The sequence below is a fragment of the Macaca fascicularis genome, chromosome 7 (assembly GCF_037993035.2).
Source record: "Macaca fascicularis isolate 582-1 chromosome 7, T2T-MFA8v1.1".
Classification (NCBI taxonomy): Eukaryota; Metazoa; Chordata; class Mammalia; order Primates; family Cercopithecidae; genus Macaca; species Macaca fascicularis.
The window spans coordinates 4,090,322-4,370,000 of NC_088381.1; the positions used below are offsets into that span (position 1 = coordinate 4,090,322).

At 40.2% G+C, this 279,679-nt stretch overlaps 4 protein-coding genes, 3 long non-coding RNA genes and 4 other non-coding genes across 19 annotated transcripts in view; 1 reads left to right on the forward strand and 10 right to left on the reverse strand.

Moving 5' to 3' along the window:
- Window positions 1-865: 865 nt before the first annotated feature.
- LOC101865285 (uncharacterized) lies at window positions 866-41,195 on the reverse strand. Of its 6 annotated transcripts, none has more exons than XR_012414694.1 (7): window positions 40,752-41,195; window positions 20,106-20,271; window positions 7,788-7,969; window positions 6,372-6,493; window positions 5,649-5,690; window positions 4,784-4,939; window positions 866-3,155 (listed from the first exon to the last, which is right to left on the reverse strand). It is a non-coding gene; the product is annotated as an uncharacterized lncRNA (long non-coding RNA). The 6 variants fall into 6 exon arrangements; XR_012414693.1 differs by having other exon boundaries at window positions 4,751-4,939; XR_012414691.1 differs by lacking the exon at window positions 7,788-7,969 and having other exon boundaries at window positions 4,751-4,939.
- LOC123575013 (small nucleolar RNA SNORD108) lies at window positions 36,222-36,292 on the reverse strand. Its single transcript, XR_006700183.1, has one exon. It is a non-coding gene; the product is annotated as a small nucleolar RNA SNORD108 (small nucleolar RNA).
- On the reverse strand, window positions 38,037-38,103 carry LOC123574996 (small nucleolar RNA SNORD64). Its single transcript, XR_006700167.1, has one exon. It is a non-coding gene; the product is annotated as a small nucleolar RNA SNORD64 (small nucleolar RNA).
- LOC123575014 (small nucleolar RNA SNORD107) lies at window positions 41,121-41,195 on the reverse strand. Its single transcript, XR_006700184.1, has one exon. It is a non-coding gene; the product is annotated as a small nucleolar RNA SNORD107 (small nucleolar RNA).
- A 3,483-nt stretch (window positions 41,196-44,678) lies between these two features.
- SNRPN (small nuclear ribonucleoprotein polypeptide N) lies at window positions 44,679-55,281 on the reverse strand. Of its 3 annotated transcripts, none has more exons than XM_065547261.2 (8): window positions 55,131-55,281; window positions 48,775-48,844; window positions 47,767-47,918; window positions 46,851-46,962; window positions 46,246-46,398; window positions 45,357-45,495; window positions 44,944-45,069; window positions 44,679-44,855 (listed from the first exon to the last, which is right to left on the reverse strand). In XM_065547261.2, exons 2-8 carry the CDS (start codon window positions 48,775-48,777, stop codon window positions 44,818-44,820), a joined length of 723 nt encoding a protein of 240 aa, XP_065403333.1. In that variant the 5' UTR covers window positions 48,778-48,844; window positions 55,131-55,281; the 3' UTR covers window positions 44,679-44,817. The 3 variants fall into 3 exon arrangements, with proteins under 3 accessions (XP_065403333.1, XP_065403328.1, XP_065403329.1); XM_065547256.2 differs by having other exon boundaries at window positions 48,775-48,920; XM_065547257.2 differs by having other exon boundaries at window positions 48,775-48,943.
- On the reverse strand, window positions 47,812-68,777 carry SNURF (SNRPN upstream open reading frame). Its single transcript, XM_045397156.2, has 5 exons — window positions 68,693-68,777; window positions 60,931-61,026; window positions 55,131-55,281; window positions 48,775-48,844; window positions 47,812-47,918 (listed from the first exon to the last, which is right to left on the reverse strand). The coding sequence occupies exons 1-3, from the start codon at window positions 68,704-68,706 to the stop codon at window positions 55,176-55,178; spliced, it is 216 nt and encodes a 71-aa protein (XP_045253091.2). The 5' UTR covers window positions 68,707-68,777; the 3' UTR covers window positions 47,812-47,918; window positions 48,775-48,844; window positions 55,131-55,175.
- A 1,705-nt stretch (window positions 68,778-70,482) lies between these two features.
- On the reverse strand, window positions 70,483-164,555 carry LOC141407156 (uncharacterized). Of its 2 annotated transcripts, none has more exons than XR_012414695.1 (5): window positions 164,403-164,555; window positions 132,415-132,481; window positions 105,839-105,958; window positions 104,715-104,813; window positions 70,483-70,615 (listed from the first exon to the last, which is right to left on the reverse strand). It is a non-coding gene; the product is annotated as an uncharacterized lncRNA (long non-coding RNA). The 2 variants fall into 2 exon arrangements; XR_012414696.1 differs by lacking the exon at window positions 70,483-70,615 and adding an exon at window positions 79,303-79,502.
- LOC107130158 (small ribosomal subunit protein eS27-like) lies at window positions 111,197-111,547 on the forward strand. The gene has a single exon (XM_015452523.4). The coding sequence runs from the start codon at window positions 111,251-111,253 to the stop codon at window positions 111,407-111,409; it is 159 nt and encodes a 52-aa protein (XP_015308009.2). The 5' UTR covers window positions 111,197-111,250; the 3' UTR covers window positions 111,410-111,547.
- On the reverse strand, window positions 125,025-125,126 carry LOC123575046 (small nucleolar RNA U13). The gene has a single exon (XR_006700213.1). It is a non-coding gene; the product is annotated as a small nucleolar RNA U13 (small nucleolar RNA).
- A 13,233-nt stretch (window positions 164,556-177,788) lies between the features above and the next one.
- On the reverse strand, window positions 177,789-196,262 carry LOC141407157 (uncharacterized). The gene is made up of 4 exons (XR_012414697.1): window positions 196,075-196,262; window positions 190,053-190,193; window positions 186,722-186,877; window positions 177,789-177,915 (listed from the first exon to the last, which is right to left on the reverse strand). It is a non-coding gene; the product is annotated as an uncharacterized lncRNA (long non-coding RNA).
- Window positions 196,263-278,484: 82,222 nt separating this feature from the next.
- Window positions 278,485-279,679, reverse strand: part of NPAP1 (nuclear pore associated protein 1) — a 9,669-nt gene continuing 8,474 nt past the window's right edge. Inside the window, exon 1 of the mRNA XM_005558935.5 lies at window positions 278,485-279,679. This exon is cut by the window's right edge and continues 8,474 nt beyond it. The gene's annotated coding sequence lies outside the window, so the exon portion shown is untranslated.

Below are 279,679 nucleotides of genomic sequence, written 5' to 3' on the forward strand. Positions count from 1 at the left end.
TACCAGGTGGCCTGCACCTCACCAATAATGAACCAGATTTTGAAATATATCAAAGTGATTATTAAAACCACTTCCTCAATCTATCCAAGTCATTGTTCAAAAGTAAGAATGTCTTTATTCTGGGAACCTTCTTTAACTAGCATAAGATGCAGGATTACTACTGGGAGACTAATGCCCTAGTTACAGAGAACACAGAACAGAGTTTGGCTATGTATAGGTTTTAAACAACACAGTCACTGCACAGTAGTCTGAATAATGTACACAAACTTCTCCACCGAGAATGGGAGGGGCCATGTAAGGTGACACATGAAAGAAACTTCAAAAAGCTGAGTTTTTGTCTTCAGACAGCTCCCAAATGCAGTCCCTTCACTGCCAACCTTGGATACTCTAATGGGTTAAATAAACTTAAAGTAATGACAAGCAAAAATTGATAAACAAACACTGGTGATATGTAGGATACAGATCTAGAATCTGAACCCAGATTCCAGCATAATGCTTCACAGTCTATTCCACTGTGAACTGTTGAACACTCTCCCAATAACGAAGGCACACACACATTACACAGATACGTTACATGAAACACTTACCAAAAACAACTTCTTCTCCTTCCACCATGCAATGTATTAGAATCACAACTCTGGGGTTCTATGTGCCCCTCACATTCCACTCCATGGTTTAGACATAAATTCATTAGACTCTTTGGGTAACCCTTTCCCTATATTCTCATATAAATCACCACCTTATTCATTCTTTCAGAATTTCCAGTTGATAAAAGACATTGCTGGACTGTTCTGACAGGCCATGATATACAAACTCTTCCTTACAGTACAAGACACTAAATAATGCATATAAGCAGTAACACAGATTTTTCTTTTTTTTTTTTCTTTTTGAGACGGAGTCTTGCTCTGTCACCCAGGCTGGAGTGCAGTGGCACCATCTCAGCTCACTGCAAGCTCCACCTCCCAGGTTCACGCCATTCTCCTGCCTCAGCCTTCCGAGTAGCTGGGACTACAGGCACCGCCACCACACCCGGCTAATTTTTTGTATTTTTAGTAGAGACGGGGTTTCACCGTGTTAGCCAGGATGGTCTCGATCTCCTGACCTCATGATCTGCCTGCCTCGGCCTCCCAAAGTGTTGGGATTACAGGTGTGAGTCACCAGGCCCGGCCAACACAGACTTTTTTCTAATCATCACTGACTCAGGTAAAAGTCACCTATGTATGTTAAACCTACTAGGTGAAAGTTTGATGAAAAACAGAATACCTGTATAGTTCCAAATTAATTACAAAGGAATGTTAACTAAAGTGGAAAAGTTCAGTGGACACCAATTGAACCAAGAGACCAAAGTAGTTCAAAGTGAGAAAAAGTGACATTGTTTGTCACCTGATATGATTCACTGAGGAAGACTGAGAATACTGAAGTATTTCTGCTCAAAATGAGTATCTTAAGCCTTTTCATGAGGAAACAAAAAATTCAAAATCTGAGGTATCTCCTTAAAAACTGTTAGCTATTACTTCTTAAAAATACTGATGTGATCAAAGTCCAAGAAACTGTTTCAGATTAAACAAGACTAAAGAGACATGACAACTGAATGCAACTGAAGATCCTTTTCTGGATGTTGTAGAAGTGAAGAAACTGCTATAAAGAACACCTCTGGAAAAATGGGTAAAATGTGAATATGGACTGTATGCTGTTATACTTTTATACTACTGACACATTTGATGATTTTGAAATTTGTACTAAAGTCAATATAACATGCTCAGGCTCTTGGAAAGTAAATGTTGAAGTGTTTTGGTTTACAGGAAGATAATGTCGGTAAATCATTCACCAATAATACATAAAATGATAACACTATGTATAAACACATGAAGGGAGGAGACAGCAAGAAGAGGAAGTGAGGGGAGAACACAACGATGCAGAATAAAAAGTCAATCTGGGTGAAGCGTAAATCAGGTTGCTCTGTGAGTCTTGTGATTCTGAATCTAAAATTATTTCAAAAATAGAAAGTCAGAAAAACGCTGGTATGAGGTATACTTAGGGAGTTTATAAACTTCCAGGCGGCACTAAATTTAGAAAATATTAATCATTTCTAACTCAGATAAACAGGATTTTTGGGGGGAGTAGAGGAAAAATTAAGTACTGCCTTATCTGATAAACCATGCATTATTTGATTCTTCTTTTACCCATGGCCATTAATTGTTTAAGTTAGACTTATGTTAAAAATGCCATTTTCACCTATTAGATTGGTTACAAATTTAAAGAATTTTTTTTTTTTTTTGAGATGGAGTTTCGCTCTTGTCACCCAGGCTGGAGTGCAGTAGTGCAATCTCAGCTCACTGCAACCTCCGCCTCCTGGGTTCAAGCGATTCTCCTGTCTCAGCCTCCCAAGTAGCTGGGATTACAGGTGTATGCCACCACACCCAGCTAAGTTTTTGTATTTAGTAGAGATGGGATTTCACCACGTTGGTCAGGCTGGTCTGGAACTCCTGTTCTCAGGTGATCCACCTGCCTAGGCCTCCCAAAGTGCTGAGATTACAGGCTTGAGCTACTGCGCCCGACCTAAAAAATTCTTAATACCCATTGTGCACAAGTTTTTATGAAAATTGGCACTTTCATAACAACACCGTTCTGTGGTGGCAGAAGACACCATTTTCAAGAGCAATTTCATAGCATCTAACTAAAACGAAACTGATGATCCAACAATGCAACAGCTAGACATCTATCCTGTAGAATTAGGAGACCAACTGCATTAGAATATACATATAGTCAACATTATATGTAGCAACAAAACAAAAAAAAAATGAACCTGCTTTCCCAAAACAGAGAAATGGATTCACCCATTGTAATACATACTTTACATCCCATAAAGTCTGTGGGTAAGCTGTATTTATTGATTTGGAAACATGTCCATGCCACATTAAAGAACCTTGAAATTTACAAAATAACATCTATCATAATAATCACACATTTGTACATGAATTCCACATAAACTTATATAAGCTCAAAAAGTTATTGACAACTATACTACAAATACTACTTATCAAGTCTAGGAAGTAGGAATGGAAGATAGTAGATAAATGGCCACAGGTTGCTTCTTATCACTGAGTGACTCACTCATTCTTGTTGGCTCTGTTTCAATGAACTAGGTGCCAAGCCTAAGTGAAAAGGAGATACAAAAGAATAAAAACACACAACCCTCAACCTGGTTTTAAGAGCCAAGAATTCAAAGGCTTAAAGCAGATTCTGCCCCATGTTTTACTCTAAATTCCCATGTTGAGGATTCAGAAAAATGACACGGGATGGAATACATTTTCTCGCTTCTGCTTTCCGTGTATCAAAATAAACTTCTGCTGTAAGCCAGAGGTCAGAAAACTACAGCCTGTGGTCCAAATCTGGCCTAACATGTTTTTGTTAGTAAGTTTTATTAGAACACGGCCATATTCATTTGTTTATGAATTGGTTATAGCTGATTTCACATATAATGGCAATGTTGAGTAGTTACAACAGTATGGCCTATGCAGTCTGTTCTTTTACAAATTTTGCTGACCTCTGTATATTGTTATACAGACTACAAAACTCTGTATCATGTTTCATATAATGTAAAGGTGTGTGATTAGGACACTCATCTTCTTATATCCAGACAGCATCCTCAACTTGGAAAATATTAACACAAGAAATAGTATGAGATAAATTAACTTTGGAAGTACAAGAGCATCTTCTGTCCAGGTAAAATAAATGAGTATTGCAAAAGGGAACACAAGTTCTACCTCAAAATCTAGCTGCCAATGAACAAAATAATATAAGGAGACACTAATGGCTGTATACATTCATAAGATTTTTAAACCATTAAATCTTGTGTTGGTAGGATTAACTGACATCAAAGGGATTGATAATATAGTCTTAAAATTCCAGCAATTGTTTGTTATTGCTAACACTGGTCTAGAGAGTTAATATTACTGAATGCCTCCCCTGTATAAACCTATCTAGACAGGTTGGGCAATACGGTAAGCAGTTCCCCAGTAGACAGTGCAGCTTATGTTACAGAAGTAGACAATTAAAACACCAAGTAAACACTATTTTATATTAAGCCCACTTAGGTTAAACAGAAAATAAAGGAAAACCAAGGTTATGTAGATAAAGGGGAAATCTCTTTGGTACACTAAGATTTTTATTCCAGCCCCAAAGAACACTAGTGATACCAAGAAAATGATTATACAACATGTTCTACAAGATGAGATCACAATGGCTCAAAATGGCAGTGCAAGGGTCTCGCTCTCCCTTACACACTCAGTTGTCATGTCATCCAAGTTTGTGTACTTGGAAAGAGGTGAATTATAGTCACTCTCAGATCCTGATCTGGAATGAAATATACTAGGTCTAACAAAAAGGATACTACAGAAGGTCTAGTCCAGACAACACAAATGCTTAAGATTTCATTTGAGACTTGTCCAAAAACTGTGGGCTCCTGATTCAAATGAGGAAAAAAAGTATCTTACACATGGGAGAAAAACAAATCACTGGCACACCAAGGCCCTCTGCTTCTGAGAAAGACTTGCCATAATCTGGAGAGTGACTAGCGTGTCCATGGGGTTGAATTAATTATATTTACCATACACAAATCTCACTTCCATTCGAAAAGTAAAATATAAATTTAAGAAATACAATGAGTTAATACACAAAAATAGAGAGAAGCATGAAATGTATTGAGAGTGCAGAGAAGTACATAAAAACATTCCAGGCAATTACTTGCCAAAAAGCAGGTCACTTCTATTCCTGGACATACTTCTATAAAAGTTGTGCCCCTTGAGAAGCAAAGATGCAAGAAGATCCCAGAAAGAAGCAATAACAACAGCATTTTGGTGATGCTGTAGATGAAACCACCATTTGGCTATAATCCCATTATCCACATGGTCACCACCTGAGAGTACAGAAGAAGAGACTGCAAATGGAAATAAACAAAACAGGTTGACACAGCCATGCCTGGTGACAGAAATACATCATCTTCAAGTCAAGTAACACTCCATAAAACCAGACTCCTACAATCTGATGTGAAATAACCCAAAACCTACAAAACCCAGGTGCACGTACTGTATGCAAATGATAAAGCTACCATTTTCCTTCCTTTCTCTACACATTTTTTTCTGTGATTTGAATACCTGTCTTCTATTCCAAATTATTTCATGCCAACCAACCACTTATTTATTCTTTGAACCAGCATTTCTTGCGTAGTTTTTTCATTCTAACTTATACACCAGTTCAGGGGTTAGGAATTTTTTTAAAAGACACAATATAAGGAAATACTAAATAAGATACTCTGTGTATTCCACAGTATTCCATTAAGATCTTTCCACAAACTAAAACCCAGTATCCACCCATCAATTCTCCTTGCTACCCTGTATGCTTCTTGCGCAACTTCTAGTAGTACTAAAGTCAATAAAATGTCTGATTTGCTTAAATGTTGGTTATTAACAAACGTTAACTATAAAGTCCTTGATTAAAATATCAACTCAAAATAATCACATAACCACAAAATAGGATGTATGAGAAAAGAAATTTAATTTCAAATAACTCAAATAAGAATCTAATGTATCATCAACATAGCAAATAGAACAGCTTCAAAATCAGAATATAGTCCTTAATGATTTTACCTGCAGGAAAGATGTCTTTGTCCTCCTTGACTATGAAAGATGCTTGTGGAAAAAAAAAAAAACAGGAATGTTGAAAAATATTTGAAGATTTTTTTCATTCACTCATCAAATGAAAGGGTGTTAAGACCCTACTTTTACCACTTCAGTGTTGAAATATTCCTCATCTCCTATCTGCTCACCTTACCTACTTACTGATGATATCCTAAATCATGCAATTGGAACTAAAATTGAACCTGCTGCTCTCATTATAACCCATACTATTTACAGTAAATTCTAATTCCTAATGACTTTGCTCTCTGATGACTTTTAATATCCTATCCATTTTGTTTATTTTCCACAGGCTGCCAGATTTCTTTCTTATCTCCCTCTAGCTGATGAATTTATTCCAAAGCATTCATTCAGTAAAATTTACTGAAATAATATAAAATTTACTGAGTATACAGATAAAAAGTTACAGTCTCAGTCCAGATAACATCATATACTATGGTGAGAGTAGGTAAGAGTGGTAAATCAAAACCTGCATAAACTACTTATCAAAACCGTGTCACAATTTAGGGAGCCCTTTTATCTCTTTCATTTCACCTAACTGATAATCACTCCACAAATTCACAATCTTGTGTTTTATAGAATTCATGTATGGTTTTGGATTATAAAATATCACAAATTAGATTCAATATCAAATTGGTCAAATATAAACAGTACACCAGGGTTTCTGATTCTTACCAGCACTTTTGAAGAATGACGTCTACAAAAATAGTAAACAAGCACAATGATTTGGATTTATATGCAAATATCAGTCAGTGAAGAAGTTCTCACTTCTTAAACTGGTACCACCTCAGCTATAACTGTGAAAAATATGGGAAAATTGTGACATATGACCGGTTAATATACAGAAGGTGAAGTTCTCTCATTCCTCAACCTCCTAGAGTCTGTAAATTATTAAAATATTGAAAGATCATTTTGATTAATTTGTGAACTCACTGTGGTTAGTTTGTTTTTGCTTATTTACTAACACATGTTGAGAATGCAAAAACAAAACTTTCATAATTTCATAATGAATTTGTCCATGAAAATATACCATTGTCTTTCAAACGTCCATCTTTCCCGTCAACTTTACATATGACTTTATTATTCCATCAGCCCATTCTCATAGTCATCAAATTCCTGTACCATCACCTTGTGAATCAACCCACTGTCCATTAAGCCACTCCAAAGCTATAAAACATGCAGCTATCACCCATGCAACCAATGTATTCGTACCCTGATCCCTACATTTATCCAAGATTTTAGATAGCCGTACTTGTATTCATCAATCTAAAGATCCATGCATATAGCATTCCATTTTTGATCCATTCCAATGCTAACACCTAGGCATATAACCATCTGCACCTTCACTAGATAATTCCACTGTGCATATAACCAAACATACACCCAACAGGTTATTGTTTTTGTTTTGTTTTGGAGACGGAGTCTTGCTCTGTCGCCCAGGCCAGAGTACAGTGGCACAATCTCTGCTCATTGCAAGCTCCGCTGCCTCCCGGGTTCACGCCATTCTCCTGCCTCAGCCTCTATAGAAGCTGGGACTACAGGTGCCCACCACCACGCCCAGCTAATTTTTTTGTATTTTTAGTAGAGACAGGGTTTCACCATGTTCGCCAGGATGGTCTCAATCTCCTGACCTCGTGACCCGCCCGCCTCAGCCTCCCAAAGTGCTGGGATTACAGGCGTGGGCCACCGCACCCGGCCCCAACAGGCTTTTAAAACTTGCACTCTCCATCCTCGCATCCAGTCATCTGCTCATATTCTACTTTCCATCCATTTCTTACATTATTCAATATACCAAATTTTGCATGCATCCATCTGTTATTATATCTCAAATTATATTAGCAGATTAATGTATTCATCTTTCAGGGCTTTAAATATCCAATCCCACATAATTTCAATGAGTAGTTATTAAATCCACATAACCATATAATACGAAGAAAATTTCACTAACCAGTCTTGCATCCTTCCATCAATTCACGTCTGCCTGTCTACTACTACAACCATGCTCGAAACCACCAATCCAATCCTGCCTCCTTGAATGCACCTATCCACCAATCACTGAATTATTGTGTGTGATTTTCCCTCTGTACTTACATTGAAGTTGTGGCCACTTCAAAATCTTACTGGCTTAACACATTTACTTCTCACTAATGAAAATATTCCTGTGGGTCTGTTATGATGGCTCTCCAGGAAGCTTTGCTCCATATGATAGATCACTGTTCCAAGGGCATTCACCTCTTTTGGAAATAACACATCAACACATGGTTCTACAATCACTATGGGTAAGATGTAAGGTAGAATCACATATAGGCCATGAAATTCCTGTGCCCATGATACATTTTACATTTTTAATGGGTCACTTTTACTTCCAAAGAAACGAAAAGCCCCTGATTGTTTTAAGACTTAAAGTAATCATCTCTATGAACAGTCAAACATCTTCCACAATGCCTATCTCAAAAATAATTAAGTAGGATAAGGGGATTGGGAAAGTGTGCCAGAGGTAAAAGCTACAGCCAGGGAAAACAAGGAAAAAGTGAGCATCTTCCAGGACCTAATAAAACACTCTCTAGCCCAGTATAGGGAGCCTTCACAATGTATTTCCAGAGGGATTTCAAAATTTCTATGGAAAAGTGATTACTCTCACATTTGACAGCTTAGAGTTTGGAGGTGTATTATGGTTTCCCTGACCCTGCTCATTGTACATTGTACAAAGGGAAATGAGATTCAATTATCTTTTTTTTTTTTTTTGAGATGGAGTCTCACTCTATTGCCCAGGCAGAAGTGCAATGGCACACAATCTCAGCTTACTGTAACCTCTGCCTCCTGGGTTCAAACAATTCTCCTGCCTCAGCTTCCTGGGTAGCTGGGATTACAGTCGCGCAACACCACATCGGGCTGTTTTTTGTATTTTTAGTAGAGACGGGTTTCACCATGTTGGCCAGGCTGGTCTTGAACTCCTGACCTCATGATCTACCAGCCTCGGCCTCCCAAAGTGCTGGGATTACAGGCATGAGCCATTGCGCCCAGCCAAGATACAATTATCTTTAAGTTTCACCTATCTCTGGGCCAACAGTAGGTACACTGAGACATGAGGTACAGATTACTGTGAATTACCTCATGATAGGGAGATAGCATCACTGAGACGCTGGATTTTTACCCGGATGAGGTTTTTGTTGGTTCCCCCTGTGAAGGGGATAAAGTTTTCATTTAAGTAGAAAGTACACCTAGTTTGTGAGACCACAAAAGTATCCTACAGTAAGCATTATCAGTGTTTAATGTGTCCTTTTTATCCCTTCCTTGAGAAAGCATAAATACAGCTCCTAAATCTCCTGAAGTTTTGGAAAGTCATGGGATTTACCCAATTCCTTTACCCAATTTATCATTACGTATTTAAGAGACAATGGATGATTTTCCATAACTCTACCAAAGCCACAGTGAAAAATAAAACCTTATGCTGTCATAAAAGCAGTAAGAAGCATTAGTCTTAGTGACGTTGGCCCATGAGTTACTGCCATGAGCACGCAGCATCCTTAACAGTCACTGTTGAACAGTTACTGTGAGAATTACATGATTACAATCATTACTGATCCTTTCCTAAACTGACCTATCCATACATTCTTTCAGGCACATATCCATCAAATTCATACATTCATACATCCACCTTCAGTTTATTTTGCGTTGTCAATATAGCTGTCCAAAGCTTTTATCCTTACTCCCCTTCCACTCTTGCATCAATCTATACACCCACATACACACACACAAACATGCTTACATGTATACCATACTTCATATATTTATTCTTGTTCCTTAATTTCATCAAAAATGCATTCAAGATCCATCCATCCATCAATCCACACATACAGTCCCATTTGCACATCATCTACTTGTGATTCCATTATTATTCCTGATCTTATACCCATTTATATACCCATTCCCATCTGTTAATTTATCCATTCATCCTACCATTAATCGAGTCATTCAGTGAAGCAATTAACCACTTATCATTCCCCATTACCCAAGTGCCAACCAGCTGGCCAGGCAGAGCTCCGTACAGCTTGGAGTTTTACATAGTGCCTTGGCTTAACTAAACTTTCTCATACTACTGAAGATCCAATCAGCCAGTCCACAGGCCTAACTTCAAATAATCTTCATACCTTCTGACTTTATAACTGTTAAGCAGAATCTCGGGTTTCCTTTTTTTTTTTTTTTTTTTTTTTCAGAAGGAGTCTTATTTTATCACCCAGGCTGGAGTGCAGTGGCATGATCTTGTCTCACTGCAACCTCTGCCTTCTGGGTTCAAGTGATTCTCCTCCTTCAAGCCTCCCAAGTAGCCAGGATTACAGGCACGCATCACCACACCCAGCTAAATTTTATATTTTTGATAGAGATGGGGTTTCGCCATGTTGGCCAGGCTCACCTTGACCTGCTGACCTCAGGTGATCCTCCCGCCTCGGCTTCCCAAAGTGCTGGGATTACAGGTGTGAGGCACCATGCCTGGCCTCCTCCTGAGGAGTTTGCAACCTTCGACAAATACTTCAAAAGCTACCTCAAGTTCTTCCGAAGAAATTAACAGAAGAGAGGAGGCTGGGATTTATTTGGGAACTGCCCTGCTCTCGTAGAGAAAGCTGCTTCACTCACTACTCCAAGTATTTAAAAATGCTATCTTTGTATTAAAGGAACTTTATCCGGAATGTCTGTTCTTCTTCCTAAGATACTGCAAAACCCCCTTCTTTGTTTGACTTATTATTCCACAATAAAACCCTATTTATTCCACAACTCATTAGCTCATGCAGCATCCCATTTTGACAAAATTCTGTTGAAAGCCCAGTACAATTGCAGTTACTACCCAGGGCACCATTAACAAACATGGTTATCTATCATGATGATGAAAGCACCCTAAGCACCATATTACCATTTTTACTTTCTGTAGCCTACATCTCCCCTATCTCTACATTATATCCAAGACATTATCACATAGTGGTATACAAACATCCATCAATCATTCTCACTGCTACGTATTACTAGAAGATGAATTACGTTTTTTGCCACAGATGATATAAATTTACAAAATATTAAATTCCTACCCATATGTTTTACATTTTATATCACTAGCAGCAACGTATGATTTTCCATAATTCCCAACATGTTGCCAAAAAAAAAAAAATGTTGTCAAACTTTGGACTCTTGCTAATCTGATAGTAGAGAAACTAATTATATCTTAGCTGTATTTTCAATTGTCATTATCCTTATTATGAGCAAATCCAAGAACCCTTTTATATGGTTAATAGCACTTTGTATTTTTTTAGTGAACTATGTGCTCAAGTCACTTTTCCTTTGAGCTGGTATTTTTCCCCAATTATATTATATCTTACATATACCAAAGGTATTCTTATGTGATGTCACAACTAACTTTTTCAACTTTGTCATTTCATTTTTACTATCAATCTTTGTGTTTCTTGTTGCTTCTACAATGTGTATCATCAGTAATTTCCTCAAAATTGGAGAGACATTCATTTGCTTTCTGAAACTGTATAATTTCTGCAGTTTTTAATTTAAACCTCTGATTCATTTTAAATTCTTCATGCTACATACCATGAGAGATGAATCTAATTTCTTACTCATTTGGCTAACAATCTACCCCCATGATTGCAGATAACTTTAATACACTTTCTGTTTCTCATGTCAACTTACAGGTCTTCTATTCCATGACATTACTTTGCTTATAAATGTGTCATTAACATAACTCTAAACACATGTAAGATTTTGTAAGTCTGTGATACCCAGTCAAGTCACCTTCCTCATTACCAATCTTTACAACGTCTTCACAATTTTTTTTCTCACAACAAAAGTCACACTCAAAATGTCTGACTGTAGGAAAAACGCCTTTTTTAAAAAAAAGATGAAATTATAAATGGACTCATAATAAAGAACAAAATTCTTCTATACCATCCAGATTTTCCCTGAGGAACTAGAACACCCTGGAATATGTATACACTCCCATAAATAAATACACTGAACACTAAAAATAAGACAGTTCCAAGCAACAAGCTATCGCAAAATGATTAAACAAATTGTTGTTCAAAGTGACATAATGACTGAAAACATAATGGTTTACTTGATTTGTATCTATTTTACCTTCAATTGCTAGTGCATTCCCTCTTAAGGAACATGAAAACAAATACACTCATTGTATCTCTACTCCTTGGTACTAACACATCATGCATTCCTCTTTAGATAGGTCTTATGATGAAAGTTGTGGTCAACTCTTTATAACTAATTGATAATGAGCTTTTGTCTTTTAATACAAAGCAGACAAACAATACATAAAAATATAGCTCAAGCCGACATTTGGGAATGTGTTCTAACAGGTAGGGAGCTAGTAGCTGAGCACTATAATCACTAAAGTGGGATACTCTGATAACCTTCCCTTTCATCTCAATGTTTAGTATTTTTTGAAAAAAACACTGAAACACTGAGAAAAAAATACTAAACATGACCACAGGGGTGGCATCCTAGCATGTGTACAATGTAATTTTTACCAGATAGCATGATGATTACGCTTAAAAGGATTGGTATCTCCAAACCTTAATATAAAATACATTGAGAAGAAATTACAAAAGAAAACCAGCAATTAGTTTATATTTACTGGGTAAGAGATGACTTTTTTTCAAAAAATCAAAGTATGTTATCAGATTATATTTGCAAAACTTTTAAGAAATCTCGTTAGCATGATCTCATGAAAAACTGAAAGCATGACCAGGCCAGGACATCAAATTAATGGGAAAAATAACATCAAAGACTAAAAAGGTCTCTAATATGACAAATATAGAAATACGTAACAAGTTTATAGTAGATCTTGCCAACTATTACTTATGAAGATCTACACATGTAAGGTAATATACCTAATACACCTTTCCAAGCACCCCTTACAAATATGGACTGTACTTTGTCATACAAGAATTCAGACTACATATGGTGTATACACAATATATATTTTGGACCACAGTAGCTCACCAATTCCTTCAGTATACTAAAAATAAAGGGTTGAATCAATCCCCCCCTCAAAAAAACCAGCAAATAAGAAATAAGAAATCCACTAGAATACCTAGCCTGGAGTTCAGTGTTGTGATTGTAGCTCAATGCTTAAGTGATCCTCCTGCTTCAGCTTCTGAAATAATTGGGTTCACAAGTGCATGCCACCACACCTAATTTTTTTTTCTTTTTTCTGTGAAGACAGGTTTCACTAGTTGTCAATGCTCATCTGGAACTCCTGGGCTCAAGCAAAATGCCTTGGCCTCCAAAAAAGCTATGATTGCAGGCTTGAGACACCATGCACAACCTTGAGAAATTTAAATGAGGATTGTTTTCTTTGTGTGTTTAGAAGGCACATAGGGATTTTAGTAAATTTTACTAGGTAGAGATAGGATATTGCAATTATTTTGAAAATTGATACATAAAAATATAAACCTATTCAGGATTAAATCACCATGGTAACTGTAATTTTCAAAATAGGGAAAAATGTTGATAGTTATTAATTCTAGTTGCTAGATAATGGAAGGTACATTATTCAGTTCTCATTTCTGGTGACTTCAATTTCTCATAATAAATAACAAATATTTCCTCAAAAAGCAAGTTCATGAAATTACCAAATAACTCAGCAATTTCATTCCCCTATATACATACTCAGATACGAAGACATGAACCCAGATATTTGTATGCCAACGCTCAAATACTAATGGACGTATTTTTAAATGTATTCATCTCTTAATGGACACTGTGAATGTTTTGGTGCGCACACGCATATAAAATGGCCATTAGCAGAGGAATAGATTCAAAATTGTGTCCATTAGCAGATGGATAAAAAATGTGGTGTTATATTTGTATACACACACATACACTTATACACACACATATACATACACAAGATGAATTTACTCAGTCATAATAAGAAATGAAGTTCTCATGTATTACATGAAACTTGAAAGCATTAGGTGAAATATGCCAGGAACCAAAAAACATGAAATACCTACAATAGGCAAAATCAAATGCAGAAAACATGATTGGGGAGACAAGAGACTAGGGATTAGAGTAACAGGTATACAGTTTCCAATTAAGATGACAAAAGTTCTGAAAATGGTGCTAGTTACACAACACTGTGAGTGCATTTAATGCTAACGAGTAATATAATTAAATCTGGTTAATATGGCAAAATTTATGTCATGCATAATCCATCACAACTGAAAAGTAACAAAATTATAGAACACAACTTTTATTGATAATCAGAAAGTGGGCAGATTCAGCCGGGCGCGGTGGCTCACGCCTGTAATCCCAGCACTTTGGGAGGCCGAGGCGGGCGGATCACAAGGTCAGGAGATCGAGACCACAGTGAAACCCCGTCTCTACTAAAAATACAAAAAATTAGCCGGGCGCGGTTGTGGGCGCCTGTAGTCCCAGCTACTCGGGAGGCTGAGGCAGGAGAATGGCGTGAACCCGGGAGGCGGAGCTTGCAGTGAGCCGAGATCGCGCCACTGCACTCCAGCCTGGGCGACAGAGCGAGACTCCGTCTCAAAAAAAAAAAAAAAAAAAAAAAAAGAAAGTGGGCAGATTCATTTGACTACTGTAAAACAAGCTGGGCAGAGTGGCTCACGCCTAGAATCCCAGGACTTTGTGAGGCTGAGACTGGGGGACTCCTTGAGTCCAGGAGTCCAAGATGAGGCTAGGCAATATAGTGAGACCCCATCTCTTCAGAAAAGAAAAATTATCCAGGCATGTCTGTAGTCCCAGCTACTCAGAAGGCTGAGGCAGGAGGGTCCCTTGGGCCCAAAAAGTCGAGGCTGCAGTGAGCTATGATAGTGCCACTGCACTACAGCCTGGGGACAGAATGAGAAATTGTATCCAAACAAAAAAAACTGGTGAGCTGAGGGTTCTGGGAGGATGGCAGAGCAAGATGCACCAGAACTCTTTCTCCCCCTGAGATGACAAATACACCAGAATAATCGGTATAACTGGTATGGAACTCTGGAGGATTGTATTAACCTCTAAATTCAGGTTTATTCAGGTTAATTTCACTCAACATCAACTCTTAGCAAAGTACAAATTACCTAGCCCTAACTCCTACAGCCTCACACAAGGTAGCTGTGCACATTTCTGGAACAACTTACATACAGCTTGCAGAAGGAGTGAGGGTAGGAATAAACAAAAAACAAAACACACCACTCTGATATACAAACACTGAGAGGCTGTGCTCTCATCAGTTTACCACTTCTAATCTCAAAGATGTTAAGACAGGTAAGCAGCTTTTAAAACAACTATCTTAAAGTTGCTCAAAGAACTAAAGGAAGTGATGGAGAAGGTTAAGAAAATGATGCACGAGCAAAATGGAATAATGAGACAAAAAAATTTCACAAAGGAACACAAAATGAAATTCTGGAACATGAAACGTTCAATTAACTGAAATGAAAAATTTTCTAGAGGGATTCCAATGCATTATCTCAGCAGGCAACAAAAAGGATCAGCAAACTTCAGAAATGTATCAGTTCTGAGGAACAAAAAGAAAAAATATTGAAGAAAGGTACACAGAGTCTAAACAACTTCTGGTCTACCACTCAAGCTAACCAATACACACACTGCAGGATTTCCAGAAAAGACAAAGCATGCAAAAGAAAGAATATCTGAAGAAATTCTAGACGGAAACTTCTCAAATCTGATGAAAGATATGAATATTAACATGTAAGAACCTGAACAAACTCCAAGCAAGATTAACTCAAAGACCCACAATGAGACACATTATCTTTCAACTATGAAGAGCAAAAGAGAAAGAATTCTGAAAAGCAACAATAGAAAACTGGCATCATATAACAAGGATTATCAGTTAATTTCTCACGAGGCCAGAAGGTAGTGGACACATTCAATGTGCTAAAAAAACCAAAACAAAAAAACAACAACAACAAAAAAAAACCACTCAACTAAGAATCTAATATCTAACAAAACTGTTAATTTTTTTTAAAAAGGGAGAAATTGATACTTTCCCAGATGTACAAACAACAGGAGTTTGTTAACATTAGATCTGCTTCCCCACCAAACAAAAACACTGAAAAGACTCCTGAAGGTTGAAATAAAGAGTAAATGGAAGCCCTATGAAGAAATAAAGATGTGGTTAAAGGTAAGTATTTGAGCAATTATGAGAGGTTAACAATGGTGTCCCTCCACTTGCTTTTCATTGAGAAACAGGCTCTGATTCTGTTGCACAGGCTGAAATGCAGTGGCATCACCATGGCTCATTGTAGCCTCAACCTCCAGGGATCAAGAGACCCTTGCATCTCAGCTTCCTGAGTATCTGGGACTACAGGCATATGCCACCACACCCAGCTATTTGTTGTTGCTAAAATTTGTTTTGTAGAGATAGCCTCCTGCTATGTTGCACAGGCTGGTCTCAAATTCCTGGTCTCTAGCAATCCTCCTCCCATAGCCTCCCAAAGTGCCGGGTATTACAGGTGTGAGCTACTATGTCCAGCCTCTTGCCTTTTTTAAAGATTCTACATGACTTGAAATTGATAAATTATAAAACCACACATTAGGCTAAAAACCAGTAAATATTACTGTAACTTTGATTATAACTCTACAATTTATCTTCTAAACAATTTAACAAAAAAATGAATTTCAAATAATATTTTTTGATCCACAATACGTTAAAAGATACATTTTTATAACAACAACTGAAAGGGGTAGGAGTGAAGGTGTTAGAGAAGCAGATATTTTGTAGACTGTTAAAGTCAGACAAAACAGACTGTTAATCCAAGATGTTACAACAAACAAAAATGTACATCATACATTAATCAAAATTACAAGATAAAGATGATCAATGTTTATGATCCTAATAAACCACCAAAATATATGAAACAAAAATTGACATAAAAGAAGGGAGAAATAGACATTTCCTCACTAAGAGATGCAGACTTCCAAGAACCTACTCTCAATGATGGGAAGAATAACCAGAAACAAGTAAGAAAACAGAGGTGTGAGCCAGGTGTGGTGGCTCATGCCTGTAATCCCAGCACTTTGGGAGGCCACGGCAGGTGGATCACAAGGTCAGGAGTTTGAGACCAGCCTGGCCAACATGGCAAAACCCTATCTCTACTAAAAACACAAAAATTAACCGGGTGAGGTGGCAGGCGCTTGTAATCCTAGCTACTTTGGAGGCTGAGGCAGGAGAATCGTTTGAACCTGGGAGGCAGAGGTTGCAGTGAGCCAAGATCACACGACTGCACTCCAGCCTGGGGAATAGAGCCAGACTCTGTCTCATCCCCCACCCCTCCCAAAAAAAGAGAAAAATGAAGTGTGTAACATCACAATAAATCAATTATATTTAACAGATATGCACACAACAATCTCTGAACAACAAAATGTACATTCCCCTTTAAGTGTGTGAGACATTTTTCACAACAAATGTAGTTAAGTCACAAATTCAGTCTCAATAAATTTTGAAAAGGCAGACAGAAAAAGCCTCTTCTCTGACCACAGCAAGGCCATGAATTTAGAAATCAACTAACAGAAGGAAAGCCTTGGAAAAGTCAAATTTGTGGACATGAGAAAACACAAACAACTAGTACAACCAAGAGGTTAAAAGGAACATTAGAAAATATGTGGGAATCAATGAAAATGAAAATAAAATGTTTTATGAATCTTACACCTATTAATGTAACATAAAAAATTTCAAATCAACAAACTGTACAAATTAAAGAACTATAAAAGCAAACTAAACACAAAGAGGAGAAGGACATAAAGAATGATACAGAGATGAATAAAACAGAAAATGAACACAAAATAACCACTTGGTTCTTCATAAGCAAAAATCAAGAAAACTGACAAACCTTTAGCTAAGTGGACCAGAAAAAAGAGGGAAGACTCAGGTTGCTACCATCAGAAACATAATGCAAAGTCTACAGAACTAAGAGATTTTCTAAGAGTACTATAAGCAAGTGAATGTTAACAAATTAGATAACCTAGATGAAACGTACAAATTCCTAGAAACCTAGGAGACTAAAGGCCACCAAATCAAAACCACACACACGAAACTATTAACAGTATTGAATTATTAATGAAAAATCTTCCATCAAAGAAATACTTAAACAACAAGTGTTTTCAAACTTTTCTAAGAAATTCAAGGAGGAAACACTACCCAACACATTTTATGGGGCCAGCATTACCATCTTACCAAAGCAAGACAAAGAAGGAATAAAAAATTCAACATTCAACAAATTAGGAATAGAATGAAATCACACAACCATAGTAAAAGCTATAAATGAAACTCAAAACAACATTCATCTCAATGGTTAAATACTAAAAGGATTTCCTCTGGTATCAGTTACAAAGCAAGGATGCCTGCTTTCGTCACTTCTTTTCAACATGGTATTACAAATCCTTGCCAGAGCAATCAAGTAACAAAAAGAAAGAAATGACACCCAAGTCGGAAAAGAAGTAAAAGTATCTCTCTTGGCATCCACTAAAATTTTATAGGCTGGTCGGGCATGGGGACTCACACCTGTAATAGCAGCACTTGCGGAGGCTAAGGGAGGAGATCACTTGAGCTCAGGAGTTTGAGACCAGCCTGGCCAACACGGTGAAACCCCATCTCTTCTAAAAATACAAAAATTAGCCAGGCATGGTGGCAGTCACCTGTAATCCCAGCTACTCGGAAGGCTGAGGCAGGAGAATTGTTCGAACCTGGGAGATAGCGCCACTGCACTCCAGTCTGGGCGACAGTGAGACTATGTCTCAAAAAAAAAATTTACAGGCTGAAAATTTCCCTTAGGAGTATAAAACAAATCTTAGAACTAATAAATTCCACAAAATACCAGGCAACAAATTCAGCAAGCAAAAATAGCAATGAATAATTCACAAAGGAAATTCAAAGAACAATTCCACTTGCAATAGCATTTTAAAAATACAATCTGAGATGGGCGGATCACGAGGTCAGGAGATCGAGACCATCCTGGCTAACACAGTGAAACCCCGTCTCTACTAAAAATACAAAAACTTAGCCGGGCGAGGTGGCAGGCGCCTGTAGTCCCAGCTACTCGGGAGGCTGAGGCAGGAGAATGGCGTGAACCCGGGAGGCGGAGCTTGCAGTGAGCTGAGATCCGGCCACTGCACTCCAGCCTGGGTGACAGAGCGAGACTCCATCTCAAAAAAAATAAAAATAAAAAAAATAAAATAAAATAAAATAAAAATACAATACTTAGCAACTTAACCAGTAAGATCAAAGAAAATTTTCTGTACAATGAAATTTACAAATCATTTCTAAAAGAAATAAACGACATAAATAAAAAGACATCCCATGTTCATGGACTGGAAGAGTTAGTATTGTTTATGTCAATATTACTCATAGCAATGTACAGATTTAATCCCCAGTAAACTTCCCATGTTTTTGGCAAAAATTACAAAACAAAATCCTAAAACTCATATAGCGTTTCAAAGGGCTGAAATGAGCAAAACAAACCTGAAAAAGAACAAAGCTGTAGGAGTCACAGTTCTCAATTTCAAAATGTTAACTACAAAGCTACAATAATCATAACAGTGTGATACTGGCATAAAGACAAACACAAAGAACAAGGAAATAGAATAAAGGGTTCCAAAAAACACAAGTTTACATAAATGCTTAGTTGATTTTGGACAAAAGATAAATAACTTAAAAAAAAAAACACACACTATTATTTCAACACCTTTTTAAGCCAACATTTCTACATAATTAAAGAAAAACATTACTTGTTTCTAGCCTGTGCCAGAAATACTCAAAATGGTTTCAAAGACTCAGTAAAACATCAAAAACCTCTGACAACAGAACAAGTAAAAAGCTGTTTGTTTAGGAATCATTTCAGAAATTCCAAATGACATTATAACAACTACAATCAAGGAGTATATACTAAAATATAATTTACTTCATTCATGGGATGGAATAATGTTCAATTTTGGAATACGTTAATTTTAACCTTAATAATTATAAGGACAGGTTTTTCAACTATACAAAAAGAAATTTTATTAAACCTGTCACCAAATTTGGTAAAACATCTTCTTCTAAAAGACTACTGAAATGCCAGTAAGAACAAAAACAACCATGACCTAAGCGGACTGCAATTAACAGTCCAATTGCCAAGTACTTCCATATATCCTAGAAATACTTACGAATGTACTTTATCAAGATAATTAAAATGACAAATTGTTCAAGAAAGTCATAATTTTAGAAATTCAGTAAAGACTACTAGAAAAGGCATACAAAAAGTTTTCACGTATCAATTAGATAAGTTGACTAATTCAAATCACTAAATAAAAAATGCCTACTATTAAAAAATAATTTTAAAAACTGCACTAGCAATATCCCCAAATTATTATTCAATTAAAAATAGAAAGACCTACCTTGCAGTTGGATAGAAGACTCAATTTTAAAGATATCTATTCTCTCCTAATTAATCTATTAAGTTTGTTGCAAATGAAATTAATACTGCATTTTTTTCCAACTTGCAAAAATAATTGTTTAAGTGTCAATTGATAGAAAAAAATGCAAGTATAGACAGGGAATATTCTGAAAAAGAAGAGAAATGAGATAGAACTCAATGGAATAGATAAGACAGTATAAATCATTAGTAATTATTAGTGTCAATAAGATGGTAAGGCAAGTTAACAGAAGTGTAGTCAATTTTACCTGGAAATTTTCTTTATGGTAGAATTTAAGAGATAACTAAATATGTAATGCATTCATTAACACCAGAATGATGGTTAATGGAAAAAGAAATGACAAAATAACTGCTGAAATAGAAGGCAATACAAATAAATGATATTAACGTAAACATGTTTAAAAAAAAACACGAAACTCCAAAGTCATAAAACAGAACAAGATTATATTTCAATATACAACTTCTATATAACCAAAAAATAAAACACCATAGTAAAATGAATGAGAAAAAACATATTTGCTATTCTAGACAAAATGTTAACATCTGTAATCACAAATGAACTCTTCAGAAATCAGTACGAGGAGACTAACATTAGAAAGGAAGTGAACATAAAAGGAACAGAGGAAAATGGAATAGCACAAATGAGTTTTAAGGCAATATTAAGATGATATAGTTAACATTAATAGCTCAGAAAGCAATTTCATTATAAATTACATTATCGATCCTTACGAATATTGATTATCTGATGTTTGTACAGCTTTAGGAAATGAAGAATTCTCAAATACTGGGGAAATTTGCTCCAGTCATGGGGAGTTCACTCAAAAATATAGATTTTTGCCTAAACATGGCCCCAGCAGTTCCAAACCATAGGAATCACTCCAACAAACTAATCAGATACACATCCACACACATCCAAGTACATGTTTAACTATATAGAAAATGTATATCATCCCCCCAAAACTACTTATGTATCAACTAGTTTCTAAAAAATTGGCTCGGGGGTAGAAATAGAGAAAGGCACTTAAGTAAAACTACTACATTTCACAAAATTCTATGTCCTTTGAATTCTTATGAAACATTTTTAATGAATCAATTTTATATTTACCCTGTGATTAGTGAAAATTATAAATATATGCACTTCATACTTATGAAAGCACTGAGATGAAACTCTTTAAGTTTCACTATCCTGATTTCTTTGTTCAGTAATGTCTGTCATTCCAGCTCCTGAGACATGATCCAACAGCAACCATGAAAACAATCGTCGTGCCTACTGAAAATTCACTTCAATGACACTTTTTAGGTCACTTTCCAAAAGTGAGCTTTCTCAGTTTTTTGTATCTGCAAGGAATGTCCACTGAAACACACATGAAGAGTGTCTGCATACATCATAAAAAGCATTTTTTGATTTTCGTGAAGATGATGGTACAAATAGTAGCACAGGTTCCCTTTTTCAGTCATCACCTGAGAGAACACAGTTGGAAAAATGGGAAAAGGTTAGAAGCAAAGTTTATATCATTGGCAAGAACTAATAAAATTTGTCTGTAAAATGATATGCAACATTCATTCTATTATGGAGAAAGAGCATGTGGATCAAAATTCCTTTTGGAGTATTTTAATAATAAAGGAGGTCAGATGTTAGCTCTCTTTCTTTTTCTTTTTTTTTTTTTTTTTGTTGTTGTTGTTGTTGTCATTTGTTTTTCTTGAGATGGAGTTTCGCTCTTGTTGCCCAGGCTGGGGTGCAATGGCGTGATCTTGGCTCACTGCAATCTTCACCTCCTGGGTTCAAGCGATTCTCCTGCCTCAGCCTCCCAAGCAGCTGGGATTATGCTACCACGCCCAGCTAATTTTGTATTTTTAGTAGAGACGGGGTTTCACCATGTTGGTCAGACTGTTCTTGAACTCCCGACCTCAAGTGACCGACCCACCCACCTCGACCTCACGCTGGGATTACAGGCAGGAGCCACCACGCCCAGCCTCTTTCCTTCCTATGTCTTGTGAAAAACGGACCTCTCCAACATTACCCACACAATGTCTTTGTATTCGGATTCCTTTACCTCTAGGTCACTTGTTCACATACAGAATTATTACCTGCAGTATACATGCATTTCTGCACAATATACATGACAACAATGCCTAAATATTTAAATGATAATAACAAAAAGAGCTCAGCCTATCTGATGAGAAAGAAATAGTAACTATACTAAAAACACAGAAGCTACAATGAAACTTTGGAGAAAATACAATTCCTAAACTGTCCTGGGCATGGTCAGACCAATGGAATCCATGGACATAACAATATTGTTCTATGCCCCTGTTTCAGGATAATTTATTACATAGCAGTATGTAACCAACCAGATCTGAATGTCAACTAGCTGCCAGAAAAAAATATCAAACTTATAAAAAACAGAATATATCAAGTCCTATCTAACCAAACCGCCCCTCTCCCAATCAAGTTAGCACTCAACTGCCCTTACAATCATATTGCCGAGGGAATGAAGAACACTTCAATGAAAGCAGTGCAACAAGTCATTCACTGATGGCAGGTACCATTCTTGAGATTAAAAACAAAGACGATAAAATGTTCCTTCTTGGAACTACCATCTCCTGACAAGGAAAAAGAAGAAACACTGTAAAGTGAGATGTATATCACTCTAATGAAACAGCTAAGGTGGCAGGTTAAGTGAATGCTCATGCTGAACTTTATTCCAGGTTATGTTACCATTTAGAAACACGTCCCATTATCAATCCTACAGTAAAGTCAACTTACAACCTCAGTAATGACTTTAATAGTTTTCAGTATCAGTATCTTTTTGTGGTTTCCATGAACTTCACCCTTTATCATATCAAAGAACTGCATGTGAAAACATTTTGTGAAAACTGTACATTTATGAAAATACGCATATTGCCGATTTTATAATTTCTAATAATTAGATGCCTGGTCATTTCTTTTATTAGTTATATTTTCATGTTGGACCATAAATAAGCAAACTAATTAAAGGTATGTGTGTGCCTGTGCACCTGTGGCAGACCAGGTTCCACTAAACAGGCCTCCATTAACAGCTGTTTCAGTACTGACGGAATGATTAAGTTAAATATTAGAAGTTGAAAGAGCCATTTCGTTATCCAAAGGCTGGAATGTCACAAAAGCCCACCAAATTTTGCCTAGGCCTCTCTTGAACCTTAAAGCATGATTAAACAAGTTTTATTGGGGGTCTGAAGAAACTCTCTAGGCCTCCACGAGTAAGTTTACTGGGGGTATGAAGGAACTCCCCAAACCTTCATGATTTAGTAGGAGACAAGATAAGGGTAATCACCTCAGCACCTGGACCCATTTAGATTACATAAATTTACTGAGGCTCCAGAGGAAGGTCTCTAAGACTCAGACCTTAGTTATAGATCACTTATGTCTTTAGATACACACTTACACATGCACGTATAGCTTAGAAGGTATTTAAGCTCTGAAAAACTTTGTAATTTTGAATTGGTGTGGTGACAATTTCCAGACCTTCTTCCTGTAACTAGCTCTAACTCTTCCTCCCCTGTTCATCTGCATCTCATTATTGGACCATGAGAAATAGCAGCCCGACCCTCAGTTTGGTCTGGGAACCAAACTATATCTTCACTTTGATAAAATATATTTTAACGACTAACTCATTTGATAATTCCAAGGTGGCCAGGAAATATACTTGTACCAGTATTATTTTCCTGAGCTTAGGCAAAACCTCACCAAAACCTCACCCTCAAATAGCACCAGAACCTTCTTACCTATGTTTGCAGTTAAATTGTAAATTAAGGGACTCCGTAAGAAAGGGATGTTCCTGATGATTCCATTTGCAGGTTAGCTGCAAATAAGTTTTGCACTCATCCTGATTGCCTAAGAAAAACAGTAGCCAATACAGAAACATTTAGATACAAATCAGGCACCAGAACATACCCATTAGGATAATTTTAGGCTAGCCTAGTGAATAGAGAAAATCAAGTTCAACCGGCAACCATTTCACTTTCTCACCAACTTTAAACCACACCTTTTAGAAAGATGCAGAGAATATTTAAAATTTTCCCCTGCTAATTCTGAATGATCTATAAATCCCCAAAGGCCTACTTTAAATCCATCAAAGAATCAACCACTTTAAAAGGAAGGAAGCAATCTGTTTTCAGTTTATACCAAATTATGAAGGATAACTTCCAACATATCCCAAGAGACACCTCCTCCAACATCTTGATCTAGTTGGTACCCAAAACTATAGCATTGTCACCACTATTAAAATGTACTTTCCTTATAGAATGTTTCAGTTACTATTTCCTTTCACTCATCTGTTTCTCAACAGAAATTTCACTGTTTGACACCTACCTCAAATTCCATCTTCTGCTTCTTTCCTTAGGTAATCCAATACTCCGTTTCATGGTAGTTGCTGCATTAATGTCTAAATCACATGCTCTTTGTGAGATCAATCAAAAATCATTCATAATGCTGTTGAGAACAAGAAGTTGAATACAGCAGCCCATTGTTCCTAGGATGTTGAATGTCAAGGATGAAGACAGGCACGAAGTGGTTGTCTCTAAAATTTCCTTTTGTTTCAATGTTCATTTTGAAATAGCTTTTGAAAATTTCAGATACAGAAAGTAGAAGTAGTCCTTCTATTCTCCATTCACTACACAGGACTGTTAAAACTTTGTCATGTCCCTCCAAACAATTTTCATGTGAATCATATTCTTTCTAGATTTTTGTCATGTAGTAATATACAAATATGTACATATACAATCTTTTGATTTTAACTGTGTTACAATTTCAAACAGTATATTTAAATAATCACCATTACCACAACACTGAAGTATTAAATGTCAGAACGACAAGCCCCACATATAATTCATATTTTTATAATTAACCATTAATATTTCAGTTAGAAAAACTAGAGACATACGCACAGACCTCTGTAAACAGCTAGTTGTTCATTGAAAAATGATATAAAATATCAATTTAGGACTACAAAACATATTCCATACAGAAATTTTTTAGTGTTAGAATTACATTCATGTTAAAGAAGCTATAATCATTGCAATCTTTGATTTACTGACAGATACCTCAGTTATGATTTTATAGCCAACCTGTACTTGGTAAATTTTCAAGAATTGGAATAGATAAAACCCCAGTAGCCAGCTATAACATTTCAAAACTTTTACATAGTATCAATTTGATTGTCATTGCCAAACTGCTGCTTAAAAAGACATACAATTTAAACTTTTGATCAATACTGGATGGAATCTTTATAAAAATTTTCCTAATTTACACTGTAAGTAAACTTGAAATCTCTGATTATCACATATCTGAGTTTTTAAAAGCTATCAAAAAGTAAAAAATATTCACAACCACAGTTTTTCTATACTCATACAAATGTGAAAAGAGGTTAGAGAATAAAATGTTTACAGACCTGCTTATTATTTAACGAATAATCACCATACATTTAGATGTAACACTAAGTGGAATTCTAGAAATATCTGCAAGCTTAGAAATAAAACACTAGTTCCACAATTTTTTTTAATTTTTTTTTTTTTTTTTTTTGATACAGAGTTTTGCTCTTGTTGCCAAGGCTGGCGTGCAATGGTGCAATCTCGGCTCACTGCAACCTCCAGGGTTCAAGCAATTCTCCTGTCTCAGCCTCCCAAGTAGCTGGGATTACAGGGACCAACCACCATGCCCACCTAATATTTGTAGTTTTAGTAGAGACGGGGGTTCACCATGTTGGCCAGGCTGGTCTCAAACTCCTGACCTCAGGTGATCGACCGCCTCAGCCTCCCAAAGTGCTGGGGTTACAGGCATGAGCCACCATGCCCAGCCACTAGTTCCACAATTTTTTAAATGAAAATAAAACACAAAGCAGTACATGAGTGAAAGATTAATACCCTTGAAATAGATCTATGCCACTAAATTAAATTTAGACATGCACGTGAATACTTATGATATACATGGATATGCATTTAAATAAATTTGCAGAGTACAAATAACAAAAGAACAATTACTTAAATAATCTTCTAACACTCAATATATCTATCTAATTTACAATGACCATTCCCTTCTCATATCTTCCTCTATCTTTCTAAAGATAAAATATCCAGGGGGTTTTGTTTCTTTGTTTCGTATCAGTATACGATGCACAAAAAACCCACAATGGTTATTTTTCTTATACAAGAGACCTTAATGTTTAAAAGATACGGAGGAAATCTATTGCTCTGTCTCAGAACACACAAACATCAAAATGTTACACAGTCCTAAGAGGCCAATTATTGATTACCTATTGTACTACTGAAAACTTAAAGGAGTCAATTTATGATATTTTACAATGAAATATTTACACATTTATACTCTGTTGAGACTCCATGCATCTAGCAAACCTAGATCTTTAGAAAATGTCATTTTTATCTGTTAAAGTGTTTTTTGAATGTTGTCATGCAGTCCAAGTAAATACAAAACTGTGTAATTCAAAGAGGTAGAAGAAATTTTTCCTTATAAAAGACATTTCCTACAATGACTATAAAAGTATATTTATATAATGCCCTATCAACAATGTAACTACAAAATTAAGACTGAAGTTTTTAATATATAATAGAAGCACTAAACAATGGTTAAATATATTTTCTTTCTGATTATAATTTAAAGTTGAAAATACACATTCTTTTAACTTATTCCTTACACTAACCCAATAAAGGTTAGATACCAAAATATGTATAGGTCAAGAAGCCCAAAATTTTATCAAGTTCACTGCCAAGACATTTGCAAAACACAATGAAACCATGAAATTTTACAATGACTTATTTACAAAATTATACTTTATGAGACTCTATACACCTAGAAAGACTAGATGTTAAAAATTTAAAAATTTTATCTATTATTTACAAAGTTGTCTTGAATATTGTCATGCAACCAAGGGAACACATACAGAATTTTGTATAGTTCCTAGAGGTAGTAGAAAATCTCTTTAATGAAGTCATTTATATCTTGAATATTAACAGGAAATAAAAATTATGATATCAGGAAGTATATCTAGAAAGATCAAATGCATTTACATGACATTTAATCTAAGTTTTTTTAAAATATGCAATTCGTATCTGATATAATGGTAAGCTATATAATAACAGGTAAAATGCAGAGTCTCGTGTCATTTCCTCCTTCTAATATCCAAATTAAAACATGATAAATTTTGTTTAGCTCCAAAACCCTGTGTATCAATAATCAATTTCATTGCCAAGTTAACTGCAAAAGACAACAGTACTAACAAATTTACAACAAGATACTTTTAAAAATCATACTTCGTGAGACTCTCTAAACATCTAGAAATACTAGATGTTTAAAATTAAATATTTCATTTACTGATTATTTAATAAATTGTATTGGTTATTGCCATGCCACTAATGAACACAGAATCATATAATTTAAAGATTCTATAGTATGTGCTTAAGAAAAATGAATTGCATCATGAACCTCAGTACATCAAGGATAGTAAGATATACCTTTCCCCCTTTTTTTTTTCTTTGAGAGGGAGTCTCGCTCTGTTGCCCAGGCTGGAGTGTGCAGTGGCACGATCTTGGCTCACTGCAACATCTGCCTCCTGGGTTCAAGCTATTCTTCTGCCTCGGCCTCCCGAGTAGCTGGGATTACAGGTGTGCACCACCACGCCCAGCTAATTTTTGTATTTTTAGTAGAGATGGGGTTTCACCATATTGGCCAAGCTGGTTTCGAACTCCTGACCTGGTGTTCCACCCTCCTTGGCCTTCCAAAGTTCTGGGATTACAGGCGTGAGCGTCCGCATCCCGTCAAGAGATACCTTTCAATACAGAGGTTATTTTTACATGAAACTGACCCAAACAATAAAAATTAATTTTTACTTTTAAATAAAAATGTGGTGGAGGGAACCAGTCTCCCTCTCTAACACAACAGCATATATACATTTAATATATAAGGTTAAATATGTGCAAGTAACAATCCCAGCAACACAATGAAGACTACACAAAGGGGAAAGAACAATCTATCATCAAAAGAAAAATGTCTCTATCCTTTTTATCAACCAACTATATATTTACAAAGTTGAAATGTTATAGAACAACTATGATAAACACAGCTATTTAATAGTAAACCCAAGAGAGCCACCCACACAGAGCTCTTAAAATCATTTGCAGGGTTAAGCATAGTTTAAAAAAGTGATGTCTGCAATATATGCACATCCACACTGTCTATAAAACAAAATAACTAAAGATTTTACAGTTGTCTAGCAATATCCATGGAGGATTTGTACCTGTACCTTGCCCCCATACCAAAATCAGCGCATACTCAACTCCCTCAGCTCTTCAGAACCCATGGTTATGAAAAGGAGGTGCTCTGTTTACTCGGGTTTCAGATTCTGCCAATGCTGTACTTTCCAGATGCATTTGCTTGCAGAAGCAAAACCCGCAGACTCACGGGGGGGCTGACATGACAACTGCACATCACAGAGATGAGATGAAATGACAAAGTACCCAACACACCTCTCCACGCGAATCAGGAAGCTAATGCCTATATTCATAAAAAGACCTCTGACTTTTTAATATATACCAGCAATGTCTATATATTAACATGGAAAGAATAGGTATTTTAAAGATATAACCTGACTGTACACACAGCAATCTAAACTACCATACAGGTTTGGTATGCCATTTCACTTCAACAAACATAAACAACTTCTGCCCTATAGTTTTAAGTAAAATATATCCACCAAATATAACAAATTTCTGTACATCTATAAATTCTGCACATATTAAACATGGACACAACTAACAATTGAATAAACCTCCACATACACACCAATTTAAAAAAAACATAAAGGTTAGCACTTCTATTGAAAAAAGATTGTTTTCACCATATTTTAACATTCATATATTCTGTATGTTCATATATGTGCATGGTGGGTGTTTCTATATACCTAGGAAATTCGATGTTACTCAAGACGCTTATCTATTATTCACACAGCAGTCAAATGGTATCCAGCTCTATCCAGGCACCCAACAGTCCAATAAACACAGGAAGGGACAAGCCACCAATTAGGTTGGAATAAGAAAAAATAATATAAAAATGTACATTTTTATATCAAAATTTTTTTAGACAAAGACAGTCTCATTTTTTTAAAACTCCAGAACCCAAAACAAAACCAAGAAAACCCTCAAAATCAAACCTCACAAGCACACAAAGATGCTAACTCTATTGGCAAATGATGATTCTACTTTTGAATAAAAATATATTTCCAAAAATATGGCAGAACTTGAATATTCAAAAATGTTGTTTTATCTTCTATATACAATTATATATTCTGCATCAATCAAATAAATCCCACATAAACATGGCATAGCAATTCTACTGATCAAACTAAAGTGTTTTGCCCTTGTCTAGTGGTTTACTGGTCACGATAAATGCCTATTAGTAATCTGTATGCAGATGCTAAAAAGCAAAAGGTAACATTTGTCTACTACGTATTTAGCAGCCATACAATAGCTCTGGCAACTTAAGAATATTTCTACTCTATGACAAAAAATGTTGTTTACACAGTGATATGTATGCGTATATATAGACCCGCATACACACAAATACACATGTCAGTAATTCCTACAAATCAAAGACTAAACAATTAAAGCAAAACAATTATATATTTTGACTGTTTTATACACATGTAACAAAATTCCCCTCCAGCTGCTCAATTATTTACACGCATAAGTGATCTGCCTATGTGAGGGAGGGAACAAAAGCTTTCACTATGTGTGTGTGTGTGTATAGATTTGTGTGTGTTTACGTGTGTGTATATGTATTTAGAAACATGCAGACATAATAGCCTCTATGCTTTCCAAAACATATAACCATGTATATTGTATATACATAAGTGTTCCACTGATCACCTCATGACCTAATGAACTCAGGTTTCACATCCCATTGCTAGTATCCCCATAAAAACTTATAAAATGCCTCTACAGATAGAAACATTTTAAATCAAAAACAACTCACTATTGATGAAAGTCACATTTTTTTTGGCAAATGAGAACTTTTCTAACCTATGCTATTTAACTCATGTGGCAATTTTTCTGTTATATAAGAAACTGCATATACACATCTGAAAACCATAAACAAAGGCAGACCAACACTTATGACATTTCCACCATGTTGCATCTGTCAGAAAAACACTGTCACATATATATTTATATTGAGATATATAATATTATACTAGAAATTATAAGATATAATTCTTATTATATCTACCACAACCTAAAACTTAAGCCCAATGATCCAATGAACAGTTTGCTTTTTGCAAGCAAAACTGGTTCTATCCCATATGAATTAAAAATGACATCTATACACTTAGAAAATTAGATGTTAGAAATATTTAGCATATCCACCAGCAATGAACTAATGTTCCGAGAGGTGATTTAACACTCCCACTAGCAAAAGGAAAGTAGTCTACCTGTCCACAATGTAATGTTAACACATACATAAGACCACCACCATCTTTCACGTGGATTTAAGTCTGGAGGCCCTGCAACATATGCTCATATGCACACAGGGCTCCAACATCCCACCCTCTTATCTCCTAAATCCACATCTAACATTTGCCTAATACTAACAAAGCCATCTAAGAGTCTAGACACTCCTATCAGTAACCAATGACATCACTGTATAACAACTTAATGTCCCCCAAAATGCAAAGTATCAGCCATCTCTGTGCTGGTAAAGTTTCAGTAATACAATCCTGTTGGTTATATAAACAAAGTAATACAAAACCCACCCAACCCTTAAAATATAAGTGTTCTAGAGGCTGGCCTTTTCTTCAATTCCATCATGAAAAGAAAATCTTATACCATGCAAATTTTAACAGAAAGACCACTGACAAAATAACATCTACATCCATGATTTTATACATAGAGCAGCATTAATAAAACTTCTTAGTTAGAAGTTGTATACATTAAGTTCACCCAGAAAAACATCCATAGAATAAACCAAAATAAAAGGAATTTTAATGTACATCACTCAGAGGTACTCTAATAATTATATCTCTACAATCATTTCTTAAAATGTTTCCATATACTTGAGCAAACTAATTGTTAGCAATATCTACATACCAAGAAAATGTCATTAAACAATTATTTAGAAACTTCATACACTGTATCCTCAAATGCACATAAACAAAATGCCTTTTTTTAAATTAACACTTCCCATGTCATTTTCTATTACCCTTATGCACTCAAAAAGTGAATACAGAATTGTATTTATCTTTAAAAGGTGACCTGAGAATTCCTTTCTAACAACTGTTCTAGAATAAAATTCTACCAAATACATTTTTAGAAGCTTCCCTAGGAAACGAGCTATTTAGCCACAGCAACTACATTAACAAGCTTAATAGATTCATGTTCAAAATCTAAGTGTTTGCTTTTAACTAGTTACATTCCAAGATTATGCAAAAAAATACAACTATTACGCATTTAATTTCATTGTCTGGCTTACCTAAGGCACAATGAACAATTCATACACATTTATCAATGTGTATCTTATATTTTCATTTCAATACTATTATCCAAACAGAATTTTCTCACATATTTAAACAAACTCATAAGGTAAATATGTCCAGGAAAAAAAGTTTATATAATTTGAATATTTGCAGCTCTTTCACAATGCTAGCAGGAGTTGGGGAATGACGTCCTTATTGCATGTGCACGCAAGTATATCATGTGCAGGGCTTTTACTGGTAAACCTTCCAAAGGCAAGCAGACTCTCCACAGCAAAAAAAAAAAAAAAATTCTCAGTTGATGAAGTTCAGGCAAGTATCAATCCATATTTCTTTCTTCCAAGGTTTTCCAGCTGATGAGGCATCTAGCTGAATTCAACAAATGTTATCCTTCCCCTTCTATCCATATATTCCTGCAGGGTTGGCTTGTCATCTTGAGTTTGTACAGACTAGACAATATATTTCAAGTTTTATATATCTGAAATGTTTTTCAATTCAGTAGACAATTCTTTATGCACCTGCCAAGCCAAGAATCTGGAGTGAGAGTTGTTCTGATGCTGTAAGGAGCAGGCAAATAGAGTAGATCTGGACCACGTCTCTACAGTGGACTCTGGTCAAAGACCCTTTAAAGCAGACATCTCCAAGGGGCTTTAGACTTCCACTGCAGTCTAGAAATAAAAGTTCTCCAGAAGTTCCAAAAAGATCTCTAAACTACAATTTTCTCAATGCTGGGGTAGTCACTCAGACTACTCACTCCTGCTTATACATTTCAATGAAAAAATGGTTCACAAATCTACCCTATATCATACGTTGTAATCAGTGTTTCTTGCTGCAAAAAATTTCTGAAAATTTTTAAGGATGAGAGGATTAGTGAGGGAATGCCACAAAATATACTAATCCAAATGTTTGGTGTCCAGAAGTGGGCGGTTTCCAGTGTTTTCTGTGGCAAAAGATGTTCTACATATTATAAACGTATGCAATCTTTGTCCTCTTCCTTGATTATTGCTCATTTCCAAAAGTCTTGAAACATGACAACTGCTTATTTATCAAGAAAATCTGATGAGGTTTGTCTTTTTTCCCCACATCAGCTCTGCCAGATAGATGAATTAAAGAATCTGAGGTTAGAAGCAAGGGGAGCAGTTGAAAGTATGTGAATACAGTTAAGATGACAAAGCTCTCAGATGGAAGAGTAACTCCAGGTCAGTTATCTAATGGGGTGAACAGTATCTTTTGTACAGTAAGTTTCTAAAGGAAATAATCCTGGTCCATCTTTTTTAAGCTGCAATTTAGCCCATGAATGAAAGCTGTTTCCTTGCCCCTTAGCTGGCATCTCCTTTATTCGACTCTTCAGAATTGACAGTCAAATGTATCACAGAGATCTTAAAAAGATGTTTCTGAATGTAAATGAGTTTGAAGTATTTCACAAATTTACTTTCTCCTTATTTTCTTGTTCAATGATCTGTTCATGATTTGTCCATTTTCAAAACAATTTTCCAAGACTTTTTGTTTACTTTGAGCTGTAGATCGTATTTATGTACACTACAGGAATCAACAGAGTAAATAACCAATATATTTTGCCAACCCAAATACAATAGATGCATTTTCATTTATTTTTATGTTGTCAACTAATCTTAACACGCTAACAAGTACACCCTCTTATCCTCTCCAACAGCAATCTCCTCTTGATTTCCAACAGGTTTGCTCAAAGGACAAGTTCATGTGAACACATGCTTCTTTTTTTAACCTGGAATATTCATTCTCCAGTGAGCTAGCCTGAAGCAGGTGGAGGCATCCAATAAAATACAATCTTAAGGAACCACCTTTTCTATTTTTAATAAACCCCCAACCAGACATCTGGCAATGTCTTAGTAACCTCTCTACCTGATGAAAGAGACAACTTTAATTTAAAGCAAGACAGTATGTCCCAATTCCCTACTCTCAGCTATGTGGTACAATGAAATGCCCTTGTTCTTGATCTAAACCCTAACAAAGAATGGAGAAAAAAAATCAAGGGGAAACTGACAGCCATACTTTGCCTGTACTCTACTAGAAGGCAAGTTTGTTATACTTTCTTCATTCATGTATTAACTCTACCAATGACTGTGGTAACAACATACCAATGAAATAAAAATTGACTATCCATCAAACACATACTAGATGCTAATTATTATGCTAGGCCTTGAAGACAAAGCAGTAAAAAGTATAGTCAAGGCATCTGATAAACCATTAATGCTTCTTTCTCCTTAAACAGGAAAAATATCCAAAAAGTCAGTCTATTTAGCCTTTTGGAACCATATTTTCAAATTCTGCTACATACTCATCTTAGACAAATGAAAAGCATTCTTTCAGTAAGTCAAAGCTTTTACAGAAGGTATCATCATTGTGACTTTAACAATTTCTAAGAGATGGATTTTTTTGTTTTTGTTGCTACTTGACATCATTGCCTACGGCTGTAATCCACTCAGTAGATAAAACACCCAGTCTACCTAAAATGTGAAACCACCATGTCCAGCCACGCTCACTGGAGTTACACGTTATACAATTGACATTAAAACAGAAAGTACAATGTCCCAAATTTGTTGCCACCCTCCAAAATAATTTCAATAATTCCTAGGCCATATATATTTTTAAATCCTCTATAATTTCTTCTCATTTTGTTCAGTCCAACCCAAAGAAATCTGCTTGTTTGAAGTCTGGGTTTCTTGTTCAGTTGCTGTATCACAGAAAATGACTCTGATTTCACCTGAATATATCCATATTCTTCACCACTTCCAAACCTGGAGGAGTCTCAACTAAAGTGGCTAATTTTACCGTTTTAAAGTAGAAGAGAACAGTCTATTCCCAAAGAGAACCATCACTGGAAAACAGTACTAAATATCAAAAAACAACTATAGCCACTGGAATGCCAACCTGTATGTTGAAATTTCCAAACCCAACATATGTAAATCCACCAGAAGTAGATGCTTAAAATCAAATAAACAATTAATAAAAGAAGTTATGAAGAGTTCAGTAATTAACATTAAGCGCAAACAGAACTACCTTTCCTTCCTCCAAAAGGGTAGGTATTAGGCAGAAATTACCACACTATATTCACTGAGATTATAACTGCTCTTAAAATGTCATTTTTTTAAACTACTGTTTTCTGGAATTCTTGTTTTCTTTTATCCAAAGGGAATTTATATGGACTGAATTTACTCAAATTTAATTTAGATTTGAAAGGGTATAGCTGATACACTGCTATATTATCAGATAATTTAAGGAAAATTATCAAATAAGCTTGTTTCCTCCTATGAGGTAGGTAATTTAAATTTATGTTAGAAATGTATTACTGTAAGTGATCTATCTCTATATTCCCAGGAAATTAAGTGTTTATATCCTCCCATGCATTTGAACACACTGGCTACTAACAGTCACGCCTACTAGTAACAACCTTGCAAGAAAAAAAATATAGCATTCTACACTGATTTACATTATTACATAAGACAACTTTCTCTCAAGATTCCCTGGTCATGATCACATTTAAAAATATGTGGTAACAAGATATATCATTTTTTTCCCATTATCAGTGTACATTAAAAAACATATAATAGCACTGTATAAGTGTGGTTCCTAGATCTCCAGCATCTAGGAACTTGATAAAAATCAACTTTTCATACTTATACCTAATAAGCCAGAAACACTAAGGTCAGGACCCAGAAAACTGGGTTTAAAAAGCCCTCAGGTGATTCTTATCCACACTAAATTTAAACAAATCACTGACTAACCAAAGCTATCTAGAAATATAGTCCTTTATTGATTCTAATAATTTAGCAAGAACAGATATTTAATCAGCACACTTCGCTACTTAAAACAATCTCAGTAAAAGACAATATTACCTATTTATGGTAATCTCAAGAAAAGGTATAGAAGCTAACATGGGAAAGGTAGCCGACATTCTTTCTCTGAAGTAAAACAGAAACTTCCATGTAAATGATAATTCTGACTCCTGACAGACACCCCCTCTTGTCCCACAATTCAACCCGTGCAAGTTTTCATTATTTCCAACAAATGAAACAATCGTAACATTACTCTCAATTTACCTGTCTCCCTTCATACAACTCAAGAACATGTTCCAACCACATTAAAATTTGCTTACTGGCCAGGCGTGGTGGCTCACACCTGTAATCCCAGCACTTTGTGAGGCCGAGGCAGGCAGATCACCTGAGGTCAGGAGTTCCAAGACCAGCCTGGCCAATGTAGTGAAACACTGTCTCTATTAATTAAAAACAAACAAACAAACAAAAAAAACTAGCCAGGCGTGGTGGCAATCGCCTGTAATCCCAGCTCCTCGGGAGGCGGAGGCAAGAGAATTGCTTGAACTTGGGAGTCGGAGGTTGCAGTGAGCCGAGACTGAGCCACTGCACTCCAGCCGGGGTGACACAGTGGGACTCCATCCCAAAAAAATAAAATTTTGTTTGCTTATTTGTTTTTCTCCTAGTACTCATTAATGCGATTTGCCATCTATTGCTAACTCATTCCTTCCACTACTCTCAGCAAATTACTTTGATTATGAATTAGCATGGCTGGACCCCAGGCTCTCTTTGCAGGAATGGAAAGTGTCATCCAATTTAAGAAATAATGATTCTCATCATTAAGCCAACCCTCCTCCTACTACTACACCAACACACACACACACACACACACACACACACACACACACGTACGTCATCTCTTCCAGAGATTATTTTCAGGAGATTTATTTTAAGCCATCTGTGAAGTATCACCCCACAAATGAGGTTGTTTGGATGGGCTAGGCCAGCAACTACCACTGCATTCTCCAGGTTGCAGCAAACATCTAAAGGTAAAAGACTGCTGTCAACACTATACCTCAACAGACCTGGCACTAATTCCCTATTTTTCTCACTTAACTGCTTATTTCTAATCTAATTCAGTTAGTAGGAAGGGAAAAACTCATTTTTCTCAATTCAACCAACATATCCCTAACTGCCTGGATCAGGAACACTAACAGAACCAAACAAATCTGAGAGGTTATAAATACACTAACATTTCTACCAGAAGAACAGAGATTCAATGGCAAGAACTAGAAAATAACCTATCTCACTTTCAAAAGAATGTTCATTTCTCTGAACCCCAACAGCTTTTCACTATAAACCAGTCATTTGTCATGTGACAAATGACAGTATCAACACTCACATCATTAATATGTACATATGTATACACAAACACATAACACATACAGAATTTATCAACTAAGAAAAAAACTAGAGAATAAGATCTTGCTATATTCAATGTTCATGGTATATTTAATACAGGCTTCTCTAAATTACCTTTTTATTCACCATTCTTCCTTCATAATATTACAGGCAAAACAAAAGCACCTACTCATAGAATGTCAATCACAGATAGCAAAAGACCCATCAATCATACAAGCAAAAGTAGAGTATAGAATAATGTGAAATTAGAGATGTGATTCAAAAATGGCATGGTATTTAGCAATCATTTAATCTCCGTGGGGCTCAGCATCAAAAACTATATAATGCCAATTTCATCCCCTTAACTGAATCTAAGAGTCAAAACTAAATCTCCATCTATGTCTTGTAAAGATACAGCAAATGGTCAACTTAATTAAAAGTAGAATTAAATTAATCCCTGTAAATGTAACTTAAGCATTCTGCTAAATATATAAATTAAGTCTCCTCTCAAACCAAAGCAATGTCTCAGCCACAAACTAGCAATTTCTCAATTATATGCTAAATGGAGAAGCTGCCTCAGTGACAGAAACATACTCATGAAACTTTCATACAAGGTTGGAACCAGGTGATGCAAGCAATAGGGTTAAAAAAAAAAAAAAAAAAAAAAAAGAGCACAGGAGCTCCCAGGTACTTATTCTCTTGAAGTGATCACTTGAAATGCATAGTACAAATAAGCAAAGGTGTGGCTGCATGCATGGCTTGCACATGCAATCCCAGCACTTTGGGAGGGTGAGGCGGGTGGATCACTTAGAGAACAGCCTGGCAAACATGGCAAAGCCTGTCTCCACAAAAACATACAAAAATTAGCTGGGCATGTTGGCACATGCTTGTAATCGCAGCTACTCTGGAGGCTGAGACAAGAAGTGCCTGAACGCAAGAGGCGGAGGTTGCAGTGAGCCAAGATCACGCCAAAGATGAGACATACCAATGCAGTGAACATAGAACACACTACAAAAGATTAACTGTACTAAAGGATCTAGAACCAACTTCCCTCTATTGCACTGGAAAAACCTATGACACGCCACTCTCCTTAACCTGTATTGATAGGAAAAAACATGTGAAATTTAGAGTCTAAGAATTTGTGTTTTGAGTATTTGTGTCCTGAGTCCTTAGACTGATACTAAGGCTGGACTTCAGAGTAATCACATTGAGCTTTACTTCATCATGCTCAGTAAACACAGCTCATCACAAATCCAGCCCAGGTCTTTCCCAATGTCTTTCCTATCAACTAGTAAAATTATGTTTAAAAAAAAAAAAAATTCCCTGCAGACAGTGTATCTCTACCCATAAGGACAGTCCCTGGCCTGGAAGAATAAATAAGAGTTTTATGTGACAATGGATATAAAACAACAGTAACAACAACAGTATCATTCAAAACCCACAGAAATAAGGGGAATTATGAAGAAAAAGACACACACAGCAATCTACGTGAAGGAAACACACACACACACACACACACACAGAGCAATCCACATGAAGGAAACAAACACACACACACACACACACACACAGAGCAATCTGCCAGTAGGGTCTCACAGAGCTAAATATAGTAATTATTTCCACTAGCAAATTGTCCAAAGAACTGAAACGGAAATATCCTAATGCCACCACAAATAACTATCAACAACTTGCTATTCTCCCCAATAATTAAATGTAAACCAATTTTAGGACTAGAGTACACTGAAAATATGCATCAAAATATTTCAGAGTTAAGTGTAAACAAATAGTATAGAAAGATAAACAAATAAAATCAAGGCTGGCACAACATATGAAATACAAAGTCCAACGAAAGGATTCTGAAGGAGGTCTAAACTAACTATAACTTCTCTGACAAGAAACCAAAGTAGCACAGCAACACAATCCAAATTTTCTCATGACAACCCACAGTATTCCTGATACATATTTCCTAAACATGAAATCATTAGATTTCAGGAACTGTATCATTTCAACTCAATTTTTGCTACCGAAGAACAAATGATATAACATAAAATGAACACATCTATACAAACAAGACATCCAAAAGATGAGAAACAGTCCAAAAAATTCAGATGTACAACCTAACTCTCAAGGTCACTGTATTCTCATTAGTTCAACAGAAAATGATTCACATGAACTAAACATCAAGTTCAAACATGAGGCTCCTCCTTGAACCTTGGGCACTTAGTGTGGACCTTGCTTTTTAAGTTGAATCAGCTCAGCAAAGTAAATTAACCCAGCCAAGCTTTTCCTACCAATCATTTCTACGCTGCATTAGTTCTTAAAACTCATGGGCAAGCAGGCCTTGTAAAAAAGGATTCCAATGACTCACATAGATGACGCTGAAAGTGGAAGAGCTAGAAGAACTGTTTCTCCATGTCTGCAACCCCCTTTCGATTGTACAACCACCTCATCCCTTTATCAACATATACTTCTACACTATTCCCCACCTCTTTACTTTCTACTGGCTTAATAAATACATCCTTTGAACTTGATATCTTATTTTTTTTTCCCCAGACGGAGTCTCACTCTGTCACCCAGGCTGGAGTGCAGTGGCACGGTCTTGGCTCACTGCAACCTCTGCCACCTGAGTTCAAGTGATTCTCCTGCCTCAGCCTCCTGAGTAGCTGGGATTATGAGCACACACCACCAAGCTCGGGTACTTTTTGTATTTTTGAGACAGGGTATTGCTTTGTTGGCCAGGCTGGTCTCAAACTCCTGATGTCAGGTGATCCGCCCACCTCAGCCTCCCAAAATGCTGGGATTACAGGCTTGAGCCACCACACCTGGTCTCAAATATTTATATAGAATTAAGTGTTCCCCATCTCACCATGCAAGAGAGGACTTCTCACTCCTGTAAACTCAAATAGCACTTGCTGATTTCTATTTTTTTTTCCTTGAGATGGAGTCTCACCTCTGTCACCTAAGCTGGAGTGCCAGTGGCATGATCTCGGCTCACTGCAACCTCCGCCTCCTGGGTTCAAGCAATTCTCCTGCCTTAGCCTCTGGAGTAGCTGGGATTATAGGCACCTGCCACCACGCCAGACTAATTTTCGTATTTTTAGTAGAGTGTTTTGTCATGTTGGCCAGACTGGGCTCGAACTCCTGACCTCAGGTGATCCACCTGCCTCATCCTCCCAAAGTGCTGGGATTACAGGCGTTTTAACCACCACCACCAAATAACCCCAAAACCATACCCAAAAATACACTGTAAATATCATCGCAAGGTACTAAACAAGTGCTGGTAAACACTAAATGACTCAAATGACCTCTATCTGGGAATGGTTGACTATTTCATGGGTGTAAATGTATGGAGTCAGATATCAGATGGGCCAAGATTCTGATCAGATATTCTGTCATAAGGAAGTAACTAGGAAATAGCTAAAAACTTGTTTTCTAACTTAAGAAAAAAATTAGTACCTGGCACAATGGTTCACACCTACAATACCAGCTGAGGCAAGAGGATGGCATGAGGCCAGGAGTTCAAGATCAGCCTAAGCAACATAGTGAGATCCCAGCTCTAAAAACATTAGAAAATTAAAATTAGCCAGGCATGTTGACACGTGACTGTAGTCCCAGCTACTCTGGAGGGTAAGGTGAAAGGATCGTTTGAGCTCAGGTGTTCAAGGCTGCAGTGACTTATGTTAATGCCACTGAACTCCAGCCTGGGCTGTGAGATACTGTCTCACTTTACAAATATTAGCAATGCTGCCTCATTCATTCACTTAATATTTCTTCAACATCTGTTGTGTGATGGGCTCTGTGCAAGTCGATCAACTGCACACAGCTGAAGAAAAAAACACATAAACAAAATCAACTGTTCTAAAATACCAACAGTATTCATTTAAAGGCATGTACTATACTCACTGTGTTCCACAATATATGCTCCATAAATATAATTCCTCCTCTTTTCTGGACATCACTTAGAACCCTAGAACTCTGGCGCTTTTTTTTTTTAATCCGAGAGGTGGTAGTCTCATTTTCACACATCCTTGTTTCCATCTCAACAAGTGCCTGTGCCTTCTGTGGTCCAAGGATAAGTTTCCTTTTAGCTTTCAACAACGTACAACATGTAGGAAAAAAAAGGAATTCAGAATATCTATACAAATAAAAAAGAGTATCTGAGCAACTAGCAAAGTGCAATACTACATCTGCCATTTTTAAGTATTCAAAGTTTTCACAACACTTTCTGCAGAAAATCTTGAAATCGAAAAGTCTAATGAGGCACACTGACTGGATTTCAGAGTGTCATTTTTAAGCTCAAATTTTGAAATCATTATGTTCAGACAAGGTCCTGTGTCATCATGAACCTAGCCAAGGCCTCCGCAATATATTCTTATTTTTCTTTACAAGGTTATTTTACCTGAGCAGTTTACATTTCTGTGCTAAAAGCACTTAATATTATTTTCAGCTTCGTTGTGACACTACTGAGTAGGATCCACACTGACGACACATCAAATATTAGCGATCAGATTCTCTCTTCCTTTCAGAGGCATCAACTAAGTGGTCAAAAACTGGTATCACATGACGCTGAAAAAGTTACAACACAAATATCTTATTTCAGGCTCAGATGTCATTCTCCCACTACAAAAGTCCCATGAAAATATACCTTGCTTTATTACATAAAATTCATGTACTAAGCATTATTATGTGTATGGACAAGATGAAGAGAATTGAAATGCAAATATAAGACAGAATCAAGCAATGTATTATCGACCAGAAAACATGCATTTAAAAACTTCAACCCATGGCCGGGCACAGTGGCTCATGCCTGTAATCCCAGGACTTTGGGAAGCTGAGTCGGGTGGATCACCTGAGGTCAGGAGTTTGAGACCAACCTGGCCAACATGGTGAAACTGTCTCTACTAAAAATACAAAATTTAGCCAGCTGTGGTGGCCCACACCTGTAATCCCAGCTATTCAGGAGGCTGAGGCAGGAGAATAGCTTCAGACCAGAAGGTAGAGGCTGCAGTGAGCCAAGATCACACCAACCACTGTACTCCAGCTTGCACAACAGAGCGAGACTCTGTCTCAAAAAATAAAATTAAATAAATAAATAAATAAATAAAAACTTCAACCCATGGATTATAACTGACTACCTGCTGAAATCAGTGAAGGTAGTATCAGAGGTAAACATATCAGGTAAAGGGTGTTTTTGGTAAGCTTTGAAATGAGATCATGAAAATTCTAGTCAAGCAACACTATTTCACATAACTATCAATGTAAATCAGTTTCCACTTGTAATACTCTATTACAAGAACCTATAAAAGCAAAATACCGTATGTTAATAACAAACTTCTGAAATCTGACATCATAATTAAGGAATGAGTTCACGAAAGCAGGGAGTTCCCTAAGCAACTTTCAGAATCTTTTTAATTCCAAGCCAAGATTACCTATCATATAAAAACAGAATACCTCAAATACTTCATTACCTATTTTAAGGTAGCAAAATTTTTATCCCAAAATTCTATCTGAAATTATTCCATAACCTACAATGAAAGCATATGTCAAACATGATGTGCAACATGAATATATTTATGAAGTCACTTAATGAAATGTGTATCAGGAAATCAGAAAGTTGTTGACCAACCATGTTTTGGATGAGAAATATGTGTGTGTGTATATATATATTTTTTGTTGTTGTTGTTGTCGTTCGTTTGTTTGTTTTTGAGACGGAGTCTCACTCTGGAGTGCAGAGGCTGGAGTGCAGCGGTGCTCCAGGCTCCACGCTCCAGGCTGGAGTGCAGTGGCTCTATCTTGGCTCACTGCAAGCTCCACCTCCCACGTTCACACCATTCTCCTGCCTCAGCCTCCCGAGCAGCTGGGACTACAGGTGCCCACCACCACGCCAGCTAATTTTTTGTATTTTTTAGTAGAGATGGGGTTTAACTGTGTTAGCCAGGATGGTCTTGATCTCCTGACCTCGTGATCCGCCCGCCTTGGCCTCCCAAAGTGCTGGGATTACAGGCGTCAGCCACCACGCCCAGCCACATGTATGTATTTTAATGCAAGAATGTAGGATGATTTTTAACTAACACCAAGGATTAACTACCAAGAATGTTTTAAGACGGGTACGTTGATGTGTGTCCCTAGTGGAAACATGCAAAAGCTTAGACTAGCATTCCATAACAAAAGATTCACCATACTCAATTATACTATCTATATCCCAAGTTTTCTTCTATTATATCATCACAATCAGGATTCTCAAAAAGTCCAGGAAGCACCAAAGAAAATGTATTATCACCAAGCAAAATAACTACAAGCAGCAAGCATCTTGTGGAATCTAGAGTTCTTATAACTTACCTTTAACTCATGCAACAGGCCATATTTAATTAAAAAGGTCCTGAAAACAGGTTTTCTTCAAATATGCTGCATAATCACTCATGCCAAAATCTAAGGGCCATCCACACCAGCAAACCAATGCAAGGAGAAATGCTTCCCCTCCAAAAACAAACAAAAAAGTATAATTAGAAGTAGCTCCAGAGCAGTACAGGAAGAACTCACAGGTTGCTCTACATACTACCCCACGGTTTGTAGAGGAAAAGTATTTGTCTTTTCATCAGTCAATTTGTGTGAACTGAGGAGCTCTGTCTTCAAAGATCCAGATAAAGTACTTTGGTTGTGGCTTTGGTAAATCAAGAGGTTTAACATTTACAAATTCTGAGAACACTGATGTCACACCTGTATTATATAACTCCTAAAGCAACTAGGCTTGGCCTCTTTATTTTCCTTACCTGAGAGTGGCCATTAATCCAAGAAGCTATTCCGGCAGAGACCATATCAAGTCAGTAACAGGAACTGCTGTTACTCTGATAGTTCCTTTTCCTTGAGTAATTACCGTCTGCAAGGATGTGATTTAAAAGATGGAAAAGGTGACATTCACAATCACTCCTGGTAAATTCAAGAGAAAAAATGTAACTCCAATCAGTCTATCAGTATTATCATGGAGCTAACACCAATCTCTATAGTACCTGGTAATCAACTGTTACAATCACTATGAATCATTCCCTTGCTGCCTACTATAAACTTTAGCTGCAAAACCTAAAAATCTCTTCCCTTTTATGAATGGCTTCTTTGTCCCGTAACCAACTTGAACTGGACCTAGAGACTCGGGAATTCCTGAACTATTTACTCCCAATTTATCACTTAGTGACACCACTGAACCTAACTGTAATTTGTATTTCAGTGCTCCAAGTATGGTTTAGTGTGTCAGTTATCTCTATTATCAGTGATACAACTTATTCGCTCAAATATGCAACCTCCTGCCTCCCAGCACCCAGGACCTTCCACTCATTTAGTAATTTATAAATAAATACTTACTCAATGGTAGAAAATGATTATTCCAGTATCACATCCTCTACTGTGATCACAGGGCACTGTAAAACCTGATCAACTGAGGTCAACATCCCAAGAAAAAGAGTAACTTCTATTTCAAAAGCCTTGATACGTAACGAGCATGATCGTGATTCATTACAATTTCCTTCAGTATATAGGTGGCCTTACAAGGGCTTTCATCCCATCCCCACTTCCCTTCAGATAACATGACTTAGTAACAGGAGAAGCAGGAGGCCACGTGGGAAGCAGCACAACCACTTAAAACCCCCTGGGTCATGAAAACATTATTAACCAACACCAGTCAATGCACAAAGTGAAAGTTAGAAAGCAGAAAACCTTTTTATCCTAAGAATGAAAGAGAATATGATTTGAATCTACTGCTTAATAGGCATCACCTCATCCACAGTAACTTAAGATCTCATCAAAATCAACAGGCAAAAAAATATATACAACAGTACCTCACAGTTTAATTGCTCTATGCATTTATTATTAGCTATTATTAATGCAGAATGAGGGGACAAAAAGCTCACAAACACTCTACACAATTTCACAAGACGCATTGCAGGGGGAAAAGTGACTGAGATGGATCAACAGTATGCTAGGGTCTTGGTGGACGCATTCCTGGGGGAGGTGGACCTGGAAAGGAAATAGAAACATTGAGAAAAAGAGGATACACATATTCAGGGGCCTGGCTGAACCATCAAGCCCCTATGCTCCCACTCACCTCTAATTCCTGGTGGAGGGGGTCTCATTCCCGGAGGGGGCATGCCTATTGGCGTCCCTCGAGCAGGGGGAAGCCCAATTGGTGGGCCCATGGGTGGTCTCATACCAGGTGGAGGAGCCATAATGCCTGCGATGAAAAATGGTAGAAATAAAGGCCTTATAAACCGGCTTAGAAAAGCTGTTAGAATTTAGCCCAAATAATCCCTAAAGAAATGGGCCAGACAACAGTGATAAGAGTCAAATGATTTCTAAATGACAATTACTCTCCTACGTCTTTCATTAAACACCAGTACCTAGAAGAGGGAGGAAGCATATGCCCTGGATTCTGAGTTAGGCCCTCAGGCTGTGTCTTAAATCAGTAAGCTCTCTCTAGTCAGAGATTCAAATTCGTCTTAATGTTCACCAATCCCTTACCTGGAGGTGGGGTTGCTCTGCCAACAGGTGGGGGCGGAGTCCCCCGTCCTGGTGGGTACTGTGTTGGGGCTCCAGCAATGCTGGCGGTGGCAGCAACAGCAGCAGCTGCTACAGTGCCTCTTCCCTGTGGAGTCATTACCTGAGAAGGCAAGGGGAGAAACCAACAAAGTGATACATACCTTCACGTTATTCAAACACAGAAAATAAATGAGAAAAATGGCCAATTAGATACAAACAACTGTTGCAATGTTGTACTTCTCTCGTTATTCCCATGTTTTTTTTTTGAGACAGTTTCACTCTTGTCACCCAGGCTGCAATGCAATGGTGCAATCTCAGCCCACTGCAGCCTCCCACTCCCGGGTTCAAGCGGTTCTCCTGTCTCAGCCTGCTGGGTAGCTGGGATCACAGGTGCCCCCAACCAGGCCCAGCAGGTTTTTGTGCTTTTAGTAGAGACGGGGTTTTCACCATGTGGGCCAGGCTGGTCTCCAACTCCTGACCTCAAGTGATCTGCCCACTGTGGCCTCCCAAAGTGCTGGACTACAGGCATAAGCCACCGCACCTGCCTATTCCCATATTTTAAAAACTAATCTTAGTACACTGACATCCACAAAGCCCTTTGATCTTTTCAACTGAGGTATATCCAGGCATTCCGTTCACTCACCACTAGTGGCAAGTTACTCTTACCAAGAGTAACTCGGGTAATTTTAATCACCCAATGACCATTTTAAGTAGCTAGTTTTATTCCCTTCCTCCTGTATATCTGTCCGTTGGTTCCTCCTAGACCATATGCCCTTTACATAGTATGACATGTACACTCAGGTTTTTAAATCTCCTCGGCCTCTGGCTTAGTCACATTCTCCCAATATAAAACCCTCCGCTGGTTCCTCACCTGCTGGGACGGTCCCCCAACTCCTCGGACAGGGCCTGCCAATCCAGCAGGGGCCTGGGGAATTGGCACACCAGCTGGTACTCCTCTACCAGCTGCCCTACCAACCCCAGGGCCTCCAGCAGCTCCAGCAAGTGGTACCCGAGCAATGCCAGTCTGAAACAAGAAAATGTATAGCCTAAAATCAAACAATTTACAAGTTCTCAGTATTTTTATGCATCAGAGATCACTTCTCTCCACCATTTTCCCAGACATTTATCTCGTATTAGTTCTGTATCCAAATGAACAAGCAAGTATACCATGGAGGTATCTTGTGGATAAAATGCACATTATTTGTCAAATTGTGAAAACAGCTCTTTTATAAACATACCAAGCAAACATGAATCAGCAACTCCTACCCTCACCTAGGTAATGCCCAGCACACAGAATAATTCACCAAAAAACCCTTAATCCCAAATAGCATAGGCAACCAACAATTGATACTAAGTGCTTGGCACATTTGACAATCCATGTTAAACTGTGTCTGTGCTGTACTGTGATTTCAGACATCTCACATAATATGATGTCCTTGCAAATTAGAGTTCTGTCCTGCTCTACATCTTCCTTACATCTTTGGGGGGTGGCCCCTCCACAGTCATGGATACCAAGTTCTCCCCACGCAGCAACACCAGACCCAAAACCCGCTTTTCTTCACGCTCTGGTTGCTTCGCATTCTTTGGCCTACAAATCAGAATTAAATTTTAGTGAGATAATTTTAGTGACCCCTAGATTACTCACTCATCAAAATATTTATACAACCTCAAGTATCAATTAAGGCAACCGATGCTAAACAGATATTAAGTTATCACTGAAAAACAAACCAAAAAAAATCTGTAAACAGTTAATATAAAAGGGTAAATAGTAAAGCTGTTTTCTGATCTAACTTTAGTCTTTTACAGAATGTTCCTTTGATGTTAACACTACAACAAGACGAATTTCTTTTGTAAAACGCCTTTTAAGGAAAACAAAGTTGAAACTTCGGTTTCCATATTAAAATGGAAATTTCTTTAAAAAATTACTTAAATAATTAAATCATAATGACAGGATGACACAACTGAAATAATGCGAACAGTAATAGGCAAAGAGAGGATAACAAATAGCAACCATATCCCAACTCCTCAACCGTGAAGAGCAATTATTATTCTCTATTTCAACCCAGATTTATTCGGTCTAAGACTGCTGCAGAAGCCAACCAATTAATTAACAATAGCATTTTTCTCAATTTTAAAAATAAATATAACTTAATATTTTGAGCACTACACTTTTATTCCCAGTAATAAATCCATGATTGTCTCACAAACTTAAAAGAGTTTATATGCAGACTCTGACCTAATTCAGAGATCAGGTCAAGAGGTGAAACAATAGACTGGCTCTACCTTAGCTTCCCTACCTACCTCAGTTACCCTTGGAAATCCCTTACTCCAGCTCTGGCCTTCCTTTCCCACTGCCTCTGCGTCCAACCCCCATTTACCCAAATCAGCTTACTTGATCTTTCTGAACTCATCACAATCACAGAGGATCAAATTCATATGCTTGTCAAAAGCCTTAAAGGTGCCAATGAAGATTCGGCCATCTTGTAGGATACATCTCATTCTATAGTCAATGTGCTGCAGCATCTTGCTACTCTTGCCCACAGTCTGGAAGCAGTAAGACAAGAGTCATGTTCAGGTTGCCAACACCCTAGTCTTCTAATCTTCTGTTTCTTCTCCGCCCTTATATAATCCAAGCCTGGTTTCCTTAACTAAACAAATATTCTCTCCTACTTTTTCACCAACATTCTTCCATATTTAGTATGAGTCTCTGGAGGACCACGAAGGATTATGAAGTATTTTTTCACATCTCAAGAACCAATTTTCACCTCCTTAGGGGTGATTATTCTTCTCTTAGACAATGCATGCTGTAAACTGTCCACTCCCCTAACTAAACCAAACCACAATGATTAGGGTGTTCTCTCTCTCCAGACTGCTTTTCTCTGTACTATTAATGCCAAAACCCTTCCATTTTCAAAGTCCTCTTTATTTCTATTGTAATCTGACCTGAGAGTCCATCATCTGCAGGATAGTCCTTCACCACGGGTGGAATCATGACCAAATACTCCTGTATTTTCTCACATCATAAAACATTTCTCACGGCCAGGTACAGTGGCTCACGCCTGTCCCAGCACTTTGGGAGGCCGAGGTGGGTGGATCACTTGAGGTCAGGAGTTTGAGACCAGCCTGGCCAACACGGTGAAACCCTGTCTCTAATAAAGAGGCTGAGGCACAAGAATCTCTTGGACCCAGGGTTGTAGTGAGCCTGGGAGACAGAGCAAGACTCCGTCTGAAAAAAATAAAAAAAATCAGCTCATCTCCCGCTGATACTCAGTGCAATGAGAATCTATATCCATGGATGTATACTAACATTCAGAACCCAAAATCACTGCACATGCTGGCAAACTCTTTCTTTCAGCCCTTACATCACGTTTTCAACCCTCAGCCTTATTGTACAGCTTACCATGATTGCTGTTCCACCAAATTCAATGTCCACAGTTAAAACTTGGTGCTTCTGAAGACCTAGGGGAAGGCTATAGATAAAGGTATGATGCAGGTTCTCCTAGAAACAATGCAAGCTGGGCAGAAGCTTCAAAGAGTAGACGGAGCCTGCAGAGAAAAGCATGTTAAAGCTGCACTGCAATCTACCATATTTTAAAACAGGCATGAAAATCACTATGACAGACATATTCAAAAACATCCTTCCTCTCATACTAGCTTCCTCACCAAGGGACTGCCAAATTTCACTAGTCCCATTCTTAACTGTCACATTTGACACACTTAGGACTGATGAAACTCATTGAATTTTATTTTACCTAGTAATTCCTACATGTTTCAAAAATTAAGCTTCATTTTCCAAAATTTAGTATTTTTCTTTCCATCTTCATTTAAGGTAGTGTCTCTCTCTAGTACAGAATTCATATCAAGTCATCTCTATATCAACATCTCAATTACTCTTTCATTCAGATTTTTCCTTTTTTCTGAGATATGTTGTCATTTGCAACATTCTTTCTTCCCCTAAATTCACTTCAAGATGATGGCAAGTAATCTTTCCCCACTAAGAGCCAAATGTGTTATAAACCTGCCTAAGACTTCCCATGTCAAAAGAGGATACACAACTATGGAATATATATATATATAGACTCACATAAACAACTTTCATACATCATGTAACGAAGGACAAAGTTATAAATCACGTTAACGACTGGGTTCAGTAGCTCATGCCTGTAATCCCAGCACTCTGGGAGGCCAAGGCGGGTGAATCACCTGAGGTCAAGAGTTTGAGACCAGCCTGGCCAACATGGTGAAACCCCATCTCTGCTAAAAACACAAAAAATTAGCCAGGCATGGTGGTGGGCGCCTGTAATCCCAGCTACTCGAGAGCCTGAGGTAGGAGAATCTCTTGAACCTGGGGGGCAGAGGTGGCAGCGAGCCGAGATCGTGCCACTGCATTCCAACCTGGGCAACAAGAGGGGGCAACAAGAACAAAACTCCATCTCAAAATAAATAAATAAGTCACGTAACAATGGGGATACCTGAGGAGAAATGCACTGGGTGATTTTATCATGGTATGAACAGTGTACTTACACAAACCTAGAGGATACACAGAGAGTCTACTATACTCTTAGGCTATATGGTAGATCCTACACTACAAACCTGTACATCATGTTACTATCCTGAATACCATGAACACTCACAATACAATGTTAAACAGAGAAGAGGCTGGGTGTGGGGGCTCATGCTGGTAATCCCAACACTTTGGGAGACCGAGGTGGGCGGATCACCTGAGGTCAGGAATTCAAGACCAGCCTGGCCAACATGGTGTCTCTACTAAAAATACAAAAATTAGCTGGGTGTGGTGGCGGGTGCCTGTAATCCCAGCTACTCAGGTGGCTGAGGCAGGAGAATCATTTGAACCCAGGAGGCAGAGTTTGCAGTGAGCTGAGATGGTGCCACTGCACTCCAGCCTGGGCAACAGAGCAAGACTCCATCTCAGCGGGGAAAAAAAGAGAAAAGGTACAATAAAAACATGGTTTTGTAATCTTAAGGGACTGCCATCACACATGCAGTCTGTTGGTGACTGGAATTGTTATGCAGCTCATGACCGTAATCAAACATGCATACTGTTTCCCTTTTCTCCATAATTTAAAAAATGCTATTAAATATGGCAGCCAAATCTAGCCCGAATTGTAAAAGGTCTCAAAGTGCTTATCATACTAATTTAAAAATGGAACACAAATTACTTTTGAAAGGATTCAAAAGTATTCCTTTGAGCCGAGATCACACCACTGCACTCCAGTCTGGGCAGCAAGAGTGAAACTCCATCTCAAAAAAAAGGAATACTCTAATGCCTGGCTGTCATTCAGTGGCCATGAATCTGATGTCTGTACATTTAAAAAAGTATTAAATAAAACTTATAAAGATCTTAAAAGAACTTTTCAAATAAGCAAACAAAGACCCTCACAAAAATTAAATGTAGTTTCTGACCTATATATAACGAGTAACAGAGTTTAAGGCCCATAAACAGAAGTTTTGAATATTATGATTCTTTATAAAGCAGTCTAAATCCAAGAAAACATGGTATGTGAGACTCAACAGCAATATCCTTTTGTTTGTTTGTTTGTTTTGAGATGGAATCTCGTGCTGTCACCCAGGCAGGAGTGTAATGGCACAATCTCGGCTCACTGCAGCCTCCACTTCCCGGGTTCAAGTGGTTCTCCTGCCTCAGCCTCCTGAGTAGCTGGGAATACAGGCACCTGCCACCATGCCCGGGTAACTTTTGTATTTTTAATAGAGATGAGGTTTCGCCATGTTGGCCAGGCTAGTCTGGAACTCCTGACAGGTGATCTGCCGGACTTGGCCTCCCAAAGTCCTGGGATCACAGTGAGCCACCACACCCGGCCAGCAATATCCATTTTTATAGCATTGCAACACTTGGGACCTTCAGCCACCCAAAGAGACAACGAGGATCATGACTGTGAATGAGCATGACAGATCTTACTGTGCTGATGAAAATGTTTCCTGAGTAGTTCATGTCAATGATTGCACAGTTCTATAAATTTACTTAAATCATTGTTTCATGCACTTGAATTGGGTGGATTTTATGTTTATCAGCTCTACATCACTAAGGCTGTTTTTAACCCATTTATGCCAGAGGTTGGAATTTTTTTGTGAAAAATCAGACCTTGGCGATGACTTTGAGCAGTAGGATATAAATAACTCCCACAAGCTTAGCAGTCCATATGTATGAAATACATCTAGGGATGCGAGTTATGGCCCAAAGAACTGAAGACCTAGAGATTTAGGGATAGATTATTTTAAATATATATATTTTATATATTATATATATTTTGCATATATGTGTGTGTATATATGTCATAAACAATATAATAAAATGAGAACCTGTATAGATAGAAGAGATACATGTTTCACTCACAACAGGAGCTGACCTCCTACAGCAGTTAAAAGGATTCCTTTAGGAGACAGATATGAAATTTACAAACAGTTCTCTCTCATCCCTAAATGTGATACAATGTAGTCATGACCTTGTAAGTGAAACAAAATAAATCACTGCTGGGTGGTCAAATTTATCTTTATAGCACAAGAGAACAAAACTTCAAGAGAAAGGAGACAACAGTAGCAACATCACACTGCAAGGATGGATCAGCAGTCACAGTGTATCTTCGGAGATCAAAGGACACATAAGCAAATAAACCAACTGGTATCCCTCACGGAAGCACAAGTTCTCAAACTTTAGGAAACTGTAGACATTCAAATGATTAAACTGCATAAAAATATAAATCTACTTTAATTCAAAAGTAAAATAAGATGACTAGGGTTGGACAAAGCACATATAGCAAAAAGTAAACTAAGATGACTAGGGTTGGCCAAGGTACACATAGCAAATGAGAGACACCACAGAGTATCGATATTCATCTGTTAAAATTTAAAATTATAGAGGGTCTCCGTAGAGATCCTCCATCGAAGAGTATGCAAAAACAAGTGACAAAACTAAATACAAAATATTAATATGCAATAATTCCAATTAAAAACACAAGAAAACAAATTTCCTTTATTGGAAAGGTTTAACAAAAACAGAAGAACACCAGAATACAAAGGGTGTTACTGAGAAACTAATGGTCTACTAATTTTCAGTGGCAATCAATACTTCTCATGATGTATTTAGAAAACAATGTAACAAAAACGTTTAAAAGTCATACTACTAGTACACCCTGCATCCCAACTACTAGGTAAGCATCCAACTGGATATGTACCCTAGTAAATATTTAGGTACCAAACAAAAATAGAACATTCATAACACAATGTTTTTGTTTTTGTTTTCTGAGATAGAAGTATTGCTCTGTTGTCCAGGCTGGAGCACAATGGCACAATCTCTGCTCATTGCAACCTCTGTCCCCAGGGTTCAAGCAATTCTCCTGCCTGAGCCTCCCCAGTAGCTGGGATTACAGGTGTCTGCCACTATACCCGGCTAACATTTGCATTTTTAGTACAGACAGGGTTTTGCCATGTTGGCCAGGTTGGTCTCAAACTCCTGACCTCAGGTGATCCACCTGCCTCGGCCTCCCAAAGTGCTAGGATTACAGGCGTGAGCCACCACACCCAGCCACATAATAGTTTATTTTCCTATTTTTCCTGGTCATAATGTGCCTTACATTTTTAATGAAAAAGGGTACCAAGTGTTTAAATGTCATTAAGACTACCCATCTTCCTCCACAGCAGGCTTTAACATGACTTAGACTGATCCCTTCCCCAAGAAATTCATCTGATTGTCTACCCTGTAATGTATACTTCATGCATATTTCTATAATCCATTCTTCATCACCTTCTATGACATTATGACTATATTCACTGGCCCCCACTTTGGTGTTTTCTTCTTTGAATCTGCTCCTCTAAAACAAAACTCAGCCAATTTTTTTCTTTTAAATAGCAAGATACTAAGTATTTTACACTTTGCCTGTCCTTCAATCTGCCACAACTACTCAAAGCTGCACCACTGTAGCACCAATGTGGCCAAGGATAACATAATAAATGAACTTAGCTGTGTTCCAATAAAATTTCATTTATAGACACAGGTAGTGGTCCAGATATATTACCAACCTGTGTTCTACAGGAATACTAGTAATGGGTAAATATCTGGGTAGAACTAGCAGTTGAGACTAGAATAAGATATAAATAAATACCATAAAATTACATGGTCCTACTTGCAGACTATAATGTATGACTTAAATGTTGTATTTAAAAATTTACAAAAATCTGTGAACTGAACTGAGCTGAAAATTCCTAAGAAGAAAGAAATCAGTTGTGCACCTATTCAATAAAAAATTCCCTTACTCCAGGGAGCAGCTTGGAACAATGATCAGATTCCAATCTGCTTACGCAACTACTAGAAAATGTTGAGTATAAAGGATTCAAGAAAGGAGGATTTCTCAGAAAATTTCTGTCTCCTTTGATTTAAACTCAAAATTGGCCAGGCACAGCGGGCCACGCCTGTAATCCCGGCACTTTGAGAGGCCAAGGCGGGTGGATCACCTGAGCTCAGGAGTTTGACACCAGCCTGAAGAACATGGTAAAACTCCGTCTCTACTAAAAATACAAAAGTTAGCCAGGTGCGGTTGGGGGTGCCTGTAATCCCAGCTACTCGGAGGCTGAGGCAGGAAAATCACTTGAACCTGGGAGGTAGAGGTTGCAATGAGCCGAAACTACACCACTGCACTCCAGCCTGGGCGACAGAGTGAGACTTCATCTCTAAATAAATAAATAAGTAACTCAAAATGGTGGCCATAAACAAGCCTCACTGATTCAAGTTGAAGAATAATATTTCAAAAACAGACTTTAAAAAAAGGCTAGAAGAAATTTATCAGTAAACCCAATTCCTCTCTGCTCTTACTTTGTAAAAAGTAAACAGTAAACTCTCAGAAATAAGGGCATTCTAAACTTAAAGTAGAAAAAAAGAAAAATCACAAAGGAAAAACAAGAAAATAAATCAAAATCAACTTTGTAATAGCTTTTTCCTAAAAAATGAAAGCAATAACATAAAAAGAAACCAAATAAATCTATATCACATTGAAAATTTATCATATTTTTATTACATTGCTGATTCAAATAGGAAATACATTGGTTAAAACAGAAAAGTGAGAAAAAGACAAAACAAAAAGAATTAGTAAATAAGCATGAGAAAGTATTTAGGTTCTCTAACACTCATTGTTAATTATGTGTTGTACATTTATAATTCACTAGACATAAACTAACTTCGAACTAAAATAATGCTGTGAAAGTATGTTGTAACTGGCCTTTTATTTTTTGAAAGCAATGAATACTAATGTAATACTTTGCAATAAATTTAGAAAAATGTACCTTAAGTTCATATTCCTTGATTCAATTTACTTTTACATCTGCGTATCTGAAAAAATTATTCTACCTTAACTTTTATACAAAGCTATCTACTAAAGCTTTGTTCAAACTACTGGCAGAAAAAAATGACACCTCCCACAAAAGGAAATTATAAAACATTCAGTAACAGGGTATTCAAGAGCCATTTATAGTGAAATACTTTTATATCATTAAAAAAGAAAACTACCTGAAAAACATGCACTACAATAACTGGAATACAGAAACATGACAAAAGTGTCAGGGCAGAAAATTTAAGGTCCCGCTTTTACTTTTTAAAACTTTCTGCAATGTGCTTATTGTATGAAGCTCTAAGGAAAAAAAGTAATGTGTGACTGATAATTAAGAGAACCCCCAACACCCATTCTTTAATGATTCTTTATTCTTGATCATTGCTGCATTAGTTCTAACCTGGTTTTTGCTTGGAATCAGATTCCTCTCTATTCCAATATGGCTTTAACCACCTCTTGGTGTCTCAGCTAAGAATGCCTGCCTCAGTTCAGCCTGGAAATCCACCACAGGTACTTGCTGCTGCTGGGAACGCCTCGGGTACAAATGACACCTACAACAAGAGCACAATATATATAAATGATAGAAGGACATTTGTCTTTATAAGAAACCATGTGAAAGAAAACTAGGGACCCTTACATTTAAGAAGATATTCCTTTTTTTTTTTTTTTTTTTGAGACAGGGTCTCATTCTGTTGCCCAGACTGGAGTACAATGATGTAACTTTGGCTCACTGTAAACCCCACCTTCTGGGTTCAAGTGATTCTCCTGTCTCAGCCTCCCAAGTAGCTAGGATTACAGGTGCACGCCACCACACCCAGCTTTTTTTTTTTTTTTTTTTTTTTTTTTTAATTGGAGACGGAGTCTCCCTCTGTCACCCAGGCTGGAGTGCAGTGGCGCAATCTGGGCTAACTGCAAGCTCCGCCTCACAGAATCATGCCATTCTCCTGCCTCAGCCTCCCAAGTAGCTGGGACTACAGGTGCCCGCCACCACACCTGGCTAATTTTTTTGTATTTTTAGTAGAGATGAGGTTTCACCGTGTTGGCCAGGCTGGTCTCCAACTCCTGACCTCAGGTGATCCACCCACCTTAGTCTCCCAAAGTGCTGGGATTACATGCATGAGCCACCACACCAAGGCAAGACCTTTCTTTAGGGTCAGAGCATGACACTATCTTATGAGAAATTATAAAACAAAACAGGAATCTCTACACAGAGATTGTGCAAGGGGATTAGTGGATACTTAGATACTTACCAAGTCTAGAAATATTTCCAAAAGAACTAAAAACACAAGGGCTGGTAGCCCTGAAGAAACACCATCAGTTACATATATAGTCACTAACTTTCAAATTATCCTATGTGAACAATCCTTTCTCCCCAGGGGTGAGGAGGGATATGCTGCTAAAGCATTTGCAGGGAGATGTTCAGGCTGTCCTTCATACTGATCCTCCTGACAGATCACTACCTGAATATAAAACTTCCAGGGCTATTTAAGGGCTCTTAAAATATGTAAACCCATCATCTACTGGTAAGCAGGGAATTCCAGAGAAAAGCCCTCAACATACCCCTATGAATGGGTAACCTGGCTGTGAAATCTGATCATGAGAAGGAAGAGATACAGGAAATGACAGTTAGCTTGCCTTCAGGTGAGGAGGTGGAGAATCACTAATAATGCTGCCCTTGTTGGTATGTAAGGATTTGGAAATTGGACTTTTTTCTATAGTTTTTCAGTCACATTTTAAACATGTTTCTGTATAATACAGAATTTAGCTGGTCTTTGCTCCTGGTTCCTGGGAAATAACCTATACATCCTGGGAATTTACCAAGTGAAAGAAATGTGCTTGTTATTCCAGGTGGGTCCCTAGGATCACACCTGAGTTCATGGTAATGAGATGTCTCAAGCTGGTGACTAACCAGGCCACAAAAGATCAAACAAAGATTAAAGGGTTGGGGCTTTGAGCAAGCCCTCCTCGGAGGGCAGGAGAGTTGCTGACTGAATTCAATGACACGTCCAATGATTCAATCTTGTCAACATAATGAATGCCCAACAAAAGTCCTGGACATCAGGAGTTCTGGTGAGCTTCCTGGTTGGTGATATACACTAGTGGGCAGGTAATGCATCCTGAGGACAGGGAAGCTTTGTGTGGGACCTGCCGGGATTTTGCTCTATGCATCTGTTCATTTGTATCCTTTATAATAAAACTAATATGTATAGCACTTTCTTGAGTTCTACTAGTCATTTAAAAAACCTTAGTCAATTATAAAATCTGAGAAAATAGTAGGACCTCAGAATCTATAGACAGTTAGTCAGAAGTGTGGGTGACCTGCCAAACCTGGAGCTGGGACTTGGTGTCTGCATTGAGGAGAATGTTCTGGAAGGCATCTGCACAATTGTGAAATTTGCACTAACTCCAGGTAGTCAGAATTGCACTGCACATACCTTTAAATCTTCACACTCTAATTCATAGTCTACTTTATACTCTAATTCATAGTCTAATTACTGAATAAATCATAATTTGGGCATTCTCCATTCTAACCTCTTTGTTTACAAATGACAACTAAGTCTCTGATTTAATAAAGGTCTAAAAAGTGTTTCAGTCAAAAAAAATCTGTTATCTTGAAACTTAAGAGAATTCTCTATTGCAGTGTCCCCCTCAGATTTAACCTGTAACCCAACAGAAGACTAAAGACTGAGAAAATATGAGGCAGCCTATACAGTATTTAATTCATAAACTGCAGAATATTAATTTGAAAAGACATTTGAAGCTTTGCATAAAATAGATTAAGACAGTCCTCCAGCTCCAATTTCTAATTTCCCTTCGAACTCACAATGCATCATCCAGCCCCAAAGAATAACAACTGATTTAATGACACATACACAGACAGAATAAATAAGAAACTTAAAATAAATCAGTGAACTTTTTATTTTTTTTTTTTGAGATGGAGTCTCACTCTGTCACTCAGGCACAGCCAACGGCACGATCTCAGCTCACTGCAACCTTTGCCTCCCGGGTTCAAGCGATTCTTCCACGTCAGCCTCCTGAGTAGCTGGGATTACAGGTGCACGCCACCACATACAGCTGATTTTTGTATTTTTCTGGAGATGAGGTTTCACCATGTTGGTGAGGCTGGTCTTGAACTCCTGACCTCAGGTGATCCGCCCACCTTGGCCTCGCCAAGTACTGGGAATACAGGCGTGAGCCACCATGCCCAGCCTCCTTCATTGATTTTTAATGCTAATAACCACACAACTCCTCCAGGAACACTGCCTCCCAATATTACTTATGGTTTGGGAGGACATAGGAGATGAATGGGTAAATATTGAACAATTCTAGTGTAATAATCTAAGTATACCAATCCTGAGAATCCTAAACACATGGATAATGAGGCAGTGCTAATCAATTCTGCTTACCCATTCCATAATCCAGTCACTCTCAAAATGAAAAGGCACAACTGGGAAAATTATACTATTTCCCTAACTCTGCACTTTCCTCAGATCATTCCCCCTGCAGGTCTCCCTCAAGACCCTGCAGTATTTGTACATATGTATGCAGTGCAGATCAGAAAAAGTCAAGTTATTTCTTCTTCAAAACCATCAAAATGTTTCCATAAATATGGACAAGATGCCTAGAAGGCTTACCTCATCCCACAACAAGATGAGGATGAGAATACCTGTTACTGAGTCCACACTGAGGCTATATAGGAAAAAAACTACAACAAAAATATAGCAAGCTAGAACCTTCACCCACTTAACGGTCCTAAAACTAAGAGTCCTAACCCTCAGCCCTACCTCCACCACAATCTCTGAACTACCTCTAGAAACTCAGGGAATAGTAACGGCACTTCAAAAAAAAAAAGTCAGAGTTACAAAATAATGAAGAGAGAAGCTGGGCGCAGAGAGAAGCAAAGTGCTATAATCCGAGCATTTTGGGAGACCAAGGCAGGTGGATCACCTGAGGTCGGGAGTTTGAACCCAGCCTGACCAACATGGAGAAACCCCATCTCTACTAAAAAATACAAAATTAGCCAGGAGTGGTGGCACACATCTGTAATCCCAGCTACTTGGGAGGCTGAGGCAGGAGATCACTTGAACCCCGGAGGCAGAGGTTGCACTCCATCCTGGGCAATGAGAGCAAAACTCTTGTCTCAAAAAAAAAGGAATGAAAAAAGGAAAAAAGAGACTACCATATCCAATAAAATGAATGATTGAATAACCTATTACAAAGGACAAATTATACTACACAAAATACTTACAAAATATTTATCAATATACAAACAAAACATACATAAAATGTCTTCCAAAGCAATTTTAAAAATGAAAAGTATATACTCACAAAAATAAAAAACAGCAAAATAAATCAGAAAAAACAAAAAAATCTTTACCCTCACCGTAATTTAAAACTTGCTAACAGATGTTTTACAACTTTTCTTTTTGAGACATGATCTCATACTATCACCCACTGGAGTGCAGTGGCACAAACATGGTTCACTGCAGCCTCAGCCTCCTAGGATCAAGTGACCCTTCCACCTCAGCCTCCCAGGTAGCTGAGACTACAGGTAGACATCACCATGCCTGGCTAATTTATTTTTCTGTAGAGAGGAGGTCTCCCTATGTTGCCTAGGCTGGCCTCTACCTGCTGGGTTCAGGTGACCCACCTCAGCCTCCCAACATGCTGGGATTAAGAGGCATGAGTCATCACGTCCAGCTCAACTTTTCACATATAAAATGAAGAAATAACAAAAGACACACAAACTACTACCCAGTTTTTACTATGAGGAAAAATCTTTAATTTGAAAAAAAAATAAGTGAGTATTCATACACTGCATTTTCTTTCTTTTTTTTTTTTCCTGAGACGGCATCTGGCTCTGTCTCCCAGGCTAGAGTGCAGTGGCACCATTTTGGCTCACTGCAACCTCCGCCTCCTGGGCTCAAACAATTCTCCTGCCTCAGCCTCCCAAGTAGCTGGGATTACAGGCACGTGCCACCACACTCGGCTAATTTTTGTATTTTTAGGAGAGATGGGGTTTCACCATGTTGGCCAGGCTGGTCTCAAACTCCTGACCTTGTGATCTGCCTGGCTTGGCCTCCCAAAGTGCTGGGGCCACGCCTGGACTACATTGCGTTTTCAAAGTGATTGTTCTTTCGATTGTTAATAGTCAAACAATGCAAACAAACTAAATATCCAGCAGCAAGCTAATGATTAAAATAATAATGTTATCACACCACCCACACTTTGTAAAATAAAGTAGATTTATGTGTACTGATATGACAAGATCACCAAGACATATTGTCAAAATACATACAGCATGGTGTCGTATGCACACAAACTTCAAATGTGTCCCATGTCCTCCCTTCCTCTCTCTCCACTATGCACACAATGCCTAGGACAAGGTCTGAAAGGACAGATGGCTACTTACTTAAGGATTATCTTTGGGGAGGAAAAGGCCAGTAAATTCGTAGTTGCTTTAAAATGAGACTTTTTATGCAAAACTGTTTTACAAAAAGAATCATCTTCATTAATTATTAATACTTATAAATAAGAAAATAAAACAACTGTAGCTAAGAAAAAAAATGCTATCTACTGACTGTCAAAATTTTAATGGCAATGACTAAATGCCAAAGTTTCAATGTGGACTAAATATGTATTAGGTCATTTAAAATGTTCACATATTTTTAATTAAAATTTCCCTTCTAGAAATCTAAATTAAAATGTGTCTGAGTGCGTCTGTGTATACATCCTATATATACATTCCACACATACATACTAAAAACAGGATAAAAAACACAAATGTATTTTAAATTTTAACAGAATAAATGCACTAACCAAAAACTAACACCTAAATATCACAGAGCAAGAAGATGTAAATTAATCACTTCAGTGCACAGTACACATTTTGCAAACATACAAAGTGATTCAATAATGTAAGAATGCAGAAAAATTTAAATATGCTTATGTTGAAGGGTAATTACAAAATTGTATGAAGATAAATGCACTTACACATGTATAGGAAAAAAGAAAATTATACTAAAATCTTTAAGAATGCGAATTATTTTAGGACAATATGGTTAAGAATTTCATTGCTTTTTTACTACATGTTCTGTATTATATGTGTCTGCTTCTTCAATTATGTTCATTTTAATCCCCTCATTGCATGCTATTTTGTTCTAATCTGAAATGGGATTCTGACTTGCATTTGTACTCACTCTTGGTTGCTCAGTGAGGCAGTCCTTCTGCGTTTGACTTGGACTTCCACCTCTGGTACGTGCTGTTCTGTAGTTCGTCTCAGGTGTAAGCGATCCCTGAAACAGAAAAGAGAGGGATTTGTTTGGTAGACTGCATCAATCTATGAAATAACTATTTGTCAAGGTTATATTTAGAACTACATTTAATATAATGGATTTTTAAATCTAATTAAAACAAGTTAACATTATTACAAGATCTTTAACCTTCAAACAGTCAGAATCTATGATATAACCACTTCTTTTCTCCTTTTAGAAGCCCATGACATCAGAAAACCTGGTTTTAAAAAAATGAGGAAATTAAAATAATGTATCTACCTCTATTTGTAGTCATGTACATATAATATTCCCACTTATGCAGAGATATATACACACATTACACCACTGCCCTACTTACCTTCCCTCCAAAAGCTGTAAACCTGATTTCAAAAATGGTTTCAAAAATATTTTTAGGATACAATAGACATACTTTTGTAGAGTAGAACAGAACATAGTTTAAATTATAAAATATCTACTTAAAAAAAACATGCAAATAGCGCTTTCTTTAGGATTTGCAAAGCAACAGAAGAGTTGCCCAGGCTAAAAACTATCCACATAGCAAAAACAAACAAACAAAAAACCCTGCCATGTTATGTCTGAACCCCTCACAAAATGGCTGCTCAAGGGAACAGAACATGAAATCAGAAACGAACACTCAGACTAGCCATATTAAGGACTGCAGAAACCACCTATGAACCCTTAAAGATGATAAATCAGAAAAGTCAGCAAAGTAACACAAGTAACAACTCAAAAGCAAAATTCAAAAGATAAATGCCAAAAGCTATTAATAATTCTCTGAACCCTGATGTTAAGTCATGTTAGACTTTTAGATTGGTAAAATAGCTTACCAATAACACACAGCTGTTTTATTCCTTCGAGTTTAAATGTTCTAATCAAGCCATACACACAGATTTGATTTCTAAATGGTAAACTTTTATACACTGATAATGTTTATTACTTTTGATTACACAATGGCCTATTAAATATAACACCTGAATTACAAGCAGTATAAGAAGTAAAGAGGACTTCATCAAAAAAAGTTCCGAAAACACTAAAGAAAGTGAAAGGATAACCAGAATAGGAAAAAATTTTTGATAAACATACAGCTGTTTCTAGTATCCAAAACAAACAAACAGAAAATCCAAACAATGAAAAAAAAAGATGGTAGGGAGAGGCAAAGGAAAACTTTTTCAGGTGGTAGATACATTTATGCCACTAATTTTGATAAGACAATGATTTCAAAGGCATGTACTTATCTCTTAGCATACCAACTTTTAACATTAACTATCTACAGCTTTTGTATGTCAATCACACCTCAAAAAAGTATTTTTTCAAGTTTGGTATCAGGAATATGTAAGGAACAACATACAACTCAACAATAAAAGGGCAAATTCTACTGCTACAATGGGTAAAACACTTGAATAGACAGTCTTCCAAACATATACAAATGGCTAATCTATATGAAATGATGCTGAACATTAGTCACTAAAAAAAAGCAAATCAAAACCCCAATGAGGCAGGGCGCAATGGCTCATGGAAGGCTGAGGCCAGACAATCACTTGAGCTCAGGAGATAAGCCTGGGCAACATCTGTATGAAAAAATACAAAAATTAGCTGAGTGTGGTGGTGCATGCCTGTGGAGCCAGCTACTCAGGAGGCTGAGGTGAGAAGGTACTTCAGCCTAGGAGGCAGAGGCTGCAGTGACCTGAGATCATGTCACTGGCACACCAGCCTGGGTGACAGAGCCAGACCCTGCCTCAAAACAAAAAAAAACCCACTGAAATGCCACCATCTGACACCACAATATTTGTGAAGGATGTGGGGAAATTGCTGGTGGAAACAAAGTGGTATATATAGCCTTTGCCTACTTCCTAAAAATGTTAATCATGAAAGTAACATATGACACTAACTCTACTGCTAGATGGAGTAATATTACAAGACCCAAACTCAGCCTCCAAAGCAGCTGGGATTACAAGCGTGTACCACCACACCCAGCTAATTTTTGTATTTATAGTAGAGACAGGGTTTACCATGTTGGCCAGGCTGATGTCGATCTCCTGGCCTCAGGTGATCTGCCCACCTCAGCCTCCCAAAGTGCTGGGATTACAGGCATGAGCCACTATGCCCGGCCAGTTCATGTTCTTTCTATTATACCTGCAGCCTTCCCAGCTTCCACTACACTCTCATACTTCCAAAAAGACAAAATTTCAAGAACCTGGCATATACTAGGGCTACGTAAAACTTTGTGAAACTAATTCTTTGTATTAAACATATTATACATGTTCCTAGTAGCATTATTCATAATAGCCAAAGAATGGAAACAACTCAAATGTCCATCAACTTACGAATGAAGAAAATATGGTATATCCAAAGGAATATCATTCAGCCATAAAAAGGAATTTAGTACTGATGAGTGCTACATTATGGTGGCCAAATATAGCTAAAAATGTAGTACATTAATATAATACAATTAAACTATCAACTAAACCATGATTAATCTAATAGTATACAACTGCAAACACTGTCTTACCAAAAAACAAACAAAAACCGGCAGTTGCTCAATATGAAAGGTCTGAGGTCAACTGAGGAAACAGCCATCAAACCAAAATATTCTATTATCCTACTACTTCAACTTTCTGAATTTACCCTTTTTGTATGTGTGTGAGACAGAGTCTTGCCCTGTCACCTCGAGTGGAGTGCAGTGGCATGATCTCGGCTCACTGCAACCTCTGTCTCCCAGGTTCAAGCAATTCCTCTGCCTCAGCCTCCCAAGTAGCTGGGGCTACAGGCGTGTGCCACCATGCCTGGCTAATTTTTATATTTTTATTAGAGATGGGGTTTTACCATATTGGCCAGGCTGGTCTTGAACTCCTGACCTTGTGATCTGCCCGCCTCGGCCTCCCAAAGCACTGGGATTACAGGTGTGAGCCACCACACCCAGTCCAAATTTATCTTTTTTTAAATGTAGAGACGAGTTCTCACTACCCAAGCTTGAACTCCCAGGCTCCAACGATCCTCCTGCCTTGGCCTCCCAAAGTGCTGGGATTATAGACGTGAGCCACCACACCTGGCTTAAATCTACTTATTTTTAATCTACATATAAAATGTCATCTATGAGGTTTATTTTGAAAACACGGGTTTATTGAATGTTCTAGATACATACACACATGCTTTATCTAACTGCATCCCCAACACAGAAACCAACATTTTATGAAACTGAGGATATCACGAAAAAATCATCATATATAAATGGTGTTAAATATTTGCCCTCAAGGCCGGGCGCGGTGGCTCAAGCCTGTAATCCCAGCACTTTGGGAGGCCGAGACGGGCGGATCACGAGGTCAGGAGATCAAGACCATCCTGGCTAACACGGTGAAACCCCATCTCTACTAAAAAATACAAAAAAAAACTAGCCGGGCGAGGTGGCGGGCGCCTGTAGTCCCAGCTACTCAGGAGGCTGAGGCAGGAGAATGGCGTAAACCCGGGAGGCGGAGCTTGCAGTGAGCTGAGATCCGGCCACTGCACTCCAGCCTGGGCGACAGAGCCAGACTCCCTCTCAAAAAAAAAAAAAAAAAAAAAAAATTTGCCCTCAAATCACTTACACTGAAAGTAACCATCTGGACATACATTGAAAAGCAAAAAGCAATGGGATCCCAATTTTATTATGGCCTAAATTTTCCATAAAATTTACGATGTCAAGAATAAAAATAAACAAACAAACAAACAAAGTTGGCCAGGTACAGCGGCTCATGGCTGCAATGCCAGCATTTTGGGAGGCCTAGGCAGGAGCACTGTTTGATTTCAGGAGTTCGAGACCAGTCTGGGCAATATAAGGAGATCCCTCTCCACAAAAAAATAAAAAGTTAGCTGGGCATAGTGCCTCAAGCCTCTAGTAACAGGTACTTCGGAGGCTGAGGCAGGAGTTTAGATCGATCCAGGAGTTTGAGGTTACAGGGACCTATAATTACACCACTGCACTCCAACCTGGGCAATACAGACAGACCCTGTCTCCTAAAAACAAAAAAATAAGGTTAATGATAGCCTGCTAATCTGTATCCCACGAACACAAGAAACCTCAGTGCCTCCAAAATAAAACCTGGGGAGGATTAACAACAAGAGAATTTGGGCCAGCCACAGTGGCCACAGAGAGACTGAGGAGGGAGAGGATATAGCTTGAGTCTAGCTGTTCGAGTCCAGCCTGGACAACATAGGGAGACCCTGGTCTATTAAAAAAAACAAAAACAAAAAAACTCTGAGCCAGTTAGCATGCAGAAATGGAGAGAGGCTGCCTTAGGTAGTAACAATTCTCACTCAAGCTTTCTGGCTCTGGGCCACAAAAAAAAAAAAAAAGGGACAGGACCAGCGACAAATCTTCGCGTGGAAGAAGTAAGATTTTTAAACCTTCATTGTCCCAGTCACTGAGGGCAGTACTCACAACCTGCTTACTTAAATGATTCTTTATAAAAATAGCTATGTAACAGAGGGCAGTGGCAAAGGAGGTTATCTTGAAATCCTTGACACCTTATAAACTAAATTTTTTGTAAAACAAAAATGTTTATTAGGAAAAAGAACAGGGTAAGGGAAGCATAAAGATATAGAGTAACTATAAATGGGGAAAACATTTCAGCAATGACACACTGGTCAGACAGAATAGCGAAATTAAGATAAGGCAAGGTCTGTGAATAAACCCAAACCAGCTACTACCCTGCCTGAGACAACAATATAAGGGTCTCTCAACCAAGCTTCCTTCCTCTGCATCACAAGAAGGCCTGCCTCACTCCCCGCCTCCAAAAAGCCCTAGCACAGAGCCAATTCACTGAATAGGACACAGACCTTGAAACTTCAAGAGGCCTTTCCAAAGGGATCTGCCATATTGGGATCCCGGGCCTGAATGCAAGACTACAAAATGGCGGACCAGACTAAATACTCAGCTTGCAAATAGCCAAATGACCAGAAGTTAAACCAAGAAATATATGTATGTTAAGTGCTATCTCCATGCAAGCAGGAAAAAAAAGTAAATTATAAGTATCATATAAAATCCCAGACTCCTGCTATTTTTAAAACTACCCAAAAACAGATTATTCCAGAACAAGGCTTTTCGGGCTTCGTAGATGTAACTTTTCTGTTACTTACAACTCAGTGCAACCAGACATACCAGTTATGATAGAGGGAAAATGTAAATACAAAAAAGGCAAGCACTGAAAGTCCTGCGAAGGAAGACAAAATCCTTAGAATAAAATGATTTTTTTTAAAGTACTGGAATATAAAAATGCAGTTATTCATTAACCTTTCTCACCAAATTTTTGTAGCTCCAACTTCAAAAATGATCATCATTAATTTAAAATTCCAAAAAAAGACATTAACTCTGATCCCAAGTACAACCCCACCCCAATAAGATCGTCTCCACTTTTCTGCTTCTCTTTTATTCTCTTTCTGCAAACACAACTTGCAGCTTTCAACTCCCAGAAGATGAAGGGGTCCAGTGTTTGAAACACCTTACAACCTTGGCTGGGAAGAGCCATCATGATACCCTCTTCCCCCAACCCATTTAAGGGAAGTATGCCGTGCATCAGAATGGACTATCCAGAGATTACGAAGGATAAGTGAATCTTAAATAGAGTAAATTTGGCATTTATCAAATGTGTCCAGTGGAAATCAAAGACTACAGGGAGTTAAAAAAGGGGTTAACAAGTCCACTTCGAATAGAGAATTAGCGCACAACACAACCAAGAGAAGAACTGCAAAAATGAAAAGGCAGGATTTTCTAGGGAGTCAGAAAACCAATTTAAAATCTCTATCATTAATGGAGGCTTCCTGAAGCAGCACAGCAGGTCTTGGGGTGGCTGCACCTTTGATGGCCCCCAGACCCCCACCACCCCAGTTTACTGCAGAACAGAAAAGCAGCCCAGTGCAGCTGCCATCCCACACAGGCGGAGGTGGTACAAATGCCTGGCCTCTAGCCACATTCCCCTCCAATCCTCTACAGCCGCACGGTGGGTAAGGGGTGGCTGCCAAGCTTGCTAGGGGCGCCTGTGCCAACCCATCTCCCTCCTCCCCCCTCTACTGCGCCACAACCGGAAAGGAACAGCTGCTGTATCAGCCAGGTGAAGGGGAGGGCTGCCATCCCTTTCAGGCAAAAGCTGCATAAGCCCCCACTCCCCTGCTCCCCGTCTCGCCCCATTGCAAGCGGAGGCGACTGTCACCTCTGCTGCGTCTGCGCGACTGCATCCTTCCCCAGGCAGCGCTTTGGGGAGGAGGCAGCCGCCCACCTTAGCCCGCCTCCTCTGCTTACCACTGCACCCTAAAGAGGATACGGCTGAAACTTCAAAACAGCAGAAGCTGAGCACACACACACCAGCCGCCCCCTCCCCACTGGCGGCTCTAGAGAGAGGAAGCGGCCACCCCCACCCTGAGGCGCTTGCGCAGATCTAAGGCGCTGCAGCGGCGGCCATCTTGAAGGAGCCGCACAATGGCAGTGACGCAACACAGACCCCCAGGCTGTGCCGACACAGCCTTCCAAGACCCGGTTCCAGAGAGAAACAATGAAAAAAAAGGTAACCCTCAGGCATCGCCTGGCCTATCCGTCAAAAGATCTGTAAATGCAAGTTCTGCACATCATTCCTGTCTTCTTATGCTGTAGCCTCAAAAGCGAGGGTTCCTAAAGGGTACACCAGGCAAGGATTCCACGCATTTCTGCAGCCCCTGCGGCAGTGTAGGCGTTGCGCAGTTTTAATAAAAAAGCACCATCACCACAGCAGACAAACCAGATGACCACCACAGCAGACAAACCAGATGACCACCGCAGGTCACAGGAAAATTAAAGGCTGCTGACTGTGCTACTGCCCCTCCTGATGCCCCCTCCCCGCCACAGCGATCATTCAGCGTCCCTTAGTCACTCCAGACAGCAACAGGCCCCGCGGCCGCCATGCCCACCGCCTCCATGCCATGCCCACCGCCGCCATGCCTACTGCCACCAAAGCCGCCAATGCCCACCGCCGCCGCCTTCCTCCTACCTCCCAGCCGCTTCCTACAGACCCTTCCCGCGCCGCGATCACCAACACAAACCCCACCACGGTCGCACCGACTCATCCCCCTGGTCCACTGCCACAGCCTCCTCGCCTCGGTCACTGCGACGAATCCCCCCCAGTCGCCCCACGTACCCTGCTCCACCACGCAGTGGCCACTTCAGTACACCCACCTGCGCTCGACACCCCCTAAATACCCGTCACTCCACGTACCTTCGCCCCGCCACGATCACTCCAGTATACCTACCTCCGCCTCAAATCCCGATGCACCGGTCCCCCCACGTACCCTCGCCACACGGAACTGCAGTCACTCCGATGTACCCACCTCCGCCCATGTCCCTGGCTGGCTGCGGTGACCCCACACGCTCCCCGTCACCACCGCCCTTCCCACCGCAGACACCCGCAATAGGACCTGTGGCGACACCACAGCTGGGGGCGGATGGAGGACGCGCCCCAAAGCGAGCGGACAGGGTACCATCAGGGCGAATGGCACAGCCACAAGCCTCTGAACCTTCCGGATCTGGTTCTCCAGAACAAAGGACTTTAGGACCCAAATGCCCAGTTTATTGAGTACTCCAAGTCCTGAAAACTTGGAATATCTGATGAATAAAAGTGGCTGCTCCCCAGGCTGTCTCTTGAGAGAAGCCACCGGCGCAGCTGACCTTGCTCGCTCCATCGCGTCACTGACCGCTCCTCAGACCGATGCGTCAGGCATCTCCGGCGGCCGCTCCGCTCTGCGCCAGACTCGCTGCAGCAGCGTCAGGCTTCGCACACATCCCCGCCTGAGCATGCGCACTAGCCCGCCTCTGCGGCCGCGCAGGCGCCCTTGTTTGCCGCAGTGCAGGGGTCCCAGTGCCCTCCCTGACCGCAATGACCTGGGGGGTGGGGGCTACTGGACCCCTAGGGCCCCACAGCATTGTTGCATTGAGAGGGGGCCTCTAGAAACCATAAGCAACCTGGGATCAATGGACATGCCTATTTTTTTAAATGTGTAAAATACTAAAGAAAGAATTCTTGGTTGTACAATAAATGTTTGCACACACCACTGGCCAAACAATCCTAATTTACACTCATCCTCAGGTCTTCCTATGTGCGGTACAGAAAAGCTGGTTTGGAAAAGTTAAATGCGCCATAACCACAATCAATGAAAATATGCCAGACTTGAAATCCTTCCAGAAGAAAATCTCCCTAACTCTAAAAACACGCTACATTGTTCAAATTTGGTGGGATCTTTCTTCCTTTTTTCTACTTTCTACATTTTGAGGGGGTAAATTGTGAAAAATATCTTCCCCAAAATCACAATATAATTAAACTGTCCTATACAGAACGGATAGATCATTCAATTCAAAAACACTGGCTATTCAATTCTTGTAAAACAAAAATATGAACTTAGACCCCCACCTAAGATCTAAGTAAGACAGCCTTTCTTTGCCTATTAGACTTGGATACATTAAAATTTTTGCCAATAATCAATGATAGCTGGAGTGGGGAGAAACTGACACTTTTATATAATACTAATGGACAAGGAAACATTATTTTTGACCTAATAATATTCTATCTGCAGAAATAACGGAAGCATCCGTAACTCCAAAATTTAGATACTGATGTAGCTTGGGAAAAGACACTGCTGAGAATAAGGAGGAAATAATCCTGAAACTGTATCTGCATAGTTTTTATACACATTTGCCCTTTCTCAATTGCCCATTATCAAAGAAGGGAGGGTGATAGGAGTGGAGGTTGACTAAATGGTTAAATCCCCTCTCAAGCCCTGTAAGCTACTGCTCAGTTCCCAATGATCCTACATTAAAACAGGTGCACAGAGGCTTATCAATGCTGACTTTTATCATAACAAAATCTCAGAAACTGTGCAATGTTCCTCACAGAGAACAGATAGGCTAAGTAAATAAACGTATATATAAACAATAACATGCAATATCGCTGATGGAAAAAATGATCTATTAGGCTGAACCATATAAAATTGTCAATATTCAATTTTTTTGACCTACAAAAACATTGCAATTTCTAATAGTTCATTGATACATATTCACATAAAATAACATGGGAAGTTGACTCTGATCACAGGAGTGAATCGAAAAATAAAATGTAGGCTGGGCACAGTGGCTCACACCTGTAATCCCAGCACTTCAGGAGGCCAAGGCGGGCAGATCACGAGGTCAGATCGAGACCATCCTGGCCAACATGGTGAAACCCCATCTCTACAAAAAAAACAGAAAAATTAGCTGGGCGTGATGGTGCGTGCCTGTTGTCCTAGCTACTCGGGAGGCTGAGGCAGGAGAACTGCTTGAACCCAGGAGGCAGAGGTTGCAGTGAGCTGAGATCGCACCACTGCAGTCCAGCCTGGTGACAGAGCAAGACTCTGTCTCAAAAAAATAAATAAAATAAAGGCATACTCTATGTTTATTCGTACACTGAAAAAAGTATGAAAGAACACATACCATTATAGTCCAGTGACAAAAACCATGCCTTTGGACTCAGGCTTTTTTGATTCAAATTCCAGCTTTGACTCTCCACAACAATGTTACTTTGAGCAAGTTACTTAACCCTCTGTGTATTAAATTCCTAATCTGTAACAAAAGAAGGGATTCTATTTACTTTATACAATGGCTTAACAATTAAATGAGCTAAAATACTATTTAGAACAGGTCCTAGTAAAAGCTGGGTAAAAATGTTGGCTCTTAGAACGTCACCAAATGTTACAGTACCACTTCTTCTAGGAGTAGAAATTGGGTATTCATTTTTTATTCTCATTGTTTTAACTAATGTCTGTATCTTATATTTCCTCTTTTTTTTTCCTAATATCCTTTTTCCATTGTAGACACCAAACTTACATGCCACAAACGTTATAGTCATGTTTCCTCAGGTTTCTCTTGGCTGTCACAAGTTGAGATTGTTTTGTATTTTTAATTTTTACAGTGTTTCGTACTTTTTGCAATGATTATGAATTACTTTTACAATTAAAATATAAGTATTATTAAAAAGAAATAAACTACATTCAATTCTCAACTTGCACTTATCTAGTTTCTTGGACTTATCTTCCATTGTTTCTGGTATGTTCTCTTTTCAAACTCTGACTGCCTTTCCTCATAATCTCCTGTATGTTCTACTGCATTAGGAAATTCGCTTTGGAGTCTGAGAAGTCATAATGGGTGTCCTGGACTTTACAGAAAATACAAAGAGAACTGCCATTAGGCTCACTCATATTTTATACTAGTTAGTAATAGGTCTGATTCAGCATATTCTACAACTGGGGAGTGAAGATACAGAGAAGGAGACATTGCCGCTAAACTCCACTATGATATGCTAGTAGACCCTGACAGGTGTCCCAAAAATTCAATTTTCCCAAAGGCTACATTTATCCCCAAGCCAAACACTTAAGGTTATGTACTTAAAGCACACTAAACTTGCAATAAAACGGTTCTGTACAGAATAGACAAAGGAGACTAGAAAAACTAATCAAAACCCTTGCATCATACCATGTACAAAAATTAACTCAAAATACATCAATAAACTATAAGTCATTTGTTATAGAACATATATATACATGTTATATATGTATATATACACATATATACCTACGTATAAATGTGATATATAACATTTGTGTATGTGTATATTTTACATATATATTCCATGTATACTTATATATACATGTATAAATATATGTGTGTATATATATAAATCTGCGTAACCTTGAATTAGGCAACAGTTTCTTAGATATGACATCTAAAACAAAGGCAATCAAAAATAATAAATAAACTGAACTTCACAGTTACATAAAAGTTTTTGCTTCAAGGGACATTAAGAAAGTGAAAAGACAGCCAAGAAAATGGGAGAAAATATTTGCAAATCATAAAGCTACTAGGAGTGTAGTATTCAGAATGTGTAAAGAAGTGTTACTACTTGGCTGGGTGTAGTGGCTCATAAGTGTAATCCCAGCACTTTGGGAGACCAAGGCAGGCGGATCATTTGAGGCCAGCAGTTCGAGACTATTCTGGCCAACATGGTGAAACCCCGTCTTTATTAGAAATATGAAAATTAGCTGGGCATGGTGGCACATGTCTATAGTCCCAGCTACTTGGGAGGCTGAGGCCAGGAGAATCCCTTTAACCCAGGAGGCCAAGATTGCAGTGAACCCAGATCATGCCACTGCACTCTTGCCTGGGTAATAAGAGTGACACTCTGTCTCAAAAAAAAAAAAAAAAAAAAAAAAAGTGTTACTATTCAACAACAAAAGGACAAAAACATTTTTTTTTAATGGGCGAAGGATTAAAATGGTTCTCAAATACCAACGGCCAATAAGCACATGAAAAGATACAATCGTTAAGTCATTAGAGAAATACAAATGAAAACCACAATGAGATGCCACTTGGGGCTATAATTAAAATGACAATGACAAGTGTTGTGGAGGAGGTGGAGAAATTGGAACCCTCTAACACTGCTGATTGGGATGTAAAACAGCACAGCCACAGTGGAAGAGTTTGGCAATGCTTACAAATGTTAACCCTGAAGTTACCGTGTGACCTACAATTCTACTCCCAAGCAGATCAGAACGAAATGAAAACGCCAAGTGCGGTGGCTCACGCCTGTAATATAGCACTTTGGGAGGCCGAGACGGGTGGATCACCTGAGATCAGGAGTTCGTGATCAGCCTGACCAACATGGTAAAACCCCATCTCTACTAAAAAATACAAACATTAGCCAGGCATGGTGGCGGGTGCCTGTAGTCCCAGCTGCCTGGGAGGCTGAGGCAGAAGCCTCCCTTGAGCCTGGGAGCTGGAGGTTGCGGTGAGGGAGATGGCGCCATTGCACTCCAGCCTGGGCGACAGAGCAGGACTCCGTCTCAAAGAAAAAAAAAAATGAAATGAAAACATAGGGGCTGGGCACAGGGGCTCAAGCCTGTAATCCCAACCCTTTGGGAGGCTGAGGCAGGCAGATCGCTTGAATCCAGGAGTTCGAGACCAGCCTGGGCAGCATAGCAAGACCTGTCTCTACAAAAAAAAAAAAAAAAAAGCCAAATGTGGTGTTGCAACACCTCTGGTCCCAGCTACTCAGGAGGCTGAGGTAGGAGAATCACTTGAGCCTGAGAGGTGAAGACTACAGTAAGCTGTGGTCGCACCACTGCACTCCAGTCTGGGGAATGGAGCCAAACCTGTCTTAAAAAAAAAAAAGAAAAGAAATGAAAGCATAAATTAATGCAAAACCATGTCTATGCATTTTCATAGCAGCCTTATTTATAATACTAAAAACTGGGGGTCGGGCGCAGTGGCTTATGCCTGTAATCCCAGCACTTTAGGAGGCTGAGGCTGGCGGATCACGAGGTCAGGAGTTCGAGACCAGCCTGGCCAACATAGTGAAACCCCATCTCTACTAAAAATACAAAAATTAGCCGGGTGTGGGGGCACACACCTGTAGTTCCAGCTACTCAGGAGGCTGTGGCAGGAGAATCACTTGAACCCAGGAGGCGGAGGTTGCAGTGAGCCAAGACCATGCCATTGCACTCCAGCCTGGGTGACAGAGTGAGACTCCGCCTCAAAAAAAAAAAAAAAAAAAAGTTAGAAACAACTCAAATGCTCTTCAACTGATGAATGAATAAACAAAATCTGAGGTCGGATGCGGTGGCTCACGCCTGCTATCCCAACACTTTTAGAAGCCAAGGTGAGAGGATTGCTTGAACTCAGGAGTCTGAGATCTCCCTAACAGCAAGACTCCATCTCTACTAAAAATTTTTTTAAAAATTAGTTAGGCATAGTGGTGCGTGCCTCTAGTCCCAGCTACCCAAACTGAGGTGGGAGGATTGCTTGAGCCAGGGAGGTCGAGGCTGCAGTGAACTATGATTACACCATTGCACTTTAGCCTGGGCAACAGAGTGAGACCCTTTCTCAAAAAAAAAAAAAAAAAAAAAAAAAAAGAAAAGAAAAGAAAAAAGAAAACAACTATGGCATGGTACTATGGAATATTATACTGCTATAAAAAGGAATGGCGTGTTGATTCATGAAAAAACATGGATGAACCCTGACAACATTAGGCTGAGTGAAAGCAGCTAGACAGAAAAGGCTACATATTTTTTTTTGTTTTTTGTTTGTTTAACAGTCTCACTCTGTCACCCAGGCTGGAGTGCACTGGCACAATCATGGCTTACTGCAGCCTCGACCTCGTGGGCTCAAGTAATTCTCCCACCTCAGCTTCCTTAGTAGCTGGGACTACAGGCATGCGCCACCATGCCAGCTAATTTTTTTATTTTTTGTAGAGACCTGGTCTAACTATGTTGCCCAGAGAGGTCTCCAACTCCTACACTAAAAAAATCGTCCGCCGGGCGCGGTGGCTCAAGCCTGTAATCCCAGCACTTTGGGAGGCCGAGACGGGCGGATCATGAGGTCAGGAGATCGAGACCATCCTGGCTAACCCAGTGAAACCCCGTCTCTACTAAAAAATACAAAAAATTAGCCGCGCGAGGTGGCGGGCGCCTGTAGTCCCAGCTACTCGGGAGGCTGAGGCAGGAGAATGGCGTGAACCCGGGAGGCGGAGCTTGCAGTGAGCTGAGATCCGGCCACTGCACTCCAGCCTGGGCGACAGAGCGAGACTCCGTCTCAAAAAAAAAAAAAAAAAAAAATCAAAAAAAAAAAAAAAATCAAAAAAAAAAAAAATCAAAAAAAAAAAAAAAAACCGTCCCACTTTGGCCTCCCAAAGTACTGGGATTGCAGGCATGAGCCAACATGTCAGGCATTATTATGGTTCCTTTTATATGATATGTTAAGAATTGACAAATCCAGGGTGAGTGTGGCGGCTCACGCCTGTTATCCCAGCACTTTGGGAGGCCAAGGCGGGTGGATCACCTGAGGTCAGGAGTTCAAGACCAGTCTGGCCAACATGGCAAAACCTTGTCTCTACTAAAAATACAAAAATTAGCTGGGTGTGGTGGCACATGCCTGTAATCCCAGCTACTCAGGAGGCTGAGGCAGGAGAATCACTTGAACCCAGGAGGCAGGGGTTGCAGTGAGCCGAGACTGCGCCAATGCACTCCAGCCTGGGTGAGAGAGCGAGACTCTGTCTCAAAAAAAAAAAAAAAAGAATAGGCAAATCCATATAGACAGAAAGCAGATTAGTGATTTTCAGGGGATGGGAGAGGAGTGAAAGGAGAGTAATTGCTGTTGGTTATGAGGTTTCTTTCCAGATGATCAAAATATTCTGGAATTTCTGGAATTAGATAATAGTTTATCTAATTTTCCAACCATAGGATGGTTGGGAAACATTGTGAGTATACTCAAAAGCACTGAATTATATATTTTAAAGGGGTAAATGTTATAGTATGTGAATTATAAATCAGTTTTTAAAAACCCTAATTCAGGGACATTCTACAAACATTTGACCAGTAATCCCCAAAACTGTCAAGGTCATCAAAATAAAGTGAGAAAATGTCACAACCAAGAACAACCTTGAGACACAAGAGTACTAGCTGTACTGTGATTTCCTGGATGAGATCCTGGAACAGTAAAAGGGTATTTTAGAAAAACTGAAGACATCTGGATAAAGTATGTTATAAAAGTTAATTAAAATGTACCAATATTGGTACATCAATGACACAAGTGTAACATGTTAATAGGGGAAACATATGAGACACATGGGAACTCTCTACTATCTTTGAAATAATTTTGTAAACATAAACTGTTCTGAGGCTGGGTGCGGTGACTCACACCTGTAATCCCAGCACTTTGGGAGGCCGAGGCGGGCAGATCACAAGGTCAGGAGATCGAGACCATCCTGGCCAACACATTGAAACCCCGTCTATACTAAAAATACAAAAATTAGCCAGGCGTGGTGGCGTGCGTCTGTAGTCCCAGCTACTCAGGAGGCTGAGGCAGGAGAATCATTTGAACCTGGGAGGTGGAGGTTGCAGTGAGCCAAGATCACGCCACTGCACTGTCCAGCCTGAGCAACAGAGCAAGACTCCATCTCAAAACATAAATAAAATAAAATAAAAGAAGATTTGTATTTTGAGTTTTCGATTACATTGTGAAACACTGATGCTACATTAAGAAATTCTAGCAGAAAAGTGAGTGGTAGATTGAGACCATTTTCCCCCCTAACTTATTGAGAAGTAGAGGTCTTTTGACTGTTATAAATTACTTTCTTTTTCCTTAGTTTGAGACAAGTGTAAGTAAAGTCCAGCCAGGCATGGAAATAAGATGTGCTGCTACTTGGATAAAATACTTTTGGATGGGGTGGAAGAATATTTTAAAACACATACAACTGTATGACACGACAAAATATAAAATCAGGTTTTTTTGTTTTGTTTTGTTCTCTTTTCGAGACAGAGTCTCACTCTGTCACCCAGGCTGGAATGCAATGGCGTGATCTCGGCTCACTGCAACCTCTGCCTCCCGGGTTCAGGTGATTCTCCTACCTCAGCCTCCCAAGCAGCTGGGACTACAGGTGCGTGTCACCACGCCCAGCTAATTTTTGTATTTGTAGTAGAGACGAGGATTCACCATATTGGCCAGGCTGGTCTCGAATTCCTGACCTCATGATCCACCTGCCTCGGCCTCCCAAAGTGCTGGGATTACAGGCATGAGCCACCGCACCCGGCCTCAGGTTATGTTTTAAATACAAAATAATGTGAAGTTTTCTTTGCATAATTGCCACATCATCCCAGTCCATCTTCCCTGCCATAAGGAGTACTTTTGTGGCAGGGTCTTTTAAATATAATATTTGTCTTTTAAAAAAGACTTCTACAAATTGTAATCTGAGATAATTATACACACTAAAATATTTTTGAAAGCTGCATTTGATATATTAGAACTAAAACAAATATAAAAGGCATATGCATTATAAAATAATTTGAAGTAAATAACCTTAAAATTTATGGAACATATACAATATTGGAAATGATACTTTAGAGGGACTAACATCCTTCTTATAACAAAATTAAAAATTCAGAAGCAGAAATTCAATGTAATAAAACTAGAAAGACTAGATGGTTTGAAATCTGCACTCTATGTGAGCAGCTCTCTTTATTTTTCATTTATTTATTGTACAAACCCATATCCTTACTATGCAGCAGTTACTCTTCTAAGTATGTTAACATTAGTTCATTTAAAAATCATGTTCTGGGCCGGGCGCGGTGGCTCAAGCCTGTAATCCCAGCACTTTGGGAGGCCGAGACGGGCGGATCACGAGGTCAGGAGATCGAGACCATCCTGGTTAATACGGTGAAACCCCGTCTCTACTAAAAAGTACAAAAAACTAGCCGGGCAAGGTGGCGGGCACCTGTAGTCCCAGCTACTTGGGAGGCTGAGGCAGGAGAATGGCGTGAACCCGGGAGGTGGAGCTTGCAGTGAGCTGAGATCTGGCCACTGCACTCCAGCCTGGGCGACAGAGCGAGACTCCGTCTCAAAAAAAAAAAAAAAAAAAAATCATGTTCTGGATTCAGGACTACTATAAAAAGATTAAAAATAAATAAAAAACAAAAAATAAAAACCATGTGATGGCCACTGTAGGCTCATGCCTATAATCCCAATACTTTGGGAGGCTGAGCAGGGGGATCACCTGAGCCTTGGAGTTACAGATCAGCCTGCATAACATAGGGAGACCCCACCTCTATTAACAATACAAAAATTAGCCGGGCATGATAGCATGTGCCTGTAGCTCCAGCCACTCAGGAAGTTGGGACAGGAGAACTGCTTGAACCCAGGAGGTCAAGGCTACAGTGAGCCATGATTACATCACTGCACTCCAGTCTGGGTGACAGAGTGAGATTCCAAGACTTTGTCTCAAAAAAACAAAACAAAACAAAAAACCGTGTGAGTTACTATTTCATTTCCATCTTTTCTTTTTATTTTTTTTTTAAGAGACAGGGTCTCGCTATGTTACCCAGGCTAGAGTGCAGTGGCACAATCATGGCTCACTGCTGCCTCGACCTCCTAGGCTGAAGCTATCCTCCCACCTCAGCCTCCCAAGTACCTGGGATTACAGGCCTAAGGAATCATGCCTGGCCCTATTTCCATCCCTTTTACAGATTAGGAAACTGATGCCCAGAAAACAGAAGAACTATACTCAAAGTCACACAGCTCTCAAGCATTTGAGCCCAGATTCAAGCCAAGCATTCTGGTTCCAGTACTGCCAGCTCTCAACCCCAACTCTATGCTGCTCCTCTTCATTATAATTTTATTCCATAAAAAGTTTATATAAATGCAAATACAAAAACCTAAAGCCAAGGCAGAAAGATGGGTAAAAACACAAAACAGAACACACGTACATTAAGCACTGAAGCCCAGGAACTAACCCAACATGCCTTTCTGCTCAAAGCACCAAGTAACAGGGGCAGCTGACATTTTCCAGACTTTTGCCTACAGGCACCATCTGTCCCACAGGAAAGCAGGCGAGGGACAGCCTTGATAAGGAGAGATAAATCTTTGCTGAATTTCTCCTCTCCCGCCTCAATCTAGGGAGCAGCTGGAAAAAGACTAGACTAATAGCAACCTTCTTAGAAAATCCCAAGATAGGCTCAGGAAAAGAATGAGCAAGAAAAGAAAGTACCTACTCTTGAGAATGCACCAACTGGAACACAAGCAACAAAATAAAAAGCTCTTCACCCATGGCCTTTGCACATATTGTTACCACATCCAGGTTTTAGAAAAGAGAGCCCTTGACGGTCAGCAAACTATGCCAAATCCTGCCTGCTGCCTGTATATTTTTTTTAAAGAGATGGGGCCTCTCTATGTTGCACAGGCTGGAGTGCAGTGACACAATCACAGGCTTAATTATAGCACGATATAACCTTGCAGTCCTGGGCTCAAGTGATCCTCCTGCCTCAGCCTCTCAAGTAGCTGGGATTACAGGCATAGTGATATGCACAGGTACCTACCATTGCAACCGGCTGCGGTACTTTCTTTTTTTTTTTTTTTAACATGGTGGGTAGGGGGAAGGAGGAAAGGATCCAAGTAAAAGTTTATTTTGTGATGTAAACATTATATGAAGTTCAAATTTTAGTATCTATAAATAAAGTGTTATTGGAACAAAGCCATGGCCATTTGTTTATGTATTGTCTATGACTACAACCACACAGTTGAGTAGTTGTAACATAAACCATATGACCCACAAAGCTAAAAGTATTTGTTATCTGACTGTGATAGTGATCTTATGTTTCAATGGGGCTAGGCCATGGTACCCAGGTATTTGGTCAAACATCAACCTGGATGGTGCCATGATGGCATGTTTTGAGATGGGGTTAATGTTTAAATCAGTAGACTCTGAGTAAAGCAGATGCCTTCTTTAATATGGGTGGACCTCATCCATTCAATTGAAACCCATAAGAGAAAACAAACCAAAGAAAAAGAAGACGAAATTGTCTCCAGACTGCCCTTGGTCTAGGGCTACAACATCAACTCTTCCCTGAATCCATAGCCTGCTCTGAAGATTTTGGACTAGCCAGCCTCCATAACCACATGATGAATTCTGAAAGAGAGAGACAGAGACTGAGACTATATACATCCTATTAGTTCACTTTGTTTTTCTGGAGAACCCTAACACACACAGATTTTGTTACCAAGAATAGTTCTATAGGAAACAGATTTTAAGAATAAATTTTCTGAGTTAGTTCTGGGGTTGGTTTCTGAAATTGGTACTCTAAATTAACTAGATTTAAAGGCATTAATTACAAGTAATCAGAAGAACACTAGCTAATTGCTTTTTGTATTTTTAGTACAGATGGGATTTCACCATGTTGGCCAGGCCAGTCTCGAACTCCTGACCTCAGGTTATCCGCCCGCCTTGGCCTTCCAAAGTGCTGGGATCACAGGCATGAGCTACCACTCCCGGCCCAGATACTTTAAATTAAATAAATATAAAAGGCAAGGTTCTGGATTAACATGTATGATACTTTCAAACATTTTGTCAAACAAACAAGTATAATGAGACTGTCTAGTTGCTCCTAATTTCACTGAACAAAGTAGGGGGAAAATTAGCTCAGGGATTCAAATACCCAGTTCATGTGCTACATTCATGACCTGAAAAGCTGTAGTTTTGAGTGGATCCCAAAACAAGAAAAGCTTCTCCAACAGGTTCAGGCTGCAACGTAAATTTCTCTGTCTCTATGGTCACATGATTCTGCAAGAACCAATGATGCGGCCAGGTGTGGTGGCTCACGCCTGTAGTCCCAGCGCTCTGGGAGGCTGAGGCAGGTAGATGACTTGAGGTCAGGAGTTCAAGACCAGTTTAGTCAATGTGGTGAAACCCTGTCTCTACTAAAAATACAAAAATTAGCTGAGCATGGTGGCACACCCCTGTAATCCCAGCTACTCAGGAGGCTGAGGCATGAGAATTGCTTGAACCTAGGAGCCAGAGGCTGCAGTGAGCCAGGATCATGCCACTGCACTACAGCCTGGGAAACAGAACAAGACCCTGTCTCAAAAAAAAAAAAAAAAAAAAAAAAAAAAAAAAAAAAAACACAATAATGCTTGAAGTGTCAGTAGCAGACAGTAATGTTTTTAGGAGCTCTTTGCAGGCCCTCATTGGTAAGTTGCAGCATAGGCCTTTAGGATATTGGCGCAAAGCCCTGGCATCCTCCGTAATTAACTACTCTCCTTTTGAGAAACAGCTGTTGGCCTGCTACTGGGCATTAATGGAGACTAAAAGCTTAACCACAGGACACCAAGTTACCACGTAACCTGAGCTGCCCTTCATGAACTGGGTGTTATCTTACCCGCCCAGCTGTAAAGTTAAGCCCACGCAGCCAGAACATGATCTGAAGACATAATTAAGTTACATGAAGAAGTGGCTCAAATGTCCATGGCCCCCACTCCTGCTACACTGCTTTCTCTATCCCAGCTGCCCCTGTGGCTCATGGGGCATTCCCTTCAATCAGATAATGGAAAAAGAGAAGACTCAGGCCTGGTTTACAGATGGTTCTACGTAATATGCACATATCACCCAGAAGTGGACAACTGCTGCACTACAGAGCCTTTCTGAAGACCTCCCTGAAGAACAGCAGCGAAGACAAATCCTCCCAGTGGGTAGAGCTGGGGACAGTGTTCCTGGTTGTTTATTTTGTTTGGAAGGACATATGGCCAGACACACAATTATATACCAATTTATAGGCTGTGGCCAATGGTTTGGCTGGTCAGGAATGTAGAAGGAGCATGATTGGAAAATTGGTGACAAGGAAGCCTTGGGAAGAGATAGATGGACCTATAGATAGACCTCTCTAAATCAACCGGGGGAAAAAAAAAAAAGGTAAAGACATTTGTGGCCATGTGAATGGCCACTCAGCAGAGGAGGATTGTATGACCAAGTGGACAGGATGACCTGTTTCATACATACAGTCAGGCTCATTTTTCTGTCATTGCCCAATGGGATGATGAACAAAGTGGCCACGATGGCAGGGATGAAGGTTACGCACGGGTTTGGCCACATGAACTCCCATTCACCAAGGCCAACCTAGCTGTGGCCACCACTGAGTGCCCAATCTACCCTCAGCAGAGACCAACGCTGAGTCTCCACTATGGTACCATTCCCCACGGTGATCAGCTAGCTACCCGGTGGCAGGCTGATTACATTGAATCCCCTCCATTATGGAAGGGTCAGTGTTTTGTCTTTAATAGAACAGACCCTTACTCTGGATACAGATTTGCTTACACTGCATGCAATGCTTCTGTCAAAAGCTCCCTCTGTAAAATCACAAAATGCCTTATGCACTGTCATAGTATTCCAGACAACATTGCTTTCAACCAAGGAACTCACTTCATAGCAAAGAAAATGCAGCAACGGGCCCATGCTCACAGAATTTGGTGGTCTTACCATGTTCCCCACCACCCTAAGGCACATGATTTCACAGAATGGTGGAAAGGCCTTTTGAAGATTCAGTTACAGTACCAGCTATTGGGTAATACCTTACAGGACAGGGGAAAGGCTTTTCAGGAGGCTGTATACTGTCTGGGTCAGTATCCAATATATTGCTGTTTCTCCCATAGTCAGAGTTGACAAGGCTAGAAACCAAAAGATAGAAATGGGAGTGGCAGCCCTCCACAATTATCCCTAGTTGACCATCTAGCAAAATTTGTGTTTCCTGTCGCCATGACCTCATACTCTTCTGCTCTGGCAGTCTTAGTTCCAACAGCAGGAATACTTCCATCAGTAGAAACAGCAGTGATTGGACTGAACTAGAAGTTAAGACTGCCATCTAGGCTGGGCACAGTGGTTCACACCTGTAATCCCAGCACTTCAGGAGGCCGAAGCAGGTGGATCATGAGGTCAGGAGTTCAAGACTGGCCTGGACAAGATGGTGAAACCCCGTCTCTACTAAAAATACAAAAATTAACCAGGCACGGCGGCAGGCACCTGTAATCCCAACTACTGGGGAGGCTAAGGCAGAAGAATTGCTTGAACCCCGGGCAGCAGAGGATGCAGTGAGCCGAGATTGCGCCACTGCACTCCAGCCTGGGTGACAGAGTGAGATTCTGTCTCAAAAAAAAAAAGACTGCTATCTAATCTAACCCTTTTAGGCTTCTCATGCCTTTGAATCAACAAAGAAGGGAACTCTGTTGTGCTGGCTAGTGCTACTCATCCTGATTACCAAGGGGAAACCGGACTTCTGCTTCATAAGGGAAGTAAGGAAGAATATATGTGAAGTACAAGGGGTCCCTTAGGGTTTTTTTTGTTTTTTTTTTTGAGATGGAGTCTCGCTCTGTTGCCCAGGCTGGAGTGCAGTGGCGTGACCTCGGCTCAGTGCAATCTCTGCCTCCGGGGTTCAAGCAATTCTCCTGCCTCAGCCTCCCGAGTAGCTGGGATTACAGGTGTGAGCCACCACGCCCAGCTAATTTTTGTATTTTTAATAGAGACAGGTTTCACCATGTTGGTCAGGCTGGTCTCGAACTCCTGACCTCGTGATCTGCCCAGCTCGGCCTCCCAAAGTGCTGGGATTACAGGCATGAGCCACCATGGCCCGGCGTCCCTTAGGGTATTTTAGGATTAACCAAGCTCTGTGACTAAAGCCCATGGAAAACGCTAACAACCAAATTCAGGCAAGACTATGACTGGCCTAGACCCTTCAGAAATTGAAGGTTTGGGTCACCCCATCAGGTAAATAATCACAACCAGCTGTGGTACTTGCTGAGGATAATGGGAATACATGATGAATAGCAGACAGAGGTAATTACAAATATGAGCTGTGACCACCTGACCAGTTACAGAAATCAGAACTGTAATTGTCTTGAGTGTTTCATCTTTTATGAATAGGTTTGTGCATGTGCATGTGTGTGTATATAAAGTCATTGCTAGGCCAGGTGCAGTGGCTCACGCCTGTAATCCCAGGACTTTGGGAGGCTGAGGCAGGCAAATTGCCTGAGGTCAGGAGTTCAAGACTAGCCTGGCCAACATGGTGAAACTCCACCTCTACTAAAAATACAAAAAAATTAGCTAGGCGTGGTGGCGTAAGCCTGTAATCCCAGCTACTCGGGAGGCTGAGGGAGGGTAATTGCTTGAACTAGGAAGGTGGAGGTTTCAGTGAGCTGAGATCGTACCACTGCACTCCAGCCTGGGCGACAGAACGAGACTCTGTCTTAAAATAAAAAAAAATTTTTTTAAGTTTTCTTTCCTCTCTTATCCCCTTACCACATAACATATAAGATATATTGACTTTATGTTACAGTATTTCAGTGTTATTAACTTCATATTATAGTTTTTATGTTACAGGATAAAAAGGAAAAAAGTGACTATCACCCACAGACTGTGTATCCTCTTCTGTTTGCACTAAAACCTTGGTGTGTTTTTTAGTTGTATACAAGGTGGTGTATCATGTTAGGCAGGAGTATGATCTTGTTAATATCTTTATTTGGATAATAAGTAAGGTTCCAGGATATGCTTATGGCATCCATGTTGACAATAGGTAAACCTGTGATGTTATATATATATATATATATATATTTTTTTTTTTTTTTTTTGAAAAGAAGTCTCGCTCTGTCACCCAGGCTAGAGTGCAGTGGCATAATCTTGGCTCACTGCAAACTCCACCTCCCGGGTTCAAGTGATTCTCCTACCTCAGCCTCCCAAGTAGCTAGGATTACAGGTGCCCACCATCACAACTGGCTAATTTTCGTATTTTTAGTACAGACGGGGTTTCCCCATGTTGGCCAGGCTGTTCTCGAACTCCTGACCTTGTGATCCACCCACCTTGGCCTCCCAAAGTGCTGGGATTACAGGCGTGAGCCACTGTGCCCAGCCCCTGATGTTTAATTTTCTTTTTTTAAAATTTAATTTTATTTTTTAATTATTATTATTTTTTTTTGAGGCGGAGTCTCACTCTATCGCCCAGGTTGGAGTGCAGTAGTACCATCTCGGCTCACTGCAAGCTCTGCCTCCCAGGTTCACGCTATTCTCCTGCCTCAGCCTCCTGAGTAGCTGGGACTACAGGCGCCCAACACCACACCAGGCTAATTTTTTTGTATTTTTCTTTTTTAGTAGAGACAGGGTTTCACCATGTTAGCCAGAATGGTCTCGATCTCCTGACCTCATAACCCGCCCGCCTCAGACTCCCAAAGCGCTGGGATTACAGGCGTGAGCCACCGCGCCCAGCCGATGTTTAATTTTCTATGTCTACCTGGTTGGTCCCAGATACATGGCTAAATACCACCCTGAATATTGCTGTGAAGGTACTTTTTGGATGACATTAACATTTATGTCAGTAAACTCTGAGTAAAGCAGAATACCCTCCAAAATGTGGGTGAACCTCAACCAATCAGTTGAAAGCCTTAAGAGAAAACAGATTAAGGCCGGGCACGGTGGCTCATGCCTGTAATCCCAGCACTTTGGGAGGCCAAAGCAGATGGATCACCTGAGGTCAGGAGTTCAAGACCAGCCTGGCCAACATGGTAAAACCCCGTATCTACTAAAAATACAAAAATTAGCCAGGCATGGTGGTGTGCACCTGTGGTCTCAGCTACTCAGGAGGTTGAGGTAGGAGAGTCGCTTGAACCTGGGAGGCAAAGGTTGCAATGAGCCAAGATCGTGCCACCACACTCCAGCCTGGGCTGCGAGACTCTGTGTCAAAAAAAAAACAAACAAAAAACAAAAACAAAAAGAAAATAAAACAGATGAAGATCTCTCGAGGAAGAGAGGGAATTCTGCCTCCAGACTAGTTTCAGACTTAACACTTAACACCGCAACTCTTCCCTGGGTTTCCAGACTACCAGCCTACTCTGCAGATTTTTGGCTTGTAAGACTGTACCATCATGTAAGCCAATTTCTTAAAATAATTTAAAATACATCTCACCCTCTTTTTCACTCACACACACAAACACACATACACGCAGCTCCTTTAGAGGAGAATTTGCCGACACCTGCCTTAGACACTTCGCCTACAGCAGCAAAGTTGTCAGAACTCCTGGTCAGAATAGGATGATTAACCATCTTCCTCACTGCACATAGTCCTACAAGTCACATTTGAAATGCTGATTCTGAAATGTAAAGACCAAAAATATTTTTTAAAAAGAATGCAAAACATAGCAACTGGAATAGAATAGAGAGCCCAGAAATAAGCTCTCCCATATGGTCAAATGATTTTCAACAAGTGTGCCAAGACCTTCAATGGGGAAAGGACAGCCTTTTCAACACGTGGTACTGGGAAAACTGGATATCCACATGCAAAAGAATGAAGTTGGACCCTTTCCTTACATCATATACAAAAATGAACTTGAAATGGATCAGAGACCTAAATATAAGACCTAAAGCTATAAAACTGTCAGAAAAAAAGCTTCATAACTTGGGATTTGGCAATGATTTCTTGACTACAACACCAAAAGCTAAGGAAACACAAAAATAGATAAACTGGAGTATATCAAAATCAAAACCTTCTGTGCATCAAAGGACACAATCAACAGAGTGAAAAGGCAACAAATAAAATGGGAGAAAATATTTGCAAATCACATATTTGATAAGATGTTAATAGTACACATAGATATAAGACTCCTCAGCCAGGCACAGTGGCTCATGCCTGTAAGCCTAGCATTTTGGGAGGCCAAGGTGGGTGAATCACAGGAGGCCAACGGTTTGAGACCAGCCTGGACAACAAGGTGAAATCACGTCTCTACTAAAAATACAAAAATTAGCTGGGCGTGGTAGTGCACGTCTGTAATCCCAGCTACTTGTGAGGCTGAAGCAAGAGAATCGCTTGAACCCGGAAGGTGGAGGTTGCAGTGAGCCAAGATCATGCCTGGGTGACAGAGTGAGACTCTATCAAAAAAAAAAAAAAAAAAAAGAATTCTATAATCGACATTAAAAAAAAAAAAAAACAAAAACGTGATTTTAAAATGGGCCAAGCCAGGTGCAGCGGCTCACGCCTGTAATCCCAGCATTTTGGGAGGCTGAGGTGAGTGGATCATTTGAGGTCAGGAGTTCAAGACCAGCCTGGTCAACATGGTGAAACCCCGTCTCTACTAAAGATACAAAAATTGGCCAGGCATGGTGGTGCACATCTGTAATCCTAGCTACTCATGAGGTTGAGGCAGGAGAATTGCTTGATCCCAGGAGACAGAGGTTGCAGTGAGCCGAGACTAGGCCATTGCATTCCAGCCTGGGCAACAGAAAGAGACTCCATCTCAATACATACATACATACATACATACATACATACATACATACAAATAAATGGGCAAATGTCTTCATGAGAATTCTCCAAAGACATACAAATGGCCAAGAAGCACATGAAAAGATGCTCGGCATCACTAATCATCAGGGAAATCAAAATCAAAATCACAGTGAGATACCACTTCACACCCATTTGGATGGCTACTATAAAACAAAGAAGAAACAGAACGTAAGTGATGGTGAAGACCAGATGAATTGACAACCTTGTAGAATGTTGGTAGGAATGGAAGATTTTGCAGGCACTATGCAAAACACTATGTGGTTTCCTCAAAAAATGCAAAAGAAGAATTACCATGTGTTCTGGGTTTTCTTAGCTTCTGTGTCTGTCTATTTGGGATCCATTCATCACCGAGCCAATTATATTAACTATATCTTATTTTCTGTATTTTTGTTGCTCTGGCTTTTGAGGGCCTTGCAAATCATGGGAGAGAATGCCCCTCCCAAAGCTACCTAATTCCCAAATACAATGATTTGTCTATAAGCATGTCTTTCATATGCCAAACGACCAATCCCAGTCTGTAGACCAGCCAACTCCTTAGCTAACTCTCGCTGGCCACTATTTCCCATACTCTACATACCCAGGGCACAAACCAAGCCTCTAGAGACCATCCCTATAGCCCAAAGCCAACCAGAATTATTTAAACTAACCCATCCTATGCTCAAACTTGCCCTGTTTCCCTTGGAGTTCCCAGTAAAGGCTTTACCCTAGATTTTCCCCTTCACTGCTATCTTCTGCGTCCAGACCAAAACCTAGTGCTCCTCATGTGCTGTGGTGTAGTGTGGCATGCCCCCTTCCTGGAAAAATGTAAGGAATAGGCCGGGCGCGGTGGCTCAAGCCTATAATCCCAGCACTTTGGGAGGCCGAGACGGGCGGATCACAAGGTCAGGAGATCGAGACCAGCCTGGCTAACACGGTGAAACCCCGTCTCTACTAAAAAATACAAAAAACTAGCCAGGTGAGGTGGCGGGCGCCTGTAGTCCCAGCTACTCGGGAGGCTGAGGCAGGAGAATGGCGTAGACCCGGGAGGCGGAGCTTGCAGTGAGCTGAGATGCAGCCACTGCACTCCAGCCTGGGCGACAGAGCGAGACTCCGTCTCAAAAAAAAAAAAAATGTAAGGAATAAAAATCTTCAATTGGCCAGGCGTGGTGGCTCACCCATGTAATCCCAGCACTTTGGGAAGCCGAAGCAGGCAGATCACGTGAGATCAGGAGTTCAAGACCAGACTGGCCAACATGGTGAAACCCTGTCTCTACTAAATACACAAAATATTAGCCACGCGTGGTGGTGGGAGTCTACAAGCCCAGCTACTTAGGAGGCTGAGGCAGGAGAATCGCTCGAACCCAGGAGACAGAGATTGCAGTGAGCCGAGGTCGCACAGTTGCACTCTAGCCTGCACAAGAGCGAAACTCCATCTCAAAAAAAAAAAAAAAAAAAAACTTCAGTAGCACTGGTCTCTCCATGTCATCACTCAGTCATCTCCATAAATTAAGACCTGGGCACAGAACACTACAATAATCTAGCATCATCACTTCAGGGTTATATCTAAAAGAATTAGAAGCAGAAGGCCAGGCATGGTGGCTCACACCTGTAATCCCAGCACTCTGGGAGGCCAAGGCGGGTGGATCGCTTGAGTTCAAGAGTTCAAGACCAGCCTGGCCAACATGGTGAAACCCCAAATCTACCAAAAATATAAAAAAATTAGCCTGGTGTATTGGTTTGAGCCTTTAATTCCAGCTACTTGAGAGGCTGAGGCAGGAGAATCAAGTGAAAATTGCTTGAACCTGGGAGGCGGAGATTGCAGTGAGCCGAGATCACAGCATGGCACTGCAGTCCAGCCTGGGCAAAAGAGCAAGGCTCCAGCTCAAAAAAAAAAAAAAAAAAAAAAAAAAAGAATTAGGAGCAGAAACTCAAAGAGATATTTGCACACCCATGTTCATAGCAGTATTATTCGCATTACCCAAAAGGCAGAAGCAACCTCAATGTCCATTGATGGATTAATAAATAAAACATAACGTATACATGCAATGGCGTATCATTCAACCTCAAAAAGAAAGTACATTCTGATGTATGCTACAACATGCATGGATTTTGGAAACATTACACCGAGTTAAATAAGCCAGACACAAAAGGACAAATACTGTATGATTCCACTTATATGAGGTATCTAGACTAATCAAATGTCATGGAGACAGGAAGTAGAATGGTGGTTGCCAGGGGATGGGGTCGGCGGAGGAGGAAACGGAGTTATTATTTAATGGGTAATTTTCACTTATGTAAGACAAAAAGTTCTAGAGCTAGATGGTGGTGATGGTTGCACATCAGTGTGAATGCACTTAATGCCTCTGAGCTGGACACTTAAAATGTGGAAGATGGAAGTTTTATGTAATGTTTTTACCACAATTTAAAAAGTGCAAAGCATTATCAAAAAGTAGCAAGTATACCAGATTCACATGAAAAGCAAGTCAAGATGAATTTTTTTTTAATTAAAAAAATTTTTTTAGACACAGTCTCGCTCTGTCATCCAGGCTAGAGTACAGTGGTGAGATCATAGCTTGAACTTTTAGGCTCAAGCAATCCTCCCACCGCAGCCTCCTGGGTAGCTGGGACTATAGGTGCACATCACCACGCCTGTTTGTTTTTGTCTTGCTCTTTTGTTTTTTTTTTTTGTAGATACAGGGTATCACTGAAAACTTTTTAAATACTAAAAAGTGTCAATATATTATACATTTCCAGGCGAATTGTTTTGGTTTGTTTTTTTGCTTTAGACAGAGTCTCACTCTGTCACCAGGCTGGAGTGCTGTGGCACGATCTCGGCTCACTGCAAGCTCTGGCTCCCTGGTTCAAGCTATTATCCTGCCTCAGCCTCCCAAGTAGCTGGGATTAGAGGCATGCGCCACCACGTCCAGTTAATTTTTGTATTTTTAGTAGAGACAGAGTTTCAACACGTTGGCCAGGATGGTCTTGATCTCCTGACCTTGTGATCCACCCGCTTCAGCCTCCCAAAGTGCTGGGATTAACAGATGTAAGCCATCGCACATGGCCGGTTTTATTACTTTGTAAGTTATTGGCAAGATACATTTATTTCTCATCAGAATTCCATTGACAACTGAAAATAAGTAAAATATTTCTTTGGTGTCTGATGTGGTTTGAGTCTGTGTCCCCATCCAAATCTCATGTCAAATTGTAATCCCCAATGTTGGACGTGGGGCCTGGTGGAATGTGACTAGATCATGGGGGTGGACTTCCCCTTTGGTGCTGTTCTTGTGATAGATCACAAGATCTGGTTGTTTGAAAGTATATAGAACCTACCCCCCTTGCTCTCTCTCTCCTGCCATGTAAAGATGTGCCTGCTTCCCCTTTGCCTTCTGCCATGATGCAAGTTTCTTAGGGACTCCTCAGCCGTGATTCCTTTAGAGCCTGTGGAATCATTAGCCAATTAAACCTCTTTTCTTTATAAATGAGCCAGTCTCAGGTAGTTCTTTATAGTAGCGCAAGAACGGACCAATACAGTTCCCAACATCCTGACCTGAATCATCACTAGTCCCTTGGTCCAAATTTGTACCATGTTCAAAGCTGACTCCGTTTCTGCCAAGATTTTGGTTTCCAACACCTTCAGCACCACCATCCCTACCAGATCGGGAATATGGGCTTTCTGCAAATTAACATGGGAGCCTAACTTGGCCTCCTCACTCTCGATGCAAAGCAGCAAATTCAGCTTTCTCCAATTCTCACCACAAAGTTTTACACAAAAATCATGGAATATAAAGAAGTATCTTTTGGCAGCAGGTTCAGAATTCACAGGAAAGTTGCAGTCATCTCCAGTGGGAGATTAGGTGCAAAAGGGAGAAATAACACATTTTTTTTTTTTTTTTTTTTTTTTGAGATGGAGTCTAGCTCTGTTCCCCAGGCTGGAGTGCAGTGGTGTAATCTCAGCTCACCACAACCTCTGCCTCCTGGGTTCAAGTGATTCTCCTGCCACAGCCTCTCAAGTAACTGGGACTACAGGCGTGCGCCACCATGCTCAGCTAATTTTTGTATTTTTAGGAGAGACGTGGTTTTCACTATGTTGGCCAGGCTGGTCTCAAACTGACCTCATGATCCACCCACCTCGGCCTCCGAGGATTACAGGCGTGAGCTACCGCACCCAGCACATAATTTTTAACTCTTCTCTGTCTGGCCCCAAAGAGTGAGCATCCACAGTCCACTTTTTCCAGAAGCAGGAAGGACTTTCTTATGCTCAACCTTATTTTAGGGCAACTTTTCAGACTCCACTGCTCTGAAAACTCTCCTGTTTAAAACTTCCTTGACTTTATTTGCTCCAAATAGATCACGCACGCTTGAGATGACATGTTTGAAGCAAATAACCTCCAGTCCAGACTTCTTGGTGTGGGCAGGACTCCTTGGAAACATTGGAGCCTCCTCTCTCTTCCTTACCCTGTTCCCAAAATGCTTCCCACTTTCCACTCAAGAAACAAAACATTCTCTATCCACTCATGGTCCTGTCACATCCAAATCTTAGCGCAGACTCTTGCCTCCTAGCTTTTAGAATATCTCTTTCTCCATTCTTCTGTTTTCAGCTTGAACCCTTCAGAAAGCTTCTCAGGAATGTTTTGAAGGCAGAGATTCATTCACAAAGCACAATGCGTACATCAGTATTTATATCTATCTTTCAAATGATCTCACCTATTAAACAAAAATTGAACTTTGGTTTTTTGGGTTTTTTTTTTTGTTTTTTTTTGGTTTGTTTGTTTTTGAGACAAACTCTCGCTCTGTCACCCATGCTGGAGTACAGTGGCCCGATCTTGGCTCACTGCAACCTCCACCTCCAGGGTTCCCCTGCCTCAGCCTCCCAAGCAGCTGGGACTACAGGCGCATGCTGCCATGCCCAGCTAGTTTTTTGTATTTTAGTAAAGATGGGGTTTCACCGTATTGCCCAGGCTGGTCTCGAACTCCTGAGCTCAGGCAATGTGCCTGCCTCGGCCTCCCAAAGTGCTGGGATTACAGGCGTGAACCACTGCACCTGGTACAAAAATTTAACTTCTACTAGACTGAAACCTCTGTGATGAATGCGCTTTTATCTTGCTAACTTGTGATCTCCAAACAACATATGCACAAGCAACTGAGCACCTGTCCCCACCTGGCCATATAAATCGGAGGTCAGTCAGGCATGGTGGCTCATGCCTCTAGTCCCAGCACTTTGGGAGGCTGAGGCAGGCAGATCACTTGAGCTCAGGAGTTTTAGACCAGCCTGGGAAATATGGTGAAACCCCATCTCTACCAAAAATACAAAAGATTAGCTGCGAGCGGTGGCACACGCCTGTGGTTCCAGCTACTTAGGAGGCTGAGATAGGATTGCTTGAGCCTGGGAGGTGGAGGTTGCAGTGAGCTGAGATGACACCACTGCATTATAGCCTGGATGACAGAGTGAAACCCCGTTTCAAATAATAATCAATCGATGAATCAGTCAGAGATCAGCAGCCTTCTTCTGTAGAGAGGAGAGCAAGACAGTAAATATTTTAGGCTTTGAGGGCCATCGCTCACAACCACTCAACTTTCGTAGTGGGAAAGCAGTCACAGACAATATGTAAACAGGTGGGCATGAGTGTATTCCAATAAAACTTCATTTATGGACTGTGCCATTTGAATCTTATGTAATTTTTATTAAATGGTATTCTTTTGGTTTTTGCAAGTATTTATTTTTTGAGTCTCACTCTGTTGCCCAGGCTAGAGTGCAACGGCATGATCTCGGCTCACTGCAACCTCCGCCTCCCAGGTTCAAACGATTCTCCTGCCTCAGCCTCCCAAGTAGCTGGGATTACAGGCGTGCACCACTACACCTGGCTAATTTTTGTTATTTTTAATAGAGATGGGGTTTCAGCCAGCCTGGACATCATGGTGAAACCCCGTGTCTACGAAAAATACAAAAATTGGCCAGTCGTGGTGGCAAGCACCTGTAATCTCAGCTCCTCGGGATGCTGAGGCAGGAGGATCACTTGAACCCAGAAGGCAGAGGTTGCAGTGAGCCAAGATCACGCCATTGCACTTCAGCGTGGGCGACAAGAGCAAAACTCTATCTCAAAAAACAAAGAAACAAAGTCGGTCTTAACCTAGGCCTGTAAATATTTGAACAAAATACTAACATAGATTCTAGCAGCTCAAGGCCACATCCCCTGGTTGACCCTATACCTCTTAGATAACCTGTCTGAAAAAAGTGAAGGCTCCCAAATGAATTTCCTGTTTGTTCCAGCCAACACCAGAAGATAGGGTCCTGTCTCCTGGCCTCTGTGCGAGGGTCAGAGCCTAACTTCAAACAGCACCAGTTAGCAATCCCAGTTGGGTTTTACGTGGACCAGCCACTTTTGGTAAATTTGTATTTCCCTGACTGTCAAGCATACCCTGCCCCCCAACTCAACTCCCTCCTAGTCCCTCATTTTCCATTTGTGGGTGAAGCAAAGTCTTTTTTTTTTTTTTTTCCCGAGACAGGGTCTCACTCTGTAGCCTAGGCTACAGTGAAGTGGTGAGATCTTGGCTCACTGCAAACTCTGCCTCCTCAAATTCAAGGGATCCTCCCACCCAAGCCCCCTGAGTAGCTGGGACTACAGCCACATGCCACCATTCCCTGCTAATTTTTGTATTTTTTGTAGAGACAGTGTTTCACGATGTTGCCTAGGCTGGTCTCGAACTCCAGAACTCAAGCCATTCATCCACCTCCACCTCCCAAAGTGTAGATTACAGGCATGAGCCACCCCACCCAGCCTGTCTTGATGTATTGCCCAGGCTGATCTCAAACCCCTGGCTCAAGCAATCCTTCTGCCTCAGCCTCTGCAGTAGCTTCATCCCAGTGTCCAGTACACACCCAGCTTCATTCTTCCTTTAAAACACCCAGTCACCTCTGCACACACCAAAGTTGAGCTCAGATCATGCTGGACTCTCTTCACTATTACAATAGTTATTAGTGATTAAAATGTGTCCTTATCACTATAACTAATATCCAGCTTTTGTTTTTCTTTAACATAATTAAGGTAGAAAATACTGGAATAAAATCATTCATTATATCCTGGCAGCATTATTAATATAGACAGGGCCAAGGAAGGAAATGTTGTGCCAGGCAAAAATAAAAATCAGAAGCAGCAAAACAAATTGCAAAGTTCCTAGTAATCAAAGAATATGACCTTTTTTTTTTTTTTTGGAACCAGAGTCTCACTTTGTCACCAGGCTGGGGTGCAGTGGCACGATGTCCGCTCACTGCAACCTCCACCTGCCAGATTCAAGCGATTCTCCTGCCTCAGCTTCCCAAGTAGCTGGGACTACAGGCATGCGTCACCACAGACAGCTAATTTTTGTATTTTTAGTAGAGATAGGGTTTCACCATGTTGGCCAGATGGTCTTGATCTCTTGACCTCGTGATCCACCAGCCTCGGCCTCCCAAAGTGCTGGGATTACAGGTGTGAGCCACCGTGCCAGCCAGAATATGACTTCTATAAAGTTAGCTTGTAGCAATGTACTCTCAACTAGAAAAAAGTTTTATAAAATTAAAGCTCAGTGTTTTGTTTTTTTGAGACAGGGTCTCACTCTGTCGCCCAGGCTGGAGTGCAGTGGTGTGATCTTGGCTCACTACACCCACTAGGGCTCCCCACCTCAGCCTCTTGAGTAGCTGGGACTGTAGGTGTGCACCACCATGCCCGGCTAATTTTTTTTTTTTCCCCGAGACAGAATCTTGCCCTGTTGCCCAAACTGGAGTGCAGTGGCGTGATTTCGGCTCACTGCAACCTCTGCCTCCTGGGTTGAAGCGATTCTCCTGCCTTAGTCTCCCGATTAGCTGGATTTATAGGCACTCACCACCACATCCAGTTAATTTTCATATTTTTAGTAGAAACGGAGTTTTACCTGTTGGCTAGGCTGGTCTTGAACTCCTGACCTCGTGATCCACCCACCTCAGCCTCCCAAAGTGCTGGGATTACAAGCGTGAACCAACGTGCTCAGCCTTTTTTTTTTTTTTTTTTTTTTTTTTTTTTGTATTTTTGTAGAGACAGGGTTTCACCATGTTTCCCAGGCCGGTCTCAAATTCCCGAGCTCAAGCAATCCTCCCTCCTCGTTCTCCCAAAGTGCTGGCACTACAGGTGTGTGTACCACACCCAGGAAAGCTGAGTTCTAATAAGGTACAGGTAAATCTAGATTGATTTCTGAAGACAATAATGTATATTCTGAGGATTTAAACTAAGGGCATAGGCAAAAAAAAAAAATATCTATGCAGCCGGGCGCGGTGGCTCAAGCCTGTAATCCCAGCACTTTGGGAGGCCAAGACGGGCGAATCACGAGTTCAGGAGATCGAGACCATCCTGGCTAACACGGTGAAACCCCGTCTCTACTAAAATACAAAAAAAATTAGCCGGGCGAGGTGGCGGGCGCCTGTACTCCCAGCTACTCGGGAGGCTGAGGCAGGAGAATGGCGTGAACCCGGGAGGCGGGGCTTGCAGTGAGCTGAGATCCGGCCACTGCACTCCAGCCTGGGCAACAGAGCCAGACTCCGTCTCAAAAAAAAAAAAAAAAAAAAAAAAAAAATCTATGCATAAAATATTTTTTGCCCTTTTATGTAAAATATACTTCTCCATCTCATCACTGAAATAAAAAGAAACCAAATAAATCATCTTTAACATTTACTCATAGGCCAAATCACTATGAAAGATGAAAGATCAATCTTAAAGTTTTTTTTGTTTGTTTTGACTGTGGTATAAGTTTTACATTTTTAATCTGGAAAAAAAATTTTTATTGATACATAATATATATATATATGTTCAGGTTGATTCTTTGAGCAAACTTGTTACTGCCTTAATTGATTTTATTAGAAAAATACGTAACTGTTGCTCTTGCAGAAACTATTACTGGCAGAAAAATCACCACAGGGACCCTGCCCTCATGCTGTCTACCATTCAACAGGAAAATAAAATACGCTGGACTCCACTTGGAAGAAAATGTGTTTATGCCTTTTTAGGAAGTGGTGTGGCAGCCCCACAGAGGGTTGGCTGGGCCTCAGCCCAAGGCCCTGGGCTGCTGCTGCCACCCAGAACTCAGGGAGACAGTCTGCCACCCTCATGAGTGGACACCCCATTGACAGGGTGCCTGCTGCTTCCCTGAGCTTCCCAGGTGCCCGCAAGTACTCCCCATCTTCCCAGACCTAGCCCCTTTCCCTGCAGAAGCCTGCTTACATTTCCCTGAAGATTTTAAAAGTTTGATATTAAATCTAAGATGTGTGCATGATGCTCCTCTTGTCTGACAACTGATGAGAGGAAAGGGGACCCTAGGAGGCAAGGGGCAGAGTAGGGAAAGAGATGAGACAGAAATGGGGTGACGCTCACTGGGAGATAAGGTTCTCAATGTGGAAGGAAGCTCTACAAATAGGAAAGGCAAGGAAAAACCCTGCGGCGTAGATTGGGATGGAAAATATCACTAAAAGTACATGAAGATATATATATACACATACACGCACATAGTTATATACATATATACACAATAGAGTTACATGCATACAGCTATATCTTCATATCCTGTATATTTGAAAGGTCCTAAAAGCAATAACATACCAGTAGCACCAAGACCTTGGTTTCTAAGTACCTTTCTCCACAACAGAAATCAGGATTCCTTGGAAAAAAAACAGCTGATTCAAAAGTGGGGACAGGCCGGGCGTGGTGGCTCAAGCCTGTAATCCCAGCACTTTGGGAGACCGAGGCAGGCAGATCATGAGGTCAGGAGATCGAGATCATCCTAACACGATGAAACCCCGTCTCTTCTAAAAAAAATACAAAAATTTAGCTGGACGTGGTGGCGGGTGCCTGTAGTCCCAGCTACTTGGGAGGCTGAGGCAGGAGAATGGCGTGAACCCGGGAGGCGGAGCTTGCAGTGAGCCGAGATCAGGCCACCGCACTCCAGCCTGGGCGACAAAGCAAGACTCCGTCTCCCAAAAACAAAAAAAATAATAAAATTTTAAAAAGTCGGGACAGGAGAGGTACAAGACAAGCTTGGAATGTGTTCTGGGGTACCTAAAAATTGGAGCTGGGCGTGATGGCTCATACCTGTAATCCTAGCACTTTGGGAGACAACAGCAGGAGGATTGTTTTATGCCAGGAGTTTGAGACTAGCCTGGGCAACATGGTAAGACCCCATCTTTATGGAAAATTTTTAAAAATAGCTAGGCATGATGGCATGTGTCTGTAGCTACTCCAGAAGCTGAGGCAGGAGGATCGTTTAAGCTGCAGTGAGCTGTGATCGTGTCATGCCTGGGTGACAGGACAAGACCCTGTTCCAAAAAAAATAAAAGAGGGAAAATTACAGCTAGATAGGAAAAACAAGTTCTAATGTTCTGTAGCACTGTAGGATGACAATATTTTTTGATACTGACCATTATTTATAATTGTGATTATTAATTACAATTCTGCTCTCTACTTCTATGAGGTCAACTTTTTAAGCCATTTATCTTTCTGTGCCTGGCTTATTTCACTTAACATAATGTCCTCCAGTTCCATCCATGCTGCTATGAATGACAGGATTTCATTCTTTTTTATGGCTAAGTAGTATTCAATTGTGTATATGCACCACATTCTTTTAATCCATTTATCTGCTGGTGAACACTTCGGTGGATTCCATATCTTAGCTATCATGAATAATGCTGCAATGAACACAAGAGTGCAGCTATCTCTTCAATACGCTGATTTAACTGGACAAATACTCAGCAGTGGAATTGCTGGTTCATAGGGTAGTTCCATTTGTAGTTTTTTGAGGACTCTGCATACTGTTTTCCATATTGACTATACTAAGTCGCATTCTCATCCAAAGTGTGGGAGAGCTCCCTTTCGTCTGCATCCTCGCCAGCATTCATTTTTATGTCTTCGTGATAACAGCAATTCTAACTGGGAGGAGATGATATCTCATTGTGGTTTCGATTTACATTTCCTTGATGATTAAATGTTGAAAGAATGGTTTAGCCATAAAACATCATTTTGATGACCACACTGGGAAAAACTGTGTTGTGCCAACCAAAGCAGCATCAGTAGAATCCAGTCTTAAGAACACTTCAGATGGACTCAAGCTGAGGGCATTCTGTAACACACCTAGCATGCACGCTTCAAAAGTCACAAGCCGAGGGCATTCTGTAACACACCTAGCATGCACGCTTCAAAAGTCACAAACACATGAAAGACAGAGGCAGGCAGAGGAAGCATTCCAGAGTAAAGATATTAAACATTATGGCAGACTGATAAGATACATAGTGTTAAACAAGATACTTAACATGAAAAAGTCGTAAATAACATTATTGGGGCAAATGAAGACATTGGGTTATAGCCTGTAGATTAGACAAAATAATTGTATTGTTACATTTCCTGAATTAATATCTTTACTATGGTTATCCAAATATATATCCCGGTTCTCAGGAAATGCATTAGGGACATGATGTCTGCAACCTTCTCCCAAAGTGGTCAAAAGTAAAAAAAAAAAAAAAAAAAAAATTAAAAAGTTTATAAGCAGGGGGAAACAGAAGGAGAAGAAAAAGAGGGAAAGGAGGCCAGGCTTTGTGGCTCATGCCTGTAATCAAAACACTTTGGGATGTCAAGGTGGGAGGATCACTTGAGCCCAGAAGTTTGAGATCAGTCTGGGCAACATGGCAAGATCCTGTCTCTATAAAAAAAGTTTAAAATTAGCCAGGTACAGAGACATATAGCGGTAGTCCCAGCTACTCTGGAGGCTCGGGCAGGAGGTTTCTTTGAGCCCAGGAGTTTGAAATGTCAGTGAGCTATGAGTGTGCCATTGCACCCCAGCCTGGGTGACAAACCAAGACCCTGTCTCCAAAAAAAACCAAAAAACAAAACAAAACAAAAAACAAAAGAGGGAGAAACGAAAGAGGGAGGGAAGGAGAAAAATTGATTAACTAATGTGAAAATATATTAGTATTTGTGAATTTGGGTAAAGGGTAGGGTTTTTTTTTTTAACATTCTTTTAAGCAACAGGGTCTCACTCTATCATCCAGGCTGGAGTGCAGGGGTGTGATCATGGTTCAGTGCAGCCTCTAACTCCTGGACTCAAGCGATCCTCCTGCCTCAGCCTCCTGAGTGGCTGGGACTATAGGCATGTAACACCACACCCAACTAACTTTTACATTTTTTTTTTTGTAGAGAGGAGGTCTCATTATGCTGCCCAGGCTGGTCTCGAACTCCTGGCCTCAAGCGATCCACCCATCTCAGCCTCCCACAGTGCTGGGATTATACCTGTGAGCCAGCATACCTGGCTACTAATATTCTTTTAACTTCTGTAAGTTTAAGGTTGTTTCAAAGTAAAAATTTAAATTAAAACAGCATGGATACATCCATTTGTTTAAAAGTGCAAAAAAACAGAATTCATGTATGTACTTACAAAATACAAATAAAATTCCTCTGGAAGAGACATAGGCAACGATACCACATTTGCCTCTGAACTGGAAGGAACATAACAGCATGGTGAAGCAGCAAGGATATAAGCAGAATGTCTGTATAATTTATCATCCAAACGAGCACACTTCTGACAGAAAGTAGGATTATTCATAATCATGTCAGGACAATAATTTATGTGTGCATCTATGCCAGGCAAAAGGGGATATATTGTCATTACGGATGGAAAGATGACTTCTCACTGTATGCTTTTTGTATATTTTGATTTTTTAACTATGTAAACATATTATTCAAATATATAAAAATTTACATATATAATTTAAAAAGGAATCACCTACTCATTAGTATAATAAAAGTTGGAAAATGGGAAAATTATTAAAATAGCATCACAATAGAATCTAAAGTAGCTATTTAAAGAATGAGGGGCCTGGCACAGCGGCTTATGCCTGCAATCTCAGCACTTTGGACAGAAGGATTGCTTGATGCCAGGAGTTTGAAACTAGATTAACATAGTGAGACCCCCATCTCGACAAAAGGATTAAAAAATTAGTGGTCTGGGCGCGGCGGCTCACGCCTGTAATACCAGCACTTTGGGAGGCCAAGGCGGGCGGAACATGAGGTCAGGAGACCGAGACCATCCTGGCTAACATGGTGAAACCCTGTCTCTACTAAAAATTCAAAAAATTAGCTGGGCATGGTGGCAGGGGCTACCACTACTCAGGAGGCTGAGGCAGGAGAATGGCGTGAACCCGGGAGGCGGAGCTTGCAGTGAGCCGAGATTGCGCCACTGCACTCCAGCCTGGGCAACAGAGCAAGACTCCATCTCAAAAAAAAAAATTAGCTGGGCATGGTGGCATGCACCTATGGTCCCAGCCACTGGGGAGGCTAAGATGGGAGGATCGCTTGGAGACTGAGGCTGTAGTGATCGCAGAACTGCACCCAGCCTGGGCAACAGAGTGAGACCCTGTCTTTTAATTAAACAACAATAATAAATTCATAAAAGGGAAAAGGGGGACTCTAGAAAGGCAGTTTTTGAAAGCTTCATAGAGTAAGACACAGCAGAAATGAGAGCAGAGGAATTGGGGTTTGGAGCCAGGGAAGTGTCGGGGATTGGTGGGGGGAAGCAATCATACATTTTTCTTTATGTAGAGATGGGGTCTTGCTATGTTACCCAGGCTTGTCTCGAACTCCTGGCCTTGAGCAATCTTCCCATCTCAGCCTCCCAAAGTGCTATACAAGTGTGGGCCACCATGCTGGCCACAATCCTACTTTTAATAATTAAAGAATTACAGCTTATTTTCCTATGATTGACATAAAACACTAGAAATGTCCTTTCTTCCGGGGCCCTTTATAAACTAGTAAGCAACATATATACTATGGATTTGGAGGCATCAGTATTTTTCTTAAAAGAGGTTGAAATTTAGCTTTTCCTGACTCAACCCTGAATAACTTCAGTAGAGCCTTCATACACAATTCTATTTAAGTCAACAGATAAAATAATCATATGATTGTGTACTTACAGTGTTCATAGTCCAATAAAGAGTTTAAACTAGCTAATAGAATTTGGAGTTAAGTAGATGGAAAAATCACCACAGCTGAATCAGAAGCCAAACCTTCTGTCAGACACGCAGACATTTATCATCCCAGTTTGCACGTGGTTGGCTGTAACGTTCTATTCTGCCAAGCATAAGTTCAACAAGACTTGGCTGTGGACAGGGGTATTTTTTTTTCTTCCTGCCTGCACATTTCCCAAGAGGGCTGAAGGAGTTCAGGAAATGCCACCCCTAGCCTGGGCATGGTGACTCATGCCTGTAATCCCAGCTGTTTGGGAGAGAGAGGTAGGAGGATCACTCGAGGCCAGGAATTGGAGACCAGCCTGGGCAATATGGTGAGACTCTGTCTCTGGAAAAAAATTTAAAAAAAATTAGCCAGGCATGATGGTGCATGCCTGTGGTCCCAGCTACTCAAGAGACTGAGGTGGGAGGATCTCCACCCCAAAATATGATGCTTTGGTATGCTGATTACTCTGAACTGAGGGTATGTGGGGAGCAGCTCATACAGGCAGAGGTTTTCTCTGAGCTTCCTTATCTAAAGAGATTACCCAAAAGGAACTTAATTGTCATGAATTCCCTCCCCAGGAAACTCACCAACCAGGGAAGACTGGCTCCTATCACAGGAGAGGAGAGTAGACCTTGACAACACACGCAGACTTTGTCACCGGCTGTTACCTGTTCTTCCGACAGTCCGTTTATCTTTCCCCCAAACTGTTTACTCTCCCCTAAGTTACCTAATCATCTATACCCTCTGTCCTAAGAAGAGGGTACAGAAGCTTCTGGATCTCACTGGGTTCTGGGACATTTGCTTTTCTTTCATGTGATGTCCCTGTGTCCATATCTAATTTGTATACCTTTTCTCCCGTTAATCTGACTACTGTCAATTTCTTTCATGGACTCAATTATTGAATTCTCAGAAAGTAGAAGAAAGGTCTTCCCTCCTGTAAAGAAGGAAAGACTCCTGAGCTCAGGAGTTTGAGATCAGCCAGGGCTACATGCTGAAACCCCATTTCTACTAAAATATAAAAAGCCAGGCATCCAGCCTGGGGAACAGAGTGAGACTCTGTCTCAAAAAAAAAAAAAAAAAAAAAAATATATATATATATATATATATATGTGTGTGTGTGTGGCAGTAAAAAGAAACAAACCCTAAATTGATCACAGTGAACTCCAGCAACTGAGAAGACCCAAGTGAGCCCTTCCCAAAACAGCCTCTCTCCTGTTCACAGGCAACCACCATCCTGACTTTTCACACTGACTTCTGAATGTTATAGAGATGAACTCACAGACAGGTAAGTTTTTGCCTAGATTATTTTGCTCAACTTTGTGTTTATAAAATTCATCAAGGTTTTTACACGTAGATACAGGTCATTATTTTTTATTATTTATAGTTGAATTCCATTGAATTTATATACCACCATTTACTTACCCACTTTGCTTTATTTCCAGTTTTTGGCTATTAGAAATAATGCTGCTATAAACATTTAAATACATGTCTTTTCATCAACTGTGCATGTACTTTTCCGTGGCCTACTCCACAGAGTAGAATGGCTGGTGCATGTCTAAGGTATACATGGTTTTCTAGGTAATAGCAGATAGTTTACCAAAGTGCTTGTTATAATTAACCCTGCCATGAGCAACATTTGAATTGAAGATCCATCAATTCCACTTCCAGTAACAGATCCCCGAGAGATGTGTACCTGTGTAAATCAGGATACACATACTTCAGTGATTACGATTGCAGTGTTGGTGATAACTGCAGACTAGACACAACCCAAACAATCATCAGGTATAGAAGGCATCGGCAGCCAAGCACGGTGGCTCACGTCTGTAATCCCAGCATTTTGGGAGGCTGAAGTGGGCAGATCACCTGAGGTCAGGAGTTAGAGACCAGCCAGGACAACATGGTAAAAGCCTATCTCTGCTAAAAATACAAAAATTAGCTGGGTATGGTGACGGGTGCCTGCAGTCCCAGTTACCTGGGAGGCTAAAGCAGAAGAATCGCTTCAACCTGGAAGACAGAGGCTGAAGTGAGCCGAGATTGCACCACTGCACTCCATCCAGCTTGAGTGACAGAACAAGACTCCATCTCACCGAGTGGGGGTGGGGGAAGGGACCGGCTTACTGTGGCATGCATATGGAAACTCTAAGATAATGATACGTCTATATAGTGAAACGCATACACTCTGTTTATTTATTTATTTATTTTGAGACGGAGTCTCGCTCTGTCGCCCAGGCTGGAGTGCAGTGGCCGCATCTCAGCTCACTGCAAGCTCCGCCTCCCGGGTTCACGCCATTCTCCTGCCTCAGCCTCCCAAGTAGCTGGGACTACAGGCGCCCGCCACCTCGCCCGGCTAGTTTTTTGTATTTTTAGTAGAGACGGGGTTCCGTGTTAGCCAGGATGGTCTCGATCTCCTGACCTCGTGATCCGCCTGTCTCGGCCTCCCAAAGTGCTGGGATTACAGGCTTGAGCCACCGCGCCCGGCCATACACTCTGTATACATACATAGTGAGAAAGATACATATTACATGCAGTATATATTATATATAATGAGATAACACTATCAATAAAAATTAAGAAGTTGGAATTACACACAACATGGATAACTACAGAAAATGAAATATCAAATGGGAAAGACAAAAAAAAACATACAGGTAAGCATAAGCAAAACCATATAAGATGTATTCCTGTAGCTTAAATATGTAATCATGAGGAATAAAATTACAAACAGCAGCATGGAGGACTCATCTCAGAAGAAAAGGTCAAGATGGGGAAGGGATACCCACGAGTTTTGAGGAGCTCAGGATCATTTTTTTCTCGACTTGGGTATTAGATTACATATTTGTAAAGCAGTACTGTATTGTATGCAATTTTTTTCCTATACATACCTCACAAGAAAACAAGTTTGAGAAAAAATAGTTCTGGGTTCAAGGTAATAGACCTGAAATTTCTGGGTTTCATGTCAGTGAAATGTGTAGAGGATCTGGATTGTGAATGCCTGAATTAATACCCTAGCTCTGCCACTTTCCTGTGTGAGGCTGAACAAGGCTCTTAGCCTTTTTGTATGGCTTTTTCTCTTTATTGAGATGGAGTTTCGCTTTTGTCACCCATGCTAGAATGCAATGGCACAATCTTGGCTCACTGCAACCTCCGCCTCCCAGGTTCAAACAATTCTGCTGCCTCAGCCTCCCGAGTAGCTGGGATTACAGAAGCCCACCACCGTGCCGGGCTACTTTTTGTTTAGGTTTTTTTTGTTTTTTGGTTTTTTTTAGTAGAGACGGAGGGGTTTCACCATGTTGGCCAGGCTGGTCTCAAACTCCTGACCTCAGGTGGTCCACCTGCCTTGGCCTCCCAAAGTGCTGGGATTACAGGCATGAGCCACCGCACCCAGCCTGTATGGCATTTTTATCGTCACTAATATATAACGGGTGGAAATGGAAAGCAATAGGAACAGTGACTGATACAGAATAAGTACTCAGTTGATGGTGACTAATACTGGTAACTTACATCCTCTGCTGTATTTAATCCGCAACAATACTAGGCTCTGCTCAGAAGAGCAAATGTTTCAATAGGCCAAGTGAGTGAGTTGGCCTGAAGGACTGTGCTCTCTTCCCTTTCTGCACTGGCCATTTGACGGGCAAATTCAAACCAAGAACCCGGTCCCGTGCCCGGTTACGACAGGCTCACAGGCCAAGGGCTGATCATAAGGTCATTTACCAAGCCCTGGGTGGCTCACTTTCCTAGGGTGGAGCCCTTTAACCACAGGACTTGGAGAACCTGACCCTACATGTTGCCTGGATTACAACTAGCCCCCATGCCTTAGGATTCTGTATCACAGTTGCTTCCGCTCTCTTACCTGGGAAATAAGTTGGGCTTCCTTTACATGAACAAAAGGAAGATCTTTCTTGAATGCAGACAAACATGTTTCCAGGACTACTTTGCAGGAACAGTTTCTGAGAGGGACCACAACTCCTCAAAAACTGTGCTTTTCAGGCCATGAAGGAATGCACCTGCAGCCTCATGAATTCCCTGGGTGAACCTCAAGCAAACTCTGCTCACCTGCTTAATGTCAATCTTCTTTAACCGTGGCTACATCTGAAGCCTTCACAAAGCTGAATTTGCAGCTTCAGTTCTGTTGATTCTGGGTCAGATCTGATCCTGCATGAACATGAGCCTGTCAGAAGAGCCTTGGCCAAGTGGAATATTATGGCTGTCCTTGAATATTTGCCACTTCCAGAATTTTTGAGTATTACACCAGACAATTCATGGACTGTCATTGACCCATCAGAAAAACGTGCTGAAGTGGATGGAAAATATCATACACCTGCAGGACATACTCTTTCAATCATTATCTACTTGGAAGGGTATTACACCTGGGTAACTCTCTGAAACAAACCTTTAACAACAGCTGACTTAAAACACAGACAGAAAGCAATAGCCATCCAAATGCTGTCTGAGCTTCGCTTTGCTGCTGGGACTTAAGATTTTGGAGGCAGTTTGGTCCAGTCATTCTCAAACTGTAATAAACACACAAAACACTGAAAGTATTATTAACACGTGATTCTCAATCCATAGGTCTGGGATTGAGTGTATGCCTCTGTGCACGCCCCCTGCCCGCCCGCTCATGTTCTCCCTTACTCCCCAGCCCTTGAAGGGGTTTGAGTGTATAAAGCACTCATTCACATATTGAAACTGGGCTTCAACTCTGCTCCCTCCTCAGATTTGGCACACTACTGTAATTTTCTCTAAACTAGGTTAGTGAACCCGAATCCCACTTCTCTCAACGTGCATTCCTCAGACCAATTCTGGCACTTGTTAGAAATGCAAATTCTTATGCCGCAAACCAAACCCTGACAATTAGAAACCTGGGATGGAGCTTGCACAGTTTAACAAGCCCCCAGGTGATACTAATGCCCACTCAAGTGAGGAAACAACTGCCCTTGCCAGAGGGATATACTAGAACAAAGTAGAACCACTGGAGAAAAGCAAACACTATATCCAAAAAATGGGGAAATTAAATTATGCAGTTAAATTGTAATTAAAATGAACATGGCTTGAGCAATACAACACGTTTCTGATTCAGAAAAAACGTTTTATAAGCATTTATAACAGAGGAGTCATGGACTAGACAGGGTTGGCAGGTAAGGAGGAAGAGGCTGGAGATATGTAACATTTCTACTTACATAAGAGAAGGTAGCTTCAGCCACTGGTAAAACGGGCAGCAAAAATCTGTAGAGGAGATTCTGGTGGAAGAGTATGTTCAGGGAATATTGCCTTCTAAGTTCCACTTATATATACTGAGGCTGAGAATTGAAAAGAGAAGATACATCAGGTCATTCAAAATACAAGTGCATGTATCTAGAAGTTATGTAAAACGTGCTTTGTGTTCCATGAAAAGGGGAGATACAGATGCACCAGAGGAATATTTTATAAAAACGTAGTTTTCTGTACACTGACAAAGATTCTTTGCTTGATCAAACTTTAGTCAGGCACCTGAACCTTCTCTGGTCCGTGCACTTCCCTTGTGAAATCCAGCTTTAGCAAGAACCTCCTTACTTTTGATATCTGATCTCCCTTAATATCTTACCAGGTTCAGGGGCCCGGCGAGGTGGCTCACGCCTGTAGTCCCAGCACTTTGGGAGGCCGAGACCATCCTGGCTAACACGGTGAAGCCCCGTCTCTACTGAAAATACAAAAAATTAGCCGGGCGTGTTGGCGGCGCCTGTAGTCCCAGCCACTCCGGAGGCTGAGGCAGGAGAATGGCGTGAACCCGGGAGGCGGAGCTTGCAGTGAGCTGAGATCGCGCCACTGCACTCCAGCCTGGGGGAGAGAGTGAGACTCCGTCTCAAAAAAACAAAACCAAACAAACAAACAAAAATATCTTACCAGGTTCATCATCCTGCACCATTCCCCCAAGTGCTGTTTGATCACCCTGGCCTGTCTTCAGCAAAAATCCTTTTAGGCTGGTTTCTCCATAATCCCCCTAACCTTTGAGGTTTCTCCTCGGTAAATTTCCATTCACAGACCTCCCAGCCCGCTCTTTGGTTATAAACTCCCACTTGCCCAGGCTGTATTCAGAGTTAGCCCAATCTCTACCTGCAGAGGTCCCTGTATCTATCACCATGGTGACCCTTACCTTGCTTTAACAAGCATAATTGAATAATTTTTTTTTTTGAGACGGAGTCTCGCTCTGTCGCCCAGGCTGGAGTGCAGTGGTGCAATCTTGGCTCACTGCAAGCTCCGCCTCCCGGGTTCACACCGTTATCCTGCCTCAGCCTCCTGAGTAGCTGGGACCACAGGCACCCGTCACCACGCCCGGCTAATTTGTTGTATTTTTAGTAGAAACGGGGTTTCACCTTGTTAGCCAGGATGGTCTCGATCTCCTGACCTCGTGATTCACCTGCCTTGGCCTCCCAAAGTGCTGGAATTACAGGCATGAGCCACCGCGCCCGGCAACTGAATAATTTTTTAATGCACACACATAAAATAAACCAAACAGCTATATGTTTTATTTATTTTTTTTTACGTTATATGTTATATATATATGTTTGCACATGTATGTTATGCAAAATCCATACCATCTTTTAAGATAAAATATGTGGTACTGTGGCAAATTTGCTGTGCTTCTCTGGCCTCTGTCCATTAGAAACATTTTGCTAGAAAAGTGACAGGATAGAATCAAAAGCAAATTCAATATACACATATGCACACACAGATATGTACTTTATAAGAGGAGTCTCATTAAAATAAATTCTACCCTCAAACTTACTGAAAAATATTTAAAGTATTTTGAAAATCTATTAAAGACAACACAATATTTTAAAAGTAAGGCACGTGAACAAATTTGCCCATAAATTTTTGTAACCATAAAATTCATGTAAAACGATGTTTGTATTGTTCTACATAAAACCAAGTGCTCTCTTTAGGTCACATTTGTAAAGCCAGAACTAAAAGAAAAAAGTCTAAAATTAATAAGGGAAAGTAGGATCCTTTAAAATCTTATTTTATAGGGTCCCTTGTTAAGACTGTAGAGGAACATTTATGTTTTTTAAAAAACTAAATCCACAACATAAACATTAGAGAACATAAAAAACAAATACGGAACACGGGCTTCCCGCGGCCGCGGAAAATAACCCTGAGGAGCAGCACCAACACCCTCACTGCGCACTGCGGTGCAGACCAGGGCGGGTTTGGCCCCTGCCAGCGGCCACTGGCCCCGACACGTCACCTTCCCAGAATACCCAGGGGCGAGCCGGCCGCGCTGAAATGATGGCGTATTTCCTGCAGGCTGCTGCAATAGTGGCGGGTAGGAGGAAAGCTCCCTCATTTTCACCAGGTGGTAGGCATGGAACATCCCCTGAAACCTTATGCAGTCATCTTGGTTTTTCTTCCCTAGCCTCAAAAAATACTTCAAAACTACTAAATTCCTCCTTCAGGAGAGTCTAGGAATAGGAGTTTTAAAATAATTAAGACAACATAACATCTACTATAAAACATACATCCATGTAAAAAGCATTTGATCCAGAAGGAACTAAATCATTGATGGAGAAAAAAATGACATCATAGATCTCAAAGGAAATGTTAGTTTCTTCTATTCCTACTTACCTGGAAATTTATGGCCTTTAAAAGCTGATTCTGAGAGGTGAAGCCAGCAGGACTTCCTGGGTCGGGTGGGGACCTGGAGAACTTTTCTGTCTTACAAGAGGTTTGTAAAATGCACCAATCAGTGCTGTGTAAAAACGCACCAACTGATGCTCTGTAGCTAGCTAGAGGTTTGTAAAATGGACCAATCAGCACTCTGTAAAATGGACCAGTCAGCACTCTGTAAAATGACCAATCAGCAGGATATGGGCGGGGACAAATAAGGGAATAAAAGCTGGCCACTCCACCCCAACCACCACGGGCAACCTGCTGTGGTTCCCTTTCATGCTGTGGAAGTTTTGTTCTTTCCATCTTCACAATAAATCTTGTTGCTGCTCACTCTTCAGGTCTGTGCCACCTTTAAGAGTTATAACACTCACTGCTAAGGTTCAGAAGGTTCTCAGCTCATTCCTGAAGTCAGTGAGACCACAAACCGACCAGACACAATTCTCAATTAAAATTTCAAATGTGCATACTACTTCCTGAACAAACGCTGCCACCTAATTTAATACTGTTACCATTCTATGATCTACCTATAATCCATGTACACATATACTATGAAGCATATGTAGAAACAAACACCAATGTATGTATGTATATATATATTTTCTTTTTTTCTAGAGACGAGGTCTGGTTCTATCACATGGCCTGGAGTGCAGTGTTACCATCACTGCTCACTGAAAACTTGAGTTTCTGGGCTCAAGTGATCCTCCTGCCTTAGCCTCCTAAGTAACTGGGAGTACAGGCTGAGTCACTAAGCTTATGTACCTATCTGATCTCTCTCAATATCTCTCTGTCCCTTCCCCTCACTTTCCCCCAAGTTTTTAAATTTTTTCACCTTGAAACATTAACCCACATTGCTCCTTAAAAGAATAAGTCACCCAAGGCCAGACGCGGTGGCTCATGCCTGTAATCCCAGCACTTTGGGAGGCCAATGTGGGTGGATAATAAGGTCAGGAGCTTGAGACCAACCTGGCCAATGTAGTGAAACCCCATCTCTACTAAAAATACAAAAATTAGCTGGGTGTGGTGGCGGGTGCCTGTAATCCTAGGTACTCGGGAGGCTGAGGCAGGAGAATCACTTGAATCCGGGAGGCAGAGGTTGCAGTGAGCCGAGATTGCGCCATTGCACTCTAGCCTGGGCAGCAGAGTGAGACTCCATCTCAAAAAAAAAAAAAAAAAAAAAAAAGTCAACCTGGCCAAAAAATCCCACAATGTGTGTTTATAATCGGATGTATATCGCTGATTATTCAAGGAATAAAAAACTATAGAACTAGCTGAATATCATTCCTAAATTTGTCACAAGGAGTTTTATAATTTTGGAATTATTCCCTGCCACCCCTTAAAATTTTTGTAATAGCAACATTCTTCTATAATTACATAGATTTTTAAAAAGTCAAATTACAAATAAAAAGGCGAGGAATTTATAGTTTTGGGAACAATTTGTTATATTGTCAGGCTTATGTTGTATAATGCAACAAATAAAAGTTTATGCTATATTTTTGTAAGATGAAATCAGAACATCAACACTAGGAAAACAGATTGATTGGAAAATAACGTCAAGTTGGAAGAGAGCTCCGTTGGAGAAAAGGGAGCATAATGCATACAGGAGGGATAACAAAGTTTCTCTGCTTAACCAAAATTTACTCAGGCTTCTCCTCCACCCATCTGTGGACCTCATTATAAAATCTAGTTTTAACATGGAAGCCTGTTTATCAAGAACTCTCTTCTCAGCCAGGCAAGGTGGCTCCACCCCTGTAATCCCAGCACCTTGGGAGGCCGAGGTGGGCAGAACACGAGGTCCATGGCGAAAACAAAAGGTTGGTGGAAGAAATAGGCAAGAGGATAGGGGTAACATGTCCCACATAACTTCAAACCCAACAAGGCCAACAAAATTTAATCTTGAGGTGTGAGAATCAGCTTTTTTGATTCTACCTCTCACCTTACAGAGACACTGGGGTAGGGCTTAGGTTCCCAAGCCTCCAGGGGACTCTGCTGCCATGACTGCTGGAGTCAGCCCACGCCACAGTTCTGCAGGTTGTAGTCAGGTGTCTATGTCTACCACAGGTTGGAATTATGCACTAGTGAATCATAGGTCTGGGTCTGGGAACTCAGGGGTGGTCCTGCCCACATGGCTCAACTGAGTATTGCCCTAGTGAGGGCACTCTGTGGTGGCCCCAACCCAACAGTTCTGCTGGACATTGCCCTGGTGGGAACTATCTATGGCAGCCCTGCCCCTATAGCAGTTCTCTGATTGGGCCCTGAGGCATTCTTCAAGGCTTCCTCGGAAATTAGGTGGAGAAAGCCATGCCTTCACAGCTGTAGATTTAGCATGCCGGCAGTTAGCACCGCATGGGAGCTGCCCCATGTTTGGCTCCTTGTGTTTTCCGGAGGAGTGATCTGAGCTGTACCTGGGCCCACTTGAACCACAGATGGGGAAGCTGGGGAACGCTTCGCTTGACTTCAGGGAGGAGATACATGAGGCAGCATAGTCACTGAGCCCCAAGTTCCCACAGGCATCCTGGGTTTCACTGGGACCCTGGGATCCTTCCTTAAAATTGTTATTCCCTCAAGGACCTGGCACTTGAGTCTGTGATGGTTGTGGCATCCTCAGTGTTCTCTGAAATGTCTTCAGGGTCACCCTCCCATTGTGTTAATGAATAGTATCTGGTGTCCTAGTCATACTAACCTCCTTATCAAACGGTCAGTTGGCCACACAGTTGGTTTTCTCTCCTGAACACATTTTTAAAATTCTTCACAAGGCCAGGCTGTTAATTTTCCAAATCTTTATGTTCAACTTCCCTTTAAAAATAATTTTCTTTGGCCCTTTCCGGCAGGGACGACCTACCCATGAGAACACGTCTCTCGCAAAGGATCTCCTTCATCCCTCTCCAGAAGAGGAGAAGAGGAAACACAAGAAGAAACGCCTGGTGCAGAGCCCCAATTCCTACTTCATGGATGTGAAATCCCCAGGATGCTATAAAATCACCACGGTCCTTAGCCGTGCACAAACGGTAGTTTTGTGTGTTGGCTGCTGCACTGTCCTCTGCCAGCCTACAGGAGGAAAAGCAAGGCTTACAGAAGGATGTTCCTTTAGGAGGAAGCAGCACTAAAAGCACTCTGAATCAAGATTAGTGAGAAACCATCTCAATAAATACATTTTGGATAAAATAATAATCATCATCATCATCATCTTTGGCCAGGCGAGGTGGCTCACACCTGTAGTCCCAGCACTTTGGGAGGCCGAGGTTGGTGAGTCACAAGGTCAGGAGTTCGAGACCAGCCTGGCCAATATGATGAAACCCCATCTCTACTAAAAATACAAAAATTAGCTGGGCATGGTGGCAAGCACCTGTAATCTCAGCTGCTTGGGAGGCTGAGTCAGGAGAATCACTTGAGCCCAGGAGGCAGAAGTTGCAGTGAGCCAAGATCGTGCCATCACACTCCTGCCTGGGCAACAGAGCAAGACTCCATCTCAATAATAATAATAATAATAATAATAATAATCTTTTTTTTTAAGATGGGGACTCACTCTGTTGCCCAGACTGTAGTATGATCATAGCTCATTGCAGCCTCAACCTCCTGTGCTCAAGCAACCCATCCCGGCTGATCTGTTTCCCTTCTGATTATAAGTTCTATCTTTTTTTTTTTTTTTTTTTTTTTTTTTTTTTTTTTGAGACGGAGTTTTGCTCTGTCGCCCAGGCTGGAGTGCAGTGGTATGATCTCAGCTCACTGCAAGCTCCACCTCCCGGGTTCACGCCATTCTCCTGCCTTAACCTCCCGAGTAGCTGGGACTACAGGTGCCCGCCACCACGCCCAGCTAAGGTTTTGTATTTTTAGTAGAGACAGGGTTTCACCCTGTTAGCCAGGATGGTCTCTATCTTCTGACCTCATGATCCACCCACCTCAGCCTCCCAAAGTGCTGGGATTACAGGCGTGAACCACCATGCCCGGCCTATAAATTCTATCTTTAACTTGACTTTCTCTTCTCACAGTTTACTATAAGCATTTAAGAGAAGCCATGCAGTACCCTGAAAACTTGGCTTAGAGATTTCTTCTGCCAAATATCCTAGTTCATTGCTCTTACATTCTACCCTCCAAAAACTACTAAGACACAGAAATACCTCCACCAAGTTTGTGGCAGGCAGGCTCCCATTAGCAACAAGAACAGTCTGTTTCCACTGACCTTCTATTATAATTCTAATCAATGTATAATGTAAACATTAAAGAACTGGAGAAACTGTTGTCTGAGCGTAAGGGCTGGAACATTAAAATAAACCCACTAAGTCCTCGCCTGGGCTTTCATAGCCTAAAGTCTGGTTGAATAATAAAAGCATTTTACACATATACCTTGTTCTAGGTACCCACTTAAGATTAAAAAGCTTTCCAAGACTCTAGAGAAAGATTTCCAGACCCTAGGTCCTACTTAAAGATAAGACATAGATTGAAGGAAACGCTCCTCTTTGGAGATGCAATTCCACTCGTAGCATGGAGCTTAGAATGTATATAAGCACTAAAAAAACTTGCAACTTTGCATTGGTATGGCGAATTACTCCGGCCTTCTCCCTGTAACCAGCTGCAGAAATAAACTCCCTTCTTTCCCAGACCTTGTTCTTTCCAGGAACAAATCCTCCACCGTTTTGTAACAAGGATGGCTTTTCCTCTAGTTTCCAATAAGATATTCCTTATTTTCATCTAAGACTTCATCAGAATGGCCTTTACTGTCTATATTGTTTCCAACATTCTGTTCACAACCAGCTAGATAATCTCAAAGATGGAGGCTTTCTCTATGGCTTTTCATCTTCTTCTGAAACCTCACCAGAATCGCCTTAATGCATGGCAAACTAGGCTTCTTCTAGCATGCACTTCCAAACTCTCCTCCAGCCTCTACCCATTACCCAGCTCCAAAGCAGCCTCTACATTTTTAGGTATTTGTTATAGCAACACTGCCACTTCTCAGTACCAATTTCTATCTTAGTCAATTGTGCTGCTAAGCATAATATCTGAGACTAGGAAATCTATAAAGAACAGAAATTTGTTTCTCACAGTTCTGGAAATCCAATTATGTCAATCCAATTATTATGCCATCAAGTCACTGGCATAATTGGTTAATTGGTGTCTGGTAAGGGACGCTCTGTGCTTTCTTTCTTTTTTTTTTGAAATGGAGTTTGACTCTGTTGCCCAGGCTGGAGTGCAGTGGTGCAATCTTGGCTCACTGCAACCTCCACCTCCGGGGTTCAAGTGATCAAGTGATGCTCCTGCCTCAGCCTCCTAAATAGCTGGGATTATAGATGCCCACCACAATGCCCAGTTAATTTTTGTATTTTTAGTAGAGACAGGGCTTCACTATGTTGGCCAGGCTGCTTTCAAACTCCTGACATCGTGATCCACCCACCTCGGCCTCCCAAAATGCTGGGATTACAAGCCTGAGCCACCACGCCTGGCCTACTCTGTGCTTTCAAGGTAGTGTCTTGGCCAGGCGTGGTGGCTCATGCCTATAGGGCCAGCATTTTGGGAGGCCAAGGTGGGAGGATCACTTGAGCCCGGGAGCTTAAGACCAGCCTGGGCAACATACAATTGCACTGAAGATTACATTTCAACATGAATTTTATTTTATTTTTTATTTTTATTTTATTTTATTCATTTTTTTTGAGACAGAGTCTCGCTCTGTCGCCCAGGCTGGAGTGCAGCGGCGCGATCTCAGCTCACTGCAAGCTCCCCCTCCTGGGTTCACGCCATTCTCCTGCCTCAGCCTCCAGAGTAGCTGGGCCTACAGGCGCCCGCCACCGCACCTGGCTAATTTTTTTTGTATTTTTAGTAGAGATGGGGTTTCACCGTGTTAGCCAGGATGGTCTTGAAATCCTGACCTTGTGATCCGCCTGCCTCACCCTCCCAAAGTGCTGGGATTATAGGCGTGAGCCATCGCGCCCGGCCTCAACATGAATTTTTGAGAGGTCACCATCATTCGAACCACAGCAGTGGGGATTATTCCCTGGATACTTGCCTGTATAGACTCTTTCTCTAAAGCCAAAACTTTGGGTTAACCACTTTTCAGACACTAGGAAACCAAAATTCTCAATTTACAGTCATATCTGTGGCATCCCTATTAGGAAGTTGCCAACTGTAGCTAATGAATGTATCTAAATACATATAAAATCAAAGAATGAATGTGCCATGAAGTATCCTCAACATCTAGCCCCAGCATATACTTTCAGACTGATTCAGGTAAATGAAATAATCTCTATCTGTAGTTCTGAGAGGTGAAGCCAGCTGGGCTTCTGGGTCTGTGGGGACTTGGAGAACTTTTCTGTCTAGCTAAAGGATTGTAAACACAAGGATCAGCCCTCTGCATCTAGCTAAAGGTTTGTAAATGCACCAATCAGCACTCTGTAAAAACGGACCAATCAGCGCTCTGTAAAATGGACCAATGAGCAGGACATGGGTGGGGCCAAATAAGGGAATAAAAGCTGGCCACGGGCGCCAGCAGCACCCCCTGGGGTTTCTTTCCCACCTGTGGAAGCTTTGTTCTTTTGCTTTTAACAATAAATCTTGCTGCTGCTCACTCTTTGGGTCCGCATTACCTTTATGAACTGTAACACTCACCACGAAGGTCTGCAGCTTCACTCCTGAAGCCAGCAAGACCACGAACTCACCGGGAGGAATGAACAACTCTGGACTTGCCACCTTTAAGAGCTGTAACACTCACTGCAAAGGTCTGTGGCTTCACTACTGAAGTCAGTGAGACCACGAACCCACCGGGAGGAACGACCAACTCCGGACACATCTGAACATCTGAAGGAACAAACTTCGGACACACCATCTTTAAGAACTGTTAACACTCACTGCAAGGGTCCGTGGCTTCATTCTTGAAGCCTGAGAGATCAAGAACCCACTGGAAGGAACCAATTCCGGACACAGTTCCTGAAATATTTTGTCATCTGTTCATACTTAGTTTCCTTCCTGGCACAAAAATCCATTTTTTCTTCCCTGATATATTTTTCTTTTTCTTTTTTTTTGAGATGGAGTCTTGCTCTGTTGCCCAGTCTGGAGTGCAGTGGCACAATCTTGGCTCACTGCAAGCTCCACCTCCTGGGTTAATGCCATTCTCCTACCTCAGCCTCCTGAGTAGCTGGGACTACAGGTGCCCGCCACCATGCCTGGCTAATTTTTTGTATTTTTAGTAGAGACGGGGTTTCACTGTGTTAGCCAGGTTGGTCTTGATCTCCTGACCTTGTGATCCGCCCGCCTTGGCCTCCCAATGTGCTGGGATTACAGGCATGAGCCACCACACCCAGCCTCCCTGATATATTTTTCTTTAGCTACTACAACTACTATTTGTATCTAGTTATAATTTTCTTCCTCCAGATAGCATTCCCTAACCACTTCAATTTCAACCACATTCCTATACATCTGAAATTCCCCAGTAGAGTGCATAGTCTAAATCACAAATTTTCTATTCAGAATTAGTTGCTTATTTGTCTGAATTCCCAATTCACATATGCCCCAAGTGCAGGAAGAAAGCTGAATCTTTCATTCTCCTATCCATCTACTACATGCAAGAAAGAACGTGATCACTCAAATTTTGTTCACAAAAATGCAATGGAAATGCTATTTCCATTTTCTCCTCCCGAAATTAGGAACAATTCAGCATTTATGGAATACCATTCTTGACGTCCAAAAATAATATTAGATCTTGTCTTACAATTCCTCAGTTTCCCTCATTTGCGTAGAAGTAAAAGAACTTCAGTCTTGCTTATCTGTTCCTCCTCATTTCTTCCTCCACAACCCCATTTACAACTCTATGAACAGATCATTCTGATTCCTTTGTAATTAGTGTGCCATGTCCCTTCTCACCTCATTACACTTGTGAATTTCTCTGATTTACATGTCCTTTCCTTCCTATGTTCTGTGCACTTGAAATCTGAATTTGCCCTTGAAAATTTAACTCAGTCATTATTTTACCTCAGAAACTGATGTTGACTCCTTATGTTGTTTAAAGATAGTCAATCTTCATTATTGTCAGGTTACATATTCGCAAATATGCCCACTCACTAAAGTTTATGTGTAACTTCAAAATCAATACCTGCGGCACCTTTGTGGTCATGCACAGAGTGGCAACAATTTTGTCACCAATTGAGCATATTCCCAGGTAAGCTAGAACAAGATGACATCCTTCTTTTTTGTCTCAGTCATACAAACAAGTGTTCTTTTCATGGTCCGTGCAGTACCGCACCGCATCTGTGAATTGACTTAGGATTGAAAGCTAGGTAGGCGTCTGTTGAACATCTGACTACCAGACCCGGAACTTTTCTTCATATAGAGATCAAACGATACTCTTAAGTACACGTCTCGGCTATTTCATTCTAGGGACCCTGTGATTAGTTAGCTACCACCAAAGTCTTCTGTTTGCCAAAATGTTCTGATGACTGGTACATCCTCCTCTGGCCTTTAAAACAAATTGTACATCCTGTCTTTGGCAAAGTTGTCCCATGAGCAAGATGTTTGAGTCATTTTCCTCTACATAAGACAGCACAATCAATCTTTATTTTTTCGTTTTGTTTTTTAAGACAGGGTCTGTCTCTATTGCCCAGGCTGGACTGCAGTTACATGATCAGAGCTCACTGCAGCCTCAACCTCCAAGGCTCAAGTGATTCTCTGGCCTAGTCCCCCAAGTAGCTGGTACTACAGGTGCACACCACTGTCCCTGGCTAATTTATTTATTTTTTGTAGATACAAGGTCTCATTAGGTTGCCCAAACCGGTCTTAAATTTATGGACTCATGTTATCTTCCCTCCTTGGCCTCCAAAGTGCTGGGATTATAGGTGTGAGCCACATGCCCACAGCACAATAAATCTTGAATCACCAGTAATAGCACTGAGGTTAATTAACCCAATCTACTGTTATATTTTGTCCTCCTTAGTATAACGACCTTAGAATGCTCTTCCAACCTTCCCCAGGTTTCTTCCAACACATGTTACAATTTCTTTGCATGTAGCTGTTTCCTACAGGTCATAGTATGTACCTGTCCCTTAGGAATAGGTTGATATTCAGCCCTAGTTATGGGGTCTAGTCATGCTACTAGCAAAAATTAATGATTTGTGGGGGACTTGAAGAAAAACGGGCATCCCCTTTAATGGTATCTAACCCAGCTTTTGTGCAGAGGAATGATGTTTTCTTCAAACACTAGAGAGAAGCTACTTCCACTGCTAAGAAAGGCTCAGCCTGACTTTCTGTTTCCAGATTGTCAGTTTCAACCGAGTCTAAACAGATTCCCCCATTCCAAGTTTCAGGATCTCATTCTTGGTTTTGATGTTCAACAATATCAGCCCTGCAGCTACAAGAAATGAGTTTCCTTCATAGTCGCCATGGAAGTTCTCAGGTTTTCAAACCGTGGCTTGAACTGAGAATTGAGGAACCTAAGCTTGTTATTTTCTCTTCATAATCATTCAAGGACCCTCAACTGAACCCATTCCACCCCACAGTCCTTACAGTTATCTTGACTACCATAACATTCAGTGCAGCAGTCACTTGGACTCCCAAGGCATGTGTTTCAGTTGGCACTCTGTCACAATCAACCACAGGTCATTGCTTAATTGTGATACCACTGCATGTCATAGTTACTAGTATCCCATTGCACCTAAATTGGCAAGGAGCTGCAGAATGTGCTCAAACATAAAGGAATGACCAACACAACTTCCCAGACTCATCTCTGTGGAACTGTCTCGGAACAACGCCAGTATTAATTCTTTCAGGGAGGGTCCGATCAGCAGGCAGACAAAGCACAAGAATTTGAGGAGGGAGTGTTTGAAATGGACATTTGTTTACTGTAAGTGGATTGCAATCCAGAGCTTGTTAGAGGGTACACAGAATGGTCACAGTGTGTGGCACCAGTGGAACTTTCCAGAAATCTTCCCGCTTAGATGCCAGGGAAAGGTGTTCACAGGTAGGTGTCTCATTGGAAGCACTACACTAGAAACCACCTGAGGGCAGGGGATATGGGAAGTGACTGACAACCAGTGCTGCTGACTGTCATGCATTGTGGGAGCCTGATGCTAGAAAAGCCATTGTTGCCGCAGGATTGCATACTGTAGAAACCTAGTGCTGGAGAAAGGCATGCATGCTATGGGAAACTGTTGAGACCACAGTGGAATCAGAAAGGAAAATCTCTTTTTATAATGTCCAACCACCTTCAACTACTGACAAAGCTTACTGTTGCAACACCATATATATATATATGTGTGTGTGTGTATATATATATATATATATTTTTTTTTTTTTTTGAAATGGAGTCTTGCTCAGTCACCCAGGCTGGAGTGCAGTGGCACAATCGGCTCACTGCAAGCTCTGCCTCCCAGGTTCCTGCCGTTCTCCTGCCTCAGCCTCCCAAGTAGCTGGGACTACAGGAGCCCGCCACCATGCCTGGATAATTTTTTGTGTGTATTTTTAGTACAGACGGGGTTTCACCGTGTTAGCCACGATCGTCTCGATCTCCTGACCTCGTGATCCACCTGCCTTGGCCTCCCAAAGTGCTGGGATTACAGGCGTGAGCCACCGCGCCCAGCCAACACAATATATTCTTAAGGGTATCTGACTCAATTTTCAAAGAGCAGGCAATGAATAATTAATTTGGATCTAAAAGGCAACAGTTTATTTTTTTTTTATTTTTTTATTTTTTTTTTTTTTGAGACGGAGTCTCGCTCTGCCGCCCAGGCTGGAGTGCAGTGGCCGCATCTCAGCTCACTGCAAGCTCCGCCTCCCGGGTTCACGCCATTCTCCTGCCTCAGCCTCCCGAGTAGCTGGGACTACAGGCGCCCGCCACCGCGCCCGGCTAGTTTTTTGTATTTTTTAGTAGAGACGGGGTTTCACCGTGTTAGCCAGGATGGTCTCGATCTCCTGACCTCGTGATCCGCCCGTCTCGGCCTCCCAAAGTGCTGGGATTACAGGCTTGAGCCACCGCGCCCGGCAGCAACAGTTTATTAATTGGCATACAGTTCTTCTAATTAAAGGAATAATAAAAAATTAAAACATATCTTCAAACATAGTGATGGTATTTGCAATATTTTAAATAGATCATTGATTTTTCCATTGACGTTTGTAATAGAAAATGTTGGGGGAAAAGCTGAGTGTTGGGAGAGAAGCTGAGGCAGGGCTTGCATGTCTGACATAAAGTAAAAGAGTCTTGGAACATGTCCAGGGTCTAAAACCCCTTGTGGCCTTTGGAACATGTCTAGACTTGCTGGCTCCTTGCTTCTAGCACTCCCATTATCTCAAGTGGCCATATGTTTCAAAGAAAATGCTAAACCGTCACAGCTGTAGCTCATTTGCTTGATACACCGCCTCCTTTCAACCCCCACATCCTCACCACCTGTTTCTTTGTTTGATCACCAATAAACAGCGTGGGCTTCCAGAGCTTAGGGCATTTGCAGCCTCCATACTAGCGTTGGCCCCTGGTCCCACTTTCTCTCTTACCTTGTCTTTTCTTATTCCTTTGACTCCGCTGGACTTCGTCACCCCACGGCCTGCTCCGATCACCCCAACAGGAAATACTTAATTTTGATTCATACATTAAAGACAGATTAAATTGATAGTTGAGTTTGTAATAACACATTTTCCACCTGAACTCTGAGCTTCTTTCCTCATACACAATTCAAAGTGGTTCATCACTTTACACTTTCAATATATACTTTTTTGTTTGTTTGTTTGAGAAGGAGTCTCGCTCTGTTGCCCAGGCTGGAGAGCAGTGGTACGATCTTGGCTCACTGCAAGCTCTGCTTCCCGGGTTCATGCCATTCTCCTGCCTCAGCCTCCCGAGTAGCTGGGACTACAGGTGCCCGCCACCACACCCGGCTAATTTTTTGTATTTTTTAGTAGAGACGGGGTTTCACCATGTTAGCCAGGATGGTCTTGATCTCCTGACCTCGTGATATGCCTGTCTCGGCCTCCCAAAGTGCTGGGATTACAGGCGTGAGCCACCACACCTGGCCGTTTTTGTTTTTTTTTTTTTTTTTAAGAAATAGTCTCACTCTGTCGCCAGGATGGAGTGCAGTGGTGCGATCTTGACTCACTGCAACCTCTGCCTCCCGGGTTCAAGTGATTTTCCTGCCTCAGTCTCCCGAGTAGCTAGGACTTCAGGAGCCCGCCACCACACCCAGCTAATTTTTGTATTTTTAGTAGAGCTGGGGTTTCACCATATTGGGCAGGATGGTCTCGATCTCATGATCTTCCTGCCTCGGCCTCCTGAAGTGCTAGGGTTACAGGCATAAGCCACCACACCTAGCTCAATACATATGACTTATGTGCCAATGAGGTTGGATGAAATGACCTACATGATGTGAACTGATGAAAACAAACTATTTGTTTAAAAAGCTTACATTTTTGCTCAGAAATGTTTGTCTCTGGTTTTTTTTTTTTTTTTCCAGGTGCTTCCCTACATGTTAGGATTTTTGCCCTGCAGTGTTAGCAGTCCAACAGAGTAACTGCCATTGATAAGAGGGAATTTAGATACCATTCAGCAAGAAAATGCTCTTGTAGTGCCTATCTGATTTTCCTAACACTAAAGGGAAGACAGAGTGTAGTTCCACATATTTAGCAACTTTTTAAATTTGTGTATTAATACATTAATACAGGGTGTAGTAGTTGATTCCCAGGCTGCTAATAAAGACATATCTGAGACTGGGTAATTGATAAAGAGTTTTTTGTTTTGTTTTGTTTTGTTTTTTTGAGACTGTCGCCCAGGCTGGAGTGCAGTCGTGCGATCTCAGCTCACTGTAAGCTCCACTTCCCGGGTTCACACCATTCTCCTGCCTCGGCCTCCCAAGTAGCTGGGACCACAGGCGCCCGCCACCACGCCCGGCTAATTTTTGAATTTTTTAGTAGAGACGGGGTTTCACCGTGTTAGCCAGGATGGTCTCGATCTCCTGACCTTGTGATCCACCCACCTTGGCCTCCCAAAGTGCTGGGATTACAGGTGTGAGCTACCACGCCCGGCCAAGAAAGAGGTGTAATGGACTCACAGTTCCACATGGCTGGGAAGGCCTCACCATCATGGAGGGAAGCAAAGGCACATTTTACTGGTGGCAGGCAAGAGCGCCTGTGCAGGAGAACTCCCATTTATAAAATCATCAGATCTCATGAGACTTATTCACTACCAAGAGAACAATATAGGGGAAACCACTCCCCATAATTCAATTATCTCCACCTGGCCCCACCCTTGACACATGGGATTATTATAATTCAAGGTGCGATTCGGGTGGGACACAGCTAAACCATATCACAAGGTCTCACTTTGTCATCCATGCTGGAGTGCAGTGGTGTGATCATAGCTCACTGTAACCACGAACTCCTGGGCTAAAGAGATCTTCCCATTCAGCCTCCAGAATAGCTAGGACTACAAGCACACACCACCACACTCGGCTAATTGTTTAATTTTGTAGAGTCTTGCTACGTTTCTCAGGCTAGTCTCAAACTCCTGGCCTCAAGTGATTCCCCCCACCTTGGTTTCCCAAGATGCTGGGATTACAGGTGTGAGCCACCACATCCAGCCAATTTAGCAGTTTAAAACAATGTAAATATATTGTCTCCATTCCTGTGGGTCAGTAGGCACAAGTTAGCTGGGTTTTCGGGTGAAATATTTCACAGGGATGCAATCAAGGTGTCAGTGGCCTGTATTACATTTTTTGTTTGTTTGCTTGTTTGTTTGTTTTTTTGTAAGAGTCTGGCTCTCACTCAAGCTGGAGTGAAGTGGGGTGATTCTGACTCACTGCAACCTCTGCCTCTCGGACCCAAACCATCCTTCCACCTCAGCCTTCTGAATAGCTAGGACTACAGGTGCATGCCACTGTGCCCGGATACCTTTTGTATTTTATTGTAGAGATGAAGTTTCACCATGTTGCCCAGGCTGGTCTTAAACTCCTGGGCTCAAGCGATCTACCCACCTCAGCCTCCCAAAGTGATGGGATTACAGGCATGAGTCACTGTGCCCAGACTCTGTGTTACTTTCTAAGCTCATTTGCTTGTTGGCAGAATTCATTTTCCAATGGCTATAGAATTCATGGCAGCTTGCTTCTTCAAAGGCAACAATGAAGAGACCGAGTCTTTTCTATTTTGCCTGACATCAGGGAAGGCCTAGGAGCCATTTTAAATGGCTCATCTGATAAGGGGAGGTTCACATAGGCTACTCTGCCTTTTAATGAACTCAAAGTCAACTGATTACTTTAATTACATCTGCATTATATCTTCACTTTTGACATTTAACATAGTATAAACACAGCAACGATATCCTTTGCCACATGCTATTGGCAGGCTCTTCCCACACCCAAGGAAACGGGATTGCATAAGAGAGTGACTAATTGTGGGTCACCCTAAGGTGCTTCCACTACTGTCACCATGCTTCAGTCACCATCTACTGTTCTTTAGGGCCACATCCTATCTCCCATCAGACCAGCTGGTAATTTCATGCTTCATCAAGTTTTTCCTGTTCTAACTTGGGTGGCAATTTTGCTCAGCTAAGGATATACCTAGAAAGAACTTATGTGTTGTGTGTGTCTTTAACTTCTACCTAACAGCTTGCCCATGCAAGTAGAACTCAACATGAATCTTTCATAGCTGAATTATTATTAATATTATGTCTTAAGGTCTTACATGGGAATAACACCTTTAATACAAACATAGTCCAAATCTGGCTTGAAAGACCTTGTTCTCATACCTTCCTTTCCATGTGCATCGCTGTGACTATGTGGTGTTCTGCAAATAGAGAGTCTGTCTTGTCATTCCTACCCTTGGCTTACGGCTCTGCTGGAGCAGAGGATATTCAGGAAGGCCAAGAGTAGATGTAAACAAATCTTCAATGTATGGACAAAGGATAAATTGCTACAGGGCTGGGAGAGAACGCAGAGTAACACAAAGACAGTACCTTTGTGGGCCGGGCGCGGTGGCTCAAGCCTGTAATCCCAGCACTTTGGGAGGCCGAGACGGGCGGATCACGAGGTCAGGAGATCGAGACCATCCTGGCTAACCCAGGTGAAACCCTGTCTCTACTAAAAAATACAAAAAAACTAGCCGGGCGAGGTGGCGGGCGCCTGTAGTCCCAGCTACTCGGGAGGCTGAGGCAGGAGAATGGCGTGAACCCGGGAGGCGGAGCTTGCAGTGAGCTGAGATCCGGCCACTGCACTCCAGCCTGGGCGACAGAGCGAGACTCCGTCTCAAAAAAAAAAAAAAAAAAGACAGTACCTTTGTAATGGCAGAATGTTTTCATATTGAGGTGTCTTGTTTATACAGTTTAGCATTCTTATCTCATGGGCCAGATATGTAACTGAGAAATGGGTGTTAAATGACCAGCAGCCATCAATTTCCAATACCAAATGCCACCTTTCAGCTTGACCAGATATGTGATAGCAATTTGAATTCTCTTTTTGACTCAATCATTCAAAATTAAATGTTTGAGGTTAATCAATTTTAAGATAGTCATAGGGAATGTGCTATGTGTGTGTGTGTGTGTGTGTGTGTGTGTGTGTGTGTATTTTTTCCGTAATGCTCTGACAATATGTTCAGGACATGCTACCCCAAAGTATGGAAACTTGGCATAATTAACATTTTAAGCTGATGGAATTTTAGAAACCAAATGTGTAGGAAGGACTTTCTCACCTTTCCCTGAAACAGGTCATAAAACCTGGAAAGGGCTTTTTGACCTTCTTCTGCTGAAGCAAGTAACAAAACCCTCCTATGAAAGGTGCCATGCTTTACCCAGAAGAAAAGATCTCCATCTCTGAAGACACAGGGACACTGAATAAATAGCCCTTGCTGTTTTCCCCCGTTTATTACAGTTTGCTGACACCTTTTGGTCCCATTACATTTCTCCATGACCCTTCACTCTTCATCAAACCAGCAAAAAAATACTCAGGTTTAACTGTTTCTTTTAGGCTTTGTTTTCCTGTGAAGATTCATGTCACATAAAACATACAGTAAATCAACTTGCATGCTTTACTCTCATTAATCTGTCCTTATTACCGGGGTACAAGAAAGGAATGAGAAGGGTAGAAGTTTCTGGCAATGAGAAGGGGACAGGTGGGACACTTCACTCTGGAGTCTGAGGTGGGATTCTGGAAAACAGACACAAGCCTGTGCAAGGTGAGAAGTGTCACCAAAGTCAGCTCTCCCAGATCTCTGTTAGTAGTTCCTGGTCAAGAGAAGAAAGTAAAACCTCCTTGTCCCTTATTTCCCCAATGCAGATGGATAGGAAAGAAATTACAAAATTCGTTATCTAGATTGTGACTAGTTTGGTTTCGTGGTGCCTATTGGTTATCGATCCTTTCCTCCCAGGAGCAGCTACTGCTTTTCTGTTTCTGTCATTTTGTGTCAAGAATCTGTGTCAAGTTTTCCACTTGACGGGACATACAAGTCGTTGGTTCTTGTGTGTGCAGACAGCCAACCACCAGGCTGGGGGGCTGTGGGAATACAGCTGGACAGACACGTGGGTTGCAACCCATTTGCAGCTAACATCTACTGCCAGCTCTCAGGGGGATTATCTAGGCCTGCCTTTCTTTTGGCTACCTTTGAGAATGGTGTGCCATCTTCAGAGGGCTACATTTTTTTCACCCTCTTTGAAGATGCCTCTGCATTTATGGGTAACTCATAAAAGTCTTATGGATTTGGTTTTTTTCCTTTTTCCTTCATTTTTTCTTTTCTTATTTTTTACCTTTCTCCACCTCTTTTCTCTTTTTCTTTTTGTCATGCCAGACACATAATGATGTCATAACAAAGACTGAGGGAGGCACATCTCACACATGAATATGAAAACCCTATCACCATATCAATAAAGAACCATGAAAGAATCTATGGATTTTGGTTCCAAGTCTCTTGTAATGGGTACATTTTTTTTTTTTTAAATGGGACTGTGCTATCAGGAATATTTACCTTTTCTCTTGACCAAAACCTGATAAGATATTTGAAAAAATTTATATATGTTTGAGATGGTGTCTTGCTGTGTCACCCAGGCTGGAGTGCAGTGGTACAATCACAGCTCACTGCAGCCTTGACCTCCTGGGCTCAGGCGATCCTCTCACCTCAGCCTCCTGAGTAGCAGGGACTACAGGAGTATGCCACCACACCCAGCTAATTTTGTCTATTTTTAGTAAAGATGAGGTCTCACTATGTTGCCCAGGCTGGTGTGGCACTCCTGGGCTCAACCAATGCTACTGCCTAGGTTCCCAATGTGCTGGGATTACAGGCATGAGCCACAGCACCTAGCCTGAAAGGACTTTTTAAGACCTCTATGATCAATAGTTGTCCTAATGGGAAGCTGATAGTTACAGACTAACAGGAACAACTGTCTTTTTTTCTTTCTGTTTTTTTTTTTTTTTTTTTTTTTTTTAAGACAGAGTCTTACTCTGTCGCCCAGGCTGGAGTGCAGTGGCTTGATTTTGGCTCACAGAAACCTCTGCCTCCCAGATTCAGGGGATTCTCCTGCCTCAGCCTCCCAAATAGCTGGGATTACAGGTGTGCACCTCTACGCCCGGCTAACTTTTGTATTTTTAGTAGAGATGGGGTTTTGCCATGTTGGTCAGTCTGGTCTTGAACTCCTGACCTCAGGTGATCCACCTGTCTCAGCCTCCCAAAGTGCTGGGATTACAGGCGTGAGCTGCCACACCCAGCCAATAGGAACAATTTTCTTAAGGCCTCTCTGTTCTCTCCTTTTGATCCTGATCTTCCCATGAAACTTATCAGTTGACAAAAACCCTTTTCTTGAACCTCTGTTGGCTATATGCTTTCACAACTCTGCTTACCTCCCTCTTTTTGGCATGATTTTGTTAAGGATATTTATTTATTTATTTATTTATTTTTGAGATGGAGCTCACTCTGTCTCCTAGGCTGGAGTACAGTGGCGCTATCTTGGCTTACTGCAGCTTCCACCTCCCACCTGGAAGGTGGGATTCTCCTGCCTCAGCCTCCTGAGTAGCTGGGATTACAGGCATGTGCCACCACACCCAGCTAATTTTTGTATTTTTAGTAGAGATGGGGTTTCACCATGTTGGCCAGGCTGCTCTCAAACTCCTGACTTCAAGTGATCCTCCACACCTGGCCTGATTTTGCTAAGGATAATTTGGAGCTTCACTGTTCTCTTTGGGGAATTTAATATCTCCCCCAGTTGGTTCCTTTAAGACTGCTTCCTTCCCACTCTTTCTGTTCCTCCTTCCTACTCTTGCCGCCTTCAATCTTCCATTTGGTTCCCTTGAATCCTGGATATGATCCCTTCAAACTCCTACCTTCTCCATCTTTCTCTCTTCCTCCCCTGTCAGGCTTCTTCTCTTAAACTTTAGTCCACCCTGCTGTCAAGGGACTCAGAGTCCTCCAAAAGTAAGTACCAAGGCTGAAGAGGAAAAAAAAGATTATTTGGAAATAGACTGGATATTTTATCCACTCAGATGGGTGGTGGAGACATTCTGATAGCTGTTAGATGTCTTTGCAGTGACTCATTTAAAATTTAGCCCACAGCCTTCAAAAGGGCTTCACAGGGCAAATGAAGATCTTAAAAACCTTCTCCACGAATACTGGTAAAAAGCACTAGGCCTAATATTTAGTAGGTAGCCTTAATTTGTCCCGTTTACCAGGGACAATAGGAAAATAATATGAAATGGAGAAAATACGAGAGAGAATTGTTTTATATAAAACAGTGACTTCATGTTACTCTGTGTTTCTAATTCATGGCTAAGATTTTAGAATGATAACTAGAATATCTCTTTTGATATTTGCCTGTATGTTTATGTATGTCTCTCTATCTGTGTGAAATTTTTCTACCTCTGATGGTATTACCAAATCAATTAATAAAATATCTTAAAAGAAATTTGCCTGGCACGGTGGCTCATGCCTGTAATCCCAACACTTTGGGAGGCTAAGGCGAGTGGATAACCTGAGGTCAGGAGTTTGAAACCAGCCTGATCAACATGGTGAAACCCCATCTCTACTAAAAATACAAAAATTAGCTGGGCATGGTGGTGGGTGCCTATAATCCCATCTACTTGGGAGGCTGAAGCAGGAGAATCACTTGAACCTGGGAGGTAGACATTGCAGTGAGCTGAGATTGTACCATTGCACTCCAGGCTGGGTAACAGAGCAAGAATCTGTCAAAAAAAAAAAAAAAAAAGAAAAGAAAAGAAAAGAAAGAGAAAGAAAGCAAGAAAGCAAAAGAAAGCAAGAAAGAAAGCAAAAGAAAGCAAGAAAGAAAGCAAAAGAAAGCAAGAAAGAAAGCAAAAGAAAGCAAGAAAGAAAGCAAAAGAAAGGAAGGAAGGAAGGAAGGAAGGAAGAAAAACTGTACTTGGCTCAATGCTACTACCAAATTAATTTATAAAGTTCCTTAAAAGAGGATTTAATTGACTTAAAGGGAAGTAAATGCTGATATAACTAAGTATTCCTAAAACTTCAAAATATAGAAATTAACCCAAACATTTTAAGTTCACATAATCTTGTATAGTCTTTGGTAAATAAAGCAAAGACCCTGTCTCAAAAAAAAAAAAAAAAAGCCATTTTGAGACTTTGTCTCAAAAAAAAAAAAAAAAAAAAAAAAAAAAAAAGCCTGTAATCCCAACATTTAAGGAGGCCAAGGCGGGCAGATCACTTGAGGCCAGGAGTCCCAGGCTAGCCTGGCCAACATAGCAAGACCCCATCTCTACTAAAAATACCAACATTAGCCAAGCATGGTGGTGCATGCCTGTAATCCCAGCTACTGGGGAGGCTGAGTCACAAGAAGTGTTTGAACCCAGGAGGTGGAGGTTGCAGTGAGCCAAGATCGTGCCACTGCACTGCAGCCTGGGTGACAGAATGAGACTCTGTATCAAAAAAAATAATAATAATAATAATTTTTTAAATGGCATTTTATCTATTTCTTCACATGTTGTGATTATTCCTGACAACCCAAAATACATCATGGCTGAGATCCTGATAACAAAAGACAGATTAACAAGAGAAAACATAATATGTTTACTTAATGCAAGTTTTACATGACCTGTGAGTCTTCAGAAATCAAGATGCAAAGGCCAAGGGATAGGTGTTTTTGTTTGTTTGTTTTGTTTTGTTTTGAGACAGAGTCTCATGCTGTCACCCAGGCTGGAGTGCAATGGTGCGATCTCGGTTCACTGCAACCTCCACCTCCCAGGTTCAAGGGATTCTCCTGCCTCAGCCTTCTGAGTAGCTGGGATTGCAGGCTTGTGCCACCACACCCAGCTAATTGTTTTTTTTGTATCTTTAGTAGAGATGGGGTTTCACCATGTTGGTCGGGCTGGTCTTGAACTCGTGACCTCGTGATCCATCCACCTCAGCCTCCCAAAGTACCGGGATTACAGGTGCGAGCCACTGTGGCCGGCTGGATAGGTGTATTTTTATGGACAGTTTTGAAGAAATAGCTTTGGGAACAAAGGGTATCATCTAATAGTAATTATCTGGGGAGAAATTCATAAGACCCATTTGTTCAGATCTTTGTTGGCATCCAAGTATAGGGCAGAATTCCTCCGAAATAAGGGTCTCATTATGACCTACTTTCAGGACAGGTAGGGCAGTTAATTCTTTTATGACCTGTTTCCGGGGAGAAAAGTGGGAGCAAGTCAGAGAGTGGCCTTCCTGCTTCTGTGGTTTTCTCAATTTCCTTCAGCTTAAAATACTCAGTATGCAAGGGCACTGCAGTTGGGGATATCCTTTTTTTTTTTTTTTTTTTTTTTTTGAAATGGAGTCTCAATCTTGCCCAGGCTGGAGTGCAGAGGTGCAATGTCAGCTCACTGCAATCTCCGCCTCCCGGGTTCAAGCGATTCTCCTGCCTCAGTCTCCCGAGTAGCTGGGACTACAGGCATGCACCACCACACCCGGCTAATTTTTGTATTTTCAGTAGAGACAGGGTTTCAGCATGTTAGCCAGGCTGGGTTTCAAACTCCTGACCTCAGGTGGTCCACCCGCCTCGGCCTCCCAAAGTGCTGAGACTACAGACGTGAGCCACTACGCCCGGCCGGGGATATCCTATTCTGATCCCCTGCACTACCTACGAAAAAACAACATGAACGTGTAGGGATGCACATTCAGTATGGAGGAAATGAAGCCCAGAGGAGTGGGTCTTTGCATGATTGATCCACAATCCCATCCCTGGTTCACCTCTCTAAAGAATTCATGTTAGGGCCGGGCACAGTGGCTCACACTTGTAATCTCAGCACTTTGGGAGGCCAAGGTAGGTGGATCACGAGGTCGGGATATCAAGACCATCCTGGCTAACCTGGTGAAACCCCGTCTCTACCAAAAATACAAAAAAATTAGCCGGGCGTGGTGGTGGGTGCCTGTAGTCCCAGCTACTCAGGATGCTGAGACAGGAGAATGGCCTGAACCTGGGAGGTGGAGCTTGCATTGAGCCGAGTACGTGCCACTGAACTCAGCCTGGGTGATAGAATGAGACACTATCTCAAAAAAAAAGAAAAAAAAATCATATTAGTTGCTATTGTATTTTAAAATAAATCAAATTTTCCTTTTTCTTTTTTCTTCTAGTATAAGAAACTTCTCAGCCGGGCACAGTGGCTCACACCTGTAATCCCAGCACTTTGGAAAGCCGAGGTGGGTGGATCACGAGGACAGGAGTTCAAGATCAGCCTGGCATGGTGAAACCCTGTCTCTATTAAAAATGTAAAAATTATCCAGGCGTGGTGGCGTGCGCCTGTACTCCCAGCTACTCAGGAGACTGAGGCAGGAGAATCACTTGAACCCCAGAGGCTGAGGTTGCAGTGAGCCAAGATTGTGCCACTGTACTCTAGCCTGGGTGACAGAGCAAGACTCTGTCTCAAAAAAATAAATAAATAAACTTCTCACAGACACATAAAATTTCACAGAAACAGAAAAATGTCAAGGATCTTAGTAAATGATGAACTTACTTGCTGCTTCTCAGAACTTTAAAAGCCTGTATCTGCCTATATTGATTGCAGTACCTTGTTGTTCTTGTGTATACAAGGAAACTAAGGTTAATTGTGCCAGGCTCTATATATTATAATTAAGTCAGTAAGAGGGGTAGCATGGTTGACTCTTTGTAGGAAACTTCTCTTCTGTATTTATAGTGCCTCCCTGGCTGACTGGTGCTTTTACCATACCAAGAAAGGGACTGAATGCAACAACATCTTAGAAAATAAGGTCCCTTTTTGTTAAGGTGTGATAAACGTCTGATTATTACTTTTGCATTCTTACACACTGAAACAATGTACTTCTTTCTTTACAATAAAAGAAAAAAATTACAAAACAAAACAAAAATAAACTATTACAAAACTCATGTTGTGTAGGAATACATAGTTAAGAAAATATAGTTGAAAGTCATTCCTGGCCAGGCATGGTGGCTCACACCTGTAATCTCAGCACTTTAGGAGCCCGAGGCGGGTGGATCACGAGGTCAGGAGTTTGAGACCAGCCTGGGCAAGACGGTGAAACCCGTCTCTACTAAAAATACAAAAATTAGCCGGACATGGTGGCGGGTGCCTGTAATCCCAGCTACTTGAGAGGCTGAGGCAGGAGAATGACTTGAACCCGAGAGGCGGAGGTTGTAGTGAGTCGAGATTGTGCCACTGCATTCTAGCCTGGGCAACAGAGCAAGACTCCATCTCAAAAAAAAACAATTAAAAAAAGTTATTTCTAATATATTTCTCATTTTATATTACGGTAAAATATATGTAACCTAAAATGTACCTTTTTTAACCATTTTAAGTGTACCGTTCATTGACATTAACTAATAAAATGATTAATATTTTGTACATTGTTGGGATTACATTATGCTTGGCTCTTACTTTCTCTACTGTCCTATGACTTAATATAAGTCCTCGGGTCAGTCTATCCATGAGCCGGGGGGGGTCCTCTCTGCCTGTCTCCACCCTCCCTCTTTCCCAGACCCTATCCCTCCTGGCAACATCCAGGGACCTCCCCAGTGGACACAGACCACCCTCACTCATTCGGCTTCCTGGCATGCAGACCTCATAGGCTGGGGTACCATTTCAAGGAACAAGAGGCCTCCCTTGTCTATCCCAGGTCTGATGCCTGTCCTCTCCACCCACAAAGGCAGCTATTCCACCTGTCATTTAATTCTAGGTTACATTTTTCTGAATCTCCAATGTACACAAATCTCGGAAAATGTGAAAACTTTGTCTAAGTTGTTTACCTGTGAGCCTGCCTCAGCCTCCCAAAGTGCTGGGATTACAGGTGTGAGCCACCACACCCAACCCAGACCTATTATAATACAAGGACCGATGCTCATGCCCACAGACAAAGTTCAAGTCAGCATTAAGACTCAGGGAGGCCAGGGTGCAGTGGCTCACGCTGGTAATCTCGGCACTTTGGGAGGCCAAGGTGGGAGCATAACCTGAGGTCAGGAGTTTGAGAAGAGCCTGGTCAACATGGTGAAACCTTGTCTCTACTAAAAATACCAACATTAGCCGGGCATGGTGGCACATGCCTGTAATCCCAACTACATGGGAGCTTGAGGCAGGAGAATTGCTTGAACCCGAGAGGCAGAGGTTGCGGTGAGCTGAGATCATGCCACTGCACTCCAGTCTTGGCAACAGAGCAAGACTCCATCTCAAAATAAACAAACACACAAACAAAAACCTCAAGATGATACAGGGAACAAAGGAGACGATAAGATGGAGAAAGGACATTTAAGGGGTCAGCAACTATGCCAATTGCTTTGAGATGACAATGATACTTAACGATTAAAAGCCAGTTTGACGGTCTCTGATTATGTCACTTTACATCCCATTCCTGCCACTTTGGGTAGGGTCCCAAGTAAAGCGGATGCGGCTACAGTTAGTCTTACTTTGTTCATATCTAACATGTGAAGAAGAAATGTAACACTGGGGTTTTAGAAAATGGAAATCATAAATGCATGTGAGAAATCACTAAAATGAATGATAATTTTAATTGAGTCCCTTTTCAGGTGTGCAACTCTGCTCAAAGTCATTGTCCTAAACAATGTCATGTCACAGCTAATGTGTGCTATGGCTGAACCCATCTGATGGCTGACTGAACATCAGATGGGTCGCTCCTGAAGAAGATGGTAAAGCCTGACCCTGAACCTACCATTTTACTGACAGGAATGTAAGTGAACAGGGACAATCCTTACCTGGAGAAGTGCCCCACGTGGCTGCGTGGAGATTTGATGGGAGTCCCAATTACCTTCGTCAAAGTATCTGTTAAAGAAAAATAATTTTCAATGATACTTGTTAATGCACAGTAAGGAAAACTTTATTCAGGACCACTGCAATAGATTTAGGGACTGCCATAATGGGGCCGTGCAGTGTGGGAGAGAGTTAGACTCAACTCTTTAAGTAACTCTAAGTACAGCATGGGCAAGTGGCAATTTATGCCCAAGGAATAGGGTGGGGACTAGTGGTTGGAAAATTACTAAGAATTAACATCAGGGGCAAGAGGGATTCTGGCTAAACTGATCTAACAGGATTCTCGCTGAAGACAAGCTGGGATGATCACTTAAGGGATGGTGGAGGATGAGGAACCTGATAAGATATTGAAGGTGATCAGTTATCTAAGGTGTTGGGGTCTTGCTAAACTAACGTAGCAGTGTTCTTGCTAAAACTACATTTTACGAGAAAGTGCATGGATGGAGTTAGGAGAACGTTCCGGAGCCTGACTAATGTTTGGTTAAGAAGAGAATTTTTGACGCATCCTCCAAAATTGGAGAAAGAGAAGTGAGGCTATCCACTGAGAATGCAGAAACAGAAACCAGATGGATGCTTGATCCATGAGGACATTCTTCAACTTTGAAGAAGGGTTCTGGTCTGTTCACACTATTATTTTTAAATACATATGAAAAATAAACTAATTTCATCTGTATGCAGTTGTAGTAATTGTGTTCTATATCCTGATAGTAAAAATATGGCCATGTAGCCAGGCGCGGTGGCTCACGCCTGTAATCCTAGCACTTTGGGAGGCCGAGGCGGGCGGATCACAAGGTCAGGAGATCGAGACCACGGTGAAACCCCGTCTCTACTAAAAATACAAAAAACTAGCCGGGCGAGGTGGCGGCACCTGTAGTCCCAGCTACTCGAGAGGCTGAGGCAGGAGAATGGCGTGAACCCGGGAGGCGGAGCTTGCAGTGAGCCGAGATCGCACCACTCACTCCAGCCTGGGCGACAGAGTGAGACTCCATCTCAAAAAAAAAAAAAAAATATGGCCATGCAACAGGTGGGCAACACTCTAATAACAATACTCACACCCCAGACACACACACACATACTCACACACACACGCACACACACACGGCCTCAGATTCCTTCCTTGAAAATCCTTCCTTCTCATCAGCCTCTGCTCTCTCCACTGGCTTGCCTGTCCCTCTTTGGTTTTAGGTGTGGGAAACGATACAATGTTGCAGAGATGTGGGAAAGACTCAGGCAAGGAAAATAGAGAGTAGCAATACAGCGAATGAAAGCAAAACGGTTAAATTATTCAAACAAATTTATAAATGAGGTGATACACATTTATAAACATAAAACTGTTTCCAAGTCTATGTAGAAAAATGAGCCAAAGATAATCATGCCATCTTACCAGGTGAGAAGTTTCCAAAAGCAATTTGGCAATGTCTAGGAAGATTTTAAAGAACACCTTTGACCCTATTGTTAGAGAAGCAGGAGCCGGTTAGAGTCAAAGTAATAGCATTTTAAGTTCAGCTCCATCTTGAGATTAACTAAGGCCCATTCTTTGCTGGTCACAACCCATAGCCATGTTTATAATTGAGGAAACAGCTTAACAATACCTAGGCTACTGGTGTAAGGACACACTCCTACAACACAAAATCCAGATGTCCCAATACCCATAACAATATGTGCTTTCAAATTTCTTACAGTTATGGCTTTGATGTACTTAATAAAATGTTAAGGACCATTTTCTTTAAATCAACAGAATAGTAAATTTTGTCATGCTGTCAACCCACCTCCACGTAGACACAGCTTAGTTTAGTCTTTACATAGACAAGAGGCTTACATAAGAAAAACTTAAATACAAGGCATTTCTCCTCTTGCTGTCTGAGGATGCTATGCTCTATAGTTGAGTAGCTTTCAATAAACTCTCTCTTTCCAGTGCACTCTGCATCTCACCTTGATTTCCTTCCTGCTAGAGATCCAAGAACCCTCTTTCGGGGTCTGGGTCGGGGCCCCTTTTTCTGGCAACACTATGAGTCTCCCCTAGAAACATTTTGATGTTGGCTTAGTTATGTCTAGGCATGATTATTCCAACGTTTCTCATACCAAAATAAAAAAAATACATGAAAGTATAATAGTAAATGGAAAGTAACTGTGACCTATGAATATGAAATACCTCAGAAAGTTTTAAGAGAACAAAATTTAAAAGAATCCAAAACAAAGCCATCCACACCAAATTATCCAAGGCTTCAGAAGATCATGCTGGTGTATACACCAGCGCAGTGGTGAGAAACGTGGTCTGTGCAAAGCAAGGATGGGCTAAGTGTCATGACATCAACACTTCATGCCTTCCTGAACTTGTACGCAATCTCTCCTTTCCTCTCTGTGCATTTATACTACACAATGCATACCTTTACACCAAGTCTTACTTAAACTATGAAAAACACTATCAATACCAGGAATATACTACACCCTTTCTGTTTGTTTGTGTTTTGAGACAGGGTCTTGCTGTTTCGCCCCGGCTGAAGTGCAATGGATCCATCATGCCTCACTGCAGCCTCAACCTTCTGGGCTCAAGCGATCCTCCCACCTCAGCCTCTAAAGTAGCTGGGACCACAGGCATGTGCCACCATGCCTGACATGTATAGACACACACACATATACACACACACACACACACACATATATACATACATACACACACACACAATTTTTTTTTTTTTTTTTTTGTAGAGGCAGGGTTTTGCCATGTTGCCCAGGCTGGTCTTGAACTCCTGAGCTCAAGCAATCTTGCTGCCTCGGCCTACCAAAATGCTGGGATTACAGGCGTGAGCCACCATGCCCAGCCCTACATTCTTTTTTTCTTTTTCTTCTTTTTTTTAGACAGAGTGGTGCTCTGTTGCCCCGGCTGGAGTGCAGTGACATGATCTCAGCTCACTGCAACCTCCACCTCCCAGGCTCAAGCGATTCTTGTGCCTCAGTCCCCCGAGTAGCTGAGACTACAGGCATGAGCCACCATGCCCAGCCAATTTTTGTATTTGTAGTAGAGACTAGGTTTCGCCATGTTGGCCAGGCTGGTCTTGAATTCCTGACCTCAAGTAATACACCTGCCTCAGCCTCCCAAAATGCTGGAATTACAGGCATGAGCCACTGAGCCCAGCTTCAGCCCTACATTCTTGATAAATACTAGTAGTAACTAATATTATTATAATCACATAGTGAATATAATAAAACATATATCCACAAAGAAGCACAGATATAATTGCACATATATTTTTCAAGGCTTTATCTGAAATAAGAGCGTAAGATATTGCCAATGATGCCTGTTATTATTCAAAGTGCAGTTGCAGGTGTGCAGCCTGGTAGAGGATGCAGGGACAGAGGTTGGAGTGCAATGGTCAAGAGCGGAGTGTTTTTTTTTTTTGAGGAGGTAGGGATTATAAAACTGGCCCTGAGCCATCTATACCCAGTGGGTGTGCCCAGCTTCAGCCCCTGTGGGCTACTGTCCTCCCAGACAGCCAGATGACCTTTCCACACTGCACTAGGGTGAGCCCGAGGCTCTGGCCAAGGTGCCTTTCCTACAGGCTTTGTGTATGTACAGGGCTGTGCGTGCTAATGGGGCATATCTTGGCAGAGACCATCCACCACAGATCATCCAAGGAATATGCTTGGCCTCTCTGCTTAGTTGGCCGCAAAGCCTCTGATTTCAAATTTCCCTGGCTTCCTTCTTGACTATCCAGAAGTTGGAATTTCACAGTACAGATGGTACTCAACTTAAGATGGTTCAATTTACAATTTTTCAACTTTATGATGGTATGAAAGTGATAAGCATTCAGTAGAAACTGAACTTTGAGAATTCACACAACCATTCTGTTTTTCACTTTCAGTATTCAATGAGTTACATGAAATATTCAACACTTTATTATAAAATACACTTTGTGTTTGATGATTTTGCCCAACCATAGGCTAATGTGGTTTGAGCACATTTAAGTGCTCAAGGCTGGGCCAAGCAATGATATTCAATAGATTAGGTATATTAAATGCATTTCAGCTTACTATATATATATATTTATTTTTATTTTTTATTTTTGAGATGGAGTCTCGCTCTGTCACCCAGGCTGGAGTGCAGTGGCGTGATCTCGGCTCACTGCAACATCTGCCTCCCGGGTTCAAGCGATTATCCTCCCTCAGCCTCCTGAGTAGCTAGGATTACAGATGCACACCACCATGTCCAGCTAATTTTTGTATTTTTAGTAGAGATGGGGTTTAACCGTGTTGGTCAGGCTGGTCTCGAACTCCTGACCTTATGATCCGCCTGCCTCAGCCTCCCAAAGTACTGGAATGACAGGCGTGAGCCACTGCACCCCGCCAATTTACAATATTTTCAATTTATGGTAGGTTTGTTGGGGACATAACCCCATTGTAAGTCGAGGATCATCTGTGCTATGAAAGTGGAAGAAATCATGCACTCTTAGTCTCTGTAACAGTATTCATTGTCAAAATTTTTGAGTATCATTAAAAATCATGCTTGCTAAAATACTGCAATTACGATGACCACATAAACTTTAGGTAATTTTTTTTTCTTCCCTTTTAGCCAAACTTTATGTAACACATTTACCTTCAAAAATAAATTTTAGTTAAAATCTGAATCTAGGATGACTGAATTTTTTTTAAAGGCTTTGTAGCAAAAACAAAAGTTAGAGATTATGGGCCTGGAAAATACAAACAAATGAACCTACTTTTGTATTTAATATTTAATCATTTGCACATAGAAGAACATAAAAATTCAAAACCAATTACCAGGACACGTACAGCTTGGAGAAATGATCCACGGAGGATATGAAGAGGCAGCTAGAATGTGGTTAGGGAGAGGCCTTCGTAGCCTACTCTGAGAGCATCAGGGGAAGGTGGAAGTGCATGAGGCGAAGGCCGTCAATTGAAAACACAGGGCCCCTTCAGATAAGAAGTGGATGAGGCGAAGGCTGTCAATTGAAAACACATGGCCACTTCAGATAAGAAGTGGATGACGAGAAGGCTGTCAATTGAAAACACATGGCCACTTCAGATAAGAAGCGGATGAGGCGAAGGCTGTCAATTGAAAACACATGGCCACTTCAGATAGGAAGGATATCTTGTTCTGCCTCTATCTCTCTTTTGCCTGCCCAGGATCTGATCCTAAAGCCAGGCTTTGTTTTGGCACCTTCAGACGAAAGACTTGACAATTATACATACAGTTTTCCTAAAACTGATACACCAAGTAAAGCAGAGGAATAGTTAATAAACCCAGAACTCATGAATATGCCATGAAATGACTTCAAAATCTAGATATGCATTATGTAATTGTTAATATATCCACGGTTCTTCGATTTTTAAATTATCAGGCCTATGCTGGAACACAAAGACTTTTTAAATTTTTGTTTGAGTCAGCTACGGTGCCTTACTGTGATCTCTCTCTCTCTCTTTCGAGACGGAGTTTCGCTCTTGTTGCGCAGGCTGGAGTGCAGTGGTACAATCTCGGCTCACTGCAACCTCTGCCTCCCAGGTTCAAGCAATTCTCCTGTCTCAGCCTCCCAAGTAGCTGGGATTACAGGCGCCCACCACCATGCCCAGCTAATTGGTTTTTTTTTTTTTTTTTTGTATTTTTAGTAGAGACGGGTTTCACCATGTTGGCCAGGCTGTTCTGGAACTCCTGACCTCAGGTGATCCGCCCGCCTTGGCCTCCCAAAGTGCTGAGATTACAGGCATGAGCCACCACACTCGGCCCTTACTGTAACTTTTTAAACCACACTCTTTTGATAGCAATAAAAATCACCTCCATACGTTTGAATTCCCTCTTGACTGTATTACCTGGGGCAGCAGTATCTTTCTATGCTCTGAACACCTGCCTATCTTCCAGGCAGAGCAGAGAACTTGCCCTGTGGAGGCTCCATTTTTTTCAGTTCATAAAAATGAAATGTAAAGTTGCATCAACCGTCATTATTCAAATGTCACACGGGGACAGCAAATATGATTTTGTTTTTTTGAAAATTAAAATTCTTTGGGACCAGGCGTGGTGGCTTATGCCTGTAATCCCAGCACTGTGGGAGGCCATGGCGGGAGGATCACTTGAGTCAAGAAGTTCGAGACCAGCCTGGGCAACGTGGAAAGACCCCATAGTGAGGCACAAGAATCGCTTGAACCCTGAAGACAGAGGTTGCAGTGAGCCGAGATTGTGCCATTCCACTCCAGCCTGGACAGCAGAGCAAGACTCTGTCTCACAAAAAAAGACATAAATATTAAAATGAATAACTTGGGTTGAATGTCAAATTTTATAAGTATAAATATGAATTTGTGAGCACATATTAATTTCTTTTTTTTAATTTTGGCTTCAATTAAAAAGATTCATCAGGCTCCCATTAGGGTTCCATTTTCAGGAAAGATAAAGTATATTCTGCCTTGTCTCTCCTACTGAATATAGCTATAAAACTTGGATAAAACGTATGGAAGAGCTGTTTGAGGACTAAGTAGTAACAGGGAAATGAAGGAATAACACTGGATTGTGAAGTACTACTAAATTGGTGATGAATTTTAACTTTTACCTCTCACTTATCCCCAGGCCTGAACTTAAGACAGGCAGAAACCCAGAAGTGAGTCTGTGGTGCAGACTGAGGGCTCCTGGAAGTCTTCTTCCAGGAATGAAAACGGAACTCAGAGTGAAGAATTCCCCTTTCCTTCCATCCCTCCACCACCATCCCCCTCTTTTTGAGACAGGGTCTCACTCTGTTGCCTTTTTCTCCAATCTCTTCTACTCCACCTCTCAGGCCATCCTGTTGTCATGATGACAGTGGCCGCTCAGGGAGTTCACAAGAACAAAAACTAAAAGTTGGAAAACCTTTCTCTGCCAGGAGTCATTAAAGGTCCAAGACAGTGGGTCCAACCTCATCGTTTCCCTTTTTCCTCTACCCCAGAAGTAGAAAAATAATGGCCAGAGGAGACAAAAGGAAACCAAAATTACCGTGAAGTTATGGAAGGAAAGATGCTTGGGAAATGCACCTCTTGGAGTTGCTGATTAACTCACAGGTTCACCCACTCCTCTCCAACAGCCCAAGTGTGAATCTCACCCAAATTAACATACCAAAGACATAATTGCCCTAACACCAGACAGAACACTGGGTGGTAGGAAGGCTAGAGAGTATATAATTTTAGTTTTATGGGTCATTCTGTCTCTTTTGCAACTACTGCCATTGTAGCATTAAGGCAGCTATCAGCAATACAAAAATGAACAGCATAGCTGTGTTCCAACAAATATTTATTTAAAAAAGAAAGCAAACATGCTGGGCAGAATTTGACCCTCAGGCCATATGCAAACAAAAAAATATGTGACGTTGTTCATTCCAGCACAAGGGTGACAGACATGGTCTCTGCAGAAAGACTGGTTTTGTGTTCACACTTCGCCACTAATTGCTGCTTTGAAAAGGCAAATGCATTTTACCTTTATTTTCTCATCTAAACAATGTTTCATTTCATAGAACACATTACACATATATTTTCTGGGCTTCAATTAAATGCATAATTTCTTTTTTTTTTTTTCCTTTTTTTTTTTTTTTTTTTTGTAGAGACCAGAATCTCGCTTTGTCCTCCAGGCTAGAGTGCAGTGGCACGATCTGGGCTCACTGCAACCTTCGCCTCCCGGGTTCAAGCAATTCTCCTGCCTCAGCCTCCTGAGTAGCTGGGACTACAGGCGAACACCTTCACGCCCGGCTAATTTATTTTGTATTTTAGTAGAGATGGGATTTCACTGTGTTGCCCAGGCTGGTCTCGAACCCCTGAGCTCAGCCAATCTGCCCGCCTCCGCCGCCCAAAGTACTAGGATTACAGGCGTGAGCCACCGCGCCAGGCCTAAATGCATAATTTCAAAAGAATACGAGGCAGAAAATGATCACTTAAAAAGTACTAGCTGAAAGTAGTATTGTCCTTATGCATTCTGGAGGACTAGCAGCTATTTAAAAAATATATTTGTGAAAATTCTTTCAACCTTGTATAATTTTTCTTAAATTACAAATACTCTATAATGAGATACTAAAACTCTGGGTTTTGAAAGTGTGACCTTGAAGCCTCCACAAGTCCTCTCATATTAAAGGTATATTACTGGAAAAGATAAACAATAGAGAATACATATAGAATCTTAAAGACAGTACATAAATGATTAAAGTAGTATCTGATTTCTTAAAAATGACAAGTTCAGTATTTTTGAAAAGGATTTCTTTTTTTCAAAGAACGCAAAAAAGAGAAAATTGTTAATATTGAGAGGGAAGGATATACAACTATAGGTCAATGTTTATATAACAAGAGGAGGGGATGTTATAGAAAAACCACGATACAAACTTTCATGGGAAAACAACAAACAAACCCAAGGTTAATGCAAATATAAAGTGCAAGACCAGAACAAATTATACGAAGCCTAGAGAGGAAATTTTTTTTTTTTTTTTTTTTTTTTTTTTTTTTTTTTTTTTGAGACGGAGTCTCGCTCTGTCGCCCAGGCTGGAGTGCAGTGGCCGGATCTCAGCTCACTGCAAGCTCCGCCTCCTGGGTTCGGGCCATTCTCCTGTCTCAGCCTCCTGAGTAGCTGGGACTACAGGCGCCCGCCACCTCGCCCGGCTAGTTTTTTGTATTTTTTAGTAGAGACGGGGTTTCACTGTGTTAGCCAGGATGGTCTCGATCTCCTGACCTAGTGATCCGCCCGTCTCGGCCTCCCAAAGTGCTGGGATTACAGGCTTGAGCCACCGCGCCCGGCCTGAGAGGAAATTTTTAACGCTTGCGACGGAAGGGAGACTCCTGGCGGCCGCCATAAGCGGAACGGACCCTTGGGGCGCGCGGAAACGGAAACCGGGAGGGGAGGAGGCCTCCCAATTCCGCCTGCGCTGTGCAGGCGCGCAGAAGATCGGCCCCTGCGGGCTGCCGTTCTCCCCAACTGGCAGGTGACCTTCCCATAGCGCACTGCGGGTTTGTCAGCCGCTCGGAACGATGGCGCATTTCCTGCGGGCTGCGTATCCGCGGTGTTCGCCCTAATAGCTATGGTGGCACCAGCAAGACCCGCGAGCCCCGGACCCGCCACGGAGACTTGCGCGAATACGCTGGATCTCTCTATCAGATTGGAAAACGTTTTAAAGAATAACTTTTCAAGGCTTTAACCTAAGAAGTCCCGTTCATCTTGCGAACTGTAGTGGCACCGAATATATGTATGGAAACACACAATTACTCAAGGATTTAATGTGTCACAGTTCAGCGTCAACTAGTTTTACAATCAAATTTTACGTGTTTGCCAATGTTAACACAATCGTGTCCATTCATGTTTGTAAGTGAAAGAATCAGCTACTAGGACTCACATAGTCCTTTAACACGTGCACTACTTAACAGCAGGTGACTGGAAAAGTGAGTATGGGCCAGGCTTCCCTGCATCGTTGCTGGGCATTATTAGATTGCATTTTTTTTTTTTTTTTTTTAGACGGAGTTTCGCTTTGTTGCCCAGGCAGTGGCCCGATCTTGGTTCACCACAACATCCTCCTCCCGGGTTCAAGCAATTCTCCTGCTCCAGCCTCTGGAGTAGCTGGGATTACAGGCGCGTGCCAGTGCGCCCGGCGTTTGTGTGTGTGTGTGTGTGTGTGTGTGTGTGTGTGTGTTTTGTAAAGATGAGGTTTCACCATTTTGGCCAGTCTGGTCTTGAACTCCTGACCTCAGGTGAGCCACCCGTCTGGGCCTCCCAAAGTGCTGGGATTACAGGCGTCAGCCACTGTGCCTGGCCTACGTTACATTATTTAATCCCAGAGCATTTATGCATTACACTTAAGTTTTTAAGTAAATTGTAAAAATCCTGCTCAAATGAGCAGTCTTTCTTGGTTCCTGGGCCCCACCTTTTTTCCTGTACTTATTAAGGTTGCCATTGGTTCCTGTTTCTGTTGATGCTAGATGGCACTGTCAGCACAGGTTTCCTGATTCCCTAAAGCTAGCTAGCACGTGCTTCTGAAGTACAAATAAGGTGACTTCAAGGCATGAAAGCAACCTGGATTTGGAGCTTAACTGTCCTTTTCCAGGTGGAGAGTTTATTATTGAACCAGCATCTTTCATAGGGAGGTCTAACGTGAAGAGTAGATTTTATCTGAAAATACGAAAATTTTCTGTGGCCATTTTTCCTGGACCTCAGGGTATTTTCCCCACCCATACTTTTCCTTTGTCTGTACAGAATCTGAACCTAAGCCTCATATAATTTTTTCTTCAAATGTATGAGACCCAAATTCTCATTTACAATTTCAACAGCTGTGTTCCTAAGTGAGCACACCCTAGCTAATATCTGGAACTACAGAAGATTATAAAATACCAACACATTGACACGACATTAAATATCTTAAAAATCTAGCCCTGGTATATACTTCTAGCTTCCTTCAAGTGTACTGAAATTTGTATATCTATTTCTGGCTTCCTTCAAGTATACTGAAATTGCTGCTCTCCTTGCGATGTCTCAATTTTTTTTGCATTCTCTACACTCCTATTCTCTACGTCAATACTAATGATCTTTTGTATTTATTAGCTCTAATTTACATGGTTTTTAGCTACTTATTCTTCATCTATTAAATCATAAATTGCCTCTTCCAGAAAGCCTTCAATTACCATTTAAATTTAGGTTGTATGCTCATGCATTTTGTGGATTTCAATAGAGTAATGCACATTTCCTACTACAGCGTCTTTTTTTTTTTTTTTTTTTTTTTTTTTTTTGATACAGAGTCTCACTCTGTGGCCCAGGCTGGAGTGCAGTAGCGCAGTCTCAGCTCACTGCAACCTCTGCCTCCTGGGCTCAAGCGATTCTCCTGCCTCAGCCTCCTGAGTAGCTCGGATTACAGGTGCGCACCACCACACCCAGCTAATTTTTATATTTTTAGCAGAGAAGAGGTTTCACCATGTTGGCCAGGGTGGTCTCAAACTCCTGAGCTCAGGTGATCTGCTGCCTCAGCTTCCCAAAGTGTTGGGATTACAGGTGTGAGCCACAGCTCCTGGACCTACAGTATCTTTAATCTGATTTTTATTGCCTATTTGTTGAACATCTGCTTGATTTGTACTTTAAATAAAGGAGAAATGTATTTTGGGTTGTAGATGATATTTATGTGGCTAAAAGAAAAAAAAATGTACACAAGTGATAAAGATATTAGTCAGAAAGACAAATTAAAAACAAATTCATTAAAAGGCAATATTTCTGCTGGGCGCGGTGACTCATGCCTGTAATCCCAGCACTTTGGGAGGCAGAGGCGGGCAAATCACGAGGTCAGGAGATCGAGACCATCCTGACTAACATGGTGAAACCCCGTCTCTACTAAAAATATAAAAAATTAGCGGGGCATGGTGGTGGGCACCTGTAGTACCAGCTACTTGGGAGGCTGAGGCAGGAGAATGGCGTGAACCCGGGAGATGGAGCTTGCAGTGAGCCGAGATTGTGCCACTGCACTCCAGCCTGGGTGACAGAGTGAGACTCCGTCTCAAAAAAAAAAAAAGGCAAGATTTGAAGCTGCATAGTGTTAGCAAGTAGAATGAGTGTTGAACACTCCTTATTGTTACAATTTTTTTTTTTTTTTTGAGACAAAGTCTCACTCCATCGCCCAAGCTGGAGTGCAGTGGCATGATCTCGGCTCACTGCAACCTCTGCTTCCTGGGTTCAAGCGATTCTCCTGCCTCAGCCTCCTGAGTAGCTAGGACTACAAGCATGCGCCACCATGCCAAGCTAGTTTTTGTATTTGTGGTAGAGACGGGGTTTCAGTGTGTTGGCCGGGCTGGTCTCAAACACCTGACCTCAGGTGATCCACCCGCCTTGGCCTCCCAAAGTGCTGGGATTACAGGTGTGAGCTACCGCACCCAGCCTAAAATTTTTATTGCTGTAGAGACAGTGTTTCACTATGTTGCCTAGTCTCAAACTCCTGGGCTCAAGCAGTCCTCACACCACAGCCACCTAAATTGCTGGGATTTCAGGTGTGAGCCACCATGGCTGGTGGAAAACTCGTATACATACATATTTAAGACAGTTCAATGGGGGAAAAATTGATTTTTCTATCAATGTTCTAGGAAATTGAATATCCTTCTGCGGGGGGAGGGGAAATAAAAATCTGACCTTTGACCCCACATTACATACAAAATGATCACCAGATAGTTCATTGACCTGAACATAAAAACAATTTTATGTAGCATTTAGATTGCAATTGAGAAAAATAATTTCATGTCTATTGTGTAAAGAATGATTTCTGAAACAAGACTTAGGATATATTTATCATATAGAAGAAAAGATATTCTAACATAGTTGATGTAAACAAAGATTCTGGAGACAGACCAAGTCAAGCTCAGGTTCTTCTGCTCCTTTCCTGTAAGGCTTTAGCTCAGATTCATAACTGGAACTTGGGAGTGGTAATACTGCCTACCTCTTGAAATGTTGTGAGAACTGAATGAACTAACAATACTTAAAACCTGTAGACTAATAGCACATCTATACTAAACACTAAGCCACATTTTCTAATACAGTGTTTTCCAAGGAATTGAAATAGTTATTATTTGAGTCAATCGTAAAATGCATCATTATTTTATGTCACAATAAAGGAATAAATTTGTAGACTATTGCACAAATACATCTTATCACTTAGAATTTTATATTATTACTGAGAAATCAACTACTATAAATGTAGGTATTAGTCTTACATCACTTCTGTAATGACAAAGATGGAAAATATAAGCAGAATACACTAACAACAGCATTCCTAAAATTCCTGTCACTCAGATCAAACTCTTCGGAATCACCTTCTACACATCCTGTCCATGATTTCCCCCACGTTATCATCATCTTTGCTAATCAGGAACTTTGGTGACATCACATTTCTTGACAGAGTCCTAGACTCCTATTTGTGAGATTATATATTCAACCTACCGACAGCACCTCTGTAAGTTTTGATGGTGATCATATCACTGGAAGACATCAATCAAAGGTTTTTAGATCAAGTTCCTGCATGTGCAGACAAGGACAGCCATATTATGACTAGATTCTGGAAAACTTTGTTTTCACAATGTCAATTTTAAGATGCATCTGTACTTGAACGTTGTTAAAAGGTGCACTCTGACATCAGCTGATTACACTATTCTTTCATTTACTGCCAAATTACCAGTATAAACCCATCGTGGATAGACAGTTTTGCATCTACCATCTTTAAAGCCTGAGAACCAAAGCTCATCAGCCCTCATTTTCCACTTTGACACTGGTCACTCCTACTCCAGACTGACATATGGCTTGTTTTTGGTCTGCCACTCTGCCTTTTTTTTTTTTCTGAAGATGAAGATTTAAGTGAGTTTGTTTTTTTCTCATGGAGTGAATGAAGTATGCTCTGGGAGGTGTGAGATTTCTTGAATTGCAAATGTCCAAATTACTAGTACATACATGTTTGCTATTCTGATCTTACAAGTGAGAAATGTGGTCTAGGTCAGCTGCATCTCTCACTCCAGGTCTTCAGATCCCAGGAACTCATTTCCTCATTGAAGGTAGGAATGAGATATGGAGAATATACTCTGTGATTTCGGACCATAAAAAGAAGAGTCTTGATTTTGTAGATGTCCCTGGAAATGTGGTATGTAGTCCCATGGCTTTCTAGAGTAGGTATGGTTCCTGGACACACCCTCTTGCTGTCCAGCAGAGTGATGTTGTGCTATGGAAATCCCTGTTGCTTTTTGGGGGAAAGGGGAGAGTAATTTGTAAGCTGATTCTAAAATTCATATGGAAATTCATGAGATCTAAAAGAGCCACACTGATAATGAGAAGCAGAACAAAGTTAGATTATGGGATTTCAAAACAATATAAAGTGATAGTAATGAGGACATTGTGGTACTGGCATAAGGACAGCAATATAGGTCAATAGAATATAAATGACTGTCCAAAGATTCACCCTGACATTTATAGTCTATGAATTTGCAAAAGTTGCCAAGGCAATTCAACGAGGAATTTTTTTTTTTTTTTTTTTTGAGACGGAGTTTCACTCTTTTTTTATAATTTTATTTTTATTTATTTTTAATTTTTGTATTTTTTTGAGACTGAGTCTCATCTCTACTAAACCCCATCTCTACTAAAAATACAAAACATTAGTCAGGCGTGATGGTGGGTGCCTGTAGTCCCAGCTACTCGGGAGGCTGAAGCAGGAGAATGGTGTGAACCAATGAGGTGGCGGTTGCAGTGAGCCAAGATCGTGCCACTGCACTCCAGCCTGGGCAACAGAGCAAGACTCCGTCTCAAAAAAAAAAAAAAAAGACAAAATATTTGCTAGTCATATAGGTAATGAGGGTCTACTGTTCAGAATATATAAAAGATTGTAACATCTCAAAAAATAAAAGACAAATATCCCGACTAAAAATTGTATGGGTAAATTGTATAAATGAGTAAATTGTATAAATAGACATTTCTTCAAAGAATATATATGTATCCCCAAAGGGCACATAAAAGACGATCAACATCGTTAGTCCTTTGGCAATGCAAATCTAAATCACTGTAAGATATACTTCATAAAATTAAAGGTATAGTTTTAAGCTAAGTAAGCCAGTTTGAAAAGACTACAGACTGTGCAGTTCCATTTATATGACACCCTGGGAAAGGTAAAACAATAGAGATAGTAAACAGATTAATGTTAACTAGGGACTCTCCAAGGAGGACAATGAAATAGGTGAAGTAGATGGAATTTCTTTAGGGTAATAAAACCTTCCTGCATGGTGGCTACATCATATTGTTTTTGAAACCCTGCATAACTTTTTTTTTTTTTTTTTTTTTGAGACGGAGTCTTGCTCTGTCACCCAGGCTGGAGTGCAGTGGCCGGATCTCAGCTCACTGCAAGCTCCGCCTCCCGGGTTTACGCCATGCTCCTGCCTCAGCCTCCCGAGTAGCTGGGACTACAGGCGCCCGCCACCTCGCCCGGCTATTTTTTTTTTTTGTATTTTTTAGTAGAGACAGGGTTTCACCGTGTTAGCCGGGATTGTCTCTCGATCTCCTGACCTCGTGATCCGCCCGTCTCGGCTTCCCAAAGTGCTGGGATTACAGGCTTGAGCCACCGCGCCCGGCCAACCCTGCATAACTTTTTTTATAATACAAACAGTGAACCTAAATGTATGGAAATTAAAAATATTATTTGTTAGCCAGGCATGGTGGCTCATGCCTGTAATCCTAGCACTTGGGAGACCGAGGTGGGTGGATTACCTGAGGTCAGGAGTTTGAGACCAGCTTGGCCAACATAGTGCAACTCCGTCTCTGCTAAAAACACTAAAAACTTATCTGGGTGTGGTGGTGCATGCCTATAATCGCAGCTACCTGGGAAGCTGAGGCAAAAGAATTGCTGGAACCTGGGAGTCAGAGGCTGCAGTGAGCCATGATCACACCACTGCACTACAGGGTGGGCGACAGAGTGAGACTCCATCTCAAAAAACAAACAAACAAAAAACAAAATATAAAAAATTTTTTGTAGGTGGGGGGATTCCATGGAAGAATACAGAGAAAATAAGAAAAATGAATAAGAAATGTATGATATAACCCCACTAAAGGAAGCTGGGAGGCGGGGGAAAGAACTGACCTAAGTAACTTGGATACAAAGTGAAGGTTCTGCATCTAAAGGTCAAAGGGGTTGTCTATGAGCACTGTACTTTAGTTGGTAATGTTGTTCTTCATGAGAGTGTGGATTAACAATTCTGAAGTCACTATGCATGTAGCCTGAAACTTGGTGATTAAGCTAACAAGGCCAACTCACTCACTGTTAGAGTGGGGGTTACAACCAAGTAGTGGGAATGGGGAGATTGATTCAGTATATTATATTAATTATATTGAATCTATTATAATATATTCAGTATATTATATTAATATAGTGTTGGAGACATTAGTAGGAATTTATGTTTCATCAAGTTATATATGAACACATGAGGAAATATTTACACATATGTGTATATGTGTGGGTGAGTATACACAGGTATGTTTCATTGTTTTGTCAGCTGACTACTCCTCAAATCGACAGATGACCCAGTATCAGTGAATATACCTGGGTCTGTATCTTTGTTTTCAAAGACATTTTCCAATAAAAGAAACTAGGACCCATTGAAGAAATGATGGGTACTAGGCTTGGGCACGAAATAAACACAATTGGCCTGGAGGACCATGTAGTGCCTGAAAGTAAGAAAATATAAAACATCTTTATAATTGAACCACCAAACAAGCAAAATCTAACCAAAATAATGTGGTTATTTCAAAATGATACAGAAGCCAACTGAGAGACCTTCCACTGGCCAACAATGGAACAATTTGAGCAATGAAATGAATAAAGGAGTATAAGGGAGGTGTAAACTGAAGATACACAATTTCATATAATATTCAACATGGTATAAATAAATGATATGAAATAATGGTGGAGAACAGGCCAACTGTATACAGTAGAGAGTTCTCAACTCTTGTTTTAGGTACTCAGTTCATAAGGAGGTAGAGCATGAATTTCTTGTTCTTAAGTATGTGCTATGTATGCTGACTTATTTTAAAAAGTAAAACAGGGAAAGTGGAGAAAGAAATAATTTTACAGTAAGGAAATCTGACAAAAGCTACCTTGTCCAGGTAGTCAATTTACTGTCAACAGGTGTGAATCGAGTTGATAGTAGACACCCGTGATATGAAGTGATTACAATGACATTTTCTCTCGGTAATCTTCCTTCCCCAAACCCAACTCCAGTATAATCATGAGAAAAATGTCAGAGAAATCCCAAATTGGGGATGTTAATGTCATGAATAACAAGGAAAGTCTGAGAAATTGTCACAGGCAGAAGGAACCTAATGAGATGGGATTTCTAAACATGATGTGGTCTCCTGGAGGGGATCCTGGAACACAAAGTGTTCATTAGGTAGAAGAAAAATTCTAAATAAAATGTGAATTGTAGAGAAGATAATGTATACTATTGAATTATGAATTGTGACAAATATTACCCACTAATGTAAGGGATTAACAATAAAGGAAACTATATGCCAGGCATAAGGAAATGATCTGTATTATCTTGGCAACTGCTGTGTAAATCTAAACTATTCTAAAATTTAACAAGTTTCTTTTTTTTGTAAATTCCCTTCCCAGTATAACAAGCCAAACCTTGTCAATATGCCCCTGAGTGCATATCCCCATTTTTTTTGAGACAGGGTATCACTCTGTAGCTCAAGCTGGAGCACAGTCATGTGATCATGGCTCACTTTAGCCTCGATCTCCCAGGTTCAAGACATCCTGCTGCCTCAGCCTCCCTAGTAGCTGGGACCACAGGTGTGCACCACCATGCCTGGCCAATTTTTAATTTTTGTTGTTGTTGTTGTTGTTGTTAGAGATAGGGTCTGGCTATGTTGCCTAGGCTAGTCTGGAACTCCTGGCCTCAAGTGATCCTCCCACCTCGTCCTCCCAAAGTGCTGGGAATACGAGTGTGAGCTATTGCACCTGGCCTCTCCTTTTGTATTTCTAAGTAATATATCGTTCAGTTTTTCTTAATACTCAGATACATGTGTCTAAATTAATGCGTATCTCTATTGTAATAATGAGACCCATGAGACTAATCCATTTTGTGAGACATTCCATAAAATACCTGATTGGTACTTTTCAAAAGAGTTCAGGTTATACAAAATAATTGAACACTCAGAAACTGTTGTAGGTTGAAGATCTGACAGAGCAGGCAGACCCTAGATTGGCACCCAATGATTCTTACCTGCTGGTGAACACAACCTTGCATTCTAATCCTCTCCCTGTAAGTATGGGCAGGAACCTTAACTTATTTTGAAACAAGAGAATAGAGCACAGCTGAAGGTATATCACGTGGGTTATTATGCTATGTAAAATCGTTATTTCTGTCTTGCTAGCAAACTCTCCCTTTGTACCTTTGATGGAGCATTCTGCCACTTGGGAGAAGCCAACATGGGAAGGAGCTGAACGCAGCCTCTGGACAACAGCCAGCCAAGGAATAGAGGACCTTAATCCAATAGCCAGTTGCTAAATTTACAGTTATTCAAACTCCTGTTCAAATAACACTCTATCAGTTCACAAGTAGTGTGAGTTGCCTATAAGAAGGAAACAATCCTAATTTGTACCTTTGGTGATTTGTACTATTGCTGTAATTCATTGCATTTATATATGAGCATTCATGCATATGTATACGTGTGTGTGTATATATATATATATATACACACACACTCCCCCCCATATGCATGCACACACACTCAAACTATAAACATAAGAATACCTCGTCAAATACATGGTTAAAATTTTTGTTTTTAACAAACTGTTATCTGTTATACCAACTAAAATATGAAAAAGTTTTTATTTCATATGGCAACTACTAAAATATTTAAAAATAAAAAGAAAATAAATGATATGCTAAGAAGAGAAAATTGGATCATGTAAAATTCTCAATTAAAACCATAAAGGGAAGCAAACAAATGGAAGACAGGAGGACGAACAAAAAACAAGGGCAGCAAATGAAAAGCAGAAATAAATATGGTAGATATCAATCTGCTATATCAATAATCACGTTGACTGTCAATGGTCCAAAACCAATGAAAAGACACAGATTGTTTGAGTGGATCAAAAAACAAGACCTAACTGTATGTTCTCTAAAGAAAACTTATTTCAGTATAAAGACAAGTATAGGGAAACGTAAATTAAAATCAAAATGAGATATCACATTATACCTGTTACAAAGCCATTATCAAAAAGAGTGAAGATAACAAGTGTTGGTGAGAATGTAAAGGAAACCCCTGCACACTGTTGATGAGAATGTTAATCGGTACAGCCATTATGGAAAAAAGTATAGAGGCCCCTCAAAAAATTAAAAATAGAACTACCATAAGATCTAGCAATCCCAACGCTCATTACATATTTGAAGAAAATGAAATCAGTATGTTGAAGATATATCCACACTCTCATGTATATTTTAGCATTGTTCAAACCACTATGAGGCAGAAACTGTTAAAACAGGAAAAACAGACGAATCCACTATTATAGTTGGTGACTTCAATACTCCTCAATGAGAAGTGTTTAGCATTGTTCACAATAGCCAAGATATGGAATCAACCTATGTGTCCACTGACAGATAAAGAAAATTATATATCTATCCCCAATGGAGTATTACTGAGGCATATAAAAAGGAAATCCTGTCATTTGCAACAACATGGTTGAACCTGGAGTACATTATGTTAACTGAAATGTTAAGCATGCAAAGATAAATACCTCAAGATCTTACTCATGTGAAATCTAAAAAATGTGATTTCGTACAAGTGGGGGTATAGAACGGTAGTTACCAGAGCCTGGGGTTGAGGGTGGGTTTGGGCAGATGTTTGTGGATGGATAGAAAATTTCAGTCAGAAAGGAGGAACAATTTCAAGAGATCTATTGTACAACATGGTCTCTATAGTTAAAAACATACAGTCTTATTTTTAAAATGATAAAAATTAGCTGGGCATGGTGGTGTGCACTGGTAGTCCCAGCCACTCGGGAATCTGAGGCAGGAGGATTGCTTGAGCTCAGGAGGTCTACCCTGCAGTGAGCTATGATCAAACCACTGCCCTCCAGCCTAGGTGCAGAGGGAGAGCCTGTGTCTGTTTTTAAAAATGCTAAAAAAGTGGATAGAACGGCTGGGCGCGATGGCTCACGCCTGTAATTCCAGCACTTTGGGAGGCTGAGGCAAGTGGATCACGAGGTCAGGAGATCGAGACCATCCTGGCTAACACGGTGAAACCCCGTCTCTACTAAAAATACAAAACGTTAGCTGGGCGTGATGGCGGCGCCTGTAGTCCCAGCTACACGGGAGACTGAGGCAGGAGAATGGCGAGAACCCGGGAGGCGGAGCTTGCAGTGAGCTGAGATCATGCCACTGCACTCCAGCCTGGGCGACAGGACGAGACTCTGTCTCAAAAAAAAAAAAAAAAGGGGGGGGACAGAAAGTGTTCTCTCCACAAAAATGATAACTATGTGAGGTAGTGCACATGTTAATTAGCTGGATTTAGCTATTCCACAACGCACATTATTATTCAAACCTCATGTTATACATAGTACATACATCTCATTTTATCTGTTATTTAATAAAAATGGAGACACGTATTAACTGAAAGTAAAAGATGGAACAAAATATAGCAAGCAAATAGAAAAAGCAGGAGTAGTTATATTAATTTCAGAAAAAGCTGACTATAGAGTTAGAAAAATTATCAGTGAAATAGAAACGCATTACATAATAATAGTGGGGTCAATTTTCCAAGAAGGTATAATAATTCTAACATATAGCAACAGAACATAAAACTATGAGGCAGAAACTGTTAAAACAGGAAAAATAGATGAATCCACTATTATAGTCGGTGACTTCAACACTCTATGAGAATTAAAAATAAAATCCTAAGCCTCCCAACTGACTGAACAGACAGGACCCCAGGGAAACTGTAAAGACTGAGTTTCCAGCCACAATGGGACAGGAAGTGGGACATGCCTCCTTATCATCTGTCTCTTTTGCAGTTTAGACACAGCAACTGACCAGCATTCATGTTAAAATAGAGATCATAAGAATGAAGGAATGAACTCATCTTGGTGGCAATAAGATATCAAATTATAAACAAGACCTAAGGCCATGCCAGGCAAGGGTTAAGTCACTCACCCCTATACTTGAAGAATAAACTATGTTCTAACTCACAGGAGGTTTATCTTTTTCTCTAGCCAATAAGCAAGTACTGACTTCCACACAAACTATCTTAAAACAATTTGCAGCTCATCCACCGCCAGACGCTGACTCCACCCTCTGTTCCTCCAGCCATAGCTACAGCTTTGATTGCACAAGAGACTGATTTCAGTGACTTTCTTCTGATAAGAGCCCACCAAACATGTACTGGGTCTGACTGGTTTATAGAGATTGTGTACTTGTTTACCTTTGTGTCCTGAAAGGGGCTTCTGTGCGTAGGGCCTAACTGTAATACATTTAAATGTTAAGTCTCGGCCGGGCGCGGTGGCTCATGCCTGTAATCATACCACTTTGGGAGGCCAAGGCGGGTGGATTACCTGAGGTCAGGAGTTCAAGACCAGCCTGGCCAACATGGTGAAATCCCGTCTCAACTAAAAATACAAAAATTAGCTGGACATGGTGGCAAGTGCCTGTAACCCCAGTTATTTGGGAGGCTGAGGCAGGTGAATCGCTTGAACCCGGGAGGCAGAGGTTGCAGTGAGCCATGATGGTGCCACAGCACTCCAGCCTGGGGGACAGAGTAAGACTCTATCTTAAAAAAAAAAAAAAAATAGTCTCCACACCAAGGTGAACATGGGTCATAGGTTACAAGCATGTTTGTTCAGTACACATGCCATAGGGCTACCTTCAAGAATATTTATAGCTTTTTTTCTTTCCAAATTTATAGATCTTATGATTTTTATGTTAACAAGTGTATACCCTAAAACCCCAATAAAATTAAGATCAAAATCAATAAAAGGCACATAACTGGTAAACTTCAAAATACACGGAGATTAACCAACACACTTTTAAATAACACATGATGCAAGAAATCTCAAGAGAAAATTAAATGGCATTTTGAACTAAGTTTAAATTAAAATGCATCTTATCAAAATTTGTAGAATGCAGTGAGGGAGCATAGGGGGGAAATATATCTATTGAAAACAAAGCAAACAAACAAACAAAAAACATTGGCTGGGCACAGTGGCTCACACCTGTAATCCCAGAACTTTGGGAGGCTGAGGCGGGCAGATCACCTGATGTCAGGAGTTGGAGACCAGCCTGGCCAACATGGTGAGACCCTGTTTCTACTAAAAATACAAAAATGAGCTGGGCGTGGTGGCAGGCGCCTGCTCTCTTTTGCTTTTCTTTTTAAAAATTTTTATTTATTTATTTATTTTATTTTTTTATTTTTGGAAACGGAAACTTCCCATCAAACAAGGACTCAGCCCAGCTACTAGGGAGGCTGAGGCAAGAGAATCGCTTGAATCCAGGAGGGAGAGGTTGCAGTGAGCCGAGATTGAGCCATTGTACTCTAGCCTGCGTGACAAAAGCAAAATTCCACCTCAAAAAAAAAAAAAAAAAAAGGGCCAGTTGTGGTGGCTCACCTCCCAGGACTTTGGGAGGCTGAGGCGGGTGGATCACGAGGTTAGGAGAGCGAGACCATCCTGGCTAACACTGTGAAACCCTGTCTCTACTAAAATAACAAAAAAAATTATCTGGGCATGGTGGTGGGTGCCTGTGGTCCCAGCTACTCAGGAGGCTGAGGCAGGAGAATGGCGTGAACCTGGGAGGGGGAGCTTGCAGTGAGCAGAGATCTGGCCACTGCACTCCAGTCTGGGCAACAGAGTGAGACTCCGTCTCCAAAAATAACTAACTAACTAAATAAATAATAAATAAAAGAAAAAGAGAACATATAAAAATCAATAATCTAAATTTCCTCCATAGGAGACTTAAAAGTAGAGCAAACTAAATCCAAAGAAAGCAGAAAAAAATAGAGAGTACTGAACTGTAAATAAAGTGAAAGCTAAGTAAAAGATAAAGCAATTGGAATTTTCTTTTTTATTATTATTATTATACTTTAAGTTCTAGGGTACATGTGCATAACGTGCAGGTTTGTTACATATGTATACTTGTGCCATGTTGCTGTGCTGCACCCATCAACTCGTCAGCACCCATCAACTTGTCATTTACATCAGGTATAACTCCCAATGCAATCCCTCCCCCCTCCCCCCTCCCCATGATAGGCCCCGGTGTGTGATGTTCCCCTTCCCGAGTCCAAGTGATCTCATTGTTCAGTTCCCACCTATGAGTGAGAACATGCGGTGTTTGGTTTTCTGTTCTTGTGATAGTTTGCTGACAATGATGGTTTCCAGCTGCATCCATGTCCCTACAAAGGACACGAACTCATCCTTTTTGATGGCTGCATAGTATTCCATGGTGTATATGTGCCACATTTTCTTAATCCAGTCTGTCACTGATGGACATTTGGGTTGATTCCAAGTCTTTGCTATTGTGAATAGTGCCGCAATAAACATACGTGTGCATGTGTCTTTATAGCAGCATGATTTATAATCCTTTGGGTATATACCCAGTAATGGGATGGCTGGGTCATATGGTACATCTAGTTCTAGATCCTTGAGGAATCGCCATACTGTTTTCCATAATGGTTGAACTAGTTTACAATCCCACCAACAGTGTAAAAGTGTTCCTATTTCTCCACATCCTCTCCAGCACCTGTTGTTTCCTGACTTTTTAATGATCGCCATTCTAACTGGTGTGAGATGGTATCTCATTGTGGTTTTGATTTGCTACAAGGCTACAGTAACCAAAACAGCATGGTACTGGTACCAAAACAGAGATATAGACCAATGGAACAGAACAGAGTCCTCAGAAATAATACCACACATCTACAGCCAACTGATCTTTGACAAACCTGAGAGAAACAAGAAATGGGGAAAGGATTCCCTATTTAATAAATGGTGCTGGGAAAATTGGCTAGCCATAAGTAGAAAGCTGAAACTGGATCCTTTCCTTACTCCTTATACGAAAATTAATTCAAGATGGATTAGAGACTTAAATGTTAGACCTAATACCATAAAAACCCTAGAGGAAAACCTAGGTAGTACCATTCAGGACATAGGCATGGGCAAAGACTTCATGTCTAAAACACCAAAAGCAATGGCAGCAAAAGCCAAAATTGACAAATGGGATCTCATTAAACTAAAGAGCTTCTGCACAGCAAAAGAAACTACCACCAGAGTGAACAGGCAACCTACAGAATGGGAGAAAAGTTTTGCAATCTACTCATCTGACAAAGGGCTAATATCCAGAACCTACAAAGAACTCAAACAAATTTACAAGAAAAAAACAAACAGCCCCATCAAAAAGTGGGCAAAGGATATGAACAGACATTTCTCAAAAGAAGACATTCATACAGCCAAGAGACACATGAAAAAATGCTCATCATCACTGGCCATCAGAGAAAAGCAATTGGAATTTTCAAATGAGTATTGAGAGTTTCATAGTTTCCAGAGCATAGATGTGTCCGCAGTTAACTAGGAAAACAGAACACCCTAAACTGAACTCCTGCTTATCAACATGCAGGGGTGGCTCCCCTGAAATGAGGAGACACGAATCTTCAGGAATGATTAAGCAAAAGCACACAAAGCAGGGCAATTCATTTAGTTATTAAGTTGGAAAATACTGTAGCTATGAATAATCCACCAACAAGGAATTTAGGTAAATTTTGCTAGGTACACAAGAAAAGATACATATGATAGAAAAAAGTCAAAATACATGTTATGGTGTCAGAACAATGAGAAACCCATGAGGATTTTATAAGAATGTCGGAACACTGAAGAGGACATGCAGACACAGATGGGTGCACATCTGCGTGTCCGTGAAGACAATGCCCTAAAAGGCTGCACATTGCCCACCACCATCATTGCTGTCACCTCTGCAGCCCCCTGCCAACCTTGACTGAAAGTTACCTGGGTCCTTCTTCTGTGCAGCTGCGAACCCCCCTCATCTGCAGTTTCCTGTGAGGCCGCTCTCACCCTGTGATGCAAGGTGGCCGTGAGCCAGCCACTGTGAATTTGTGATCCAGTGATCCAACCTACATCTGCAAAATGGCTGAGGGGACAGAAACTTCTCTGCCCTTCCCCAGTCTTGCCCCTCCCCATCACCAACTCCTCCTGGTAATGCTGCTGCTCTTTCCCATCAAACAAGGACTATCCTTACTTGTTGCAACTGTCTTCCTTGTCAGTAGATCTCATGGACTGTGGGTAACACTTAAAAGAAGAAAAGGCATTCGAACTTCTCCCCACAGAATGCAGTCCTTAGGGAGCAGCCCCTGCATCACTTCCAGAGCTGCCCTCCCTCCCCTGCCCAGTCCCTTCACGGTCTGTCCTTCCTGCTTCTGCCTCCTCACATATTACTCATTCCAGTGATCCTTCCAACCCACTGTCCTTATCTCACGTCCTGACCTGTGCCAGATACACTGCTTCCTCTTTCCTTTCCCTCCCCTGTCTGGTGGACCCCGGCCCCTCACGCTCCAGCATCTCCTCCAATGCTCCTCCTCCTGGAGGACCCCTTGTCCATCGCATCCCAGGCCTGATGCCTGTTCCCTGAGTGCCCAAGGGCAGCTCTTGCACTTGTAGTTCAGTTTCTGTTGAGTTTTCTGAATCCCCACTGGTCTTAAACACCTGAGAATTTGGAAACTTTGTCTATGTTGCTCCCCTGTGAGCCCCACACCTGGAGTGGACAAACAGCAACACAGAAGATTTTGTTTTTGTTGTGTTTCACTAATGAATCGGTGACTCTCCTTACCCAAATGCTTGCCTACTTCCCTAGACACCCCATCCCTCTTTCAATCTGAAGAGGGTTTGTACCTGAGGATGAACCTGTTTCTTGTGCTGTCTTCTGTTCTCAGGTCAGGATGTGAGCCCTGACTCTGCCTGGCCCTTTCCCCAGCCTCTCCATCCTCAGTCCACCACAGAGCCCCTCTCATGGGCCAGGCTGCTTCTACCTCATCTGTCCCTCTTCTGTTCTTCTGGACAGTTTTGTCCTTGCAAACCTAGGAAAAGTATTTTGTTCTCTAAAATTCACCTATATTAATATGGCTCCCTTGATAAATATTTCCAAGGTTATTGTCATATTTCATCATTTCTAGTCTTTTTTTTCCAAATTTTATTACAATAGCTGTTAGCCTAGTGGTAGCCATGACATGCTTTTCATTATTTGCATGAACTTGTGCTGAAACCTGCTGTCATTTCTTTTAGGATGGCCTGCAGCAACACTTAGAGAACAGGTGTGAAGAGGAATGGTGCAAACTGCACAGAAAATGCTGCAGTCTCTTTTGTTAAGAAATGTTTTATTGCCATCAGTCTTCATGCCAGTGTGATTAAGATATCCAAGATTGTGCATTAAAGTCTGGTTTAGAACTATCATAAGCACAATTTCAAGATATCTATTAATTTACTTATGAATTAATTTCAAGATTGTTTATATTTTTATGTGACTAACACTTATGCTTTTATAACTACGGAAGGGCTTTTAACATAAATATCAAATAGACTCTTACATGTTTATTAGTCATGCCCCTCAAAATGACATTTTATTCTGTCAAGGAAAGACAACATATAGGAGAGTACTCTCATAAGATTATAATGGACCTGAAAACTTCCTATCACCTAGAGATGTCAAAGCTGTCATAATGTCATAGCACAATTACTTTAGTTTTTAGTAAATTAAGTGTAGCCTTAGTTTACAGTGTTTCTAAAGTCTGCAGTAGTGTACAGTAATGTCCTAGGTCTTCACATTCACTCACCACTCAATCACTGACTCACCCAGCAGAACTTCCAGTCCTGCAAGCTCCAGGCATGGCAACCGCCCTATACAACTGAACAATAATTTTTGTTTTATACCATATTCTTACGTTTTCTGTGTTTAGATAGGTTATATATTTAAATGCTTATCATTGTGTTACAATTGCCTATAGTATTCAGGACAGTCACATGCTTATAGGCTTATGGCTTGGGAGCAATAGTAAATACCATACATCCCAGATGTGTAGTAGGCTATGCCCTCTAGGTGTGTGTGATGCTCTCCATGTTTTCACACTGATGAAATAACCAAACAATGCATTCTCAGATGGTATTTCCATGATTAAGCAATGCATCACTGTACTTTGACAGATATATTATCCTTTTATTTATTTATGTTTTTGAGATAGGGTCTCACTCTGTTGCCCTATCTGCTAGATTTTACCCAGCCCCATTCAAGATGGAGTTGCTCTGGTTCACATGCCTCTGGCAGGTGGACATTTGTTTGCCAAGCAATGCTGCAGTCAGGGGCTCTGGATTTCAGTCCTCCATACAGAGAATGTCAAGGGCAGACCTTAATAAAAATAAATAAATGAATAAATAACAGCATTGATACTTTATGTATATTTTTATTCCAAATTAATAGATATGTTACAGGGGAAGGGTCCTGATCCAGACCCCAAGAGAGGGTCCTTGATATTCAGGGCCAGTCTGCAGAGTAAAGTGAAAGCAAGTTTATTAAGAAAGTAAAGGAAGAAAAGAATGGTTACGCCATAGACAGCAGCCCTGTGGGCTGCTGGACTCCCATTTTTATTGTTATTTATTGATTATATGCTAAACAAAGGGTGGATTATGCTAAAATGCAGTGGCCAGAGTGCAGTGGCACAATCTCAGCTCAGTGCAACCTCCACCTTCCAGGTTCAAGTGATTCTCAGGTCTTTGCACCGCACAGCCACCCTGCAACAACCCCAAGGATGAAGGGCAACCCATTAGAGATGAAGGAAATGGGTGTAATAGGTTGAACCACCTCACCTCAACCAAATCCCTGAATTTCCTGTGACTGGTTGTTATTTATGGCTGATAAACTTACTACATTTTATAATATATGGGCTTCCTGACTTGCTATGATTCAAATTAAAATTTTCAAATTAAACAAAAGCAATACACATTAATGGAAACTATACATTGAGTGTCCAGTCTTTCTGTTTTTCTGTTTCAGTACAGTATTCAACAAATTACATGAGCTATTCAACACTTTATGATAAAATAGGTTTTGTATGGATGATTTTCGAAAACATTAGGCTAATATGTTTTGAGCACACTTAAGGAGGATAGGCTACGCTACGATTTTAAGTAAGTTAGGTGTCTTCATTGCATTTTTGACTGATGACATTTTTAACTTGTGATGGGTTTAACTGGAAGTAACCTCATCATAAATCAAAAAGCATCTGTAATTTAAATGGAGCTTTCTATTTATAAATGAGCAACACAATTCTCATTAAAATAAATAGAAACTGGTAAATTTTTTTTTTTTTTTGAGACAGAGTCTTGCTCTGTCACTGAGACTGGAGTGCAGTGGTGCAATCTCAGCTCACTGCAACCTCCGCCTCCCGGGTTCAAGCAATTCTCCTGCCTCAGCCTCCTGAGCAGCTGGGACTACAGGTGCCCGCCACCACGCCCGGCTAATTTTTTGTATTTTTAGTGGAGACGGGGTTTCACCGTGTTAGCCAGGATGGTCTTGATCTCCTGACCTCATGATCTGCCTGCCTTGGCCTCCCAAAGTGCTGGGATTACAGGCGTGAGCCACCGCGCCCGGCAGAAACTGGTAAGTCTTATCTCCTCTATTGTTTCCCACAAAACTTCCAGTTTTCTTTACATTTGGGAATCATCTTGTCTCTTTTCGTCACTAAATAAATACCACAGTTTGTATCAAGTTGCTCTCCATATGCAAGGAAATTAAAGTTAATGGTGTCAGATTATAATACACTAAAAGAATGAAAATGAGAAGTAATTTTAAAAATTTGGTTATTCATTTATTTATTTTTATTAAGGTCTGCCCTTGACATTCTCTGTATGGAGGACTGAAATCCAGAGGCCCTGACTGCAGCATTGCTTGGCAAACAAATGTCCACCTGCCAGAGGCACGTGAACCAGAGCAACTCCATCTTGAATGGGGCTGGGTAAAATGAGGATGAGACCTACTGGGCTGCATTCCCAGATGGTTAAGTCATTTTAAGTCACATCAGGAGATTGGCACAAGATACAGGTCGCAAAGACCTTGCTGATAAAACAGCATGCAGTAAAGAGGCCAGCTAAAACCCGTGAAAACCATGATGGTGACAAGAGTGACCTCTGGTTGTCCTCAGTGCTATATCCCACCAGCACCATGACAGTTTACAAATGCCATGGCAACATCAGAAAGTTATCTTATGTGGTCTAAAAAGGGGAGGCAGGGATAATCCACCCTTTGTTTAGCATATAATCAATAAATAACGATAAAAATGGGAATCCAGCAGCCCACAGGGCTGCTGTCTATGGCGTAACCATTCTTTTCTTCCTTTACTTTCTTAATCAACTTACTTTACCTTTACTCTGCAGACTGGCCCTGAATATCAAGGACCCTCTCTTGGGGTCTGGATCAGGACCCTTTCCCTGTAACACATCTATTAATTTGGAATAAAAATATACACAAAGTATCAATGCTGTTAATCTGTTGGTTTCTCACATCTTAAACATCTTTAACAAATGCCCGGAATTGTTTTAGTCCATTAGACTGAGGATTTCATCACTTGTATGAAATTTGCTAGTGAGTCTCAGGGACTCATCCTGCAGGAAGGTTTCCTTCACTAGAGAATGTGTTCCTCTCAATGCAATCCTGTTGGCATTTGTACAATTTACAATACAGGCCCTAAATCAATCCTGGTCTTTTTTTTTTTTTTTTTTTTTTTTTTTGAGACTGAATTGTTGGGAATAATGCTCAAAATCCTAAGGAGACTGAACACTCAAACGAAGGATTCTTAGCAAAGCAATTTTACTGCTGCGCAGAGGGGTGCTTCTCCTTGGCCAGTCGCCATGAAAGCGCACCTGAACAAAGGGGCACGAGAGCCTTTATTCCTGACGCAAGTCCTGCCCCTCTACCCTTTCCCCATTGGCTGGAGTCCGGTCGCACAATGTGAACTAATCCCGGTTGACTAGATATTTGAACTTTCTTTAGATGAGGTGGGCATGTAAGGGAGAGAGAGGAGAGGGGAAGGGGTGTCTGCAATGAGCTAGAGAGCTAGTCTCCTTTCCAAATAAGGAAAGGAATGTGAGCTGGTACTGATAAGCCTGGTACTGTGGCGTGTCCGGGCATGTAACAAAGGCAGAAAGGAAAAAAGGAAAAAAAGGAAAAGGGGCTGGCGGGGGGGCGGGGGGGGGGTTACTATGAATTAAATAATAAAGGATTGATCAGGCTATTTGAAGAGAAACCTCATCATATCCCACAGAGTCTTTCTCTGTCACCCAGGCTGGAGTGCAGTGGCTTGATCTTGGCTCACTGCAACCTCAGCCTCCTGAGTTCAAGCAATTCTCCTGCCTCAGCCTCCTGAGTAGCTGGGATTACAGGTGCATGCCACCATGCCCGCCTAATTTTTTTTTTTTTTTTTTTTTTTTTTTTTTTTGTGGTAGACAGGGTTTCACCATGTTGGCCAGGTTAGTCTCGAACTCCTGGCCTTGTGATCCACCCGCCTCAGCCTACCAAAGTGCTGGGATTACAGGTGTGAGCAACTGCGCCTGGCCCCTAGTCTACTTTTCGTAGCCCTAAATTGTTTCTTCAGGAGGAAATCCATGTTCAGCTCAGGTTGAGGAATCCCATTTTCACTACCCAGGACACTAAGCCATCGATTTGAAACCGCCTTTGCAAAAAATCATAACTGAGAAAATTATTACAATGAAAGAGATCTGACCTAAACGACTCCATCTTGCTTCTGACCTCCAAGCCGCCCTTGTTCATTCCCCACTAACTTCAGGAGGAATTTAGTGTATAGTTTAGCTTTTAAACGAAGATGTAACAGACCTTTCCGAAAACAACACCCCTCCATCATGCCTTTGCAGGAATAACGAATCGGCTACAAGATTAGAAATTAGGGTTTAGGATTCATTCAGCTGGAGACTGCAGGACTCTAAACCGCCTCAAACTGCTCCTGGGGATAACATCACTATTGTGAAACCTAAGCTCAGTCAGGACTTGAGATATATTCCAGGCCCTGGACTCGATGGATCAGCGGATACCACCCAGATCAATAAACTGACTCATCTGATCTCATGGCCCCAACCCGGGAACTGACTCAGCGCAAGAGGACAGCTTCCACTCGCTATGATTTCATCTCCAACCTGACCAATCAGCACTCCCGGCTTTCCGACCCCCTACCCACCAAATTATTCTTAGAAACCCCTGATCCCCCTACGGGGAGGGAGACTGATTTGAGTAATAATAAAACTATGGTCTCCCGCACAGCCGGCTCTGGCTGAATTGTTGTTTCTCTATTACAGTTCCCCTGTTTTGAGAAATCGGCTCTGTCTAGACAGCTGGCAAGGTGAATCCGTTGGGTGGTTACAAATTCACATAAAAACTACCTCAGAGAAGTGTCAAAGGTTCAGCCTAAACAATAGACATCAACCCAGAAGATAACCAATACAAAGGTGTTAAATTATTGACAGAGTAAAAAAAAAGAAAAAAAGAAAAGAACAGAACAAAAAATCCCCAAACACTCACAAGCGTCAAAACTTAAAAAATGCTAACTAATAATAGAAAATCAATAAGGACTGTAATTTCCTTATTACAAGATCAGATTATAAAACTATATGCTACCTGGATATGGATGACAACGTTTTCTGAATGATATTTTTGGTTCACTGAAAACTAAAAAAAAAAAAAAAAAAAAAAAATACAGTAATCATTCATCAAATAGTAAGAAAAACTATATATCTATATTATTGGTTATCTGTGCAAACATCATGCAGACAATTACAAAAGCAAGTTGGGAAAAAAATCAAAGACTCCAGGCAATGTCTACAGTTTTTGGGTTAGGAGAAAAGCAAACAACAAGAGGACATTCCTATTTGCGCAGTGCGGAGTGACTGTCTCTACATTTAGAATGGGAGTCGCAATGTTCTGTCTACACAAATTAATTCTTTGTCCACCTTTTACAATTAGAACAAGCTAAACAATATAATGAAAATAATCCCAGCCTTTATTAAAGCATGAAATTCTGAGCATATTTGATCCTGTGCCTCACAGAAAATCTTGTTCCTCTCCTTTTCAACCAGAGGTATTTCATAGGAAATTTCTCGACAACACGAAAAAGCGTGTAACATCTGCTTTTCCTAATAAAAGTAATATTTCCATTGCACTGGTAAAGAATGATAATGGAAAATAACTGACAAGATACTTTGAAAAAACGATTATGAATGTATTTTTAAATACAAAAACGAAAGTTGTTAATACAGAATACGAACATGCGAAGTTGGTTTTAGATGATGTTTATGTGAAATTATAAAAAAGAAAACTGCATACAAGTATTAAAGATATTTGGACCTTAAAACGAAAACACAAAAGCAAGAATGAATATTACCAGGAAAGCCTGAAGCTGTTAAGTGTTCTTGATCAGCAAGCAGAATGACTGGAGAGAAAAGCCTTTCTTATGCAAAAGAACCGCATTCCTCAAAGAGCTCCAGAGGGAAGCCAGGGGGCAGCTGGCCCTGCCACTGCAGACCCCACAGAAGGCTCTGAGCTCAGCTGCAGGGGCTGTGGCCCCGCCCTTGGTGGGCGTGGTCTGCAGCAGGAGGACCGCATTCATGGGGCAACTGCGCTTGCGCAAGAGGGATGTCTGGAGGGGTTTCTGCCACCTCTGGTGGTTGCTGGGTGGGTACAAAATCCCAAAGGCTTCAGAAGGAGGGAATCCTAATGAGGAGTGTTGACATCTCATAAAATCTACCAAGAATGGACTAAGCAAATAAAGCAGGGAACAATGTTGGGGAGGTTGCCTAAGATTCACAAGGACATTAAAGACGTGAGTGTCAACAGTGATGGTGAGTTCTAAATCCTCCTCTTTTTTCAAGGGGCAACTGAGCATATTGGTGTAGGTGCAAGGCCTACAGGTTTTCGTTCGTTCTTCTTTACATAATAGCACACTGGGTTAAGAGAAGGCCCTAGAGAGAGAATTCTTGTGTTAAATGAAGTTTCTTACTAAAATAGTGTGATATTTTCACAAAGAGAAATAAACCAATGGAAAAAAAAGGGAGTCAGCAAATCAGATACATGTGTATATACACAAATAATTTATGAGATTAATTGGGGAAATGTGGATTTTTCAATAAATATTCCAAGAAATACATTCAGAGGAAAAAATAAAATCTGATCTATAACCTCACATTACACATAAGATCATTCCTAGGTGGATCTTAGACCTAAATATTAAATCAGTTTCACACAGGATTTACATCTAGTTTGGGAACATGACTTCACGGGGTAGAGTAACATTTCTTTTTTCTTTTTTTTTTTTGAGACAGAGTCTCACTCTGTTGCCCAGGCTGTAGTGCAGTGGTCCAATCTTGGCTCACTGCAACCTCCACCCTCTGGGTTCAAGCAATTCTCCTGCCTCAGCCTCCTGAGTAGCTGAGATTACAGGTGTCTGCCATCACGCCTGGATAATTTTTTTGTATTTTTAGTAGAGATGGGATTTTGCCACATTGGCCAGGCTGGTCTCAAACTCCTGACCTCAGGTGATCTGCCTGCCTCGGCCTCCCAAATTGCTGGGATTACAGGCATAAGCTACCATGCCTGGCCCTAGAGTAACATTTCTTAATCTGGTCCTAGAATGTATTTTCCATACAAAAATGATATTCTAAAACACTTGATGTAAGTAAAGACTTCAAAGATAGACTCAGTCAAACTCAAGTTTCATCCATTCCTTTCTTGTAGGGCTTTAGATCAAATTCACTGGGGGAACATGGGAGTAAAACTAGTGCCGACCTCTTGAGGATTAAATGAACTAATAATCCATAAAACCTGTAGATTAATATCAAGTGTATACAAATGAATGTAGTATTTGCCAATACTGACATAAACAGTATTTGCAAAATAAATTACATACATCAATTATAAGTTGCATCATTACTTTACATTTCACAATGGAGAATAAAACCACTGACAAGTCAGATAATCATGTATTTGGCTGTAAAATAAGATTAAAAAAAAGTTTATCCTGAAAGGCACAATGTAAACATCCATGGCCAAATCTTCTAGAGGCCTCTGGATCAGCACTAGAATTTTTTTTTTTTTCCTTGAGACAGAGTCTCGCTGTCACCCAGGCTGGAGTGCAGTGGCACAATCTCGGTTCACTGCAACCTCTGCTTCCCAAGTTCAAGTGATTCTCCTGCCTCAGCCTCCCAAGTAGCTGGGACTACAGGTGCCCACCACCACGCCCAGCTAAATATGTATTTTTAGTAGAGATGGGGGGTTTCACCATGTTGCCTAAAGGTCTTGAACTCCTGAGCTCAAGTGTTCCACCCACCTCAGCCTCCCAAAGTGCTGGGATTACAGGTGTGAGCCACTGTTCCCGGCCAAGTAGGCTAGAATTAATAGTCGCTGTGTTAAAGAGAAACCTCAAGAATGAACTAGAAATAACAAAAATACAATAAATGTGGAGAGGTGCTATATATGCTATGTTTCAATAAATCTATTGAGAAGGAAGATAGAAATGGCAAACAGTCACTTTGCTACTTCTTCATTGGATGGGTATCTTTCTTCAGAGTTAAAGCTGTACATTGAGAATTTCTGTTCTAAGAAATATGAGCAATGAACCCAAAAAGCTATATTTCAAACCTAATACTTTAATTCACAACAGTTCTCTATCCAATTCATTCTCCATTTGTCTTTCTTATCATGTAGATGGTGATCTACATGATCACATATAAAGGTGGCCCTTTATGGCCAATCTTTGCAGAAATGAATGCATTATTGTTTTTAAAAATGGTTTTGCTATGTTCCTGCTATGGTTTGAATTTTTGTCCCCTACAAAACTGATGTGGGAACTAAGTGCCACTGTAGCAGTATTAAGAGGTGAGGCTGTTATCAGGTAATTAGGGCTTGAGTGCTTTAGCCTCATAAATGGATTAATGCCATTATACTAGGAGTGCATATATGGAAATGATATAGGAGCTAATTAAAAGACCTTCCAATGGCCAAGAGTGGAAAACTTTGAACAACAAAATAAACTAGTTAGATTTAAGTGTAAAATAAATATCCATGTTTGCATAGTGATATAAATAAATGAGTGAAAAAATATAAAAAATGAATGGAGGAAAACTGATGCATTTCATATGTTGAAGGATTCCAAATTGTTTTTGCAGATACTCTTCCCATAAGGAGGTGAAAAATGACTTCCCACTTCTTACGTGCTAAGCCTAGTGACTTCTTTTCAAAAGTACAACACAGAAAGTATAACAAATAGCAATTTAACAGTGGAGGAATCTGATAAGAAGTAATTCACACAGGTAATCAAATTAAGGTCAACATGATACAGCATGCTATTAGTATGTAACATTGGTATGATGTGATAAGAATGGCAATTTCCCTGTGTAGTCCTCCTTTTGAAAATCCATAAGTCTAGGCCAGGCATGGTGGCTCATGCCTGCAATCCCAGCACTGTGGGAGGCCAAGGCGGGTGGATCACGAGGTCCAGAAATTGAGACAATCCTGGCCAACATGGTGAAATCCTGTCTCTACTAAAAATACAAAAATTAGCTGGGTGTGGTGGTGCGCACATGTAATCCCAACTACTTGGGAGGCTGAGGCAGAAGAATTGCTTGAATCTGGGAGGCAGAGGTTGCAGTGAGCCGAGATTGCACCACTGCACTCCAGCCTGCCAATAGAGCGAGACTCCGTCTATAAAACAAAAACAAACAAAAAAACCCCATAACTCTAATCAGGAGAAAAACATCAGACAACTTCCTAATGAAGTATTTCAATGTCATGAAAGACCAGGAAAGTTAAAGGAAGTGTCAACAGTTTATGAAGCATAAGTAGAAATGACATCTAAATGTGATGTGTCATTCTGGATGGGATTCCAGAGTCAAAAATGGTCATTAAGTGAAACTAAGGAAATGTGAATAAAGCAAGGATAGTAGTGAATGATAATGTTTAACACTGGTTCTTAATTGTAACAAGAGCAGCACACTAATGTTAATAATAAGATTCATAAGGAAAACTGTGTATGTGTGGTATATATAAACTTTTTATATTACCAATTTTTCTGTGAGTCTAACACTACTCTAAACAAAATAAGTTTTCTAAAAGCACTGTCAAGCTTAACAGACCATTAGCGATATTGTTAGCAATATATTTGGAATTCCGTATTTGTCATTACCTAATTTTTAAAAATTAATTTTCTCTGTTATTTTTTCTTTTCTCTCTTTTTTGTTGAGATATGGTCTCACTCTGTTGCCCAGGTTGGAGTGCATAGACCCTATGATGGTGCCCAAAGATGATCACCTAAGTTTCCGTCTTAGGAACATAGAAAAAGAAGAGCAAATTCAATTTAAAGTAAGCAGAAGAAAAGATATAATATTGAAAAGACAGGAAACATAAAATAAAACACAAAGCAACTGGATTTTTCAAATGCGTGTTGATAGGTTTATAGTTTGCTGAACACTGGAGTATCCAACATTAACAGGCAAAACACAACACCCCAAGCATACACCTTACTTAAGAACAGGTAGTTGTGACATCCATGAAATGAGGAGACACTAATCTTCACAGATGATCAATGAAGAAAAACTAAAGTGTGAAAATTTCATTTGTTTACTAAGCTGACAACATTTTGACTATGAATAATCTACCATTAAGTAATTTATGTAAGTAACTCTTTCTATGGTATAATGTAGAAGTCATATGTGATAGAATAAACTCACAATATATGTCATCATTTGAGATGCACAAAATAACTGAGGGGAAAGGAACCTGCCCTCAGGGTGGGATGGGATGGGTCTGAGCGATGGAGAAAGGGACATGAACAGGAGCATCCCAGTTCCCTTAGTCGGCCGGTACTGGATCTGGAGGGTCTTCTCTGTTTCTCTTTATTCTCCCTTCTTCCTAGAACCAATTCCTCATAATGCACAGGGACCTCCCCAGAGACAGAGGCTATCCTCACTTTTCCTGACCTGGAGGTACTATTGCAAGGAACAAGACTCAGATATTTGAACCACCAGCACAACCAATGCATTCCTTAGTAGGCTGGCCAGCTCCGTGTCACTTCCTGACCTGCTTACTCTCTACTGCACAGCCTCTCCATGGTCTGCCCTTCCCGCTCCTGCCCTCCTTACATGTTGCTAATCCCAGCAGCCCTTCCAATCCACTGTCCCCTTCTCATGTCCTGGCCTGTGCTACGGACACATTTTTTCCTCTTCTCCTTCTCCTGTTTGCCAGATTCACTGCTCCACACTCTCCAGAATCTCCTCCAATGTTCCTCCTCTTAGAGGCCTTTCTTGTCTATTCCGTTTCAGGTCTGACACCTGTGCTCTCAGCTCCCAAGAACTGCTCTAACTCCTACAGTTGAGATTTTGGTTACAGTCTTTGAATCACTACTAGACTGAAATATCAGAGGTTATCTTGCCTATATTGTTTACCTGTAAGCCCCAAACATGTACCGGGCAATACCCAAATCAGAATATTTTCCTTTATTTTGAATTTCACAAATGATTTAATGAATCTCTAAAACTTTTCCCCCACCAGCCTGGGCAACAAAGTGAGACATGTCTTTACAAAACATAAAAAAAAAAAAAAAAAAAAAATAGGGCTTGGTGGCATATGCCTGTGGTCCCAGCTACATGGGAGGCTGAGGCAGGATAACTGCTAGGGCCCAGGAGGTAGAGGCTACAGTGAGCTGTGTATATGCCACTGCACTCCAGCCTGGGCAACAAAATAAGACCCTGTCTCAAAAAAAGAAAACAAAAAATAAAAAAATAAAAACTCCTCATCGATATTGTTTCCTAATAAACTTAAATTTTCTTTCAAAGTGAAGAGTGTGTGAATCTGCAGATGAACATGGTTCTTTTGCTCCCTTTTGCTCTTAGGACAGGAGTGAGCCCTGACTTCCCCCTTAACCTCTTCTCTAGTCTCCCTATTCTCAATCCACTGTGAAGATCAACTCATGGCCAGGCTGCTTCTACCTCATCTGTACTTTTTTTCTGGACAGTTTTGCTCCCTTGATGAAGGAAGATGTTCTTGTTTCAAAGATTCAGCTCCAATAATAGAGCTCCCTTGATAATTCCGTATCTTTATTAGTTACCTTATTTGAATAATTTTAAAAAAGTATTTTGTCAAGTATTATTACAATCAATATTAGCCTGTTGGCAGCCACGACATGGCTTTCATTGTTTGCACATGAATGAACTTGTTTTGCAACCTTCTGCTGTTTCCTTCTGGTAACATCACCTACATCAAAACATGCAGAACGGTGTCAGCAAGAAAGGTGGAAATCACACAAACAGTGGTCCAGCCTTGTTTTCTAAGAAATACTTCATTACCATCTCTGTTCATGCCACAGAGGGTGGTGTGAAGACATCCATGACTCTGAATCAAAATCTAATTTGGAAAAATCAGAATTGGAATTTCAAGATATCTGCAAATTCATTTATAAATTACTTTTATTATTGCCTTCATTTTCATGACAAGTAAATCCTATGCCTTTATAATTATAGGATTTTTTCAGTAAGTATAAAATAAGGTAATTACGTGTATAGTCATTTGACAGAGATCTATTTCCATTTAGATCCATCTTAAATCTTTGATTCACTAACTTTCAGTGGATGGCCCTCATCCAGACTCCGACAGGTACTGTGCATAGATCAATTCTGACCTGTTCTGAGAGGCCCCAGCTAAATCTGGGTCCTAGTAACAGAGCGGCTAGCAGCCCTCCAATAATGGGAAATGAAGGGGAGCTGGACATAGGTGTTTACAGTGTGTCTCCTACGGGTTACTTCTTTTACCTAGCTGATGCTCTAACACCTGTGTCTGACCTGGGACCAGGTGTCCATCTCACAGGAAACATATACTGGCAGATGTCTTTCTGGATTGTTTGACCTGTGTCCCGTTTATTCCTGTGTGATCACCACTGTGGCACTGTAAACCAGATCTTCTATTCTCCCAGTGTCCTAGGGAAAACTAAGCCTTGGGTAGACCTTGTTTCTTCAAACGGAAGGCACACATTTAATAATCTGATTAGTAAAATAATTTTGTGATTGCATGATCAGTTGTAAAGTGATGGATGAGGTGATGAAATAAGGGAAGTCAGGATACACAGAAAAGCACGACCTAGCCACTGTTTTAAAAAGTAGTAGAGAAACTTCTTTCAACCTTGTACTTTTTTTTTTCTGTTTGTTTGTTTTGAAACACGGTATTTTATAGTGAAAATAGAGACTGTGGGGAAAGGTTGACCTTGAAGCCCTACAAGACCTTTCATATTAAAGGTATGTTGGTGGAAAAGTTAAAAATAAATAGAGACTCTTAAGGCCAATACACAAGTAGTCTCCGATATTTAGAAAACAATATTCAGTCAACTGAAAAATATTTCAGATTTTCAGACAAATGCAAAAAAAGACATTGAAGTTATTAATACTAAAAAGGAAGAATATAAAATCATGGTTCATGCAAGGTTTAACTTTAAAAAGAGGTTGTAAAGAAACACCAAAGTTTTCGGGAAAGAGAAACCTTAGATTAAAACAAAGTTAATACAGGATTAAGAACCAAGACAATGAAACGAAACCTAAAGAGGAACATTTCTACGGGTAAAACTCAGATTAAAGTTTCCGCGGTATACGCGGCTGATAAGAGACTCCCGGCCGGCGCCATAAGCCGAACAGATCCGCGGGATGCGCGGAAACGGAAATAGCAGGGGGAAAGGACACCACCAAATCCTGCCGTCCCGCGCAGGCGCAAACAGGATCTGCGCCTGCAGGCAGCCTTCCTCCCCCTCCCTCACGTAATCTTCCCACACTGCACCGCGAGCTTGTTGGCCGCGCCGAACAATGGCCCATATCCTGCGGATCTGCCCCCTGCAGGCAGCCGCCCTCCCCCTCCGTCTTGTAATCTTCCCACAGCGCACCGCGAGCTGGTTGGCAGCGCCGGACAATGGCGCATATCCTGCGGGCCGCCCTGTGAGGTTGGAGGAGCTAGACTGTGAGGCACCGCTCAGAATCGCGGGAGACCAGGAGTCCCGGCCCTGCCACGGAAACTTGAGCGAATGCACCTAACTTCTTAATCAGATTGGAAAACGTTTTATGGAATAATAACCCTTCAAGGCTTTCGTCTAAGAAATTAATCTTCTGAACTCTAATGCTCCTGGAGAGTGATGTGTAGGGAATCACAGACAGCTTGGGGTTTAATGTGACACTGCACTGCAACACTGCAAAGTCAGCTTAAGTCATTTTACAGTTGCATCCAAAGTATGATTGCGCTCAGGGTAACACACTACTATACATCCGTATTTGTAAATCAATTATCGTAATGGGATTCACTTTGACCTTTACCCCTTGCGTTAAACGACAGGAAAAGTGGGCATGGGTCAGAACTCGCTGAGTCTTTACTGGGAATGGTTATGGATTGCATTTCACTCCTGACTCCTGCAGCAATTTTATTATTTTGAGGTGGAGTCTCTGTCACCCAGGCTGGAGTGCAGTGGCGCAATCTCGGCTCACTGCAACTTCCACCTCTTGGGTTCAAGCAATCCTCCTGCCTCAGCCTCCCGAGCAGCTGGGATTACAGGCGCCCTCCACCATGCCCACCAATTTTTGTATTTTTAGTAGAGACGGGGTTTCACCATGTTACCCAGGCTGGTCTCGAACTCCTGGCCTCCAGTGATCTGCCCGCCGCGGCCTCCCAAAGTGTTGGAATTACAGGCATGAGCCACAGTGCCCGGCCAATATTTTAGTTTTTAAATAAATATAAGAAAAATCCTGCTGAAAGTAACAGTTTCCAGTTCCTGGGCCCCACCTTTGTTTTCCCGGGCCCCTGTTATTAAGGTTGCCATCGGCCTCCCTTTCTGTTGATGCTAGATGGCGCTGTGAGCACAGTAGTCTTATTCCTCAACCGCAGTGTAGCAGGTATTGTGAAATGCTGGTAAGGTGAGATTAAGGCATGAAAATAACCTATGCTTGGTGCTGAAATGTAGTTTTCTAGGTAGAGGATTTTTCTGACTTCCTATCTTTGACAGGAAAGTATGACTCAATCAAGAGGAGCTTCTATCCTGAAAATACTAAAATTGTTTGTGGACGCTTTTCCCAGACTTTATGTTGTCTCTCATTTTCCTCACTTACAACTTTTTCTTTGCCTGTACAGGGTTTGAGCCTCAACCCCACATATTTTTTTTTTCCTTTCAAATTCACAAGACTCCCAAATTCCCATTTTACAACAGCTGTATTCTTAATTGAGTTGACCCCATAGTAGCTGATGAATAGAACCTCAGAAAACTATAAAAATCCTAACTCATTGACACAGAACAAAATTTCTTAAAAATCTAGTCCTGACATAGATTTCTAACTTCTTTTGGGTGTACTAAAATTGCTACTTTCCCTGTGATGTCTCAAAAATATTGACTTGTAGACACACCTGGTCTCTACCTGAATACTAATCCTTCTTTTGTCTTGTCTAATTCTAATTTGCATGGTTTTCAGCTACTTTATTCAATCATAAATTACTTCCTGCAGGATTCCTTCTATGACTATTTAAATTTGGTTTGTATGCCCATGCATTTTGTGGACTTCCACAGAATAATGCACATTCCCTGCTACAACCCCTCTGATTTGCATTGCCTATTTGTTCATACCTCTGCTTGACAGATGCCTCAAATAAAGGAGAAATATCTGTTTTTCATTTATCCATCCCTCACAAGTAGCAATGTATGTGCCACATAGCTGCCACTAGATTTGCTTAGTTTGTAAAAATGAGTGAGTGAAAATCAGTTGAATTCCTTTATACTGATAATGAAAAATTGAGTGTAGAAGTTAAAACGTATTTTACAATAGCATAAAAACATGATATACTTAGATATAAATCTGACAAAATGCGTGCAAAATGTGTGCTCTGGGAATTAGAAAACGCTGATCAGATATTCAAAAAATCTAAATAAATATAAAGATACACCAATTTCATGGTTTGGAAGGCTCAATATTAAGGGTCAATTCTTTTTTTTTTTTGAGACGGAGTCTCGTTCTGTCACCCAGGCTGGAGTGCAGTGGCATGATCTTGGCTCACTGCAACCTCCGCCTCCCAGGTTCAAGCGATTCTCCGCCTCAGCCTCCTGAGTAGCTGGGATTACAGGCACCTGCCACCATGTCCAGCTAATTTTTGTATTGTTAGTAGACACAGTTTCACCAGGCCGTGGTTAGGCTGGTCTCGAACTGCTGACCTTGTGATCCATCCACCTCAGCCTCCCAAAGTGCTGGGATTACAGCCTTGAGCCACCGCACCCGGCCAAGGGGCAATTCTTACATATTTATCTATATATTCAGTAGAATCCTCAGCCAATTTTTTTTTTTTTTTTTTTTTTTTTTAGAAACTGAGAAGTAGATTCCAAAATTTGTGTAATAAACTAAATAGTACAGCCAAACCAATTTAGAAGAAAAGGAACAATAGTGGGGGACTCACACTACTTATTTCAAGGTTTTTTTTTTTTTTTTTTTTTTTTTTTTTTTGAGGCAGAGTTTTGCTCTTGTTGCCCAGGCTGGAGTGCAATGGCGCGATCTCCGCTCACTGCAACTTCCATCTCACAGTTTCAAGGGATTCTCCTGCCTCAGACTCCTGAGTAATATGGATTACAGGCATGTGCCACCACGCTTGGCTAATTTTTGTATTTTTAGTAGAGATGGGGTTTCTCCGTGTTGGTCAGGCTGGTCTCAAACTCTCAACCTCAGGTGATCTGCCCACCTTGGCCTCCCAAAGTACTTTGATTACAGGCGTGAGCCACCATGCCTGGCCATTAAGTTTTATATAATGTGGTATTAGTCAAGATAATGTGGTATTGGTGTAAGGATAAATAAATAAATGGAACAGTAGCAAATACATATATGTATGTATGTATAGCATATACATATACATGTATTGATATGTATAAGGATAAATATTTAGATAAATGGAACATTATAGCATATACATATATGGTTGGTAGGTTTTTGACTCATGTGCCAAGGAAATTCAATTTTCTTGAATTGAAGAAAGGGGAGTATTTGTAGCTAATGCTCCTAAAACAATTGAGCATTCACATGCCAAAATACAAAACAAAAGTCTTCACCCTTTTCTGCACTAGATATAAAATTAATTCAAAATACCATAGATATGAATGTAAATCCTTAACACATAAAATTTCTAAGGACAGTATTGTAGGTAAGTTTTATGACCTGTGTTAAGCAATATATAATGGTAGGGAATAAATATCAAGCACAAAATTTAAAAATGGACAAATCGGCTGGGCACGGTGGCTCGCACCTCTAATCCCATCACTCTGGGAAGCAGAGGCGGGCAGATCACCTGAGGTCAGGAGTTCAAGACCAGCCTGGCCAACATGGTGAAACCCCGTCTCTATGAAAGTACAAAAATTAGCCGGTCATGATGGCGGGTGCCTGTAATCCCAGCTGCTCAAGAGGCTGAGGCAGGAGAATCGCTTCAACCCGGGAGGCGGAAGTTGCAGTGAGCCAAGATTGTGCCACTACACTCCAGCCTGGGTGACAGAGCCAGACTCTGTCTCAAAAAACAAAAAAAGAACAAATTATGCTTAGTCAAAATTAAAAATAAATGCTGCTCTTTGACCGACACTGTTAAGAGAATGACAAGAGATGGCACAGGCTCAGAAAAAAAAATTTTTCCATACTTAACAGATGTAGGTCATATAAAAATTATGCATATACATAGTTACATTTAATAATATAACAAAAAACATTTTTTGAAATGAGAAAAGTGAAAAATAGTAGATACGGAGGGAAAACAAGTTAATGAGTTTTGTTCAATGCCATTATCATTAGGAAATGTAAATTATTGAAACTACAATAAGATGCCACTATGTATCTACTGGAATTATTAAGAGTCTATATATATACATATATACATACATTTACTCATGCGCACACACAAACACACACATACACACTCTACAGACACACACAATCACACAGAGTCCAAACCAAGTGGTAAGGATGTGGAGTAACTGGGATTCCCATATTTTCTGTTAGGATGCAAAATAATAGCCACTTTGGAAAAAATTTTAGCAGTTTCTTGTGAAGTGAATCAATACTTTTTTTTTTTTTTTTTCAAGACAGAGTTGTGCTCTGTTGCCCAAGCTAGAGTGCAGTGGCACCATCTCAGCTCACTGCAACCTCTGTCTCCCAGGTTCAAGCAATTCTCATGCCTCAGCCACATGAGGAGCTGGGATTACAGGCGTGCGCCACCATGCCTAGCTAAGTTTTGTGTGTGTGTGTGTGTGTGTGTGTGTGTGTGTGTGTGTATGTATGTTTTTGTTTGAGATGGAGTTTCACTCTGTCATCCAGGCTGGAGTGTAGTGGTAGGATCTTGGCTCACTGCAACCTCTGCCTCCTGGGTTCAAGCATTTCTCCTGTCTCAGCTTCCTGAGTAGCTGGAATCACAGGCGTACACCACCACACCTCGTGAATTTTCTTTTGTATTTTTAGTAGAGATGGGGTTTCACCATGTTGGCCAGGCTGGTCTTGAACTCCTGATCTCAGGTGATCCACCCTCCTCAGCCTCCCAAAGTGCTGGGATTACAGGCATGAGCCACTGCACCCAGCCAAATTTTGTATTTTTAGTAGAGATGGGATTTCACTATGTTGGCGAAGCTGCTCTCGAACTATTGGCCTCAAGTGATCCTCCCATCTTGGCCTCCCAAAATGTTAGGATTATAGGCGTGAGCCACCACAACCAGCCTTCTGAATCATACTTTTGTTATATGATCCAGCAACTCAGCACTAAGATCTATTTTCCCAAGATGAATGAAACCATATGCTTGTACTAGCCATATAGTAGCCCAACACAAATAACCATCAAGTTATCCATATTCGTAACATTTTATATTAATAAAAATGATGAGTACTCTGGAGACTGAGGCAGGAGAATCTCTTGGGCCCAGGAGGTAGAGGTTGCAGTGAGCCAAGGTCGCACGATTGCACTCCAGTCTGGGCAACAGGAGTGAAACTCCATCTCAAAAAACAAATAAATAATTGAGTAAACTGTGGTACATTCATTGAATAGAGTGCAAGTCAGTTTCAAAAAGAAATAAACTACTGATACATTAAACATGACATATCTCAAAAGTGTTATTGAAAGATTACATATAGAATGATTTCATTTATATGACATTCTGTAAAAGGCAAAGTCATGGAGATAGATATGATCAATAATTTCCAAAACTAAATGTGGTGTGAAGATTACTACAATGGAACTTTTGGGGTGAAAATGCAAAACAGTCCTCCAGGTGGTCTTGGATGGATTCAATTCTTCCCATTTTCTCAGTTTTAATTTGTCAAGAATAAGTGTAGAATCAGCCTGGAATGCAATATTCTGAGCTAGGGAGGGACTGTCTGGAACACCCCTGGCCTTGTTCTGGCCCTTCCTGAGGAATGTCACATCTTTAGTTAGGGAGGGACTGTCCAGGAGAGCTGGGGTTTGTTCCTCTCTGCCCTGAAAGGAGCATTTCCTTAACGCTTTGTTCAGTGAGCCATGTCTGCCCAGAGGTATATAACCCAGGGTGGGCTCCTTTTGGGTTTCCTCAGCCGTGGTGGAAGGGGGACATGTGCAATTGAGACTTCATCTGCCCGGGGAACCCTTCTTGAGCCTTTGGGGATGGAGCCTAGGCTTCTTTTGAAAGAAGACTTTCTCCCTATCTGTAAGTAGTAAATCTGCATCCTATAACTTATAGCCTGAGAATGTGCTCTGGCTCACTGCTCTCAGGCAGTTGCGGAACTGCAGTGGAGGATACAGTGGGTGGAAGTGTTTGGACTCCTCTTCCTGATGGCTGGTATAGTGATGATCTTTGCTGTCCTCTCTGTGGTGGACTCCTCCCTTGGGATTGGTAATTGGTGAACCTGCTTCAAAAATTGGTGAAGTGAGTAAGGTCCAGTCAGAGAAACAAGGCTTTCTGGCAAAGTGGGAGGGGCAATACCAACCACTACTCAGCCCAAGACAGAGACATCAGCCCAGGAGCACAGGGGCTGGACATGCACCTGGATGAGTTGTGGATAAAGACGGGTGATAAATGGAACATATGTCACTCTCCTCCCCACAGATGTAGATGAGCTGGCTGCATGGACTGAGGCAGAGAGAAAGGAATGTGGAACAGAAGACCATAGTTTAAGATCCCCTAGGCGCTGGGCACTTATGTGGTCCCACATTGTCAGAGCCCAAGAGCTTGGATGGTGAGTATTCAGACAGACCCTGAGGCACCCGAGAAAGAACCAGAGAGAGGTCCTTGTATGGTCCCTGAGGCATGAGAGGAACTAACATGTAAAATGTCACCCCAGAAGATGGGAAGAGTCAGGCTCTAATGGGTAAAGAGGAAGACCAGGGAAATCTTATGCAGTGTGGCTGTTACGAGTGTTTGATAAAGGAACATTGCCACCTAAGTGTCTTGGCCTGATTGACACAGTTAAGAATGGGGCCAAGGCCTCTAGTGCCCACTGTAGCCCTCTGGCCTTATATCCTTGTTATGATAAGAGGAGAAAACAGAGGACTTCAGATTTTTCTCAGGCTCTTGGATACTGGAGCCCACATGACAATGTTTCTGGGTCCTTTTAGGAGAATAATTAAACGGATGACATTGGGAGGTTTGGGAACAAACTGGTGGCCCTTGATGCTTATCTGCACACAATGCTTATGTACTTGTGGGTAGGGCCTTGTGAGCAATTTTTTATGCAGGTAGCTGTGTTTCCTGCCTTGAGTGCATTATAGGCATTGATGCCCTGGAAGATCATGCCCCCTCATAGTTAAGAACTAAGACACAACAGTGGGCCATATCCACTCCTGTCTGTTACCTAAGCTACCCAGGCCCCACTGGGTTATTTAAAAAGTGGTACTGCATACTAAATGGAAAAATGACATTATTTTATCAATTCTGGATTTACCTGTTACAGATAAAAATGTGACAACCAGCTGGGCGTGGTGGCTCACGCCTGTAATCCCAGCACTTTGGGAGACTGAGGTGGGTAGATCACGAGGTCAGGAGTTCAAGCTCAGCCTGGCCAACATGGCGAATCCCTGTCTCTACTAAAAATATAAAAATTAGCAGGGCGCAGTGGTGGGCACCTGTAATCCCAGCTACTCAGGAGGCTGAGGCAGGAGAAGTGCTTGAACCTGGGAGGCAGAGGTTAGAGTGAGCCAAGATCGCACCACTGCACTCTGCCTGGGTGACAGAGCAAGACTCCATCTCGAGAAAAAGAAAAAAGTGACGACCCACCTGTCACAACGTAACAGCCCGGTTTAGCTGGTCAAAAAGGTCATGGGCACAATGAATGCCAAAGCTACTTGAGCAAGAAGCCAAAACGGTATCCCAGATACAGGCAATCCCCTGGCTGCACTCACTGGTATAAAGGAGGCCTGGCAGCTGGTTAGGTCTCTTTGGGTACTAGAGACAACATGCATCCCACATGGGGGTTCTTCTGGCACCCACAGTCAAGGAAACCAATAAAGCCACACACTTTGAATGGAACCCTTTACAGCAGCAGGTTTTCAACAATTTATGTCTCAGGCACTGCCTTTTAAACCTTAAATCTGCTAGCCTGATGAAATCACAGTTGTGTGCGACCTGACGCACAGTGATAGATGTCTCTGGCAACAGAAAACCGACACTGGGGTGTACCAGCCTCTGAGATCTTGGACACATAAGTTGCCTCAGGCAGCCGCCAAATATCCCTCTTTCAAATGGCAATCCTTACTTGATATTGGGCACTGTTTTGGACTGGGCACCTCATGGCCAGAATGCCAGATGGAACTCTGCAACCTGAACTGCTGTTTCTCTCTGGATGACTCACAAGCCTAACCAATAAAATTAGACAGGCTCGATAGACTTCAATTATCAAATAGAAGTGGTGCATTCAAGTTCAGGCCCAGCTAGGACCACATGTGACCAGCAGGCTCCATGAACAAATGGCTAGCTAATTAGAAGACACCAAGAGACCCATTGGGTGTGCTTTGGCTCCTCCCATGGCTGCCCGGAGCCTGAGGCTCTGAGACAAGCCTGCTGATGGTGTGGCATGGTTTACTGATGGCTCAGGGAAACAACGGAGCAGATGGGGTCTGTTAGGCTGTGGTTATCATCATCATTTCACAGAACAAACATCGACGATTTGCCCAGTGGACCAAACAACACGCACTGGTGATGGCCATGCAGGCCACCCCTACCACCAGGTCTTCCTGCATTTCACCAGTGTGTGGGCCTTTGCTAACAGCCTACTTACCTCGTCAGGAGAATGGCAATTGAGTGACTAGAACATTGAAAGAGCCGCTGTGTGGGGACAAAGACTATCAAAACAGCTTGCTACTTGAAAGGACAGAAAATACGCACTCTTGTGGATGCTGATACTACCAGTGCTGTTGTTGAGGAGAACTTATGTCACGATTTTGAATATCCCACAGAACCTCAGTCTCACCAAGAAGCATCCTTCATTACATGACCATAAGAACAATGGCCATGCTCTCATGGAATGCAATAGGCTTTTTATGCACCCTGCCATCTGCAGGCCAATGGAACTGCTGAACAATGGAACAGTCAACTTGCAAAGCAACTGAAGATAGGACATGAAGAAGGCCTGCTCATGAGTGTTACTTCTATCTACAGTATGAACACTGAACTCCACACTCCAGCGCATGGGAAACGGGGCACTGCAGCACATGTTGGGAAACACTGAGCTTGATGTGGGTGGAGGTGGACCAGGCAGCTGGCTAATTAGGCTGTTCCTGTGAAATTCCAACCTCAATGTTCCCTGCCATTCTTTTTCCTTTTCTCTTCAAAGTGCATGTTCTTGGGGGTGGTTTGCCACCATATGGTTCAGGCCACCATAAAACCCCAGAAAGGGCCCCCTAACTCTAATTTTATGGCAGTGTTTCCCAAGGTGCCCCCCCATTTCTATGGGATCTCACAGTGTTGGGGGGACAGGATCAGGGAGCCCCAGGGTGCTAGGAACCCTCTCGTGGTACTGGAAACATCTGATACTTCCAGTGGGGTGGGTTATGTTACCGGGCACATCAAGTTTGTATAGGACATGACCTCCCTTGCTGGACTGGATGACTGAAATCAACATGTTTAGGTCTATAAGAAGTGCTTTGGGTGCCAGCAGAAGTAGTAACCTTAACACAGGGACAGACAAACCGGCTACACCAGCTCAGCCCAATCCTTATCTGATAGATACGGAAGATCTGAGACCCAGGGAGTGGCAGGTCTCACCCAGGGAAACAATCTCATAATCCATTCTTTCTACAGGGTCATGGCAGCAGAGGCCAGGAAGCCTTAAAGCCTTTGTTAGGATTTCCCAAGCTGTCGCCACTATGGGAAACCTTGTTTACGGTGGTAATTTCATGACAGTATGTATTGTTGAAACTCTATAAACTATGTACTGGAAAAGGATGGATATCACCTCAAGAAACCCAATTTTAAAAATTAAAGAGTTGGGGCCGGGCGCAGTGGCTCACGCCTGTAATCCCATCACTTTGGGAGGTTGAGGAGGGTGGATCATGAGGTCAGGAGAGATTGAGACCATTCTGGCTAACATGGTGAAACCCCGTCTCTACTGAAAATACACAAAAATTAGCTGGGCGTGGTGGCGGGCGCCTGTAGTCCCAGCTACTCGGGAGGCTGAGGCAGGAGAATGGCCTGAATCCGGGAGGTGGAGCTTGCAGTGAATTGAGATCGCACCACTGCACTCCAGCCTGGGCGGCAGAGTGAGACTCAGTCTCAAAACAAACAAACAAACAAAAAATCAGTAGCTCCCAAGTTATATGATTAGTGTTTTTCCACAGGAGTTTTCCATTTACTCGTTCTGCATAAATATAAAATGGTTAAAGAGTCCCGCCTACAGGTAGGTTCAGACTTATCGTTTGCCCAGACTCCCACTCACAGCTGTACAAGGAGTTCATTCTTTTCACCAGAGTTACCTTTGGAAATCTTTACCTCTCGGTAGTCCTTTGCTTCCTTCTGCAGCTTGAAATCTCTATTCATGCTTGTTGTGGCTAACAGTTATACATTGAAGCTACTGGGGTACAGGAAATACTTCCCCAATATATGGCACCCTGGCACACTGAGGATTTTAAGCTGGAGGAGACAGAAAACTCCAGAGGGAGAAAGGTTTGAATGACCTGCTCCCACCTCTTCTCTCCTGAAGACCCTCATGTGACAGGTATTCTGCCCTATGCCCAAAGGGAAGGAAGGTCAAACCTGGAGGCCAAGAAGAACCTGAACAGTCAGACCTTGGTAAGTTCCTCCCAGTTTATTTCCATTAGATCATACCCTTTTGTCCTTCAATCATACTTCTGCATGACTGTCCATAAAAATGCAGTTCTCCCTAGATGTTAAGAGTTTTCATTTCCAGTCTCCTGTGTCACATAAAACTTACATTAAATGCATTTGTGGCTGGGTATGGTGGCTCATGCCTGTAATCCCAGCACTCTGGGAGGCTGAGGAGGGCGGATCACCTGCGGTCAGGAGTTTGAGACCAGCCTGGCCAACATGGCAAAACCCCATCTCTACTAAAAATACACAAATTAGCTGGGCGTGGTGGTGGGTGCCTATAGTCCCAGCTACTCGGGAGACTGAGGCAGCAGAATCACTTGAACCCGGGACGCAGAGGTTGTGGTTAGCAGAGATTCCACCACTGCACTCCAGCCTGGGCAACACAGCAAGACTCCGTCTCAAAAAAAAAAATGCATCTGTATACTGTTCTTTTGTTAATCTGGATTTTGTTATGGGGACTCAGCCATGAACCTTGCAACAGATGGAGGAAAGGTATTATTTTTCTCCCCTGCAAAGCCCTAACCCACAGTGTCTCAGAACATGACTGTTTGGACATAGGGCCTTCAAGGAGGTGATTAAGGTAAATGAGGTCATTAGGGTGGGCCAAATCCAGTCTGCCTGGTGTCCCTATAAGAATAGAATGCTTGGATGAGAGAACCGGGGATGTGGGAGCACAGGGGAAGGAGCAGGTGAGAGCACAGAGAGAAGGTGGCCATCTGCCAGCCGTGTAGAGAGGTCACAAAGAATACAACCCTGCTAAACATTCCCTTGAAGTTACAGCCTCCAGAATGTCAACTTCTGTTGCTTAAGCCACCCAGTCTCTGGTACTTTGTTATGGTAGCTGTAGCATATTTTTTGTTTGTTTGTGTGTTTGTTTTGAGACGGAGTCTCACTCTATTGCCCAGGCTGGCGTGCAGTGGCGTGGTCTTGGCTCACTGCAAGCTCCACCTCCCAGGTTCACACCATTCTCCTGTCTCAGCTTCCTGAGTAGCTGGGACTACAGGCACCCGCCACCATGCCTGGCTAATTTTTTTTTTTTGTGTGTGTATTTAGTAGAGACGGGTTTTCACCATGTTAGCCAGGATGGTCTCGATCTCCTGACCTCATGATCCACCTGCCTCAGCCTCCCAGAGTGCTGGGATTACAGGCGTGAGCCACCGCGCCTGGCCTGGTAGCTGTAGCGTATTAAGACGATGCTCTAGAAATCAACACACTCATCATCTTACTTCAGAAACTGATCCCTTTGGGAGGCTGAAGAGGGAAGATTGCTTGAGCCCAGGAGTTCGAGACCAGCCTGGGCAACAAAGCAAGACCCTGTCTCTATTAAAAAAAAAAATTAAAAAAAAAAGATAAAAGAAATTGACTTCCTGACCACTCCGGTTGTTCTTAAATATACTTTCTCTCTGGATTAGTAACATACTCTGCGCTTAGGTTCTGGAACTTTCTTCCTCACAGTACGTTTAAAAAATTGTACATTTCAGTCAGTGGTTCTGTTCTCATTTCATAGTCTTCATTTTAAATGACCCAATAATTACCAAACAAACAGAAAGAATGTATGCCTTCATTATAGGGATGAGAGGGAGAAACAGAATAGACAACTCGGATGGGGGAATGATCTGAATAGTATTCCTAAACACATCAGGATGCTCCTCCTATGGAAGCAGGTTCCAGTGAATGGCAATGCTGCCACAGGCAGGCCAGAAACAACAGTAAGGTGGGAAAACTCATAAGTAAGTAAAACATCTAAAATGATAAGCTGTGATTTGCTTCTACAAAATTGAGGTAATATTAAATTCTTAGGCATTTGATTAAAGTTTGGAAAATTTGAGGTAATTGAGGTAATTTTAAATTCTTAAGCATTTGATTAAAGTTTGGACAAAATTGGACAAAATGTGACAATGCACATTTACTAGAGTTAGTAAATGATATTTTGGAGCCCCTAAAGTAATGTAGTCACATATAAGAAGAAAAACAGCATACCTATATATGTTACTTGTAAATTTTTAGAAAATTGAAACAAAATTTTATTTGATGCTTTGAATACAAATAACTTATTTCATATATATCTATATATTTTATATGCTATATATATGCTCTATTATATATATTTATACGTATATGCTATATATTATATATATATATATATATTTAGAGACAAGGTCTCACTCTGTAGCCAGATTGGAGTGTGGTGACCTGATCATGATCACAGCTCTCTGTAACCTCAAGTGATCCTCCCATCTCAGGCTGCAGAGTGGCTAGGACAAAGATGCTCACTACCATGCCCAGCTAATTTTTTACACTTTTTATAGACGGGCTCTCGCTATGTTGCTCAGACTGGCAAATGACTTATTTTCACACTGTGCATCTGGTAATCCAGATGAAGTTGAAAATTGAGTCAATAAGGATTGATTTTCTGTCTGAGCTGTAAGCTCCACTCTTCATACACAAATCAGTTTATTTTGTTGGGGCTCAGATACACCAAAGACTGGTGCTTTGTCATGCTGAGAAGTCTTAGAATTTGCCTCAGAATGAAGGTCCCTCTAATTTTGTCTCCCACCCCCAAGCCTAGGAAGAGCCTCTTTCTGAAATTTCCTCATCTGACCAAACTTCTGCACAGCAAAAGAAACTACCATCAGAGTGAACAGGCAACCTACAGAATGGGAGAAAATTTTTGCAATCTACTCATCTGACAGAGGGCTAATATCCAGAACCTACAAAGAACTCAAACAAATTTACAAGAAAAAAACAAACAACCCCATCAAAAAGTGGGCAAAGGATATGAACAGACATTTCTCAAAAGAAGACATTCATACAGCCAACAGACACATGAAAAAATGCTCATCATCACTGGCCATCAGAGAAATGCAAATCAAAACCACAATGAGATACCATCTCACACTAGTTTGAATGGCAATCATTAAAAAGTCAGGAAACAACAGGTGCTGGAGAGGATGTGGAGAAATAGGAACACTTTTACACTGTTGGTGGGATTGTAAACTAGTTCAACCATTATGGAAAACAGTATGGTGACTCCTCAAGGATCTAGAACTAGAAGTACCATATGACCCAGTCATCCCATTACTGGGTATATACCCAAAGGATTATAAATCATGCTGCTATAAAGACACATGCACACGTATGTTTATTGCGGCACTATTCACAATAGCAAAGACTTGGAATCAACCCAAATGTCCACCAGTGACAGACTGGATTAAGAAAATGTGGCACATATACACCATGGAATGCTATGCAGCCATAAAAAAGGATGAGTTTGTGTCGTTTGTAGGGACATGGATGCAGCTGGAAACCATCATTGTCAGCAAACTATCGCAAGAACAGAAAACTAAACACCGCCAAGTTCTCACTCATAGGTGGGAACTGAACAATGAGATCACTTGGACTCGGGAAGGGGAACATCACACACCGGGGCCTATCACGGGGAGGGGGGAGCGGGGAGGGATTGCATTGGGAGTTATACCTGATGTAAATGACGAGTTGATGGGTGCTGACGAGTTGATGGGTGCAGCACAGCAACATGGCACAAGTATACATATGTAACAAACCTGCACGTTATGCACATGTACCCTAGAACTTAAAGTATAATAATAATTTAAAAAAAAAAAAAAGAAAAAGAAATACAATGGGCCGGGCATTTACAGGCAGGGCACGGTGGCTCATGCCTGTAATCCCAGCACTTTGGGAGGCCAAGGCGAGTGAATCACGAGGTCAGGAGTTGGAGACCAGTCTGACCAACATGGTGAAACCCCCGTCTCTACTAAAAATACAAAAATTAGCCGGGCGTGATGGCAGGTGCCTGTAATCCCAGCTACTCAGGAGACTGAGTCAAGAGGATCGGTTGAATCTGGTAGGTGGAGGTTGCAGTGAACCGACATCGCGCCGCTTCACTCCAGCCTGGGTGACAGAGTGAGACTCCATCAAAAAAAAAAAAAAATACAATTAAATAAATAAATAAATAAATAAATAAATAAATAAATAAATGCAATGCTCTTGAACACCCTCCCCAGGGATCTCATCGATCTCATCAAGTAACCAGGAAAGATCAAGAGGCTGGAAGTCCTCACCAGCCCAGACAAACTTACCATCTATTCTTTTGAGGTCAGCTCCAAGAGATTATCTGGAGGACGTAATTTGCATTAAACAATAACCTGTCTTCCTGTGTAGCTCTGCACCTCACCTTCCCCTAACGTCTGCTTCCTGCCTCCTGGGTCTGTTCATTCTCCTTGACGGTCTATTGCCTCTTAAAATAAAAGTCTACGTTCCACATCTCCTCCTTCCTCTATGCAAGCAGATATATAAACTTGTGTACCTCATTGGGTCATCATTCTTTTGTGGTTCCCTCCCTATGTGATTTAAAATAAAATTTTACATACCTTTCCTTCTATTAATCTTCCTTTTGCCAGTTGATTTTTCACTGAACCTTCAGAGGACAAAGGGGAACTTTTTTCTTTGCCCTTACAGTTTAATCCGTGCATTAGTTCAACACCTACGTATTCTCACCAGTGAGGTCGGACGAATTATCCTCGCCTCTGAAAACACAGAATTGAAGAATTTTCTGTCTCCAAAGGGCTTAGATTTTAATACTAGTAATCCAAGTGCTATAAGTAAAAACCAGGTAAACATTCTGTTCACATCCTAATCAAGTATCTACTGTCAGCAGGAGGCATGGACACAAGCTCTCAATAAGCTGCTCTGTGACCACCTAACACCACAGCAAAGCCTGGAACCAAGCTCCAGGCATCATTCTCATCATTTCTACTCTGTTTTCATCATCTTTTGAGTTGCTACGTTCGTTATCTGTACAGCTGCAGCAAGTCTGCGTATATTTTTCATCTAACTGCCAGCTTTCTCCACCAAGTTGAACTGACCTTGGACTCTTAGTCCAAGATGGCATGGACCCAAAGAGCGGCCGGTAGCAAGGCTTATTGTGAAGAGCAAAAGGACAAAGCTTCCACGCCCTGTGAAGGGACCCCAATGGGTTGCGACTGCTGTCTGCATGGCCAGCTTTTGTTTCCTTTTGTCCCCACCCATGTTCCATTTCTGTCCTATCAGAGCATCCTTTTTTTCAATCCTCCCCTCCAATGGCTACTTTTAGAATCCTGCTGATTGGTGCATTTTACAGAATGCTGATTGGTGCATTTTACAGAGCGCTGATTGGTGCATTTTACAGAGCACTGATTGGTGCGTTTTACAGAGCACTGATTAGTGTGTTTTACAATCCTCTTGTAAGACAGGAAAGTTCCCCAAGTCCCCACTTGACCCAGGAAGTCCAGCTGGCCTCGCCTCTCACAACCATGTCAGTAATCACTTTGAGTAGCAATGGTTGAAATGCACCAATTAAAGACACATTGTCAGAGTAGATCTAAAAAAAGACCCAATTATATCTTGTATATTGGAAATCTCTGTAAATATGAAGACATACATAGACAATTGCAAATTAAAATCAATGAGATATCATCTCACACTTGTTAGAATGGCTATTTTAAAAGACAAAAGTTAGTAAGTGTTGATGGGGAGAAAAGGGAACACTTGCATACTGTTGGTAGGAATGTAAATTAGTACAATATAGTAACTATGAAAAAAAGTGTGAAGGATCCTAAAAAATAACAATTGGATTACCCTTTGATCCAGCAGTCTCATTACTGGGTATATATCCAAGGGTAATAAAATCTGCCTCGGGAGATTTCATGACTATCCAGTGTGTTGGATAGGTATCTGCACTCCCACATTCATTCCAGAATTAGTCACAATAGCCAAGTGTGGGATCCACCTAAGTGCCCATCAATAGATGAATGGATAAAAAGAATGTAGTGTATATGCAAAACAGGATATTATCAGCCTTAAAAAGGGAGAAATGCTGTCACTGGAGGCAGCATGAAATTTGCATGGCAATATATTCAGTGAAATAAGCCAGGAAGAGAAAGACAAATACCACATGAACCTATGCGTAAGTGGAATCTAAAAAAGCTTATTTATATAAAGACAAAGTAGAACAGTGGGCACTAGGGCCTAAGGGTGGTTGGGGATGAGGCTGGGTAGATGATTGTGAATGGGTACAAAATTTCAGTTAGATGGGAGGAAAAAGACCAAGAGATGTATCGTACAACATGGTAAGTATAGTTAACAATAAATTGCATTATGAAAAATGAAGAAAGAGTGGATGTAAAGTGTTCTTGCCACAAAAAATAACTGTGTGAGGTAACACATATGTTCTTAGCAAGAATTTATCACTTCACTATATATTATTCTTTAAACATCATGTTTGAAGGTGATGTGAAGATTTTACATAGTAAATACCCCAAATTTTATTTGTCAATTCATAAAAGACATATAAAAGTAAATGAATGAAAGGAAATGTACCTTGCTAACAGTACCCAGAAGAAAGCAGGCATAGCTTTATTAGCTTCAGAAAGAATGTAATGTAAATAAAGGAAAATTGTCAGGGATAAAGACCTTATGTGATAATAAAGGGATCAATTTTCCAAGAAAATATAATGGTCCTTAATATGTATGCATGTAACAACAGAGCAAGAGAGCATCAATCTACGTGAGGCAGAAACTGTTTAAACACAAGAAGAAATAGATGAGTCCACTATTATAGTTGGAGACTTTCAACACTCCTCTGTCAGAAATAGACAGGTCCACCAAGAAGAAAAAATCAGTAAAGACATAGTTGAACTCAACAATATCATCAATCAATTGGATAAAATTGACATCTACAGACTTCTTTATCCAACAATGGGCAGAACACACATTGAACTCAAATCCACAAAGACCACTCGTCAAGATGCACCACATCATCCTCAATAAAACACAGCTGAAACCATTTAAAAGAATCAAAATTATACAATGTATGCACTCAAACCACAACAGAATTAAGCTAGAAATCAATTTTTAAAAACTAGTGAATTGCAAAATACATGGAGAGTAAATAATTCATTTCCAAATAACACATGGGTCAAAGAAATCTCACGAGAAAAATTTTAAAAAATGTTGTACTAAATTTAAAGGAAAACACACCTTATCAAAATTTACTGGCTACAACAAGGAAGCTTAGAGGAAAATTACAGCATTGAGTGTGTAGATATTACAAAAGTTGAAATCTAAAATTCAAACATCTAAATTTATACTGTAAAAGGAAGCAGAGAAATTAAATCCAAAGTAAGTGGGAGAAAATATATAATATTGGAAACATGGCAAAAACAAAGTAAAAGATAAAGCACCTGGAATTTTCAAGTGAATATTGATAGTTTCATATTTTCCAGGACATACGAGTCCAAAGTTAAGTAGGATAATGTAACAGTCCCAACAGGACCCTCGCTTAAGAACATGGAGAGGAGACTCCCAATGAATTCAGGGACACAAATCTTCAGAAATGATCAACCAAAGGCATGCAAAGCAAGGCAATTTCATTTGGCTATTAAGTCAGGAAATGCATTAACTATGAATAATCCACCAAAAATAAACGTTAAGTATTGCTAGGTATACAAGGCATGGTTACATGTGGTAGAAAGAATAAAGTCAAGATAACATGCTATGGTCTGAGAAACATGAGAAAATTGTGAGGTTTGTATGTGAACATCAACATGTAAGGGGTCATGCATATACATTGACAAACATGTGTATGCCCTCAGAGAATAATTGCATAAAGACCCACTGCTACCACCTCTGGAGTCCCCTGCCCACCTTGCCCATGTAGCTTACCTGGGGTCCCTTCTCTGTGCAGCTGCAAACCCACTTCATTTGCAGTTTGCTGTTAGGATGCTCTCACCCTGTGGTGTATTTTCATCAGGTGGTGGTGAGCGGGCCACTGTGAATTTTCAGATCCACGGATCCCACTTACATCTGCAAAAGGACAGATGGGAAAGACAGCTCTGTGCCCCGTTTCACTCTGTTTGTCCTCAGCACCAATCCCTCCTGGCAATGCAAATGGTCCTGCACAGTGGACTGCGGCCACCCTCACCTGTTCTGACTGGTTCCTGAATCAAAAGACCTCATGGATCGGGGATAACATTTCATAAAAGAACTGAGGCATTCAAATCCCTCCCCACAGAATGCAGTCCTCAGAGAGGGGCCCCTGCATCACTTTCTGAGCTGCCTGGTACCCTCACCCCCATGCCCAGTCCCTCCATAGTCTGCCCTTCCAGCTCCTGCCTCATCATGTATTATCCCAGTGGTCCTTCCAACCCACCACCCTCCTCTCATGCCCTGGCCTGTGCCACGGACACACTGTTTCCTCTTCCTTTTCCCTGCCCTGTTTGCTGGACTCACTGGTTCTCACTCTCCAGCATCTCCTCCAATGCTCCTCCTCCTTGAGGCCTCCCTTGCCTATCCCAGTCCAGGCCTGAAACTTGTCCCCTGAGTTCCCAAGGGCAGCTCTTCCACTTGCAGTTTAGTTTCTGTTGAGTTTTCTGAATCCCCACTGGCCTTTAACATCTGAGAATTTGGAAACTTTGTCTGTGTTGCTTCCCTGTGAGCCCCACACATATAGTGAACAAAGAGCAACACAGAATATCCTCCTTTATATTGAATTTCACAAAGAAATTAATGAATCTCTCAAACCTCTCACCTATATTCTTGTCTTCTTCCCAAGAAACTAAAAACTTTCTTTTAATCTGAAGAGAGTATGCGCTTGAAGATGAACATGTTTTTTTTTCCCCTTTTCATCTCAGGACAAGATGTGACTCCCCTCAGCCTCTTCTCCAGCCTCCCCGTCCTTAGTCCACGGCTTAGCCCCTCTCCCGGGCCACGCTGCTCTATCCTCATCTGCAGCTGTTTTTTCTATCCGGACAGTTTTGCCCTTTTAAACCAACTATTTTTTTCTTGATTTCCAAGATTCAGCTACATTAGTATGGCTCCCTTGCTAAATATTTTCAAACACTTACATAGTTATTTACTTTTCTAGAGATGGAGCCTAGCTATATTTCTCAGGCTGCAGCGCAATGGGTATTCATAGTTGTGGTCACAGAGCATAGCAGCCTCCAATTCCTGGGCCCAAGAAATCAAATGCTTATTACTTACTATCTTTCTAAATTTTTTTTTTTTTTTTTTTTTTTTTTTTTTTTTGAGACGGAGTCTCGCTCTGTCACCCAGGCTGGAGTGCAGTGGCCGGATCTCAGCTCACTGCAAGTTCCGCCTCCTGGGTTTCCATCATTCTCCTGCCTCAGCCTCCCGAGTAGCTGGGACTACAGAAGCCCGCCACCTTGCCCGGCTAGTTTTTTGTATTTTTTAGTAGAGACGGGGTTTCACCGTGTTAGCCAGGATGGTCTCGATCTCCTCGTGACCTCGTGACCCGCCCATCTCGGCCTCCCAAAGTGCTGGGATTACAGGCTTGAGCCACCGCGTCCGGCCTCTTTCTAAATTTTTAACGTATGTTTATTTTTCAAATTTTATCGCAATAGCTGTTACCCTGGTGGCATCAATGACATGGTGTTATTGAGGGCACATGCATGATCTTGTAGTGAAATCTTCTGTTGTCACCTTCAGGTAAGATCACCTGCACTCAATACTTACAGAATGGATGTCAACAGGAAGGTGCAAATCACACTGACAATCATGCAGCCTCTTTTATTAAGAAATGTTTCATTGCCATTACCCTTTATGCCACAGAGGGTTATGTGAAGACACCCATTTCTCTGGATTAAAATCTTGTTTCGAACTATTATAATCAAAATTTTAAGATTTTTGTAATTTCATTTATGAGTTAATCTCAGTATTGTGTTAATTTTTATGTGAGTAAAACCTGTGATTTTATAATTCTAGAAGGGCTTTTTCCATAAATATAAAATGGGCTGTTATGTGTATAGAGTCATGTACCACATAAGGGCCGTTTTGGTCAACAACAGACCATATACATGTTGCTGGTCCCATAAGATTGCAATGGAGTTGAAATTTTCTCTTATCTTTTGACATTGTAGCAATCATAATGTCATTATTACTTCAAGTTTAAAAAATTAATTAATTTATTAATTTATTTTATTTTATTTTTGAGATGGAGTTTCACTTTGTTGCCCAGGCTGGAGTACAGTGGTGCAATCTCGGCTCACTGCAACTTCTGCCTCCTGGGTTCAAGTGATTCTCCTGCCTCAGCCTCCTGAGTAGCTGAGATTACAGGTGTGCACCATCATGCCCAGCTAATTTTTGTATTTTTAGTAGAAACAGGGTTTCACCATATTGGTTAGGTTGGTCTCAAACTCCTGACCTCATGATCTTCCTGCCTCGACCACTAAAAGTGCTGGGATTATAGATGTGAGCTACTGTGCCTAGCCTACTTCAGGTTTTAAAAATAAATTTAGGATAGCCTAAGCCTACAGTGTTTCTTAAGTCTACAGTAGTGTACAGCAATGTCCTAGACCTTCACCTTCACTCACAACTCACCCACTCACTCGCCTGGAGGAATTTCCAGTCCTGCAAAATCCACTCATGATATCTGCTTTAAACAGCAGTAACAGTTAAAAAAATGTTTTATATCATATTTTTATTATAGTATATGTATATATGTATGTGTGTGTACATGTGTATATATATACACATACCATATATATACATATATAGACATACCATATATATACACATACAGTATTTATATATACACATACATACACATATATATTTGCCATTGTGTTATCATTGCTTAATGTTCAGTAAAGTTTTGTAGCCTGGAAGCAACACGCTTTACCATATAGCCTAGTCATATAGTAGGCATAAACTTAAACTTAGCATCTAAGTTTGTGTAAGTACTCTCTACACTGTTCTTATAATGACAAAATCGTCTAAAAATGCACTTCTTAGACTGTACCTGTCATTAATCAATGCATGACTGTAGTTTAATTGGCAGAGATATTACCTTTCTTTTAGATCCACCTTAAATATTTGATTTGTTGACATGCAGTGGCTGACACCCACTGAGACTCCTCTATACCCATGCATAGACCAGCTCTGACCTTCCCTCTAGTGTTACACACGCCCATTCAATCATAGGTTTTTCTTTATGAGTTTCATTCACATTGTTTCTTTGTATTGCCAACTAGAAGCAAACAACCAGAGGCACAGTAATCGTCAAGTAATTTCAGAAGGTATGAATCCAAATGCTGTAGAAAAACGAACAGGGTTTGTACATGCTTTAACCAACGTAAAAACCAAGAATGGGTAAATTACGTGGAACAATGGTTGGCAAGACACAGTACACCAGGCAATGAGCATAATGATACCTGAGGCATGTGAGGCAGCCATGCAAGCCCACTATTTCCTCATGTTATTGCTTCAAGAGAGTTCTCTGCTGTGGAGTAGCAAGGACTTTTGGAGCGTTCTGTGTTGAGATGAAACTGAGGGTCTGAAAGAACAAGTTTGCCCAATTCCATCAAGACCTCCAAGTACAGTGTTAACAGCGGGAGAAAGTAATCATGACAGCGCCCAGTCAGAAAGGTTTGACTTATGCCAGCCATTTTTCTACAGAGACATGGATCACAGAACTACAGTAGCAGTGCAGGAGAGAAAGGGAAAGATACATGGAGAAGACATTTGAATGAAGTTGGCCTTCAACTCTTTTATCTCATTCATGATGCTAAAAGACACAGCTCTTTACATGACACAGCCATCTTGCAACAATCCCAAGGATAAAGGCAGCCCAATAGAAAGGAAGGAAGTGTGTATAAGTAGGTTGAACCACTCCCCCTTGACCCAAACCTGAATTTCCTATGATTTGTTGGCATATGTGTCCGATAAACCTGTATTGTGCAATAAAGGCACTCCCTGAGGTATGACTTAAGATTTCTCAATTTTATAATTGTGAGAAAGCAATACACATTCAGTAGAAATTGTACTTCGAGTGCCCATACAACCATTCAGTTTTTCATTTTCATTGCAGTATTCAATAAATTACATGAGATATTTAAGACTTTATTATAAAATATGGTTTCTGTTAGATTATTTTGTACAAATGTAGGCAAATATAAGCGTTCTAAGCACTCTTAAGACAGGCTAGACTAAGGTATGATGCACAGTAAGGTAGGCATGTTAACCACATTTTTGACTGGTGATGTTTTCAATTTATGTTGGGTTTATTGGGAAGTAGCCCTAACTTAAGTTGAGGAGCATCTGTAATTTCCATGGAGCTTTTCATTTATCAGAACAGAACAAAACTCTTATCAATGAAGAAGAAACTAGTAAATCTTATCTCCTCTATTTGTTTCCCCAGAAAACTTCTAGTTTCCTTCGGATTTGGGAATCATCTTTCCCTTGTCCTTCATTACATAAATACCATTATCTATCTGGTTTCATTGACTATTAGGTTCTTCTAAATCTGTGGTGAAATTTAAGGTTAATGGCGTGAGGTCATAATACAATAAAAGAATGAAGATGAGGGTTACTTAAAAAAATTAACCAAGATCTGCCCTTAAAATGTTCTGTATAGTGTATTGAAACCCCGAGTGCCTGACCGCAGCACTGCCTGGCACACAAGGCTCTATCAATAATTTGGAATAAAAATATCCATAAACTATCAATGCTCTTGGTCCATTGCTTTTTCACATCTCATGTGTCTTAAATAAGTGCCCTCCAGAATCGCTTTTAGACCATAAAATTGAGGATTTCATTACTTGTATAACAGCCATTTGCTATTGAGTCTCATAGATCCAATCCTGTTGGCATTTGCACAATTCATATAGCAGAACCTAAACAATTCCTAGCCTGCTTTTTGGACCCCTCAGTTGTTTCTTCAAGAGGAAGTCAGTGTTTAACCTAGGGTGAGGAATCCTCTCTTTACTTGCCATCTAGTCACATACAAACGATATATGAGGAGTGTCAAAGGTTCAGCCTAAAACAATGGACATTAATGGAGGAGGTAAAAACTAAAAAGTGGGCAAACTATTGACTGAGTCAATAAAAATGACCATATTAAAATTAAAAAAATAGTTTGTTCACTGATATCGAAGAAATAAAGATTGTAATTCCCTTTCTATAAGACGATACTATTAAAATATATGCTGCTTGAAGATGTATGACATTTCCTGAATGGCATTTTTATTTCAGTGCAAACTAATCACTCACTCATCAAGGAGTAAGAAAATAATACATCTCGATATTATGGATTTTTTGTAGGAAGGCAAGTCAAGCAGCCATTTACAAAACCAAAGTGAAAATACTCGAATATGCAAGCCAATGTCTATAGCTTTTGGGTAAGGAGAAAAACAAACAATATGATGACACTCATTTGCACAGTAGCAAAGTAGCTGTCTCTGCATTCAAAATGGGAGTCTCAGTGTTCTGTCTACACAAATTAATTCCTTGTGCACCTTCCACAATAAGAACCAGCTAAGCCACGTAATTTAAACTATCATAGCTTCTCTAAGCCTACGATTGTAAGTACATTTTGTACTGTGGCTCCCAGGAAAGTCTCTGTCCCTCTCTTTTTCAACAGTCGTATTTCATAGCAAATTTCCGGAAAACACTAAAACAGAGAATATGTAACATCTATCGTTCCTAATAAAAGTGCTATTTTCATTTAATTACTAAAGAAAGATGATTGAAAAGATGAAAACAGTTATGTGAATTTCAAAAAATGATTATGATAAAATTTTAAAATTCAGGAATGAAAGGCATTAATACACAATACAAAATATGAATTGGTTTTAAATGATGTTTATGTGATTAAAAAAAAAAGACAATTGCATGCAAGTTTTAAAGATATCTGCACCCCCACTTTCAAAGAAGCAATACGAAATGTTACCAGGAAGGTGTCATTGATCAGCGAACACAATTATTGCAGAGAAAAGCCTTTCTTATGCAAAAGGACCGCATTCCTCAAATAGCCCCAGAGGGAGGGCAGTGGGCAGCTGACCTTGCCCCCCGCAAACCCCACAGAAGGCTCTGAGCTCAGCTGCAGTGGCTGAGGCCGGCCCTTGGTAGGCGTGGTCTGCAGCAGGAGCACCGCATTCGTGGTCGGCAGCAGGAGGACAACTGCGCTTGCGCAGGAGGCACCCAGGGAATGACTGACAGGTCTCTGCCACCTCTGGCTGTTGCTGGAGGAGTACAAAGTCCCCCAGGTTCCAAAAACCAGGCAAACATAATGAGGAGCCTTGACATCTAATTTATTTCACTGGGACTGTACTAAACAAATAAAGTGGGGCGCAGTGTTCAGGGATTGTCTAAGATTCTTGAGAACATTAGAGACATAAGCAACAACAGCAATGTTCTCAAGTTCTAAATCCTTTTATTTCAAGGTACAGCTGGAAATATTGGTGTAGGAGCAAGGCATCCAGGATTTACTCGCCTCTTTCTTCTTTTTAGAACACCACAATAGATAGGCTAAAGGGCTGTGGATGGAAAATTCTTGGATTAAATGAAGACTCTTAGTAATTAAGACAATGTAATGTTTGCACAGATAGAAAGGTGAACCAATGAAATAAAGGAAAGCTCTAAACAGACAAAATAAGAAAAATGCAAATAAGTAATAAGAGCAATTATTAGTAGAAAGATGGCTTTTACAATCAATGTTCCAGGAAATTGATATTCACTGAAGGAAGTTAAATGTACCTTTAACTTCACATTACACATAAAATTAATTGCAGGTGCATCATAGATCCAAATACAAATACAGTTTAATATAGTATTTACAACCTATGTTAGGAAAATATCTTCATGACTATGGGCTAGCATAAGATTTACTAAATTAGACCTACAATGTAGTCACAATTTAACAGAAAAACATTTTATAACATAGTTTATGGGAGCAAGGACTGTGGAGACAGATTAGAGCATGTTCTATTCCTTTTCTTGCAGGGCTTTAGCTCAAATTCAGAACTTGTACATAGGAGTGGTATTAGAACCTACCTTTTGATATTTTGGGAGGAATGAATGAACTAATGATACATAATGCCTGTAGATAAATATCAGGTCTATAGTAATCACAACATCAGTATGCTAACACTGACAGTGTTTTCTAAGTAATTTAAATGTATTTTTTGTATCAATTGCAAAATACATCATTATTTTACGCCACAGTAAAGGAATAAAATTGACAAGATATGGTACAAATACTTCCTATGCCTTAAAATTTTTACCTCACAATTAATGACAATAACTCTTTTCAACATATATAAATGTGGATATTTGTTTTATATCACTCCTATTCAATGAGATGCAAATATAAGCAAATCACGTTAAGAAAGGAATTGCTGCTCGGGGCGGTGGCTCACGCCTGTAATCTCACCACTTTGGGAGGTTCACTTGAGGTCAGGAGTTCGAGACCAGCTTGGCCAACATGGTGAAACCCCATCTCTACTAAAAATACAAAAATTAGCCGAGTGTCATGGCCTGTGCCTGTAATCCCAGCTACTTGGGAGGCTGAGGCAGGAGAATTGCTTGACCCTGGGAGGCAGAAGTTGCAGTGGGCCGAGATCACACCACTGCACTCCAGCTTGGGTGACAGAGCAAGACTCTGTCTCAAAAAAAAAAAAAAAAAAAAAAAAAAAAAGAAAGGTATTGCTAAATTTCTCTCATTCAGGTGCACCTCTTCAGAGTCACTATTCATCTTCTTTACGATTTTCCCCTCATTATCATCTTCTGTGTTAACCAGAAGCTTTGGTGATATTTCATTTCTTGTGACATTCCTATGCAACACTCTGTGAGATTATCTTTCCAACCTACTGACAGCTCCTCTGCAAGTTTTGTGTTGATGATATTAAAAGAAAGTGTCAATGGAAGGTTTCCAGGACAGGTTCATGTGCATTCATATAAGGACAACCACAAAAAGTCTGTATTTTGACCAATAGCGTTTTGATACTATCAATTTTAAGATGCATTTTGTCTTAGTTCATTTGTATTGCTAGGAAGGAATACTTGAGTCTGGGTAATTTATAATGAAAAGAAGTTTATTTAGCTGACAGTTCTATGCACTGTACAGGAAGCATGGCACCAACACTTCCTTCTGACTGGGTTCTCAAGCTGATTCTACTCATGACAGAAAGAAAAGGGGAGCTTGTGTGTGCAGAGATCACATGGTGAGAGAGGAAGCAAGAGAGGGGCAAATGCTGGGCTCTTTTCAACAACCAGCTCTCCTCGAAATTAGCAGAGTAAGTACTCATTACCATGAGAACACCACCAAGCCATTCTTGAGGGATTTCCCCCAAAATTCAAGCACCTCCTATCAAGCCCCACTTCCAACACTGGGGATCAATTTGTAACAGGAAGTTTGGGGGACCAAAGATCTAAACTGTAGTATGTATGTGTTTGAAAGGTGTGACAATATGTCCTCTAGCAATAATGGAACACACTATATTTTTTCTGTGACTGCTCGTTTCCCAGTGTGATATCATAGTGACTTGTCTGCTGAATTCTGGTCTATTGTTATTATTATTATTATTTAAGAGATAGAGTCTTGCTGTATTGCCTTGGCTGGAATGTAGTGGTGTGATCATATCTCATAGCAACTTCCAATTCCTGGTCTCAAGGGATCCTTTTGCTTTAGCCTCCTGAGTAGCTGGGACTACAGGCATGTGCTACCATGCCCGGTCACTTTGAAAAAAAATTTGTTTTTGTAGAGTTGGGGTCTTGCTGTGTTGCCTAGGCTAGTCTTGAACTCCTGACAATCCTCCCACCTCAGCTTTCCAAATTGCTGCGATTATAGGCATGAGTCACCATGCCTAGTCAAGAAGACTTTTTCTTTTTCTTTTCTCTTCTTCTTCTTCTTTTTTTTTTTTTATTGAGATGAAATTTCACTATTGTTGCCCAGGCTGGAGTGCAGTGGCATGATCTTGGCTCAGGCTCATCGCAACCTCCGCCTTCCAGTTCAAATTATTCTCCTGCCTCAGCCTCCCGAGTAGCTGGGATTACAGGCACACACCACCACGCCTGGCTAATTTTTGTATTTTTAGCAGAGACAGGGTTTCACCATGTTGGTCAGGCTGGTCTGATCTGCCCACCTAGGCCTCCCAAAGTGCTGGGATTACAGGCATGAGCCACCGCGCCTGGCTCAAGAAGACTTTTTCAAACATAGTTTTATATAAATTAGCCCACTTCAATTACCTTCTACCTAGCTATAATATATGTGAAATTATTAGAGTACTATTGTAAGTTCTACTTTATATGATTTTAATTTTTTAATGTTATAGTTTTGTGTTGCCTCAGCATCTATTTTGAATTATGTTTATCTTGGTCATACCAGAAGCAGGACTTAACACCTTTGACACATTTTCCAGTTCTCCAATCCCTCCCACTTTCTCTATGCAGTTGTTCCAGATATCTACTTTATACAACCCCTCCTTATGAGACAGCTGGATGAAGCATCTGACTTTGCCCCCTGACCGTCCATACCTCATGTGGGCTGTGCAAATATGCCACAGTGACCACCTTTTTGTCAGTGTGGCTCTATGGGATTCATGCTTGCTTCCTGTAAACCCAGCAGTTAGAACCCCCTGTAAGAAGGTTGCTTGAATAACACACTGGACGCCAATAAAGGCCTCAACTATAGGCCCCTCCCTCAGCCGTGTGAGTATGTGTTCAGAATGGCTCCCCCTTTGGTCATCTGAAGCATTCTGCTCTGCTCTCTCTGGGATCTGTAAGTAATACACTAAATCTGTTATTTCATGTGTTTTGTTGAGTTGACTCCTCTATGTCTCATCTGAATAATATACCTGAACTTCTTTTCAAGTCAGGACTTTCCTAGAGACTGGCTATTTTAGTGAGAGTAAACCAGATGCAGTTCAGAGCCACAAGGTTGTTTTCCAATATAAACATGTTTTCTGTGAGAGGAACCCCTGGTCATGGGTCACACACTTATGCATTTGGCCATTTAACAGAATAAATGGAGGCACATTTTAAACACCTATGACCAAATTCTATCAATTCTCATTGGGCTAGGTTAGCGTTACATTGTCCTATGCAGCCATAAAAAAAGAATGAGATAATGTCCTTTGCAGCAACATGGATGGAGCCAGAGGCCATTATCCCAAGCAGAGAAACACAGAAACAGAGAAACAAATACTGCATGTTCTCACTTACAAGTGGGAGCCAAATATTGAGTGAAGATAGGCACAAAGGAAGAAACAACAGACATGAGTTCTTACCTGAGTGTGGAGGATGGGAGGATGGTGATGATTAAAAAACTACCGATCGTGTAGCATGCTTCTTACCTGAGTGACAAAATAGTCTGTACACAAAACACCTGTGACAGGTAGTTTATCAATAGAACAAACGTATACATGTACTCTTAAAATTAAAATACAGGTTTTAAAAAATCCTCAATCTAATGGTCTAGAAACTATTGGGGAGGGGATTTGTTAAAGATTCCTGAAATGTTAGCCACCCACAGACCAAGAACACGGACACTTCATAGGTAGTTTTAGTTCTGATTAATAGATGCACATTTGTTTCACCAGGTAAGTCTACAGTCAGGAGCTCTGGGAGTCAATGTTGTATGTTTCCAGATAATGTCAAGGCCAGATTTTGGTTAAAAAGAAAACTTAAATAAAAAACCAAGCATTCATCTTCACTCTATTTTTGTATTAGAACCTGACTCCATATTCATAATTTCACTGTATATGAAGAGCAACCCTATACTCCATACAAACAACATAGACTGTGGAATTATGTTGTGAAATGCAAAGAGAAGATGATTCCCAAATTTAACGGAAACCGTAGGTGTTCTGGAGAAACAAATAGAGGTGATTAGCCTTACTGATTTCTCCTCTTGATGATAATTGTTATTTGCACTTAAAAGTAAAACCTTCTACTTGAATTATTCTATAATGTAGTAAATCTATCACTCACACATGCAAAATACCATAGGAAAAAGGCGTAGGTCCACACGTGGTGGTTAAGCCTACTTATGTGCATAATTTTCTTCATCTCTAAGGAGTGTCCATTTGACGGGGTGCAGTGACTCATGCCTGTCATCCCAGCACTTTGGCAAACAAAAATCTAAAAAACTCATAAGCATGAAAACCTTTAAAAATATTTTGGTAGGAGATAACAAAAAAATAAGTAAGATGACAATTCCCTTTCTACAAGTATTTGTGCTTCCTGGAGATATATGTACAGATTTTCTGAGTTGCATTTATTATTTTACTAAAAACTGTAAACAGTTCTAGTAATGACTCACTGAATTGCAAGAAAACTATAGATATTTATATTATGGTCCATGTGTACAAGGAAATTACTTGCATACATTTACAACAAGTTAGAAGGAATCAAAGACTTCAGCCATGTCTATAGCTTTTCGATAAGGAGTAACAGTATGATATTTACGCTTGCTTAGTGACAAAGTGGCTGTTCTCTGCATTCAGAATGGAAGACTCCGTGTTCTGCCTGTATAAACTAATGCCTTGTGCATCTTTCACAATTAAAACAAACTAAGCCATACAATGAAAACAATCATAGCTCCTTTTTCAGCACTTAATTCTGAACAAATTTTGTCTTGTGGCTGTGAGAAAAGTCTCTGTTCTCAGAGGTACTTCAGTGGAAATTCCTGGAAAACACTAAAAAAGGGTGCGTAGCACCTACTTTTCCTAAGAAAAGTCACATTCCTATTCTATTTAGGAAAATTTAATGACTGAAAAGATGAAAATAATTGAAAAGGTTTTATGAAAAATAGGTGTAAGTGCATTATTAAATACAGTAATGAAATAGATTAATACACAAAACAAAAATATGAATTCAGTTGCAGAAGTTGTTATGTGACCAAAACAAATAAAAATTAATACAAAGTATTGAAAACTGTGTGCCAAAGCAAAAGCAAGAACAAACATTATCAGACAAAGTCTGAAGGGTAATTATCCTTGGTCGGCAAGCTCAGCCATTGTTGAACAAACTCATTCTTCATTAAAAACAGAATGAATACCTAAACAGATCACTTAGGGGGTGTTGGGAGCAACTGGTTTTGCCCATGTAGGCCTCACAGAGAGCCCTCAGCTCAGCTTTGCCTGCCACGGCCAGGACTTTGATAGGTCATGGTCCAAAGGAGTAGGACCAAGTCCACTGAGGCTCGTCCACATGAGTGGGATGCACCCAGGGATGACTCTCCAAGTTCCTGCCAATGTTTCTAAGGATAGAGAAAGCCCAGAGTGGTGGAAGAGAAGGCACAAAATCACATAAAATTCACTGATTTTGTACTAAAAAATAAAGCGATAGTGAAGTTGGTGGGGTTGTCTGAGAGTCACAAAGACATTAGGGACATTAGTGTCGACAGTGATGTGCTGACGTCTTAAACTCTGTTAAAAAGAAAACGACTACCCCTGGTATTTTTGGTTGAGGTGCAAGGAATGCAGGATTTTCCTCTTTCTTCATTCTAGAACAGCACAGTGATGAAGAGAATGGGCTCTGGAGGGAAAATTCGTGTGTAAAATGAAGTCTCTCAGTAACTGAGCTACTTTGGTATTTGCATAAAAATAGAGAAATAAACAAATGAAAAAAGAAAGCTCAAAAACAGACAAAAGAATATGTAAGAAAATAATGCAAAGAAAGATAAATAGGAAATACTGATTTTTCAATATATGTTCCAAAAAATTAAATACCCATGGGAGAAAATAAAATAGACATTTGATGTCACATTTCAAAATGAATCAATTCCAGATGCATCGCTGACCTAGAGATATATATATACACACACATACATATATGTGTGTGTATATATATATATATATATATAAATTTTTGAGACAGAGTTTCGCTCTGTCACCCAAACTGGAATACAGTGATGCAGTCTCAGCTCACTGCAACCTCTGCCTCCCGGGTTCAAGCAATTCTCCTGCCTCAGCCTCCTGAGTAGCTGGGATTACAGGTGCACACCGCCATGCCCTGCTAATTTTTGTATTTTTAGTAGAGATGGGGTTTCACCATGTTAGTCAGGCTGGTCTCAAACTCCTGACCTTTTGATCTGCCTGCCTTGGTCTCCCAAAGTGCTGGGATTATAGGTGTGAGCCACCATGCCTGGCCGGACCTAGATATATATTTTTTAAAAATTAATACAGTATTTAGGATCTAATTCAGGAGAATAGCTTCATGACCATGGGAGATATAAGATTTCTGAAACTGATCTGGAAGGTACTTATCACAAAATATATTGTAACACAGCCAATGTGAGCCAGGACTCTGGAGACAGACCCAGTCAAGCTCCAGCATCTCCTATTTTTTTCCTGAAGTGCTTTAGCTAAGATTCAGAACTGGAGCGTGGAAGTGGTAATAATGCCTACCTCTTGGGATGTTGTGAGGTTTAAAGGAGCTAGTAATACACAGAGCACATAGACTAATGCAGGTCTATACTAATGACTAAATTAGAATTTGCTAATACTGACAGCTTTTCCTAAGTAATCACAAGATGCATCATTGGTAAAATGCACCATTATTTTTTGCCACAAAAAGTAAAACCTCTGAGAAACTGTGACACAAATATTTATTATCTCTTAGAATTTTTATATTCTTATTACTGATTACAATTTTACTGAACTTAAATAAACGTGGAAAAGGGAATCCCTGTGAGTGGCAATGCAAATTAGTACAGCCGTTGTGGAAAAAAATATGAAGGTTTCAAAAAACTAAAAATAGAGCTACCATATTATCCAGCTATTCTACTTCTGGGAATATATACACAGGAAGTGAATTCAACATGCTATTTGTCTTATGAGTACATGAGATGAAAAATTAAAACAGGATACATTAACAAAGATAATCCTAAAATAGCTCTCATGAGATCAAACGCTTCTGAATTATTTCTCAACTCATCTTTTTCATGACTTTCCTCAAATTATCATCACCTGTGGTAATCATAAGTTCTGGCTTTGCCTCATATCTTTAGAGAGTTCTACATTATTCTCTGTGAGATTATATTTCTAACCTACCGACAACTACTCTGAAAGTTTTAATGATAATGATATTACCAGAGGGTGACAATAATAGGTTTCTAGACCAACTTCATGCCTGCGCACAAGATGGCACCCATACCATGCTGTCTGGCCAGTCGTTTTCTTACAATATCCATATTAAAAAACAACCCTTTGAAAAATGTGGAAACGTGGACTTTAACATTAATGGAATACACCTTTTCCCACTGTGACCATCCATTTATCAGTGTTAAGTCAGGGTGACTCTTCAGCTATATTCTGATTGGTTATTGATGAAATATGCTTAAGCATATTTTCATGTAAGTTGACCAACTCCATTTTTCTTCTACCTACCTATTATAGATATTAGAGTTACTAGTGGACTACTGGAATTCTTATTTTAAGTGTGAAGAGGTAATTTTGTAAACTGTGGCTTAAGAAATCCATCAAGGAACTGGCTGGGTGCGGTAGCATGCATATGTGGTCCTAACTACTCGGGAGGCTGAGGCGGTAAGGTCACCTGAGCTCAGGAAGTCAAGGCTGCAGTGAACCGTAATTGTGCTACTGCACTCCAGTCTGGGTGACAGAGTGAGACCCTGTCTCGAAAAGAAAAGAAAAGAAAAGAAAAGAAAAGAAAAGAAAAGAAAAGAAATCAGTTGAGGAGGAGATATAAATTCAAAATTTACTTGAAGTTTGCGCTGCAGTAGTAGCACTCTAAAGACTTGGAAAACGTGTGTCTTGAGAATTTCTGTCATAGAAATATGAGCAATGCTCCCTGTAAGTTGCATTCCACCCTCAATTCTTTAATCCTTAATCTTTATCTATCTATCTATCTTCTTCTTCCCCACTGATCTTTCTAATCATGTGGATGGTGATTATACAAATCACTTCATGATAAGTTACTGCAGAAGTAGGTTCGTTATGGTTTTCATAAAATATTTTGCTCTGCTTCCTTGCTACTGTTGTCAACTCTGCTTTTGGATACTGATATTGAAGTGGGTTTTGGTATTCCCTCTTATATATATTGGGTGAGGGAAAAACACATACAATTTATGATTAGGGATGCTGAATGAATTTACACCTAGATTTTCTGTCTCCAGGAAAGCACAATTAAATGGACAACAAGCCCTGATCTCAGTGTATGAGCCATTCATCCACTGGAATTTATCTTCTGTTTAAGCTACAGTGTGGAGACATGGTGGTGGATTCTTGCCTAATGTGGTTCAATACTTTGGAATATTAGCAATGTCATCTTTCAAGACTTCTGATGGCAAGACCAAGTGTTTGTGAAATCTGATGGCTTAGTAAGTTGTAGAAAATAGTATCTTCCATGCTATTAGAGAGCAACGTTTAGGGACTCGGTGCTCAGCACTGTGTCCTCTGTGCCTGTGACATCATGTTAGCACAGTCCTCTATGTATTAACAGTCCTCTCCTACAGTGAGCACTTGGAGCTCGTCGACTCTCTTCTCATTTGAGATGGGTCCCTCCTTGTCCTCATCTATGGCTTGTTTATTACAATTACTCCTTCCTTTATTATTAGTTTTCCGGATGATGAGGAATTTAAATGAGTTTGTTTTTCCTCAAGGGGTGAAGTGTGAGCTTGGAGAAGTGACAAGCTTTCTTGGCTTACGAAAGTCAAAATAAAAAGTACCCAAGAATATGCTACTCTGATGACAGAAGTGAGAAACATGGTCCAGGTCAGCTGTATCTGTCACCCCAGGTCTCAAGATCCCAGGAGCTGTTCTCTCACTGAAGCTTTGAACCTGGTAGAGAGAATATACTCCATGATTACAGACCGTAAAAGAAGAGTCTTGGCTATGTGGATGTCTATGAGAGAGCAGTCTGCAGCCCCACAGCTTTGTAGGCGCTGTAGGCACTGTAGGCACAGTTCCTGAAACCTCTGCTGCTGCTCAGCAGAGTGCTGTGCTTGTGGTATGGAACTCAGTCTCTCTCTCTCTCTCTCTCTCTCTCTCTCTCTCTCTCTCTCTTTCCGTGTGTGTGTGTGTGTGTTTCTGTAGTAACTGGCAAGCTGTTTCTCAAATTTAAATAAAAATCCATGAGATCCAGAACAGTCAAAATAATCTTGAAAAAAAAAGTTGCATTATCAGATTTCAAAACCTAATGCAAAGGGACAAACTGCTACTAATCAAGGTATTTTGGCATTTTGGTACTAGTATAGGTGACGGCAGTGGTGGCCTATATGGAGCAGCCACTGTGGGGAAGCCAGCTGCCGGTGGAGAGGTGCCACTGGGGCTGCATGCTCCACGGAGCTCGCAGGAACCCCACAGCCTACCAAGTTGGCAGGGTGGAAACCCCGTGCTCCCAGGCGCAGCTGCTGCAGCTCTGAACTTCTTGACAAAAGGTCAAATATCCAAATTAAAAATGGGTATATTGTTTGGGTAAGCATTTCTCTAAATAAGGGCATCCCTGTGCGCTCAAGGGCCTGGGAAGCTCTCCTGCCCCGACAAGCTCAGAAGTGCCTGCTCCTGCTCCTCCCCACTCCTGGCGCCATCTCTGATTTCTGAGCAAAGTTGAAGCCAAGCCCAGGAGCTGTCACTGAGAGGTGAAGCCAGCTGGACTTCCGGGTCTGGTGGGGACTTGGAGAACTTTTCTTACAAGAGGATTGTAAAACGCACCAATCAGCACTCTGTAGCTAGCTAGAGGTTTGTAAAATGCGCCAATCAGTGCTCAGTAAAAACACACGAATCAGTGCTCTGTGGCTACAGGTTTGTAAAATGGACCAATCAGCACTCTGTAAAATGGACCAATCAGCAGGATGTGGGAGGGGACAAATAAGGGAATAAAAGCTGACCACACCCCACCCCATAGCAGCAACGCTTGGAGCAGGTTGTGGAAGTTATGTTCTTTTGCTGTTCACAAAAAATTTTGCTGCTGTTCACCACTTTTAAGAGCTGTAACACTCATGCAAATATTTCTCCCTGGCTTCACTCTTGAAGTCAGCGAGACCACGAACCCACTGGAAGGAACAAGTTCCTTCCAGTTCCTTCCAGTGGCTGGCTGTGTGTGCATGCTCCGGGTGGCTCTGACACATCAGTCCCTCTTGCTGCCTTGGCCCCCTCTGAAACTTTGGGCACCAAGGAGCTCAGGGAGGGAAGCTGGGGGGTGCTGAAGGGAGCTTGGCATGAACAGCGTGGGCACTGTGGATTGCATGTTGATGGTGGGAGGCAGATTCCTGGGCAGAAAGGGGTGGGTCCCTTGTGAAACCCCACTTTCAAGCCAGGGACACCTGAAGCCTGGCAGCCAGGTTGCCAGTTCTGGATGGAGTCTGCAGCCAGGTGTGAGAACTTATGCTGCTTTTTCTGAGCCAGCCTATGGCCACTCCTGGACCAGTCAGCATGCACTTTCACCCCTCTGGGTACATGAAAACTGTGGACTCAGCAAGACTGTAGCAAATGATGAATGACCTGCCTGCGGAAAGCAGCCTCCTACTGCAGGTCGTCTCCTGTGAATGGTTCTGCTGCTCAGTGAAGCTCCTCTCCACCTTGCTCACCCTCACATTGTGTGTGTCCCTCATTCATTCACAGAACCCCAAAGAGATTGGGGTTGTTATTCCTAGTGTGTCCAAGTTTCCAGGTGCCACCACTTTCCCCTAGTCCAGATGCAGGTGCTCACAGCAGAAGCCTCATGTAGTACATTTGGTCCAGCCGCAGCCTTGCACAGAGCTGGCACCTGTGGTGGTGCCTGGAGCTGCCTGTCCCTCTGAAGCAGCCAGCATGTCTGGTTGTGCACAATGGCCAGACTCTGCATTTGCTCACGCACACACTCCTCACCACTCTTTGCCTGGTTCACCCTTGTCAGGTTTGGGATCTGGGCAGGTGGCATGAGCTGAGCTCAGCCTGTTGGGCCAAGCGGGAGGAATGAGTCCAGCAGGAGCAAGAAATGCTCAGGAAGAAGGTGCTGCTGGCCACACAGGTTTCTGGCTGGTGAAGTGACACCCCAAGTATCCTGTGACATAAGGAATGCCATATAGATCAATGAAATAGAACAGAAATGTCCAAAAATTAACCCTGACATTTATCATCAATGATTTTACAAGTTGCCAAGGCAATTAATTGGTGAAAAGTATTTTTTTCAACAAATTTTGCAGGGACAAGCTAATATCCACATTTAAATTGGACTCCTCCCTCATGCCATATACATGACTTACTAAAAATATATCATACACCTAAACTCAGGATCTAAAACTACAAAACCTGTAGAAGATAACATGGAAATATGTTTTTTGTTGTTGTTGTTGTTGTTGTTGTTTGAGACGGAGTCTGGCTCTGTCACCCAGGCTGGAATGCAGTGGCGCAATCTCGGCTCACTGCAAGCTCCGCCTCCCGAGTTCACGCCATTCTCCTGCCTCAGCCTCCTGAGTAGCTGTAATTACAGGCGCCCCCACCATGCCCGGCTAATTTTTTTCTATTTTTAGTAGAGACGGGGTTTCACCGTGTTAGCCAGGATGGTCTCGGTGTCCTGGCCTTGTGATCCGCCCACCTCAGCCTCCCAAAGTGCTGGGATTACAGGCGTGAGCTACCGCGCCCGGCCATGGAAATATGTTTTTATGGCCAAGGTTAAACAGTGGTTTCTACGATACTATTTTTGATGTTACCATCAAAAATAAAAGTGACAGAAAAAAACAGGTAAGTTGATCTTCATCACAATTACATGTTGTGATTCAACAAACAATATCAAAAAGTTAAAAGATAACTCAAAGAATGGGAAAAAATATTTGCAAGTTATATAGCTGATCAGTGTCCATTGTACAGAATGTAGAAATGATTCTCACAATTCCAGACAAGAGTCAAATATCCAAATTAAAAATGGGTATACTGTTTGGATAAGCATTTCTCTAAATAAGCAATACACATGCCCAATGAACACATGAAAAGTTGATTAATGCCATTAGTTCTTAGGGAAAAAATCACCATAAGATACACTTTATGGCCGGGCGCGGTCACTCACGTCTGTAATCCCAGCACTTTGGGAGGCCAAGGTGGGTGGATCACCTAAAGTCAGGAGTTCAAAACCAGCTTGGCCAACATGGTGAAACCCCGTCTCTACAAAAATTCAAGAATTACCTGGGCATGATGGCGGGTGCCTGTAATCCCAGCTACTCGAGAGGCTGAGGTGGGAGAATCGCTTGAATCTGGGAGGCGGAGGTTGTAGTGAGGTGAGATCACACCACTGCACTCCAGCCTGGGCAACAGAGTGAGACTCTGTCTCAAAAAAAAAAAAAAAAAAAAAAAATACACTTTAGAAAATTAAAGCATATTGTAAAGTGAAGGAAGCCACTTTGAAAAGACTGCAGAGTATGTAACTCCATTAATATGATACTCTGGAAAGGATAAAACAATGGCGATAGTAAAACGGATTAGTGCTTACTAGGAACTTTCTAAGCAGGAAGAAGGCTCAATAGGTGAAGTACATGGAATATCTTTAGGGCGGTGAAGACGTTCTGCATGATCCTGCAATGCTGCACGCATCATACTGTTTTTGAAACACTACAGCATTTTAAAAGTCAAAGAGTGAACCTAAATATATGAAAATTTTTTTAAAAATTATTATTTTTTGGTTGGGGGAATCCCATGAAGAAATGCAGGCAAAATAAGAAAAATGCATTACAAATGTATAAAAATAATCCCATTGATGGAATGCGGGAAAAAGGAGCTGATCTAAGCAACTTAGGAAATAAGTGGAGATTCTGAGTCTAATGCCCGAAGGAGTTGTCTATGAGCAGTGTACTTTAATTGGTAATGTTGTTTCCTATGGGGGTGTGGATTAATAATCCTGAAGCCACCATGCATGTATTATGGGACTCGATTATTACATAAAGGAGGCCAACTTTCTCTAGAGTAGGAGATTACATGTAAGTAGTGGGGATGGGTGGAGAGATTCATGTATTGCAGGATGAAATCATGTGGTACTGGAAATAGCAGTAGGAATTCATGCTTAACTTTATGTAGATATATATGGAAAAATGTAGAAAGATTTACACAGATGTTTGTATAGGCAGGTTTGTATACACACGTACATTTCTTTTTTTGTGTCAGCTGACAAGGCCTTGAATCTACAGACACGCCAGTAGCAAGAGGTACACTTGGTGGGCAGATCTTCATTTCTAGTTCCACTTTCTGATGAAATAAACTAGGAAGCTTTGAAGAAATGGTGGATACTAGGCTTGAAGAAATGGTGGATACTAGGCTTTGGCAGGAAGTGATCAAAATTTTGCCTGGAGTACCTTCTACTGCCTGAAAGTAAGAAAATGTGAAACTGCAGCACAATCAAACAAGCAAACTAAAACCAAAATGATGTTGGCAATTTTAAATGATACAGAAGCCCACTGAAAGACCTTCCAATGCTCAAGAATGGATCAATGTGAGCAATAATATACATGAGTATAAGTGAAGTATAAAATAAATATTCACAATTTCATACAATATTCTATATGGTATAGACACATTATTGAATTAATATGTGATAAATGGTGAGGAATTGACAAATTGTACATGGTGAAGAATTCTCAACTATTTTTAAAGATACTCCATCATAAGGAAGTGGAACATGAATCCCAGTTGTTAATACGTGCTACGTATAGTGACTTATTTTTAAAAATGTAAAAGTAAAAGAGAAAAATTAATTTTACAGTGGGAAAATATGACTACAATCCCTTTCCGAGGGGAACAAAATTACTATCAACAGTGATAAAGCATGTCGATAGTGTGTACCCTCGACATGATATGATGAGAATGACACTTACTTTCCGTGTTCCTCCTCCCTTACACCCAGAAATCCAGTAAAATCATGAGGAAAACATCAGAGAAATCCCTAATTAGGGATGTCAGGGTCCTTAACAACAAGGCAAGTGGGGGAAACTGTCACAGGCAGGAGCCCAAGGAGACACATGACATCTGAATGTAATGTGGGGTCCTGGATGGGATTCTAAACAGAACATGGACATAAGTGAAAGCTAAGGCATCTAAATAAAATGTGCATGTGAGCTGGGTGTGGTGGCTCATGTCTGTAACCCCAACACTTTTGGAGGCCAAGGCAGGTGGATCACCTGAAGTCAGTAGTTCGAGACCAGCCTGGCCAACATGGTGAAATCCCATCTCTACTAAAAATACAAAAATTAGCTGGCATGGTGGTACACGCTTGTAGTCCCAGCTACTTGGGAAGCTGAAGCAGGAGAATTGCTTGAACCTAGGGAGGTGGAGGTTGCAGTGAACCAAGATTGTGACACTGCTCTCCAGGCTGGGTGATAGGGTGAGACTCCACCTCAATAAATAAATAAATAAATAAATAAATAAATAAATAAATAGTGTATGTTAGATAAGAATAATGTATAATATCCATTCATTAATTATTGCTATTGTCCCACACTAATAATAATAATAGTTAACTAAGAGGTTAATAAGGGAAACTGTACTACCTTGGCAAGTGTTGTGTGAATATAAACTGTTCTAAAAAAGTTTATTTATTTCTTAAGTCTTTGCCCAACTTAATAAACAAAATATTATCAATACTGTTGATGTCTCGCTGATATAGGAATAGCACTGGGTCGTGGCAAGAGGACAAAAAGTCCAAATTACAGCTAAAACATGAACTAGGCAAATAAACCACAGGGAAACTCCAAAATAAGGGAGAGAAAATGGCCAAAATCTTTGTCACGGTGACATATCCATGACCCTTCCCAGCAAACTCAAGTAAGCAATAAAGGGTGCAGTAACCAGGGGTCCCTGAAATCTCCTCCCTTTCCAGAATATCTAATGATTATTCCACCCCTAGTTAAAGAAACAGGCATAAAATAGGAAGGCTGAGTGGTCATAGGAAAAAGAAGAAAATATCAAGCAGTAATTTCACTGCTTGAAAATCACATCAAGAAAGGAGCTGTTAAAATGTTCTACAAGGACAAGGACAAGCCTGGGCTGATAAGACTTTAATGGGCTAAGTTCACTGAGACTGGCTGGGTCCAACATCATGCCGGGTTTGACCCATGCCCTACCCCAGACCTAATGAGACATACTAAATCCAACACCCACCAGTGTCATGACATTTCACTTGTATATAAGCATTCATATGTACACACACATGACATATACCTAATACTACATCATTAAATACATTGTTGCTGTCATTTCTTTCATCGAACTGTTAAGTTAGATTTTACTAGGAATATAAAGGTTTTTCTTCCATAGGGCAATCACTAAAAAAGTAAAAAAAAAAAAAGATGTTAAAGAAGAGAAAATGAAATCATATCCAATTCTCAATTTAAACCACAAAAGGCAGCAAATGGGTGGAAGACAAAAATAGGACCAAAGAACAAGGGCAACAAATGCAAAACAGTAACAAATATGGTAGATATCAATCTAACTATTCAGTAATCACTTTGAATACCAATGGTAAAAATAAAACAATTAAAATACACAGATTGTCAGCCAAGAGCAGTCGCTGGTGCCTATGATCCCAGTATTTTGAGAGACTGAAGCAGGTGTGTCACCTGAGGTCAGGAGTTTGAGACCAGCCTGGCCAGCATGGTGAAACACTGTCTCTCCTAAAAATACAAAAGTTAGACAGATGTGGTGGCACACACTTGTAATCCCAGTAACTTGGGAGGTTAAGATGTGAGAATTGCTTGAAAGCAGGAAGCAGAGGCTTCAGTGAGCTGAGACCCTACCATTCCACTCCACCCTGTGTGATAGAGTGAGACTGTCTCAAAAATAAAATAAAATAAAATGAAATACACAGATTGTCAAAGTGAATAAAAAAAGACCCAGCTGTATGTTTTATATAGGAAACCCATTTAAATATAAAGACAAATAAAAGAAAATTCAAATTAAAGCCATAGTGAGATATCACCTCACATCTCTGAGATAATAGGTGAGAGTGAGGTAATGAACATGCTAACTAGCTAGAATTATCCCACAATGTATATAATACTTCAGACATAATGTTGTATACAGTAAATACATGCAATTGTATGTCAATTAAAAAATGTGAAGACATACCTAAATTAAAAGTATATGAGTGACACAAAATATGCCATGCTACCAGTAATCAAAGGAAAGCATGAATAGCTATATTAATTTCCAAAAGGGTGGACTATTAGGGCAGGAAAATTATCAGGCATAAAGAAGAACATGATGATAAAGAAGTTAATTATCCAAGAAGGTATAACAATCCCTAACAAGTATGTAAGTCACAAAACAGCATCAATCTACGTGAGGAAGAAACTGTTAAAACTACAGGAAGAAATAGACGAATCCACCATTGTCGCTGGAGACTTCAACACTCCTCCACCAGAAATAGATTCAGCAGGCAGAATCAGTAGGATTTGGCTGAACTCAGCAGCACCATCAACAGACTGGGTACAGTTGACATCTACAGACTACTTTACCCAATGATAGGTGTATTCGTTCATTTTCATGCTGCTGATGAAGACATACCCCAGACAGGGAAGAAAAAGGGGTTTAACTGGACTTACAGTTCCACATGGCTCAAGAAGTCTCAGAATCATGGTGGGAGGCAAAAGGCACTTCTTACATGGTGGCAGCAACAGAAAATGAGGAAGAAGCAAAAGCAGAAACCCATGATACACCCATCAGATCTTGTGAGACTTATTCACTATCATGAGAATAGCACAGGAAAGATCAGCCCCCATGATTCAATTACCTCTCACTGGGTTGCTCCCACAACACGTGGGGATTCTGGGAGATGCAATTCGAGTTGAGATTTGGGTGGGGACACAATCAAACCATATCGATGGCAGAACACACAACCTTCTCGAGCCCACATGAACTGCTCATCAATAGAGAGACCACATTCTCCTCCATAAAACACACCTTAACAAATGTAAAGGAAAAGGAATCATATAATATATGCACTCAGGTCAAAATAGAATTAAAATTGAAATTAATAAAGGGATGATAACTGGTAAAATACATGGATATTCAATAACACAGTTCTAACTATCACATCGGTCAAAGAAGGAATCTCAAGAGAAATTTAAAAATATATTTTGAACTAAATGTGAAGGAAAACACAACTTATCAAAATTCATGGGGTGCGATCAGGGAGCCTGGAGGGATATTATAGCCTCAAATACATATATATTAGAAAAGAAGAAATCTGGCCAGGTGCTGTGGCTCATGCCTGTAATCCCAGGACTTTGGGAGGCCAAGGCCAGCGGATCACGAGGTCAGGAGTTTGAGACCAATGTGACCAGCATGGTGAAACCCCATCTCTACTGAAAATACAAAAATTAGCCAGGCATGGTGGTGTGCACCTGTAATCCCAGCTACTCAGGAGACTGAGGCGGGAGAATCGCTTGACCCCGGGAGTTGGAGGTTGCAGTGAGCCCAGATCATACCCGGGCTCACTCCGTCTCAAAAAAAAAAAAAAAAAAAAAAAGAAAGAAAGAAAAAAGAAGCAATCTAAAAATTAGTCATCAAAATTTTCACCTTAGAAACCTTAAAAGAAAAGTGTATCAAGTTAAATCCAAAGTAAACGGAAGAAAAATATAATATGCCAACATAGAGAAAACAAAAGTAAAAATAAAGCCCACTGGAATTTTTAAGTGACTAGTGACAACTTAATAGTTTATGGAGGATAAACCTGTCAAATGTTACCTAAGAAAACGCAATACCCCAAACTGAATGCTTGCTTATGGGCATGAAGAGGTGATCCACTCTGAAATTAGGAGACATGAATCTATGATCCACCTAAGCATGCAAAGCCGGGCAAATTAATTTGGTTCCAAAGTTGGGAAATACACTAATTATGAATAGCCCACCAAAAATAAATTGAAGCAAGTATTGCTATGTATACAAAGTAAAGGATATGAGAAGAGAGTCAAAATACATGCGACCCTCCAAGAAACATAAAAAAAAAAAAATGAGATTTGTAGGAAAACATCAAAGAACATGTGAGGGGACACGCAGGCACCGATGGGTGAGCATGTGCATGTCTTTGGAGAAAGTCCCATAAAGGCCTGCCCACCCACCCCCACCCCCACCCTCTCTGCATTTCGCCTCCTGCCGTGCTTGTGTTCCTTGCATTGGGTTTCTTCTGGGGCCAGGTGTGGACCCCCTTATTTCCAGCTGCCTGTGAGGTTGCTCTCACCCTGTGGTTGCATTGATGCCAGGCGGCCGTGAGCCGGCCACAGTGAATTTTCAGATCCTTGGATCCCACCGACACCTGCAAAATGAGCAGACAGGAACCTCTCTGTCCTTTCTACCCTCACTTCTCCTCAGCACCAACTCCTCTGGTCCCCTCTCCACAGAGGACAGGGACCATCCTCACTTGTTCTGTCTTTCTGACCTCATGGACTTGGGGGATATTACTTTTTTTTTTTTTTTTTTTTGAGACGGAGTCTCGCTCTGTTGCCCAGGCTGGAGTGCAGTGGCGCGACCTTGGCTCACTTCAAGTTCCACCTCCCAGGTTTGTGCCATTCTCCTGCCTGAGCCTCCCGAGTAGCTGGGACTACAGGCGCCCTCTGCCACATCCGGCTATTTTTTTGTATTTTTAGTAGAGACGGGGTTTTACTGTGTTAGCCAGGATGGTCTCGATCTCCTGACCTCGTGATCCGCCCACCTCAGCCTCCCAAAGTGTTGGGATTACAGGCATGAGCCGCTGCGCCCGGCATGGGAATATTTAAAAGAAGAAAACTGAGTCATTCAAATCCCTCCCCACAGAATACAGTCCTCAGGGAGCGGCCCTCCCTCCCCTCTCCAGTCCCTCCGTGGTCTGCCCTTCTGCCTCCTCAGGTGTTACTCATCCCAGCGGTCCTTCCAATCCGCTCTGGCCTGTGCCATGGACACACTGTTTCCTTTTCCCTTTCCCTTCCCTGTCTGTTGTCCTCACTGCTCCCTCACTCTCCAGAATCTCCTCCAATGCTCTCCTCCTGGAGGCCTCCCTTGTCCATCCCATGCCAGGTCTGATGCCTGTCCCCCGAGTTCTGAGGAGCTGATCTATCATCTACAGTTTAGTTTCTGTTACATTTTCTGAATCACTACTTGACTGAAATGTCAGAGAAAATGGAAACTTTTGTCTATGTTGTTCCTCTGTGAGCCCCTCACATGTGATAAACAAAAAGCAACACAGAAGATTCTCCTTTACATTGAATCTCACAAATGGATTAATGGATCAGCCAAACGCTCAACTACGTTCTTACCTAATTAACAAGAAGGTACAACTCTCTTTCAGCCTGAAATGACTTGAACTTGAAGACGAACCTGTTTCCTGTGCTGCTTTCTGTTCTCAGGTCAGGATGGGAGCCCTGACTTCCGCTCAGCCTCTTCTCCAGCCTCTCCATCCTCAGTCCACTGCAGAGGCCCTCTCATGGGCCAGGCTGCTTGCTCTGTCCTCCTCATCTGCCCCTCTTCTGTCCGTCTGGACAGTGTTGCCTTCTTAGAAACCAAGGAAAATCATCTTGTTCTCCAAGATTCACTTCTATTAATATGACTCCCTTGATAAACATTTCCAAATTTTTGCTAGCTGCTGTATTTCACCATTTTTGCTATTTTTTTTTTCCTTCAAATTTTATCACAGTAGCTGTTATCCTGGTGGCAGCCATCATTTGGTTTTCATTTTCATTGCTCATTTTCATTGTACATAGATGAATTTGTCCTGAACTTTTATACTGTCATCTTCTTGTAAGATCATGGGCATCAGAATTTGCATAATGAGTGTCAACGGGAAAAGTGGAAGCCACACAATGACACATCCTCTTTTATTAAGAAATGTTTCATTGCCTTGTTTTGAGACAGAGTCTCACTGTCGCCCAGGTGGGAGTGCAGTGGTGCGACTTGGCTCACTGCAACCTCTGCCTCCAGGGTTCAAGCAATTCTCCTGCCTCAGCCTCCCAAGTAGCTGAGATTACAGGCACCCACCACTATGCCTGGTTAATTTTGTATTTTTAGTAGAGACTGGGTTTCACCATATTGGCCAGGGTGGTCTCACACTCCTGACCTCGTGATCCCCCCACCTTGGCCTCCCCAAGTGCTGGGATTACAGGCGCGAGCCACCGTGCCCAGCCTGCCTTTACTCTTTAGGCCACAGAGAGTGATGTTAAAATATTCATGGCCCTGGATTAAAATCTGATTTAGGGCCGGGCGCGGTGGCTCAAGCCTGTAACCCCAGCACTTTGGGAGGCTGATACGGGCGGATCATGAAGTCAGGAGATCGAGACCATCCTGGCTAACTCGGTGAAACCCCGTCTCTACTAAAAAATACAAAAACCTAGCCGGGTGAGGTGGCGGCACCTGTAGTCCCAGCTACTCAGGAGGCTGAGGCAGGAGAATGGTGTGAACCCGGGAGGCGGAGCTTGCAGTGAGCTGAGATCCGGCCACTGCACTCCAGCCTGGGCAACTGAGTGAGACTCTGTCTCAAAAAACAGAAAATAAAATAAAATAAAAATTAAATCTGATTTAGAACCATCATACTCAGAATTTTAAGACATTTTCAAACCCATTTATAAATTAATTTCAATATTGCTTTCATTTTTATGTAAATAAAATTCAAGTTTTTATAGTTCTAGAAGGGCGTTTTCCATTAGTATAAAATAGGCCCTTAGGTGTATAATACACTTTTCTGCTGCAAAGTATAATGCACTTTTCAATGACACTGCTTATACAATGGTGGTTCCACAAGATTATTATGGAGCTAAAAAAAAGTACTATCTCCTAATGATGTTGTAGGCATTGTAATGCATAGTAAAATCACTTTTTTTTTTTTTTTTTTTTTTTTTTTTGAGACAGAGTCTCGCTGTATTACCCAGGCTGGAGGGCACTGGTGCAATCTCGGCTCATTGCAACCTCCACCTCCTGGGTTCAAGCGACTCTCATGCCTCAGCCTCCAGAGTAGCTGGGATTACAGTTGCATGCTACGATATCTGGCTAATTTTTTTTTTGCATTTTTGGTAGAGATGGGTTTTCACCATGTTGGCCAGGCTGGTCTCAAATTCCTGGCCTCAAGTGATCTGCCCACCTGGGCCTCCCAAAATGCTGGGATTACAAGCGTGAGCCACTGCAACTGGCCAATTACTTTATTTTTAAAGTAAATTTAATGCAGCCTAAGTGCACAGTGTTTATATAGTTTACAGTAGTGTAAAGTATGCCATAGGCCCTCACTTTCATACTCACTGACTGACTCAGACGAACATCCAGTCTTGCAAACTTCATTCATGATAAGTGCCCTATACAGGTGTACAATTTAAAAAATATATATATTTTATTTTTTTGAGATGGAGTTTCACTCTTGTTGCCCAGGATGGAGTGCAATGGTACAATCTCGGCTCACCGCAACCTCCATCTCTTAGGTTCAAGGAGTTTTCCTGCCTCATCCTCCTGAGTAGCTGGGATTACAGGCATGCACCACCACCCATGGCTAATTTTGTATTTTTAGTAGAGACAGGGTTTCTCCATGCTGGTCAGGCTGGTCTCAAACTCCCGACCTCAGGCAATACCCCCTCCTTGGCCTCCCAAAGTGCTGGAATTATAGGCATGAGCCACCGGGCCCGGCTGTAAAAAATATTTTGTACTGTATTTTTTGCTGTGACTTTTCGAATGTCTAGGTATGTTTAGATATACAAATACTTATTTTGTTAGCGCTGCATACAGTATTAAGTACAGCAACATGCTACATACGTTTGTAGTCTGGGAGCAATAGGCGATACCATGTAGCCTAAGTACATAGTAGATGACACAGCCTACTACAGTTTCCATAAGTACACTGTATGATGGTCCCAAATGACAAAACTGCCTAACAAACATTTATAAGAATGCATCCTCTTCATTAAGTGAAGCATGACTGTAGTTTAATCAACAGGGACATTATCCTTTCTTTTGGGTGCCTCTTAAATATTCCATTCATTGACATACAGTGGCTGACACCCACTGAGACTCTTGTTGATACGGTGCAAGACCAATCTGACCTCCCCTTTAGTGTCACAAATGCCAGTTCAATTATCTTTCTCTGAGCATTTCACTTGCATTATTTTTTTTCACTTTGGCAACGTGAAGCAAATAGTCAGGGATACAGTAATCACTGAGGAATTGCAGAAGGTAAGAATCAATTTTTTTTTTTTTGAGACAGAGTCTCACTCTGTCGCCAGGCTGGAGTGCAGTGGCACAATCTCGGCTCACTGCAACCTCTGCCTCCTGGGCTCAAGCAGTTCTCCTGCCTCAGCCTCCTTAGTAGCTGGGATTACAGGCACGTGCCATCATGCCCAGCTACTTTTTGTATTTTTAGTAGAGACAGGGTTTCACCATGTTGGCCAGGATGGTCTCGATATCCTGACCCGTGATCTGCCTGCCTCAGCCTCCCAAAGTGCTGGGATTATAGGTGTGAGCCACCGCGCCCGGCCAGGAATCAAAATAGTGTAGGAAAATTCATTGGGTTTAATATGCCTTAACAAATGCAAAAAAAGTGGACAAATTATATGAACGATGGTTTGTGAGACACTGTGCGTGAAGCAATGAAAGACGGTGATACCTGTGGGATATGAAATACTGACATGAGACCTACTATCACCTCAAGTTACTTCTTCAAGATAACTTCCTGCTGTGATGTGGCAAGGATGTTTGGAGACTCTTTTTGTTGATACAATTAAACTGAGGGTCTGGAAAAACAATTTTGCCTAATTTCACTGCGGTAGCAGTCCACAAGAAAAAAACAAAGACACTTGAAAATACGTTTGAATACACCTGGTCTTCCACCTGTTCATCTTATTAATGTCAGAAAAAGAGGCATTCACACGACACAACCATCTTGCAACAAGCCCGTATGAAAAGTGAAACATTAGCATTGAAGGAAATGTGTATAAATAGGTTGAACCACCACATCTTGACCCAAATCTACATTTCTTACTATGTGTTGTCATTTGTGGCTGACAAAGATAACGTTTTTTAATACGAATGCTCTCTGGCTTGCAATGGTTCGATTTAAGATATTTTGATTGCAGGACGGCAGAAAACCAATACAACTTCTATAGAAACCATATTTCAATCACCCACATTAGCATTCTGTTTTCGCAGTGCAGTATTCAATAAATTACATGAACTATTTAATGCTTTCTTATATAATAGGTTTCATATTAGACAATTTTGACCCACTATAGGCTAACGTAAGTGTTCTGAACACATTAAGGTAGGCTAGGCTAAGCTATGATGTTAGGTCAGTGAGGTGATTTAAATGCATTTTCGACTGACGATATTTTCAACTTTTGATGGGTTGATGCGAATGTCACGCCAAAGTAAGTTCAGAGAACGTCCATAATTTAAAGGGAGTTTTCTTTTTTGTGGGGGATAGGGGTCTCACTCTGTCACCCAGGCTGGAGTGCTGTGGCGTGATCATAGCTCACTATAGCCTTGAAATCATGGGCTCAAGTCATCCTCCTTCCTCACCCTCCTGAGTAGCCAGGACTATAGGTTTGTGCCATGATGCCTAGCTAATTTTTAATTTTTTTCTGTAGGGATAAGGTCTTGCTATATTGTCCAAGCTGGTCTTGGACTTCTGGCCTCAACTGATCCACCTGCCTTGGTCTCCCAAACTGCTAGGATTAGATGGGTGAGCCATTGCACTTGACCGAGTTTTATATGTATATGAACAGAACAAATTTCTCATGCAAACAAGGAAAAACTGTTATGTCTCATCCCCTCTCTTTGTTTCCCTAGAAAACTTCCAGTTTCTTTCCAAATTAAGAATCATCTTGTGCCTGTCCTTCACTGCATAAAGACCACAGTCTAAACAATTTGCATGGAACACTGGATTACTCTTATTTTGCAAGGAAATTAAGGTTAGGGTGCCAGGTTATCAAATACAGTAAAGGTGAAGCGTACTGTAGATAAAACTAAAGTCTGCCCTTTAAATTCTCTGTATAGAAGACTGAAACTAGAGTCCCTGCAACACTGCCTGGCAAATAAATGTCTATCTATTAATTCAGAATAAAAGTATCCATAATGTATCAATAGTCTTGGTCTCTTGGTTTCTCACATCTCATAAATCTTGAACAATTGCCCACCATAATCATTTTAAGATCATTAGATTGAGTCTTTCGTTACCTGTATAGTAGCCATTTGCTATTGAGTCTTGGAGACTCATCCTGCAAGAATGCATCCTTCACTAGAGAATGTGTTCCTCTTAGTACAATCCTGTTGGTATTTGCACAGTCCACATTTCAGGTGCTAAATAAATCCCAGACTGCTTTCTGGATCCCTGAATTGTTTCTTCAGATGGAAATCTCTGTTTAATGCAGGTTGAGGAATCCCATATTCACTACCCAGGACACTCACCCATCGCTTCACTCAGAGGAGTATCAAAGGTTCACCTTAAAACAATAAACAACAACATAGAAATGAAATAGAAAGGTGGGTAAAATATTGATTGAATCAAGGAAAACAAAAATGTAAAAAACTTTGAGCATGAAAACCTTTTAAAAATATTTTGCTAGGCCGGGCGCGGTGGCTCAAGCCTGTAATCCCAGCACTTTGGGAGGCTGAGATGGGCGGATCACGAGGTCAGGAGATCGAGACCATCTTGGCTAACATGGTGAAACCCCGTCTCTACCAAAAAAATACAAAAAACTAGCCGGGCGAGGTGGCGGGCGTCTGTAGTCCCAGCTACTTGGGAGGCTGAGGCAGGAGAATGGCATAAACCTGGGAGGAGGAGCTTGCAGTGAGCTGAGATCCGGCCACTGCACTCCAGCCTGGGCAACAGCGTGAGACTCCGTCTCAAAAAAAAAATAAAAAATAAAAAATAAATAAAAAAATAAAACTATTTTGCTAGTTGATAATACAAAATCAATAAAGTTTGTAATTCTCTTCCTATAAGACCGTACTATTAAACTATATGCAGGTTGGAGATGGATGACAGCACCACCTGAGTGGCATTTTTATTTTAAGGCAAATCAGAAACAATTTTTGGTAATCTCTCATCAAAGGGTAGGAAAAGGATACATATCTATAGTATGGGTTATCTGTATAAAGACATGTCATGCAGATATTCACAAAAACCAGTTGGAAGGCATCAAAGAAAGACTTAACTAATGTCTATAGCATTTGTGTAAGACGAAAAGCAAATAATATGAGGACAATCTAACTTCCAGAGCAGCAAAGTAGTTTTCACTGCATTCAGAATAATAATCTCAGTGTTCTGTATACACAAATTAATTCCTTGTGTGCCTTTCACAATTAGAAGAAACTAAATCATATAATGAAAATGATCGCAGCTCTTTTTAAGCATGTGATTCTGAGTGAATTTTGACTTGTGATTTTCAGAAAAGTATCCCTCTCCTTTTCAACCAGAGGTATTTCAGAGCAAATTTCTGTGGAACACTAAAACAAATAACGTGTAACATTTGTCTTTCCTAATAAAAGTGATATTTCCATTCAATCAGTAAAATGATACTTGAAAAGGTGAAAATAATTGAAAGTATATTTAAAGTATATATTTATGAAGTATTTATTTATATTTATGAAGTATATATTTATGAAAGTATATATTTATGAAGAAATTTTTAAATAAAGGAAAGAAAGGCATGAATAGAGAAAGCAAAAATGTTAATTTGCTTTTTAGAGGATGTTTATGTGAAATTAAAAAAAGAAAACTGCAAACAAATGTTAAAGGTATTTTTATGCCAAAACAAACAAACAAGCCCAAAACAACAACAAGACTAAATAGTACCAGGAAAGCTTGAAGTTGTAAAACGTGTCCTTCATCAGCAAGCTGAATGAATGTCTGGACTCTGGAGACAAACACAGCACAGCCAACCTCAAGGTACTTCTCTTATTTTCCTGTAGGGCTTTAGCTCAGATTCAGTATCATGGGAGGGGTAATAGGCCTAACTGTTAAGATGTTGTGAGAATTGAATGAACTAATGATACATAACACTTGTAGACTAATTGCTGGTCAATCCGTCAACCACAAAGTCAATATTGCTGATACTGACAGTGTTTTCTATGTAAGTGAAAGGCATATCATTTGCATCAATTGTGAAATACATCATTATTTTTGTCACAATGAAAGAATAAAACCATTGACAAATGGTAACACAAATACTTCTTATGACTTAGAATCTTTACCTCATAATTATTGATGATATCTCTTTTCAACTTTACAAATGTGGATATTTGTGTTATATCACTCTTATTCAGGGAGATGAAAAATTATGCAAAACACACTAAGAAAGGTATTATTAAATTTCTTCCATTTGGATCAAACTCTTCCGAGTCACTTTTAATCTCATCTTGCCTGACTTCCTTCCTTATCATCTGTGCTAATCAGAAGCATTTGGTGATGCTGCATTCCTTGTGAAATTCCTATGATACTTTTTGTGAGATTATCTTTCTAATCTACTGCTACTCTGCAAGTTTTGATGATATTAGTCGAAGCTGTCAAGGAAGCTTTTTAGACTAGATTCAGGTGACACATACAAAGACAACCACATAAAGTTTGTGTTGTGACCAGCAGTGTTTTGATACTATCAACTTTTAGACGGATCTCTATTTGAAAGGTGTGAAAATGTGCATTTTAGCATTAGTGGATACACTATTTTTCTCTGTGACTGCTCATTTCTCAGGGGAATATTATGGTTGTTGATCTGCTGTAGTTTGTTCTTTTTTTGAGGAAACATGTTCAAACATATTTTCATATAAATTAACCAAGTCCTCTTACCTTCTGCATGACTCTTAGGCAGTTAATAGTGGATTACTGAAATTCCTATTTCATATGTTGCAAATTCTGATAATTTTACTCTGCCTCAGCATCTATTTTGTATAATACTTAACTTGCATATACCACAAGCAGGACTCAGTCATCCTTGACACAGTTTCAAGTTCCTCAATTCCTCCCAGTTCCTGAAAGTTGTTGATACAGTTACACTGACTTGTCCCACAGAGTACACCTACTCCATGTGAACTGAGCAGATATGCCGCAGTAGCCACCTGTCCATCACAGTGTGACTCTATGGAACTTATGCTTGCTTCCTGTAAACCCAGAAATTAGAACTCCCCAAGAGCAACCTGCGTGTGTAATGCAGTGGATTCCAATAAAGGCTTCAGCAACTGGGCCTCCCTCTGACTCTCTCTTTGCTCCCTACTGGCTTGTGAGTGTGTGTCCAGGAAGGCTCCCCTCTTCTCATTGGTCATGTGACGCATGCTGACCTTTTTTCTCTGGGATGTGTAAGGAATGCACTGCTCGTGCTATTTCATGTGTTTTACTGAGCTGCCTCCTCTGGGTCTTACTCAACCAATACACTTGAACCTAAGTGTTTTCCCAGTCAGGGCTCCCTGACAGCATGGCAGCCTTGGTGTGGGTAAACCATACACAAATCACACAAGAAACATGAGAGAATCTTCTAATACAATGAAGTTTCCTGTGATAGGGACACCTGGTCACAGGTCAGATACTTACGCATTTGGCCATCTATGAGGACAAAGGAGTATCCTGTGAAAAGTACATAGTAGACATCCATGACCAAATTGTATTAAGTCTCCTTTGGGCAGGGCTAGAGTTTATAGACACTGTCCAGAGGAATACCTTAAGGTCAAACTAGAAATAACAAAAATACAAAATATGTGGAGAAATAATTTCATAAGATACAATTCAGAAAAACGATTGAGAAGGAAGATAGGTATGGCATAGAGGTAGCTGAATGTTTGCACAGTCAGTTGGGCTAATTTCTACAGACTTAGAAGAAGCTGTAGTTGAGAATTTCTGTCCTAATGTTATATATATGAACAATAGTATCTCTAGGCTGCATTCCACATCCAATTCTTTAATCCAGAACAATTTAATATTAATTTTTTCCTCCATTCCTCTTTCTAATCCCATGGATAGTGATCATACAAATCACTCTTGATCAGTTGCTGCAGAAGTAGATGTTTTGTGGCTTTCATAAAATGTGTTCTTTGGATTACTTGTTACTATGGTCAACTTTCCTGTTAGCTACTTGAAAAATGGAATGGGTTTTTGTGTTTCTTCATGAATATATTAAGTGAAGAAGAAACGTAATTTATAATTTTGGATGTTGACTGTGTTTGCAAGTAGACTTTCAGGTTGTAAGTTCATTTAAGTTAATAGCATGTTCTGATGTCATACATATAAGCTATGTATTCATTGAACTCTTAACTTCTATTCAGACTGTTGGGTGGAAACAGGGTGTTGGGTTCTTGCCTCATAAGGTACTCTTATTTGGGAAGTTTCAATGTTTACATTGACATCTCTCTGAGAAATCTGGTGGGCAGTGTAACCTCAGTGAAACCAGCTTACAAGTTGTTTAGAAGGTTGTGGGAAATAATATCTGTGATGCTTTCATAGTAATATTTGGGGTTTTGCTGCTCAGCACTATGTCCTCTGTGCCTGCAATACCATGTTAGCACAATTTTGAGTCTATCACCGTGAGGCATTAGAGCTCATCAACATGCTTGCCAGTTTTCCGTGGGTCACCCCTTGTGCGCATCTACTGTGTATCCTTAATGGACTGCATTCTGACTTTTTTTGGTCAGTGTCAGCAGAGATTGGCTTAATCTATCAGGTATATAAAGTTATTATTTTTATCACAGCCCACCTATGACCATGATGATATCTATTCTGTGGCTGTTGGAATTGTCATTCGGCACTATAATGTGATACTCTAAACTGGTATTAACCTGAATCACTCCCTCTTAGTTGAGAAAGCGGAGGGACTCCATCTGGCTCTTTCATTTGCAAGACAACAAGGGCTCTTTACCCACCACCTACCTGAAGGACTTAACTTGTGCAAGCTGACTCCTAGCACATCAAAAAATGCAAATAACGGATAAGATGCTATGGCAAGCTAGGTCCGCAGTTCCCAGGAATTTGTCCAGGTGATAGTACCCCAAGTCCCCACGTTCCTGTCCGGTTGATAGCCCAGCGTCTATCACCATGTGATGGATTTAAAGCCCCTGCACCTGGAACTGTTTGCTTTTCTGTAACCATTTGTCTTTTTAACTTTTTTGTCTGTTTTACTTCTGTAAGATTGCTACAGTTAAGCTCCCCCCTCCCCTTTCTAAACCAAAGTATGAAAGAAAATCAAGCCCCTTCTTCCGGGCTGAGAGAATTTCGAGCATTAGCCATCTCTCAGTTGCTGGCTAAGAAAGGACTCCTGAATTCGTCTCTAAGTGTGACGTTTCTCTCTAACTCGCTTGGTTACAACAATAATTCCACAACAAAATCCCAGCAGAACACATGCTCCCAATAAATTCATGATGGAGTCTATAGAATAAAATAACTTCATTATCACAGGGTTCTCTCAAAGTCTTGAAGGTATAGTTGTCATCTAAAACTTAAAGAAGGATTCCCTGCACAAGGAAACATGACTTGTGTTCCTTGTCATTGGTATCTCTCAATCTTTCCTTCTAATGTCCTGAATCCCTGCCTTCCAAAAGAGCTTTAGTGGGATCTTGTAGATAAACTATCTGGTATCTTCTAAAAATGGGATTTTCTGTGATATGTGAGACACAGGAACCTTTCTTTGAAGAAGTGATTACTGACACTCAAAGTGGTGACTATGTAATGGGAAGCCAGTGGAAAAAAAGAAAGAGGAGAAAAGTTCCTGGAGCTTGATGGTGTCTTTCTGAAGCAGATGCACCTGAATTTAGAATTGTGAATAGATAAGGAAGCTGCTTTCCTGCTCTCTCCCTACATATATGACCATCAACCAATGAATCATCATCACCTTGTGAAAATTATTTGTTTATGTCTGTGTAGTTGGTTTTTTGTTTTTGTTTTTGGTTTTTTTTTGGTACCAAAATAACACTTGTAAAATAAGATTTTAATTGTGAAATACTTAAAAAACATATAAGACTCAAACTACTTTGTTGGGAACAGGCCCCAAATCTGTCCATAAACTGGCCCCAAAACCAGCCATAAACAAAATCTCTGCAGCACTGTGACATGTTCATGATGGCCATGATGCCCACATTGAAGGTTGTGGGTTTACTGGAATGAGGGCAAGGAACACCTGGCCCACCCAGGGGGGGAAACCGCTTAAAGGGGTTCCCAAACCACAAACAATGGCATGAGTGATTTGTGCCTTAAGGACATGTTCCTGCTGCAGTTAACTAGCCAGATCCATCCCTTTGTTTTGGCCCATCCCTTTGTTTCCTGTAAGCAGTACTTTTAGTTAATCTATAATCTGTAGAAACAATGCTTATAACTGGTTTGCTGTCAATAAATATGTGGGTAAATCTCTGTTTGGGGCTCTCAGCTCTGAAGGCTGTGAGACCTCTAATTTCCCACTCCACACCCTATATTTCTGTATGTGTGTCTTTAATTCCTCTAGCGCTGCTGGGTTAGGGTCTCCACGACTGAGCTCGTCTTGGCACCACTTAATTACAAGAGTATAAGTAACAACATAAAAAATGGGCAAAGGACTTCAAAATAAGACATACAAATGGCCAAAAGACATACAAAAAATTCTTCAACATCTGTAATCATCAGATAAATGTAAATTAAAATCATAATGAGATATTGGCTCACACCTGCTACATTGGTTATTGTCAGGATGATGAAATATAACAAATGTTGGTGAGGAAATGAAGAAAGATAACCTTTGTACATTGTTGGTGGGAATGTCAATTGGTACAGACATTTTAGAAAACACTATGGAAGTGTCACAAGAAATTAAAAATAGAATTACTGTATGATACAGCAATCTCTTTCCAGGGTATATGCCAAAACAACTGACATCATTATGTTGAAGAGATGTCTGTATTCTCATGTTCATTTCAGCATTATTTACATTAGCCAAGATTTGAAAACAACTTAAGAACTCATTAATGGATAAATGGATTAACAAAAATGTGGTATATATACACAATGGGATACCATTCAGCCTTAAAAACATAGGAAATTCTGTCATTTGCAACAACTTGGATGAACCTACAGTATATTATGCTAGGTAAAATAGGCTAGGCACAGAGGGACAAATACCATATGATCTCAATTCTATGTGGAATCTTAGAAGTCAAACTCATAGAAGTTGAGAATGATATGGTGTTTACCAGAGGTTGTTATGAAGGGATGGTTGGGGAAGGGGAGATGTTGGTCAAAGGGTGTGAAGTTTCTATTAGACAGGCGGAATAATGTCTGGTGATTTATTTCATAGCACGGTAAGTATAGATAATAAGAATGGGTTGTATATTTCCCAAAACAGCTAACAGAGATAATTTCAAATGTTCTTACCACAAAGAAATAATAAGTATTTGAGGTAATGGATATGATGATTAGCCTAATTTGTCCATTCCACAATGTATACATATATCAAAATGCCACAATTAACCCCATGAATAAGAGTACATACAGTTATTATCTGACAATTAAAAATAATAAATAATTTTAGATTTACTGAAAAGTATAAAGAAAGTATAGTTTTACATACCATTCAGCTTCTCGCAGTCTTAACATCTTAAATAGCCATAACATAGTTGTGAAAACAAATAAAACTGAATGTGGTTAAAACCATTGACTGAAATACAGATTGTCTTTATACTTTACCTGATTTTACATTAGTCACTTTTTCTGTCAATTATTCAATCCAGGATGCCACATTATACTGTCAGGTTCACTACTTATTTATTGCTATATAACTCATTTATACAGCAAAGTGCCTCAAAACCACACACACACATATTACTCACTGTTTCTTTGGGGCATGAATCCTGGTTTAGATGATGTCCAGGCTGAAGTCTCAGCTGAAGGTTCAGCTGGGGAGGAATCATCTTCCAAGCTCACAGTTTGTTGTTAGGATTCAATTACATGCCCAGGGTGAAATTGCTTCACTAGTAAATCATACCAAAACTTTAAAAAATTTATAACAATCCTTCACTAACTCCTCTTCCAAGAGAAGAAGAAAACAAACAAAGGGAAAAAAACCAAAAAGGAAAAAGAGAGTAATTCCCAATGCATTTTATGAAGTCAGTTAACCTGATACTACATCTGGAAAAAGACATTATAAGAGAGCAAAATTAGAGACCAACATGCCTTATAAATATGAGACTCCTCAAGGAAAAACTATGAAAACACAAAAGCACCATAGACAAAGGACATATGCTATTACCAAGGATATTTATTCCAGCACTGCAAGTTTGGATAAACATACAAAAACAATTAGTAAAATATACTATCTAAATAGTATAAAGAGTAAAAACACATGATCACCTCTTAAGATGAAGAATAAGCGCTTGACTAATTCGAATCCCATTTATGATTTGAGCATTTATGAAAACATTGAGCAAATGAAGCATAGAAGGGAACTTTGCCTAAAAAGAGCATCAATTAAAAATTCACATAACAACATACAGTGTCATGAAAGCCTCAGTAATTTCTCTAGGATTAGAAATAAGACACAGAGGTCCACTCTTGCCACTTCTATTCAACAGAATTTTGGAGGATGTAGCCAGGACAATTAGGCTACAAAAATGTAAGACATCCACAATTGAAAGGAAGAAGTTAAACCATCTTCATTTGCAAATGACATAATCCTGTGTATAGAAAATCCTAAGGAATTCACTAAAATAAGATCAGAATCTAAAAACAAGTTCAGTAACTTTGCAGTATACAAAGGTGGCTCCCACCTGTAATCCCAGCACTTTGGGAGGCCGAGGCAGTTGGATTGCCTAGGGTCAGGAGTTTGAGATCAGCCTGGCCAACATGGTGAAACCCCGTCTGTACTAAAAATACAAAAATTAGCTGGGCATGGTGGTGGGCACCTGTAATCCCAGCTACTCAGGAGGCTGAGGCAGGGGAATCACTTGATCCTAAGAGCAGAGGTGGAGGTTGCAGTGAGTCGAGATTGTGCCATTGCACTCCAGCCTGAGTGACAAGAGTGAAACTTTATCTCAAAAACAAAAAAAGAAACTCAGAAAACTATTCCTATGAAAAAAGCTTCAAAGTGGAGATATACTTAGGAATGATGTAATGAAATCTGTGTAAAATATGTACATTGAAAACTACAAAATGTATTGAAAGAGACTGAAGATGTCCTAAAAAGTGTAAAAACAAAAATCCCACGATCAATGATTAGAAAACTTAATATTGTAAAGATGGCAATACTTTCCAAATGAATTTACGGATTTAATAGAATCTATAGTAAAATACTGCTTCTTTAAAAAAATGCAGTTATTGACAAGCTACTTCTAAATTTCATATGAAAATGCAATTGCTCCAAAATAGCCAAAACTAACCCAGAAGAATACAGTTGGAGTACTTGACTCATATTTCTTGACTTAGAAACGTATCACAAACTGATAGTAATCCAGACATTGTGGTCCTGGTATAAGTTCAGCCACATGTGTTATTGGATAGAATTGAGGGTCCACAAAATTACCTTTATATTTATGGTTTAACTGATTTTAAAGATTGCAAAAGCATATCGATATGGAAAAATGTTTCTTCCAACAAATTTTGCTGGCAGAAGTGGATATCCACTTGCAGGCTGGATTCCTCCCTCAAATCATATAAACAATTGGCTTGAAGTGGATCATAGACCTAAACATAAGAGTTAAAATGACAAAATCTATGAAAGTGAATGTATGAATTAGTCTTCACAGCCTTAGTTTAAACAATAGAGTCTAAGACACTTCATCAAAATACAAGTAACAGAAGCCAAAAAGAAATCATCAAAACTTAAAATTGTACTAATCAAAGTACACAATCAAGATAACCCAAACGATGGGAGAAAATGTTTGCAAATCATATACTTGATAGGGGTCTATTATCCACAGTATGTAAAATGTTCTTACAACTAAAAAATAAAAAGAAAAATATCCTAATTAATAATGGGCAAAATTTTTGTGTGACTAGACATTTTCCCAAAGAAGTTATACAAATGTACAATGCTCAACAAATTTAGTCCTTAGTAAAATGCAGACCAAATTCATTGTGAGATACACTTCACTGCTTCACTAATCTTAAAGGCATATTTATAAGAAAATGAAGGTAGTTTGCATCACTATGTACTGTTCAGTATAATTTATATGACATTGCGAAAGTTGAAATTATAGTAAAATGATTAGAGGCTGCTAGGAGCTTGTGAGAGGAGGGTTGGAAAGGAAAATTGCAGATATCCTACCAGCAGTGAAATTATTCTCTATGCTACTAAAATGGTCAGTTAATGCTACTATTTGTAAAATTCTACGGAACTTTATATCACAAAGAGTGAATAAAAATGTATACAAATTAAAACATTATCGAATGGGGGTATTTCATTGAGAAATGCAGATAGAATAATATAATTGCACATTTTAAGTTATAAAGTTCTTTCCTATGGGAGTATGAATGACCAACTCTGATACCAGTCTGCATATATTTTGGGACTCAACGTTTTCATAAAGGGGGTTAATTTTCTCATTGTTAGAATGAGAGGTTACATGCAAGTAGCAAAAATAAGTAGATTCATTCATATGGTACTTGATTAGAATACATAATGCTGGAGACATTAGTAGGAATACAGGCTTAAATTTATATAGATACACATAGACAAATGTAGATATATTTTTACGTATGTGTTTTGGTGGAGTTAATATGCAGATATATTCCTGTCAGCTGGCAAAGTCCAGAATCAACAGATCACCCACTAGCAATGAGTGCACCCACTGCCCTGATCATTGTTTCTAATACTAGACACCAATAAAAAGAAAAATTCCAGCCAGGTGCGGTGGCTCACGCCTGTAATCCCAGCACTTTGGGAGGCCAAGGTGGGCAGATCACGAGGTCAGGAGATCGAGACCATCTGGCTAACACGGTGAAACCCCGTCTCTGCTAAAAACAAAAAAATTAGCTGGGCGTGGTGTCGGCGCCTGTAGTCCCAGCTACTCAGGAGGCTGAGGCAGGAGAATGGTGTGAACCCGGGAGGCAGAGCTTGCAGTGAGCCGAGATCGCGCCACTGCACTTCAACCTGGGCAACAGAGCGAGACTCCGTCTCAAAAAAAAAAAAAAAAAAAAATTTCCTTGAAGAAATTATGAACATTAGGCTTGGGTAGGGAATCAACACAATTAACCTTGAGCACTTTATAGTGCAGAAAGTAATAAAATGCTAAACAGTAACACAACCAACAAAGCAATCAAACAAACAAACAAAAAATCAAACTGCAACAACATGGATATATCAAAATGGTATAGGAATCATCTGAAAGACCTTACATGGCAAACTCTACAACAATTTGAGGAACAAAATCAATAAACTAGTAATTACAGTGTGAAGTAAATATTTGTGATTTCATACATTTTATGTGATATATTAAATGATGAATATAAATAATGCATGGAGTAGAATAGAGAAATTTCCACGGCAAAGAAATACAAATGGCATTGTAGAAGCTCTGCCTAGCAGGAGGTGGAGCATGTTTTTCCAATTCTTAAAATATGTGCAGGGCACAGTGACTTCTTTTTAAAAAGGTCAACATGGAAAGGGGAACAAAAATTACCTTACTATTCACCAATATAGAGAACTTATATTCTTTGAAGAAATGGAGATCCCTGACCTAAATTATCTCATGGAAATTATCAAGTTAATATCAACAGTAATAAGCACGTTGATAGTGTGTACCCTTGATATGATGTGATGAGAATGGCATATTCCATCTGTAATCTTCCCTAAAACCAACAACTCCAGTCAAAACGTTAGAAAAACATCAGTGAAATAGTTAAATCCCATTTGAGAGATGTCAATGGCCTCAAAAGCAAGAAAGGTCTAAGAAACTGTCAAAGCAAAAGGAGTCTAGGAATACATGATATCCCGGATGAAATCCTAGAACACAAAACTGACAATAAAAGAAAACTAAGAAATCTGAACAAAAGTGTGATGTTATTGAGTTATAATATGTAACACTGGTTTGTTAATTTTGACAAATATACAACACTAATTTAAGAGATTAAGAAAACTGTGCTTGGGGTATATATAAATCATCTGCACTGTCTGTGAAAGTGCTCTGTAAATATAAATGTATTTAAAAATGTTTAATAGAAAAATAAATATTTTAAAAAAATCACCTCCTAGTTTAATAAACAGAACATTACCAAAAGTGCCCCATGTATGCAATTCTCCAATTCAATCCACTTCCTAACCCCATGAAGTTCACCAGTATTCTAAGTTTACTAATTGATATTTCCCTTTGTTGCTTATTTTTGTAACTTTGCATTTCTTTTTTCTTTTTTGAGATACAGTCTCTCAGCCTGGCCAACATGGTGAAACCCCATTTCTACTAAAAATACAAAAATTAGCCGGGCAGTAGTGGCACATTCCTGTAATCATAGCTACTTGGGAGGCTGAGGCAGGAAAATTACTTGAACCCAGGAAGCGGAGGTTGTGGTTAGTCAAGATCGCGCCACTGCACTCCAGTCTGGGTGACAGAATGAGACCCTGTCCCCCCATGTCCCCAAAATGAGAGATATGGTCTCATTCTGTTTTCCAGGCTGTAGTGCATTGGCATGAAGATGGTTCACTGCAGCCTTGACTTCCTAGGCTCAAGCAATCCTCCTGCCTCAGCCTCCTAGGTAGCTGGGACTACAGGAAAGTGCCACGAACCCTGGCTAATTTTAAAAATTTATTGTAGAGATGGGGGTCTCACCATGTTGCCCAGCCTGATTTTGAACTCCTGGGCTTAAGCAATTCTGCCTCAGCCTACCAAAGGATTGGGATCACAGGCATGAACCACTGTGCCTAGCCTTAGCTTACTTAATAGTATATTGTACAGTTTTTCTTGTCATCAAACTCAGACATGTTTAATTTACCCATGTCCCCACTCTAATCACGAGAAGACATGAGACAAATCAATATTGTGGGAAACCCCACAAAATTCCTGATAAGTTCTTTTCAAAAGTGTCAAAGTCATGCAAAATAGACTGAGAAACTACAGCAGATTGGAAGACCCAATGTGACAGGTAGCCCATAAGATGGTGCTCAATGAGCCCTACCTGTTGTTTTACAAAGCCCTGTAGTATAATCCTCCACGCCTGACAGTGAACAGGACATGAGATGTGCTAAAACAATAGACTATTACAAAGGTGATGGGACATTACTTGAGTGAAATAATACAAATTTCTTCCTCCCAGCCCTTGCGTGTTTTTCTGGAATTGTAACGTATGTTATGCTCTCAGACACCAAAAACAATCATGAGGCTTGTAGGAGAATATCAAACAGCATAAGGAGACATGTAGACTAGGCTCAGATGTCTGAACAAGTATATGTTCATGGAGAAACATCACTGGATTAACATCCAGTCCCACAGTGCTCTTCCCTTTTTACTCCTATTATCTACAAACGGTAACTCCCAGAATTCCTTCAAATCCACTGCCCCATTCTCATGCCCTGGCCTGTGCCATGGACACACTTCTTCCTCTTCTAATTCCCCTCCTCCGTTTGGTCAAAAACTGTTCCTCAATCTTCAGAATCTCCTCCAATGTTCCTCATCCTAGAGGCCTTCCTTGTCCATCCCATTACAGGTCTCATGCCTGTCCTCTCAGTTCCCAAGGGCACACTTCCACTTATAGTTTGGATTTTGTTAAGTTTTCTGAATTCCCACTAGACTGAAATCAGAGGACATAAATTTTAGAAGTATTTTCCCCTGTGAGTCCAACACATGCAGTGGCCAAAGAGCAACACAGATTTTTTTAAAAAAATATTTAATCTTACATATGAATCTCTCGAAGTCTTTACCTGTATTTTTGTCTTTTCCCCAATTAACTCTATCTTTCAATCTGAAGAGGATTTGAACTTGAAAATGAACTTTTTTTTGCTCCTTTCTGTTCTCAGAACAGGCATAAACCCTGCTGTTCCCCTCAGACTCTTCTTGTCTCCCCATTCTCAAGCCACTGTAGAGACCCTCTTATGGATCATGCTACTTCTACCTCATATGCTCCTTTTCTCTCCTTCTGGAAAGTTTTGCCCCTTTGATCAAGGAAGATGTTCTTGTTCTCTAAGATCCAGCTCTACTAATATGACTCCTTTGATAAATATTTCCATATCCTTCTTATATTTCACTTTTTTTTTGTATTATTTTCTGTCAAACGTTATTACAATTCTGTTAGCCTGCTTGCAGCCATGACATAGTTTTCATTGTCTACACATGGATGAACTTGTTTTGAAACCTTCTGCTATTTCCTGTCACCTGCAGCAAAACATGCAGAAAGGTGTCAGCAGGACAGGTTGAAATCACAGAGTGGTGCAGCCTCATTTACTAAGGAATGCCTCATTGGCATCTCTCTTCATGGCACAGATGGTGGAAGACATCCATGACTCTGAATCAAAGTCCATTTCAGATCAGAATTAGAGTTTCAAGATATTGCGAGTTCATTTATGAATTACTTTCATTTTTGCTTTCAAGTTCACATGTATAAAATCAGACTATTATATGTATAGCAGTTTGATATATATATCAATGTATAGCAGTTTAATTGATATATATATATATAATTTCCATTTAGATCCATCTTAAATCTTTGTTTCATTGACTTCCAGTAGGTAGCCCTTATTTAGACTCCTAGAGGTACTGTACAGGCCAACTCTGACCTCCGGTTCTGAGAACTCCCAACTATATCCGGGTCCTGGTACCAGAATGGCTATCAACTCTGCAGTAATGGGAGATGAAGGGGGGCTGGAAACGGGTGTTTACAGCGTGCCTTTCATGGGATACTTCTTTTACGAGGCCAACGCCCTAAGCCATTAAGTGTCTGACTCATAACCAAGTGTCCGTCTAACAGGAAATGTGTTTACATCGGCAGATGCCCTTGTGGCTCTTGTCTGACCCATGACCTGTTTCTTCCTATGTGACCATCTCTCTGGCACTGGGAATCAGATCTTGTGTTCTCCCAGTGTCCCAGGAAAAACCAGGCCTTGGGTAAACCCTGGTTCTTCAAATGGAAGGCACAAGTTTAATAAATCGATTAGCAAAACAATTTTGGGATTGAATGATCAGTTGTAAAGTGATGGATAGAGTGATGAAGTAAGGAAAGTCAGGATACAGAGAAAAGCATATAGCTGAGAAACTTCTTTCACCCTCGTACAACTTTTTGTTTAAATAAAAAATGGTATTTTTTAATGTATATAAAGGCATTGGGAGAAAGTTTTACCTTGAAGCCCCCACAATACCTCTCGTATGACAGGTACTTAGTTGGAAAAGATAAAAAGAGAGTCAATCGAGAATCTCAGGGGAAATACAAACATGATTAAAGAAGTATCCCTTAAAAAATGACAGTATTTCAGGATTACTGAAAAATACTTCAATTTTTCAGATGAATGCAAAAAAAAAAAAAAAAAAGAAAATTACTAACATTTAAAAAAAGGGTATAAAATCATGGTCTGTGCAGTTTCTGAAAAGAGGGTGTTGCAGAAACACCAAGGTATTTTTCTGGGAAAAAGAAACAAATCTTAGGTTAAAACAAAGTTAATACGGCCGGGCGCGGTGGCTCACGCCTGTAATCCCAGCACTTTGGGAGGCTGAGGCGGGCAGATCATGAGTTCAGGAGATCGAGACCACCCTGACTAACATGGTGAAACGCCGTCCCTACTAAAAAAAAAAAAAAAAAAAAAAAAAAAAAAAAAAAAAAAAAAAAAAAGCCGGGCGAGGTGTCGGGCGCCTGTAGTCCCAGCCACTAGGGAGGCTGAGAGCCAGGAGAATGGCGTGAACCCGGGAAGCGGGGCTTGCAGTGGGCCGAGATCGCGCCACCGCACACCAGCATGGGCGACACAGCGAGACTCCATCACAAAAACAAACAAACAAAGAAAAACAAAAACAAAGTTAATACAGGAGCAAGAACCAAAACAATGATAAGAAGCCTGAAAAGGAAAATTTTTACGGGTAAAACGCGGGTTAAAGGTTTTGTGCGGCGCAAGCGGCGGATAAGAGACTCCTGGCAAACGCCATAAGCCGAACAGACTCGCCCGGAAACGGAAACAGTGAGGGGAGACCAGCGTCGTCCACGCCACCGGAGCCGCGCATGCGCGAAGTGGATCGGCTCCTGCCGCCACCGTCTTCCCCCTCTGTCATGTGACCTTCCCACAGCGCAATGCGGGATCTTTCGCTGCGCCGGACAATGGCGCACTTCCTGCCGGCATCCCTGTGAAAACCGAGGAGCTGGGGTCTGCGGCGCCGCTCGCTCCGACGGGGGATCGGGACCCCGGCCCCGCCACGTATACTTGAGCGGATACGCCCGACATCTATATCACATTAGAAAACATTTGAAAGAATAATAACCCGTTAAGGCTTTAGTCTAAGAAATTACATTCATCTTATGAACTGTAGTGCTGCCAAATAGAGTAATGTGTATGGAAACACACAGTTCCGGGTTTAATGGGACACTGCAAAGTCAGGTGAATTCGTTTTACAGTCACATCTGAAGTATGATTCCGTGCATAGTAACACACTCCTATACATCCATGTTTGTAAATGAAATCAATTAGCGTAATGGGATTCATTTCGACCTTTCAACCCTTGCGTTAAATGACAGGAAAAGTGGTCTTGGCCAGGATTCCCTGAGTCTTTATTGGGAATAGTTACCAATTAAATTTCACCCCTAGCCCCTGCAGCAATTATGAATTATGTTTCAGTTTTTAAACGAATATAAGAAAAATCCTACTCAAATGAACACAGCAGTTCCTGGATGCTGGACCGCCATCTGTTTTGTTTTGTGTTTTTTTTCCCCCTCCTGATATTAAGACTGCCATCAGCCCCCCTTTCTATTGTCATCAGCCCCCTCTTTCTGTTGATGCTAGATGGCGCTGTGAGCACAGGGGTCCCTCATGCCCAAAACTATAGTGTAGCAGGTACTTCTGCAATGCAAGTAAGTAGAGGTTTAGGCGTGAAAGGAACCTATGCTTGGTACTGAAACGTCGTTTTCTAGGTGGAGAGTTCGTTTTCTGATTTCGTATTTTTCACAGGGAGGTCCAACTCAGTCAAGAGAAGCTTCTACCTTGAAAATACTAAAATTTTGTGTGGACAGTTTTCCTGGACTTTAGGTTGTCTATTTTCATCACCTATAACTTTTTCTTTGCCAATGCAGGGGTTAAGCCTCAACCCCACATAATTTCTTAAAAATCTAGCTGTGACATAGATTTGTAACTTCCTTCATGTGTACTCTAATTGCTGTTCTCCTTGTGATGCCTCAAATATTTTGACTTGTATACATGTCGTGGTTTCTACATGAATACTAATCATTCTTTTGTCTTTCCCAGCTTAAATTTGCATCGTTTTTCAGCTACTTATTCATGTGTTCAATCTTAAATTACTTCCTGCAGGATACCTTCAGTGAATATTTACATTAGGGTTGTATGCACATGCATTTTGTGGATTTCCACATACCTATGCAGCCTCTCTAATATGATTTTTATTGCCTATATGTTCGAATATCAGCTTGACTGATGTCTCAAATATAGGAGAAATGAATGTTTGTTGTTTATTTATCCATGCCTCACATGTAGCAATATATATACCACATGGTTGTCACTAGATTTTCTTAGTTTGCAAAAATGCATAGGTGAAAATCAACTGTCTTCCCTTGTAGTGATAATGACAAATTGAGTATTGAAGTTAAAATATATTTACAGCAGTATAAAATGATATTCTTAGAGATAAATTGGGCAAAATTTGTACTCTGGGAATTAGAAAACACTGATGAGATTAGTTTTAAAAGATCTAAATAAATATAGCGATATACTAATTTCATGAATTGGAAGGTCAATATTAAGAGAGCGATTCTTACATTTTAATCTATGCATTCACTACATCCTCAATCAACATCCCATTATGAATTTTTTTTAGAAATCAACAAATAGATTCTAAAATTTATATTAGAAAGTAAAAGTAGAATATCCAAACACATTAAGAAAAGGAGGAACAATGTTGGGGTACTCACGTTACCTATTTCAAAATTTAATGTAATGCAGTATTAGTACAGATAGTGTGTTTTGGTGTAAGGATATATATTTAGATAAATGGAACAACTTAGCACCCAGAAATAGACCTACACATTTATGGTTGGTAGATTTTTGACTCATGTTCCAAAGAAATTTAATGGAGAAAGGACAGTTTGCAACAAATGGTTCTTGAACAATTGAATATTCATATACCAAAAATCAGAACCAAAATGTGCACCCTTATTTTGTAGTATATATTAAAAATAATTCAAAATTAATCATAGATTAAAATGTAAAACCTTAAGATAGAAAATTTCTGAAAAACATAGCCAGGTGCAATGGGTCATGCCTGTAATCCTATCACTTGGGAGGCCCAGTGGAGTGGATAACTTGAGCCCAGGAGTCTGGGAGCAGCCTGGACAACATGGTGAGATATTGGCTCTATGAAAACACAAAAACATCAGCTGGGCATGGTGGTGGCTGTAGTCCCAGCTATTTGGGAGGCTGAGGTGGGAGGATCACTTGAGCCTGGAAGGTGGACTTTGCAGTAAGCCAAGATAGTGCCACTACACTCCAGTCTGGGTGACAGAGTGAGACCTTGTCTCAAACACACACACACACACACACACACACACACACACACACACACACACAAACATAGAGGTTAACCTTTGCGACCTTAGGTTAAGAAATAATTTGTATACAGGAAATAAATATTATAAAGCAGAAAAGGTAATGTATTCAATTTAAAATTATTATAATTGTTGTGTTTCAATGTCACTTAAGAAAATGGCAAGAGATGCCAGAGGCTCAGCATGAAATATTATTTTCGGTGTGTAACTGTGATCAATCTATATAGAGAATTATACATATAAGAATAAATTTAAGAATAATAAATTAATAAACATTGTAAAATAAAATGCTAACCATTAATCAATAGATATGAATGGCAAATAAGTCCAAACTATGCTCAATACCAAAGTCATTAAAAAGATGTGACTTGAAACCACAATAACGATTTAGACTGTTTCTTCAAATATCCAGGAAGTTATCCATATTGATAACATTTTATATACATAAAAATAATGAGCAAATTATGGTATTTTCATTCAAGAAAGAATAGTGAAAGAGTACAAGTCAACATAAAAGAAAAACTACAGATACATGAAACAATATGATAAATCTCAAAAGTGTTATTCTAATTGAGAAAAACCATATCTAAATTATTACATACAGAATGATTTCATTTATATGACATTCTAGAAAAGGCAAATCTATTGAGATCAAGATGATCAATAATTGCCAAGGCTATGACTGGGAGGAGGATTACTACAATGGGGGACAATAGAACTTTTTGAGTTCTTAATGCAGTTCTCTGGTTATCAGGGGGTAAATCAAATGGATTCTCCCCCTTTCTCACTTGCAATTCTCAGGAATAACTGTAGAATGAGCCCCGAATGCAATCTCCTGAGATAGGGAGAGACAGTCCTGACCAACGTGGGCTTTTTTCCTGCCCCTCCTAGTGAATGTGACATCTTGAGTTGAGAAGGAACCTCCGGGTCAACACAGTTTGTTCATCATCTCACTTTAGAAACTGACCCCCTACCACTCAAGTTGTTCTTAAATACTTTTCCTCTGCATTCATAACGTACACTGAGCTTAGGTTCTCTGTCTTCCCTATTATAATATAATTTTAATTTGCACATCTTGCTAAGTGGCATGTTTAAAGAAAGCAGCAGGAAGGTGGGAACTCAGCCTGCTAGGTGAGAGAGGTGCCTCTAAGTTCTTATATCTCTGGCCACTAGCTTGAGCCATTTGGGTGCGGTGTTCTACTTCTAATGCCCAGGCAGCAAACTTTGTTGTGTTGTTCCTATTACACCTCCCTTTTAATGTTACATGGGTCAGTTAACTTGTCTCTCTCTATGGGTTTGACTCACATCTTTTTTTTACTCATCTTAATATTGCCAAGTAGAAACATACAGTTGGGAGTATGCTTATGATGGATTAATTGCACAAATGAATCAAAATGTCATCAAAAAACTAATAGCGACTGGATATTCCTTATGCCATGTGAAAACAAAAAATTCACAGGTATAGGAATTCATGGTTTGCAAAAGCCTGACCATTAAAAAAAAAAAAGACAGTTATCCCTGAGAGATGAGAAATAGTGATGTGAGTCCTGCTGTAGCCTTGGGTTATGGTTGAGTTTCCAGGCTGTGGTGTGGCAAGGACCTTGGAGGACACTCAAGTTGAGAAGCTGGAACTGAGAGTCTGAAGAACAAGGTGGCTGAGTTTCATCAAGCCATTCTCCATGTCCAGTGCTAGGAAGGGGAAAGAGTGTTCATGCCAGCTCCCATGAGATAGGGTTGCTATGTGCCATCATCACTGATGTGGCCCATGGATCAAAGAACTATGGAAAAATCCAGACACAAGAAGAAGCCATTTGAGTGAACTCAGCCTTCAACAATTTTGTCTTATTCTTGACTGCAAAAAGGCGACTTTATATGACACTGCCATCTTGCATTTTCTTGCAAGCAGTATGATGAAGTTCATATTTGCACAGTAAAGAAGTGGCTGGTGTCTGCATTTCTTGCAAGCAGTATGATGAAGTTCATATTTGCACAGTAAAGAAGTGGCTGGTGCCTGCATTTAGGTGGTGTCTACATCTCAGTGTTCTGTCTATACAAATTATTGCCTTTGTGAATCTCTTAAAATTAGAACAAGCTAGGCCATACAATGAAAACATTCAGAGCTCTTTTAAAGCATCAGGCTGTAGATACATTTTTCCCTTGTGACTGCTAGACAAGTGTCTTCTCCTCTTCTTCACAACCAGAGGTATTTCAGAGGATATTTATGGCTAATACAGAGAATGTGTACCATCCGTCTTCCCTAAAACAAGTGATATTCCCATTCAATTTAGGAAAGACTGATGCTTGAAAAGATGAAAATAATTAAAAAGCGATTTTGAAAGTTATGGTAGCATTATTAAATACATTTTATAGTAGCATTATTAAATACAAAAGGCACTAATATATGCCTTTTGGTATGGTAGCATTATTAAATACAAAAGGTATTAATATACAATACAAAAATAAAAAAATTGTTTGTAGATAAAGTTTGTGTGGCCAAAAAAATTAATAAATGTTAAAAATATGTTCAAATTAAACAAAAACAAGAACCAATATAATATTACAAGGCAAGGAGTGAAGCAGTAATGCGTCCTTGGTCAGTAAGCAGAATGGTTTTGGAACACACTTTTGCTTTATATCAAAGGGCTGACTTCACCAACTGAACCCAAAGGGAGAGAAGGAAGCAGCTGGACATGCAGACCCTACATAGAGGATCTGGGCTTAGCTGCATAGGCTGTGGCCCTGTCTTTGGTGGGCATTGTCTGGAGAAGGAAAATCTTGGCCATTGTGTTGTCCCTACTTGTCCAGGAGGGATTCAGGGGTCTCTTTCTTGGTTCTTGCCACCCCTGGCTGTCACTGGGGAGCTTTTAGGAAATTCCCTAGGGCTCCAGAAAAGCAGAAAAGGAAAATGAAGATGGGTGAGGGTGACGTCAGATAAAATTCACTGAGAATGTACTAAAAAATAGGGTGAGTGGGGTTGGAAGGATTGCCTAAAATTTACGAGGGCATTAGAGACAGAAGTGTCAACAGCAATGTTCTAAAATCCTAAACCCTACTCTTTATTGGAGGCACAGCTCGGAATATTTGTGTAGTTACAAGGCACGCAGTTTTCACTCTTCTCTGTCTTCATTACAGAATAGCACAATGATTAAGAGACAGGGCTCTGGAGGGAAAATACTTGTGTTAAGTGAAGTCTTTCATTAAGACAGTGGCATTTGCACAAAGAGAAATAAGTCAGTGAAAAAGAGAAAAGAGAACTGAATAGAGGCATGTGCATAAACAAACAAGTGAATTATACATAAGACCAATGGGGGAAAATAACATTTTCAACAAATGTTCTAGGAAATTAAATATCCATAGAGTGAAATTAAAATCTGACTTTTGATCTCACATTTCACAGAAATTCAATTCCAGGTGGATCACTGACCTAAATGTAAAAGTAATTTGTTACAGATTTTAGCATTTAACTTAGAAAAATAACTTCATGACCATGATGTAGAGTAAGATTTCTGGAACTAGACCTAGAGAGTAATTACCATACAGAAGAAAAGATATTCTAACATAGTTGATGTGAGCACCGACTCTGGAGATAGACTGAGTTAATCTCAAGCTTCTATTTCTTTCTTATAGAACTTTACCTCAGATTGGAACTGGACTATAGGAGTACAGGAGTGGTAATAGTGCCTACCACTTGAGACTCTGTGAAGCTTCAATGAACTAATAATACATAAAGCATATAGACTAATAGCAGTTATATACTAACCATTAAGCCAATATTTGTTAATACTGACAGTGTTGTCCAAGTAAATTGCAAGATATATCATTTGCGTTAGTTGTAAGATGCACCATTACTTTATATGTCACAATGAAAGAATAAAACCATTGACAAAGTATAACACAAATATTTATCACTTAGAATTTTGTCTTATTATTATTGAAAAAATTATTTCAACTTCATAAATGTGTAAAAGGCAACTTATACTGTTATAAGAAAGCAAATTATTATAACAGCATGCAAATTAGTGTAGCTATTATGAAAAACAGAATGGAGGTTCCTTCAAAAACTAAAAATGGAACTACTATAGGACCTAGCAGTCACACTTCTAGGTATGTGTCCAAAGGAACTGAAATCAATAAGTGGATATTTGCCTTTTGTGAGTTCTACAATTACAGGAGATGGAAAATATAAGCAAAGTACATTGACAAAAGTATTCCTAGTTTTTTCCCATTCAGATTAATGTCTTCTGAATCAACTTTGAAATCATCTTGGCCATGCTGTCTCCCACATTAATATCAGTTGTGCTAAGCTTGTTCTTGTAACAAACAAAGAGGCGAACAGAACAGTTTCCAGTGCATTCTATGAGGCCAGTTTACTACCACTAGACACATACGTTACAAGAATAGAAAATCACAGGCAAATATCCTTATGAATATTGTGGCATTAGCCTAAACAAAATACTAGAAAACCAAACACAGCAACATAAAAACAGGATTATTCACTATAACCAAGTGCATTTATCCCAAGAACACAGTTTGGTTCCAAGCATAAAAACAATTAAGGTAATGTGCTATATTATAGCCTAAAGAACAAAAACCAGGTGATCAACTGAAAGGATGTGGAGGTAACATTTGACAATTTAAATCCATTCATGGAAAAAAAACCTCAACAAATTTGAGAGAGACATAAAATTTCTTAATTCAAATGGACATCCACAAAAAACTCATATAACAACATATGCTACCATGAAAGGCTCAATATTTTCCACAAGATTAGAACAAAGATGAAGATTTCCACTCTTGTCACTCCTATCCAACATTGTACCGGAGGATATATTCAGGGAAATTAGTCTAGAAAAAGAAATAGAAATTATCCAGATCGGAAAGAAATTCAGACAATCTTTTTTTTTTTTTGCAAATGTTATGATCTTGTGTAGGAGAAAATCCTAAGGAAACTACTCAAATAAGACTAGAACCAGAAAACAAGTTCAGTAATGTTGCAGTATACAAGGTCAATAAATAAATCAATGGTACTTTTTTTCATTATACTTTATTTTCTGGGATACATGTTTAAAACATGCAGGTTTGTTACATATGTATACACGTGCCATGGTGGTTGGCTGCACCCACCATCCTGTCATCTACATTAGGTATTTCTCCTAATGCTATCCCTTCTGTATCCCCCAACCCCCTGACAGGCCACAGTGTGTGATGTTCCCCTCCCTGTGTCCATGTGTTCTCATTGTTCAACTCTCACTTATGAATGAGAACATGTGGTGTTTGGTTTTCTGTTTCTGTGTTAGTTCGTTGGGAATGATGGTTTCCAGCTCCGTCCATGTCCCTGCAAAGGACACGAACTCATACAGTCATTTATATGGCTGTATAGTATTTCATGGTGTATATGTGCCACATTTTCTTTATCCAGTCTATCACTGATGGGCATTTGGATTGGTTCCAAGTCTTTGCTATTGTGAACAGTGCTGCAATAAACATACGTGTGTGTGTGTCTTTATAGTGGAATGATTTATAATCTTTGGGTATATACCCAGAAATGGGATTGCTGGGTCAAATGGTGTTACTGGTTCTAGATCCTTGGGGAATCACCACATTGTCTTCCACAATGGTTAAACTAATTTACACTCCCAACAACAGTGTAAAATCGTTTCTGTTTCTCTACATCCTCTCCAGCATCAGTTGTTTCCTGACTTTTTAGTGATTGCCATTCTAACTGGAGTGAGATGGTATCTCACTGTGGTTTTGATTTGCATTTCTCTAATGACCAGTGATTATGAGCTTTTTTTCATGTTTATTGGCCACATATGTCTTCTTTTGAGAAGTGTTTGTTCATATCCTTCGCCCACTTTTTGATGGGATTTTTTTTTCTTGTAAATTTGTTTAAGTTCCTTGTGGATTTTGGATATTAGCCATTTGTCAGATGGATAGATTGCAAAAATTTTCTCCCATTCTGTATGTTGCCTGTTCACTCTGATGATACTTTCTTTCACTGTGCATAAGCTCTTTAGTTTAATCAGATACCATTTGTCAATTTTGGCTTTTGTTGCTGTTGCTTTTGGGGTTTTAGTCATGAAATCTTTGCCCATTCCTATGTCCTGAATGATATTACCTAGGTTTTCTTCTAGGGTTTTATGGTTTTAGGTCTTACGATTAAGTCTTTATTCCATCTTGAGTTAAGTTTTGTATAAGGTGTAAGGAAGGGGTACAGTTTCAGTTTTCTGCAGTTTTCTAGCCGTGCTAGCCAGTTTCCCCAACACAATTTATTAAATAGGGAATCCTTTTCGCATTGCTTGTTTTTGTCAGGCTTGTCAAAGATCAGATGGTTGTAGATGTGTGGCATTCTTTCTGAGGCCTCTGTTTTGTTCCATTGGTTTATATATCTCTTTTGGTACCAGTAAATGGCATTTCTATATACTAGAAATTAACAGTTTAGTAATGAAACTCAGAATAGAATTTCATTTAGAGTAGCATCAAAGAAGAATAAATTTAGGAATATATTTAACAAAATATGAGCAAGACATGTACACTGGAAAGTACAAAGCATATTGAAAGAAATTAAAGAACTTTGTGCATATTAACCAACATCTTTATCCCACATGCACACACTTCCCAGCCTCTTGTATCTATTATTTTATTCTCTACTTCCATGAGATCAACTATTTTAGCTGCCAAATATGGGTGAGAACATGTGATATTTGTCTTCTTGAAGTTCTAATGCTTGCTAGCAGACTAGGGTGACTATAATTAACTACAATATATTGTATATTTCAAAATAGCTACAACAGAGGACTTGAAATGTTCCCAGGACATAGGAATGATAAATACTTGAGTTGAGGGATACCCTAAATACCCTGACTTAATCATTACACATCTTATGCAGTAAAATTTATGACATGTACCAAATATATGTGTAAATATTATGTGTCAATAAAAAGTAATAAAAAAAGTTCTAAATAAATATAAAAAAATTTCCAAGGTTATTGACCAGAAGGCTTAATATTGTTAAGGTGACACTACTTTTCAAAGAAAGCTACAGATTCAGTATATTTCCTGTGAAAATCCTAGATTTTTCTTTTCATGATTTCAAGCAATTGGCAACGCAATTCTAAAATTCATATGGAGGTGCAAGTGCTACAAAACAGTCTTTAAAGAAAAAGTTGGATTACTCAACTCATATTTAATAATTTCAAAACTTCCTACAACCTGATAGTAATCAAGACATTGTGGTACTGGTATAAGGATAAATATATAGGTCAGTGAAATAGAGTTTAGTGTCTAAAAATTAACCCTGGCATATATGGTCAATTGATTTTACAAGGTTGCCAAGTCAACTCTAAATGGAAAATATTTTTTCCAATAAATGTTGCTGGGATGAGTGGATATTCACACCCAAGTTGGACTCCTCCCACACTATACAAATTGAGCATAGACTTAAATGTAACAGCTAAATTTACAAATCACATGGAAGAGTATTATAGGAATAAATCTTCATGGCCTTCGGTAAAAGAATGGTTTCTATGATATTACACCAGAATGTAAATGAAAGAAGAAAAATATAAATGATAAGTGAACTTCATTAATATTTTAATATTTTGTAGCTCAAAGAACAGCATCAACATAAATGAAAGAATGGGAGACAATGTTTGCAAATCATATAGTTGATAGGGGCCTATTGCCCAGAATATGTAAAATATTCTTGCAACTCGAAAATATAAAGGGAAATGTTCTAATTAAAAGTGGGTAAATTGTGTGAACAGACATTTCTCCAAAAAAGCTATAGTTATGCCTAATAAGCACATGAAAAGATACTCACTACCTTTAGCCGTTAGTGAAATATAAATGCAAATCTCAGCCACCAAGAGCTATACTTCACAAATATTAAAGGCACATTCTTACATGAAAGAAGGCATATTGTATAATTTCATTTATATGACACTCTGGAAAAGGTGAAATTACAGAAAATAAAAAATGAATGGTAAGTAGGGGCTTGGGAGAGAGCAAGGTTGGAATAGATGAAATAGAAAACATTTATTTTGGGCAATGAAATTATTCTCTATGATACTGTAATGATATGTTGATACTATTTCTCAAATCCTACTGAACTTCACATTACAAAGAGTAAACACAAATGCATGGAAACTAAATATCTATCTATCTATCTATCTATCTATCTATCTATCTATCTATCTATCCATCCAGAAGATGAGGATCCTAGAGAGGAATACAAAAAATTCTATAACTGTAAAATAAATGGATGGAATATCCTCACTGAGAAGAGTGGAGAAAAGGAAGAGTGATGTACATGACTTAGAAAATAAGTGAATATACTAATTGTCAAAGGAGTTGTCCATAACCACTGTACTTTAGTTGGTAAAGTTGTTTTCCATGGAGGTATGGATTAACTATTGTGAAACCACTATGCATGTATTTTGGTATTGTATAACTAAATAAATGAAGCCAACTTTCTCATTATTAGAGTGTGTGCTTACATACAAATAGTTGAAATGGGGAAACTGATTCATGTTTTTCTGGATTAGATAATGTGGTGCTGAGACATTAGTAGGGATTCAATTTAAGTCTATATAGACATATATGGGCAAATGCAGTAACATGTATCCATGTGTATATGTGTGAGTTAGTACACACACATATTCCTTTGCTCTGTCAGGTGACAAAGCCTAGAAACAACAGATTCCCAATAGCAACGAGTGCACCTATTGCCCAGAACTTTGTTCCCTATACTATTAATTAATTAAAAGAATTAGGATTCCTTGAAGAAATTGTGACTATGAGGTTTGGACAGATAACCAACACAATTAACCTGGAGCATCTTGTAGTGCTAGAAAGCGAGAAGATGCTGGGCCAAGATGGCCAAGCAGAAACAGCTCTGGTCTGCAGCTTCCACTGAGACAAATGCAAAAGGCGAGTGATTTCTGCATATCCAACTGAGGTACCCAGATTTTCTCATTGCGACTGACTAGGCAGTTGACATGACCCATGAAAAGCAAGGAAAAGCAGGGTGAGGCGATGATTCACTGGGGAGCTGGTTCACCAGGGACCTCCTCTCCCAGCCAAGGGAGGCAGTGAGGGACAGTGCTACCTGCCTGGGATTCTACACTTTTCCCATGAATTTTTGCAATCTGTGGATCAGAAAATTCCTTTTGTACCTACACCACCAGGGCCTTGGGTCCCAAGCACAAAACTGGGCAGACCCATGGCAGCTGCACCATTCTGCAGCCATTGGGGCAGGCACTGAGTTGCAGGAGTTTTTATATACTCTGTTGGCTCCTGGAACTCCAGGGTGGCCAGAGAGCCATCCATTCCCATGGAAAGCTGAATCGATCAAATGGAAGAAAGTATATCAGAGCTTGAAGACTATCTTGCTGAAACAAGGCAGGCAGACAAGATTAGAGAATAAAGAATTGAAAGGAATGAACAAGTGGCCTCACTCACTGGGTCCCTCTCCCATGAAACCCTGCAAGATAAGACCCAATGGCTTGGAATCCCTGCTGGCCAGCACGACAGCCCGGGGTCTGCCTAAGATGGCTGAGTTATGGGAAGGGGAGGGGCACTATGACTGTGGCTCTAGTCTGTGGTTTTCCCCTACCAGTGCCAGGAAGGCTGGGTGGTTTGAACTAGGCAGTATTCCCCACAGCACAGCACAGCAGCTGTAGCCAATCATGGCCAGACTGCTTCTTCTGGTGGGACATGGATTCATCCCTCCTCACTGGGTAGGGCCTCCATGCAGGAATTCCAGCAACTCTAGCTAGGGGATTACAGACAGAACTCTCCCCTCCCTTTGACAGAGCACCTTCGGGGAGGGGTGGCCTCGGTCTCATGTTCAGTGGACTTAATCTTTTCTGCCTGCTCTCTCTGAAGAGTCTGGGTGATCTGGAAGAGGGGGATGCCCCCAGCACAGAGCAGTTTGGCTGAGGGGCAGCCAAACTGCTCCCTGATCCCATGCCTCCTGACTGGGTAGACCTCCCAACAGGGGTAGCCAGACACCTCATACAGGAGAGTTCTGGCTAGCATCAGATCAGTGCCCTTCTGGTACAAAGCTTCTGGAGGAGGGAGCAGGCATTAATCTTTGTTGTTCTGTAGCCTCCACTGGTGAAACCCAGGTGAACAGGGTCTGAAGTAGACACCCAGCAAACTGCAGCAGACCCGCAGAAGAGGGCTCTGACTGTTAGAAAAACAAACAGAAAGCAACAACAACATCATCAACAAAAAAGATCCCACAAAAACCCCATCCAAAGGTCAACAGCCTCAAATATCAAAGATAGATAAATCCACTAAGATGAAGAAAAATCAAGGCAAAGACACTAAAAATTCCAAAATCCAGAGTGCCTCTTCTCCTCCAAATGATTGCAACACCTCTCCAACAAGGGCACAGAACTGGGCTGAAGCTGAGATGGATGAACTGACAGAAGTAGGCTTCAGAAAGTGAGTGATAACAAACTTCGCTGAGCTAAAGGATTATGTTCTAACCCAATGCAAAGAAATTAGAAACCATAATAAGGTTACAGGAGATGTTAACTAGAATATTCAATTTACAGAGGAATGTCAATGACCTAATGAAGCTGAAAACACAGCATGAGAACTTCGTCACGCAAACACAAATATCGATAGCTGAATCGATCAAACGGAAGAAAGTATATCAGAGCCTGAAGACTATCTTGCTGAAACAAGGCAGGCAGACAAGATTAGAGAATAAAGAAAGGAAAGGAATGAACAAAGCCTCCAAGAACTATGGAACTATATAAAGAGACTGAATTTACAACTGATTGGAGTACCTGAAAGAGATAAGAAGAATAAAATCAAGCTGGAAAACACAATTCAGAATATCATCCAGGAGAACTTCCCCAACTTAGCAAGACAGGGCAACATTCAAATTCAGGAAATCCAGAGAACCCCAAGAAGCTACTCCATGAGAAGACAAACCCCAAGACATATAATCATCTAATTTTCTAAGGACAAAATGAAGGAAAAAATGTTAAGGGCAACCAGAGAGAAAGGCCAGGCCACCTCCAAAGGGAAGCCCATCAGACTAACAGTAGACTTCTCAGCAGAAACCTTATGATCCAGAATAGATTGGGGCCAATATTCAACATTCTTAAAGACAAGAATTTCCAACCTAAAATTTCATATCTGGCTAAAATATGCTTCATAAGTGAAGGGGAAATAAAATTCTTTTCAGGCAAGCAAATGCTGAGGGATTTCATTAACACCAGGCCTGCTTTGCAAGAGTTTCTGAAGGAAACACTAAACATGGAATGAAAAAGCCATTATGAGCCACTACGAAAACAATGAAGTACACAGACCAATGACACTAGGCAGCAACTATATTAACAAGTCTGCAAAATAACCAGCCAGCATCAGGATGACAAGGTGAAATTCACACATAACAATAATAACCTTAAATGTAAATGGGCTAAATGCCACAATCAAAAAACAGAATGGCAAACTGGATAAAAAGACAAGACCCATCAGTGTGCTGTATTGAAGAGACAGACACATCTCACCTGCAAAGAAAAATATAGGCTCAGGATAAAGGGATGTAGGAAAATTTACCAAGCAAATGGAAAGGAGAAAAAAAAGCAGGGTTTACAATCCAGTTTCTGAAAAAACAGACTTCAAACCAACAAAGGTCAAAAAAGACAAAGAAGTGCATTACATCATGGTAAAGTGTTCAATTCAACAAGAAGAGCTAACTGTCCTAAACATATATGCACCAAATACAGGAGCATCCAGATCCATAAAGCAAATTCTTAGAGACCTACAAAAAGACTTAGACTTCCACACAATAATAATGGGAGACTTTAATGCCCTGCTGTCAGTATTAGACAGATCATTGAGACAGAAAATTACAAAAATATCTAGGACTTGAACTCAGCTCTAGACTAAGCGGACCTGATAGATGCCTATAGAACTCTCCACCCCAAAAGAGCATAATATACATTTTTCTCTGTGCCACATGACACTTACTCTAAAGTTGATCACATAATTGGAAGTAAAACATACTTCAGCAAATGCAACATAACTGAGGGCAGTCTCTCAGACCACAGCGCAATACAATTAGAACTCAAGATTAAGAAACCTCCTCAAAACCACACAACTACATGGAAATCAAACAACCTGCTCCTGCACGACTTCTGGGTAAATAATAAAATTAAGGCAGAAATCAAAAAGTTCTTTAAAATGAATGAGAACAAAGAGACAATATACCAGAATCTCCGGGAAGCAGCTAAAGCAGTGTTAACAAGGAAATTTATAGCACAAAATGCCCACATTGGAAAGCTAGAAAGACCTCAAATTGACACCCTAACATAACAACTAAAAGAATAAGAGAACCAAGAGCAAACACACCCCAGAGCTAGCAGAAGACAAGAAATAACTAAGCTCAGAGAGGAAGTGAAGTAGACAGAGACATAAAAAACCCTTCAAAAAATCAATGAATCCAGGAGCTGTTTTTTGGGAAAAATCAGCAAAACAGATAGACCACTGGCTAGACAAATAAAGAAGAAAAGAGAGAAAATTCAAGTAAACACAATTAGAATGATAAGGGGTATACCGCCACTGACCCACAGAAATAGAAACCACTATCAGAGAACACTATAAACACCTCTGTGCAAATAAAGTGCAAAATCTAGAAGAAATGGATAAATTCCTGGATGCATACACCTTTCCAAGACTGAACCAGGAAGAAGTTGAATCCCCAAATAGACTAATAACAAGTTCTGAAATTGAGGCTGTAATAAAGTAAAATAAATAAATAAAATAAAAACAAAAAAAGCCCAGGACCAGATAGTTTAACAACTGAAGACTACCAGAGGTACAAAGGAGAACTGGTACAATTCCTTCTAATACTATTCCAAAAAATTGACTCAGTATATGAGGCCAGCATCATCCTGATACCAAACCTGGAAGAGGCAAAACAAAAAAAAAAAACATTAGGCTAATATTCCTGATGAACATCAATGCAAAAAAATTCAACATTCCTTCATGTTAAAAACTCTCAGTGAACTAGGTATTGAAGGAACATATCTTAAAATAATAAGAGCCAGTTATGACAAACCCACAGCCCATTTATCATACTAAATGGGCAAAAGCTGGAAGCATTCCCCTTGAAAACTGGCACAAGACAGGGAGGCCCTCTCTCACCACTCTTATTCAAGATACTATTGGATGTTCTGGCCAAGGCAATCAGGCAATAGAAAGAAATAAAGGTATTCAAATAAGAAGAGAGGAAGTCAAATTGTCTTTGTTTGCAGATGATGTGATTGTATAGCTAGAAAATTCCATCAACTCAGCCCAAAAGCTTCTCAAGCTGATAAGCAACTTCAGCAGTCTCAGGACACAAAATCAATGTGCAGAAATCACAAGCATTCCTATACACCAACAACAGACAAGCAGAGAGCTAAATCATGAATGAACCATTCACAATTGCCACAGAGAGAATAAAATACCTATGAATATAGCTAACAATGGAGGTAAAGGACATTTTCAAGGATAACTACAAACCCCTGCTCAAGGAAATCAAAGAGGATACAAACATATGGGCAAACATTTCATGCTCATAGATAGGAAGAATCAATATCATAAAATGGCCATACTGCACAAAGTAATTTATAGATTCAATTCTATTCCCATTAAACTACCATTGACATTCTTCATAGAATTAGAAGAAACTATTTTAAAATTCATATGGAACCAATATAGCCAGGGCAATCCAAAGCAAAGAAAACAAAGCCAAAGGCATCACACTACCAGGCTTCAAACTATACAACGAGTCTACAGTAACCAAAACAGCATAGTACCGGTACAAAAACAGGTACATAGACTAATGGAACAGAACTGAGAACTTGGAAATAAAACTGCACATCTACAACCATCTGATCCTTGAGAAACCTCTGGTTCAAAAGTGGAAGAACAGAGACTCTTCTGAAAACCAACAAGATAAAATTGCTCAGAGTCTCATGCTTAAAATGAGCTATGAATATTTCTATTGTAGATTAGTTTGTCCTAATTGTGAAAGGTTTAAAAAGGCATTAATTTGTATAGACAGAACACTAACACTCTCACTCTGAATGCTGAGACCAACAACTTCATTAATATGCAATAATGAATTTCAGCATATTGTCTGATTTTCCCTTACCCAAAGGTTATAGACATTGGCTGGAATCTATGATTCCTTCAACATAGTTTTGTAAATGTCTGCTCAAATGGTCCATGTTATATATCTATGTACATGTATTCCTGTCCTTGCCCCTGCAGAACCCTCAGAGAGGCTCCGAGCTCAACAGGACCGGCTGTAGCCCCACTCTTTGAGGTTGTGGTCTACAGGGGAAGGACGATGGCCACTGGGTCATTTGTGTTTGCCCAAGAGAAACCCAGATATGTCTTACAGAGTTCTGGCAGCACTGAATGTTATGGATGGAGGGGAAGGTCCCTAAGTCTCCAGAAAACAGGGAAAGAAAAAGAGGAAGTGTGACATCAAATAAGTTTCACTGAGAATGTATATAAAAAATAAAGTGGGAGACATGTTGGGGATTGCCTATGATTCACAAGGACTTTAGAGAAATAAGCATCAACAGCGATGTTCTAAGGTTCTAAACCCTCCCTCTTTATTCATGGTACAGCTGGGAATGTTGGTTAGGTGAAAGGCATGCAAGTTTTCCCACATTCTTCATTATAGAACAGCATAGTGTTTAAGAGAGTTGGCCCAGGCAGCAACAGAAAGTAAGCAGATTTTCCCAAGATCAAAGATCAAGAAACTTTGTATATTTTTCACTTCTCCCCCTTTCTTAGCCTTCCTACTTTCAAAACAGCAATAACAATACAGCAAAACTCTCCCGGTTAACAATATTCTCTCACCCATTTATTTTTTCCCATTTCTTGGTCATTTAGTCTGTGGCTCACTAAATATTTCTTGTCTCAATTTATCTTATTCTCTCTCTGATCCTCAAACAGGGACTTTCTTTCAGTGTCTAGCTCTTATTATTAATCTTCTGCAATTTCTCAATAGGTCAAGTGCTGATATGGGACCTTTTGCACCAGTTTTCCAAACCCTGGCCATGTTAACAGTTTGATTACTGGTTAACATCTAGATAATAAAAAAGAACCTGAAGAAATTTTAATTCCTGCCAATATCAGTAGCAACTCCATAAAATGGATGTTTAGCAGGATATGGCATCCACAACCAATGAAACATTGTACTCTACTTTTTCATGTGGTGAGTTAGTTAGGTGCAGATAAACCTCTATGGAAGCTTAAGCACTGTCCTTTGTGCAGGTAAAGTTATTAGAAGAGAAGTTTTCACTTTACATGGAAAACATACATAATGCTGAACTCTTTCTAGATGCCATACAAAGGCAATGTTGCAAATAATCCCTGTGGTTTGATCCACAGGTGTTATCCTCAAACCTCTCATGAAGGTTTTATATGTTCCTGGTACTTACTCTTATGATACACGCACTTGACAAATCACCAGATGTTACAGCTGGCAGAAAAAACAGCCCTGGGAAAACTGGTGTAACTGAGCTGCCAAACGCCAAATGTTATATATATATCAAAAATCTGGGCTCATTGGTTGGCAGACAATACTAAGCCTTACTGCTGCCAAAGCCAAACTGAAGGCCTCATATATTAGTTATTTTGTAAAGTGGTAAAGTGTTTTGCTCCTACAAACTGACCTGAATACATGAAAAATAGAGATGAGCAGATGCCAACATGACAGATGAGAAGATACAGTAAACCTTAACCAGGTGGGGTACAAGTTCCACTCTGACATCATCCTTTAACAACAATGGTCTTTTTATATTAAGTGGTGAAAAGATATGTTATGAATTCCCACATAGATGGTCAGGACCATATGGATGCTGATACCCAACACATTCTGCAACCAGGCGCTCCATCTTAAGTGCCAGCAAAGTTACAAACTTGGGATCCTTTGTTCTTAAAGTAGTGCCACAGAAACATTCTTGGCATGGCATCATAGAAAATCCACTTGTAGCTTCACTACTCTAACTTCCTTTTTTCTGCATTGTAACCTGCCTCATTTTTATTAATTCATGTTTGATACACAATAATTGTAAATACTTATGGAGTAAAATGTGATGTTTAAATATATGTATAAATTGTGTAATGATCAACCTAGAGTAAGTATATCCATCATCTTAAATATGTATGTTTCTTTGTGATGAGAACATTCAAAAACTTCTTGTCTATCTATTTTAAAATATATAATACATTTACATTTAATTCTAGTCATCCTACTACACAACAGACCACCGGAAATTATTCCTCCTATCTAACCAAAGCTATGTACCCACTGACCAATGTCTCAACATCCCCAATTTCCTTTACCCTTTCCATCATCTAGTAGCCACCATTCTACTCTCTACTTCCATGAGAATGATGTTTTAGAATTACCACATATGAATGAGATCATGATATATTTTTCTTTCTGTGTCTAGCTTATTTCACTTTCCATAATGTCCTCCAGCTTCATTCATGGTGTTGTAAATGACAAGATTTCATTCCATTTTATGACTCAGTAGTATTCAATTGTGTATATATAACACATTTTCTTTATCCATTCACCTGTTTGTAGACATTTAGGCTGATCCATCTCTTTGTTATTATGAATAAACACAGGAGTGTAATATTGCTTTGACATACTGACTTTGCTTCCTTTGCATATAAATCACATTGGATATCTACATGCAGAAGAAAGAAATTAGACCCTTATCACTCACAATACAAAGAAGCAATAACAAAGTCATAAAACAGATTCAAGACATAACAGCAAGACTCAAAACTATAGAAATACTGAGAGAAAACATGAGTGGAAAACTTAATGACATTAGTAAGCTAACGTCATGTAGGTCATAAATAAGTTATAAAAACCCTAGGCAAGGGTTTTTCAAATAAAACCTCAAATGAATGGGCAACAAAGTCAATATAGACAAACGAGATTATATCACAGTAAAAAGCCTCTGCACAGCAAAGGAAACAATCAACAGTGCAAAGAGACAATCTATAGAATGAGTGAATATTTTTGCTAACTATACATCTGATAAGGAGCTAATGTAAAAAATGTATAAGCAACTCAAAGAGCTCAACAACAACAAAAAATAAGCCGATTTTAAAATGGGCAAAATAACTTAACAGACATTTCTCAGAAGAAGACATACAAGAGGTCAACAGATATATAAAAAATTCTCAACATCCCTAATTATCAGGGAAATACAAATTAAAACTACAATGAGATATCTCTTCCCTTTAGTCAGAATGGCAACCATCAAAATATAAGAAAATTCGTCTGATGGGCTTATCTTTGTGGATAACCCAATCTTTTTCTCCAGCTGCCCATAACTTTTTTTCCTTCATTTCAACCCTGGTGAATCTGATGATTATGTGTCTTGGGGTTGCTCTTCTTGAGGAGTATCTTTGTGGTTTTCTCTATTTCCTGAATTTGAATGTTGCCCTGTCTTGCTAGGTAGGGGGAAGTTCTCCTGGATAATATCCTGAAGAGTGTTTTCCAACTTGGTTTCATTCTCTCCGTGACTTTCAGGCACACCAAACATAGGTTTGGTCTTTTCACATAGTCCCATATTTCTTGGAGGCTTTGTTCATTCCTTTTCATTATTTTTTCTCTAATCTTGTCTTCACCCTTTATTTCATTAAGTTGATCTTCAATTTCTGATATCCTTTCTTCCACTTGATCGATTCAGCTATTAATACTTCTGTATGCTTCACGAAGATCTCGTGCTGTGGTTTTCAGTTCCATCAGGTCATTTACGTTCTTCTCTAAACTGGTTATTCTAGTTAGCAATTCCTCTAACCTTTTTTCAAGGTTCTTAGCTTCCTCACATTGGGTTAGAACATGCTCCTTTAGCTCAGAGGAGTTCATTATTAACCACCTTCTGAAGCCTACTTCTGTCAATTCGTCAAACTGATTCTCCATCCAATTTTGTTCCCTTACTGGTGAGGAGTTGTGATCCTTTGGAGGAGAAGAGGTGTTCTGGTTTTTGAAATTTTCAGCCTTTTTGTACTGGTTTTTCCTCATCTTTGTGGATTTATCTACCTTTGGTCTTTGATGTTGGTGACCTTCAGATAGGGTTTTTGTGTGGACATCCTTTTTGTTGATGTTGATGCTATTCCTTTCTGTTTGTTAGTTTTCCTTCTAACAGTCAGGCCCCTCTGCTGCAGGACTGCTGGAGTTTGCTGGAGGTCCACTCCAGACACTGTTTGCCTGGGCATCACCAGTGGGGGCTGCAGAACAGCAAAGATTGCTGCCTGTTCTTTCCTCTAGAAGCTTCGTCCTAGTGGGGCACCTGCCAAATGCCAGCCAGAGCTCTCCTGCATGAGGTTGCTGTCGACCGCTGCAGGAAGGTGTCTCCCAGTCAGGAGGCACAGGGATCAGGAACCCACTTGAGGAGGCAGTCTGTCCCTTAGCACAGCTTGAGCACCTTGCTAGGAGATTCACTGCTCTCTTCAGAGCCAGCAGGTAGGAACGTTTAAGTCTGCTGAAGCTGTGCCCACAGCCACCTTTTCCCCCTGCAGCAACCCAGCAAGCCAGAAGAGAGTGGGGGCCAATATTCAACCTTCTTAAAGAAAAACATTTTCAACCCAGAATTTCATATCCAGCCAAATTAACATTCATAAGTGAAGGAGAAATAACATCCTTTATAGAAAAGCAAATGCTGAGAGATTTTGTCACCACCAGGCCTGCCTTACAAGAGCTCCTGAAGGAAGAACTAAATATGGAAAGGAAACACTGGTACCAGCCAATGCAAAAACATGTCAAATTGTAAAGACCATTGATGTTATGAAGAAACTACATCGATTAATGGGAAAAAATAACCAGCTAACATCATAATGACAGGATCAAATTCACCTAATAATATTAACCTTAAATGTAAATGGGCTAAATACCCCAGTTAAAAGACACAGACTGGCAGATTGGTTAAAGAGTCAAGACCCACTGCTCTGCTGTATTCAGGAGACCCATCTCACATGCAAAGAAAAACGTAGGCTCAAAATAAAGGGATGGAGGAAGATCTATCAAGCAAATAGAAAGTAAACAAAAGCAGGGGTTGCAATCATAGTCTCTGATAAAACAGACTTTAAACCAACAAAGATCAAAAAAGACAAAGAAGGGCATTACACAATGGTAAAGGGATCAACGCAACAAGAAGAGCTAACTATCCTAAATATACATGCACCCAATATAGTAGCACCCAGGTTCATAAAGCAAGTTCTTAGAGACCTATAAAGAGACTTAGACTCCCATACAATAATAGTGGGAGACTTTAACATCCCACTGTCAATATTAGACAGATCAATGAGACAGAAAGTTAACAAGGATATTCAGGACTTGAACTCAGCTCTGGACCAGGCGGACCTAATAGACATCTACAGAACTCTCTACCCCAAATCAATAGAATATACATTCCTCTCAGCACCACATCACACTTATTCTAAAATTGACCACATAATTGGAAGTAAAACACTCCTCAGCAAATGCAAAACAACAGAAATCACAATAGTCTCTCAGATCACAGTGCAATCAAATTAGAGCTCAGGATAAAGAAATTCACTCAAAACTGTACAACTATATGGAAATGAACAACCTACTCCTGAATGAGTACTGGGTAGGAAACAACAGGTGCTGGAGAGGATGTGGAGAAATAGGAACACTTTTACACTGTTAGTGGGATTGTAAACTGGTTCAACCATTATGGAAAACAGTATGGCGATTCCTCAAGGATCTAGAACTAGAAATACCATATGACCCAGCCATCCCATTACTGGGTATATACCCAAAGGATTATAAATCATGCTGCTATAAAGACACATGCACACGTATGCTTATTGCGGCACTATTCACAATAGCAAAGACTTGGAATCAACCCAAATGTCCATCAGTGACAGACTGGATTAAGAAAATGTGGCACATATACACCATGGAATACTATGCAGCCATAAAAAAGGATGAGTTCGTGTCCTTTGTAGGGACGTGGATGCAGCTGGAAACCATCATTCTCAGCAAACTGTCACAAGAACAGAAAACCAAACACCACATGTTCCCACTCATAGGTGGGAATTGAACAATGAGATCACTTGAACTCTGGAAGGCAAACATCACACACCAGGGCCTATTATGGGGAGGGGGTAGGGATAGCATTGGGAGTTATACCTGATGTAAATGATGAGTTGATGGGTGCTAACAAGTTGATGGGTGCAGCACACCAACATGGCACAAGTATACATATGTAACAAACCTGCACGTTGTGCACATGTACCCTAGAACTTAAAGTATAATAATAATAATAATAATAATGAAATAGCACTGGGAGCAAGATGTTAGGATTTAGAAATGAGGTGGGGGAAATGGGAAAATGTTGGTCAAAGGGCATACAGTTTTAGTTATGTAAGATGAATAAGTTCTCAAGATCTAATGTACAGAATGGGCACTAGAGCTGGTGATACTGTATTGTATACTTGAAATTTGCTAAGGAAGTTGATCTAAAGTATTCACACCACAGACAAAACAAAATGATAACTATGTGAAGAGATGGATATATTAATTAGCTTGACTGTAGTATTTTGTCACTGAGTTTTTGAGTGTCAAAATATCATATAACTTCCAATATTAGGAAAGTCAACATTTATACAAATTCACTGGAAAAAGACCAAAAATTGTAAAATTTTTAAATCCTAATAATGGAAAAAAGATATTATACACATAAATTAAGGTTGTAGAACTAAAAAAAGAAAAAAAGAACTAGAGAAGCAAGAACAAACAAATTCAAAAGCTAGTAAAAGACAATAAATAACTAAGGTCAGAGCAGAACTGAAGGAGACAGAGACATGAAAAACCCTTCAAAAAATCCATGAATCCAGGAGTTGGTTTTTTGAAAAAATTAACAAAATACATAGACTGCTAGCCAGACTAACAAAGAAGAAAAGAGAGAAGAATCAAACAGACACAATAAAAAATGATAAAGGGGATATCACCACTGATCCTACAGAAATACAAACTGCCATCAGAGAATACTATAAACATCTCTACATAAATAAACTAGAAAATCTAGAAGAAATGGATAAATTCCTGGACACATACACCCTCCCAAGACTAAGCCAGGAAGAACTCAAATCCCCAAATAGACCAATAACAAGTTCTGAAATTGAGGCAGTAATTAATAGCCTACCAACAACAACAAAAAGCCCATGACCAGATGGATTCACAGCCGAATTCTACCAGACGTACAAAGAGGAGCTGGTACCATTGCTTCTGAAACTATTCCAAACAATAGCAAAAGAGGCACTCCTCCCTAACTCATTTTATGAGGTCAGCATCACCCTGATACCAAAACACAACAAAAAAAGAAAATTTCAGGCCAATATCATTGATGAACATCAATGCAAAAATCCTCCATAAAACACTGGCAAACCAAATCCAGCAGAACATCAAAAAGCTTATCCACCACAATCAAGTCTGCTTCATCCCTGGGATGCAAGGCTGGTTCAACATATGCAAGTCAATAAACGTAATCCATCACATAAACTGAGCCAATGAAAAACACCACACAATTATCTCAATAGATGCAGAAAAGATCTTTGATGAAATTCAACAGCCCTTCATGCTAAAAACTCTCAATAAACTAGGTATTGATGGAACATATCTCAAAATAATAAGAGCTATTCATGACAAACCCACAGCCAATATCATACTGAATGGGCAAAAGCTAGAAGAATTCCCTTTGAAAACCGGCACAAGACAAGGATGCCCTCTCTCACCACTCCTTTTCAACATAGTATTGGAAGTTCTGGTCAGGGCAATCAGGCAAGAGAAAGCAATAAAGTGTATCCAAATAGGAAGAGAGGAAGTCAAATTGTCTTTGTTTGCAGATGACATGACTATATGTTTAGAAAACCCCATAATCTCAGCCCAAAATCTCCTTAAGCTGATAAGCAATATCAGCAAAGTCTCAGGATACAAAATCAATGTGCAAATGTGCAAAAACGACAAGCATTTTTATACACCAACAATAGACAGAGAGCCAAATGATAAGTGAACTCTCATTCACAACTGTTACAAAGAGAATAAAGTGCCTACGAATACAACTTACAAGGGATGTGAAGGACCTCTTCAAGGAAAACTACAAACCACAGTTCAAGGAAATAAGAAAGGACACAAATAAATGGAAAAACATTCCGTGCTCATAGATAAGGAAGAATCAATATCATGAAAATGGCTATACTGTCCAAAGTAATTTATATATCCAATGATATCCCCATCAAGCTACAATTGACTTTCTTCACAGAATTAGAAAAAAACTCCTTTAAATTTCACATGGAACCAAAAAAGAACCCATATAGCCAAGACAATCCTAAGCAAAAAGAAGAAAACCAGGAGGCATCACACTACCTGACTTCAAACTATACTACAAGGCTACAGTAACCAAAACAACATGGTACTGGTACCAAAACAGATATCTAGATCAATGGGACAGAACAGAGGCCTCAGAAAGAATGCCACACATCTACAACCATCTGATCTTTGACAAACCTGACAAAAGCAAGCAATGGGGAAAGGATACCTTATTTAATAAATAGTGTTGGGAAACTGGCTAGTCATATGCAGAAAGCTGAAACTAGATCCCTTCCTTACACCTTATACAAAAATTAACTCAAGATATATTAAGGTCTTAAACATAAGACCTAAAACCATAAAAACCCTAGAAGAAAACCTAGGTAATACCATTCAGGACATACGCATGGGCAAAGACTTCACAAATAAAAATGCCAAAAGCAATGGCAACAAAAGTCAAAATTGACAAATGGGATCTAATTAAACTAAACAGCTTCTGCACAGCAAAAGAAACTATCATCAGAGTGAACAAACACCATACAGAATAGGAGAAAATTTTTGCAATCTGTCCCTCTGACGAAGAGCTAATATCCAGAATCTACAAGGAACTTAAACAAATTTACAAGAAAAAAACAAACAACCTGATCAAAAAGTGGGCAAAGGATATGAACAGACACTTCCCAAAAGAAGACATTTATGCAACCAACAAACATATGAAAGAAAGCTCATTATCACTGGTCATCAGAGAAATGCAAATCACAACCACAATGAGATACCATCTCACACCAATTAGAACGGTGATCGTTAAAAAGCCAGGAAACAACAGATGCTGGAGAGGATGTGGAGAAATAGGAATGATTTTACACTGTTGGTGGAAGTGTAAATTAGTTCAACCACTGTGGAAGACAATGTGGCAATTCCTCAAGATCTAGAATCAGAAATCCCATTTGACCTGGCAATCCCATTACTGGGTATATACTCAAAGGATTATAAAATACTCCACTGTAAAGACACATGCACACGTATGTTTATTGCAGCACTGTTCACAGTAGCAGACTTGGAACCAACCCAAATGCCCATCAATGATAGACCGGATAAAGAAAATGTGGCACATATACACCATGGAATATGATGCAGCCATAAAAAAGGATGTGTTCATTTCCTTTGCAGGGACATGGATGAAGCTGGAAACCATCATTCTCAGTGAACTAACACAGGAACAAAAAACCAAACACCGCATGTTCTTGCTCATAAGTGAGAGTTGAACAATGAGAATACATGGACATAGGGAGGGGAACATCAAACACCAGCATCTGTCAGGGGGTGAGGAGTTAGGGGAAGGAGAGCATTAGGAGAAATATCTAATGTAGATTATGGGTTGATGGGTGCAGCAAACCATCATGGCACATGTATACCTATGTAACAAACCTGTACATTCTGCACATGCATCCTAGAACTTAAAGTATAATTAAAAAGTTGAAAAAAAAAAAGTAATGCCATTGGAAAAATGTCTAGCATGAAATAAATTTTCAATGAATGTCCCCTATTATTTTTATTCTTTTCAATTTTTGTTTTTGCTTTTGGTCATGTTGTTTCTCACTCTTTGCAGAGTAAACTGCAATTCATCTTCAAGATCTAATCCATAACAAGTAGACACAATCGAATAAAAAAATAGAAACAGGTCAGGTACGGTGGCTCACACCTGTAATCCCAGCACTTTGGGAGGCCGAGGCAGGTGGATCATGAGGTCATGAGATCAAGACCATCCTGGCTAACACGGTGAAACCCCATCTCTACTAAAAATACAAAAAATTAGCCAGGCGTGGTGGCAGGTGCCTGTAGTCCCAGCTATTCGGGAGGCTGAGGCAGGAGAATGGTGTGAACCTGGGAGGCGGAGCTTGCAGTGAGCTGAGATCGCACCACTGAACTCCAGCCTGGGCGACAGAGCGAGACTCCATCTCAAAAAAAAAAAAAGAAAGAAAGAAACACTGTTTGAATAGACAAGTTTATATGAAAAACACTGTTTTCATATAACAAGAATTTAATGTCACTATGCGATCATTGGAAGCACTCCAATCAGAAGTTAACAGTTTAGATTTGGTCATACTTTAAAAAATTGTCACATTATGCACACTGAAGGCCCAACAAAGAGGAATTTGTGCAATCATTGTTGAAGAATGTTGCTTCTACGTAAAGCACATGAGACAAATAGTGTCTAACCTGCCCTTTTAAAAGACAAGATAATCTCTCCCCGTCAGATAAATGAGGCTCAACAATTTTATTTGACTGACTTATTTCCAAGGATGAGAGACTTGGTTAATGGGAAATGGTGCAGTGTGCTTAGATTTGTTTTTTTTTTTCTTGCTTATTTATTCTTGTTTTAATCTATGTTATTTTCTACCTTTGTAAATCTCTTGCCACTCAGCTGTTAACTTGATTTTTCTCTCCAAAGCCACCAAATTAGGCATTTAACATGTGAAACTTCTAAAGAAGTTCCATATGGAAGACATGAAGGAGTTAAACATATACCACTCTGGTATATTGAGTATTTTGAATTATAGGCACTTGAAAAACAGCAAGTACAAGAAGGTCATTCTGACGTATTATCTGGTTTTAAGAGCAAGAGATGTGAATGGTGCCCTCCCCACACTGGAAGAAAAGCAACAGTCTTATCATCAAGATGAGAAGCTGAGACCAAGAGACCTCTGTATAGACCTTCCTAAAATAATTCTTATTACAATTCTTCAAGGTAAAGAATCCAGATACAGAGAATGTCCAAGACTCAGGTCTCAACTAAGGTCTCAACTGAAGGCTTAACATGGGAAGGTTCCTTTTCCAAGCTCATGTAATTGTTGGTAGGATTCAATTCCCTGCCTAGGTTGAGATGACTCCAGTGTTGAATTATTTTAAAACTTTAAAGATTACTACCAATCCTTTATTAACTTCTCAAAACAACCAAAACAAAAGCAAGCAAATAAACAAAAATCAGAGAAGAGATCACTTCTAATGCATTCTCTGAGACCATTTTATCCAGACACCACAACTAGACAGACACTAGAAGAAAAGGAAATTACAGACAAATATACAAATATAGCTTGTGAATATAGAGGCAAAATTCCTCAAGGAAGGACTTTCTTAGTGAACAAATCAGAAAAGGAAATTATAGGCAAATATACTAAAGAATATAGAGGCAAAAGTCCTCGAGGAAACACTAATAAACAAATCAGCAACATATATAAATGATTATACATTGTGATCAATGGTATTTATCCCAAGAACTTTGGTTCAACATACAAAAATAATTAGTGTAATGCACTATATTAATAAAGAACAATAATCACACTGTCATCTCAAAAGCTACAGAAAAAGCATTTGACAAATTTAAAACCCACATATCATATAAACATTCAACAAATCAGAGATAGAAGGGAACTTTCTTAACCTAAAAAGGGCCTCCACAAAAATTCTCATCATGTGTTATTATGAATAGCTCAGTAGTTTCCCCAATATTGCAAAAAAGACAATGATGTCTATTCTTGCCACTTATATTCAACATTATACTGGAGGTTGTAGTGAGGGCAATTAGGCCAGAAAAACACATATAAAACACCCATATTGAAAAGAAAGAATTCAAATTATTTCTCTTCAAAAATAACATGGTCTTTTGTATATAATATCTAAGGATATACTAAAATATGATTAGAACTTAAAAAATCATCTTCAGCAATGTTGCAGCATACAAGATCAATATACAAAAATTAATTGTATTTGTATACTGTAGCAATTAAGAATCTAAAGGTAAAACTAAAAAAAACAATTCCATTTAAAATATCATCAAAATATACTTAGGAATATGTTTAACAAAATAACAAGATATGTGCACTGAAAACAAAAAGGCATTGAAAACATTTAAAGAAACTAAATAAGTCAAAAAATATTTGATGGTCAATGATCAGAAGGTTTAATAGTGTTAGGATGGCAATACATTCAAAATAGATCTACAGATTCAAGACAATCCCTGTTGAAATCTTAGCTTTCTAGGCATCACATTACCCAACTTCAAACTATATTACAAGGCTACAGTAACCAAAACAGCATGGTAGTGGTGCCAAAACAGACATGTAGACTAATGGAACAGAATAGAGAAACCATAAATAAAGCCACACACCTAAAGCCATCTGATCTTTGACAAAATTGATAAAAATAAACAATGTGGGAAGGACTCCTTATTCAATAAATGATGCTACTAGCCATATGCAGAAGAATGAAACTGGACCCCTGTCTTTCACCATATGCAAAAAGTGACTCAAGATGTGTTAAATATTATGGAAAACCTCAAACTACAAGAATCCTGGAAATCCAAAACAAAAACAAACAAATAAACAAAAGAACAGAGAAGCAATCCCTTCCAATGCATTTTCTGAGGCTATTTTACCCAGATACCACAACTAGACACACATTAGAAGAAAAGGAAATTATAGGCAAATATACTAAAGAATATAGAGGCAAAAGTCCTTAAGGAAACACTAATAAACAAATCAACAACATATATCAATGATTATACATTGTGATCAAGGGTATTTATCCCAAGAACTTTGGTTCAACATGCAAAAGTAATTAGTGTAATGCATTATGTTAATAAAAAACAACAACCACACTGTCAACAGTCCAAAACCACCATTTTGGATATCAACCTTGAGAAAGAATTTATGTCTAAGTCCTCTAAAGCAATTGCTACAAAAACAAAAATTGACAAGTGGGACCTAATTAAACTAAAGAGCTTCTGCACAACAAAAGAAATTATCAACAGAGTAAATAGACAACCTACAGAATGGGAGACATATTCACAAAATATGTATCTGAAAAAGGTCTAATATTCAGAATCTATAAGGAACTTACACAATTCAACAAACAAAAAGCAAATAGCCCCATTAAGAAAGTGAGCAAAAGACATCAGCAGACACATCTCACAAAAAAACATATAAGCAGCCCATAAACATATGAAAAGATGCTCAACATCACAATTCGTCAGAGAAATGCAAATCAAACCCACAGTGAAATACCATCTCACAGCAGTCAGAATGGCTATTGCCAAAAGGTAAAAACAGGCCAGGCGCGGTGGCTCACGCCTGTAATCCCAGCACTTTGGGAGGCCGAGGCGGGTGGATCACAAGGTCAGCAGATCGGGATCATCCTGGCTAACAGGGTGAAACCCCACCTCTAATAAAAATACAAAAAAATTAGCCAGGCGTGGTGGTGCACACCTATAGTCCCATCTGGGAGGCTGAGGCAGGAGAATGGCATGAACTCGGGAGGCAGAGATTGCAGTGAGCCGAGATTGCGCCACTGCACTCCAACCTGGGTGACAGAGGGAGACCCCATCTAAAAAAAAAAAAAAAAAAAAAAAAAAAAGCAACAACAACAAAACCCCCAGATGCTGGCAAGGCTGCAGAGAAAAGGGAACACTTATTGACTGTTGATGGAAATGTAAATTAGTTCAGCCACTTTGGAAAACAGTTTGGAATTTCCTAAAGAACTTAAGATGGAGCTACTATTTGACTCAGCAATCCCATTACTGGGTATATATCCAAAAGAAAATAAATTGTTCTACCAAAAAGACACCTGCCCTAGTATGTTCATTACAACTCAATTCACAATAGCAAAGATGTACAGTCAACCTAGGTGCCTATCAATGGTGGACTGGATTAAAAAAAAAAAAAAAAGGTCCATATATACCGTGGACACAGCCATGAAAAAGAATAAAATCAAATCCTTTGAAGCAACATGATTGCAGCTGGAGGCCACTGTCCTAAATGAATTAACACAGGAACAGAAAACCAAATACTACATGTGTCACTTGTAAGCAGGAGCTAAACACTGAGTACTCATTGAAATGAAATTGCCAACAATAGATACTGGTGTCCAGTAGAGTAAGGAGAGATGGGGGTAGAGTTCATAAACTACCAGGGACTGTGCTCACAACCTGGGTGACGGGCTCATTTGTATCCCAAACCTCATCACACAATATTCCCATGTAACAAACCTGTATACGTACCCTTTGAATTTAAAGTTAAAATTAAAATTATTTAAAAAATAAAGTATAATACCTACCAGGAAAAAAAAAGAAATCTTATCTTCCTTTGTAAAAATTTTTTGGTAGTATTTGGCAAACGGTTTATAAAATTCCTATGGAAATGCAAGTACTCCGGTACAGCTAACACAATCTTGAATAGGAGAAAAAGTTTGGAGTCCTGGATTCATAATTCCTGATTTCAAAACTTACTATAAACTGACGGTAATTACAGCATTGTGTTACTGGCATAAGGATAGACTAATAGGTCAATGGAATAGAATTGAGTGTCCAACAATTAACCCATACATAAAAATATAAAATCAGTTTTAAGAGGTGAAAGTACAAATCCCATAGAGGAGAACGTAGAAATACATTTTGTTGCCTTAGGAAAACAATGGCTTGTAATACATCACAACAAAATACAAATGTCACATGTTAAAAATGGTAAAGTGAACTTCATCAGAATTAAATTTTGGGATTCAAATTCAAAGCACACCATCAAGAGTACACAAGCAATCAGAGGCAATGTTTGCAAAACATATAGCTGATAGAAGTCTATTGAATAGAAGATATAAAACATTCTTACAACTCAAAAATGAAAAATAAAATATTCTTCTTCTTCTTCTTCTTTTTTTTTTTTTTTTGAGGCAGAGTTTCACTCTTGTTGCCCAGGCTGGAGTGCAATGGCACAATCTCGGCTCACTGCAATCTCCACCTCCCAGATTCAAGCGATTCTCCTGCCTCAGCCTCTGGAGTAGCTAGGATTACAGGCGTCCCCCACCATGCCTGGCTAATTTTTTGTATTTTTAATAGAGGCAGGGTTTCACCATGTTGGTCAGGCGGTCTCCAACTCCTGACCTCAGGTGATCCACCTGCCTTGGCCTCACAGAGTGCTGGGATTATAGGTTTGAGGCACCATGCCTGGTGAAAAATAAAATATTATAATTAAAAGTGGGTAGATTGTGTGAATATATATTTTTACAAAACCTCTTTAGAAATGTCTAATAAACACATAAAAATATGCTCATCATTTTTAGTCCTTAGTGAAATGCAAATCTACATCATCACAAGGTACACTTCACAAATATTAAAGGGATATGCTACAGTGGAACAAAGCTAGTTGTAAAGACTACATAATGTATAAATCATTAATAAGACACTCTGGAAAGGTGGAATTATAGAGATAGATAAAAGGTTCTTTCCTTTGCTCTTTCAGATGACAAAATCTAGAATTAATATACTTTTTTTGTAGCAATGAGTACATTCACTGGCCAAATGGTTGCTTCTAATATCATTCATGAACAAAAGGAATTAGGACTTCATGCAGAAATGGTGTATACTAGGATTGGGCAGGAAACCAAGCAAAGTAACCAGAAGTACCTTGTAATGAATAAAAACAAGAAAATGCTAAACAACATGTCAAACCAATGAAACAAACAAACAACCAAACCATAATAATCTAGGTATTTCAAAATGATACAGGAATCATATAAAACAATTTCCAAGGACCAACATTAGAACAATGTGAGCAACAAATAGATAAATTAATGTAAGTATAGTTAAATCATGAGAAAAATATCAGATATATCCAAATTTATATATATGTGTGTGTATATATAAATATATAAAACATATAATATATATGTGTATATATAATATATAAAACATATATAATATATATGTGTGTATATATAAATATTTCTTTCTGAATTTTCTTGACAACCTTGTAAAATTAGTTGACCATAACCTTTGGAGTCTAAGGGAGACATGATATCTAAATGTGATGTGGGAGCTTAGGTAGGGTACTGAAACAAAAGAAGGACATTAAGTAAAAAGTGAGATAATCTGAAAAAAGTTAGCAAGTTAATGAATAATAATGTGTACTAATGATTCATTAATTGTGATAATTATGCCACATTAATGTGATAATAATTGTGATAAATATGCCACATTAATGTATGAGGAAAATAATAAAGGAAACTGTATGTAGGGTATGTGTAAACACTGTGTACTATCTTTGCAACTGTTCTGTAAATCTAAAACTATTCTAAAATAAAAAGGTTTGCCTTTTTGTCAGTTACTGCCAAACTTAATAAACAGAAGATTATCAATATTGTTGATGTCCCATGTGTGCATACCCAAGTTGCATTTGTTTCCTCACCTGGTGAAGATTACTATTATTTTGAATTGTCTATTTGTCATTTCCTTATTTCTCTTTAATTATTTTTATCTTTTAGTTTATATTTCCAAATAGTATATTGCTTGGTATTTTGTCTTCAAACTTGGATAAATATAAGTGTCTAAATTAAGCCATAACCTTAGCCCAAGCATGATCTCATAGATCTATATTGCAGGACATTCTACAAAATATTCGACCAGTTCTTTTCAAAAGCGTCAACATTATTTAAAATATGTGAAGTATGAAAAAATGTTGCAGATTGGAGAAGACCTCATATGGCAGGCAGACTCTAGCATGGCATCCAATGATCCCAATTTATTGGTAAACACAACCTTGTATTCTAATAGTCTCATCCTGTGTTTGGACAGACACTGTGAGTTGCTTGTAAACAGCAAAATATTGCAAAGGTGCTGGGATGTCACTGGGATGATTATGTGATTGTGATTTCTGTCTTGCTAGCAAACTTTCTCCTTTAGTGGCTTTGATGAGGCATTCTGCCATTTAGGAGAAACCAACATGGGAAGGAACTGAATTCAGCCTCAGACCAATAGCCAGCAAGGAACTGAGGCTCCTGGTCCAATAGCTTGACCAATACTTTGCAATATTACATTTAAAGCTAATCCAATTTCCCTTTCAAATCAGAATATATTGCTTCAGAGGTAGTGTCAACACTTTATGACAGAATACCTCAATTCTTTCCTTCCATTCTTGATATAATTTCTTTCATGAATTTCACTTATATATAAACATACTTCTATAAATATTTATGCATGTGTTTATATAACATAAATTAGTATACCTAATCAAATACATTGTTGCTATTGTTACTTTACCAAGCGTTATCTCTTAGAATAAATCTACTAAATAAAAAATAGTCCCTATGGTAATCACTAAAAACATACAAAGAAGGATTACTGATATGCTAAGAAAAAAGAGAAAATTGAATCATATAAAATGCTCAAATTAAACCATGAAAAGCAGAGAACGACTGGAAGAAAGACAAGGGCAATAACTAAAAGATGGTAGAAATTAAGCCAACTATATCAATAATGTCACTGAATGTCAATTGTCAAAATATGCCAATTAGGCTGGGCATGGTGGCTCATGCCCATAATCCCAGCACTTCGGGAGGCTGAGATGGTCGGATCATGAGGTGAGAAGATTGAGACCATCCTGGCTAACACGGTGAAACCCCGTCTCTACTAAAAATACAAAAAATTAGCCGGGTGTGGTGGCGGGTGCCTGTAGTCCCAGCTACTCGGGAGGCTGAGGCAGGAGAATGGCATGAACCCGGGAGGCGGAGCTTGCAGTGAGCCTGAGATCGCGCCACTGCACTCCAGCCTGGGCGACAGAGCGAGACTCCATCTCAAAAAAAAACCAAAAAACAAAAAACAAAAACCACCAATTAAAAGACACAGATTGTCAGAGTGGATTAAAAAAACACTAAAGTATAAGTTGTTTACAAGAAACTCACTTAAAATATAAAGACATATACAAATTAGAAAAGGATGAAACAAATATATCATGCTAGCATTAAAAGAAAGTAAGTGTATCTGTGTTAATTTTTGACAGTACAGACATTGAAGCAAGTAAAATTATCAAGGATAAACAAGGGCATTAGGTAATAATAAAAGGATCTATTGTCCAAGAAGATTTAACAATCCTGAGTATGTATACAGGTAACAATAGAGTATCAAGCTATGTGAGGCAGAAAGTAAGAGAACTGTAAGGAAAAATAGATGAATTCACTATTGTTGTTGGAAAATTCAACACCTCTCTATCAGAAATGGAAACATTCGGCAGACACAAAATCAGTAAGGGCATATTTGAACTCAACACTATCACTCATTTGGATATAACTTATATCTATAGACCACTTAATTCAACAACAGGCAGAATATACATTCTCCTCTAGCCCACACAGAATCTTGCCTAAAATAAACATATTCTAGAACACAAAGTTCATCTTAATATATTTAAGAGAATCAAAATTGTACAATATATACTCTCTGACAACAATGAAATTAAACTAGAGATCAATAACAGAAAGACAACTGGAAAATCCCAAAATACATGGAGATTAAACATTATACTCTTAAATACAATGTGACCCAAAGAAGAAATCTCAAGAGAAATAAACACTATTATAAAATAAATAAAAGTGAAAATACAGCTTACCGAAATTTGTGAGATACAATGAAAGCAGAACTTAGAAGGAAATACATTTATTATAAAGAAAGTAAAAACAAGATGAAAGATAAAGCAATTGGAATTTTGGAATAAATATTGATAGCTTAATAGTTTGCAGAACATAAAAGTATCCAAAATTAAGAAGGAAAACACAACATCCCAAACAAAACCCTCGCTTAAGAGTTGTAAGGAAGAGCTGTAAGGAACATGGCTGTGCTTTGGTCAAGGATAGGCCGAGATAAGATATTTACACTCTGCATGACTCAGCGAGTTTAGAGTGCAGGCATGTAATTCCACTTCTTATCACAGCCATGTAGCCATAACATGGGAAGGCCATTACTTGGCTCTATGCCACTATTGTCTGTAAAAGGTGTAATTGGCCTGTTACCACTGTGCAGACGCACTAGCACCCAGAGAAAGAGAGAGAGCCAAAGCTGTCCGTCTTTGCAGACAGACAGAGGGGAGCCAGGTCCCAGCTCGGCTTGCTTGTGCCCAGAGAGAGAAAGAGTTAAACTGCTGACCTTTAAGGCAAGGGAGAGCTGGCGGCACATCTGTGTGTGGGGGCCTCAGCACGAAGCAGATGAGACAGGCTGGACAATGTGAGAAAGCTGTTAATGAGAGCTGCTACTGAATAAAATCATCTTTCACCTGCCTATGGCCCCCCCAAGTGTTCTTTCTGCTCATCCACCCACTCCCTTAGGACCTCAGCATGGGCTGGAACCTGACCCCAAGTGTGACAATGGCCATAGTCGTGAACCTGACAAGAACATACAGAGATTACTCCCCCATGAAATGAGGAGATACTTCTTGTCAGAAACAATCAACCAAAAGCGTACTAAAGTGGTGTGAAAGGAAAATAAATATTGGGACCCTAGAATCACTAAGTCAAGGGAAAAGTCAAGCAGGGAATTACGTCAGGCAAACCCGTCTCTCATTTTATTCCTAAATAAGATAGCTACAAAGCTAAAGCTACACATTCCCCTCACAATTTGCCCACAAGAACATTCCTTGTGGGCCTCGAGATTTTTACCCTAAAACAGTTCTGTTGAATTTCATCACGGCCATGTAAACTGACAGCTTGTCTTCACAGGTGCGGGACAGAAAGTCATCCCTCTGCTCACCTGAGACAAATGCATATCTGATTGCTCCCACTGCACTATTTTTTATGTAAAAATGCAGATTCACCGAACCAAACTAAATTGTGTATTCAGTGAAGGCTGATCAAAGACTCAAAAAATATAACCTTTTGTCTCTCATCTGCCTATGGTCTGGAAGCCTCTTACTTTGAGTTGTCCTGCCTTTCCCCACCCAAACAATGTACATCTTACACATATTAATCGATGTCTCATGACTCCCTAAAATAGATAAAAGCAAGCTGTGCCCTGACCACTCTGGGCACATGTTGTCAGGACTTCCTGAGGCTGTGTCACAAGCACATCCTTAACCTTGGCAAAATAATCTTTCTAAATTGGTTGAGATCTATCTCAGATATTGTGGGTTCACAGGGGGATGTTTGTTTGTTTGTTTACTATGTAGGCAAATACTGTACATATAAAGAAATTTAGATCGGTAGCTATTGCTATGTACGTAATTTAAAAGAGGCCCTATGATGGAAATAGTAAAGTTATATAATACATGTTATGCTAAGACACATGAGAATATCATGAGGTTTGCATGAGAATATCAAAGAACATGTAAGAGAAGATGGAGAAATAGATGTGTGAACATGTGTATGTTAATGAAGAAACATATCCATTGTCTCTATCCCCAGTCCCTCCATGGTCTGCCCTTCCTGCTCCTGTCCTCATATATTACTGATCCTAGCAGTCCTTCCAATCCACTGCCCCTTCTCATGGCTTGGCCTGTGCCACAGACACACTTTCTCTTCTGTTTGCCTCCCGTTTGCTGGACTCACTGCTCCTCATTTTCCAGAATCACCTCCAATGTTCCTCCTCCTAGAGGTCTCCTTTGTTCGTCCCATTCCAGGTCTGATGCCTCTGCCCTGAGTTCTCAGGGGCAGCTCTTTCACCTATAGTGCACATTTCTGTTAAGTTTTGTCAATACCCACTGAAGTGAAATACCAGAGAATATGAATACTTTTTCGATGCGGCTCCCTTGTGAACCCCACACAGGTAGTGGACAAAGAACAACAGAAAATTATCCTTCATACTGGATTTTACTAATGAATGAATCTGTCAAATTCCTCATCTATATTTTTCCCAATAAACTCCAACATTCTTTCAATTTGAAGAGGTTTTGAACTTGAAGATTTATATATATATATATTTTACTTTCTTCTGTTATGAGGACAGGTTGTGAGCCCTGTCTTTTCCCTCAGCCAGCCTCTTCTCCAGCCTCACCATTCTCAAACCACCATAGAGACCTGCTATGGACCATGCTAATTCTCAACCATTTGTACTTCTTATCCTTTTGGACAGGTTTGTCCTCTGAGATCAAGGAAAGTCTTCTTGTGCTCTAAGATTCAGTTTACCAATATGCTCTCTTGATAGATATTTTTGTGTCTTTATCAGTCACCACATTTTACCTCTTTTAGTATTTTTTTTCACATTTTATCATAATTATTATTACTCTGGTGGCAGCCATAGCATAGTTTTTAGTGTCTGCACATGGAACAATTTTCCCTGACATCTTATGCTGTCATCTTCCGGAAAGTTCAGCTGCATAAATAAAGTTCACCTGAATTACAACTTGAAGAATGTGTGTTAATAAGAAAGGCAGAAATCACAGGTAACGGTGCAGCCTCCTTTATAAAGTAATGTTTCATTGCTATAATTCTTCACATCAGTGGGTGATGTTATACCACTTGTAACTCTGGATGAAAATACAATTCATAACAATCAGAATCAGCTACCAAAAATGTATGGATTCATTTATGAATTATTTAAATTTTGTTTTAATTTTTATGTGAATAAAACTTCATAATTATATAAAGGATTTTATTGTAATTATAAAAGAATGCTATTGTATGTGTAATTGATTGGCAAATATATTATTCTTTCCTTTAGATTTTTCTTAAAACATTCATTCATTGACATAGACAACCCCATGGAGACTCTTAAGACTCAGTGCATTGATTAATTCTGACCTTCCCTTTGCAATACAATGGTAGTGCAGTTATCTGTCTTTGTAAATTTCATTCACTTTCTTCTTTATTTACCTTAATATTGCCAGCTGGAAGCAGATAGCCAAGCCAGAGGTACAGTAATGATAGAGTAATTGTATAAGGAAGAAACCAAGGTGTTGTGGATAAAGCTATAGCATTGGGACAAACCTTATCTCATATAAACACATGAAAAATGGAAAGATGATATGAGACAATGGTTTGCAGAAAACTGTACACAAGACAATGAAGGGCAGAATGATACCTGAGTGATGTGAAACAATGATTGAGACCTACTAAGGCCTCAGGTTACTGCTTTCAGAGAGTCCCAGGCTGTACCTGGCACCTGGGAAAGCAGGAGAATGGAGAAGATGGACCTGGTATTCTGGAGAACAATTTATCCCAATTTCATCAAGCCAATCTTTATATCCAGTGGTAAGAAGGAGACAGGGTTATCATGGCAGCATTCATGCTGGCAGAGATGCTATATTCTGTCATGACTCTACGGAGGCATGGGTTACAGAACTATAGGAATAATACAGGAGAAAAGTGTGAAGACACAAGGAGAAGTCATTTTTATAAGCCTGGCCTTCAACCCTTTCATCTAATTCCTGACTGCAAAAACAACAGACGCTTTTGCATGACACAACTATCTTGCAACAGCCCAAGGATGAAGAGGTACCCTTTATAGGTGATGTAAATTACCTTTCTAAGTAAGTTGAACCACCCTATGTGGACCCTAAGCTTTCTTTTCTATTATTTCTTGTTACATGTGGTTAATAAGCTAATTACATTATGAACTAATTAATGTAGACCTTTCTTTACAAAATAGCAGAACACAATTATCATCAAAGAAGGAGAAACAAGTAACACTTATCTCCTCTATTTTTTCCCCAGAATTCCTCCAGTTTCCTTTTGAGAATCATCTTGCCTTTCCCTTTACAAAGAAAATGCTAGTCTATGTAGTTTGCATGAAGTATAGAGTTGCTCTCTATATGCAGTAAAATGATGGTTAATAGTGCCAGGATGCAATATAATAAAGTAAGGATGACAAGTTCGTTTTTTATTTTTATTTTTTTGAGATGGAGTCTCGTTGTTGCCCAGGCTGGAGTGCAGTGGCTTGATCTCTGCTCACTGCAACCTCCACCTCCCAGGTTCCGGCGATTTTTGTGCCTCAGCCTCTGGAGTAGCTGGGATTACAGGTGCACACCACCATGGCCAGCTAATTTTTGTATTTTTAGTAGAGATGGGGTTTCGTCATGTTGGCCAGGCTGGTTTTGAACACCTGACCTCAGGTGATCTGCCCGCTTCAGCCTCCCAAAGTGCTGGGATTACAGGCATGAGACGCTGTGCCCAGCCTGATAATCATTTTTAAACAACCAATGTCTGGTGTTAATATTCTCTGCATATAGTATTGAAGCCCAGAACCCCTGTAGCTTAAAGATGGCAAAACACGGTCATTTAGTAGTTTGGAGTTAAGGCACCCATAAAGTATCAATGTTTCTGGTCTGTTGATTGGTTACATCTCAGCATGTCTTGAACTAATGCTTCCCCTCACCAGAATATTTTTTAAACCATTAAATTGACAATGTAATTACTTGCACAGCAGACATATGCTAGGAAGTCTCAGACACTCTCCCTGTAGGAATGCTTCATTCCCAAGAGAATGGGATCCTTTCAACACTGTCATGTTCCCATTAGGGCCCTCCACATTGCATGCCCTGAATAAATCCTATTCTGCCTGCTGGAGTCCTATTTATTCCTGTCTTCTCCTTGCTTTCGTATCCTGGTGGTTTCAGTTGAGGAAACCTCTGTTTAACCCAGCCTAAGGAATCCCATTTTCACTAGCCAGTTAAAAAGTTGACCTAGTTTGCTTTCGGAACCACTTACTTCAATGCACCAACCCACTGACTCTTCTTTCTTTGGCCATAAACTTTCATTTGTCCTCCATCCTATAAAACCTACTTCCAAGAAAGTCTCTGATATCAGTCATTCACAACTTAGTATGCATTTAAAGCAAAGGTACTATTTACCTAAGACAGACAATTTTTTAGCAGATTTTGTTTGGCTTCTTTTTTTTCTGGTCCCTCCCACACCTCATTTCACGCATTGGATAAATCCAGGATCTTGATCATGGCTGTAAAACTTAGCAGCTGTTTGATTTTATGAGCCTCAATTTTCCTATCTGGAAGGCACATCTGACGATGACACTCCTGTCCTGGGACTTCTGAGAGTGCCATTCCCAGCTCTGCCTCAGGTAAAGAATGAACTGTTGTTTGGCAAGCCCTCATTGTATCACATAACCCTGGGATCACAGCAATGACTGGTTCAGGGAGGTCCTGGACAGGCTTCTCACAGTCGGGTGCAGTTTCTAGGCCTCTAATGTGAAGATATTTAGAGCAAGAAAGACATGCATCCATGAGTTGGAAATTCTCAAATTTTCCACAGGCCATTTTCTAGTTCATGAGACACAGATATGAGGGAAATACTCTACTTATTACTAATTAGGGCTTTGAACCACATCCTATACACATTTTTTTATCTTATGAGATGAATGAGGACTTTGGTGAGCTCTCATGTAAGGCCTGAAGCAGTATTTGGAAGAATAGGAAACATGGACTGTGCATCACACTTCCCTAGAGTGCTGCCTGAAATCCAGATTCCTGGCTCTACCATAGATTCAGGAAATTAGGATGATGCAGCAAGAATTAGACATTTTTGAAAAATTAGTGATTAGTGAGCATTTCTGGCCTAAACTAAAAGAAGTTTGGGTGGCTCCTTTAGGCCTCTTTCTTCTGAGACCACGTCCTTATATTTGAAATGCTTGTTCCTCGATGCCGTAAAGAAATAGCACTTGAACATAAATTTATTTAGTAAGGCCATTTTTACTTCCTGCAGAAAGGGTACACTCGCCAGCAGTTTTTCCATGACAGTATACAGAACAAAGGAGACAGGGTCATTTATAACCTGACGCATTCACCCTACTGCTGTGTCCGGTTTCCATTGGCTGGAACGGGACCTCACATTCTGCATTTGTCCCGATTGGCTAGCAACTTAGAACTTTTTAAAAGAGGCAAAGGTAGAGGAGAACAAAGGAAGGAGGAAGTAACTTGTGGAATGCTGAGAAAGGTAAAAACACTTTTAAATAGGGAAGAGGAACAGGCTATGACCTAATGCTTGGACCAGTATACACATGCCAGGGCAAATATTTAGGCTAAACTGTGGGAGCTAAGAGCATAAAGTACACTGATTTCTTTATTATGGATAGCAGATATTTAAGAATGTTAGCACAGGTCTTTGAATAAATTTTGCTTTTAAGAGAAGTTACTATTTATTTCTTATTAGATGGGGAGGAAAGTCTTTGAAGAGGAACCTCTACTTTACTTTTTACACTTACTTTGGTCTTATTGCTCCCAAACCAGTGGAGGAGGCTCAAGGTTTCTGGAAAAGGAAGGGATGCAGTCAAGTAAACAATACTATCTGAAAATTTTAGAAAATCAAAACCAATTTTTTTTTTTTAATGGGAAAAGAGTTCAAGGAGAAAAAAAGGAAGGCACTTCAAGTTTTAGGAAAAACAATGTCATCTGTAAGATAACATAACAGTTGAAGTAAAAAGCAAACTCAGAAATATGGGAGTAACATGAAAGTAGCAAAACTATCTCTGGAGGAGGAAACTGCAGTAGGAAGGTTGAATTTCAGTATTATTCAAATTGATATTATGTTCACTTTTTATTTTAATAAAAAATCAAACAATATTTCTATTTGTTTAGAAATAGTTTCAGTTGTATAAGCACATCAAAACATGAAAAGAAAAATTATCTTTATATCTCTCACACATTTATTTAAAGTTTGTCTTACCAGGATCATAATATTTAGCTTGAGGCTTTCTAAAAAATGTCATGAAGTATGAATTTTAAAAATTTGTCCCTGGTAATATTGCAAGGGTATAGGGCTATTAGAAGAAAACTGGATTTCCACTCTGCTTCTGAAAGGCAGTTCTGATTACAAAAGTTAGGTGATTATCTGGCCAGGAAACAGGAGCTTTGATCCTCTGGAACTG

Bases quoted from the DNA above. Each gene is read 5' to 3' on its own strand.
- SNRPN (XM_065547261.2), bottom strand. The intron at 46,399-46,850 runs GTAAGGAAGATG...TTCTTGTTTCAG, and splicing joins AGGGGCCACCCCCCAAAGAT to ACTGGCATTGCTCGGGTACC. The intron at 45,070-45,356 runs GTAAGGGATTGG...TTTTCATCGCAG, and splicing joins CAGAGCAACCCCACCTCCAG to GCATTATGGCTCCTCCACCT.
- LOC107130158 (XM_015452523.4), top strand. From the start codon at position 111,251: ATGGATGTGAAATCCCCAGGATGCTATAAAATCACCACGGTCCTTAGC.
- SNURF (XM_045397156.2), bottom strand. The intron at 55,282-60,930 runs GTGAGTACAAAT...CTCTTGTTGTAG, and splicing joins GCCTCACTGAGCAACCAAGA to GTGTCATTTGTACCCGAGGC.